Raw genomic sequence first — 282,831 nt, forward strand, 5'->3', positions numbered from 1 at the left:
ATTACGTGAGTCGCTATCAGATATATTTGTATTAAGTACTCGCCAGATACAAACAACGATAAAACGCGACATATCTTATCATTCGGAAAAATAAGTTAGAACACTTACGTTTTACTTTTGTTATTCGAACATCTAATACAATTACGACGAGGTCACATTTATGTCATACAATATTGTTACAAAACGTTAGAATTAACAATTCAAACATGTTTGAGAAATAGCTTCACTTAATAAATGACGATAAGGTCCAAGCCCCTTGCGCTTGCGTCAGCTTTTTAACGTCAATATACGATAATTGAAGCCCATTCCGCTGAAGTCCGTACTGACGAGTCTAATTGGTTCTGTGACAGCGGCTCTCGACGAAAATTACACTAGCATTACTCGTCTGCTACTGCTTTCAAATGCGACGAAGTAGATCTAAGGTTTCTGTTATAGTTGATGAGTCGATTTAGAGTCTTGTGAGTCAGAAATAATGGTTTACGTGAGTCGTCTATACTAACGATACGAAAAAATCCGCATTTCAGCTTTGTCTGCAAAATCGAAGAAACCTTGGTTCTAAATTCCTTGGCTGAAAAATTACTTCACATGCTTGCAGATATTTCATAGCATTGAGGCTTTTCGCTGGCGATTTGCTATTAATTATTGTTATTGACGTATCTCGCAAACCATACACGTCTATAACAATAATTTGTCGCTAGTGTCTAGAAATAGCTCTATACAGTCGAGACTGTTGTGCTTTTACATCTACAAAGTATTCTTTTAAAGTGAATCCGCGGTCTCATTTTGGTATACTAGACGCCATTTCGTGTACGCTTAGATCACGTGATTGTGAAAATCGTCAATAAGAATTTACGCATTTAAATGTTTCTTCGTCGAAAAATTGTTCGCATTGATAAAACGTAGAAACGTTATAGTAAGGCTTTAATCAAGCTCCAAGATAATAAAAGGCATCTATCATCTGCTGGGAACACAATATTCTTCTCTATACAAACGAGCACACGCCAAATACGTTCTTCCTGGCTTTAATAACACATATAACGGTATGAAATTTCATACTACAGCAGGAGAGAGAGATTGTCTGCGGAAAGCTGTATATGTGAAGAGAGAAAGAATGAAGGGGGAGCAAAGAACCGCTATGATTCTAAGCGAATAGCTGAAGGAAATTACATATACCTATATAGTCGTTGGAGGGTCTTCGTCAGTATAAGCGTGTGCTTCGTATATCTATCTAAAGTAAATTGAACGCATCCGCCAAGAGAAGGAACGTCTTTTACTTGTATATGGAGCCTCTATCTATATCTCTTCTTAGCTTCAGAATATCTATATGCGCACAATAGCTGGCTTTAAGCTGGGTCAACATAAAAACCGGTTTTGTGAGCGTTTCTCCCTAGAGTGCATAATGGAAACATGAGGCCGAGAAAATCAAGGCTTACGTTGTCCAACTCTCCTCTTTCTCCCGCTCTCTAGCTCACTCTCTGAATTTAATGCCGCCCCCGCTCTCGTGCAGGCTTTAACTCTCTCCCGCCCCATTCCCATTGGTACCACTACTACTACTACTACCACTACTACTTGCTTGGCGTGCCATAAAGCAGGCAGGCAGAGAGTGAGAGAGAGAGAGAGAGAAAGAGCGAGCAGACTTTGGTTGCTATAGCAACCGTCCTGGTATCCACTCGGGGCCGAGGAACTAAAAGCCGCTTTCTGTATAAGTACACGCATACGTGTGTGTGCGTAGCTTGACTAGCAAGTACGTGCAAGTGTGTCTGGGTTTGAGTGCCGCATTTCTCAACTCTGGATAGCTGTTGAAACCTGAAACGACGCTGCGTCGTTGCCAAGTCTCCTGTACGTCGCTTGCGCGGCGCAGCTTTGTTTTCTTCATATATATATTTTTAGAGGCTGTGTTGCTGCTGGGGAAAAAACCCCACACATTCATCGCACTGAAAAAAAAACTGCTCGCGCCGCGTTTTACGAGTACCCGCTAAATTGGCTCTCTCACAAGTTATGAGAGTTTTTACTGTCTGATTAATGTGTGCGACGGCGCGTGTTATTATTTCTTTTTTAGAGGTCTCCTTTTTAGTACTCTCGTGGGGAAGGAAAGAGAAAGGCGAGAAGTTGTACTCGTCGGTATAATACAGGTTTCGACGGCGAGTGAGTGGAAAAAAAAGCCGAGAGGAAGTTTTGAAACTCTATGCTCCAACTGTGCCAATGATAAACTTAACATGTTCATATGCAAATGCGTTAAGTGATATTGGGCATTGGTTGGTTTTCACTGCGTACGAATTGGTTGACGGGAAGAAACCTAAAAACCTGAATTAACCGTCAGGTTTTTTTTGTGATGATTTTTCTTTTTTCGAGATTTTCAATTTTCAAAATGTTACGAGCTTAGATTGAGTATTTCTTGATGATGTGTACGGGAGATTACGCAAAAAAATTGCATAAAAATAAAAAATCTTGTATAAGGATATCGAGTCGAGTTATATAAAAAAAGTTTAATGAAAAGTTTTGCAACGTTATACGATGGATATTTTTTGTCATCATGCGATACTATATCGCACACGCTGAGAAGTTTTACGACAAGACTAACTACGGCTATTTCTATCTTTATCGTTTATAGGCTGTAGACATACACTGCGTTGCTAGCAGCTGACGTAGCAGACTGCACATATCTAGTACATACACATGTCATTTGTTACGCGAAACGTTACGTCATGCACTGTCATGTACGTTACGTGGGAAATCGTCAATTTGAAGATAAATTTACGTAGTTTAGCTTCTACTCGCTCAACTAACGACTCGAATTGAAAATAAACGATATAGAAAGATCGAACGAAATTGTATATTGTATCAAACGAACTTACAATTTTTTTAACTTTATTTTTTTTCGTTTATCGCTTTTGCAAATACTCGTTAAATGTAAAAAAAATAGAATCTTTCAAGTCGTTATTCTAAGAAAAGATAATAAGACTAACAATTACTACGTACATTTTACAACGTAGAACAGAAAATAGCTTTGGTACAAAATTAACCACGGCAAAGTGCTTTGCTTCCGTGTACGCTCTTTAAAATCTGCCACTCTGCCTCTGGCATTCAGTTGCCTTGGACTAGCTCCAAAAGTCCGACATCCACACTGTCAAAAAGAGGATCAATTTACTTATGTAATATCGATTTTCGTCCGAGAGCTCATTTTCCATGTTACATGCACGACGTGTGTTCCATTTGCGCGTGACCAGTTACTTTGCGTGGCGAAAACGACACTAAGCCAAGCGAATAGATCGTCGCGACAATGAAACTGAATTATTTCGTCAAATTAAAAAACAAAAAAAACCCAAACCCGTCTTTTTTTTCAAATGAATTGTCTGTGTGCTCCCAGCAAATATTGATAAAACCGTGGGGTACGTGTGATCAATAGATTACGCGTTGATCTTGCTATTTACCGACATTTTTTCTGCCAAAAATGAAAATCGGCGAGGGGGAGAATTATCGCGGGCAAGAGATATTCGCTCATCGTGAGTTTTCGAAATAACGCTATATTTTATCTGACGATTCTGGCAGTTATTGGTAGCAAAAAACTTTTCAAAATTTTTGGATCGCATTCTTCCTGAATGAACAGGCAATCGGTATTTTAGTTATAAAAGTCGGCTTAAAATTAACAACGAAAGAAAGAAAAAAGAACAGAGAGAGAACTAAGTAATAGTTAAAATATGTGACCTGCAGTACTGTTGACTTTGGCATCACCGCTACCAGTCTGACTGATGTTGTTGCTGCGATAATACGTAGCAACATGTTTGTCAAGAGTTTGCACTGCAACCTTCACGGGGTCTAGATTTTTCGTCGTCGCCGGACATCCGTCAGAATTGGTGCGTTCTGCGGGTAACATTGGCGCCAGGCGGCGTTTCAGCGACGATAGCGACGATGACGCTTTCACTACATGTGCGACGAAAGAATAAAAATAATTTTTTTTCTTTTCTTACTAACATCGTATTATACATCCAAGCTTGTTTCGTTAAGTGAATGTTGATTTTCTACGAAGAGATTTAGACATAAGGTTTCACTTCACAATTGAACTTTGCACATTATTTTAATATTAATGAGAAAAAATGATGAGGTTCACATATATAAATGAAGTCAGGGGTGAAGGACATCCAGCGAAGGGTGAAGGAATTTTTTTTTTCATGCGACTCGTGTTCTAAGCCAGCTCTCGTAAGTACGTTCAACGAGCATGCGCAAAGTCGAGTCACACGGAGAGTTGCAAAAAAATGTTTATCTTTTGCTACTTCTCGTTGCTGCCTGCGATCACTCGGAGTAAACTGATAGCGTGCTGAATTTCATCATAAACATGATTGATACAGTTGTCCTCCTTCGTGCAAAGTCATGTAAAAGTCAATGAACCGGATGTGCGCCAATTTATGCATGCATTGTATCGATGAACGGAGATGAAGCTCAGATCTCCTGGGAACGACTTGATTCGTATTCTTTGTTAACGTAGCGTGACTCGTTGTTACAATTCAACTGCAGCAATTCTCACATACGTTTATTGGATTTAGAAGACCCGCGAAGAAAGTTGACGTTCTTATCGGATTTGTTAGCGTGCAAAAATTACCGAGTGGAAAGATATTTTTTATTTTTTTCGTTCAGATAAAAATATGTTGAGAAAAATACACTTCCTAATGAATAACTTTGCCGGCTCGTTTCTTTCAATTTTTCCCATACATCGTTTCGCTTACGTAATGCATATAATGCCATTTGGGAGCGTGACACCAGATACGTTAAGAAATTTGCACTGAAAATCATTTTTTTTTCCAAGAAGTGCGATTGTAAGGAATGTTCGTGTCACTCGAATGAAATTCATTTTGTGCTTTTGTTCAAGAAATAGTGAAAAAAAGCACAAAACAAATTTAAGCTTTGCAAATGCCCTGAAGGTGAACCCCCCAAAAAATTCCTGGTTCTCAGATTTAATTAGGCCATGGGCGAGATCTCGAACGCGCCGTGGTAATGTGCACCAGGAGCGCGACCGTAAAGCAAAAAGGAAGAGAAAAAAGAAAGGAAGATCCACCTTACCAGCGCTGTCGTCCAGTGTACCCCTGTCGGTGATTTTCTGGCTCCTGCTCTGCGGCAGTCTCCTGGCAACGGCGATCGGACGGCGCAAGCTCCCCTCGCTCGCGACGCGCTGCACCTCCGCGCGATGGATCCTTGTCCGCGCGGGCCGCTGCTCAGCCCTTTCCTCTGCCATACATCATTCACGACCCACTTTATTTCACGTGGCCCTGCGTTTTCTCGTCGATCGCGCGCGCGAGCGGGTGAAGGCATGCCGAGGAAGTTGGCCGAAAAGGAAAAATGCACCTTGTACTGCGCGTCGAACGCACGTGCTAACGCGCGCGCGGCGTCGCTTCGAGAAGCTACAATGCGGGCTGCATTCAGTCTTAAAATTGGCCGTAGCGAGCGAGCCATAACAGTTTTGCCAGTTGGGAATTGAGAAAGTGCAAATTATTCGCGATGACAAACGTGTAATTTGGACAGATATCGTAAAACTTTTTATCAGGTCGTAAAATACAAAAAAAAAACTCCTCGGCGAGTATCGTGACACGTGAATGTTAAGATTACTTTATACGAATGGCAACGTCAGTATTGCTGACTTATAGGTATAGATTACGCGGTACCTTACGTGCCGAAGGCACGGGGGAAAAAAAATTAGTAAAAAAAAAAACAAATACCCAGGTCATAAAAATATCGAAGTAGGCCAGGATAATTGACTTGAACGGTTAAAGATATGGGTCGAATACGAGATGTTTCAAGTACTGAAATAACGTAATGCGTTATTACACCAATCATAAATAATAATAATAATAATACTAATAATATTAATTATAATAGAATCGTGCTGGAAAAAATTGTATAAAAATATTAATTTTTTTATTTAACATAAAACCGTGATTTGAATAATTTTGAACTACTCTCAGGCAGATGCCATATTATCAGGAACGTTTTGCATGTTTTACCAAATTGGTATTTCTTATTCAATTTTAAAAGCATACGCGCATGAGATATTGGCGATTTCCTCCCAATTTCAGCGGGTACAATTTATTATATGCGAAGAGCTTTCGACATTGCGCTAAAAAAATCTGAAATTCATTACGTATTCGAATCGATTTACCGAATGGAAATGGTTTTTCTCAAAGTGAGAATTTTGTTCCTAAAGTACGAAAAATTGCTGGTAATTTCGAGAACATGTTTTTTTTTTTCGGAATATGACAAATTCAAGAGCAGTTTATTCTTTCTTAGCTTTCTACGCCGCATTCCGAAACTGTAATAATAAATGAGGTTGATAGAATGTATATCGATTAAACGAACATTCTTTTTTTCCAATCCGTCCCTTCCATAGACTGCTTGTTCAAGTCAAGGGCACTGAGACCATTGTTCGTATTTATTGGCCCAGAGTAATTGCTTTGACTGAATTTTTTTTTAGCTCAGCGCGCATTATATAAATTTAATCAGCCACTGGACGCATTGTAAATGGCCATTGTGTACTTATCGTGTACACAAGAGTAATTACGACCACTTTAAACTCGTTTACGTGCTTGTATTATGTGTATTAATTGCCGGTATAGTACAGCTTCAAAACGGTGAAACATAACTAACTTTCAAGCGTCACCTGCATAAGTAATACCAACAATAACCTTGCTAAACAAAATAATTCGTATCGCGATAAAACCAAAATGTTTATCGTTGCGATAAAGAATTACACTCGCAATTCGGTTTTGTGCGTGTCGCGTGATCTGCCACCGTTTTATCGCAGCGGCAGGAGGGACTAATGAGTTTTCCTCGCGCATGGCAAACAAAAACCCGTAGCTGAAAAAAAAGTGAACAAAAACCAAAACTACTGACGTCTGACATCTTCACGAGCCCAGCCGCCGAAAACCAGTTCCACTGGCAAATGTATACGACAGGCGCGACCCACGCGCTACTGCAGAATATGGTCACTCGAAGAAAGAAGAAGAAACCATTATCGTTTATTTTGTCCGACCCCTTATATCGCGACGTGATGTATACCTTTTTCTTCGTCGGCGAGATCGGGACTTTTGCACTTTCCAAACCCCGACGAGCAGCAATCCCGCGTCTGTCCGTCGGCGTCGTCATCGTCGTTGTCGTCGACATCGTTGACATTATCGATCTTCTCCTGCTTGTCGTTCCGTCGATTCGTACGAGCACTCTCGTGTATACTCTCCGTGCTCTCAGCCGCTCTATACTGTTCCAAAGCCTGCTGCTCTAACTCCTAGAGGACACGGATTTTTGTTTTTTTTTTTTTTTTTTTTCACGTTCCCGAGGGAGTCGCGCGCTCGACGCGATGCCCGATTTCGGCGCAACAGAGCGCGCGTTGACGACCGGTCGCGGGTGCGACCCGACCACGTTACCGATTCTTCGTCGCGCTGATTGCCGACGAGGAGCCACACGGAAACGAACGAGAAGTCCGAGCGAAACGCCGCCTGCCTCGCGGCTCGGGCAAAGTCGCAAACCAAATTATAGCCCTCGACCCGAGCGCCGAGAGCTAATCTCCGTGTATATACCCCCCTTGCATTTTCGGGCGCTGCTCACGGGCGGCCTTAACGCGTGATTTACGGGGCTCGCGCCGCGCAAGTTTTGCGATAGCAAAGCCGGAAAGCTGCCGCGCGCGAGGAGCGAAGCAACCGGCACCGGAGGGAAAGCTGGATCGGCCGGGCGTGCCTGGAATACGCACTTGGTATCGGAGAGCGAGGCACTCCTCCGAGGACCGATACTGCTCCATCGCCTGGCGCTCCAGCTCGTCGTAGCTCCCCTCCAAGCTCGGCGCCTCGGCGTCGCGCGCCGGCGGGCTGGCCGTGGCCGCTTCCTCGTCCTCGTCGTCGGACGACGTCGTCGCGCGGCCCACGCCGCTCGGCTGCGACGTGCTCACCGACACGAATTCCCGCTCTCGTTTCTGCGCCATTCAACACCATTCGGTTATGGTCGCCGGCGCGGAGCCCCGCGCTCGGCTGCCATCGGCCGGCGCTGAGAGTTGCCGCTTCGACCGGCTGAGCCGACCTCGTTGCGTTCGGAAATATCAGTCCGGACGGCGAACCCGTGGAAAGCGCATAATTCAGTCAAGCATATATACAGTTCGGAATTGGGATGACCCAACGAGGTCGCCCGTAAATGTTGCCTCTTATACCAATACTTTCAAAGCTCTCTAATTATCTCTAATTGACATTCGGATGGCGAATTAATGCACACGTCTGACTTTAATTAAGATTCGCCGAGCGACAACTTTTTCTGCAACGAAAATGTGTTATGTTTTTTCTTCCATCGTGGTTAAGGATACCTCGTTCCACGCTACAACGCTAACAGTACTCGTATGCGGAATATTGAAAATCAATTATAAAAGCCATAAGCGTACGCAAACGCATTGGAAATGTTTCGAATATCCCGAATAAATTATCCGGTTTTATGCGCGCGGCATCATTATGAATATAAATAACCGAATAATCTCGGAGCTTATTCCCCTCCACCCGCCTGCCTCCAATGGCAACCTCGTTCGAGAGCACCGGGCAAAATATTTATTTATGATATCGATCGATCGAAAAACGTGCCTGATTCGCGAGAGCGAAGCAATATTCGTCGCAAGAAATCCGGCGTTGGATTACGAGGCCGTAATTTAATGCATTGCGAGCGAAGACAATTCTTTCAAGACGATCTCGTCTCCAACGCCCCCCCCCCCCCCTCCCCCTTCCCTCCGCCGTCGTATTTCAATTTTTCGCGAACGATCCATCTTCTGGATCTGAAAATTAAAGCCTCCCCACCCCTTCCCCCGAGTAAAAAAGAGACGAGAAATTTCCTCACCAGCCCTGAGCGCAATTTACTTCCCCTTGCCGGGGGCGTCGCGAATCAGCGGAGGAAGGAAACGCCAGTGAGTAATGTTCGGGCCGGCGCGCGCGATACCTGGTATCCTTTGTCGAGCCACCTCGTGGTCGCGGCGTCGGGCTTGACGTGGCTCGTCCTCGCGGACTCGGCGAACGACTTCCTCGCCGGCTTCACTTGAGTCTTCCTCACCTTCATCGCGCTCTTCGTCAGCAATATCAGATTGTTGAAGTCCACACCCTGGCTTTTTCTCCGCTGCGGGTATTCCTGGTTGATTTTGGCAGTTCGCTGATAAACTGGGATGTGCTTATGGGCCGTCGTCGGGTGTTTGTTGGCGGTAGCCTCGGTAAGCCTGACGGGTGGTCGGTGAACGACGATCGGACACATCGGCGCCGGTGCCGGTGCTGGTATGGGTATCGCTGGCGGGGGCGTCGGTATCTGGTGAATCGGGACCGGCGACGGCAATATTCTTTGAGCCCACGTCTGGGACGGCCAGAGCAGTGTGCTCACTATAGGCGTTGGAACCATTGGCATCAGAGTGTTCTGAAAGATTGCGATCGGGCGTGATTCGCCGTTTTGCGGAGAGGACTTGACCGTGAAATTCTGGAAATAGGCATGCCACGCGAGTGCGCGATCTGCAAACGCACCGCACTATCAGGTTATTATTGCGCATCGTTTTTTTTTGTTTTGCGGGTTGCGCTCTATGAAAAGAAACAATGCTCGAATACCTGCTTAACAAAGACACAGCCTTAAGGCTTCTTTTCGCGACACTTTTTAACGCTGCTATCAACTGCAAATTCTCAAACGTGACTTATCTACATTCCTACTGGGTCAGTTCATTTTCTCAAAACTACCTTGAGTTTCGAAGAAAAAAGTTCTATGACAATAAATAATAGACGTGACACTTGACGAACAGCGTATTCCTTTTATCTAAAAGGAAAAGCCAACCAGAGACGTTAGACGCTAATCAAACGATCGCTCAAAAGCATAATCAATGATTTATTGGAAGAACCGAGCGAGATTTGGGAAGTACCACGATAGTGGCGGAATTGAAATCAAGTACCAAAAATAACAACTGGCCTTTCGTCGCAGCTGTGGAAATGAGTAGTAGATTAAAATGGATGCGTCGACCGGCGAGACACCTCTTTATAAAGTTCAACGTCGACGTTCTTCTATGAGCGCTAATGCTCGATCCGACGACGGGGAAGTTGCTTCTTAATAGAGCGCATCAATTCCAAATATATATATATATATATATATATATATATATATATATATATATATATACACACACATACACGCTCTGACGGATATTTGCCACTTCGCGCTCTAGCCTCGCTGCTGCCCAAATCAATCTTAATCAAAAGCCACTTTAAATTCCGCAAAGGCAATAACCATTACAATGACTCTCCAATGCATTGAAACAATTAAATCAGCTTGCCGCTGGCATTGCCAGAACGAAATTGACCGAGGGACTTATTCTTATCCTCGATCGTGCGACAAAGAAAAATTGTTTTTGACAGGTCGCGATCAAACGGCCAATCCGAGGCCAGTTCATTGTTATAACGTGAAAACTACGACTGGTAAATTCAGTGGTGCTTTTGTTGTGCGCAATTAATGGCTATCTATGTGAACTTCGATTGCAGATAAAAATTCAATTCCGAACGTTATCAATTTTATATTTCGATGCGAATGGATTCTACGCTAACTAGATTGGCTTTTAAAATTTAGATTGCGCGGTCGACTTTATTTTATATTTCAGGTGGAACGTACGAAAGCTCGTGCTTTTTTTAAATTACAATTTTTCCAAACGCTAAACGTTCTTTTTTATGAGAAAGTAGAAAAAATAAAACATTTTAAATAAAAACGTGATTAATTAGGTTTATTATGGATATACGTAAGGAAACGAAAGACGTGACTCGACGGTAAAAACCCGTAATAAGTTTTCTAGAAAGGAAAAAAAAACTTGTGCAGTAGTTACGAATCGCATCTTTTTCCAGAAAGTTGGAAAGTAGCGATAGTTTTACGATTTTAAGACTAAAGCAGATAAACCCAGAATTACACAAGTTTCATTTTGAAATAGAGACCTTAAGGATAGTTATCTAAAGATATAATCTTCAACAGTCTCCCGTACATTTTCTGGCATTAAGAACTACGTTCATTTGAGCCCCTATTACAATAGTGTGAATCGATCTGATATATCTGGTATAGCAGAATATTCGACATATAGAAATGAAGTCGACAAAATCCATTAAAATTGGACAAGGTAGATATCGTCCAGCCAGACTAAATAGGCCACTTGTAAGCAAATTTAAAAAGAAATGACTTATGATCTTACATTTCGAATTGGCAAATATATAAAAAGTTATTTTAAAAAATCGACAAAAATATTTTATTTTCAAACAACAAGTATACCAATCAATTCAATGAGCAAAATCTAGACAAACATCTCGTTACCGCTTTTTGGTCTGACTCTGTTTCATTGGTATAAGATCGTTATAAACAATTTCAAAATATCAATAATTTTATGTTTTTAAAAATCCAATTACAGTAATCGCTACTACGGAAAAAAATCAATACAAAAACTTTCCCAATGTTTTTAGTCACCTTCACTATGTTTTAAAGATTTCAAAATTTGTTTTGAAATTTTTAAAAATAATGGGGACAATCGACAAGTAAACTCAAGATACAAATTTATTTTATTGGGTTAGTTGTTTGTCGAAAAAAACGCTAGCGGATTTTTGTCCTAGAAGTTTTTTAAACTATTTTTGATGAAAAAATGTTAAAGAGATTTTTATTTTTGATGTTTTATTGAAACCATATTTTCGTTTAATTTTTAAAAATTTAAGAATTTCAAGCTGTTTATATAATTTTTAGCAAAATCCACTTTCCACCTCTTATACAAAATACACCTCCATCACTCTTTTGTAAAAAAAGAGAACCTAACAAAGTGAAGTCAGTTTATACTCGTGAACTGATTGATTGACAGATAGTCACATAATCAACTGATGTGGTATAGTGTACATATGTTGTGTATGGTCATTAAAGATTACTGTAGATTTTTATAGATGATTAAATGTTCGAAAGATGTATTGGCTTGAATTTTATATGAAATGATTGATTTAAATCTAACCTCAAAATAAAAATCGCCTGATACCTCGGTAGAAAAATTAATCGAACTTTTCTCTATGCGAAAGTTTAGCTTCGAATAAACAAAGTAGAGAATAAAAGGTATAAATCAATAGATTATTATGGTAAAATATTGTGCATTGATTCCGATTTTATTAAGTTACGTAAACTATTAGAATATTTTTTTAATGCACTAATTACAACTGTAAACATATAGAAAATTATGTTATTTATATTCTGAAGGACATGATTATAAAAAACTATAATGTTTTCAGAACTTACGTTATATTTTTTATCGTCTTATTCACACTTTTGAATAATGATTTTTTTAACGCAGAACTTCGGATGATAATAACTTAAAACTTCATTGATAATATTTTTAAATTATGAGTATCGACGTAACTGTATAAATAATATCGTTGGCTAGATCTTATATCAGATCAAGGGAATATTTATTGCACATTGAATTTTCGAATTTTTAATTTTGCCAATAAGTTTTCATCTACATGCGTGCATTAAATCGACTGCGAAAAATTGACGAAAAGGATGAGCGCGTTAAGCATCACTAGCGGTGTTTAATGATAAAACGCTAAAGAGGTTTTTGTTTTGGATTGTTTCGTAGAATCGATTGTCGCTTTAATTTTTAAAGATTATGAAATGTTTCAAATCTCGAATCATTTATGTCAATGTTATACCAAAAAATAGAGTCTGACGGAAACGAATAAAGAGGTTTTTCTATTAATTTTTCTCGTAGAATAAATTGTCTGTATTAATTTTTAAGGATTAAAAAACGCTAGATATTTTGTATGTTTTTTTTTAATCATACGTTCTTTTAATTTCTAACGATTACACAAATGAAAAAAATTTTGAGTTTTTATAGATTTTACACTAAGAGGTTTTATGTCTTGATTTTTACCTTGAATTGATTAGAATTGATTAGTGTGATTGATTTATCAAGAAAATAAAAATTTTGACGATTTGTTTAAATAACTTTTCACAAACTATTAAAAATGATAAAAGAGAAAAACACCTTCTTCGATTTACCTACGAATGATATGATTAGTTTAATGTTACCTAGCTCAGCTTTCGCCTGGGTCTCAATGAGTTAAGAAAGCCACTATAGACAATAAAAACACTTATGCTGAATATATTACCAATCGTTCCATTCGATTTTATTCCTAGAATTTCAAGTCGTAATTGTCGCGCCTGAAACTTTACTCTTTACCTAACCAAATCTGTGATTTTGGACAAAACCTAACAGTGCCATTTTGTGATCCTAAAAGTATTCCATTTCAAGCAACTTGCGCAGGTTCGATATCATCAGAAATTGTCGAGACATACCGCATGCGGGCTAAATCTATCGACAGGACATCCAATATAGGACGAAGCCGCGCCAAAGCTAAATGCCTTCCTCGGATTTGATGCCGGGGGGGGGGGGGGGCATTGTGCATCGAATATGGCTATCCTGCACGACGCCTGCACAAAGAGGCTTCACTCTCCACCGGGAAATTACTTGGTACAAAGCGACGGCTTTCCTGCTGGCGGTCTGTACGTGAGCCTTGTACGAGTACGCATCGTCCTGGTAGGGACTCTCCGCGTATTTGGCGTGATCATCGGTCGTCGTTGCCGGCAGCGGCCACGCCACACCACTTTTGCTGTTGCTGCTCAGCAAGAACTCCGGTACCTCCACGCACAGCGGCGCCGCACGTTGCTGCTGCATCGCACTCAGCGTCTGCACGTACGGATAGTGGAGACGACTCCTAGGTAGAAGGATTTCAAACGTCATAAGTTAATGGTTTTGGTGATCGACAGTCGAAACCTGCACGCGCTGCGCAGCTAAAATTAACTGAGGGGGTCTCTCTCTCTCTCTTTCTTTTTTTTTATTTTTTATTTCATCGGAGTCTGATATAAATATAACATCAATTTATTTCCGTGAGCAAAGTTTGCTGGGTTGAGCAAAAGATCAAGAAGAAAAACGGGGAAAAAGCGATATTTGCTACGTATTTTACGACGAGTACTAAAAATTCTTGTACAGCGCGGTATTCTGATATCGCGTGCGATTTTTTTCTTTTTTTGCGCAAGCCACGATCGATCGTTTTCTTCCATTTAACGCGTGCGTGCGTTTCCAAAGCGACAAAAAAAAAAAAAAACTGTTTCGAGCCAGCTCGCGAAAGTTTTTCCTCGAAATTTCATTCATGGTGCAGCGAGCGTTCTATTGTGCAGCGGTGTGGTAAGGCTGTGGTTTGGCGAATACGGCGAGCAACGTTAGCGACGGAAACAAAACCGTGATTGTAGCGCCCGTGAATTCGTCTCGAGAATGCTGCACGCGCGCGCGTTGCGAGCGTATATAGCTTCCGAAGAAGTTCCCCTTGCGAGCGACTAGTTCCTCTTTATTTTCTTTTCTTTTTTTTCCATCGATCTTGAGCTTCGCCTTTCCCTCCCCCCTCCTTTCGGCGAGATCGATAAAAAACTACGCCTTCGCGAAGTTGCTGATTTATTGACGGGCTTTGTACGCGCGCAAGGGTGGACAGCATTCAATTCCAACCCGATGAACTGTGTGTGTGTGTGTGTGTGTGTGTGTGTGTATGTATTTTTTCAGCTGAATTATACAGGTGATGGCGAATGGTACGTTTCAACTTTGTCATTTTTTTACGAACACGAGAAATGGCAGATGTTGAACTGTTTCGTTTTTTTTCTTTTTCTCTTCTTATCAACAATACGATATCGGTGTACGAGGGAGCGAACATTTCTCGCAAAGCAGAGGAGCTCGAAAGATTCGCGCTGTAAGAGAAATCGCTCTTGTCGGAGATCAAATTGACCCCCTTCCCACGATCCGCGAACCGCATTTTCGGTTCGTTTACGCATTGATTGCGATCATTTTCCTACAGGCATCGTCGTATCTGTCAAGTCTCTCGGGGGGAATTTTTGGCACCCTACACACCCAATGGGTCTTTCACTGCCAAAGATTGGCAAACGACGATCCTAGAAGAGAAACCCAACCATATGGTAAATTAACGCAATCTTTGGCTTAAAACGCAGAACACAGACGTAGAAACGACCATAAAATAAAGGGGAGGGGGGAGGGTCAATATGTCTATATACGGCATTCGAAGTCTCTCCGCCTGGAAATTGCTGTGAGTTTGCTGTACGTCGCTGCTGGCCCTGGAGCGCGTCCTCAACAATCCGAGTTCTCGCTGCAATTCGTCGCGAAGTCCGTGGTGAAGCAGCTGTTGCTGCCGCTGCTGGTGCTGCTGCCGTTGCTGGGCCGCGAGCGTCGTCGTCGTCGACCGCCTCGGCGGACTGGGCGAGCGCCACAGGTTGCGAACCGCCTCGCTGAAGATGCGACCCTCGAGCTGCGCCTCCGACACGTTCGTCACGCTGAAGCGCGGCGGCGTCGCTGTCGTCGACGTTATCTCGTTGATTTCTCGCATGCTCAGGGCCGGCGTTTTATCTGGAAATTGACAAGGATCGCGCGCTTTAACCATCGCGAGCCTGTTCCCCTTCGTGCGTGCATCGATTCGCCTGTTCACTTTGTTCGACTCTGAGCTCTGCTCCACAAGTGGTCGAAATCACTTTTTCAGTGGAGCTCGAATTGATGGAAACAATTAACGAAACTTTCAAGTGCAAATGAAGGCGTTAAATTATTTTTTCATGGCTGTGATATAACTTGAAAAACTTCATTTTGGTACAAAAGATAAATTAATAAATGAAAGTAACGCAGCGAAACATTAACAGGTGTTTTTGTGCAGTATTCATGAATGAATAATTTTTTAAAAATTTGGAAATACCTCTGTCTTCTCGGACCGACGCCGTTTGATTACTCGATTTATGCGAATCTGACGACGTTTCGTCACGTTTCGTTACTCTAGAACGTTCGAAAAAGTGTCGTTAAAAAGTTTTCCCTCGATCCTACCCATCAAATTTCATTTGTATAAAACGTCATTGAAATTGATGCTCTAACGTATATATTGTAGAAACTTTCAGCTCGGAAAGTATATGATACTCCTCTAGAGTTAGTTCCGCCTCCTACACTGGCTTTCACGTTAATATAGTTAGCGGCTGTAGCTTTGCTGCGCGACCGATCGTTAATCACAATTTTATTTGGAATTATCTCGTAGGTTTCGTTCAGTTTTTAAAAAGAATATGCAACGGAAGTGACGTTAGCATCTGTCAATCCTTTAGAAACTCTGAATCCGTTACTTCGTTCCCCTGTAACTGGAACTCTATTGAATGCAGGAGTCTCTAATACGATGCGAGTGCAGTTCGACATATGTCGAAACATTCGCGAATCTGATTCAAAGTAAAATTGCACAGCTGCTGCTTCGTCGCGACGAAACTGGAGATATCATCGTCAAAAAAAAAAAAAAAAAAAAAATCCACGAGCGCGAGCAAAGGCGACGCGCGCGTGCGATTTTCATCTCGCTGACAGCTCGCCCGACACGTCTGCATCAAGAAGAATGGTGGCATCGCGGTTCGAGCAACAGGCTTGCCGTTACGATCCATACGGAAGGCGACATCATAACTAACTGTTGCCTGATGGAGCGGCTTCGTTTGCCAGCGTCGGCTATCCTGGCGAGATACTCCTCGACCTCGTCCAGCATCCAGGGCAGCTGCTTGTCGTCGTTGTTTCGCGATCCGTTGCTCGGCTGCACCTCGTCATCGTCGTCATCGTCGTCGTCGTCGGTGTCGTCGTCGTCGTCGTTGTTGTTGTTGTCGTTGTTGTCGTCGTCGTCGTCGTTATTGTCGTCGTTATTATCGTCGTCGTCGTCGTCGTTATCGTCGTTGTCGTCGCCGTTGTCGTCGTTGTCGTTGTCGTCGTCGGCGGCGGCGGCGTGAAGCCCGGTCTCGTCCTCGTACTCGAAGTCGCCGTACGTGGCGAGCCGCGACTCCGGGATCACGTCGCGAACACGCCGCTGCGAGCGCGTCGCCGAGCCCAGCTTAGCGTACTTCTCGGCTATCTTGCAGCACTGCGGTTCGTCACGTTCGAGCGTTACAGCCAGTCGCCGCGAACGGGCGATTCTCGATGTTCGTTACGCGTCTCGCGGCAGTCGCGATAAGTCGCGCGAATACGTTGGACGAGAAGTCGCGAGGATTCCGATCGACGCGTGCAGCCGGCCGAGAGTTCAGCGTCGTTCGCTCGGCAAAACAAGACGAGGCCGAGGTAGAAAACGCGAGTGCACGCAAGTTCGACGCGTCGCGCAATTGAGGTCAGCGTCGGTGCATTGCGCCTTCGCGTCTGCTCGATCGGCGATAAAAGCGAAAACCTTCGCGAGCGCGCGGTTATTGGGTTCGCGAGCGAGCGATAATGCCTCCGCTGGGCAGCCGCGCGAGCGGCGAGCGCCGCGGCGTTACAGCCGAGTGCAAGGTAATTAAACCGGCAGTTTAAATTAACGCGCATCGCCCGAGCAATTGTCGAAGATCGTTGACTCCGCGTGTAGCGTGAATGTCGCTCGGGAAACGCTGCGTTGTCCTCGCGGGGACGACGATCACGAGAGTAACCCCATACTCCTCTCGCCTGACGCGACGCGGCGTCCGCGGCATGCAGGATACGGGCGAGCTCTCGTACACCAGGGGGCCATTTTTCACGTTCTCGGCACGCCAAATCGGCGAACCGCGCCGCGCTGACTGAGCGCGCGTATTTTGAATATCCGACGAGCCGGTGCACGGGACGATCGTGCAGATACACCAAAGCCCATCTGCTCCGCCACGATATACTTGACGATTCGAATCGTCTTGACTCGCTCGAAAACGCGCCTTGAGCAATCTCCAAGCTTCTCCTTCAACTTTTTTGTTGTTTTTCAAAACTATGCGCGTGCTCTGTTAGAAAAACTGGAGAACTTGAAATTTTTTTTTTTTTTTTCATTCTTGTTGTCATAGAAAACGGTTGTTGGTACAACCTTGAATGGTCAGCTTTCTCATACGCGAATAAAGAACGATTCAATGTTTTCGGTCCCAAAGAGGACGCGAGAGACGCTTATGTGAATCCACGTCCCGTTGGTAATCGCGATTTTCGATTCGCGCGTTGACTTGGCGTAGAATCGAACGGCGCTCGCCTACAATTTTCTTGTTTTTATCTTTAAGCATTCGACAAAGATGTCAGTGGAAACTGTGCAGTGACTCATTGACGGATAGGTAAAAAACAATGGAGGTGTCTTTTCAAGGCGCGTCGACCCGGTGATATCCGCGTTTTTACCTGGCGAAAAGCGGCCCGACACACTTTTTCGCAACCAAACAACTCCGCGCCTCGAGTTGAGCTAGCGGACGATAACGCGATTAGCAAAGTTAGCGCCGGTGCGCCGTTCGCGATAACTTTTCCGGCTATAAACGGCGAGCAAAAGAGAGAGAGAGATAGAGTGAGAGTAAAAGGGCGAGCGAGAGAAAGAGAGAGAGAGAGAGAGAGAGACACGAATAAAAAAACGTAACCTCGCAGCGGCGAATAAACAAATACACCACGACGAGCGTCTGCTAGACCGAGTTCCCCGAGTAAACAGAGCGATGCGCGAGAATGATAGTCACCCTGATCCAAAGTCGTCGATTGAGTCTCCGATAGGATGAGCGGTTGCAGCTGCCGGGGCACCAGATGTCGTCGGCGGCGAGGCCGACGTTCGCTTGTGCCGACCTCACTGACTCCTGCTCGTCGCGCGACGATGGCGACCTGGGCATCGCATTCTAACCCGGCGGCGCTCGCGAAAACAAGCTTGGCCAGAAAAATGACTGGAAAGCGCCGGGCTTGATTTGCTCACTTCATGGCGCGCCATGAATTGGCTCGCTTTCGACCGCGCGCCCGACCGATTCGGACGCGCGTCGTTTCTCCATTTCTCGCGGCACTCCGAGGATATCGTTTATCCCAAATCGCGCGTTCGCCCGCGGGAGAAAGCGCATCATGATTTTCCTCGCGGCGCAAAATTGAGATGACTTTCTTCGCGGTGAAAACTACAACATGCTCTCCTCCCGCGATAGAAATCATCGTTCGAGTCGGCTTTCGAAGGCGATTTTCAACGGGTTAATTGTTACGCTACGTGTCCTCGAATATATCATCGCCTCGGAGCGAAAACGCCGTTCTGGTTAAATTTTCCGCACGTTTCGTTCTTTTGAAAAAGAAGAAAAAAAAAGAAAATATACGACCTTCTACGCGTCGCTCGTACGGCCGCGTACGATACAGTTCGCGCAACTTTTCGCAAGACATCTGCAGCGTGGCGGGAAAATACTATTTTCCTACATATGCGCGCGCGACTGCGCTGCGTCGCTGCTACTCGACGTACCGCCATAATTTGCCATTTGTTTGCGCGCTTATCGCCGGAGCCTAGCGAATCGTCGGAAAAATATGTTTGGTCCACTGGTCGGTCGAACGCGCAACTTTTTTCTACTTTTCCTTTTTTTTTTTATTTACGCGAAACCTCTTATCGTCCAGTTTGCCGAGCGATATTAGTCGGTTTTTGCGGTGAAAAGGAAAACATCCGTGTTACGTAAGGTGTGGAAAATTTTAATCCGCGCTTTGTAAAAATCAACTTTGAATCACGTAACACAACTCCGGGCGCAAATTCAATAATATATAATTTGCACTTGAAGGAAGAGTTGACATCCGAAACTCCCTTGACTACGCGCACGAAAGAGCAGTCGTGTTTCCGAAAAGAAACAAAACCTTCCGCGAGATGTTTCATAGCCCCCCCCCCCCCCTTCAACCAACTCTATATATCCAATTATAGAACGTATAAAACCATTTCTGGCAGGACCGAGAAACGAGAGCCGTGTCCCGCCTTCGTCGAGGGTCTCTGGATGGAAACTTTTGATTTCAAAATTCCTGCGAAACTTTTTTTCTGCTATACCTGCCTTATGCCCAAAAGTCTGCGAACACGCCTCTTTTTACAGCTGACAGCACATAATAGAAGTCCTTGTTCGACTCCCCTTCTTTTTTCTTTTTTTTTTGTAGTCAAAAATTTCTGAGTGGAAGATTTCAGATGTTGAAAAATGCGAGAAGTTCCATTTTTATTTATTCATAGTCACGACGAGAAATATGTGGGTACATATAGTGGGAATGTATCTGAAGAATAGTCATGTTGAATGTATTATGTGTATCTTTTCTCCTTCTGAATGGCATGAGCAAGCGGGTCTCATTCCATCACAATGTGATTAATGGTCGTGGGAACGCTGGCAGATCATTTGTTTTCTTAATCTTCTGAACGGCAGACATGAACGTGAAGAAGAAGAAAAAAATGAATTCAACTATTTTCAATTTGTCATTAGAAACGCTGATAACACGTCCGTGATCTTTCTGAAATGTGAACCGTCGAACGAACCTCGCTTGTTTCACTGAAACTCCAAGAAGAGACAAGTAGTAACTGAAACAATAAGCAATCCTTCCGAGTACGAAATGCAACCTATAATTCGTTCGACTCATCCTCCTGACTATTTTTCGCAACCAAGCAATGAAAGGAATGCCGCTCATTCAGCAATGCAAGCTTTCGCATACACACATGCATAATCATCCAATTGACATTTGAAAAATGTTTCCCCTCCTTTTCTCTGTGCCTCTCGTCGCAGTACGGGTAACATTGTCACCGAGTTGACAACGCCTGCTGCACTCGGTAGCGTACTGTCAGCGCCAGTGTGGCCAACATTTCGGGGCGGCCACGTTTGTTTGTTGTTCTTATCCAGCTGTGCGACTGCGGACGCTGACGAGTGACGCTACTGTTGCCTGCCAGATTATCGAAAAACCAAACAAAAGAGCTACAGTTGTACGTATAGTGTGTGTAATACAGATACACAAGCAGCAAACATAAACAAGCGCCAGTGCTATGAGAGGTGCAGTGCAGCACACTTAACGACCTTTTGTTGGTGAAAAGTGTGTCAAAGAGTCATTCTCATTTCTGTCCTTTTTTGTAGGTTATGACTCATACGTTCGACTTTTTCGCAAAAAGTAGCAGCTGCTTAAAATGGATTTTCTGATCGGCCAAGTTTGACACATCGCATGAGTGGAACAATATATCAGTAGAAACAGCTGATCAGAAGCATTATCGCCTGTCAGACGCTCAATTGAATCGCGCGGGGAATAAACCAAAGTTAATAAGCTCGTAAACCATGCCGTCCATTGGAATTTGCTGCTCGAGTGCAGATACGTGCAACACATAGATATGAGCTGCTGCACAAAAAAAACAGAACTAAAGGGATTGTGATAATTTTTTATTTAATTGATACCAACGTAGACATGCCTAGCACTCATCAAGCTGCTCCAGTGGGGATCAGAGTTATAGAATGGACTACTAGCAAATGTTGTCCGCATGACCGGAGAAAAGATCGCATGACATGGCATCGTGCTGGCGTACTTGCTCTTACTTATTTGGCATACACTTGCTATCATATGACAAGGAAGCCAATTTCAGTTGCCAAAAATGTACTTAGTCAAAATTGTCGTGATATTTTACCACCTCCAGGTGTTATTGTCAATGCTACCAACAGGGAAACGTGGTGTGATTGGGCTCCATTTGGTAAGTTTCTTTTCTTTGTCAAAGGTTCGTGTTAATTACATAGCTTTACACAGTCAGTGGTCATTTTAATAATTTATAATTACAGATAGACCAGATGCCTCTGCCTTACTAGGAACACTAGACTCTGCGTTTTTATTTAGCTATGCTGCCGCTATGTTTATCAGTGGTTTCATTGCAGAAAGAGTTAATCTGCGATATTTTTTATCACTTGGCATGATTGGAACAGGTATTTTCACTTACCTTTTCGGCATTGCAAGGCCTTACAATATTCATAACTTGTGGTACTTTATATTTGTACAGGTATTTTCTTATCAGTTATGTAAAATTAACATTTAAATAATTCTTCCCCCCTCTTCCTATATAAGCATTATTTTTTCAGGGTATGGGAGGAGTATTTCAAACATCTGGCTGGCCAGGTGTTGTCACAGTTGTTGGAAATTGGTTTGGTACAGGGAAGAGAGGTTTGATATTTGGCATTTGGAATTCACATACTTCCTTAGGCAATATTGTTGGTACGATCATCGCAGCAGAATATGTTGAAAGGGACTGGGGATTGAGCTTTATGGTCCCAGGAGCCATTATAGGAATTTGTGGATTCATTCTCTTCCTGTTTTTGGTACCAAAGCCAGCTGATGTTGGCTGTGTACCACCTGGATCTTATGGTTATAGAAAAATAGAATCTACTCATAATTCTGATGAAGAGAACGACCATGATGATGAAGAGTCTGCTTATAATGCTAACAGGGTATGTTTTTTTTATTACCTCGAAAGACATTAGTAGTATATTAACATATCCAACTTGAAAGATTTCATGTTTAATCAGTAGTGTAAATCATCTGAGGAACAAACAAAAAATTGTATTTATCAAAGTACTGGTGGTGCAATTGTTGAATGTCATTTGTAATTAATACTTAATTTGATCATGCTAGATATGTAATTTAAGGCATACTCAAACTCTCGCAGTTGTCCTTAACACTTGCAGTGACTTTAATGAATTTGAAATACATCTACATTTTTGACACATTTACTGCATGCTTATAAAACTATGTAACCATATTTTTTGTTTATCCCTACATCACAGAGAATCACGTATCGAAATACTGGGCGTCAGCAGTGCGTTACTAATGTTGTAAGTGCATGACTTATTTTTTGTTTTGACTTATCATGCTTAAAAACATTCCTGACTTTATAGATTTTTAGTTTGTCCATTATAATTATCAATGACTAATCATTCTTATTCATACTCTCTTGATTTATATACAATACGCATATAATTGACAACTTTGCTTTTTTGAAAGCTCACATCTTATTTTATTAATAGTACTGAGGTGACCTTTTCATTCAACAAATATTGTTAATGATGTTTCAATGTCAATCAATTGTATATATTAAGAATGCAAGTCGAAATCCAGACTTTTCTCCTATGTCAACTAACAATGTATTAGGAGATTTTAACACAATGATAATACTCTGTATTGCGAATAATTTGAGTGAGCATTTTTTATCAGTAGATTGAAATAAAACTTCATTTTTTGTGTGTTACACCGAAGGATTCTGTAATTGATTTCACGGAGACAAGTCCCATATTGTCGGTGAATCAAAACGTAGAAAGTACCGACGAGAGAGCTGTTGGATTTATGGGTGCAATTAGTATACCTGGCGTTATTGAGTATTCTCTGTCGCTGTTTTTCGCCAAACTCGTTAGCTACACATTCCTCTTTTGGCTGCCGCTCTATATCTCCAGCTCCAGTAAGACATTTATGTCATTATTATGGTCAAAGTATTGAGAAATATAGTTTTTTAATTTATTTAGTCACCGTTGAAAGATACGTTATCGTTAATTGCGTGTTTTTCAAATTAAACTGTTGTTAAAACGTTTCTTTGTTGTTGTACAAAGCTCTATTGTATCTGGAACCCTCTTTGATAAAGTAACAGATAAAATACAATAGAGCTTTGTTCGTTTAACAGTGTCCAGATTTGACATGGACAAACGAACGTTATTAAATAAATCTGACACTCTCATTGAATTTCACTTACTCAATTGCATTAATCTCCACAGCAACCTACAATCCGACATTGAGTGCGGATTTGTCGACGCTATTCGACGTCGGTGGAATCATTGGTGCAATAATCGCTGGCGTGTTATCCGATTTTTCGGGTATGAGTGCGTTGACCTGCGCTGTTATGCTAGGATTGTCCTGTCCGACGGTCAGTATATACGTGACAATCCACCAATAAATTCACTTAACCTGATTGTTTCCCATCGTTTATGGGGACTGCATTGCGTGTGCATCTATTAATGTCGCTATTCAACTATAATTCGGTTTGCTAACAAAAAATTTGTAATATTATTTACAACATTACAATGACAACAAGAGAGAGAGAGCGAGAGAGAGAGAGAGAGAGAGAGAGAGGAAGATTGATTAATTTTTTTTATAGATGAACGGTTTATTTTAAAGAAAATTAACGGAATTTATATTTTTATTTTTGATACCTAATTAAGTAAGTATCAAAGAAAAGCTCAATAAGCAATCTTTATTTATTGTTTATAATCCCTAAAATAGTTTGCATGTTATGCTACGTTATCGTGTACAAAAATGATTGCGTTGGAAATTGCTTTCTGATATCGAATTACAATAGGCATTAATTAAGAATTTATCGGTTTCTGATGTTATTAACTAATTTTTTTCTTATTCACAGCTTTTGATATACGACTTTTTTGGTAACATGAACCTCGCCGCAAACGTATTACTGCTGTTGTTAGCAGGTCTCTTAGTGAATGGTCCTTACGCATTGATAACGACAGCCGTATCGGCTGAATTAGGTACTCATCCTAGTCTTGGACAAGACTCGAAAGCTTTGGCTACCGTGACAGCCATAATTGATGGTACCGGCAGTATTGGCGCAGCTGTAGGTCCACTAGTGGCTGGATTTGTGTCCAGTCGAGGCGATCCTAAGACTGCTTGGCATAATGTGTATTATGTGCTTATTGCTTCCGAATTCATGGCAATTTTGGTATGTATTACATTAGAATGAATGATTTAATGATCTGTTTTTGATTCTTTGCTATTCGTTTCAGTCATTGAATATTTTTGCAATAGTTCACAAGATACAAACATGTTAAGACTAACAAAATAATGATCTTTTCTGCCTTTTTAGCTATTGTCAAGATTGGTATACAAGGATCTCAAGCATTACCCGCAAAGGCGGCGAGCAATGTAACGATGCACAAACTAGTTCCATAAAAAAACATTTAAAGAATTAATTTTAAAACTATGAAATATGTGTAAATGAATTGTTGTAACTGTATTTTTGTATATTGTATTTTTAAGAATGAATCTTTTTTGTTAAAGATGAATTTAAGATGAAATTTATCAAGTAAATCAGACTTCAAAAAGAGAAATTAATATACTATTTATTTCTGAAAATAAAATGTATATTGTTTTTTACAAAAAGTCCTTCGTTTTCTTTAGCAATATATACTTTTATATCTCCCTTAATCCTAGTGATCATTATATCATTTAATTAAATTAAAAACTAAATAAAGTCCTATGGTACTCCTGCTGGAATTACAAAACTAATAGAGTCTGCAAATTGACCCCATTCTACTCTGTAGGTTTGAAATACAATTATCCAAGCCACATATGCAGATATCGATATTAGTGCTAATACTCCAGACAGTATCACATCTGTAATAATAAAAAGTTAATAATTTTAGTGTTAACATTTTTTGATAAAAATATTTTTCAATTTGTGTATATAATTATATGCCTTCATAACTTTGCAAATTAATTATTTTAGTATTAATTTATTTCTAATTATGTAATTTAATGAAATATTACAAATAAAAATTATTTTAATAACAGGATAATTTGGAACATTTAAAGAAATAGAACGATTGAGAAGTAAGTTCAATGTCCTTGTGGAGACCATTGGAGACATTTGAAATGCATCATTCATCATCATGGCATGAAATACTTTTTATTTCTTATTTTTGTGTATAAGAATTAAAGAGCTTTCTTTGCATAAACAAAATTAATATGATTTTTAAAAAGAATAATAAAAATATTTACATTTTTTAATCTGTTTTTGTTCCTCATATGGAGGTGCACAGAATGCTTGTTGGGCAAACCAAATGGCATTCACAGCCCAAAGAAATGGAAGTAATCCAAAACCACCTGAAAATAACAAATGATTCAATTGTAACATACATATTTATTGACACGTTACCAAAAAATATTGAAGTATAAACATTTCTATATTCTCTGATATCACCTTTCATATCTAACTAAAGCAAGTACTCCAAAAATACTTAAATCCTCGAGAAACTCACCATAAAAATAGTATTTGCATAACTGCAATTTTTTATCGTTTGACATTTTTGAGAGATCCATGGCAAAGCAATTATTTTATTGACGGAGTTAAACTGACGATGTAAATGTTATTTTTATTAAAAAATACCAAATAGCAGCAATCGCAACACAACTAAGTCCCGAAAACACTGAACCGAGTTAATAGAGTCACGACTGTGTCGAGCTGGTGTCGAGTACTCTTATCGAATATATATTCTGTTCTATCTTTCCTGTCATCTGGCATAGCTGCAGACACGCATGCGTAAATATAGGCCACCTAGTGGCTACTAGCTCTGTTGCAGTTATTCGTCTGCTGGACTACAACATATTTTTCTCCCTACAAAACGCGACAAACATCAAGTTGGTCGTATTGGATTTTTCCAGGAGACGAGTCTCGTGCCCTACGGGATCATCTAGTTATTCATTTGTTACGACAGCTAATCATGTTTGTGGCATTAAGAAGCGGTTTAACCGCTAAATTTCCTTTTTCTACTATTGGCAAGGAGTTATGTAAGGTTAGTGCGAATCTAGTTAATTTTTTTAATTTTGGAGTTATTTGTTGTTATTAGTTTTCAGACAATTCATACAATTTTTAATTTTTCACTAATCTTGTACGGACGGTAATTTTGTCAAAATTTTTCTTTAATGTTAATTTTTGTTTTTTTTTTCTAGTGTTTATATCCTTGGTTCTATATGCACATATTGTATGACACATTGATTGTAGTGACAATACTTGTCATAAAATTATATTTTCTCAAAAAACTCAAAATATTTCTACATAGTGCTTTTTAGATATAAACATATAATGTAATAATACATTGCTGTCAATTTTCTCAGGTTGTCTCAAAAAACAAATTCCAAGTGGCAACTCTCACAAGAGCTGCCTGGCGAGATGAAGATGAGGTTCCACTCATCAAGCCTTTCCCCTACCATGAGAAAGAATATACTGTCCTCACAATGCTTATGGATGTCCACAAGTGCCGAGTTCACAAGCACTCCAAATTGATCGTTCTCGATGGTCCACCAGCAATTGGAAAAAACAAGTTGGCCAAAGAATTGGCAAAAGAGTTTGACTTTTTATATTTGCCACAACCAACTTTTGATGACCTGTATGTCACATACTGGGGATTTGATGTAAGATCATTAGATCCTAAGTTACCCGAAAACGCAAGAACATGGGACATTGAAAGATGGCTGCACAATCCATCTCACGTGAACACGTGTTCAATGCAAATGTACATGTATCTGTTGAGACAAAAACTTTGGATGAATTGCTTGGCTCATATTCTATGTACTGGACAAGGTGTTGTCACTGTAAGATCTCCATGGAGTGATGCTGTATTTGCTAAAGCAATGTGTAAGAATAAATATTTAACACCCAAAGGTTTAGAATACCATGAAGATGCTCTTGATGCATCACTGCACTTTTATTTGAGACCGCACTTGGTAATCTATTTAGATGCTCCAGTCAGTACTATCCAAGTAAGTTTTATGAAAAAAAATCAATGATTAGCTATTTGAAGTTTTATAAGATGTAATAATTAAAATTTTATTTTTGTCAACAGCAAAATATTAAAAAACGTGGACTGCCACATGAAAAAAATAACAAAGCTCTCACTGACAAATTTCTCACTGATCTTGAAGAAAGTTACAAGAGTGATTACTTAGCCAAGATCAGTGAACACTCACATCTCTTAATTTATGATTGGTCACAGGGTGGTGATACTGAAATTGTGCTTGAAGATATAGAATCCTTAAACTTTGATGATATCCCTGACAAAGAACTATTGTTAAGTGACTGGAGATTTGAACCTTTTCAGTACAAGATTCACATTAAGCACTACACATATGACTCTGACATGTATCTTATGAACATGGATATTGCCAGAACTGATGTACCAGAAATGATTTTGTCACCTGAGGATTGGAAAGCATTTGATAATGTATGGTATAATGTAAGTATTTTTCTATTTTACTTTAGTTATAGGTAATTGATTGATAATGTTTAAATTTAATATGTTTAAAAATCAAATCAAAAATATTTCTAATTAGAGACTGATATATTTTTACAATGTCAGTACTATTTGAATTTTTTAAATGACATTTTATCAAATATATTTGTATATGTAATTCGTATAATGTTAGAGTAAAATAAAGTACTATTAAATTTTATTTAACTTGATAGATTCCAGATTCAAAATATGATCCAGGATATAACATCTTAAAGGGTGATAAAGATGTTCTGTGGAAAGACAAATTTATACTAGCCAAGGATCATGTTACACCATTGATTCAAAAATATTATGAAAGGAAACAAAAATTGAAATCCGGTTAAAAAGTTATTATTATTTTTCTGAAAATTGTTAATTATTTATGTATACAAACAACAATAGTAAAATTTCTAAAAAAATAAAATTAGAAATAAACGGACTTCATCAAAGGCTACTTTCTTAAAAAATTGTTTTTATTGTTTTATGTTTTTACCTGCTACTTTCAATAAAGAAATAACTTTAGGGGATCAAAGAAATTAATTTTCGCTATTTGTAACGCTTAAAAATATATTGTTATGTTTAAATAAATTTGTTTCATATAATATTACAATTATTGGAATATTCAAAAATAGCTGAATGTTTTTGGTTATTTCACATAATGCAAATATAGCAACAGAAAAATCGGCGAATACATTAAAATAAAAAAAAATCTTTAAATATGTATGTTACATTATACGTTTTATATGTTGAAACTTACATTCCTTTGCATATGATATCTCGATTTGCTATAAATATTTTTGGTAAGAGTCTTGCAAATGCTAACACGACGCCTCACATCACAAACATGCAATTTTTATTAATTTAAACCACAAAGTTATATTTAAGTTTTGCAATAAATATATACTTTTAATTAAACGGATTTTATAGTTGATGTTTTCAAATGTAACTCTGTTTATTTGTAAATACTATGAGTATTTGTAACGTAATAAAAGCTCATATTTATAATTTCTTGCATATCATATTTTTTCACTTACTTTTTTCAAGGAATGTGAATTTTTGTATCCATGCATTCGAGTTTTTGGTACTCAACAATATTCATTGGAAACATTTAGAAAGTTTTCAAGATAGGCATTGAAGATTTTTTATAGTAAAATTTCATTTTCAATACTTTGTGCAATTCTTAACAAGTTCATTAGATCATCATGATCTCACAGCAAGTTTACATTTAAAATATTCTATGTAATGAAGCATTTTGATAAAAAAAATATCCACATTTCCCTATATCTACATAATTATTTATACATAAATTTTTATGTTCTTACGTAAAAAATAATTGGTTTTACAAATTAACTAAAATTCATATAATTTAAAAATTAAATTTGAGTACTGAATTCATTGGATTTATAGACATTCATAGACATATTACTAAAAAAATAATATAGTGTATGTTGTTTTGATTCCTATTAAAATATCATAATTACTAGCCATTGAACTAGAATTTTGTATACAGAGCTAGTACAATAATTTATAGCCATTTACCATCAACACAAACATTGTCTAATTAACAATGGGATATTATCTCATGATCAACTATCAGGCTAACATTTAAAGGTTTCCTTAATGAGTTTTATACCATTTGTTTTTGGAATTTTTGCTATCAATAAACTGTTACTATCAACTGGCAGTGAACTCTTCGATATAGCGCCAGAGAAACACTAGAACAGTATTAAAAAATTTATGCGTAAAATTGGTATGCCAGTTAATAATATATGCAGATAAAACATTCAAGTCTTGTTTAGTAAATGGACAATCTTAGTCCAATAAATGGATTCATCTGCCCAATTCACATATAATTCAATGGTTCGAAAAACTGTAGAATGCTTATAAAAATTCTCGAACACGAGTATATGCGCAGTGATATACAAGTTTTAGTCTAAGCAGTGGGACAAAAGTACATTATAATACAACACAACAGGAATTAGTCTTACGAGCTGTGTGGTAAAAGGTTTTTGATTGGGTACTTAGATCTTCAGATTTTTGAACTAAATCGTCCAATTTTTCTCCCCTTTCAAGGACAGCTGATAATGTATTATGCTGAAACATTCAAAAGATATTCTAAATATACTAAAAATAAATGTACTAAAAATAATTTAATACAAAGTTAACTTACAAGAATAATTTTTGTTTCATCTAAATCTTCCTGCATTCTGGTCATAGCATCAGCTTCCCTAGGATTTTGATACTTTGATAAGTAAATGTTGACTTGATTGAAGTCTACTATTGGCTCTTTTAATGTAGTCCATGTATGTGCTGGATATTTAGATACAAATTCATCAAGGACTTTTGTAATTAACGTATGAGCTACTCTATTTGGGTACTCATGATCTGAAAGTAGAACTCCAGCTAAGCCATCTCCTCTGACATATACATGGCACATGTATTCTGTAAGATAAAAAGTAAAAAAGATGGTAGTAATATTATTTTTCCTGATTGTCATTTTATAAATATATAAGATTGAAGTACCTTGTTCTTTTACGCTCTGTCTAGCAGCAATCTGAGTTCGTTCTGTTATTGTTTTACTAATAAAAGCCATGAATTCCTTTACACTACTTCTTTGAAAGAAGGAGAAGGAATCAACATCATATGCTGATTTTAGGGTTGTTGCTGATGTTGGTCCCTTGTGAAGAATAGTCAAAGCATATAACTTGACCATCTTGTTTCTAGAAACACAAAAAAGTCAGTAACTATTAACTATAATGAATTTCATCAACTTTTTTTTTTAAAAGTGACATAAAATTTGTCAAACAATTTAGTTATCAAGGATTTCAAGTACAATTATTTCTCCAATAATTATCAATAACGTAGAGCACTCTCTCGATAAAACTCGCACAATGAAAACAACTGATGAATCACTTCAACTGTATTGATTATTTTGTCATGACAAAACACGCGTGAAAGAAAAAAAAAACATTGACAACAGCAAATAGGAAAAAACGCTGACGTTGAACAATATCGTACCTGTTAGAGCTTTTGCTAGTTTCGTATTCGAGGAATGTTTGTTGTTAACAAAGATTTGTAGATCAATCGTGAGAAGGACAACGAGGACAAGGATTCAGAAGGAATTTTATGCAATATACTGAATGGATGCGTTGCACCGAGTTCTTTCGCAGTCGTGTAGATGTGAACTTATAATCGGGAACGCCATTTGCTTTTTTAACGCGCTCCTGGATTCGCGCACGCGCTCGTCGTCTACTTTATTCCGGTTCGAATGAAATTTTTCAAAGTATATCCCAGATATATTTTTAATTAATCTACTCGCGCGTGTAAATTTTATTTTTTTTTAAATCTGTGCGTGTATGTGTGTGTGTGTGTGTGCGTGCGCGCACGCGCGCGCGTGTGTATGAATTTAAAAAAAAAATTCACTGACACGAATATTTTTATTCATTTATTTTTCTTTATAATTCATGCCGTATGTAATCAACTCATTGTCTAATAGTTTTGTAAATTATATAAATGTTTTTATAAGGTAAATTGGTAAATTTGTTTTGTTAGATGTACGATACGTACGAAAAGCTGATTCAGCCTGGGGTCTTAGACTAGTATCTGCGTATAAATTATACGAATACCGATATTATCGGCCAGGGAATCCAACCGGATGAAGCAACTCATCGCGAAATCGAGGAAAATCGAGCCGGAAAAATAATAAAAAAATTACTCGTGATTGGCAAGCACAACAAAACTGATTAATAATTTTGTGTAATTTAATTTTTGATAGTAAAGAAATTCCAAAAGTTGAACACTCTCAGATTAATAGAAATTGAATTTGCGTAGCGTTTTAATACGGTTTTTATAGGAATAAATTTATTAAAAATTGTTAGCAAACATCACGCGCAATTTTTCTAGCCAATCCAAATGTTATAACTGTATGTTCAAGAATACACGTTATTTGGCATTACAGCGATGCATGCACTTGGAAGATCAGGAGGTAACGTAGATCTATTCCCTTTTGTTGGGCATATGAGAGGAATTACACCCGTATAATAAGAGCTTTGTTATTAGGAATGAGTGATTTTCTGGAATAATCGTCAATACGTTGTACATAGATGAGACAAAACGTCCGTTAAAAACTTGTATTGATGAACACAAAAAGAATAAAAATGTTGAGGCAGTTATAAACATTCCTATAAAAAAATGTATAGTCGTAGGCTTGGCTGGGATGAAGTTCGAATGTCAGAATGGACGAAACGGTTAATATACGAAACAATGACAATGATAATGGAGATTCAATGAACGACGTGACACCGCACAATGTATACAGATTACAGCATGTGTATTTTCATGCACGAGTCTTCTCACAAATAAAACTATCGACAATCTTTCGAGAAAGCAATTTTAGCTTCGCGCGACTTTGTTCTCGCAAAGTTTTAGATCGATACTAGGCGTCAGTGGAATGCCGATCTAGCGTCGGTCATCGAGTACTTTGTCACCAAAATACTCGGTGAAGTATTCCACGGAGAAGAAAAATCGTCGCTCGTCGCAAACGGGTGCGCGCGTCTCAACCCCTTATCGATCTTTTCAAGCGCATGGGATAATTAATCGCAAGTACCATTCGCAGAATATATTCGATGTACTATTGGATTTGCCTGAAATTTTCCTTCGATTTCGTGGGATTTTGTACTTTCGAACAAGGCGATCTATCGTGACAACCGAAGAAGAAAGACGCGGGGCAGCGTGCATTTGGCAACGGCGGCAGAAAGCGGAAGGTATCCTCGTACACGCAGTGCAGCAGCGCCTTCTACGCGTGATTTCCGCTCGTGTTGCCCGCATACCATTGGTCATCGATCCTGGCCGAAAGACGCGGTACGAACGAAGAATTCGATGGCGCGTCCGCGAGCGTGGGACAGCCGTCGGCGACCTCGGCACGAGCGTGCGAAGTCAAAGTTCGCGAGCGTAATAATGGCGGCCCGCGGACGCGGCGCTCGCTCCCCGTTGGACGCGCTCGCGCAGCTGCGAAAGGTGTGGTCGGAAGGTGGACACGCCGTGCGCGCGGGTCCTCGGCGAGATCGCGGCGGCCGCGCGGACAATCGTTGCGCACGGCAGTTTGGTCGCGAGGCGCTGACTACGTCGCGCGCACGGCAACATGGCGCCGATCCTTCGCGCGGGGCAACGTCGCGCTTTCGCGCTCGTCGATCGACGTAAGCTAGCCGACGGAGAAACGTCTCCGGCTTGGACGACGGCATTCGTTATTCGAACGCCGTAGAGCGAAAGCAAAGGGAAGGGCCCGTAACGTTCGCTGGTCACGCGACGAAATCGCTCGACGCGCGCGTGTCTCTCTTCGCCAACGTGTCCCAGCTGGCGAGAATCGTTGATGAGGAGCGCGTCGCGCGGCCTTCGCTCTGGGACAGGCGATGTCAGCTATGCGCAAAGTCGCAGCGAGACGTATACTTTCTCGCGACTATATTCGTTCGTAATGCGATTGCGTTTTTTATGCGCCGATCCGAGGAAAGGGAAATAATGCGACCGCTCGCGCTTTTCCAAATCTTACGCAGCTGTGCAGTGCACGCGCTCTTGCAAAGGAGCAGATCGCTATAATCAAATATTTTAATATTAAGATTATCAATTTTTATTTTTAAAAACTCAACAATATTAACGCAAAAACCAAATTGTCTTTTACATATTTCATTCTCTCGACTATTTTGTGATATTGTGGAAAAAAATATAACGTTCGATTTTCACTATAAATTATCCGATTCTCAATAAATATAGCTTTTCAAGCGCGTTCTCTCGTAAGTAACGCGAAGTAACAAAAAGATTGAGAAAATAATTTATTGATTTTTGTGAAATTCTCCCTGTCAAACTTTATATTACACGAGCAATTTTCATGTGGGCAATGATTAAAACGGATATACGGAAGAATTCTTATAATTTTGCTAACTCTAAAAAAGAAAACAATGCAATTTTTTTTTTAATTTCTGCTTTTGATGATTAATACATTAATTTGCTTAATTAGTTGCTGATAAATGTAACTTACCTTTTTCTAAGTAAAGTAGTTAAACAAAGGATAATGATTTGGATTATTTGCTGTAAGAACTGATGTGTCGATATGTCGATTGGTGTAGTGAAACTAAACATATAGTGTCCGAGAAACACTACAGTTGCTTTCCGCAGCTGCTATCGCGTTTATCGAAGATGAATATACGCACTTTATGCGTTCAGAATTGTTGGCATTTAGCCAACAAAGTCCGATGCGGAAAAAAGGGTGCGTGTCCGCGAGAACCATTATCGCGTAGAAATCATTGATGCGACACTCAAGCTCTGACACCTGCGCATTGAATATTTCGTTGCGGCGATTCGACGGGGCATGCACTTTTTATCAGAGCACTATATGCACGAGAACTCACGGAGGATCGAGGGGACGACTTTGCGCGATTTGCGCCAGTCTTCGGGTAACGGTCAACCGGAAACCTTCATAGTTCTGGTAACACCTTGTCGACTTCCAAAACAACTCGACGCCGCGATCGTGCATTTACTTTGGGAGCAATTAGAAACAATTTAAAATGTAAAAGCAAACGCAGAATACTGCAATGCGCTACCTTCGCGATCATTATAGTTGACTGTCAATCTATCGATAGATTTATCTTCAACTTCGCAATCGTTTTAGATATCGTACATCGTGCATCGAAACGACGATATTTATCGGGGAAAAGTATAAAAGCTCTAAGTTTCAAATTGGTAATAGGTATTTTTCACGGCTGCAACGGTGACTACAAAGCAAGCGTCATTTCCTCTGATCAAGAAATAACGTATAAGATCGCTCATCAAACTATACTTTGATCGGCAATTTTTTAAGTTCGGAATTTATCGCAAACGTACGAAACGAACATTCCTGCTGTAAAGTCATAACGGTTTACTCTATTTCCATGGCAGGGCATTTATACCTGTATTGGCAACGGGAATTAGCGAATCGATGCCAATCGACACTCGTTACTTCCACGGCGTAGAACAGTGGTATTACTGTTGGTTAACATACGCGTTCCTCAAATCACTCTAGGCTCGTCTCTCGTATGCGTACAGATATCTTTTTCATTAGACTTTTATTGAAATTATCATGTCAAATGGATATATTGAAGTGTCGGATAGGAAAATTCCGAACAATTGTTGCCACACTGAAATGTATACGGAAAACCATGGATAAATTGAGAAAAAGAGGGTTTCGAGTGCATCAAGCTGCGTCAAATAATTCATCGGTAAATAAACGTTGTCTTTTTCGTAGAAATAGTATTAATCTTAATAATAATGTTATTTTCTAGCAGATTTGCAGAAAGCCTTCGGCAGTCATTTCGGTTTCAGTGAAAGTTCTCCACACATTTGCCGGCAGTCAAAGCCGTGTTATAGACAATTACTCGATGGAGCAAAAGAATTATAGTCGACAGGTTGATGAAACCAATTTTAATTGATAATCGTTTGACAGAGTATACCGAAACGTATTAGCGAGTTGTTCTTCGGCAGACCTTACCTGAAAGTGCCGAATAGACTATTTCCTACGAGTACGTGAAATTGAGAAGAGAGAAAACGGGATCGAAGAAGTGCATTGCCATGGTTGAAATTAATACGGTGCGTATGCAGCAACGCACGAGACTGTCAACGAAACGAGGCGAGTACCGTGATGTAAGACAGGGCCGTTCTCATGATCTGCAAGCGATCAGGGGTAGGCGTGAAAATCGGAACGACGGGCAGAGAAGTTGGACGTCGAGGGTACCTTGGCGTAGGTCTCGTAATTCATGAGCATCAGTCTGCCGGCCGTCAGCGGCGAGGCCCTCGAGCAGCGCAGCATGAAGATGACGAGTAGCCGTTTGGTGCACATGGGCGTGGTGTACCACTCGCCGCTGTAGCTGCAACGGGACCCAGAGATCGCGCGGTTACGTCGGTGATCGGCGCGATGCGACCCTCCCGATCGCAACTCACGCGTCCTCGCAAAGGCCGTCCCCGTGATCGATGATCTGCTGACCTGGCCAGAAGACGATGAAGAGGTGAAGCGTGATGCCCGCCAATACGGACACCGACGTGAATGTACTGATAGGACTGCCCACGTTGGCGATCACCTGCGAACGAATCAACGGTTCGGCGACGCGGCCGTCGAACGGCGGAGCGTGCGACTCACGGCGCAAGCGCTCAGCGGGATGAGCACGAGGTTTGCGGTGACGATGCACAGAAAGCACGCGGAGAACGTGTCGTTGATGGCCGAGGTGAAGCTGAGAGCAAGGGAACAAAAGAGCGCGCGCTCGTTAGCTGTCGTCGTTGGGCTTGGGCGAGCGAGCGTTAAAGTCGAACGATACGGGTACTCGAGGGCCGAGCGATGGAGCAAAATGGTTTGGACGAGCCACTCGTTGGAGCCGGGCTGCGGAGCGCCGACGGACGACGACGCCGCCGCCGCCGCCTCGTCGGAGCCCATCGAGCGCAGCGCTCGCAGGCGATGGCTGCCGACACACGCGCGCAAGTGGTTCAGTTTGCGCGCTGTTAGGGGAGGAGGAGCCCCCTTACCTGACGATGGCGTAGAGCGCGCAGCACTGCAGACTGCAGGTGGCGTACATGGAGTCGACCGACACCGTGGTCAGAATCACCAACAGCACCGTGAGCGCGTCGATCGCGAACAGCTCCGCGAAGTAGTTGCTCCTGTCGACGAAGTACTCACCTTCGGTCACGTACACGTGCTCCCGCGGCCGCGGCAGCGGGGCCAGCACGTCCAGGATCTTGGGTATCGACGGCAGCATGATGATGGTCGCGGCGAACGCCGTCATGGACACTTGGACCGACGTCGATCGATTAGAGCGAGCTCCGCGCGGACTGCCGACGACAGCTCTGCACTCACCCGCGTAGAAGGTCGTCATGAGCTTGCCTTTCCTCGCGTACCTCACCAGGATCTGGCGCTCCTTCTCGCTGCGCGTCACCGCCCAGTTGTTCGCCAAGCTGTCGTACACGTTTCTCATCTGCGGGCATACGACGCGTCCGTGCAGCCGTGGCGCCTCGGGCTCGGCCTAGCGGACTTACCTTGCCCTCGGCCAGCGCCAGGCCCACGATCTTCATCGTCATGAGTGTAATGGTGACGGTAACGAGGACGCTCAGCATCAGCCTGTCCATGTTCGTGTAGTGCATTATCGCGCTGATCGACTGCGAGCACAAGTGTATCCGCTGTACTGGGCGCGCTCTCTCTCTCTCTCTCTCTCTCTCTCTCTCTCTCTCTCTCCCTCGCGAACGCGCTTGTTTGTACGGACCGTAGATCGGTCGCTCGCAAGAGAGGCAGCTGCCATTTGTCTTATCGAATAAAATGCAGCGTGGCTACGATGAAAACGAGCCGATTTTCGAAGAAGAGAAGGCATTATTGCCGAGCACTCGCTCACTGCTTTGCCAACAAGGTGAAGAGTTCGGCAAAGAAAACAAAAGAATAATCAAAGCCGGAGAGTCGAATGCTCGCGCTCACGTGAGGTATGGACAGCACGGTGAGCAGGATCACCAAGAAGCTCCTGACGACGCTCCTCGACGCTGCGTAGGGCCAGCAGCCGATGCAGGTAAGCAGCTTTCGGTTCAAGCTGAAGTAGGGTCCCTCGTAGATGCTCATGCCGTACGCCACGGTATCCCGAATTTTCTATACCTGCCGCGCCTCCCAACTTTTTCCTATGTACGCGCGAACGCGGCCTTCGCCGATGCTCTTTAATATTTCATTCGCCAACGGTATGCAACATTAACGGACGACGATTGTCTAATTGCGCCGCCTCCGTTTATTTAATTTTTCTTTTTTTCCAGTGCGACGCGCGACGCGCGCTACATCGGTATAGGTGAAAGCGTCGACCTTAGCATCGGCCAATGCATAATAAATGACGCCCGACGGAAACGCCCATAATTAAGCGTCGGCGACTCGCCGACGGCACTCTGGAAATTAAAAGTTTGCGCTCGACTTATCGTTCGGTTCGTTTCGCTCGGTTCGCCGCCAATCTCTTTATTCTAATTTTCAATTGCCCACGCGCGCGAATGAATTTCGCTGCACACGGTCCGCATCGAGCGAGCGACACGTAGATCGCGCAGCTATAAGTATATAATATAAAACTTCAACAGTTAGAATAAAGTTTGTCTTCTACGCGGAACGCCAACTGAAGTCTCATTGAAATTGACCTTCGTTTGCTTTCGATGTCAATTGAAAAAATTCCATTCGAGAATGCAGCCACTAACGAGGGGATATTCAATATCTGAGCGCGTACCTATTTAGATGACATTTATTTGACTCGGGAACAAGAAAAAGTTATTTGTTCGATCTGCCCGATAATACGTCTTATCCGCAACGTCGAATTACAGAGTGCGCTATTTCGATTGCCTTTGCTCAGTTTTATCGAAGAGTCCAGCACACTTCGGTTGGCGATTCGACGACACTAAAGTTCGCAAATGAAACATGTCGGTTTGCCTATATTCGATGAGAAAATAACTCGCGTGGACTGTTCGACCTGTTGGTTCCGGCTAGCACTATTTGGAAAAAAAAAGTTATCCATCGACGGATCGCGTCGAGTCGATTTTGTCGAGCGAGTTACGTTGAAAATTGTACTTGCAAACTGTACAAGCTCGACTTAAGAAGCGTAAAGACATCCTTGGTGAAATATGTAATCGCCTATTATCATCGACGCGCGCTTCAAATCGCCGATTTGGCGACGGCTCTGCTCGGCCCGAAAATCAACAGCCCATCCCATTGACAATTCAAAGATCTCCAACGCGAAGCACGAAGCGACGGCTGCTCACGACCAATGGACACGCTTGGGCGCGCGGTTCGGCATCTTCGTTCACCATCGCGTTATCGGTCGATGAATCAACCGCGCGGCTGACTTTGTTCTGTGCAAATCGATTCGGATGATCACGTCGGCCAGCGACGAATCGCCGTAGATTGAGGCTCATTGCCGCTAACGTTTCGCACTCTGAATTGAAGCTCGCGCCATTGACATCTTGCTGAGATTCTCGCAATTCTTAAATGAGTCTGAAGCCAAGGCGATGTTCAACCGAACACCATTAGCAATTTCAAGCCGTTGCCCTTGCGAGCGTCGGCTTCTCCGAAAACTCGTTCGCAAGCTCCTCTGGTCACATGACGCGGCGTGTGCTTTCGACTATAAGCGAGAAGATGAACATGATCGAATGGCCAATTGTCTCGTTGCCAAGCTAGTTGATGCATGGTGTCCCTACAGTAATCTTAGATCTGCCTGACATTGCGAACATTGAGTGGGCGTCGAAAACAGCACTTTCGACAAACAGAATCCCAGCATTGCAATAGTGACAAGTTCAAAGCTACGATTATAATTTACTGTAATTTTGGCTGAACCAGGTGAAAAACTTCGTGCTCGAAATTCTAATTTCTAAATTCATTTCGACCTTTAACAATACCATGGAAAACATATTGTATTAAAAATTTCTTTTATTAAAGAAGCGAATTGCAATGGCATTAGAGTAGAATCGGAGCAAGAAACGGCTCCAACAATTGAGAAATCGACTGCACAACGCATTTCAATTTTATACGTAAAATTATTTATTTACTTCAAGTATTCAACTAAATAATTGAAAATAATAGAATTTTATTTCAATCCTAAGTGGCTCGCCATTTAGAGTTGGCAATTTGATTCAATTGTTTTTAATTGCTTTTCGTTCTATATCATCTCAATCAGTGCTTAAAAAATTCACTAAAAAATAGCAAAGAAAATTATGGTAGAGTTGCAATAAAGATTACAGTTACTTTAGATTCTTATTATTTATTAGTGTTATTATGCATTTAAAACTCACAAACTCTTGCATACCTATATTCGTTTCACTCTGCGGCAAATTTTACCGCCGGATAGATACTTTCGAAACTATTCATTCTTTCGCTCCCGTAAAGTGTAAAAATACGCACTACATATATTTACGATTATGCGGTATCATAGGAAAGAGATGGCGATGTAATATATCAAATATACAACTTCATTTCAATTTCTTTGCACGCACGTAGTCATACATTGTTTCGTTGAAGAAAAAAAAAGGTGCGCTCCAACGGAAATATATTACAGATAAAACCTTAAAATTGTTTGTTTTTCTTTTTCATCGTAGTTTATTTGGGCAAGAAAGAGGGAAATGGTGTATTGAAAAAATAAAAAAGCCTCTAAATGCACCCATTTAAATGCCATGCTGATGGACGTCTTTTTTTAATAGCGCATTAAGATCAAACAAAAGTATTTCATTAATTAGTGCTTCAGCATTGCTTCATTATTTTTTAAATGTAGTCAAAAAGTAGACGTTTTGAAAACTGCACATAAATTATATATTAGTGATATGCGTTTTCATATCTACAGCATATAATTGATCATTTGTTCTTATGTATACATTTTAGAAGTTGATGTATTACAGTACATCAATTGATTTTCTTTTCATGAAGATATTGTTCACATATTTTATATATAATTTACATTTAATTCATACTTTTACATTGAATATTAATTTGCGTTAACGTATTAAGGTTAAATTATTCTTTTAACTTGTCAGAAAAGTACTTTAATTATTACACATAATTAATATAAAAAACAGTGTTCGTTTCAAATCATTTAAGAAATTCAATCAACGAAACAATTCTCTATTTAGCTAAAAGAAAAATTAAAGAACAAATTTTCAAAGTTATCATTATATTAAAAATCCACGAATAAATACACATAAAATTGTCCTATAAGTATTTACATGAAATCAATCTATTAGGCTGCGCAAACGACCATGTTAAAAGAAATATAACCAGAAAAATGTTTTTTTTCTTGAAGATATTACGTTACCAGAACGACTCTCGGTCAATTTAGCGTAAAAAGAAACGAAAAAGAGGATATGGGACTCAAGTAAAAAATTTTCGGAAAAAAAAGACTGTGTTATTACTTTTCTTTGTAACCGTTAAATTCTTAATTACTTGTTTTTGGCTCTTTGAGCGTACAAAAGTTCTATTTACAAAATGACGTACATTATTCAATAAATTGCTAGCAAGAGCAAAAGGCACGATCGAGTTGAAATTTCATCGTTCATTCACAGCAAAAAATAATTGATCATCCGATCGACCGATCGATCGGCATTACACGAGAATGGGAACGAATAATGGTGTTTCGCTCAATAGAGCGAATAACAGTTGTTTTGCACTTTCATCCCCTCTTCTATTATCGCCCTATCCGTCGAAAATTATGCATAAATACATAATCTTTTCGCTTATTTACAATAGTCGCTATGTAGGTGTGTATTCTTTGTGTAGTTAACAAGTTCTTAGCACTAGTTGAATAAAGCTAACTTGCAAATGACTCCTCCGCCGCTATCATATCCATATCTCTGCCATCTTTCTTAACCAAACCAGTGTTTCGAGGCTTCGTTTGTTTTAGTTTCGTTAAATAATAATTACTTTTACGTAGGAAAATCGAGTACCCTGACAGTAAATTAACGCAAGGTCGAACTTTTTTTAATCACAAATATTAATCATTCATTAGAGTATCAATGTAAGAAAGCCTTGGCATAAACTTTAGAGTAGTGTTTCTTAGTTTTCTTGTTAATAAAAAATAATTATTTAAAAAATCTTGGCTAAGAATACTTTTCCGTTTTTATCCACACGAGCTCCTTTCGCTTCTTTATAATTTGTCTTGCGACAGTGATGTCTTACTTGTTTATAATACGTATATATTTCTCTTAGTACGTTTGTTTTTTGCTATGAATTTGAACCCCACACTGTGAAACACGTTCTTTTGATTTGAAACACTAGGCTAAAACGCATTCATGCTGTACATAAAAAATGCGATTAAAGTCCCACTTAAACGCGAGAGCTGAAATGTTCACATGTACATATAGTTACAAATACTCATGTGTCGCTAAAAGATTTCATTAAAACTTCTTGAATGTGCGATTAATACAGTTCATTGTGGACTCGTAATTTTATATCACTTCAATTTTCAATGAAAATTCATCGAGCCTGCAGTGTTAATTCACATTGCTCTATCAAAAAATTTAAAAGCTTTTATAAAAAATGCGTTACCATTGCCAAAAGTTTAGAAGACACCTTAAACTTTTAAATTTCATTCCTGTACTAAGTAAAATCATTCATCAATTTAAAATTGTTGTATCTGTGATTTTATGTGAGAACAATATATTATAAACACCTCACAGTGTTGCTCAAAAAAAAAAAAAAAACAAAAAAAAAACAAAAAAAAAAGAAAGAAAAAAAACAACAGCCACTCAAAAGCATTACTCAAATCACAAAAATTGAACTATTCTCAATAAATAGAGATAAGCTCAATGGTATCGAATCAGAAACTGTTTGAAAAAATCAATTTTCCAAAAATTAACTGATGATTCAATAACATTACCAGAGATAAGATAATGCATAGGATATCATGTTGTAATGAATATAACTGGAGGTCATGAAAAATAGATGAAGGACTAGGTAACGTAGAGGATCTTGTTGGATCATTGAATTTTCCAGGTCTATTTGCTGAGTACCTATAAAGGTTCCGTGCTTGTAGAAATTCTCTAGTAAAGCTTCTTTCTCGGTCCATCTGTCGAATAACCATCTTGATAGTTGCTCGGGTTCTTTGGGGACCTGAAATAGAGACCAATAAAAAATTAGTTCTCTTGTAACATTTTGTACTTTACATCCGAATCAACGTGTAATAATAAAAGGTAATTATCGTTTTTTCTACTTAACAATCAACCTCTATTTTCGTAAAGTATTTAATAACTTACTGATGACGTAGGAAAGATTCGGTAAAAAAGAACAGTGTTGCACGGTGGCCTTGTTCCAGTTATAATTGTCAATAAATCTATTGGTTTTCCTTGAGGATATGCAATTGTTATGTCGAGTACCCATCTGATTTCCGACTTCGTTACTGAGAGAACTAAAAATGAATTCGTTCGTTAATTTTCGATTATAAATCGAATGAAAGCCGATGTCCATTTTCATATTTCTCACTTGAAGTAGAGTTTGATCCTGTGGACGAATTATTATTTTGAATAGGACCCACAATGTCAATTATAGTTTGTAGCGCTCCAACCCTTGGCAGAGTGACGTTTTCCAGTAGTGGGAGATTATTTTTCTTTGCATAATTTTGCGATGTTTCTCGTCTCTTGCAAAGAAAGCCACCTTCTGGAAAGAGGACCATCCACTTTCTATTTAATGGTATGTACGACTCTTTCAAATGTTTTTGTAAAGATCGCAAACTTTCGTCTCGTTTTTTACGTCCCTATTTAATCATCAAAATCCTAATTAATAAAAAGGTAACAATGAATTTTTCAGAAAAAGTATAAATCCATACAGATGCTATGAAAAAGTCATGATGAAGCAGCGATACAAGACCAAAATTGGTGTATTTGAATACACTGTCCATGATCCACATAAGATTGGGCAGTACGTTGGGTTTGGCATTGAAAGTAGTCATTAATATAGGAACATCACCTGTACTTTGGTGATTGGCAATAACCAAAGTTCTATCATTTATAATTCTTTTAATATCGTCTCCTTGTTCAACCACTGGAAAATATAATAAAAACACGATTTTACCAAATAAATTTATTGTGATTAATGGAAATGGAATTGTTGTCAGTTTAAATTACCTTCATATCCTGCTGACCAAGTCCACATAGATACCATCGCTAATAACCAATGAAAAAAAAGACCCTCCAAACGCCAGTAAGTTTGTGGATGATAAACTTTGACAGGGAACAACAGCATCATCCAAATAATATATGTTGGTATACAGTACACGTTGTTCACAAGAACAAATATAGTTCGTACTATACATTTTAATATATTTACTGCACATGTGATATATCTGAAAGAAAAGAAAAAGAGGGAAATTGAAACAGTAACATGATAAATATTTCCTCTGCAAGTCTTTGTATCAGAAATATGCATGAACTGCTTGAATAAGGTCATCAGTAAAAATAATGTATGATGTCACATATACAGAGGTATAAAAGATTAACAATATTACTTTCTAAGGTTTCTATATCTTACAATCATCATTTTGGCAAATGCATCAATCTATATTCTCCTTCAAATTGGTTATTGTGTAAGCAGACAAGCATGACAAGTGGAAAGTAAATTATTAATAATCCAATGATACTTAATGATAGCTATAATGAAAAAAATTGTCTGCATCATTGATTATATAAATGTGACTTGAGTGTGCCACAACAATCAAAAAGTAGCTTTGTATCTTTTTTATTAATTTAAAATTATTATTTTCCTGATTATTTTTTTGCTTTACATATTTGTATTAACGACAATTTTTTAAACCCTGCACATTTTTATGTAGTATTAATGAAAAATCAACTGCCAGTAATTCTACTGAGTCCACTTATGCAATTACATTGTTAAGAATCAAGGCAACTCTTACAAGACGATTCAAGTTAAATTTCACTTCCATCTCCCACTTATCTTTAGTTCGTGCATGAGACTAATGAAGTAAATGACCCGACTGTCAATAACAGACGCAAAAAACAGCTGTGTACGTATCTAGATATGAAAAATGTATCTGCACTAAAGTTCAATAGGGAAGTAATCAATCAATCATGAAATTCATATCAATAATTTTTTATTGCACATGTCTGCGGTGCTAATAAAATAAACAATGTGTTTCTTTAGTTAGAAATTGTTGAGTTTTTGAGATTATAAATGAGGTTTTCAGTCTGCTAGACATAATAAGATAGTGACACATGAAAGGTCACACTCTCAAAATCTTTTGCAAGATTTGAACGTTAAATTCTTGATAATGAAATTGATGACTCATAGGTTCCACCTGATGCCAATTAGTAATAAGCACACTCTAAAATGCTTCAAATTAATTATTTATTAAAAAATTACATGTTAACAATAGAAATAAACTTCTTGAAAAAATAGCGACGTTTAATAAAAATATATTTCAATCCATAATAAAATAACTAGACACATAATAGATCAATTTAGAGAGCTCAGTGTGAAATTTAAATGAGTTGAACTGATTTTATTCATACATTGTGTCGCTCCACATACGGCAGGGGAGACATACGTATATATGAGCTTTTAAATTCAAACGATAAACAGATGCGACATTATTCAACGTTTCTTGATTGCAGCTCTATAAATGATAGGAACTCGCGTAGGCATTGTATGCGCTGGTGTGAAAACTATAAATTAAAGTATCGATGCGTGAGAAATCCTAATATTCGATCATCGGTAAACCACTAGGTGATGCGTCGTTTGTTATATTATCAGATATCAACTATGACCACATCCTCGCAACGTCAATAAATGCAGCTTGCCGCCGTGCACGACATACAGGTGATGAGTGCTTAATGGCTACTGTTTATTTACGTAAATTTACTGCTGATAAGCGAGCACAACTTGTGCGACGATAAAAAAAAGTACCTAGAATTTTACGCGCGGTTACAGTAGTAACACACAACCCGCGCTGCATGACTTTAATCACTCGATATAATACATAACTAAACGAGAACGAGACGATAAAGTAGTTAAAGGACAAGGGGAGCAGCTCTCTTACCTGACGAAAGCCGACGGCGGCATTTTGTCGTCGACGACGCAGCTGCGCCCGTTCCGCTGCTGTTTAACCTCACTTGTGCTCATGCCTCTCTTTTTCTCGGCTCTCCTTCGCGTACGCACTCTCTCCCCCGCAAAAATTACATAATGATAAGATTCAGCATCAGCAATACGCTCTAAATTATTGTATGTACTAAAAAATAGAGTAAGCTACACTACTGACACCGCGCCACACACCAACGACACCGCGCCACACACGGCTGTAATAGCCAGTGCAGCGTTGTGTTTTTTTTCGTTCTCTCTCTCAGCTGCACGCACACGACTCATGCGGACCAGATGCGGACCTCACGACGACGAGACTTTGACTGGCGCTGCCTGTAAATTGCGATTCGTTTCGAAGTACTGCGACTAGACGTCCAATATGTGTATGTATATGTAATATTACGTGCCAGCCAGTCCGCCAGTCTACGCGTGCCTATATGGATGGGTACTTGTGGTATATGGATGTGACAGTGACTTTGCGTGTGCAAAAGTGTCGCGTGAATATTTAATTTATTTTTTGTGGCCAACAGGGCAAAAGAGATGTTTGATTGAATTTTTTAATTTTTAAGAATTATCAGCGTAAATAGATGATACAACTTTAATTACTTCTAATTACTATTCCTTATTGATTAATGAATTTGTGGATTCTACATCACGAGTTCATGACGAACCTTTTGAGATATACTTCGAGTCGGACGCTCCTACAATTTGACGTTTTACAAATGTGAATTCAATATATGACAATTATATCTTATTGCTGGCTAAATACTTATCACCTTGGGGAACTTTTTTTAACAATTCATCCGTGTGTCTATAAATATTCGTTCGAATTTTTTTACAGCGGTGATACGTGACCGCATATAGTAACGCATGCAGCAAACGGGAAAAGCACATTCGCGGTGCTAAGCCAATTTGGCAGATAATTTCGCTTCCAGAAAATTACAGTTTCCATTATCTTTTCTATCTCGTTCGAGAGCGCGCCCCGATGGTTTATCTGAAAAATGTAACCTTGCGTTTTTAAAATTACATTTTAATATATCATTTTTAGTGTTCTTTTTGCGATTTTCCATGGAACGACAAGGAAAAATGTAAATGAACCTAATTAAGGTTAAGAAATTTCTATTTGGGCACTATCATTCTTATTAGAGCTTGTACTCGTACATTTATATTGAACTGACGTATCTGTGTAGTGCGTATAAGCATATCATTTTGAATTTAAGTTTTGAACGCGTGACAAAAATGTCAAAATTCCTGTTTAGAAAATTATCATAAGACCCACGCGAGCTTTCAAATTATATAGCTGTGTGATAATATATACGCGTGAGCTCATTTCTTCTTAAATTAGGTTATACCTACATCATCTCGATTACACAATCCACTATTTTTTACGAAAGATCATTCGACGGTTAATGTTTTGACTAATGTTAATTTATCAATCTGACCTTCGCCAACGAAAAAAAGGCAGGTTGTCCGCGGGTAAACGCTTGCCCTTGAATTTTGAGCGAAAAAGCGGGCATGGCATTTGAATGAACGAAGAGCAGACAGCGCACGCGCGTCCGCACGTGTTTTTGATATGCGTGTATGCGTTCGTCAGGAAAAAAAATGGCATGACATGTATATACAACACGTGCTCTTACCTTACGTGATGCAAAGTGGTACAGTTGTGGATTGTTTCGGCTGAGATTGTTTGGGGGAAAAAATTGTGTATTGTAATTAAGAGTGTATCTTATTTGATTGAGAGAAAGAAATTGCGGATTGCGTGTTTCGTGTGATTTCATTCGATGGTATGGAGGTTAGAACCTTGTTTACGTGGTCAATGATTGTTCCTGGAAAAACTTGTGTTTCATGAGCATCATTTGTTGTTATATTAGAATTTAGAATATTAGATTTGTTCAGTAATGTGTAGTATGCATTTAATACTTTCGTCGTATGAAATTAATTGCCATACAATTTTCAGGTAATATGGATATGTCAAACAAAAACCTTTACGAAATTCTCGGCTGTTCTCCGACATCTACAGCCGAGAAACTAAAACAAGCCTATCATCGAAAACTTTTAGAATCTCATCCCGACAAAAACGAGGATGTATCAAAAAGCTGCACGGCATTTCACGAAATAAACTCTGCGTGGAAGATTCTTAGCAATCCTCAACTGAGACAAGACTACGATAGTCAACTCCGACAAGTAGAATTGGAGGCAATCGGAGCAACCATATACGCGACGTTGGTACCAAGTGATTTAGAGAAATCTGACAGCGAAGATTATTTCTCGTACCCATGTCGTTGTGGAAACAATTATCTTGTGCACAAAAGTGATTTGGAAGAAAAAAACGTTGTTATTCACGTGTCGTGTCAGGATTGCACTTTTGTTATTGTTATTGAAACGTGATAACAGTGCAAACTAGATGATAGAATGACGATTGTTGAAAAAGATCCACAATTTTGTGATATGTGTGCATATATATTTTTCCGTGTGGTCTGAGACGTTGAATTTTGGAATAATAAATAAACGATGTTTGTAAAATGCAGCAACATTTTCTATTTCTTATAAAAAAATGATACAACAGATAACACATTCTTATAATTATAACTATTGAGCAATATACAATTAAAATAAGGTTCAACGGCGATTAGGGCCCAGTGATGACGAGCGTCATAGGCTCGGTATTTTTTAAAATTCGCATGCATATTTGTTTTTTTTTTACAAAAAAACCGTAAGATTACAACAAAATATAAGGAATTTGATATTAAGCTCACAAGGACACATACATCTTACATTATAAAAGACAATGAGTATTACTATACAGCTAACTCGATTTGTCGACGTATTGCACAAAATAAATTATAGTTACTTGCACTCGTCGTTACTGGGCTATGGCAAACCGAACCGCCGTAGTTGATTCTTTTTTTCTTTATTTCTTAATAAAAATCAATGATCGTCGCTCACACTCGTTGCCGATATTAACTCAACAGTTCGTTTATATGCGTGTTTATTAGTATGTTTTTTAATTTTTTTTGTTTATTTTTTAATCCTCTTGGCCTCCGTCGGTTGCTGGATGCTTCATTGTTCTCACGGATAAAAAAAAAAGAAATAGATTACATAGTTGCTACGTGTCACAGATTGCGGTAGATCTTTGAACAAATGTTTTTTTAATGTAAGTTAAGTATAACAAAACTTCTTTTGCGCTTATTTACTCTAAAATATCGAATTATTTAGTTTACGGAAAAAATTTCTATCAAAGTCTTTTACGATTTATATTTACAAAAAGAACATTATTTTTTAGTCTTACTACAGCGCTTTTTTTTATTTTACAGATTAAAATTTACTTTTCACCTTCTCAATTAACGACAATTCGAATATACAAACTACAAATGATAACAAATTTCTCACGGGGAAACTAAATGAACGATAACACAACCGCGACAATGTTAAGACCAAAGTGAAATTAGAATTGGCTTGTCACTCGCATGTGACACGTTTTTCTTTTACTTCTATAACATGAAACAAAAAAAAGTACTTTTTTTCAAACACAAGCCAAATTTCAATAATAAACATCACAATACTTAACCCATCCAATCTAATTTCTTTTTTTTTCAGACTCAATGCTCTCAAGTATGATACAATATCTTGGTAATAATCAGCTCGTCATTTGAGTACAATTCATGCAAGCTAAATAAGAAGTATATAATTTTCTAAAAGACCTTATATCCTAGATATTCCTAAAATCAAATAATAATGATAATCATACTAAACAAATGATTAGCTTCTATAAACTTCGCTAACGAACGAACAAAAAGAAATTTCTTCGATAATTATATGCTTGCGTGAACTATATAAAAATGAGAGCTACTCGGCACATTGTAGGGAAAAGAATTGTCCTCTATTCACCAAATACATCAGTCCTTAGAACGTCAAAGAGTTTCTAACATCGCTTCCCGACAGTTATCTCTTTTTATTTTCCTTACGGCGAAAAAGTAAAAACTATTTGTTTTTAATTTTTCGCCTACAAAGATCTTTTTTTCTTTCTTACACACATTAAGACTGCTTTATTACTCGTGTAGACGGAAAAAGTCAGAAAGCGAGGACCTCGATAAAAATGAACTACTGAAGTGAAGATTCTTTTCATTTTTTGAGGGGATTGAAAAGTATCGCTTTTGCATGAATTTGTTGAATTTCACAAGCTTTGTTTTATACATGTACGTTAAAAAACCTAAATCTGATGAAAAAAGGAAAGACAATTCTTTCTCGTCGTTGAAATTCAAAAATATATAAATTATACATAGCGTGAAGATTATTTGAAAGTAATTCTTTTTTGCATAATGGGGGTTATTACAGCTTATATATGATTATTCGAATACACCCGAGTAACTAAAAATTGAAACGTTACATGATAAATACAGAAACTTGTCATGTAACTTATGTATGTGTATATTCATGTGGGAGAAGTAAAACGAAAAAAAAAAAAAAAAAAAAAAAAAAAAAAATACAATGCACGTGTTTCGAATTTGCGTCACTTGGCGTCTCATCGCTTTTTGATATGAATATTTGGAATCTGACGCTAAAAAACAAAAAAAAAACGAACAAAAATAAACAAAAGGAAAATAGTAAGAAAAGTATGTGCTTATTCTGTTTGATGCACTTTTTATGTACAAAAATACGTTTTGTTTATATTTACAAATATAAAGTTATTATCATGCAATTGTTAAAAAAGCCCTGCGATTCTTTTCAGCTAATTTGGAAAAATATGCTTTTACTACTTTTTCTGTCTCTCTTGACGCACAAGTGATGCAAGTTCGAAAGCAACGGCTATGACCCACAAGCAGTCTTATTCAGTCACACGCGACGCGACAACATTGTACATCGTGATTGGTTATTCTATCTAAGTTTAAGTATTTACAGACCGCGCGCTCGCAATGATTTTTTTCTTAGTTTTTTATCTTTCTAGCCTTTCTTTCCTTTTTTCTCCTCTTTTTCCCTTTCTTTTTTACGATTCACTTGGCTTCCACGTCAAAGTCCAGCACAAGAAGTTTAGTTTCTTCAGTACCGTTGCGACTACCCACCGCGCACACCAACTTTGTGTCGCTTGCGCGAATTCGCCAGACTACGCCGCCACTGCCTCCACTGTCCAACGACACAAGATTTCGTATGAAATCACCTGTAATTAAACAATTTGAAAAAAGGTTAGCGAAAAAAATCATTTCATCGATTTGGAGTATTTATCATGTAACGTTACAATTTTTAGTTACTCGGGTGTATTCGAATAATCATATATAAGCTGGAATAACCCTCATTATGCAAAAAAGAATTACTTTCAAATAATCTTCACGCTATGTATAATTTATATATTTTTGAATTTCAACGACGAGAAAGAGTTGTCTACCGACAAGTAACAAGGTTTTTCTAACATTACCCTAATCAGAGGCAAATAGAAAAATTACCGCAATGAATCATTGGCATTACAGTCATGCAATAATTACCTATCACTTCAATTGATCGTACGATTATATGAAACTACTTGAAACAACAACCTAATTTACAAAAGCTCATTATGGCATTAATCCATTATAACGTACCAGTCTTAACATCCCACAGTTTGACTGTCCCATCATCAGATGAAGTGATAACAAAATGGCTGTTGAATTGTAGACAAGTGACTGCCGATTGGTGTTTGTGGATACCTGAAAGGGTCTGCAGGCAGTGGCCACTGACGATGTCCCAGACCTTCACCGTTGAATCGGCATTACCCGAGACGAGAATGTTATTACGCAGCTCCATACCCGAAGTAAGACTTTGATGACCCATTAAGGTATGTTTGCATGCTCCGTTTTCAACATCCCAAACTCGGATACTTGTGTCCAAGGAGCCGCTAACCACGTGCACTCCGTCGAACTGCACAAAACAAAAAACATTCACATTTACACGAAAAAAGCCGACGTTTCTCAGGCGAGTAGACTTACATATTATATAATTTTATACGGATTATAAAATTATATAATATGCAAACCTACTTGCGGTCGACAAATGTTTAGCTATTTTTACGTTTGTTTAACAAATATTGTAGTTATTAGAGAGCATTTCTATAGTCCTAAATTAACTCAAAATTATTAAATTTTATGAATGAGAAGTACCCGAATAAAGTTTGATTAAATAATGCTAAAAAATAAATATCGCTACGACAGTTGTACGATGCTTGATAATAAGAAAATAAAATTTTGTAACCGAAATATTTGACAATCCAAAATAATGTTTCGGGAAATAAGGAAACAAAAAGCAAACGAATAAGTGGAGTAACCAACCTGCAAAGAGTAAACTCGATTGGTGTGTCCTTGCAGTGTGTGCAAGCACTCCTCACTCTCGGGATTCCAGACTTTGACCATGTAATCGTAAGCACCGCTAACAACGAGTTTGCCGTCATATTGCACACACCTGACTGCCGCCAGATGACCCACCAGTACGTGTAAACACTCGCCATTATCGATACGCCATACCCTGAGTGTAGCATCCCGACTACCACTGACGACTTTGTTACCATGAAGATGCATGCAACGCACCGTCGACGTGTGACCATAGAGCGTGTGAATGCAGTCGCCGGTCTCGGCGTTCCAAATCTTCAGGGTGCGGTCGGTGCTGCCGCTTATCACTGTTGTACCCGACATCTGTGACGACCACACGCCGCCTGTGTGGCCGCATAGCGTGCGCAGGCACTACGCGAACAAGAAGACAGAAGTACATCAGGAATTGAAATTGATTATTGGTTTTAATTTAATTGCCGAAGCTCACAAGTCGTTTTGTTGGTAACCGGTGAGCTTGTGCCGTGCCTATTTTTTTTGTTCGTTTGCAACAAAGTGAACTTTTAATGAAATGAAACATTTTACTTCCCAGTACTGATGTTAATTAGGCTATTTTAGTAGAAATCCGCAATCGCATATCAAAGGTCACTAGAGTTTAAAAAGAAATCTGCCAACTTTACGTTAATAAACGTTTCGTTGTAGGCTAAAATCTAACCGCAGTAGCCATTTACAAATACGTACGATTAAAAAGAACATTCACGACTGTTCCGTGTCAACAGAGCGATGCATAAAAAAAATAACTGAACTCACCTTGCCAGTGACAGCCGACCACACCTTAAGGGTGTTATCGTCGGACCCACTGACGATCCTATTTCCGGAGAATTGTAGGCACGTAATCACATGTTCCTCGTGTCCTTTCAACACTTTCGGGGGTCTAATAGGTTTAGTCCTCCAATTCATTTTGATGTTATGGTGACGCATATAGGTCTGTTTCCAAGGCGAGCCGCTATTAATATTCGCCATTCCATTCATGCCATTACCACTTTTTGTCCTTCTCTTCGGCAAATCTTTCAAATCTTCAATACCAGCCACACGACACTTATCCTTCCACAAAAGATTGTCGTCAGCGAGAAAACGCCACGAACGACACGTTTGAGCTGCTCGCAAAAGGTCACGCGGTTCCAGAAATGCGAGCACACAAAGGGCGAGCTCCTTCGGAAGAAGGGATATGAAATCCCGTTGAAATTGAGGCTCGATTACTTGCATCATGTGCCGCACCTGCGTCGGTTCGCAGCGCTCGATCAACTCGTCTATCGCCAACATCCGTTCCGCGTTTGTCCACCTCTGCAAAAAAAATTGATTTTAAAGTTCATGGTTGGCTTTTTTTATGAAAGCGTATTTCACGCTCCAAATAAAATGGTAGGAGTAAAAAATGATTACCTGAAATTGCAAGAGCCAATCACTCATTTCTGGAGGGGGATTGTCCTTGGTAGGTATGATTGGTCTGCCACCATGTTTGACTTTCTCATCGAGCCTCTTAAGGCTTCTGCAACAAATTAATAATGATCATTCGTTGAAAAGTCAACAGATTAAACTCCTTATCTCAATCCCACTTAGATTAAACACAATAATTGATAGAGGTTCAATGAATGAGTCTATGCACTCACATAGAAGTTTTGTCTTCAGGATTAAGCTTTTTACATGGTAAACTGGACTCAGTCTCGCTTTTGCGCTTCCGCGGCGGTAGAACTACGTCCAAGGGCACGCATGTTTCCAAGTTTGGACTTTGGATACGTTGTGGTGACTGGGATTGCCTCTGGATGGTGAGGGATTGACAATCTGACTCGTCGATATCGTCGTCGCCATCTCCGTCGCAAAATAAACCAGAGTCACTGATCTACACAGACAAAAAGAGAGGTTATGTTAGGCACATGGCTCGTATGTGTAGTTTTTGCAAGTAATTTGAAATTTTTTTACCTCGCAGTCTTCCTCAGTGCTTTCCTCCTCCTCTTCATCAGCAGTCTCGCCAAAGTCGTCCAGCTCCTCATTACTCTGTTCTGCCAGGGCAATTTTGCTATTGAGTGTACTGCTGGGTCCTGCAACACTCTCAACCACTCCTTCGACAGGGCTTGGACTTGTTCCACCTGTTTTTTCGTTTGTTATCCCCTTGGACGTGGCTGGAGGGATAGACATTACTAGCTGGTACTAAAAAAAACAATTACTTTGAAATTACTACTCATTATCATACGCATACGCCCACGCGTGTGTATACACATACAAACACGCGCGCGCGCATACGCGCACACGCGCACACACATGAAGGGCAAAATTACAGTTCTTAATAAAATATTTGTAATTTGGTAATCTCAGATTGCTGAACCGTTCATTTTATAATCGGTTTAACAGTGACGAAGTAGAGGTTATTTAGCATACACTTATACACACGTGAAGTGCTTAATCATCAAAAAAGAGTAGAACTGCTTGGACGTTGTTCCTTAGCAACAAATAAGATTATCACAACACATGCAGAGTGGCAATACAGCGTGTTATACTTGATCGTCGTCGCCTGACAAAACAAACATCATGATGAAACCACAACTGCGTATCTCGCAAAAAAAAAGGAAAAAAAGAAAAATAATATGAAAAATACACATTAATCGGAGAGCTTTTCTTTTCTTTTCCTCTCTTTCCACACACACACACACACACCCTCTTCACTCTCGCACTTGTTTGTTCCCACGATCTCTTCTCTCTCTGAAAACGTGCGACGACCTAACCTTGACATCACCAAGTAATTCTTTTCTCGTGAGCTCTCCCTCGGTACTATTAGACCACACCCCGAAGTGGGCACATGTGCCGCGACGACGACGAGAAGATGAATTTTCTTCGATATTTAGCGAGCAACGGCGATAATGAAAAAACTAACCTCGGAGGAAGTTCGCGGCGGGCAGCAGCACGTTCGTCGTGGCGTTAAAAGGAGCGGACGGACGACGAGCAGCTTCCCGGATTCTTCATGGGCACCCACTGACTGCTCGCAGGCTCACTGCTATAGCCGTGTGCTTGAGAGAGCGCTGAGCTCAGCTTAAAGTCAGTCGCCCTACTACCGCTATGTTGTTTGTGTGTCTTGCCTTACCGAGTATGTGTATATGTAGCATCATTCGCAATAAACTCTGCTGTGGCAAGAGTCACAGCAGAGTACGTTGAAGCGATTTAAGAAAATATTTTGGAAAACTTTGATGTTGACAACGGTACAATTCTTTTTATTATTGCCGAAGGCCACAAAAAAAAAGTTTTTTCGATGAATATTTTCAAACAAAAAGTTGACGGCAGTCGGTATAAAATTACACATATTTGTACCGACGATGATAAGCAGATGGTTATTTTGTTTCGTCGTTGCCTTTCTATGATCGATGAATGGAGAGGCAGGAACGATACTGTGTGCGTTTTTGTTTTGATTATAGTCGTAATTGTCTACTAGGCAGTACTGGGGAGATATTAATCCATGCGACGCGACAAGCCCCGCTAGTATTCTCATCACACGCGGTGATTATGAGACCAGAGACGAGAATTGTCGTCGGTGGTGTTTATTGCCGCATTATTATTCTTTGATGATAAAAAGAGGTTAGAATGTTTTCGTCTACTTTGTTTTATTCTTTAATTAAGCTCTATGTGTTTTAAACTTTTTCTTAATTAATTTGTTGTGAGCGTGTGTTCAAGTTAATTGTTTTTTCTTTTTCATTTTAGAAACTGTTAGTTGGGGAATTGAATTAGAATGAATGAAATAATGAAAAGAGACATTGAACTTGTTCAATCTTTGAAGAAGTCTAAAAAGGATGGTTCTTTGGATAAACTGGATGATCCAGCAATAGAGACGTATAAGTGGCGTAATACTGTTGAATATCAGACATTGGAGCATTGGTTAACATGTGACAATGAAGAAGTAAACAAATTAATAAAATGCTCATTACTGTATGAAATTACTTGTGCTTTACAAACTTGATTGTTTCAGCTTCGACTCCATACTTTTGAACTGCTTACGATATCTAAGAAAAGTACATTGCTCTTTACAGCAGCAGAACTGAATTTAATTTTTATTTTTTTGAGATGTAATATGAAAGAGAAAATTGAATTTGTTCCTTTGGCAAAAAAGGTAAATATTAAAAGTGCAAATTTTTTTAACTTTCAGTTAATTCTAGAATTGTTTCAGGTTCTTAAAAGACTAGAGGATAGTTATGTAGTTCTTAAACGCCAATTAAATAATGAGAAAAAAGTCAAGGAATTGCAAAAACAACACCCAAACATTCATATAAATGTTAAAAAACTGTCCAATGTACAAAATGGAATAGAGTATTACAAGAAATTTGTCAGTTCTTTACACGAATTGTGCTTTATGAATTTGTATCCTAGTGCTGTCAATGCTCGTAGAAAGTCTAGTCTGCAAATACTGTGTTTGATGGATGAATATTTATGTGAAGATTTGAAAGGTTCATTGTGGGAACTCAGCCAGTTTGAAATATTATTTGATTGCTTACTTCAAGATACCTATGAGACTAATAAAAATATGGCATTTCAATTGATCAAGTCTAGTAAACTTGTTGAAACATTCTTTGATACTAAGGAAAAACTATTAGAACTTATACATGTTGCTATAGAACTGGGCAATAGTATTAGACCTCTAGGTAGTATTACTGCAGCTTATATGTTGAAAATAAGTATGTTGCTGCCAGACATACAAAAAGTTCTAGTTGAACTAACTGAATTTGAGAAAACTGAAAATGCACAAGAGAAAACTACTTTTTACATGATTTTATTGTTGAAGATGAATTTGGAGGTGAGTTTTAATATTTTATATTATAAATTTGATTTATTTACTTTAATTTGCATTTTTTCATATGAATATTAGAAATCAGTAAAAATAGCTATTGAAGATATAGTGCTTGCTTCAACTGGTTATTCTTTATATGGATATGTATATTGTATTCACAGTATTTTGTCCGCCATTGACCTAAAGTGAGCATCATTCTCACTATTAAATGATAAAATTGTTAAATTTTAATTAATGCAAAACAATGTTTTTTCCCCTAGATCTATTGTGAATGATGTATGTTGGAGGGATCTTCTATTAGAAATTGTAAATATGTGTTTTAAGCTAAACACTGCAGTCTCTCAAATTGTAAATAGCTCATCACCAGAGGGACACTTACCAATGGATTCAGATCCAGACTCAACTAGAATTGAATTGTGCAACTTTGTCATTGTTACCCCACAAATGGTTTTATTATGTTCTTGGAGGACAGTAAAAGAGATTAGTTTATTTTTCGGATATTTGACATTCAATGCACCTATATTCAATGAAAGTACTAAGAGTGGTTTATTAGCCGAAAAGCAGGTTAGATAAGCTATATCAGAAAAGTGACATCGCTGTTTTACCGATAATTTTGATTATTTTTAGTTTAAAGAAATCGGAAATCAACTTGTTACTCTGCTCTGTGAAACAAAGCATCGAGGAGCATTTGAACAAGCTCATGTTGGTTTCAGTCAACTGTGTAGTAGGTTATGGCACTTGAAAGAAAATGAAGCTACTTTGAAAAAGTTACCAAAAACTTGGTTACAGCAGTTATTATTGGCTGTTGTTGGATTGGCACCGCGAAATTCAAAGTTATGTGCTACCAGAAGGAGTGCTGGCATACCTTTCATGGTGCAGGTAAATCTTATTAATTTTTAATTTTATATTATTTTAAGCTTGCTCGAAAATATTTATAGCATTACTTAATTATTTTTCAGGCTCTCGTAACATCGGAGATAAAAAAAAAAATGGATACGAAAAAATTGATTTTCCACTCGGTTATGAGAATTTTATTGCAATTAGTGAACATTGAAGATGACTTCAATCTGAAAAAAGCAGAAGATATTCTATTTAACGAAAGTGTATTCGATGATTTTGAGAAAGCGCAGTCTCTCGACGATTTGAGTAAAGCTGAAAACAATTCCGTCAAATTAAACGAAAACACAGAGATTAAAACTCACGCATTAAATATTTTAAGAGCTCTATATAGACATTGTTTATTAGGGGATTTAGTGAAGGAATATATTGCTGATGGGTTCATTGCGGCTTTTAAAAGCTACGACGGTCAATCGTGGGCTGTAAGTGAAAACTTAACTCTGTATTTTTTATCAACCATTTTACAAGTTAAGGCATGAATATTTTGTTCATAGGAAAGAAACTCAGCAACTCTTTTATTTAGTGCACTCGTTACTCGAGTATTCGGCGTTCAAAGAACGAAGGATCATGTTAATTTGACGTTGCATAATCGTATGACTGGAAAAATTTTTTTTGAGAAGTTTCCTAGTTTACTGTCGTTTTTATTAAATGAATTGTCAACTTTCGTTTGTGAAAATGAGGACCAAATTAAACCTAAAATTCAGTGCATTCTTTTGATACTAACTCGACTTTATCCTGGCGTTGCTTCCAATACTGCTGAAGAGGATTGGAAGGTTTGTAAAATTATTGTTTGTTCTTTGATGAGCGTATAGATTGAAATAATGCAAATATCTATTTATTTATTTAATTTTTTGCAGATTGATCAGTTTATAGATTTAGTTTCCTTGTGCGGAAAAAGTAGGGTATATCAAACGCGGGAACTGGCTGCAAGAGCTTTGGTGCCATTAATAACGGAACAAAATATATTACCTGTATCTAATAATATTTTGAAGCTAATAATCACTTATAGAATACCTATCAATCTATTGCACGGATATTTACTTCAGGTAAATTATAACATTTTTTTTAATCAGAGAAACTTATTAATGTCTGCTATCCATTTTTAGCTTCTTGAGTTGATTAAAAGCCCACACTTTTTGGCGATTAAATTGCCAGAAGAAGATCTGAATTCTTTTTTCAAAGACTTTGTCTTGAAAGTTTTGCATTCTCAAGAGTTTTGTATTACCAATGACAGTCCAGCGACTTACCTCATAGCAACTAATATACTTGAAATTTGCTTGGAATTGATGAATATGAATGCTTATAAGTAAGTCCTTCACATATCTTTTCCGAGCCAATCAATCTCGAAAATGAAAGTCAAAATTAATCTAATTTATGTATTGTCAGTGATGTCATGCACAAAGAACCATTCTCAGAAGTCATGGAAAAGCTATTATCACATGTAACGAACAATATAATACTAGATAAAATGCCTGGAATCGAGATTTATGAATCCACAGCAACGCAAGTCATTATCACCGCAATCAACAGCGAACATTACACTGGACCGTTGTTAAACAGCGAATACGCAAATACACAGTTTTGGGAACGAGTGTTAAATCACAAAAACCCAAAAGTTTTAACGATCGTTTGGTTGAATCTTATGAATTTCATTCGTAAAACCAACTGTCTCTCGTTATTCGAACTTGGCTATATGACGTCGATTAAAGTCCTCGACGAGCCTTGTGAAGACCCTGATTTACAAGATTCGATATATAGCTTTATTTTCTCGGCAATCGAAGAGATCGAGAAAGAATCGACGTTCGTTCAATGTAACTTTTCGAAGAATGAAGAACAAGTGACTGCTGTAAACATGTGCGTGCATATATTTAATACGCTCAGTCATCAGATGAATACCAATGAATTTTATCCGAAAGGCGAGTTTTTCAAGTTGATTGGTAAAACTTATGGATTTTTGGTGAGAAACGCATCGAATAGCGAAGTGCAGAAAGATTCGAAGTCTACACTTTATGAAGCGATTCTCAAGTATTCGGATATGAAAGCGAATATTGATTGTAGGCTTGGCATTTCGGAAATACTTTTTGAATTATATGTCGATCATTCCCTGAAGGATGATATTCGTAAGAACATTTTTCTTTCAAGTTATCTTTTGGTTTATTTAGTTTTTCGATAAAATGTTTTTTTTCGAGTATAGATTTTATGCTGAATTGGTGGACGACGTTGTTTCAACTTCTCTACGATGACAATGGTGAGGTGCGTTTGAATGCCATGCTGATAGTCGGCAAACTGTTGCCGGAAACGAGTCTCTACTGCGACACCGTTGTCACGAACACGTTCTACGCGAAATTCGTATCGATTATGAGGGAAGAGAATATGGAGGCGATACTGGCGACTTTCTTTTGTTGGAGTATGACTTCAGCATCTATTGATCTCGAGGAAATGGACGAAACTAATGTAAGTGTTTTTTGTTTGTTTACTTAACTGTAAGATTCAATATACTCGTAGTTTTTTTTATTGAATATCCCTTTTCAATGGTGAAAATCATGTAAAAGAATTTTAAGATTGTAATGTATTTTTGTTTATAGTTGGACTTTTAAAAAATGTATTTAAGAATTTTTAATTCTCAAACGTTGTTACAAAATTAAAATCTACATATTAAAGAAATCGAAAAAAATATGCGATACGGTAAAAGTAGTTTAAACATTCAAATTCTTTTGAAAACTTTGAATTAGGAATGACACCTCTTAATTAATGAACTTCTGTATACAAGCACCAAATATAAAATCGATTTACAGGCGTTCAACCACAGCGTCAACTACGAATGTTTCGAACCACTCCAAATCACAAAGATCTGTGCACTCCATTTACAAATCTTAGTAGCAAAGTACAATGTCACATCTACAGCAATATCAAAACCCGTGAAAGAGTGGTTGCGACAACGTCTAAGAATTGCGAATTCGAAAGAATTTGATTCGTTTACCGAGTTGATAGAAAAATATAAGAGTATCATACCAGAAACGGGCAAACAACTGAATCGTATACTGGAACCAACGTACTCGGCGAAACTCATTCGTGAAATCGCCTACATGCAAATCAAAAGCACTGTGATAAGTGGCCCAACCAACTAGACTGCACGATCTTCCAACAAAGTTTTGTCTCTTTTTTTTTGCGCGCGCTTTACTCTTGTTAGTTTTATTCTTTTTATATATAATGTTTTATTCTTTCTTCGGCTCCTTTTTCTACGATAATGTAATTTTGTATATATACAAGTGGTTTAGAGATGAGTTCGAGTGGCATGTATAACCTTGTGAATAAAGTTTCTTATTGTTTTACAAAAAGTACTTTTATTGTTTTTTTTCATTTTCTTTTCATCTGTCTTTTTTAGCGTAGTTCACTATGAATTGTGGTGCCTTCATAACATCGAGAAAACAATTAGGCTGACTTAGATAAGCAGTAAATAAACGATATCTTGAAACAAAAAGTCAACAGGTACGTGAATTTATGCTCGTTCTCTCAAATGGATAGTGCGGGCCCAACTTCCAAAGAACATATTGGAAAATAAAAAAAATAAAAAAATGAACGTAGTTCAAAAATCGCAAATCATTAAAATACATCGTATGTCTCGAAGTTAGAAAACATTTCTACGACAACCAAGGATACTCGAGCAAGGTATAATTTTTATTTCAGTTAAAATTTATATTTTCTACACCAATAGTCTCCAAAGTCGAAAGTCACCAGCGCTCTCACCGTTTTAGAACAGAAAAGACAAAAACAAACAACTCGGCATTTATCAGAGCAATAATCGTCACGGAAGAAAAAGCTCTCGCAAGAGAAAAAGAAAATCAGCGAGCCGGATAGAGAACTAAACAGAGATTCGCAGTGGCGTGCGTTCGATTTCTTATTCACGAAACTGGCGAGCGTCGTCGTCGTTTCCTCCCCAAGGGAATCCTTTCCGCGAAAGAGGCTGCGCGTATATTATATGCATGATACCCTTGCGCGTATAGTTCGCCTTCGTCGCCGCGCGGCAATAAAGAATAAAATATCGAGGAAAATGCTAACGCGGGAGAGATTTTCTGGCAATGCACACGTGCCGATCGAATGTTATTACGACGAGCGCTTTTTTTTTCGAGGGCCGTGAACGAATGGCGTTTAGAGTGGCTTCGGAGATGTGACCTATTTTCGTTTTATTGTCTCTTTCATTTGACTTTGATGTATATGCCACGCCCGTTTGTTTTTTTTTCTCTACTTGATAATGAATTATCACACCCACAGAATTTATCTAGTCATTTTTTATTAAGCCAGCGGTCAAGGTTGCGATTATTGACGCCATGGGTTCTTCTGTATTAGAACGCTGTGGTATCCGATTTATTTTTTTTTGTTCGATTCGGCGTTTTCTCGTGCACGCGAGAAACTAATTCAGTAGGTTTCCCAAAACATTACGAAATTATCGTTAACTATTTCTCTATACAATTAATTTGTATAGTTTGCGGTAAATAAATTGGACGACAGAAGCAGTAGTCGACAAAAAAAGTGAATAATCAAATGTCTCGGATTACCGTTAACACGGAAAGAAAATAAAGTTGAAATCCTTCGGACAATCAATGATACCTTGGACAATCTCCAAAGCGTCTATAAGATGCGACAGACAAACAATCGCTCTCTCAACAAATCACTTTAATTTTCCATCCGACACACAGAAAACAAGAATATTTCGCTGAAAATTTTCACACGCCTTCAGAAAGAGAAACATTTCATCATACCATACGTATGGGGTCATATAAATCCTCTGGCACACAAAGAAAAAAAGAACTTCAAAGCCTGAAATTCCCTCATATATAAAGCCATCGCTCTCTCGCTCAAAAAAACCCACGCATACACACATGCACGAAACTCTTTTACCATACTTACCTGTTAACGTATATATGTAGTTTGCTTCTCTCTCTTCGGGAAGCTCACCTCCCACTCTCTCTCTCACTCTCTCTCTCTCTCTCTCTCTCTCTCTCTCTCTCTCTCTCTCTCTCTCTCTCTCTCTCTCTCTCTCTCTGGTTCTCGCGGCATGTCTCGGTCGCGCCGCCAGTCGTCGCTGCGTTCGCGTGCTCGCCGGAGGTCGCTGCGCCCGCCGACGACGACGTTCCATCCTCTCTTTCTGCTTTTTAACAATTCCCCGACTCTCTCTCTTTCTCTCTCTAACCTTCCTGAAAATCCATTCGTCGTGTACGCCAGCCCTCTCGCTCGCACGCACATACACACACGTGCTCCGGAATGTGACGAGCGGAGAAAGACGCGCCCTTAATTATCTCCTTGAAGAGTTTTGTGTCCCGTAATGTGTGCGCGTGTGCATGGTGTGTCGTGTTTTTCTCATTCCTGTCGGTTGGTGTCCTGTCCTACGTAGAAAAAGTCGGGAGAAGAGGAGTGACCCAGTTTTCCCTCGACCACACCGGGCAGGTGCAGCAGCCATACACGAGGGCAGCCCTGCTGCTGATAAATAGTTTGCCAGACCGAGTGTCAGTGTTGTTTTCCTGCGATGTTTTCAGTTTGATGTTTATACGTTGGTGCTTAACGAATCTGCGGTAGTCAATTGGCGAAAGAGAATTTTTACCGACGAGATGAGGCGACGTAAACATTAGACTTATAAATGACGGTTCATTGAACTGCGTGCAGCGGCAAAACAATCTTTTTGGCTCGCGTGGTGAGTTTTGTTTTCTATGCAATATATATGCGCATTCCCCTAATGCCTTATTGCTCTCTGTCTCTCTCTCTCTCTCTCTCTCTCTCTTTCTTTCTCTCTCACTACTCTCGCGCGCACTTAAAGGAAGGTTAAAGTACGTTGAACTTTAAATCTCCAGTCTAGACGACAACTTTAGCCTCTTCGTTTACTTTGAATATTGTATATTCACATGCGTCGACAATATTTCGTTTTGGCATTCTAAAATTAAATCACGGAACCTATCCGAAATTCTCAAATAGATCTATTCGAAAGTATTATTGTAATAGTTTCGAGCCACATTACAACATTCATGCTATTTATCACTTCATAAAAAAAAATAGTCAAATAATTCCTCAAGTCGCATGTCAAAAAAAGTAATCCGGCAAATTACACACACACGCGAGCTCGCGCATGCACACGTATACGCACATACACACATATAGCTAATGGGAGCCACGTGTAGTAGGTAGCAGCAGCAGCCTTGTTGTGTTTACTTCGTCAATCGTGTGTATTTCATGGTGTTTTGTTCTGGAAATTTAATTATTCAACGGGGTCAGTTTTGTAATTATGAGATAGGAGGAGAGAGACACATTTATTTTCAAGTGCTCGAGGCTTTTTTCGCTCCGATCAGAGCTGCATGGCGTGATATTGATCGATCGATCTTTCAATTGTGTAACGGAGTTGTATTTATTTTGGCGACTCAGCCGTGTACGATAGTGATAGAAACTCGAGTACAAGAATAATTCTCCAATGGCATTGTAGTTGCGCATCGGTTTTCAATAAAAGCTCGTTCCGACGAAAATAGCCCGCACGCACAATGTTCCGTTAGAAATTGTCATAGGCAAAAGTTTCGGTCGGCTTATCGTATCCCGTTGGGAGGACAGTTTTCAATTGTGTCACTGTGAAACAACGAAGTTAAAAACAAACAAACAAACAGGAATGACAGAAAATAACAAGCCATCGCGTTTGTATTTATTTAAAAATTTTCCGCGTAATTGCGAGCTGAAAAGATGACTTAAAAAGGGCGTCTCACCGGTAAACGTGATTTCCACTTAATTACGCGCTTTGGTCCCTTTGACGCGCATTGTTTCCTTTTACAGTGGTACTTGACCCGCCGCCACGCTCGGAAATCAATCGGACGAGTAAAGCGAAGGAGGGGAACCAAGTGTGCTGTTAACACCGATTTACCGCGCACGAGACTGAAATATGCGAGCCATTAGGCAACGGCGCCTATGTATTCGCGCGTGGAAGGCTTTGACGGAAATACAGCGAGGGACGTTGTTCAGATGTCGGCTTATACGGTACCGAACGCTTTTCGCCAGCTGAAAGAGCTCTTGGTCGCGAAGGCCTTTGCCCGAAACGAGGAATTTGCGTTTGACGAGTGGGCGCGGAGTTATGTAATTTGCTAATTGACACGGCTATTGTGTGCTCCGGGCACAGGCTGCATATTAAAATAATTGGCATGAACATCGGCGACGACGATCCTCCTTCATTGACCTTGGATGTTTATTCAAAACGTTGTCGTTAGTTTAATGCACCGGTAATTGTGGACAATTGCGATTGCGGCTAGAGGACCTCGTAGCGAGACAAAATAGGAACTGGCAGTTACATTATCCGACAACATCTTCCTATCCAAAAGAAAAGAAAAAGAATGGGACTACCTGCCGTGCAAAATGAGAAAGATTCTCCCCAAAAAAGAAAAAAAAACTGTTCGACAACTTACCTCGAAACTTCGCGGTCGTCGCTAATGGCTTCTTTAACGGTCAATTTCATCGCCAAACTATCCTTATTGTCGCAATAAATCTCTCGCCTTCTTGAATTTTAAATAGATCAAGTACTTGTGTGCCGCCTGTTCGCTGAGCCTCGGCATACGGGCGCATTTGTTTTGCGGATAACGACGACGTTCGGCGGCTGTTGTCGAGTCGAGGCTGCTCGAATTGTCTATATTGCGAAAGTGTTCATTGAGGTTGCCGCGCGCGCATGTAAGGTCGTCGCGCGAGTCTCTGATTTTCATCGATTCCGAGAAGCCGTTCGGTGCCGTCATTCTCCATTCTCTGCGAATGGAACAACTCGTTCGCACCCGACGCCAGCGCAGTTGTCATTCGTGTTGCTCGACGAGAGGAGCATTCGAGTCAATTGTGCCGACGGTACGCCAAAGTAACATAATTATAAAAGACGAGCGTCGAGCGCAACTCAAATAGAAGCGAAGCATCAGCTTCGCAACGTCTATTCCAGCGGTTGGCATCGAATGCAAAGCTGACGGCTCGAAAAGTGCAGCGACAACGCTGAGTTTTAAGAAAAAAGGAAGCACGTCTATTTTACGAAAGATTTGTTCAATGGCGTAACGAGCAACTCTCTCCTTCCACGGCGCACACGCAACCGAATCGACCTTCTCCCACGTGCATTTTGTTTTTGTCGCAACAGCGGCAGCCTTGCGTAGGTCGTCGTGGCGTTAGTTGCGTCATCGCGGAAGCGACGCAGACCGGCGCCCCGATATCGCCTCTGCGCGCACGGAGCATGCAAATAATGTCAGTGTGCCGTTAGCCTCGCGACCCGCTTGCGTAATGTGCGCGCGCGTATTGTGTCGCGCGCTGGCCCGCGAGAGCGAAGCTGGCCGAGGTCGAGGAGCAACCTGCCGAGGCGACGATTCGCGGCGGCCGATCCGAAAGGGCAGAGGAGAGAGGGTAGCTCGCGACACGTCGAGTAACCACGTGCGCGCAGCTTTGTTCTCGGAAACCTCTCGTCGCACTTCTCGCGAGCGTGGCGGCTCGCGAAAATTCGGGCCGTCGCCTGCGCGGACGAGTCGCGGTGAATGAATTGCAGACTAATCGCGAGGTTCGGGTCCCCGCTCTCGCTGGCCATGGTAACGTTGCGCGTTCCACTTTGGGTTCCAATTGCAAACGACGAGAGATCTCCCCGTAGCTGCTGTCGCGCTTAAACTTACCGCCAAAGCCAAGTCGCGCCAGCGACTTTTGATTTCCGACTGGCATGTCGCGCGCTGAATACCTTCGCCAATTATTCCATCAATATTAATCGCGGGCATCCTGCTGAAGACGCCGGGACGAGCTCTATTGCCGTGGGCGTGTTCGAGAGCCGCCGAGCCGAGCCGGGAGACAGCGGAGATGAGAATTCAGGCGGGGCGCAAGTGCATCGGGAGCCGCGCTTTCAATTTTTCGCGAGGGCGCGCGACGCAGCGACAGCTCGGGCGCGTCACACGGTTCAGCCCCGTGTCCCTCGCGACCTCGCGCGCGCCACCAGGCGAGAGCGACAAATTGCACCTTATTTCCCTTTGTCTATCCGATACGCGACGCGCGCACGTACAGAGCCGCGGGCGCCGAAAAAGCGCGTTATGTGCAAGCGCAACATCGTACGGCTCTGTTTCTGTTGTGCTCCGGCGCGGAGTTACGCGGTACTGTTACAAGTACTGCAAGGATCTCTTTATGCGATATCTATGTCGAATCCTCGAGGGGTTGTCCTCGTACGTGGATTGTTATCGGCCTGGATTCCGATGTTTTTTTTAAGGAGAAATAGTTTTTCTTTTTTTGTCTTTTTAAGGCATTCCTTTTATTTTCGTGGATTCGATTTTCTTAACGGTAACATTAACTGTTATTCGAGTTCTTACACGAGAGAAACAGAGGGCACCATTTCGTGCAGTCGATAATAAATCAACTCTTTACGAGCGCTAAATTGAAATGTTTGTTGAAACGCAAGTTCTATTTCGTCGACGATGTTTGTTCAAGAATGAAAACTCGAGAAAACAAAATATTTAATCGTAATAAGTAATCTTTTTGATCGTAGCGAATCAATAAAATCGTCAACTGTCCCAAACGTATGTAGCTACGCCAACTTGACGAACCGTTATTCACGCTCTTCAGACGAAAAATAGCTTATATATAGCGATCGAACAATAAGCCATTTGTCAGAATCGCAAGAACGTCGGACGTGTAACGAAGGCGCGTCGTCGAATCTCAAATCCTGATCGGCTTTTGAAGGGAATCCTACCCCTTCAGCGCCACGACTGCACGTCGCCTCCACGCGTACACCCGGTAAATTATTTAAAGGCTTTCTACTGTTGTGCACACAGGCACGTATTGCGTTACGTTCGCATTACCGGCGGTAATATTACATGCATAATTCATGCGCAAGTCACACATCTCGTATGACCTCCTCCCGACGCCGTATCGAGTTCTTTTCAGTTCTCTCTCTCCAACTCACTCTGTCGACAAAGTCCCGGGAGATACAGTGATGGATCGTTATTGTGTATTGTTGTGATAAGCAGTCGTCTCCTTTGTTTCAAAGATTCAAGCCGGCTATCGGCCAAGACTGTCGCTCTGTATATTTAATCTCGATTCGCGACGCGATTTTTTCGTTCGCCATGAATCTTATAAAAATCGGAATTTCATGCCTCAACTTTGCCAACGCGAGTATTCGTAGTTTAGAAAGCGATAAGACTACAACGCTCGAAGGTTAAAGTTTTGTTTTTTTTTATTAAGATCGCCAACTCGTTCCCGTGGACTTGAAAGTTATTTTGCGACTCATTTAGCTGTGTTTCTTCTATCATTTTTTTTTTTTTTTTTTTTCAATATCGCAATCGTTCGCCAAGTTTTTTTCTGACGCGAATGCTAAAATTGATTTACGCAACTGCAAATTGCATTTCATAGTGGCCTCAGAAACTCATAAATATCTATGGAATTCGATATTTTTACTTAATATCTTCCCATCGCGCAATAAAGTCAATGCGGATATTTTCACTGTCAAAGTATATCGCAAGTTAGCTCATCTTTTTTTCTTTCTTCGCGACTTTTATACTCAAATCCATCATTCTCAAATATGCCTTATCAGAATAAGAAGCTTACCTTAGGATAAGAAATTCACGAGAACGTAAAGACCCCATATTTTTCCTCCTCTTTTCTTCGCGAGATGAGCGTTCGAGTTCTGTTCTCTTTCTATATTTATCCTTCTCTCTCGAGAAACAGAAGCGAGCAAAGCACGAGAACGCCAGAGTGTAAAGTAATTAAAGGCAATTTCGTTAACGATGAGGATTAAGCGGTCGTTAGCGAACGTCAAAACAACGGTCGCCGACTTTCGGCTCGTCGTGCGCGCTTCGCAACGATCGTTCGATCGAGCGAATCAACAGTCTATCTCTCTGGCCACTTTGAATGAGCAGCGGACCACGAGTGTCTTAACTCGACGAATTGACGTTGTAATTGACGCGGCAAGCGAAAAAATGAGACAACCGCGCGAAACCTCAACCTAGCAATCTCTCTTTTTGGAAAAAACAAAACAAACAAAAAAAAAAAACGGAAGTTTCTCATTCTCCGAGTCGGAGAAACTTTTTTAATTGTCTCGCGCGCGAGCAAAGTTACTGCCGGGCGTTCACCCTCGAATCGCGATTCTAGCTGTCGACCAGCCAACTTTCCGATACTTTTTCCACTTCCACTTGGCGCGATAACATGTAGATTGCTCCAGTTGTGCTTCCGCGCCGATAATGAAGACACGATTAATAAAACATATCTGCGGCTTAGATATCAATTTCCACTTTCACGAACGCCAGCCGTGAACCACCTAATTCGGGCGCATAAACTGCTCTCTCGAAGAAAAGGGAAAGAGAGCAAAAAATCACATTCGCCGAGGGGAACAAAAGCCAAAGTCGTAAACTAAGCGCCTAAACGACTTGGGGGGGGGGGGGGGGGCTTAAAGCTCTCCCGCGTCCCCAAAAAAGAAAACCGACTCGTCGCCATGAATCGCGGCATAATTGTAAACAGCTGCGGATTTTCACACCCCGCTCCGAATGGAACTCTCAATGATCCACTTATCGCGCAGAGGCTTTTCCCTCCCCCCGCCCCTCGCGGCGCGCACTCGTCTGTTGTGCGTCAATTGGATATTCCGTGCGCGGGAATAAAAAACGCCGTCGACTTTCTATATCTGCGAGCGAGGTGGCACTCGAATATTTCATTCGGGAATGTCCTCTTCGCTCTCCCATCCAGCCATTACCTTTTTTTTTTTTTTTTAATTTTTGTCGACGTGGCTCCCCGTCGTCACGGCCAAGTGCGAATTGTACGCGCATCAAAATCGATAGAGACGCATTTTGCGATCGCTCCCGCTCGAAAACCAACGCGCGACGAGACTATACTCCCATTCCACTCGCGTGAGCACGCTAACTAACTAAAGTATTCAGCGTCTGCGACTCTTGACGCTGAATAGCCTGCTCTCTCTCTCTCTCTCTCTCTCTCTCTCTCTCTCTGTCTCTCTTCGAGTTTTCATATAATAACACCGTCCCTTAATTCCTGCTCTCGCGAGCAAGCGACGTATTCATAAAATAGCACGCGCGCATGAATTTCTCGCGAGCAAGCGACGTATTCATAAAATAGCACGCGCGCATGAATTATTTATAAAGTTAGCCGACAGATCGCTCCTCTTTTATTTTCCTTTTTATTCGCATCGGTTTTATGTGTTTCGATTTGACGTACTGAGACGCGAGTGCGGATGTTTTTATTTATTCTTTTCGAGCCTTTGAATTTTTTACCGATACGCGCTGATTCGAGAGGAATGATACGACGGTCGGCACGAGAGATGAGTTGGCAACGAACGCGCTTTCCGCTGGAATAAGGGGAAAAAATGTTTTCGATTGCGAAGATTTGCTTATGCTTGATGAGATTTTTATTTTAACGAAGGCGTAAAAGTTTAAGTTGTGATGTTTAAGAGTGACTAAAGTTGAATGTCCTCGAAGTTTGTGTCATAACGTAGAATAATTATATTTTATTTTGCCTAATGAGTTTATGTAAAGCTGACAATTGATTTAGCATTCATATTTTTCCAAGAAGCTTCCACATTGCACGTGAAATATTTTGAATTGAAATTGTTAATCATAAAGTTCAAACGTACTTCTGCGTGCCAGTCCTGTCCGATCAACTATTCCAAGTGTATTTTCTTTTCAGTACGCAGATCCATCAAAACTCGAAGTGTCAGCACGTACATCTAAAAACAAAATCCCATCGCAACGACGAATCGGACATGGGACACTTGAGCGCCATCGGATTACAATGCCATCGAATTCAGTAGTATCAGTCAATCACGATCGGCCACGCGCGCGATCTCATCGACGACCCATCAATCAAAACGTACGTCCTGAAAATTTCATTACCTCTGGCGAGAGACCGAGTAGCAACGCGCCGACAAACAACGGCGAACAGGAAAAAGAAAAAAAAGGACACGTCGCTGTCGTTGAAAAAAGGCTGCGCGCGCCGCATAAAGCAAAAAGCCCATAAAAAGGAAGAGCCAGACTTTCGAGCCAACTCTCTCTCTCTCTCTTGGGGTAGGAGGAGGGTTCGCGGCGCGTTGCTGCTGGCGGCCGCGAATCGATATGATATCGCGCGCGAGAGAGCGGGAATATTCGCACGTACGCCGGCAAATCGCGGAGTACGTGCAATATATCTCATATTGTTTCTTCCTATTCGATTTTTCTTTTTCCTTTTTTACAACTGAACAAAAATAAAAGGATTTCCCTTTGGAGGAGTTGATTTTCGAACGTGCCCGAGGTGCGGGGTGCGAAGGGCTTAGTTTGCGCGAGCATCAATTGGCAAGTCGTTGGCACGGCCGCTGAATTTATTCGACGTAACTTGCCGCGATCAGAAAAGTTTCGCCGCGGCCTCCAAGAGGACAATAAATATCGAGCATTCATTTCTCTCGAAAGCTTGGTCGAATTCGCGATCGAGCAAACAGCCGCGGCCTCGGAAAGTTTCGCCGCCTGACTCCCTCCCGAGGAGTTGCCTCGCGCAATTGATAAAATCATTGTCTAGCCACGACGAGAAATAAAAAAAACGCTCTCTCGTTATATTCAATATTCGCGTTTTTAAAAAGAGAAAAAAATACATCCGCGACGTACGCCATCCCAATATCTCTTCGAATCTACGAGCCGCGGGCGGAAGCTCTTAAAGTACAGCTCTACACCCCTCTCTTTTTTCCATCCTCGTTCTAACGTCGTCGTCGTCGTCGTCGTCGTCGTCGTCGTCGTCGTCGTCGTCGTCGTCGTCGTCGTCGTCGTCGTCGTCGTCGTCGTCGTCGTCGTCGTCGTCGTCGTCGTCGTCGTCGTCGTCGTCGTCGTCGTCGTCGTCGTCGTCGTCGTCGTCGTCGTCGTCGTCGTCGTCGTCGTCGTCGTCGTCGTCGTCGTCGTCGTCGTCGTCGTCGTCGTCGTCGTCGTCGTCGTCGTCGTCGTCGTCGTCGTCGTCGTCGTCGTCGTCGTCGTCGTCGTCGTCGTCGTCGTCGTCGTCGTCGTCGTCGTCGTCGTCGTCGTCGTCGTCGTCGTCGTCGTCGTCGTCGTCGTCGTCGTCGTCGTCGTCGTCGTCGTCGTCGTCGTCGTCGTCGTCGTCGTCGTCGTCGTCGTCGTCGTCGTCGTTTTTTCTTTCTTTTTTTTTTGTTGCCTGCCGGCACACGGTAGATCAGAGCTCTTTCGGTCACTTTTTCTCGTCCATTTTCACGCGGAAATTTCGCCCCGTGTATTATGCGAGAAAGTACTCCGGACACTTAGGCATGCGAGTGCGCGCGATGATATTGTTATACGGGGCTGATTCATGCTGCACTGAAGGCTCTCGTCCGCTCCCCTCCTCCTCTCCCATTTTTTAATGAAATGCGAGCTCGCTACGCGCAGTGAGCCGGACATTATTTTCACGGCGCGCTCAACGAAAAGTTTCTAATTAAAATGTTACGCGAGGGAATTTGCATTTTTGGAAGTGGACTGAGAGGGTAGGGCTAATGGATATTTCAGCTTTTGCAAGGCGAGTTTCGGTGAAGTGGAGACAGGTGTTTGATATTTTTGGCAATTACGCAAATCTACCTCATGAACAAGCCTCATGAACTTTACTTGCTTCCTTCCAACTTGGCATTGTATCTGCGATCGGTGAATTCTGCTGTCGTGCCCATTCTTTTTTTTTTTTTGTTATTAAAGCTACTTCTTTACAAAAGGCAAACCAAATACACTCTAATTTCCATGTTTACGAGATAGGAAGAAACGACGAGAAAAAAAAAGAAAAATACAGAGAGCGGAGCGTGGATAGCAAAAGTGGCGCAAGTGGAAAAGTGGAGAGCAGCGGCGCAGCGTCCCCTATGAATACGTAATTTTATTACAATTAAGAGTTAAGGTTGGCCGATCGATTAAGCCTCTACTTTAACGCTCTCTTCTTCCGACCAAATTAATGCGAGAATCAGGCAAATTAGCTTGGGATCTGTTTGGCGAAGAAAAAAGAAAGGGAATAGGAAAAATTCCGGCTGATTGGCAAAGTTGCCTCTCGTGGTGTTCTGGGGAGGGAATTTTTGCGGTTGCCCTACCGATGGAATTCTGATGTCGTACGCGGAGGGCAACGGCTGATCTTGATTGTATTACATTGAGTGGCGCGCTTATTGGGTTACCTCCCTTATATACCATCTCGTAATTGTAACGATTTCGCGTGGGAATTTCGGTGGATGTAATACTTGCAAAATCTCGTCAATGGAAAAATATAATTGGATTTTTTTACTACGAAAACTTCTTGCTAGATGCCAGTAAACCTTTGTATTAAAAGATTTTAGTTTCAAATATATTTTCAATTTTAACTTTAAAACTGAAGTTTTCAAAATCAGTAATGAAAAAAGAGATAACATTGACGAGCGAAAGTAGCGCCGACGATGAATTTTTCCCGAAACTAAAGCAATCAACCAGATTTTTGTTCATCCAACAAAAATGCAGAATATTGAAATTTCAATAACCTTATCCTTCACGTAATATCGTCGGCGTTGCCTAATATTTCCATATCAGTAACAATTGTTCCCAGAACAGCTTTTCAGAAAACAAACTTTGGCACTTCCACCGCGGCAAAAAAAGCCAAGTAGCACACAGTGAAGAGCAAGAGCGCGAGAGAGAGAGAGAGAGAGAGAGAGAGAGAGAGAGAGAGAGGAAGAGAGAAGAAACTGCGGGACTATTGGCAAACTCTGGGTGCTTGCGGAGATTACATAAGAGAGAGGCTTGTCGATGACGTTATTTTTAGACTGCAACACTTGATGAAAATAGTTTCGGGCATTCTTTCATTGCCTTCTAAATGACGCCGACTCGTAAAGAAAAAGAATTCGCGAGCTTTGTTATCGGCGCGACAAAAGTCCTCCCTCTCGCGGACGGAATTGCGCGGCCTTCGCGTGTCGCGCGCGGCTCTCGGGAAGGAACGTTTTGGCGCGCGCTAATTGCGCCGAATTTCGACGACGTAACGATGTAACGGCAGTCGTCGAACGTAACGCCGTGGGCGTGTTATTGCTAGCGGGGGAGAGGGCGCGCCTTGTTTTGCTCGGCGGAAAATTTCGGCGGACGAATATTTGGACAGCCTCGTGTGCGAATAGTCGCATCGCGCTGAGTAAACAAGTCTCGCTGCAGCGAGAGGATTCTTCTCAAAGTAGTCCGAGGAGAGCGAATCTCCTCTTGTTAGAAGAGTACAAAAGGTCTGGCATCAAAAAGACCTTTCTTCTAGGTGTATCGATTCTGACGAGATTCAATGCTGACTTCCATTCGACTGCACGTGTTTCTTTTCTTAACTTCCGTGCTCGCTATTAAATGGATCACGGACGATGGCTTCGCGTGCAAAAAGACAAAACAAAAAGAATCCACTCGCTTCGCTACCGTTCCTCGTCGGATTTCTCAATCGTGGTTATTATTGGTTCTTTCCGAGTAAACAGGCGTAGCGTACGTACGAAAATCAGCTTGGAAAGTCCATCCCGAAAATCATCGAGTGTCATTCGGTCTGTCGTAACCCTGAAACTCGGCGCAAACTTGGACAACGCGATTGCTCTACGTCGAGTTGAAGCGAAACAAAACTCGAGGAGGAAATGTCCCGTCGTCGAAGTTGGCCGCGTTGTTTTCGCCGCTCCGATTCGATTACGTTTCTCTCTCTCTCTCGCCGATATCCGCGCTCAACGCTTTGCCCAGCGCCTCCGGCTCTTACGAGCAAATATTTGAGCTCGTGTGGTCTCGGCGTTCCGCCCTGTGTTTTCTTAGCTGCCTCCCCTCCCCTGCTGCCGTCCGTAACGTTCCGTCCCTCCCGTGCAGATATATGATCTCGCGCTCGCGTCGCCAAACGCCGCGGATAATTAATTCGTTCGAGGAGCGGCAAAGAGAGAAAGAGAGAGAGAGAGAGAGAGAGAGAGAGCTTTTCGAGTCGAGCTTCGCGCGGAAAGAAATACGCGAGGGGCTTAATTAAAAACTCGGATCCTCGCTCTCGCGAGAGGTGGAAACGCTTTTCCCTTTTCTTTCGGGCCTCGGCGAGCTTCTCCCTCGAGCTTAATTAAACTCGTGCATACAGCCGGCGACTGATCCATCATCGAAAAGGAGTTATTTCAATTTGTCGTGACCTCTTGAGCGCGGCGAACAAAAAGGATACAGAGCATTCCCTCGGTGCGGCTCCGGCCAGGCGCGAAAGGTTGGCCTCTCGGGGATATGCCTCTCTTCTTCTGAATAAATACGCCTTGTTCCTTGCTCTTCTTCGCTTTACATTTTTAATGGGCTTGCCTTCTTCTCTCCTCTTTCGCGAGGGGGAGGGGACGGTAATGCTCGTGTCAGCGCAAGAGGAAAAATATATTTTTTCTTATTTTTTTTATCGCTGGGGCGCTTTAAATTGAGGGAGCCAGGTATGTGTAGACATCGGTGTGGAACAATTAGGAATATAATGGTACGATGGAATTTATCCTTTCAAGTGCAGTTTTCTTTTGACTTTCTTGCTTTATTCCGCGTATAATTACACGGAAGACTTCCTTTTTCCGGTAGTGTTATCGTGATCATTATCCGACTGCGACGACTATTTTAATTTCCGTGATTGCGGTTTGGAAAGCAATGATACATTGGCTCATTCTTTTTCGCACAATTTAGAGTGACAGCTCGCTAATAAATTACTTCCAATTATTTTCGCATTAGCTTGTGAAAAATCCATGATAATAAATTCAGATTTTTTATTAGTTGAAAAATGTATATTTTACTTCGCTCATTGATATGCAGTTCAGCATCTGCAGAAGAATGTCATCAGCGATATCAAAGTTTCTTTTTTCTTCGGAAGACGAAATGAGCAAGTAGTTTCGACTTTCGACGTCTACGTGAAACATAAAGTAATTGTCATTTTTACGGCGAGCTGTCTACATTAAATTTGAGATTCGCAAGAAGCATATAGACTCGCAAAGGACAACAGTAGCTTATCCCGCGAGCGGCGATCCAGCGAATGTAGATCTGCGGCGAGTAGTCTAGTTGACTTTGCCGAGGCAAGAAAAATGGCATTCGAGCGGCGGCCCGGAGCGGAAAGCGAGCGCGCCACTGCAGCCGGTGCAGATAACCGTAAAAGCCGGGTCGCCGCGGCGAACCGGGCCGCGCTCGACGAGCGCGTTTGCATAATCGCCGTGAGCGCTCTCGAGCGGCGCCCCCCCCCCCCCCCCAAGGTCAGCGCGAGAAAGTGAACGGCGCGCGCGCGGAGGCAAAGATTTCGTAATCGGAATGCCGGCGCTGGGTGCTAAAGCGCTTTGGAACTCGTTTGTTGCAGGGCGAGATCATGAGCGGGCGTCGACCCGAGCCGTGAGCCGACGAGCCATGGACGAAGTGCGCGGCTCGCCGGCCAGGCGGCTGTCGCAGATACTGGACCCTATAGCCAGGCTGACCTCGGAGTTGGGCTCGAGCACATCGGCGCCATGCAGTCCGCGGATGGGCTCGCGGCGCCACGACTCCTGCTGCGCGGGCGCGTCCCCGTCGGCGGACCGCCCGAGGACGAGGCGACCGGGCGGCAGACAGGGCCCGACGCCGCCGCCCCGCCCGAGGCTCGGCAGCGGCAGTCCGGCGCACCAGCGGGACACCCCGTACGCCAACCTGCCCGGGCCGCCGCCCGAGAGCGCCCGGGGCGCCGGCTACGCGGAGCTCAAGGGGAGTCCGCCCGGCAGCGCGGGGCCGCCGCCACCACCGCACCACGCCAAGTCGCGCGCCAGCCCGTTCAACTTCACCTCGGAGCCGAGCGGCCGAGTCGAGTACGTGGACAGCCGGCTGCCCCTGGTCGACCTCGGGTCGGCCGGCTACGAGGGAACGGCGCGCGAGCTGCCAGCCCTCGCCGGCGGCTTCGCGCCCGGCTGCTCGTCCAGGAGCCCGTTCCCCGGCAGGTGCCAGCCCGACGCCCAGAGCAGGCCGCTCGCTCACCAGGAGCCCGCGCAGTGCAAGCCCACGTTCGTCGCCTCGGCCAAGGGCTGCGACGGCTACGCCAACACCGTGGAGGAGCTTAACTGGCAGGAGAGGTGCTTGGAGCTGCAGCTCGAGCTGCACAGGAGCAGGAACCAGGCGAGCAGAGTGCGAGACATGCTACGAGAGAAGGTAAGATCGCTGCTTGTTCGCCGCGAGCGCGACGCGTCTTGCGCGTTTGTCTGACTCTCTTCGTCGCGACCAGATGGATCCGACGGCTCCTCGCGTATATACGCTAGTCGTGTCTGCCCGGTTATTCCATAACTCGACCTCGTCGTCTTTTCTTAGCTGCTACTCTTAGAAATTATTTCCCGATGATTTTCTCTGGTCAAGTGACGGATTACTTCCCGATGTCAAGTACGACGATTACATGTGTGACGCTCGTGTTGTACGTATACGAGTGCCGTCGTTGCCATCGAAACGCTTTTCTTTCCCGAATCCCGAACGACTGATCGCCCACGACGCACGTGCGTCTCGCGCGAACGAACGCAGCCTGCCCGAAAGAAAAACAAAATTTCGCGAGCGTCACGGCTAACTGCGGCGCTGCTCTCGTCTCTAATGAACGCGGAATAGAGCTGAGCAGAGTGTCACTCTCGAGGGTTTGAATTTTGGACGAATCCCTTTCGTACTGCGTGTGCGATATGACCCTCGGGGGAACTATCGGAGAGAGAAAGACCCAACGGACGATCCGTGACTAAGCCAATAAGCGAAAGGCGTCTCTCTGTGCCGACAATGACGACGCCGACCTTTTTTTCCGCTAGATTTCCGTCCCTGCAAGCGTTCGGCCAATGCAAATTCTATCGAAGGTTTCTTTTTGCGAGCGGTTGCTGCCAAGGAAATACGAGAGCTAAGGCGGATTATTTGCTCGAGACTCGAATTATGAACTTTTGAGTGCGTCGTGAGCGAGGGTGAGGATGGGTTTTTCATTAGATAATGGATGCGTTTCTTCGGGGGAATAATGAGGATGGATCGTTGATGAAACGAGCATTACAGTTAATGGCGATATTGAATTTTCGAAGGTACTTTGCGTTTACACCTATTGATCGCTATAAGATTTCTTTAGTACTTCGTGTATACATGGGTTCGGTTAGTAGCTACACAACTAGTCGCGAACGATTTCGCAACGTAACGAAAATTCAGCTGAACTAACCGCGAGCCACAATTAAAAAAAAAAAAATACTCCGACGTACATACTTTAAAATTGCAATGTATATAAGATTCAGCTTCAGAGGTCATTGATCAATCCAGAATGAAATAAAGGAAGCGATCCATCAATAGCGCGTATATATCCGCAGTCCCGCCACATACTCATCGAAATACCATCACGCAAAACCGCATCCCAACCCTCGGCACATTTGAAAGCGCACAATAGCCTCCTGACCCCGCGCCTATTATTAAAATGTCCGCAAATTGAATAAACGCGCGTAGGCGTCTGCAGCCAAAGCGGAAGCTTGCGAGAGGGAGTGGGAGAGAGAGAGGAGACTCGTAGTACAATCGCGCCTCGTTAATCGTCCGCTTCACCCTTCGCTCGGCGGCACAGACGCATTTGCATATCTTTAGGGCTTTGAATCACGCGCGGGAAATTTCATTTGACGGGCTGCATACGTCAAATTGGTTATGCGCTCTACGCCCCCCCCCCCTGCCCGTCTTCCTTCGGAGTACTTAGTATGGGCGGTCACGAGCGACGATTTAAAGCTCCATCCACGAGATAAGGCACGATGGCACCTTATACCTTATACCTTCCTCTTCGTTGCTCTCCTGTCGACGCGGCGGGCCGATAGTCGGCTTGGGCTATCGATGCCGCGCGCGCCTCCCGACGCTTCGCCGGTAAACACGCGGGGATGGCGCTTTCAGTGGGACGCCCATCGGACGCAGCGTCTCGGGGCGCTCGAAAATGAGCGCGCTGCGCTGGCTTCGAGTCCCGCGGCAAAGTTCGACGGAAGCAGCGCGTCGCCAGTCAGTCGCCGCGCGGATTTGTCACCGTCGAGCACGGCGGCTCCGTTATCAGGGGAAATCGAATCACTCGTAGTTCACCGCTCTTGAGAGAATCCCGCCTCACCGCGTCTAACGAGTCGTGCGCGGCGCTCTTTGTTCGCGGCGGCGGCAAATTTGATTACCGGCGAGCAAGACGCTTCTGTGTACACCCCGGCGTTTTCGCGCGACGCCAGAGCGCGGGATAATTGATTCTACGACGGCCTCGTAATTGATCGCGGATGAGCTCGGGAGAGTACAGTCGTTGAGAATTTTCGCGGCGGGGGAGCGCGATTAAATTTTACGACGCGCTCTCCCGAAGGCATTCAATTATAAGAATTTTCGGGCTTTGTGCGCCACGACGGGAATTAAAACTTGCGAAACGGAGAGAGGAGCGGACGGCTGGCGGTATAGAAATCACACTTTCGCAGCGAGTCAACGCGACAAATTGTATTTTGCAACTTTTATTTCCCTCGCATTCCAGTTGAGATTCAACAACGCACGCGGCTTGAACTTTGGGAACGTATCTAAAAGTTTACTGCGCTCTGACATTTCTAAAATTTCAGCTTCCTCTCTTGCTCTAGGATTAAACGGGTTCGCCAAAATTAAAGGGCGGTGCATTCTTCATGCCCCGCATTTTCCCCCGAAGCGGACGTTCGAAATGTACGCGATGAAATATATTGTAAAAGGGGCGATGTCTTTTTTTCCCTCTCTCTCTCTCTCTCTCTCTCTCTCTCTCGTAGAATTATCGACTTGCTGGAAAAGCAGCAGCGAAAAATGGCTCGGACTGGAAAAGAAAGGGCAGGAGCACGGAGAAGCTGCGAAAGAGAAATAAGTGCAGCGGATTCGCACAGGTCGGTTAATACGGAGAAAATACCGTACGCACGACGCGAAAATCGAGTCTGCTTTGCCCGCTGCAAGCTTCCTCTTTGCTACTTGAGCGATTTTATTCTTAATTTCCAAGAAACCCGCTTATTGCTATTTCACCATCGTCATCTTCGTACTTCAATTGCACTCGTGCGCTGCTCGACGAGTGTTAGACTCTCATTATCCTTCAAGATATATATACCCAATCGTCGTCTCGTAGAGTGCAAAATAAAAAGAAAGCAATCATACTTTACGCGGGTGAGTCAGCGCGTAAAGTTCTCACCCTCGAAAATGCCGCACGCGAAAGCCCTCAATTACCGCGAGAGCGTCTCGCGGCGATTATTCAATGTTGCCTCCCGCAAGGATTTTGATTGGTCGCTGGCGACGCGGCTCCTTGGAAATGGGCGAATTTACCGACGAACCGCGCCGCCTTGCGAGTTCTGCGCGCGTGTATTTATTGTCACGAGCCTCGCGCTCGCTCCTCCACCGAGCGTGCTTCAATTGACATTTCCTGGCTGACTAATTACTCGCCTCTGCTGCCTTGCCCGGTATGCACTTCTCGGTAAACTCCGATGCGTGATTCCTTAACTGACGTTGCATTTGCTTTTCTTTCCGTCGACGTAGTTGTAGGTTATACACGAAATTTCGTAACGAAGCAAACTCGATTTTCCGTGTGTGGGTCGGGTTTCTAACAAAAGTAGAATACGGGTAGCTCATAGATATCGGCTATTGTTATGTTGATCGGGATCAAGGTAGATGTGAGAACCGGCTAGTGTATTACTTACGGTGAAACCACGAGTTGATTAATGCTAACCGTAGCCTTCCGTTATTGCGCTTATAATCTCATTTTATAGTCGGCCTGTAGTTAACGCTCGTTAGCCGTGCTTTTAGCGTCGGCCAGCCAGATTCTTTCCAATCATTTTTTCTCGGTCGATCAAGCGTTCAAGATTATTCATACATCAAACAATTATTTTTTTATTCGGTTCTTTGGCTGCCATCTCAGACTAATTATTTTTTATGTCGATGATTAATAATCGGTCGAATAAATTAATAATACGTTTATTACAGTAATTCTCATGAAAATTTCGTCGATTAACTGTTTTTCAAATAAATAATCGTCAACGTTTTGCCATTAATCCACACTATTGTGTTAATTGATTTATAGATTCAATTACATTATTCCTCTGCATTCTGATGGAAAAAGTGAACTAATTTATATCGTTAAAAAAAAGAAAAAAAATAACTGATCACAAAAGGAAAATTACGACAAAAGAAGCACAAAGCAAAAGAAAAAAAGTGAACGCTTGCTCCTAATAAGGCGGAGCAAGAGAAAAAAAAAGGTACATTTCGCATTTCGCCGACTAAAGCACTTGACACCGAAACCTCCATAGCTGCACTCCACTCTCGGGGGGATCGGGTAGGGCGATTTGCATAGATCTGCTGCTCCGTCGGGGCGGTAAGCTCTCTCTTGCCTTAATCTTCGTTAGAATTTCTAATTTCGCCCAGCCGTTAAATATATACTTTCGCAGTAATCCTCCTCGGCGTCGCGCGCACTCGACAGTGTTTACTGCGTCGCCGTGATAACGGCCAAAGGTATATCGACAATTACTATGCCTGCCGATAGAACAGCTACTCCTTTTCCTACCTTCTTTCTCGAGTCTTATCCTTTACGGGCGATTCCGTTTGATGGGTTTGTCGTTGCCCCGGAGTTCTGATTATTTCTTTGGAGGAGGCGTAGTCTATTATTTTTTTATTATTTTTGTTTGCTTGTCTGGAAAGCTGAGAGTTCGCTAATGAAACGCGCGAATAATGAGCCCGCCTTCATTATTTTCAATCGACGAGAAACAAAATAAAGATTATCGACTGTTCAGCCGCATCGTCGACTTGTGCATAGAAACGCACCTCGAGAGAGGAAAGAGCGGCCGTTCCGCCAAAGGCTTTCAAACTTTTCCAATCATAACGAGTGTACGCACACGTGCACTCTGTGCGAGGCCTTTGTGCGCTCGACGGTAGCTCACGAAATTCACACCTGTGCCAGAGAGTTGCCGCATCAATATCGCGAGGGAGGGAAGAAAAAAAACGCCGGCGCGGAGAAATGCTCGCAACGCTCTAGCGTCAATATTGATTCATCTACTCGGTGATTTTTTTTCGTCAGCCTTTTGCAGTCGATATTTCAAGGGAATTTTTTTTTCACTCTGCGAGGTGATTTCTCTCTATCTTCCCGGCTTTTTGTTGCTTTCGTTGACGAGCCATCGTTGCAACTCTTTTTTGTTGGATGATTTTTGCGAAAGAACATTTTTCCGATGCTGTTTTTGAAACGGTAGCGATTTTTTCCCACTTGTAAATTCGACGTGCATGAATTTTATTTTCAACCATTCTTTTTGATCAGTAACGACGTATCCTAGTTCCATAGTCGTTAGAATGATAACAAAGGCAATTTTCTGCGCGGTAAATCTGAAATACGACTTTCACTTCGCATTACGAAAGATTTCGGAAACTGCAATTTCGCGTCGTTATTCGAAGCTGTCTAACAAAAGAAGAGCTCGCTGCGATATGGGTAGTACTGGACGGATATATCAGCTATTGTTATGCTGATCGGGGTGAAGGTAGATATGAAAACCATCTACGTTACTCACGGAGAAACCACGTGATTGAATGGAGAAACCTATTACGACTAAGTCAGCGTCGGTTCAGTATAATAATACGATGAGCTTCGCTTGTTAGATTGGTCGAAACGAACCTTTGCCAAACTTCTGGCGTCAAAGACCAAAATTATTCTTTTGAAATCCTCGTGCAGTTGGCGTCGTTAATTCTTTCCCGTGCCAATAAGCCAATAATAGTTGTAATTACGGTAGGCAAGTGCAGCTCGCTTTTCGGTGCCAGTAACGAACCTTACAATGTCTTATTGTCGCTGACTCGCCGCAAAGAAAGATCGCTCGGCGGTACGGTTCGCCCGCGTGACTGTGTTCATCGGTCGAATCGCCAGTCCCGTCACGGGCGCCACAACTTCGTCAAATAAGGAAATCACTTGCACGAGCGAGGTCCACCGCGGTGCGGTTGATATTGATACGGATGACGGTGCGCGCCCGTGTCCCTTATGTACTCGTAGGTAAGTTGTGCTCGCGCGCGAGCGACAATCCCCGGGAGGCCTATACTATACGCACATTAGCCCTCAACTTGCGTGAAATATCAGCCATTATCTTGATTTGTACCGCGCGCGTGCGCGTATATACACGTGGGGTGGACCGAAACCGTTAATTTTTCATGTGCGCATGTGTGTGTCCCAAATTACGTGGTAATGGACGCCTCGCTTGGCGCAACATAAATCAAGCCCCACAAAGACGAGGATGTAATCTTGACCGCACTCAATGGATTGGTTTTTCTCGGGCTGCTTAATTTTCGCGCGGTTCAAGATTAATTGTCCGGGGGTTCCGTCGTGAGGAGGACTACCGGTTGTCTTTTCGGGCGAGCATCATTGCAGTACTTTTAATTTTTACCTGGTTACTCTTCTGGTAAAATTCAGCGCTCCGACACTGACGCTCGCTCTAGGGCTGAAAGGCAAATCAATTTCCTCGAAACTGCATTCGTATTAATAAACCACACCCCGTTCGCCGCTTGTACGTCCCGCAAATTATCTGAAAGTAAGTCGGGCGCGAATGAAACTTGGAAAGCGGTCGGTGCCCGAAATGCCTTTGCCCCGGCGCGCAGCCGTACGACAGCGATTCAATTTAAAATTCCATAAAACTCGTATTACGCCGCGTAACTCAAAAATGGCGAGCGTGTCCGGCTCCTCTCCGCGCCCGAAAACTTATTTCCCGATTCGACGGCTAGTCGCGCGTCTCGTCCCTCTCTCGCGAGGAACGCATCTGCACAAACGCGTTGTTACGATAATTATAACTTACGGAGGTCACTGTAACCAGGCAAATGAAATAAAAAGGGAAAAGTGATTTCTTTTTTTCGTCGCGAGACGTAGGTTTTTCCTCGAATCAAAGGAAATGAGACTCGAAAGCGCCGTCGGAGATCATAGAGATGGTACAGAAAGAAGCGCAAAATAGAGAAAGAGCGATGAAGTCCGTCTCTCGTTTAGTTTTATTCTCTCTGTACCCACGGAACTTTTTCTCGCCTCGGCAGCTAGTATCGACGTTTCTCTCTCTCTCTCTCTCTTTCTCTTGTCGAGCTGCAGACGACGACGATCGACACGCTCCGCGCGCGAGCTTTTCTGCAGCAGCATCTGATGGCTTACGCCTCCGGCGAAAATCGTCGACGGGAATTTCTCTCTTTTGTTCGTTCTTTTTTTCTTTCACGGCGTAACGCGAACTCGCCGCCTCGGATTCGTCGAAAATACAATCTCGCGCGGTAATCGGTCAAACAATCATCGCCGTCCGTCTTTTTCCCCGTCGAGCGCGGCTGAACGTAAAAAGGCGATTGGCGCGCGCGCGCGCAACGGCTTCCAAAAGGCGACGATCGCCGCGAGGAAAGTGGCTGGCCCCGCGGCCGGGAGGTGCGCGGACGAGTTCGGGGGAAAGTTCGGCGGCGTTCCCGCGCCGAGTGGCCGTCCAGTCAAAGCACGGGCCCTCCTCTGTCGCGGACAGATACATCGCCGCCGCCGGCCTCCGCGCCAAGAAGTTTTAATCAGGACACGAAATTCTCGAAACTCGAATTTCATTAAAGTTCAGCAGAGGCGCACGCGCGTACGCCGAAGCCGGCTCTCGCTAATTGGACGTGCAGCGATGGGAAGACTGTAACGTTCGAGTGGACTATCGGACGGTATATTGCTTCTTATTTCAGGGGGGAATCGTCCATATTAGGGTCTCTTAGTAAGGGAGGAATTCCACGTCGAGAGGGTCGACCTCTCGTTAAACTTCCGTTCGCCGAATGTAACTCGCGCAACTCTCGCGACGATCCAGTACGTACCGTTGGCGCGACGCGACTGCACCGCCGGAAAAACGGTTCGAACCGGAGGGCGAGCGCGAGCGAAGCCCGAGCAGCGGCGACGGCAGCACTCGTCACCTGAAAACAAGAGCGAGGCGGGCGTCAATCGGTCGTTTCTCCCCCGGCGCTCGAGGAGACGACTGCATCGTAATCACGTGGCGGCGCGGAGGCGGAACAAACAATAAGGCGCGCGAGAGAGCTCCACGAGGGGGAAATCGTGTCGTCGGGGAAAGAGGCCAAAAGCCCCGAGCGAGCGAGACAAGCGACTTGCGAGGCGAAAAGGCTTGACGAGCTCGCTAAGGCGAGGACCGAGCCGTACGTACGCGCGAAACTTGCCGGCTGTGAACTCGGCGGCCAATTAGCCTGCCAGGCAAACTTAGATGGAAATATGACGCGTATGGAGACGAGGCTAATTAAGCCGCTGTAGCATTGAACATTAGATGGGTTTCGCGGGCGGAGAGAGGCGCCTTTAAAGTGTAGTGTGCGCGTCGTCGTCGTCGTCGTCGTGTGACGATGATCAACGACGAGAGAGAGAGAAAGTGCAATCTCCATCAATCTTCGCCATGAGAGTTTAAATACTTTATTACTTGGCTTTTAAGACTTGAGTGGCGGGGTGGCGTTCAAATGGTTTCTCTTCGAGCTCCACGTTCCTTGATTTTTTTTTTCTTTTTCAGTTTCGCGAGAAAACTAATGAAACTCGGCTCTTCCGCCGATAAGACCGGGATTAGTCTGCCGAATCGTGCGACGCTTGCTTCTCGTTATTGTGTTCTGCGTCATAATTACGGCACGCCCATAAGCATCTGGCGTGACGATAATGCAGGCCGAGGACGTCTGGCTCCTGTCACCCTGCTCCCGCACCGTGACTAGTCTATCGTACGTCTCGCCCTCGCCAACTTTTCCCAATAAATTTTCGCAAACTCCGTTCCTCCCAGTTAACCCAATTTCTTTACAAAGTCCCTCGCTGGGCCGAGCAAATCAGCCTTCTTTTCACATCTCCGCGAAAAGGAAAAAGCGGAAGAAGAAACGCTCGTCGTCGCTCGTACAGAAAAGAACACCTTTCGGCAAAGTCAAAGAACTCGAAAGCGCGCGAGCTGAATAAATCGTTTGGGCTTTTATTCGACGTTGAGGAAGAAGTGGAGCAGGAGGCGAGGAAAAAAAAAAGGAACCAGCGAACTTTCCACCTCGGCGCCTCGCGCCGAATCGACGACGACGCTCTTTCTTCTCTCTTTTTTGTTCCGCTCTTTCTCTCGTCCGCGGCGTAAGGGTGGCAAAAATCGCGAATCAGCTTCACGTCGACGTGGCGCGCGCACGCGCGCCCGCAAATCGGATCGGTAGAGCCCGCGGAGGTCGCGTATGACAGTGGAGGGCGTCGCAAGAGCGGCCGCGATGCGCGCGTGACAGCTGCGATCGACGTTACCTCGCGCAGCATCGCGCAGCCTCGCGCTCTACGAGCATCGACTGCTGCGGGTCATCAATATCGCCGCGCTGCACGAGCGAGTGCCTTGCAAAAGCGTGTGCGCTGGCGAATGGAGGACGGGGAGGGGAAAGGCCAGAGCAGCCACTGTATGCCGCACGTAACGGTGTGGCAAACTCATTTCCGTGCTGGGCAATCGTGCACAATCCACGTCGTCCTCGGCGTCGCGCGGGCATTTCCCGCTGCATAGGTATTGCTCGTGGAGGTTCGTTTGGTGGTTGTAATTGTCAGGGGGAAACGTTTTGTTATTCGCCTACTTTTCATCGTTTTTAAAAGTTGCGCCGCTGCGTAATATCTAAAGATGAACTGGTAATCCAAGATAGCGTTGATGTCATTGTATTGCAATAGTTACGTTTGTTCATCGCTAATGTTAACATCTCGAACTATAATTATTTGAGCATTTCCAATGGTTCTAAAGCCAATCCCGGTTCGCCCGAAAATATTCTTGGTTCGCTCGAGAAACGTCAACTCAACGGATATTCCACGAACGACACGATCGTACTTGTTTTCGCCTCGCTAAACTCCAGTAAAACCAATCGAAAGCGAGAGGAAAAAAGGGGACAATATAATCCCCCTTCCAATCAAGCTCGCGCGCCATGGTCCGACTGCACGAGCGCGCGTAAAGATTCATTGCGGATCTCCATGGCGGAACGCTGCGTTCGTTATCGAGCGACCGTGATTGGCTCGACTCTCGCGAGGAAGCCTCGCGCTGATTAGAGACGCGCCAATTTCGCGTCATTAATAAGCATTTAGCCGGGGCCTCGCTCGCGATATCGCCGATGGGCTGTTGATCATCGCCGAGCGGCGGCCTGCGCTGCGCCCCCCATTGTCCGCCCCAGCTTTTGTGGTCAGCGATCGATCGTTGTTGCCGCAGACCCGAGCGCGGAGCCTGCAGCGTCGAGTCGACGACGACTATCGACCTAGCTGCTCGCGGCCGGGGGCCCATCGCCGGGTCTCTGCGTTTCGCGTTTCCGCTCGGCGGCGAAAATCGGCGCTCCGAGAAAGCAGCGTCGATCGCTCGCCGGGCCCTCGAGGCGAATCCACGCGCATCGCTCTATCGTTCGCGCGAGCTGCGCGCGGGAGGGGCCCATTCGTCGGCTGGGCGCGATGTATTTTCGACTTCGCTCGTGTTTTCTCGGCGTTCGCGCGCTCTCGCGACCTGTCGACCAACGCTCCGACACTCGTACCTCTTTGTTCGCGCAGCGCGTACAGACGTCGCCTATTAACCTCGAGAGGCGCAATGCCGACTTTCGCAGCGACAACAGAGACAGAGAGAGAGCGAGAGAGAGAGAAACGTGTATGGCAGCCATTAGCGAACTCGATCCTGGAACGCGCGTTCCAGGCTCGCACGAGCGTACCGATTAAGCCGGATTAGACGACGAAGCCGCTTGCCGCTCGGACGCTGGCCAAATGGCCCCGAAACTTGCCGGCTCCAGTCTGCCAAATTAATTGCTTAGAAACACTCGTTAGGCCGTACTTTACAGCCTTAATTAGGCCAGGCACGCTTACTGCAGCGTCGATGCATGCGCTGGAACAATTATTTACGAGCAGCGTCTGTTAGAACGTGCAGAAGAAATCTATGGTGAAGAGTGTCACCTGATTCTCGTTTAGAGACGTTTGTGCATCGCTCTCTTCATGCCAATATCGGCGATTGTCATTATTATATCATTTTTAAATTGATTCATGAAGTTGCCGCTATGTGACGTCTCAACTTTATCGTAAGTAGAATGGTTCGACGGAGAATATTAGGGAACGTTACAATTTCTCGTGTATCCAACAAATATTCGTTTTTTAACGATTATTTGTATTTTTCTGTAGTTTAAAACGATAAATTTTCATCTTCCTCCTACTCTTCATTACATGTATATGCGAAAAGAATTCACATTCGAATAACTCTCGGACATCGATCCGCTAATAGCTCAAACTGGAACTCGAGCGATAACCGACTTGACTCGACAAGCGTCGGCAATCGTCCAAACTAGCAGCGCGCAGCAACAATCATCTAGCACGTTGAATTATTACCAACGTCACTCGGCCGGAGTGCAATAAAAACAATAGAGGGGAAATACGAGACTGACACTTTGTACATATTACGACGTAAGTCACTCGCGGCCCCACTCAGGACCGAGTCGTTATTGCTATACCAGGCGTGTCGCCCACGCACACGAGTCCCCCCAGTTTTCTCGCAACAGGTCTTCAGGGCAGTACGTTTGAGTTTTATGCCGCTTGCCTTACATTTTCTTTCCTCTACTCGCGATTCGGACAAATAAAACAATGTCCGGCTCGACCAAGAAATCCCGACGCGCGCGCGCAAAATCTGCTCCTTTCCTCGCGCGGGGCTTCCCTTTTCACGCTCGTTTCGCGCTTGTTTGCTCTTAACGAATGAACTTGAAACAGAGCGCGCCGTGAGCGAACGCGAGTTAATCAGACGCGCGCTGCGTTTCGATTAAACGTGGTAATTGCGTTTGCCGCTCTCGCTCGCCGTGTGTGCGGCGCGCGCGCAACGCGATCGATCAGCGAGAGATCATCTCTGGCGCTGGAGGGAAAATCGCCGCGTGCGCGCAAGCTGTTTTCGCTGCGCTCGGCCACACCTCTCTCCCTCTCTCTTTCCTTTTGTTTCCGTTGCTTCCCTCGTCCCGGAAATGAAAGGATAGTCTGCCGCGCGATTAAAAGCCCCCGGGCCTGCGGAATCGATTGCTCGAGAGCTGTCTCGCGCGTGCCAATTGGCTGCTTATCGGCGCGACGAGCGGCGATTTATGGGCTCCGTACGAGAGGTGCCGCGATGTTTCGTCGCTAGCGAGTAGCCTTCGCTAACGAGCCTCGTCTACTCTCGCGTGTGCGCACCTCTCGTCGACTCGGTCGGCGCCGTGGCGCGAAGCGGTGCTGGGCATCCGACGCACAGGTGACGAGGTTGGCTTTATTTTTACGAGCGCGATAGATTAACGACATTAATTCTACGGATAAGACCCGACGAAGGGATAAGAGGAGAGAACGACGGTGTAAGGCTTTTACGACTGCGCGACACGAGCAAGTCCGGAATCGCGTCGACGCGATTTCTCGAAAGAAATGGAAAGAGAAACGGGGTTATAGGCCAATCGCTATCGAGCTCCGGAACGTCCTTCGCCTATCTGAATAGCCACTTGCGTTTCCTTGCTCATGCGCCGCACCGTCAGTCTCGTTTTTACCTTTGATAGAATTTCACTTCGGCGCATCTCGCGTTACGGTTATCGATTCGGATGACAGCCGTGTATTTTTCCCTCAGCGCGGGATTCGGGAGGAGATTAAAATTTTCGCGGGTGAATGAAATGCAGAGATAATAGCTCCGCGCTCACGGAGAGATTAAAAAAAAAGTGATAAAGGGCCGCAATTATTCGTAACGAGCAATCGATCACCGTCCGGATAAGAAAAACCAGGTCAACGAGAAAAAGAAAACCGGCGAGCACGAAGCAGCTCATAAAAAATCAATCCAGCTTTATCGAATTGCTTGAAAATTAATCTTCCGAATACCGCGGTAAAAGGAAAACAATATCGACGTTTTCGTCGCTCATCAAAAGGCGATAAAAAAAATCTCACGGCCGACAAAACTAATTTTGACGGGTATCGTCACTCGAATGATTAACGCGCTCTGTCAATAATTTCGCCATGTGGCCTTGATCCCCCTCCCGTAAAAAAAAGATTTCGATCACACGCCTCGAGGGCCAACGGGGTTAAGACCCTCTTTACTCGTGCGCCGAGAGAGCGGATATTACCGGAGGCAATGCAGCTATAGAATTGGAGAGTCGTTGACATTTTTTTTGCGAAATGTGCGCGGGAAAAGTCCTTCGTATTACATCGTTGCAATTTGAATTTTCTTTTTTTTTTTCAAATTTCTCTGGAGTGAGTGCAGTTTCCAACGCGACCCAGCAGCTTCTCTCTTTAGCTTTTGGCTGTAGGGATCTTCGGGTTCGAAAAAATATTTTACTTTTTCTTTGCACGCCGCAAGAAATCTCCGTAATATTCGAATTTTTTCCCTCAATACGGCGCCATTTCAGTTAGCGCTGAATGAAAGTCGAACGAAAATTTGAGCAGCGCTGGCGGTCCAAAGAAAAGAATTTCTCGCGCGCGTCTGATTCTGAAAGAATTATGCTAATTAACCACCGAACCCCGTCGCTATTCCGCGCTCAACGAAATCCAAAGAATTTGCCTGCCTTCGACTGATAAAAAAAGAAGAGAAGCTAAAAGCTGTGCTTTCAGAAGTTAAGCACGAGCTACGAGTAACAAACCGAGCGCGCGTCGACAGGAAACTCGTCGAGAAGAAAGTCCGGGCGCAGGGAGAGAGAGAAAGAAAAGAGCTCGAAAAGCCGATCAACACAAAAAGGGTATAAACCTTTAATAAAGCAGCAGCGGCCAGCATCGTTTATGAATTTGGCGTAGGTAGATATTAAAAGCCCCGCGAAGGAATTCCCACGATCGAACTTGCTCGGCACGTGCCCGCCGCCGCCGGGGGCACGAAAAGGAAAGTTTTATAATAAACTTATCCTCGCGCGCAAGGCACGGGCTTGCATTGTAAATAAATCCGGCCTGGCTAGCAATTCCGCGATGCCCCTCGCGTTCGTGTTCGCCGCGCGGCTATTATTCGACGATCCGGGGCTCGTTATTGCGAGCCACGGTCCGGCTGTTTTCCGACGCCTCTGGTCCGCGCGCGGAACTCGATTCGGCTCCTCCTCCTCCGCGCCTCTTTGGTTTGCTTGTCGGCGCACATCGCCAGGACCCCCCGGCGCGGGGAAGACAAACGAATAATGCCGCACGCGAATAACGAAGTGCCTTCGTGCCGTTCGTCAAAAGAGCGAAGAAAAAGATGAAGAAAATATAAAAGAAAATTCTAAAAATCCTTGTGAAGGAAAAACCTGCCAGTCCTATTCATACCCCTCGGAGATGAAAAATGCTCGGCACAAAGCCTCTTTTGCTTTTCAATCTCCTTCCCTTTTCTCGCTTTCTTTCGCTTTCTTTCGCCGCTGCGCGCTTCTCCCCTTCCCAGCGCCGTTCTCGTAATTAGATCGGCACCGTCGAATGTTTTTTTTCCCTTTCAAAGATCATTTAAACAAAAAGGAAGCCATCGCGGGTCAGCTCGTTACGAGCGTTTGTCTCTCATACTTTGGATGGAGAGAAAAAAATCGATATTTAATTTTAACGACGAACTCGCCGAGACAAAAGCCGGGGAAAAAAGAACGAAAGAACGACGTAACGAGACAAATCCCCTTCGAGTGTCGTCTTGCCTCATCTTCAGTGTCTGCTCACTCGTGGTTTTTTTTCCCTCTCTCGCGTACTCTGCTCGTCCCGCGGGCGAGTCGCCGCCCTGTGCATTGTGCGCGCGATAGAGCTGAGGCAGCGGCTTTTCCGAGGGATTTCGCCGGTACAGCTTGCTTTCTCGACTGCATGAAAAATCGAATAAGACGGACGGCCGAAAGGCGCTGCCTTCTCCGTTTGCCGTGCGGCTCTTGCGTCCTCTCACCGGAGCCGCGCTCCTGTGCCTCCTCGAACCGAGCCACCACGAGGAGCTGCGCGCGCGACCGTTTACGACCGCGGCGTTAACTGCGCCGCCGAGGCGCCACCGAGAAGTGAAGTAAAAAAATAACGCGCGGCTCTCTCGCAGATTTACGAGCGACGATATTCGGCGAGACGGTCGTGAGGAGGCGCGAGGAGCAGTAGGTCAATAGCTCTGAGTGGACCCTCTGCGGCAGACCGGAGGAAGCTTATTAATGCAAAAAGGACGCCGAGCGCGCCTCCTTCCGACGAGTTCCCCCGCGAGCCTCACAATAACGCAATTTCAGCTTGCAGCCCTCCGCCTCTATTGCGTTTGCTATGTACAAGGAGATATCCGTTTCCTTCGAGTCGCGCACTGATTAAATTGCTCACCGAGTAGAAATGTCTGACGTGTAACTCTCTCGCTCTCGCGTTCAACTTGATATTCGTGTATCTCGACGTTTAACTCTTGTAATTTCGAATTTCCAACGCTCGCGTGTGCGTGTCTAACACGCGATTGCCTTTGGCTTCCGGAGATATGAGATTCCCGCTAATGAAGGTGCTGTACTTTGATTTTCGTAGCTCACTTCACTGATTGTAGTTTACGTGGCAAACGTCGATGCGACTGGTCACTTTGGTAGAGCCTTGGAGTTGTCAAAATATTAAACGAATTGCGGGCGAGACGTAGACTTGCGATACGTAGCTACAGATGCGCGCGCGCGCGTGTTCTTTCATTCACTAGCCGTCGTCAACGCGAAAGACTGACTATCAACGTAAAATAACGTCGAACAAGTGATGCACTGTGAATCGCCGTGTTGAATCAGTTGCTTGCGTTACCGACTAAATGATTAATGAGTTGCCTGATCACCGATTTGGGTTATCGCGTCACTGCTAGCTTCTAATTTCACTGACCAAGGAAGCTGCGGAGGCGGCGAGCGTGCAAAAGTTTCATGTAAATCCGCCATGAATCACAGAACTTTCTAATAAAGTAAAGTGCCTTGCTCTCTTTTACCCGATAAATTCATCACCGTGGGATTAGAAAGAAGCGAAAAGGAGCCTTTTCGACGTGGTCCGCGGAAAAACTTGCGGACGACGGCACGCGAGATAAATCAAGAGCGACCCCGCGCGTGCGACAGCAAAAGAAGAGAAGGAAACGCCCCCCCCCCCCCAATTTATAGCTTCCGAATCGACTCGCGACGCCTCGTCAGAGAACGGATTTACGAACTGGCCGCCACGATGCCTTGCGTCACCTCAACCGTCCTTCCGTTCAATTTTTTCACGCGATTTTTCCTTTCGCGAACGCTAAATGATGCATCCTCCTCTCGACCCCTCCTCTCCCCGAAACTTGATTTGCCAACTCGTCAGACGCCACGTCGTTCGCCAGCGTGAGAGGATTAGTCCCGCGTCCAAGTTCTCTCCCTCGGGGAAACTTTCGCGTACACGACGAATTGTTTTACGACGCATATCCCGACTTATCCTCCCCCCCCCCCCCCCGGTTAATTATTTGAAGAGTTGCTGCAGCTCGATTGGAAGGAGATGGCAAGTTTTTTTCCTGCGAAACAAGTAGTAAGTAACACGGTATGGTCAGGCGCTATTGAGCGGAGAAGCCTTTTTTTCCGCGATGAACGGTACGTCGATGAAGCGATCAAATGCAGTCTTAGAAAGTTTCGGATTGGAGTCGAACAACTTGTTTCCGTAGGAGGTCGACAAGTAATACGCTTAATATTCACAGATAGTGGTAGAGCTTATTTTCAGTTTGCGTTCACGTCTTTTAGTTTCTCTCGCAGAATCTCCAGTGGGTCGTAATAATGCGCGAGCATTCACGTCGAATCATCGTGAAAATGCAATTCCCAAAACGCGCAGCTAGCAATAAGTGTCGATGCAAACTCAGGCCTAAGGAGCGAACAACTACAAAAAATATCAATTATTCCGTGGCTAAGGAGGGCTTGGGCGCGCGCGCGCCCGCGTCGGTACGACATAGATAGGGAAAAGAAAGTTTGCAGGCAAAGACGCGCGCGCGCTCAGGACACGGAATAATCCGGGGGAATGCGAAAGCGCGCGCGAAGAACAACAATAAAACCCAGAGGTGCAATTTGTCATGAGCCGACGCGGCTGCGCTCCCGCCAGGCGGAAACTTTTCCCATTATTATTAACACCTCGTGACTCGCGGCAGACCGCCAGCCAGCGAAAGGACGCAAATTTGTAAATTAATTTTCTTCCCCGCGGGCAGTGGTCGAACGTCGCTGACCCTGGCCGCAGCGCGCGCTCGACCTGATGGGTCACGGGTTGGGTTATTAGTTGATTTTACGATTTCGCTCAAGTTATTCTGGTCCAATATCGGGGCAAATCGAATGAAACCTGACTGAACGGAAATGGGCTTTCGCGTACTTCGTCAGTCGAAGCCGCTTTTCGATGTGTCTAAACGAAAAAGATCAATTTATAGATTTCAAATGAGAGACCTGCGAAAAGATTCCACGGCAAATAAAAAAAAGGATCACCGCGGGCAACACGAAGCGGAAGTGAGAAGAAACAAGGGAGCTACAAAGGCTTGACAACGTGACCGAAGTACGATATTTTCGAGACCACTTGAAGTGTGAAGTTTTAAAAGTTGCAAGTTTTCGTGTGTGTGTGTGTGTGTGTGTGTGAGTGTGCCTGTGGACGTATGAATACATATCAGTTCGAACTTCTTTTTTCGAAAAATTCATGGCGGTGGTGGCGGAAAATTCACTTCCAGAAAATTAGTTGGCTAGTTGAGTCATCTTGCTGGAAAAGATTGCCGTGCTCTAGATTACAAATTCATAGCTTGGAAGATTTATTAAACCTCATTTCCAAAGATGAAAATTGTTCGCGTGACTTCATCCCGAGCCTGCTAAAGCGCATCCCGATCTCACGAAATTTCAGAATGGAACACACAGTGCAAAAATCTCATGCGGTTAAGATTTTCGCATGTATCGAGCCAAGAAATCCTTCGATTTTACCATTTTGCATTTCACTTTATTTCACGCGGTTCGCGAGCGTTGTTTTTGTTTCGAAAATTCACTGGCTTTGTTTGGGCTCGTTGGAATGAAAAATAAATGCGAAAAAAGAAAAAGGAAAAAATTTCAGCGAGTCCATTTTCTGCCTGCCCATGCAGAATAAATTTCAGCCATTCTTCCACTCCGAATCCCCAGGCTTGAAAACAACACGGTTATTCCAAGTAGTACACATCCTGTTCAGTCAGCCGAGCGCCCGGCCGTCTTCCTCCCGCAAAAAACCACGAAAATTCCGACCTTGAACGAAACACCGTATTTCACTGTCTGCGACGAGAAAAAAAAAGCGTCGTCTGCGTAAGTGTGCGTGTGCGGCCACGTAGTTCGAGGTTGAAACCTGAGCGGAATGTCAGGCAAGAGCTACCTGTGGAAATCACGTAGCGAGGCAAAGAGGCGAACGACCCGACTTTGTGGGAGGAAGGGGCAGAATAGGGAAGAGAAACCGTGATGTAACGTTCGCGCGGGGAGAGGGGTAGCGAGGGGGGGCAAGGGAGTAAAACCCTTCGAAAGCAGGTCAATGTGATTTCATCTGACAAAGGACTCGCCTCCTCTTCGGGTCGTTGCACCATCGCCGAGAGAGGGTTGTGTTGCGGCGCTTTCTTATAAATATTTTTTTGCCAATCCCCCCCCCCCCAGACGAGCCGATTATCGCACCTCAGCGCATGCTTGACAGTGCTGTTTCTTTGTTGCGCGGCTACAGTGAAATTCTGGAGATGGTAGTTGACGGCGAACGAAGGCTTCGCGAGTGCGATTTTACGAATTTCCGAGCGCCAAGTTGGACGGCCGACACGATAGCATATTGCTAATTGTCAGCTCTCGATCAGCCGACCGAAACTTTTGTACGCAGGGGCTCCCGAGAGGAAATGGCGAAGCATCCCTCGCGAGTTAACTAAGAAGGCAGCGGCACCTGCAACATATCGAATCATAACTCAAGCGAGAGAGGAAGGGAAGGAAGAAAGGAAGGAAAAAGCATAAATATCAAAAAAGTTTTCTCGTCGAACAAAAGCCGATGTATATTTCATCGCTGGTGGCGGTGGTGGTTGGCCACCAAGGTATCGAGAGTAATATATCCGAGGCACGAAGGCCAAGCCACCGGTGAAACTTAAATTACGATAGAAAAAGAGAATCCATATTCCCGTGCGCGCGGCAAGCTAAGTGCTCGCGATGTATCCTGCCTCGTGTTTCATTCCTCTCTTTGCCGAGGGAACAATGGACGCCGTTCGAAAGCAGCCAACGAAAAACAATGGCTGCGAGAATGCTACGTTTAAGCTTCGGAAACAATAGAGCCCCCCCCCACCTTTTAATTGTTCGCGCGAGAGGGGAGGCTGGACCGCTCGCGTGTTTTGCAAAAGGACGAGTCTCATTCGTTCGCTCGTTTTTCGCGCGCGCTCTCTTTTCAATCTCCTCGGGCGGCCAAAATTTCATCCCGACTCAGATGGGAATCGTCGATATGGCGCGCGCAGAGAGGACTGAACACAATCGTGCCTATCGGTTCTCCCTTGTTTTCGCTCGGTTTCGGCCCGTAACACCTTCGTGCTTGTAACAGCTGCAGCGCAATTTTTCAAAATTGACTGACAATCAAGGAATATTCGTAAATCCCAATTGATGCACTGCACAACGGAATAAAATTCGTTCTTACGGCGCGATATGTGTATTTTCTTACATTTAGTAAAACTTTTCTCAATTCACGACGCACTTGTCCAAACGAGAAATCTAAAGATCTCTTATGTATTACAAAATTTATTGCGAATGAGAAAAATGATTTCCTCCCTTCAAAGTCACTTTCGAGTTGCTTAATTTTTCGCAAGACATAGAACAGTGCTCACCCGTATCGCGTCCCGTAGTCAAGGAATCCGTTCTTACTTGAAAAAAAACTTTTCTCCTGCAATACGACGAGCGGCATTTATCTTTTTCCCTTCCCTTGCAAAACAAAATTTTCCAATACGCAGCGGGCAACCTGTACGTATCTCTCCAAGCAATCATCGGGGTTGTAAAAGAAAGCAAATAAAATACGTAAATAAATAAATGGGGGGGTTGAAGCGAAATCGAAACTCGTAAAAATTTTAAACTTCTCGGCGAGAGTAGCTAACGGAACAACGAGAAAAGTCCTAATCGTATTCGCAGTTTATTCGGCGTGCAAAACTCATGGCAGAAGGAAAACAAGTCTCCGAAGGAGGGAAAAGCTGCATCCTCCCGCCGTGTGCGCGTCCGCGCGGGAGGGGCGAACGGCCGGACGATTGACTTTTTATCGTTGCGATTTGGCGGAAACTGTTCCCCAGGGGATATTCTTGAGGCATCCAGATAAGGGACACCCTCCCCTTGCTCCCCCTCCTGTCCTCGCCGCGCATCTACTGCAACGCACGGTTTCGGATTTAATTGAATCGCGAGTCCGATCGCTTGATTCTGCAGCTTCGGAGAGTCGACGACGACGCCGCGGGAGATTGGTCGCCGACGGGGTAACGGCGAGATCGAGAGTGGCCCGAGAAGCTTTGCGGCGTCGACGGCTCTGATTGTCGACCGAATCGGAAGAGCCAAGCCAAACAGAAACGAAATCGTCCGTCAGGCCAGTCGCTTCGTTAGGCAAAGTCCCTTGATCAGAGCCTGCCACGCCAGAAGCTGCACCGCAATCGATCGCGCTTTCAATGTCTTTCCTCCTTGGACGAATGTATATTTCAAGCGAGCCGCCGAGCGAGCGAAGGGGATGTAATTTCCGGTGTCGATGGCGCGAGCGCCGCCATTGTTTGACTTGATAAATGAAAGCTGCCTGCGCACACGTTAAATCGCCCTCACGGTGGCATTGTTGTAGCGCCCCCCCCCCCCTCGTGGTTCTTCGAACGACAAGAAGAATACCGTGTTTGGAAATCATGCCAACAAATACGCGTTAAGGTGCGTTATGCGCGCGGCGCGTAAAAAAGCCTCGGAAATTCCCGTTAGACCCGGCATTAAATTCGCATCGGCGGCGGACGCGCATTGTTATTGATGAAGCATTCGCCGCGCGGCCCGCGAGCCCATTAATTCATATATAGGCAATGGTCGAGCGAGCGTGCGCAGAGCAATTAAGCGGCGCGAAAGAAGAGGCAGTCGGGCGTGTCGATGCGCCCCGGCGCAACAGGAACGCCGTATCCGCGCGAGTCGTCGGTCTTGGGGTAACGAGGCGAAGCCGAGGACGCGCCCGGAATAACATCCGGAGCGGAGGGTGAATTTCGGCGGGAGTACGTCGCAGGCACAACGGGTCGCGAAATGCGAGCTGCTCCGCTGGGACGATATGCTTCCGGGCTAATTCCCGCCGTCGGTCGACGACTTGCGCCTTCGGTTACGAGGAGACACGGGAAGTTCGGCAGGGCGCTTGCGACGTACTCGTTTCTCGGAGCCGTCGCGCGTCGGTGCGTTCCGAGCCACCAGAGCAACCTTCTCGAGCTGCCGATCGAAACGCTCGGCGCGGTCGTTCGCGGTAGCACGGAGCTGACGAACGAATTGAATCCGACTGCAATCCGCGCAGCCGAGGCGGCCGGCTGTTTGGCATGCACGGGCACGAGGCAATTGAGCCGCGAAAACGGGCCGGCAGGGGAGAGTCGAGCGCGGCAAGGCGCTGCCGTGCCAAAGTGCGGATGCTGAATTCCGCCTGATTGAAAGCGGGCCGACTGCGACGGCTGAAGGGAGATCGATATTACTTGCGTGGGGAGGGCGCGCTCGCGGAACTGGCTGTCGGCTCTTGTGTCAATCGCGCGAGACTGACGCTGGTCCGCTTATCGGTGCCCCGGAACGTAGATCGAGAATTGTCGCGACGGGCGTGCTTCCGTCGAGCTACCGGGATTCGACACGTCCCGCCTCGAGTCTGAATTCGATGCTGCAGCTCGATTCACGCTGATCCGGGAACGAAACACAAGGTCGGCACAGCGCTTAACAGAGGACACGCGAAAACGGGCTTCTTTGGAATTATCTCGTTGGCGCGTTGGCCGTCGAAAGTCCAAGGAAAGAACTTGGACTCGATCTGTCTACAATTTCATCTCCTTCGTGATGCATTGAGGGGATTCGTAATGCCAAACAGCCGACTCTACGCTCGCGTGATCGTTCGAGAGTTGCAAGCTACGTACTGATCACCTCTGCGGTGCAATAGTGCCTTGCGCGGGTAAAAACTGAACTTCGAGAAAAAATGCGAGGGCTTAAAGGAACTTCCAAAGACTACTGTAAATAATGCTATTTGCGGTAGTCTTTGTAGTAATAAATAACGATTATTGCTTCTTCATTCATGACGACTTGGTGTTCTTATCGCAACCTACGAAAATGCAACTACGTATCACGCACTGTGATTCAGTTAGTTGTACGTTTGATATGAAACGATTACAAATCCAGTGGAAAGCCCGGCAATTGCAACATGTTTTTCAGTTCTCACGACTACGTCAAGAGAACTGTGTCGCGAGCAGTGGTCGCTAGAGTTTTCGCTAGCGTAACGTTGATGAAAATGCTAATTCGAGATCACTTGCGTCGTGTCGGTTGACGCGTAAGCGAGTGGCGTGCGGCGTCTAAAAAGGACTGCTGATTAACGATGCGACCAGCCAAAGCTGCTCTCGCTTTGATATATATTGGCTAGGCTGCGAGGCGTACACTCGCGCGCCGACGAGTATCCGACGAGTGGCCAAACTTTCTCACGCGAGAAACTGAGGCGACCGTCAGCGCGTTGCACAATATGCATACGAAGAACGGCGAGGAGGTGTTGCGAGCTTTTCGTATGGGTAAAATCAGCTGCTGCACGCGCGTACCTTGGCCAATTCGCTTTCGAAAATTATTTCGGTAACGGTGCAATTAACGAACAGAATGTTTGTACGGAGAACAATCAACACGCATATTTCCAATAAGTTGTATTTCTATATAAGTCGTTGAGTATTATTTCGAGAACTTATGTTAATTAAATATTTTTCATAGAAACAGCTTTTTATAAGAAAATTTCGCCGGATAAAAACTTTTTTTGCATAACGTATTGATAAATTAATCGATTAATATCGACGTTAATCTGCTATTTATAGATAATTAAATATTTGATTAAGTGAATTTTCGGAAAAAATCGCGAACGCAATATTATACGAAATATCCGTAACAGTACATTATACATCTAGAGAGGTAAGGTATTTGGAAGCCTATAGCTAGCGTAAATTGACACCTGAAGCAAAGTCGAGGGTGCCGAACACCAGCTATGAGCTTGCCATTTTACTTCCCGTGGCGTATATGTTATTCTTGGCTAAGTTTCAGAAAGTAACTTGCCATAAATAAAAGCCTCTTGTAATGTTGAATCGTCACTATTGCTATACTGCTATAATGGCACTCGCCAGAAAATACAAATGTTATTATAAGCTTCCACACGAGGCCAGCAATTCAAGCGGGTTCTGAAAGGACAAGCGCGATGCTTTCATCTCGAATTTGTAGGCTCTCTTTGTTGCAATTGACGACGTGCTCAAGAAATCATGCGAGTCCCAAGAAATAATTCGATTGCACGTGCTAAACGTCGTGCATTATTCGCCTTGTCGGAGATCAGGTAACCGTAAGCACTGTTGGACGATCAATAATTTAAACAGGAAAAGAGGTTAAGTGTTAGTGACGCTGCTTGCGGACGTCGGCTCTGAAGACCCGCACTATTAAAAATTTCCACCGTAGTGACCTCTTGTGGAACTTATCAAGGGGTGGATCTTATTGAACGAGATTTCAAGAAGCGGCTACCTCGGGTGGATCTGCTTTGTGAGCTCTTGTCGTTCTTCTTGTTTTTCATAATTAATCAGACTTAATTAGCTTTCTCAAAGGAAAGTCTTATTTTTCAATCGTTCGCAAACCAAAACGAAGTTGTTTTCGTTAGCTCGAAAAGTAGACTAGATAAAGCATAAGTATCCAGTAAAACTGACTGTTCGAGAGTTTAATTAAATCATCGTACATCAATTCGCATTCGCAATCCGATATCAAAGTACAGCACGATAATACAAGCGATCCGATCAGTTTATGATTAATTACACGTATCGCACTAGTACTGATAGCAGCACAGAGTCGCCCTAAAGTGAGACGTTCTCAGACCTGTAAGATAAGACAGAGCGGGACAAGCCGTATCTATTACCGTGGTAAACTCGTCTGTGCTTCGACTAGAGAACGTTCTGTAAATACATCCTAAGCAGGCAAAAGAATGCGAACGAACTAAATTATCTTACACACTCGAAATAGCACCGTGGGATGTGTTATCGATTCTTACACCGCAAGGTCACTGTCATACATTCTTGTAAAATGCAGGCGAACAATCATTACACCAGCCGAGCGAAAGAGAAACTAACGGACAAGGAGAGTTCTCTATACCGACGTAATCGGACACTCGAGGAGTGGGAGCTGGATTGGTGGGAGGCATTACACACGTGCAATCTGTGCGCTCCCTTCTTATCGTGATTCGTACGTTCGTTATCCTCGACAATCGGAAAAAAAATCAGATTATCAATTTCTTGCGCAGTAGATATCTTACTTGAAGAATTTTAAAGTGCAATATTTAAAAATTCGATAGAATATCAATAGTTTTGATCAAGTAGTGATGAATATTATACAATAAGATATGGAATAAGTAAATACAAGTTAAGACTTTATCGATTACAATTCAGTTTGTGGCATAAAAAACGGTAGTTAAAAAATCCTTAGAAAAACTGAATCTTCTGATATATTGAATAAGAACAGTCAAATGTCACAATTCACTGATGCCAAGAAACTTTATTTCAGTAAAGCAATGCCCACCTTTCGGTATGAAGTGGTTAACAGCACAATACTCCTAATCATCGAGCAATAATGCTACTCGATAAATCCAGTAATGATCACATTCATATTGGAACACGTCAACGTCAATCTCGGAAACGTGACCGTCGATGTCGATTAGAATACCGTGTTTTATGGTTTTTTCTAATTAATTTTCAAATTCGAAGGTAATCAATGATTTGCCTCTTGAGTCGACGACAAAGATGATTCCCACCAAAGTAATAATTTGTAACGGTTCACCTTGATACCTTGATATAAAATTTTTCTATTTTGTCGCTGCACCACCGCAACCAGGCGAACACCCGAAAATTAGATTGATTGAAATCAATCTAACGGCGCTACCTGACCGATATGTAAATGTGTGGGAACGTGTTTTCGAAATTATGACCATATAAGGAGTGCGACGTCATAGCAAATAGATTTTTTCTAGGAATTTTAATGAATTTTCGCAAAACATTAACAAAGGGCTTTTGCGAAGTGCAAAAGCATTTTTCTTATTATTTTAAAGGCCTAGATTACGAATTTGCTATTTCCAAACGAATTCAACAGTTGGAAATGGGCTAAAATTAACGTTAATCACGAATTTGTTAATAAATTTACAATTAATAATTGATTTGCGACTATAATAATTTAAATACGTTGAAAACACATCAAAGATGAACAGCAAAAACTTGCACATTGATAGCCATCTATCAACATAAGATATTAACAAATAAACAAATTATAATTTTTATAAACAATTAATGTTTATAGAATTTTAGTATTACAGTTTCTCATCTGCGAATACTAGTAAAATTGATCTCAACAATGATTACAATAGTCGATTTTATATAAACAATTGAAAGACGTTGCAAATTTTGTTATTTGTTAATAATTCAAATTCTATTATTCAAATTTAAAAATCGAAAAAGTCATTAACTTCCATTTTTTAAAAACTATTTTTTCATATAAATGTTATAAATAAATATATTATAAATAATATTAACAAATGGACTTGTAAATGACTGTCTTTGTATAAAGAAATCGTACAACATTGTAATTAGTATCAAAATTGGCGTTTTTCAAAAATTAATTTAAAAAAATAAAAAGTATTTTTATAGCGTAAGCGGTTTCGCTGTAATAATTTATGTAAGATTTTGGGAGTTGCGAAAACAGTGTGTAAGGAGCGATCCTGCGTAAACTGATTGCCCGCGATTTTGTAATAATACCGGCTCCCTGCGTCGATGAGAGATATCACTCTGAGTCTATCCACGCATAGGAGGATAATAGAATAAATTTAAGGTTAATCCCAAAGATTGGTCTTATTATGGAGAGTACTATGCCTCCTTTGATAGATTCAGAGCCTAACTCCTTGGAGTAATATCCTGGGAGATGAACGGGACCTGAGAATATCTTCTTGAGTAACACGTATAACTATCCAAGAAATTTCTAAGTTTTTTTCTACGAAACTACGCTGGTTAATCCCAACAGTGTTGGAAATTTCTGACGATTTCGCTAAGTTTTTCGAAAGTTAGCACTGAGTTCGCGAGAACTTAGTGTGGACGATCATCAGACTATTTTCATCTCAGGCTGTATAACTTAGCTCTTTCACTCACTTCTTGTTTAGTCTCTTGTACTTCCTTCAGTCTTTTCTTGATCTATTTGTCTTCTTGGCTGCTTTACTTCTTGGTTGACTTCTTGGTTAACTGATCCTTGTGCTTTCTTCAGCACTCACTTACTGGTACTCAATCTCTGCTTTGCACAGACGCTACGACAACTGACAACTGCCCTTTGGGTCTTGTGCAGCCCTTTTTATATCAGGTGGGTGGTTGGGTGATGAGTCCCTCTCTCAGCCTCTCGGTTTCGGGAGGAGTGGAGCAGGCAATGATGTGTTAATTGGTCCGTTTGTTTCTTCTGATTTTCCTCGCTGGATTTTTGGGCCCTGATTGGAGCGGGGGCGTGGAGAAAATCGGGGGCGCGGACGCAAGGGTACATTATCGCAAAGAAAATAGATAAGATTACACGCAATTTATTATCTAACGGGGAACTATTTTAATATGGGATTACCGCCTTCAATTTAATTAAATATAGATAGAATTTCATGTAATACAGTTTTACTAAACAGCGTAAAATGATAATTTTAGAGCCAAACAAACCAAATCAATGATGTCCATTTCATATTAAATAGTCCTCTTTTTATATATCATGTTCCCTTATTAACATTTATGCATTGGATTGTAGTCTCTCCAAATGTTTCATCAACCTTGTGAAGTGCAAAGCAATACTTGTGATCATTAATCATCAAACTCTGCGCTTCGTACAACGCATCATCCGGGATCTTGATTAATTCTTGAGATGAGTTGCTAATTTTTATGCCGTTGCTATCATAACTTACGACAGTAATTATACTATCACCTTCTTCTTCCGACATCTGCTGGAAGCTGATAATCGAATTGCCTTTTAAATCGATGTTGGACAGAGCATCCAATCCTAGATGATCGGTATTGATTTCTTCTAAGCGATTTGTAAAGATAGGTTGTAAATGATGGTTGAACAGTGTGTAGAAGAATTCGTAGGGAGAATCTGGTATATTGTACGTAACACCAATAAATACTTTATCAGATCTCTGTTGATCGAAAGAAAAGATTTTAATTGCATCAATAAAGAGACATGAAAGTTATAGAATTTTGTTATAAAAAAAGTACTCACTGAACTTGTAGATACATCAAAGATCGAATTATTCATAGAAAACTGACTCAGCACTGTAAAATTTGGATCGAGCACCTTCAATACCGATGAACCATTTTCTAAATTCAATGCATAAGCATAGCCGCCATTTTGTTCAAGCGGTTTCACATGAAATTCCATTGGCGTTGTACGATCAGCTTTGTACTGTTGGTTTAACTGAATTTTCCTGCCTTCGTCGTCGAAGCGACACGGTGCACATTCTTTAGGGCCCAAATAAAAAACATCAAACTGATTGTTTTTACGAACGACAATCTCGGCTAAAGTCACTGGAAAAAACAACGGTACTTTATCTTGAATAAGACCTTCCAATTTCTTCAATTCACAACGTTGTGGGTCTATTATCAGAACTGTGTGGAACACAGATTTGATCATTAGGTTTTCACTGGAGTTATGTACTCCGTAGACGACGATTTTCTTCGATCCGAGTACTGTAGCTTTAATCCTTTCTGGAATGCCGTATTCCGTTTTGTTCACAGCAACCTCGCATGGTATGTAGTTTTTTTTATCTGAATCGATACGGATGTGCGTTTGATTCTTCGATATTATGAACAATCGTGAATCTATTGCCACTGCGTATGGATATTGTGTTGGAAACTGGAATTTTTTGGTATTGCTTGGTTTTGATGATACTTGTGTTGCTAGTAGTATAACTGCTAATAAAAAGTGAATTGCTATTGATCTCAACATTGTCAAAAACTGAAATTGAATAAAATAATGAGAAATGATTTGATAGAATTTTATCAAAAGTTAGTTCATCGTACTTACATTTTTGTACGTGTTCTGCGTAGTATCAGTTCGTCCAAATGTGACGAGTTACTTTTCGGTGGAATATACAGAAACTTGCTGATAAGTAGTTCAAGCAACGTTATCAATGCAAATAAGATACCCAATGATTGAATAATAGACAGTTGGTACTATATCTGTCAATTTACGTATTTAGTATTTAAAGAAGAATCATATTTAAAAAAAAGTATATCATATTTTCATTGGTTCTTATATGAATTTATTGGTATGTTACTACAGAGAAATATATGGCACACATCAATACAGTAAAGAGACAAATGGACTTTATGACAGGAATATTTTATATAACAATTTTGTCACGAAATTAAATAGAATATATCGTTTAAAAAAACCCAAAGTTTACCCGTTATCAGACTACACACATCGTGCAATATTGTATTCCTTGACACGATCGATACACATTAGTTAGAATAACATATCCCAAAGTCGTCCATGGTTGAATTCCAAAACGCCCCGACCATTCTTATTGTGATGCAAGAGTTTCCTAATTCAAAGGGGATGAAGGTAACTGTCTGTCGATGAATTTCACGAACTATCAGGGACGTCGTAGTTTCACCGTGCATAGAGAGTTGAATTCTGTTATAAGTTTTCAGTCATAGTTGCGTGCAGAGTAATTAACTTTAGCTAGCTTCGATAGTTGTTATCAGCCTGTTGATTGAAATATGTTATTAGTACATTTTAATCAACTGTATTGGCTTTCATTCTGTATTATCGCTTCCGGTAATTACATGAAAGTGTTTAGGTGATCACACTAATTTTAAGTTATTGCATCGTTATCAGGAACGCGATTATATTCACTATGATTATTTTTTCTGTTACAGGTAAAATTGATGCAAGCATTTTTTAAGAAGTACGATTTAATAAGTATATTTACAAGTTAATCAAACTATATTTGTTAATATTTGTCATGACATCTGATTTATGGTTTATTTTTTAAATAATCCTCGACAAAATTGTTATAGAATGCAATATTTCATGTTACGAAAGGGAGGGAAAGCATACTAATACTCACGCTCTATTTATTAGTGTAGACTTTTTTATTCTTGAATTGAACTGTTGAGCGTAGGAATCCTAGTTATTGATTTTTTTGTTCGTGTGATTCGTTTGAGTTTGAGTGACGCGAGTCTGTGCGTCTATGTGCGTAACGATTTCTTGATGACTCGTCTCCGTTCGATTTGTGATGTGAATTCGAGTGTGTGTGATCATGATGACGCGGAGATTCAGCACTTGATTGGTGATTGCGTGAATTCGAATGGTGAGAGTGATTGTGTGAATGTCTATGCTTGTTTTCCTGGGAGTCTGATTCAGAATCTGAGTGCTTTTGCGTTTGCAAGTCTATTTCTTTTGAAGTCGCTGTTTTCGATTGCTTCAAATCTTCCGTTTCTGCCGTAGATTGTAAAATTAGCAGTGAAACTGTTAAAATCAGCACTAGTGTAATTGATTTCGACATTTCTATTTTACAGTGATGAAAAACAAGTTTGTTAAAGTTCGTAACTCGATTAACCGTCTAGTACACATTACACTGATTGCGCGTTAGCTTTATATACTGATATGTTGACGATTTTTGTCCGGCGAAATAGATAAGATTGACTATTCGGAGAAATACAAAGGTCATGGAATTTTTACTGTTTCCAATTACAAAAGTAAGCTTGAAATTTTTGCAAAATAATTAATTTTTTGGAGATAATATTTTAAACTGATGATGGCGATGTTACTATTTATACAAAGGATTCGCCAGATGAGTTTATTGAAAGAATTGTGTTGTGGTAAGTGGTAGTCCAGTGAAGGTAGAGCAGCTATGAAAATCAGGAACAAGTCCAAATTTAACAATAAGTAATCTGTTTGTTCAGACGTAGGTAACATTGTGCTGTGAATAATGCCGATGTAAGATTTTTTTGGACCCTGCAAAAATATTGATTGATCAATCATCAATTCGCTCGATTTCAATACAAAAATAAGACGTAATTTACTTACTAAACTGACGATGTGTTCGTTGACGAAGTTATCGGTCTAAATCTACTGGTACATGCTGAAAGCCTCATCCAGAAACTTCACCGCTACCGTTCTACTGGAAAAGTTATAGATCTAGATGTACCCTTGAACTGACTTGAGATATCGTATCTTGTTGCAAAATTTAGGTGCTTCACTGTCTGCTTGCAAGTGATGTTGCAAATTGAACTTTTTACCTTCTTCATTGAATCGATATGGTGAACGTGTCTGTTGATTTGCAAAGAAAATATCAGAACTATCGTTGTCGTGAACCTACAATGTAGGTCGATATGCCGGGTTGGGTTGGGTATGAGCAAGACAGTTCGTCAACGATGCTTGGTATTGATTTGTCAACACATTGCAATGCATCGATCAATAAAACTGTAAAGTTTGCTTTATACATTCGGCGAATATAAAATTCCATTCACTCCGGAGAAAGATTCTTTTTCTTTAAAATAATTTCATGGGTTACATTGCCCAAGATATTCTTGTTGGCATCCAAGACTATCTGACAGAGAATGACATTTGAGTCAGTTGAATGAGAAATAGTTTGGTGAGTTTGATTATTAGTTCATTTATAAGAGAATGTAATCAAGTATGAATTGAAGATTATACTGTATAGATTGTGGGTGTTGAAATGTTGCTCTTGGCCGAGATTTGATAATGGTACCGATAGTATTCTGATTATTAATAGTACCATGATTAAGTTCACTGTAGTAGCGATAAAGATTATTTGTGTTTCATTTCGTAAATGCATGAGCTTTTTGCTATTTTATAAGTGAACTGACTGAAAAATGTTTTATGAAACAAATTTATAGCTTGCAAGAGATAAGAGAAGAGAGAGAAAATAACTGCAAAGCATTATTTTATTAGTTAGCGATAATACAGAGTATGTTACTATAATTATTAGTGGTTTCCGTAACATTATCGAAATACTAAGAATGGAGAATAAAACATTATTAATAAAATAATAGTTTGACAGGTACGAGTTGAGCTATCTCTAAAAAATTTTTTTATCTAAACTTTCATGTTTTATTTAAAAATCCATCAAGCTAGATTAGAACTCATTAATTGTAGCAGATTTTGAATAGTTCAATGAATTTAGAAAGCTCTGCTATGAAATTTGTTCCTATTATCATTCTCCGATGCATAAATTTGAAATTTGAGTTTATTTTTCTCTTTTCTATATATTGATTAGAACCAGCTTTATCGAACTTAACAGGATATCATTATTAATCAAACGTAACAGGTGAGAAAAGGTATAGTGGGTGCTACGAATAGGATCAAGAAAGTCGTATAGTTTATACATCTGATATTTATTTGTTAACCAATTCTTCGCTTCTTTTGCCACATACGAAGACTTTATTGTGCATTGTTACTGCTCCGAACCTTCCAATGATAATTTCACTCACAGAATCAACTTCAATTTCAGATATTTTTTATATTTTTTTACTAATATTTGTGCTCGATCATTATAGAAGTTTATATTGTGTGATACTATGTACAATATTGTAAATTGTAAAAAAAAACAGTACTTAGAATTCACTTGCAAAGGACCAACTTTGTCATTCGTCGTACACTCATGAGCAATGTGTCAATAGCAACGTAATTACGAAAAGAACTAAACATGTCGTCAGTGTCGGTATACTTGATCGTGACTCTCACTGCGCTTATACTGGTAGCCAAAATAATCTTAGCCAGGTATTTGTACAGAAAAAATGAGGCCAGGTGGCACCAATAGCATTGAAAGAAATCAGATTCAGATAATGATTTTCCTTGTCTTAACATCAGGGTAATGTGAACTCTATGTAAATGGATTTGTATTTCTTGTCTGAGATTTCTGGCACTACGTGATATCCTGAGTACAAAAAATACATTAAGCAGAATTAAATTTATATTTGAATCATGTCGTTTCCAGCGCAAATGGTTAAAATTGGCATTCCGGAGGTGTATGAATTAGTTATGTGAAATACGATGGTAAACGTTTCAGTATAATAGAACTTTTAAATTATTACAGTTATTTTGTCGTAAAACCATTTAATTTGCAAACAATAAAAAAAGAATGTTGAAATATATCTATTAAAAATGAAAAAAATCTCATTATTATTTTATTGATCATAAAATATACAGTAATTTTTAAGATAATTTTTTTCAAATATTTTAATTCATAGAATTGCATCTCAGAAAATAATGAAACATTTGGCATGAAATACAGAAGCATTAGATACTGAAAAAATTTCATAAATGAAAAAATTCTAAAGTATATAATTTTTCAGAAAAATAAATCGATATACATTAAGATATAGAAATTAAGTATTTGATATTTAATTATGAGAATTTAATTTTTTCCTGACTAAGATCCGTAAAGATATGAGATTTCGCAAGATTAAGTAAAAACATATTAAAGTATAGAAGAATCACGGATTTTACTTTGATATTTTTCAGTTTACAAACGGATCAAAATAATAATTAAGACTTAAAAAATCCATACCAGCAGTTTGATATTTATGAATAGCAGAACGAAATATTCCATCAGATAAAACCAATTGCCAATCAAATTTAATTTTACGGGAGAAATCAGTTCGTTTTTCTTTCTCGTCTATTATACCTTTAGTATTAAATTTCTATTAGTCTGTTATACCGTATTTTTTATAGTCTATTATGCCGCAGATAAATCGGTGTTCATCTGATGACAAGGGCCTACATTTACGTATTCGACAAAGAAGTATCACGTTGAGTTTATTGACAAAAGCGAGTAAGGAATTTTGAAACCATTATAAAGAACCACATGAGTTTCGAATAACAATTCCAAGGTTTTTGTATACATCGCCAAAACACGTTCGTATGGGTTAACCAGTCCAGCGTAGGTAATTTAATTTTCGAACGTGGATTCGAAAACTCATGTAATCTTCAGTCTTGATTTTATTTTCGTGAAGAATATACCTCTTTCTTTAAAAAAAAAAGTGATTTAACATTACTTTTTTCATAGATAATTTAAAAGACAAACGATTGCATGGGTAAAAAATCATCTGAAAATTTAAATTTTTAGGATGAGAGAACTCACCAAATGTGCTGCAAGCGCCTCAATTCGATGATAAAAAAATTTTTCTTTCGTTGTACCGAAATTGTGATAGACGATTTTCAACAGAGCAGTTCCATCTACGAAACTAGCGACAATTAGCCTAATCATGAATTCCATACAAATCCAAACATCAATGCAATAACAATTTGACTTGCTTCGAAGTGCAAGAAAAATCCAATTCAAATTTTAGTGCAATAAAAATCTAACTGGCTATGTAGTACGAGGAAAATCCAATTGGAACTAACGTGGTGGCGAGATCTAACTGAGAGCCCCAAGCAATAGAAGTCTATCGTAAAAATAATACAGGATAAAGCTGACTCACGCCACAGTGCAATATATATGGCAGACAGGCACGCAACGGATGTAAAGTCAATTCCTGCAACTTTAAATTGATGCTCTCTAAAAAAAATTGAGATAAACATAATTTCTACAATTTAAGCTTTTTTCATCTATCGCTGTCTAAAAAAAAAAAGAACAATTTTTTCCTCTACACATTTCGGCTACTAGTCGAAAGTATGCAGCTTTTATAATTTAACGAAAGAATCTATTAACCAACTACCTAATAGACTATAGTTTTACTACGAAAGATCCAGACTTTTAAACGGTAGGGGAAATACTATTAGTTTCTTCACACAGTGATAAAATAAAAAAAGCTTGAAATGTGGAAATTATCTTTATTTCACAATTTTTATATCACACATTTTAACAGCATAATATATTTTACGAAAATTTTATCAACCATGACAAGTATAATAATTTCCATATTAAAAAAATACACGTGCCTTATCGAGTAATTGTAGTAATGATAAATGCTTTGTCAATTTATTTATTTCAATCGATGGAATTAATCGATTCCGTACTAAATAGATATTCGTGATTATACCCGTCGTCTAATAAATTTCAACAGGAAAACAGAATTCACATAGCAAAATAATTGCTAGACATATCTGGCATCGCTTGGAAAGCCTATAACATAGTCGATTAGTACGTATTGCCGAACAATTTCATATCATAGTAGGAGGGGGTAGATACCTGCCGTGTAAAAGTAAGTAAATTTATTGAAAAAAGATCAGATATCCAATAACCCAATAACCCAAATAAATGATTCTATTCCAATAACGACATTTTTCCAATTTCTTTAATACGTTCAGCAACTAACATTTAATGAAAAATGTTATTTATGTAGTACTTCGGATACAAAAATATTATTGTTCAAGTGTCATACACAAATCGATTTATGGTAATTGATGCTTAAACTTGGTTAAATTTGGAAAACATAATGATTCTATCGTTTAGGATCTATTCACGAAAATGTATAGTTGATCTAACGTTCAAATTATCAAGAAGATTTCGTACTGTTCCACCCAGACGACGATCTTGTAAAAAGTGAAGCTGCTTCGATTTTCCCTAGTTATTTGTTTCCCTAGTTTCATTCATTGAATTTACTTCGATCATTCAAAGTAAATCCGTTGTAATTAATTTTCTAAACATTCACAATATATTTATCAGACGATAAAAATTTTCTGTTCATATGGAGTAAAGAAACTGTTGTGTTTTTATACATCTCATTAATTTTTTTTATTATACTTTTAATGTAGATGTTCGAGGAAATATATTTATAAGGATACCATTGCATTATATAATACGTAGTCGTTAAAATCATTCGATACATTTGATATATGTTACACCACCAGATAGATCATGCGAAACGACGCAATCTTTACGATCATCAACTAACATAGCTTGAACATTGTAATTCTTGTTGTTCTTTAGTATTCCAATATCATACTCCTTCATAAGAGCTCCGTACGCAGTGTAACGTATGAGTCGAACGCTCGTTGTATTGTCGAGTTTCGATCTGAATAAAAGAACTACGTGCCAATTGCCTTGCGAATCGAATGATGTTAAGGTTTTGTATAGAGTATGGTTGGGAATTCGTGGCAGACGGATGAATTGATTAAAGGCCAGCTTGTCGTCGAGCAATATTAAGTAAGAAGATTTTGTTGGGTAGATTTTGCTGTAACCAAAGTATGAATTTTTTCCATCCTGTAAATAAAATATTTAATTCTTCAAGTAAATGTAAACCGGTTTACGCCATTGTATTTTGTGAATTAACAAAATAGTAGATCCAAGATGGCGCAGTTTATTTCTTCGTATTGGGTCCAGAATTTCGAATTCAAAAATCTACTTTAGGTCCGTTATCAATAATTCCGAAAATTATGTTTATACATTTTATCAGTAATAAATTGTTTAAAATAATGGATAATTTTTTAGCATTTGTAAACTGTTAAGATCACTGTATTTCACTAGAATTATATTTTATAACATCTGAAAATCATAAAATTATAAAAAAGAATTGATTTAATTGAAATTAATTCGAAATCACGAAAAGTTTATTAAAAATAAATGGAATCTGATGATGTTGCAAATAGTCAAAACGCGTATTCTAAAAACAAGTCAATAACGAAAAGAAATCTAAGGCGCCAAATCCCAGGTTTATTTCCTTCTCGACTTTCGCGTAGAGTAATACTGGACACTGTTCTGATTCTCTCGGAGGGTGTGAATTTGAACCCCACTCCTGATACAGTACATTACGATATAAGTGCAGAAAAGTAGGCTCTTATCTCGTGTGCCGCTTACGCCTTAGCGAAGCGGAATATGTGCGGAAAGCATGTACTTTCCGCATGCTCGGCCAAAAACGTGCGTTCAAAAACGATCTTTCCACGCATCGTATCGAAAAATACTGTACGATACATGTTCGATACTCGCTTCGCTCGGGCGTAAACGCCACGCGAGACGAGGATCTCTTTCCCTCACTTGTATCGTAATGTACTATTTTTATACGACCTGTGGCAAGTGCAATTTTCAAGTATGCTTTTTGCTGAGCGTGCGGGTAAGATGTACTTTGCGCACGGGATGTCGGCAAAATTTTTTTTTATTTTTATGTATTTTCAGCGGTTGTAGCTTATTACTTTGAGCACTTTGCAACGATAGTTCACGAATTCTTTATAATTATATTAATAAATGAACTAATTTACGCATATCGTATAACCACAGTTACTTACGTAACCAACAGCAAGATCATTAATAGTAGTACTAGCGAACGTCGTCGGCGATTCCAGATCGCGATAATTTTCATCGAGTTTCCATATCTTTGCATTTCCGTTATCAAAGTTGTAGACATAAAAGTAAGTGCTTGTATTGCCGATCTCTCGCAGATGGAACTGAGTTTTAGGAGAACCGATATGCTTCAACTGTCCAGTGACTGGCATTTTTTCTCCATTTATGTTATACCTACAAGGCGAACATTGCGACTGACCTGGTAAAAATATATCAAAGTTGTTCTGGTGAGTAACAATTTCAGCTGGTATGTGCAGTTGAGTACTCGGCACTTCGTCTACTAAATTTGGTAGAACTTTGTAAGTGCATTGTTTTGGATTAAGTAACAATACTATATAATTAGAGCGTCTAATAGCCCCATTGTTGACCTGTTCTTGACTTTCACCCCAGACGATAATCTTTTGTGACAAAGCTGTTGCTTTGATTCTTCCAGAAAAGTTCAATATTGAGGAATCAACAGCTATTTTGCAAGGTGCAACATTTTTGTCTGTCGATTCAATCGAAATCTGCGTTAGATTTAGTGATATCGTGAATAATCGTGAACCTATTGCTACGGTATATGGATTTTTAGTAAAGTATTGTACGTTTTCAGAAGCTAGTATCTGAGATAACATTGTCAGTAACAATATGATAATTGTGAACTTCGACATGACGCATAATTCACTGAAACTGAAAGTTGAATAGTTATACTGAGTAGTTTAGAGCATTTCTAGAGATAAAATAGTCTCAAATCTAATTATACCAACTTTTTAGTGATTAAGGCCTCACGCTGAGCGTCTCCGCTTGAACTGATGATACGAAACACATTGTGTAAGTTATATACACCATTATGTATACTAATTACTAATAAATCACTGCCGTTACGTTTAGTGGGTCATGCAGTGGGAACATTGTGATAAGATATTGTTCAATTGGTGATGAGCAAAGGCCGTTATTTAATTATCTTTTAAAGAAAACACTGTAGCTGCGGGTCAGAAAGTTTTCCGTATTTTTTAGAGTCAACAATAATAAACTTAATAATATATTTCAAAAATCTAAAAAGATGTACATCTTTTGCGTTTATTTAAACATGAACGATGAATATAAAGGATTGTTTGAAAAAAGTATCATAGTCTAAAACCGTTTCATCCAATTGTCATATTGTGTGCACACATTTTTCTATTTTATCATTCAATATGATATTAAAAACCTTAAAACACATCGCGATAATAACGCCTTTATTTTTACATTTTACATTGCGATACTATTAAATTATAAAATTAACAAATAAAGACTATGCATTATGAAAATTCGGTGAAATTAATAATATATTTTAGTTAAATTAGTAAAACTTTACTTCAGTCAGTCCATAACAATTTTCGACTTCAGTGATACAGCTTTGACCTTCATCTAATTATATTTAGCTTTGGATCCAAAGAAATTATGTAGGATTTATAATTTTTAACGATGAAGATGAATTTGCATTATAGTTCATGTTCTTCAGCAATGGCTAGATTATAAAATAACACAGTGAACAGATCGAAACCGACTGCTACAGTATGGGTATTGTTAGAATTAAGTTTGCGTTTCTGGGGTGAATATACAGTTCCATTGACCAACGGCGCAAGAAGTGATGTCAGGAATGTTAAAATAGTTGACTTCCTTATCATGATGAATGTTCTAGACTATGCTTATAGTTAGATTAACGTTGATTAATTTGTTTGGATGATAACCTACTGTTACGATCAATAAAAAAGGTTACACATAATGCTACAGTGAATATTGATTAGACGATTCAGTTCATCACGTTTATGATGATATAGCAGTAAACAGGTAAAGCATAATTTAATAAATATATACTTTTAACAATTTCCAATAAAAATAAACGTAAAGTTTCTTGTAAAACAATATATTACATTTCTTAGTTATGTTTTTCTAATCTTGAGGGTATAGAGATTTATAATACATGATTAAATCACTATTTTTGTGAATATATATATATATATATATAGAATTTATTCAACTTAAATGTTACAATTTTGGTTTTTTACAAAGTATATTTCATTTTTATTGTGTGACGTGCCTTGTTTCTTTTTGCTTGTGTTTTGTGTGATTATGTTGTATATGTGTGTGATTGTGTTTTGTTTGTGTTAGTGTATTTTGTATTTCCTTCTCATCTTCTTTTCCATTTGCCTTCCCTTTTTCGAATTTTTGTGAATATAATAACAGTAACAGTATTTATAATTTTCGGAAAATCTCCCTTAGCTTAAAAGCGTCACCAATTTATGGATCACGCGTTAAGATAATGCAATAAAGTTCAAGAAATCATTTTCATACGCTTCTACACGTAATGCCACTGTACTGGGCATGTTCCGTCATTTTCTAAAGTTTGTTGAATTCCAGTTGAGTCTTCCTCCACAAGATGAGTTATCTCTTCTTCAACGAGTTGCGTCGTTGCTTGTTTATCAAGATCAATTGTCTGCTCCACGATGAGACGTGTTATCTCTTCTTCGGTATAATGGATCGTTCTTCCTTCGACAGCTGTTAGATTTTTACCCTTACATTGTAACAATATTTTAACAGATAAAGTCCCAAATAAGTCTAATGTTGCAAAGAATATAATGTGTATCGTACTCATTGATATCCAACATCTGAAAGATATAACTATCTGTATAACTTGTTAAAATCGCTTAAGCTGACATTTTTACTCACTTTTCCTCAAGATATGTAGTGAAGTGTGCAGAGTGATTTTCGCTTCTGAATCTTAATACTGTTTGACGACCAGTTATGCTCGATCTAATGAGCGCATTCGAAAAGCCATTCAAAATAAGCTTTAATTTTTAATCACTTGTCATATTTTTATATTTTTATAGTTTAATAATAATCACTATCGTGTAATTTTGTTTAATTTCAATGTGAGACTAGCAACAGGACACCTTCTAGAAATTAAATGAAGAGCGTTCAAACATTTATGCAATTAAGCAGTTATAATCTGGATTATCAAAAACTCCATAAATCAAAAAAAAATATTTTAATTACTGATTAAATATATCAATATCTTTAAGATTAAATATATCAATATCTCTTATCTGTGTTATTCGTAAAATAAATTCTCAATATCAATTATAAATAAACATAATGAAATCATTTTCGATTTTTCAACATCGAGATATGTTTCAACATTATAGAGTAACATGTGCAATTGGAACCTGTTCTATAAGATTAAACCTAATTGAAAGATTCATATTTGCAAGAAATATGAAAGCACCTAGCGGAAACTTTTGTACCGCAAAACAAATGCTCATCAGATTCTGGTAAACATATAAAGACAAAATGCCCAATTATAAAAATGTGAGTTTGCTTATAACAGCAGTATAATACTGCTGATTATAATTATGCGAAATAATACCTGATTAGTAAATAAGAATATTATAAAACTGTTTAAAATTGAAATACATGTATTTTATATATAATTCTAATATAGTTTGTTGTCCGTAGTATGTAAGTTTTGTTTATGTTTCCAGCCTATGTACAGGTAACTTGTTTACCTCTTTAGGCAATTACAAATGTACGTGGAATAATCCATGAACTTTGTATTTTTGGATCTATAAATTCTATTACAATTTCAATTTTATAGTTTACAAAAGCAGTGTGATAAACATAATTCGACAACAGTGTGATAAACATAATTCGACAACAGTGTGATAAACATAATTCGATAACAAATCACATCGTTTCTGTTAACGAAGTACAAAATCACATTTTTTTAAACGACAACGAAAATCTTCAATATATATCAGAGAACGTGATATCTATAATTCTAGGTTAATTATCATTTATTTCATGTATAACAATGCAATACTTATTATGAAGCAAGTTTGCTTGAACTTGAAAGGTTTTTTCATTTTTAAGTGTCCGGTAGTTCATTTTCCAAACAAACAGACCATTTCTATTGTAACATAATAAAATGATACTTCTCCCCTTTTGATGTAATAAAATAATACTTCTTCCTCAACTCAAAGTTATTGATTAGGGTTACATGAGAGTTTTCCATCGGATCGATTGAAATAGAAGTTTTACGCAGAGTAGGGTTATCAGAATAAGAAACGCCAGTATTATATATGTATATATATGTATATATATATATATATATATAGGCTGTTAATTATCATCAAATATCATATAGGCAATGAATTTCTGGCCTTTGATTGTAAGTAATAAACACCTACATAGGATGCATTTTCACCCTATTGATAAAAAAGATTTTTATATAAATATATCATTAAATGTCATTTAATTATCATTGTTTTATTAGTCATCAATTATCACGTTCAACAATAAGTACTTACCAAACTTACTGTTATAAAGTTTACGTCATGTTTGAGTATCACTTGATTGGTGACTTTGTAATCTTGATCGACTAGCTTCAAAACTACCATTCTGTTCTTAAAATTATCTAGATATACGTACCTACGACTGTTCTCTGGTTGATTGATTATTTATAAATAATATGCTAATATCGGTACGTCTGCTTCGGATGGTAGCTGGTTTTTAAGCTTGACCTTGTTAGCATTAAAATCAAAACATTTTTTTTTCACTTGCACTCTAAATTGCGATTTTGCTTCCTAAATCTGCGCTTAAAATATCGTCAGTGAATTGTTCTCTTATAACTAAATTACATGAATAATAATTGTCGTCAGATGAGGTTATGTTTATTTCCATTTGACACGTTGGGATACTATCCAAAAGTGCGACCCGTTGACGGAGTGTAAGAGACAAAATGATAATGATTTTACGATTGTTTCGGTTTTTCTTCTTTAGGAATTGTTGCTTCTTCTTCGACAGTTTGCATGAGTTCTTGTTCGAATGTTTCCGTTGTTTGTTTCTAGGCAGTATTTGATGTTTTCTCATCTATTGTCACTGATTTTTCATTGCGATATACTGATAAGGAAACACCGTATAGAAGTACAATTACGAGTGATATTGTACACAATACAATGCATATAGTGATATTTGGAAAGCGGGATCTGAAAAATATAACGGTATACGATTTGTTTAAAAGGGACACCGGTAAGCTCTAATCTCTTACTTACTGTGCTACTGGATACCTAACAACGTTAGGTTTTAAGATTTTACTTTCAAATTTTACTTGGTTTGGAAATTTTTCAGCTGTCATGATCGATAGCGCTCGAATAAACACGAACTGCACTTTTGTAATACCAATCAAAGAGATACCTTTTATTTCAAATAATAATGAAAAAATGAATGTGATTGATGCTTAGTTTTTTAGGGTATACAAATTTAAAATACAATTACGCTAACACGCAACGCACACGGTACCTTCTGCAGACAAAGCAAAGAATTTCGTAACGTATATGCAATCAGACGAAATAAATGGAAGACTTATCAACAATTAGGTGTTTTTTGCAACTTGTTATCCGGAGATAAAAATAAATGTGAATGTCAGTATTATGCCCGACAAATAAGATTATTGTTATTGAATACCTTAAATTACTTCAAGAGAGTTTTACATGCACATACCGTTAATTTAATTATATTGTCTCATATATCAAGTAAACAATTTTCATTATTACTATGTGAAAAAAGTAATTGATTTTTTAAACTTGTCAAACTAATAAATATCTGGTAATTGTATTATAATTTGTAAAAGCATTATTCATTATTCTTCCTTCTTTCAGGTAAGCCGAAGGACAACTTACAGTAGTAATCTTCGATAAGTAAGTTGAAAATATCCGTTCAAATATAACTACCATATTCATAATGCTTCGTAGGTTCATTTGAAGAACCATCGCATAATGGAAGTGTGTCGAATTGTCTTTTATCGAAAAATTGATTGTATAAATTAACTGACCATCGGTAAACTTACTTCCGCGTTCTCAAAGCGAAAGTGTAAGCTTTTGGCAAGTCGAAACCCCTTCCGGTTTCAGTCCGAAGAAAAATTCGGGCTAAAGCCGCAAAGTCGACTCGGAATTTCATAAGACAGAGAGCCGAGACTAAAACCAGGCGGCAGCGCCTTCGTCGGGGAGGATTAGGTTGCTCCTCCTGCGCACGAAAATCCTTGGGGTAACAGCTTACCCTTTCAGCTCTCTTCATAATCTATCAAAGGACTTTAGCTAAAGGGCTGCCTCTTCAGCTACATTGATTACATTTTTCTTTTGCCGGTTTTGTGCATCTTCGTTATACTTTAAGCTTGAAAGATCTTACGGAAAATTTGGAGTTTGTTAGGAAACTTAATAAAGGATTCTTAACATTCTGACGGAATCAAGACATTTTCGCTACAAAAAAAATTTCGGAACAGAAAAATTTCTGTAAAAGCTATAATTTTGTATTCGAATAATCTTTCGAATAAGCAGTAATAAATCAAAAATCATCGACCAAGCGTTTACACTATTTTTCAAAACATTCGCGCGATAAGTACCTGATTACGAATTCGTCACATTTTCATTTACAATAAATTCCCAGATACTTATTTTCTATAGACACTATTTTCCAAGCATGTGCGCATTTTTTAAAAAGCCTCTATATCTTCTTGACGTGTCAACGACATCGTTTTCAGGTCGGCCAAGAATTCATCAAGTAGTAATTATCATGCCCTCCTTAATTAACACGCATTCAGTATATGCATAAAAAAACCTGTACTCCTCCAGCGACTTCATCCAGCTAAATAACACGAAACGAAGTAGAAAAAGAGAAATAAAAAAAGGAGTCGTTAATCCGAAGTGAAACGGTAACGTCAACGACGGTCGGGCGTAAAAAAAGTACAAGACTGCGTCATTTCTACTTGAAACAAGTACGCGGCGGGCGTATATAGGCGCTTCGCTGATTGTCGGGCGCGACAAAAGTTGGCCGAAGCCCCTTCAAGCGGCGAGATTGCATTGTGCCGCCGCGAACGGAGCCTCTTCATTCTCGCAGTTTGCGCCGCGAGGTCGTCACGCGCCCCGCGCTTTTCCCCCGGACGATCTCGCCGCGCCAGGGAGCAACGTCCGTTTCGTTCGGCTCGCCGCCGCGAGACCAACTTCAATTGGCCGCAGGTGCGACGCGCTGCCCCCCTGCCCCCGGAAGTGACGAACGTGTCATTTTCTCACCTGACGCCTCGCGCTCGCGCTCACATCAAAAGCAGTCGGCTCGCGGGATACAGGGTGCCTTTTTTTTTTTGTTGTCGTTTGAATAATGCAACCGAGCGCGCGCACGCTCGGTCGTTTGGCATTCAGCGTACGCGTGGCGGCAGCTCAGCCAATCAAGCGATGATAGGGCGCGAAATCGATAATTCACGTGTGTGCGTGCACATTCGCCGCTCGGGGATGACGCTGATTGGATGCAACGGTAGCGGCGGTGGCAGCAGCAGCAGCAGCAGCAGCTACTGCGGTGTTTGCGCTGCGTGATGTCGCCGGTTTGACAGCAACGTGCCTATCCTCTGTGATTGTGCACTTTGCTTGCGGGCGTTCGTTGCTGCTCACACGCTGCATGTACAACTGCCTGCCTACGCGCGCGCCTGTGCCTGGATATGAACGGTCTGGAGAGAGAGAGAGAGAGAAAGAGAGATACGTAGATGTCTTTGGTAGCACGGAATGTGATTCGAGTGATTTCAGCTATTTTATACGTGAGATTTATTGGCTTTTACGCAGGCTTTTTGATGCACAAGTTGTAATAATGTTTTGCGCACATAAATGTTGACATTGCCTTTGTTCAACCGTTCAAACACTGTGATAGGTCGCGCGATTCGCTACTGCCAGTCACATTATTTAGATGCATTGTCCGACTTTTTCAATTTTAGTAGTGCACTGTAGTTCCCCCAACATGTATGGATTCCAATTGCACAACACCATTGTGTATGGCAGATCAGTCGCTCTCAAAGAGGTTCTTTGTCCGAATGCCCGGCAGTCGATTGTTCGGCATTGCTCGCTCTTCCGTGTGCACATGAATCATTTGAAATGACAAACATTGGCAAAAGAAAAATCAGAGGATTCCTCGATCGAATCGCGCAATATCACTTGAAGACAGAGACTGTTAATTTTTTATATTCTTAGCGATAACAACTACATGAGAGTAAGATAATAAGTTCGTCGAACTGAAGGAAAATATAATATATTGCCCGGTAACAAAGGAATCCGAAAGCAGAAAGCCATGGCTTGATCGGGCGAAATTAAATCATTTGATCATTTCTCGGGATAGGTTCTCTCGTTTATTATAAAAATGAGAACAACGACTTTCTTCAGATTCACCACTCACACTCATTTACAAGTCACAATTGGAAATCATTCATTCTCGTCGTTCACCATCCGTCCTATCATTCCCGTTCGGTTCACCGAGGCACATGTCCCCGCAATCAGCTAGATAGTCCAATGAATTCGAAGGAGTACCGATACATACCGCACTACGTACACGTAACGGGCTGTTGTTCGTGGCTCGCTGGCCTAGATAGCCGACTCGATAGCTCACTGTGGGGAGTGGTTGCTCGGCACTTCGACAGCATCACCCGAGCAAGATACGCTGCGTTGACTTGGTAACGTCGGCTTCTTCGACTTGTGAAGCGTGCGATCGTAGAAAGCGGAGATGCGCATGGAAAGGCGAGCGCCAGGCGAATGAATGGGAGTCCCGAACGGACTGGGGCGCCTCGCCGCGCGAGCAACCGCGAGCTAAAAGATCGGCGCGCTCGATCCCGATCCCAACTCGACCAAGCCGAGCGGCGCGTCAATCTCGAGATGGCGTCGAATCGCGACATTTAAATATCGCACGTCGCACGATCCACCAGTCCACCCCTGTCTTCCAATTGTATCTTGTACAGCGCCAACCAAACTCGTACGTGTCGTACTCGACAAGGCCACACCCCATAACGTCGTCGTCGTCGTCGATCCTCAGAGTCTGGAGATAGAGAGTGGGAGATAAAAGCGTCACGGCTGAAAAAGGAAAGAGTGCGGCGGTAAACGCTCTTGTCTACATATATATAACAACGTGTGTGTTTTATATATATATACGTACGCCGCGAAGCCTTACCGTCGCTTCCTTCGTCACTGGAGGCGCCGTCGTAATTATCTTCGCGTTGCTACGCCGCGCAATCTCTCGCTCTTTTGTCGATGCGGGACAGTGATGGATGCGAACCTCTTGCCCTCCATCCATCATTTTCTCGCGCTCCGTTCCGCCGTCTCCTTTTTTTTCTCGCTCTGCGCTAGGCGTCAATTACGTCCTATTGACGTTGCTTACTTCTTATAAAGGGTCCCGAAGTGTGAAGAAAGTACACGCGAAACACGGCCTTCGCGCATGTCGTTTTGTTTTTAGTCGTCGCGTCAGATAATTTATCGGCGAATCCTCGTTTTCGAGTGGCCGTCAATTACGTTTTAGCATTGCCTCGTGGATGGCGTTGCCGACACACGCCAATCAGCCTTAAAGATAGTCGAGGCCTACCTCCGAAATTACAAAAAGGAAAAGAAATTCATCGAGAAGTCAATGCAATTGTTCGGCGCGATTCCGGAAAGGAGAAAAGAAAAAGTGAAGCGAACGCGATTTTTCGCTCAATCGTAGTGTGTTGGCTTCTCTCTTTTTAGCACGCGCGCGTTCTCTCTCTCTCTCTCGCATCACGTCGATTGGAAGACGTTCTCTCGAAATTCTCACTCGGAATCTTTTATTGGCGGAGAGGGGGGGGACTCTGACTTGCGGCTTCCTCGCCTCCCTGAATACGAATTCAGGCTCTTGCCCCTCACCCCGACCTGCGAGTGCAATTCGTCATTATCTCCGAGAGCAATATTTGGTTTATCTACCTAATGCTTCTCTTAGGAGGATTATGGCGCCCGTAGCTGTGCCATTACTAGGATCGCTGAGATTCGGTTGTTGCCTATTGTCCCTCGAGGGAATCGCTGCTACAGGGGGAGTGAGGGATTCGATTCAAGCGAAGCTGCTTTTTCTTATTTCTTTCTCGCGGCGCTCGTGCGAGTTACGGCTGTTTGTCAGCACTGGATTTGCTAGTTTTAATAACGGTCGAGTCGCCTCGCCTCGTTACCCGGTGAGCCAGGACTGTTCTCGGCAAGATGACAAATGCAGGTTCGACGGCGAACGTCATCGAAATCGTCGGAGCAAATTAGCAGCCGTCCAACTTTCCCGGCCACCTCCGTCTCGGGCGAACGGCTCGGCGCGTGGAAATGCCGCGGTCGTCGTCGACGACGAACTCGCGCGAGCATCGATATCCACCGCGGCGGCGGTAACGGAGAACGAGAAATTCGAAAAATATGGGCAATCCACTTGTGCCGGCACGTTTCCGCTCGCAGCGGTAGTTGCTCGCTGGCGTGCAATGGCCGTACACGCCGCGGCGATGTCGTTAAGCATTTTCCTTGAGCGAAAACACCCTCATGGAAAACTCGCTCTCTATCCTGGAAATGGGAAAGGAGAGCTGAAAATGAGGAGAGCGCACTTTTATACCGTCCCATCACGGCTGAGCGCTTTTCCACGTAATATATATCCTCCAAAGCTCTCCCTCTCTCTTTCTATCGCCTCGGCAGTGGCTTTTTCGCTTTCTTTTCTTCTTCCCGTCTCTTTGCAACGCTTACTTGTAATCTATTCGACATACGTCGTTGCGCTGTACTTCTGTTTTGTGGCTTGGAAAGCACTATCGCGCGACCGGCTAAAAAACTAAAATAATATTTTTTTTCTCCAGCTTGGACGCTGGAGGTGCAGTTCAACGTTGCGTTATTCCAGTTTCCCGTTGTGCTGCTCTCTTTCAGAAATATTGCTTCGAGAGCACAACGCTCTCAAAATCCATTTCGGACTTCATCGGCAGCCAATGGAATTGATAGCCCCGACGTTCGGAACGTTCTTTTCGCGAGCTTTTTGCCGAAGCTCCTTTTCGAGCGACGCTCCCAAGACGAAACAGTTATTATCTCGGCAGCTCGCCTCGTGAGCCGGTCGGGGAGCCGCGCGTGAGCTCCGAAGTTGCGACGGCAACGGCGTAGCCGCGAGCGGCAGCGCAAGCTCGCCGGAGATTTTTGGCCGGCCAAACGCTTTAATTACCCGCGCGCGCGTAGGGGAGCGCAAAGCGAAAGCCTCCCGGGCGCTTTCCAGCGGCCAAGCGACCAACAAAGGCGCTAAATCAACACGCACGCGCGCCGCGGCCGCCGCGTCGAGGTAATTCCGCGCGCGCGCGCGCGCGAGGCGTCACCGGCAGCTCCAATTTCGCCGCGCGCGTCGACAAAGGCGAGCTTCGTCGGGGCTTGCTTTGACAGTCGCCGGCGACTCGAGTCCGCCGAGCGCGGAGGACGGACGCCGCTGGAAATTCGATACGTCGCCCTGAATTGACAATCGAGCAAAAGATTCTATTTGCGACTACGGCGGGCAAAGGCAGGGCGAGTGTCAGTCACGCTGAAATGTTCAATTATCGGCAGTTCAGCGCTGCGCGACGGGTAGGACTACCCCCGTTACGTGTGCGGGAGACCGGATGCTCCGATCGGGCGTTGCGTATTGCCGAACTGGCGTTGCGCGATGCCACGAAAAACACTCTGCGGACGCAATCGCTGCCAGCCGTTTCTCATTCGAGATTAAATTCACTCGCTTGCATCATTCAAATAGACTCGTGCGGGCTGGCTGAACTTTGGTCTGGGCGCTCCCGCCCTCCGGTATCGTTCGCTCGGCGACACTCGTTGCGAGCCCGTTGCGGTGCGGCTGGTTCGTTGCGAATATTCGGCCGACCGGTGAATTATCGACATCGGGAGTTGATTTCCTTATTTATGACCGACGTCCAACTCGACCGAGCTTGCCTGTTCGACCTTGCCGCCTCCTCGCAAAAAAAAAGAGGACTCTAATGCATATGCAAACTCGATCGCGCATTCATATCTGAATAATCGAGGCGCGTGCGTATTTTCTCTTCCTCTTAGTCGAGCCGCCAGCGAAAGCCTTGAAATGCAAAAAGAGCCGTGGAGATTTGACATTCAAATGCATCGTCGACGAAAGTAAAAAGAAAAATAAAATAAAATAAAAAGGAAAAAGATATGAAAAGAGAAAAGTTGACGCCGCGAGATAAATCTGCAGCCGTTGTGGGCGCGCAGGTGCACGCGGATAATTGCGTTCGAATTCGATCTTCGCGCGCGAAAATAAAAACGCCCTAATTTCGCCCTTTGCGCGCGTTTCTTTCGAGATAACGGCTGGGATTCGGCGGCTATTCAATTGATATACGCGGCTGGCTGCGTTATTGCGTATGTGCTTTCTACCCAGTCGTATATGTACGCAATGATGCTCTTGATTAACGTTAATGCGGTGTAATGTGATATGGCTTTGTGGTTACGATTGTGCGGATGGGTTCGACGATATGGGAATTTCGATGCTTGATTCTAACAATAAACACTGATTGTGATTTTAATGACGCGAGCGTTCAAACGGTAATTTTCTATAAAATCCACTCTCGTTTACCTCGTCGAAAATAAATTCGCTTGATACTTCCATCGACAGATGACTTTCAATCGCGCTTAATATTAATTCTCGAGGTATACCGAAAAATCCGTTCATACAACCAAATGTATATTAAGAAAAAAATAGACTGTCGCTTGGCAGCAGCCGTGCACAATCCACTTTTGATTTCTCCTTTTTCCAAGCGAAGGCGTTGAACTAAGCCTAACAGGCGTAAAGCACATCAATGGGTGCATCGAGTTTGTTAATCCCATCGACTCGCCCTTGTCGTCGTCGCGCCTTGTTGCTTTTGTTCGAGTGCATTGTCCCGTTATCGCGTGCTCTAGTGTATATATATATATACACACACTCGTCCTTGTCTCTTCCTTTCGTCCTTTGAGCTTGCGCAAGCTTTCGGGACTTCGCACGCGCTGTGCCTTTGCAGAAAAGCGCCGTCTTGTCTCTCTGAACTTACTCTTACTTGATTACTCGATTGTCAGCACTGGAAATCGCTTCTTTTTTTTTCTCTTTCTACGGTTGTTTTGTCTCCCACGACAGCGGAAAGTGTTTATGACCGTTCCTGATGTTCATAGAAAGTGCAATTGCCGATTGCTGATTATTGTTTGAAATGTTTGATTTCAGTTCTCAAATATATGACAGATGGCATTGGACAATAATCTGCCTTGCAACGAACTGCGATTTATATTGTTCTAAATTGATCAAATTCCCATACTGAATCATCATAAAATAATAATTTGACGACAATCATTAATTTAGAATGTAACGAATCTATATTAATAATTCGCGTTTAATTATCTTATCTGGAACGTTTTTCAAGAATATCACCAAACGAAACTCGATAAAAACAAAGGAGAGCATCCGAATCTGCTCCTCCCCACGAATGGCAAGTAAAACTCTTAACTCGCGCATAATATCTCGGCGAGAGAGAGAGAGAGAGAGAGAGAGAGAGAGAGAGAGAGAGAGATCCGACGCGATAAGAATAATCACTATTTGGCGCAGGGGAATGAGGAGGGAGAAAAAAAAATGTAATTGAATTGCACTCTCCGCTCCATTATACAGCAACGTTAAATCGAGTCTCGCGCGCGAGCAGTTCCTCGCTTACGCAAAAGTTTCTTTGCGCGCGGAGACAAAGGGCTTTTCTCTATCGCGCTGTCGTATCGCGCTTGAGAAAGAAAAAAGGAAACTGCACGCAAACAAGTTGGCCGCCCGCGAGACGGTCTTCGGGATACCGTAATAATTTTTCAGAAACCGTATGCCTTTTGCGAGAGTTAATGTTTGACTGGGAACGCTCGCGTTAAACGATATTCAATTGGCGTCCATCAAACGAGGAAAAGTCATTTAAACGAAAACAAAGAAAAAGTCCAGGAGGAAGAAGTTCTGGCAGACGAGTCGGAAAGTGTAAAATATCATTTCCTCTTTTTCGGCAAACAACGGTATCGAGCAGCCCATCAGGACTCGTCAGACGTCGGAGCAAACAGAAGGAACAAGGACGGCTACGACGACGAGACGAAAGAGGATGGTACGTCTTTGCGCGCAAAATGTCCGAGCGAGCGGAGCATCGGGAAGTGTTTGCTGCGAGAACGAAAGAAATTAATTTGAGCCGCGCTCGCGTTTGCCGAGTAATTTTACGCGAAGAAAAGAAAAGCAGAAAGAAACGGTCTCAACGAGAGCTTCTGGTTCGCCCTCCTCGAAAGCCATTTCGCGTTTAAACTTTTGCAGTGGCGCTCTCGCCGGTGTAAGGAGCAGCGCTGTTCCAAGCGAAATTCCGTTGGTACATTAGTTCCATAACCAGCGCCAATCGGAATTCGATATCGCACTGCTGTCTCGTGGAGAGCCGACGGCCATTGCCGCGAATGCAACGTCGACCACCGACACACGAAGCGTCCGACACCTCATCAGTCCTTCAATTTCCTGGCTGGCTGGCCTAACTCACTTTACCAGCCCCGTCAGAGGCTATCGAGCTGCAGCGCTCTTTACGTGTCTAGCTCTCTCGCTTCCACTCTTTTTTTTATTTATTTATTTTTTTCTACCTCGCTCGCTTGCAACGATGCACTGCTAAGCGACGCTTAGCGAGCGAGAGCTTGCAGCGTCGTTGTTTACTCGGCTACGTGAATGGCATGAGCGAGCGAAAATCGACTGGCGCGACTCTGCTCTCTCTCGGAAAATTAGGAGTGTGCATGTTTTTTTAAACGAGCCTGCCTGCTGCCACTGAGAAGCCTAGACTGTTTGTTGTTTGCCTTCGGCCGAATATATCGACCGTGCCGAGTTGTTTCGCCTTCGATGAGATTTCTTTCCTCGCAGCTCGAGTTTGCCGATGTAGATTGGGCGATTACTCGGGAAGGCGGAACGGTTTCGCAATATTTGCACGAATGAGAGATCAATCGGCTCGTCGAGCTATGCCTAATCGAAAAGTAATCGCGATATTCGCTCAAGGCCGAACGTTCGGAGCGAGCAAGTCTGTGTTTCGTTGCGGAGAAACAAAAAATTGGCGCTTTGCGCTCGAACGTATTTTCACTTATTATGCCTTCACCGTTGTACCCGTTTTGGCGAGACCACCTGTGCGATGGGACAACCGAACGTCGAACGATTCCGCGCGTCACTTTGCTTTGCCGCTGAAAGCTATGCCAATTTTCAATTGGCCAAACGCGCGCGTATATTCCGCGAAATCGTGGAGCGACTCTCTTGTCGGCCCTATTTCCATCGCGAGCAGCAACGCAGCCGCGAAACTAATGCACGAGCTCGTGAAACACCCAGTAAATCTGCCAGTGGTAGCAGGCCAGAACTTTTAAAACCCATAGCGTAAATACATCGTCTGCCCATATCCAAAAATATCCCCTACTACGCGCTCGTTCGTAAGTGGCCCGTTCAATGCGAGAGGCCGTGGCCAATGGAAGGCTAATTCCGTCGGCGTCTGGCCGGAAAATTACCAACTCACTCTCTCTCTTTCTCTCTCTCTCTCTCTCTCTCTCTCTTCTCTCACTTTTCCATTTGTCACTCTCGTGTGTAATTTCCTCGCGGGCCGTGAGAGGGAGATTTCGAATTATTAAGCGTTCGAGGAAATTAATTCGGCGCGTGTGTTTCTACCTAATCGTCGCGCGCGAGGAGGAGCCGAAAACCCGATTGATTAACGCCCCGCTCGCGTTTCATTTGCAAGGCGAGCTTTTAATCAAATCAGGCGCGATCGGCATTTCGTTATCGAGCGCGTGCCCGTGCAACGGGATTGTTTGGCTTATTCGGCGCCCTTCCCTCTCCTCGCCCTATCGTCTCGCTGCTGATCATTCCCGCGCGCTGGCCTCGCTCGTGCTTTTTTCCATCGGTCAGTCCCATCCGCGCGTTTCGTTTGTTTTCGTTGTTTTTCTTTCCCCGCCCTCTTTCTCTTTGTTATTTTGCGCGCGAGACGCGATCAGCCGATTGTTTGCCGGACGATATCCTGCCGAACGCGAAATCGTCGGCACGGCGAAAACCGAGCGAGCGAGGGGGCGAAGGGAGCGCCTTCGCAAAAGTCAAACACCGAGACGAGCCACCGCCAGCGAGCAAACGGCTGCCGATGACAAACAAGCTCTCGCGAACTTGGATTAGCCGGCAGACGGGCTTTTTCCGGCGGGGAGGGGGCAGCGCGTTCGCCGATATTCGATGCGTGCGCGCCGAGTTAATTAACGCAGCCGCGTACGGTCTCTCGTGATTTTGGCAGTCCATACCCGAGGAATGTTCATCGGGAGAGAGTACGGGCGCGCGTCGCTCGGCTTGCAGGATCGACGTGGCGCGAGCATAACGAGCTCGCGGTATCGAGTGGCGTGCACCGGCGACGTTTCTTTTTGCGCGCGCGCCCGTCTGCGCGAAACAAACGGGCGGTCGCTCGAGCGATCGATACGGCGCAGCGCGCCGCGCCAGCCGCGGGTATCTCGAGCGAACAACCTGCTGGCGCGATCCGATGCTGATTAAAGCATCCGCTCGGTCGCGGCCGACGAACGGGGGACGTAGGCGCATTGTCTCGCGACCTCGCTTCCCGCGGGCTCTCGCAAGTAGTACGAGCGGCTTTTCGATCGGACGAGCGGGACGCCTAGTCTCTCTCTCTCTCTCTCTTTTGTTCTTTCGCGCGGTATAACGAAGCATTCCGTTTGGCCGAAGGCTGCGACGCGACGAGCGCCGTCATTTTTCCGATGCCACATTCAACGAGAAAATCGCTCGGCGCGCGGCTTTTGTTCGCGACGGCGAGCAGCCGAGGATGCGCCTCCCCGCCCATCCGTCAGCTTGCTCGACATCGGTCGCGCTGCGCCCGTGCATCGGCAAAAATCTCGCTTTACCCACCCCGGGAATCCCGCTTGCGCTTGCTCGTTCGTTGCCTACTCGAAAAAGTCTGCATCTGAAAATACCCGGTCTCTTTCTCTGTCTCTCTCTTAGCACACCCGCGGCGGCACATCATATCCCAAGATATACACTGCAAACACTCTCCCCGTAAGAAAAAGGAGAAAAAAACGCGAAACCAAACAGCCGTTCTCTCTGTTTCTCTCTCTTGAGAGTAGCGCGTGTATATTTCGGTACGCGTCTGCGCAGACTCTGCTGGGAGCGAGTGTCGAGCGAGCGAGCGCAAGCCCGGTCGCTGCTCGGTATAGGCCAGTGGCCCGTGAGCAGCCGCGACAGACGGTAACGCGAACGGCGCGCCGCGGACTCTTCGCGGCTTCTCGCGTCTATTTGTTTTTCTTTCGCATCGCGCGCGCTTCGACTGCTTCTCTTTCCTTTTTTTTTTCCTCTTCGCTTCCGATTGTCGCTGGATACTTTCGATTCCAGTGGTAAATACGGCCCTGAGTTTTTTTATTACCGCGAAGTGCTTATCATTGTATTCTTGCGCTTTCAACGGAAGGGGAGACTCTTAGTGTGTTGTGAGCGATTGTGAAACCGAAGCGTCCACAGTCTCCCGTGTAACGGGAGGACAAAAGCTGTGAAAAATTGAGCCCGAGCCGGTTATTCCAAACGTCGCGCTGCGTAAAGCAATTATAATTCAAATTGAATAGGTCCCCGCCGACAAAGTTTCGTCGTCTCTCTCCGGCGGTGTTCGCGCGGCTGCGGCCGTCGCCGTCACTGCTGCTGCTGCTGCTGCTGCTACGCTGTAGTCGAGTAATTCCACAACGAGATTATGCTTTTATGAGCACTAAAACGATCCGCTCTCGCGTAGCGTGCACTTCGCCCGCCAACTATTATTAATAAAACGCGAAGCGAAGACTTGTCCTATCGATCCGCGAGCCTCTCTCCGCCGTCGTCTCTTGTCCAATTAAGCTTGTGTTTTCGCAGGGCGCGAGTGTGTTTTACCTCTGAGGGGAAAAACAAGGAAGGTACGACCGCGAAGTGGTCTGTGCGAAGGAGACCGAGCGAGAATCTGTTTGCCTTTCGTTTCGGTGGAAATGCAAGGGAGGAGTCTCCTCGCGTTCGGGCGTCGAGCAAGCGAAATGTTTGGAAATCGGGATGGCGGTTCGCGGAGGTCGCCGACCTCTTCGCGGCGCCGAGCGCGAGTCGGAGAATCGCCGGAGCCACGGCAGAGCGTCGCCTACGCGCGAGAGGCTCGCTCGCGAATCGTGGCGCGAGTAGCGCGAGCGGATTTCGGTCAGCCGCGTGCGCGAATGCCGCTCCTCCGCGTGAAGATCCGCGCAAAACCAAATTTCGCCGAATAATTTTCCAATCCAGTGCCGGGGACGAGGGGAGACGGGAGGCATCGAGGCACTCGATTGGGCCGCGCCGCACAGCCTGTTGAACAAAAACGCGCCGCGCGTCGGAAATTATTTCGCGCTCGGGCCAGTTTCTCCGCTTTTCAGCTTCGACGGGCGATGCCGAATTATTAATTATCCGCCTAGCTCGCCTTGTCGATAATCCCCCGGGGCACGCTGCTCTCGTCGCGGCAAGAGCGCAAGAGGGCCAAACGCAGTCGCTTCGCGCGCTCGCGGCGTCCGATGGACTCGAAAATCGTTCAGCGGATGAATTTCATAATCGCACGCGCGGCTGAGAAGAGCAAAAAGTCGACGAAATTAGCGAGAAAGCGTCGCGCGGTGCCCGTGTCGCTTGTAAACTGTTTGATGCTGTGCGCGTAAAAGAGAAATAGCGAAGCGGCCCGTGTCGCGAAAATATTGCTAAACTCGTTTGATACTCAGCTTCAATTTTATCGGGGTTTGAATTCCCAAACGCTACACGACGGCAAAGTCCGCGAAAGTAATTTGGAAACACTTTGAGCGCACTTGAAACGCTTTTCGGAGATTACAAGCGCGCGCGTCTTAAAATTTAACGAGCTCAAAACGCTGCGATTCAAACGAGGCGCTTGTTTGGGAAACGCGCGCGCGTTCACGGCCAAGTTTTAATGATTTTCCTTTGTCAACCGAATTCCCTAACTTTCTCTTTTTTCCTTTCGACATGCGCCTGACATTCCATTGAAATTACTCGCGCCGAAGAAATTCATCGAACGCGCATAATCGAAATTCCAATCCTTGTCGCAACCATAAACAGCTCAAGCTGCCGTTGCAGTGAAGTTAGCATCGAGCACAGCGAGAAAAACTCGTACATTGCGGACTTGGCTAGACTCAGCACGGTTGCATAATCTGTCGAAGGTCGTACGCGAAAACATCGTCTCACCGCAGTCTTCAAATAGTGAAAAGAAACAAGGGCAATACAAGCAATCATAAAGGCACGATTTACGACTGTTGGTCGAGCGACTCGACGGCTAGCAACAAAAAGAAAAAAAAGAATAGGAGACGGAGGGTAATTAAATAACTCGGGACGACGTATATATAGCGGCGAACATTTGCATTTGAACGCGCGGGCAAGAAGTTCATCTGGATTTACGAGGCGCACGGCTGATGCACTTTCTCTCTCTCTCTCTCTCTCTTCCTCTCTCTTCCTTACCAAAGAGAGTCTTTGTTCTCGCTAGACTGTGCTCTAAGAAGGTGTGAGCAACTCGCGATTGAGCTTTTATAGTCTAACTTTTCTTTTCTCTTTTTTTCTAACTGAAGACCTGCCCTTCCCCCGCCTTTTACTGGTGGAATTAATCAAGTTTCGGTTGTAACTAACTTTTGAAAACCGACTTCTCTCTCTCTCTCTCTCTCTCTCTCTCTCTCTCTTTCTCTCTCTCTCCTTTTTATTTCATAATTGAAAGTGCCACACTGCGAGAGAAGAATGTTAACTGTAACTTTCCAGAGAGTACATAAACCACTTTTGCACCGCGGAAACTTAATTGAAACGTCAGTTATATTTTCTTCCACACAAACGCGCTTATTTTTGCGAAACGTCGAATCCCTTGCCGAGCTCTTGTTTTATTTACTTATTTTTTTTTGAATTAACATTCTCGCGCATGTTTCTTCAACGCCGAACAATTAAACAGCGCTGTTCGAGCACAAACGGGCGTATAAACGCGCTCGCGCGAGTCCGTAGACGGAGAGCACCGCGAGTCAATTTTTTTTTTTTTTTTTTCGCTATTGCTCGCGCGCTCGAAGAAAGGGAAAACGGGGTTGGGTTGGATTGTCGCGAGCCGATGACGAAAAGCGAACGAAAGGCGAGGCGAATTCACACCGCAGGAGATCCGCGTGTCATTTGTTGAGCCAGAGCGACCGAAGCGTCGAGCACGCCGTTCGTCCTCGGCCCCCGATGAAAAACCGTCCGTCGGCGTTGATAACTCGTCGACGGCGTCGCGCTCGCGTGGCCTTTACTCGACGAGAAGCCCGCTCCGCGTAGGGACATTCGTTGGAAACGGGGCGTTCGGTTATTTCATCCTGTGATTTAGCTCGCGTGCGTCCGTTTGCGAGACAGTTCGTCATTACGCCCGCGTCGATCGGCCGTGGCATTTTTACCGTCGGCACACGGGAAGCGCCACGGTGAGCAAAGCGAAACTGCAGTCGAAAATTCTTTCGCAACAGATGGAATCCATTCGGGAATCCCTCCCGCCTAAAAAGGAAATCGCGACTCGTCGATCATTTGCAACTCGCGCGCGACTTCGTCGTCGCGTGGGCTTTAGCTTTATTCTATTATTTTTTTATTTTTTTACTTTTGCCCCCCGAGAAACGAGCGTCTCGGCGTAAAAATACCCCGCGCTCGAAATAGTCGCGCTGCATCCTTGTTTTCTTTACTTTAGGCACGCCCGGAGCGAGAGAAGCTTTCTCGTATCAATTAACGTTGCTCTGTACCGCTGGTGCGCCTTTGATGTCATGTGCCCGAAATCGCGGAAGGAGGAGGGAGGGTGCAGACGATTCCGACGAGTTTCGGGCCTGTTTAGTTATAGGCAAACGAGCTACCGTGTAATTGTGGCTTTTTGCCTTAATTGATAGCGGAGACGTGTCTGCTCCGTCGCAAAGCGAAGGGGAACAATTGGGAAGCGCGAAGGAGTTGAGTTTTTTTGCCTTGCCAAAAGGGACGAGTTAACTGATTTTTGTCGTTCTGACAAGGCGATTCAGATTCGAATTTTCGAACCATTTTTTACATCCCCGTCGTGCACGTTATCGTTCATTCTCTAACTAATCTCGTTTCGGATGTCGTTCGCTCCAACGGCAATAACCAGTCGCAAGCTGTCTCTTTGTTGCTCGCACGCACCGCTCGAAGATTTGGCCACTCTGATAGATCGAAAGAGAGAGAGAGAGAGCCTCGCCGAAACATCATCGAAGCCGCTCGTTTGGTCGTGAAATTCGACTTAGGTCGCGTTGAGAACGTACATTAGGTCTCATGGGAATTCGGTCGAGAGTCGGAGGTCACTGGCAGCGATGCGTCATAGCCGCACGGCGACGCGAAAGAACGCAGCGGCTCACGTGACCCGCGCGCGTAACCGTCGCGACGCGAACGGAGGCAGGCTGATCTATAACCGTCGACGATCACTTTTGCAAATGAAGGCGGGACGGGCGATAATGCTCGCGGCGGCATAGCGATGCATCGATTAGGGCATCGCGTGACGCCGCGCCGTTTGCGCGCGCGCGCCTCGGCCGCCGAGCTTTCCAGTCTCCCTCCTTCCTCGGCCCGCGCGGCGTATCTTTCATTTTAGCCTGCGCCCGTATAAATTGTCGCGGGTCGCCTGAGCCGCGGCACTTCGTCTCGTCGCGGACTCGGCTTCCGCGTAGCGTTCGCTGTTCCCCTTCCGGAAAAGCGCAGGATTTTCAGTGTGGGCACGCTGCTCGCAGATGGGGCGACGCGGTTGCGCGGCAGCCGGCGACTGATCGGCCGATAGTCGACGGCCGAGCGTCGAGTCGCGAGGAGCGCGGTTGGAGTGCGGAGAGGAAGGGAGCCTCCTTGCTTTTGTTGACACTCGTGTGCCGTCGTTGATCCTCGTTACAAGCGAGGACGACCAAAGACCTGACAAATGGTGCAGCCCGTCACCACCGAGAACAACAACTTCGCCTTGGATATGGAGTCCCTCGAAGAGATGCTTCGCAAGGTAACGAACGCATGCTTCGTCAAATGGCCTGTCTCCCTTGTTCGCGTTCTTCGACTGACTCATTCATCACGCGCGGACCTGGGTTCTCCTCCGTTCTTTTTCGCGAATGATGCGGGTCTGTGACTGTCCGCGTTTGCGAACACCGACCGATCGATCGATCATTTAACGTTGTAGTAAGCAAAAAGCGAGATTCCGAACGTCGACGAGAGCACCGAGTGATAACAAATTTTCCGCAAGCACCCTCGCGGATTGGCATTCGTACGGTTGAACGGTTGAAACATTTTGCGCACTGTGCTTGATAAAAGGTGGCTGAAAACTGTCCGTTTCTCTGGTGCTCGGAGTGGAGTGGCCGAGTCAGCCGCACTTAAACCGCCGCGCGAAAAGTTCATTCGCAAATCGGCTTGCATGCGAAAAGAGGGAAGAGACGGGTGGCTCGTCGATTCGTATTTCACATCGCGACAGCTCTGACGCGCGCGCCACCGGCGTCATCGTTCGTCGACGTGTAGTCTGAATGGACCACTTAGCGTTGGCGCACACGTATATGCGGAGGCTTAGGTAAACCGGGAGATGCGGCGCGCGGATTGTTTTTCATGTAGCGCGCGGCTAAGGGGACGACAAGGCATACCCACTCGTTTTTGCCTTTCTCGGTTTCCTGGGGTAGCTTTTGCCATACTTCCTTTTATCTTTGCGTCTGTTTTCACGGTGCTTTCTTGTTTTTCAGTTTTGTTTTCGAATGAATGTACGCGTATATGTCTCTCGTAAATTAAACGAATAATAGCAACTAGCGTTTATACGTTGACTGGTTTTTGTAGAGTTGTCGTTCTGCGTAAGCTCAAATCTTTCCTGGACTTTCGCTATTGACATTTAATCGTATGATTTTCTTACAGCATGATCCATTCAATGCATTTATAATAAATTTATTACGAAACTCTAATCGTAAAAAGTCTACAAGTATTCAAGCTATTCAAAGTATACACTGCAAAATGTTGAATACGCAAGTCTTTGAGATTCCTTTTTTTTCTCTACGAAGTCGTTGACCCTTCAAAGCTCACAGCTTGAAGGGGATGTCAGACAGAACTTGCAAGTTCACGCCCTGCATTTTCATGCGGCCTCTCCGGTACAAATCTTTTTCATGTTTACTTACCACGTTGGACAGGCGCTGCTTCAATTTTTTGCCAGCAAATTTCTTTTTCGTGGATTCGCTTGATTTTAATTGACGATTTCGAATTGAAGATAATAGAAACGTTGAAATAAGCTACAGATAAAAATAGCTCGAAAGTAAGATTTTTGTTAATTTATTCGTTTATTCGAGCAGATTCGCGCCTGGAATTATTAACTCTGGCATTTCGGTTGCGAGCGGAATCGTTGAAAAGTAAGTTAATAGTATCAAGAGCAAGCACCTCTCGACGTACAAGAGCCGAGTATCCAGCGCTGTTTGAGCGATCTTCAATAGAGAGACGTCTGCGAGAAAGCGCACACAAAGCCACCGTTGGCCGCGCAGCGCCGGCAGTTCATTAAACCCAGTGCAATCCCATATTTTCCCGAGCCGGCGTACGGAAGCCTTCGCGGCGAATATAATTTTTGTATGTTTACGAACACAGGGCCGAGCAAACGCAATAAAAAGCCGAGGCGCCAAAAGTTTATCGGGAGAGCGAACGGCTGCCGACGCGTGTACGCCGAAGCCGCACTCGAAGCGTTTTATTAGCTCCTAAAGCTGCGCTCCGAACGACCTTTTTCCAGCGCGACGCCCCTTGGCGGAAAATGAACGCTTTATTGTTCGATTACGACGTAGTCCCTCGCCAGAGAGAGAGAGAGAGAAAGAGAGAGAGAGAACAAATTTTATTTTTTCCCAGGGATTATTGTCGCTCGATCTAATTAAACGCTCCGCGCTAATAAAGCACCGCGCGATTACATTTATGCGCCGACGTGTGGCGTATCCGAGTCGGCGGTGGCGGCGGCTCGCGAGCTCGCCAAATGTAAATTTAATGAGCGCTGCCGGGCAAAATGAATTGTACCGGGCCAACTTTTGACGTCGCGCTGTCTGATAAATTATTCGAGTCGGTGGCCGCGCTGCGAGCGAATCAAAAAGCGAGGCAAAGAGTCGACGCGACGGGGCATAAATGAAAAACAATAAATTTGTACGAGTCCGACTCTCCGCGGGGCTAAATTGACCTATTAATTCTTCGCGGATAAACCGGCGGGGGATGCGCGCTCGCTGCAGTTATAAATTTCGGGCGATTAAGCGAAACGCGAATAAAGTTTTCGCGTCGCGAGCCGCGCTGCACTCCTCGCGTACTGTCGCGCGCGCGGCCCAGCGCAGTTCCACTCCTGATATAAGGTCGATATGCACACTGAAACGTCGCGAATCGCTGCTTACCAAAGAACAATTGGCTCGATCGTCGCTCCCGAAGTCACTGAAACTCAGTGATCCGTCTGACCGTCTGCGCATTCAAATCACACGCTCGGTTTCATTGTCGCGATAACTGCCTCGGCAAATCCTTGCGCGAAACTCGCTAAGAGAACAGAATAAAACAAACGAAGAAAAGAAATAGTGGGCGCTCCCCGGATACCGTCACATAATAAGAGCCGGGGAAAAGAGAAGAAGAATTTCTATCTCGCGAGGACGCACGTCCGCAATCAGCGCGCGGCGAGTCTCCGATATAATTTCGACTAATGGAAAGCAGCTCGTCCTCCCCCTCCCAGCTTCGTTCTCAAAGAGATCTCGACAAAAAAAATAAGGGTCGAGGGCGAAACGCAATGTCGGAGTGATACGACTTTAATGCGTTCGCCCGTTCCTTTGACGATTTTCGCGCGGGCGTTTTTCACTTCCCTCTCCGTTTCCGCGCTTTCCGATCCGCGGCGAGCACGGCGCATTATTACGTTATTACGTCGGAGTCGGCGAGAGCGCGTGCCGAGTGTTTTGTCGTCGCGAGAAGAATTAAGGCCGTCCTCCGAGAGTACAGGCAGAACGGTCCCTCCGCGCAGTCTAATTGCGAGCCGCTCCCCTTGTCGCCGTCGCGTTTTTCCCGCGCAGCTCTGGTCGCTCATTAGCGGCTCTTTCGGCCGGACCGTCGAAGGGGATACGTAACGACGGACGGCGCGTCCATCGTGGATCTTTCCGCGCGAAGCGTCATTTTATCAGGCGCTTGTCGCTCGCGATTGAAATTCAATCGCGCTTCACCCTCGGCACTTTCGCAGCCTCCCCGCCTCTCTCCGTCGCCGCTCGTCCGCAACAATCGACGACGTCGATGGCTTTCACGCCCGGCCGTGCACTCCTGCGAAGCTCGCAGCGCGAACAAATGCACTTTGCGATCGCTCGCCCGCGTCAATTAAAATTCAGCGTCGGCAACTTTCGCGCGATGTCCGGGAGCCCGCGTTGGAAGTTTCTCACGGCAGCAGCTGCCGCGACGACAGCGGCGGCGGGGACGCGGCCGTACATCGTCGCCGTCGTCGATCGATTGTCGGCGCGCTCCTCTCGAGGATTTCGGGCTGTTTTATTTAGCCGCGAGAGCTCCCTTTTGATGTGCCATTGCTCACTTTAATTACCGGCTCTCTCTCTCTCTCTTTCGCTCTTTTCTTCATTGCTTTTCGCGTGCGCCTTTGCCTCTTGATTTTTATGTATGTACCGACCTCTCTGACATTGCGACAAGACTGCGTATGGATATTACCGGTCGACGGTTGAAATTAAAATTCGAAATTGCGTTGGCCAAGAAGGCACTTTGATGTTTCCAAATCGAAACAAGCGAGTGATATGATTGCTTTTACTGCTTTTTATTTCACATCGGACAAAGTAATATGACGTTTGATTGGAGTGGTACGAATCGCAATAACCGTTCGATATTTATTATTTCATCGGTGAGTTTTACGTATTTATCTAAATGAAAAAAAAATCAATTGGCGTTATTGAGTCTAATAAAATGTCTTGCACGGTTTCTTTTTCGCTCAACCGTTGATAGCACGATTAATTCTGAAATACCAATTATGTATTGGTTGACTTGTCGGACGATAGTTGGTATGAATACTCTTACACTTCGTTTATGCACGTTCAAGACTCGCCGACCGATCGGTAATAATGTTTCGTCTGTAAATTCTATACGGATGTAATTTGATTTTGTAAAATTAGCCTTCCGCTGGCATTTGATAAATGACCTCGAGTGGCATGCTTCGTAAACAGTATCGATAGCCACACAAAAACGGCAAATACTCTTAATTTTATGATGAATTTATTGTGATATGCCGCGTTTCTTTGAATTTGAGCGATGGTGTGTAGTCCGTACGCACAGTTTTGTAAACGACAAGCACTTTTATATTTATCCGTATATCTCACCCATACTTTCCAGGCACCAGCATCTACCCTAGAAATACATCTCAATTTCTTGATACCGTCAAAAAGTCAGCGTAAAAGAATTCTCGGATCCGTCAAGTGTGATCTTCCGGTAAAACACATCGTACATAAATCCTGTTGCCTCTGCCGTCAGAAAAAGCGATTCCCAGCAGACCCTGTACGCACCCAAAAAGAAGCACACGCGCGCGCCCAGATCGTTTCCGTAAGGGGAGTAGCAAAAAAAAATTAAAGCAATCATCTCGGAAATACTTCTGGTGGCTTAGGCTCAACGTTTCCGTTTTTTTTTTTCGGGACGAAGAGAAAGTGGCAAGTGTCGCGCAGATCGGAGCCAGTTAAAAATGAGATCATTCTCACGCACAGCCTCGCGCGTTTTGTCGGTGAATCGCGCGAATATTTCACCCCCTGTCCGCTCTCACGCGCGCGCGAGCGCGAGAGAGAGAGAGAGAGCAAGAGAGAGTCGAAAATGGAAATAAATAGCGCGAGAAGCCTTTCGCGGTTAATAATGCAAGGCTCTGGAAAATTGATGATCCGTGAGCTTTGATTTATGGATTGTCTCGATGTATTTTTTCATCCCCTCCTCTCTCTCTCTCTGTCTGATTGTTGAGAACGATCTCCCTGCGATATTGAAAAATGATGCTTTTCGCTACTTGCAATTAAGGCTTGGTCGCTCCCCACTTTTTTACGCTTTTGAGAGGGAAAAAGTATCCAGCCGGAATACCGTGAAACATGATTGAAATGTTTTTTTGGCGAGGAGAACAGCCGAAAACTTTGCGTTATGTATCTTTTGAAAAATTACAAGGTGGGAGGGTGGGGAGGGAAAGAAACGCGAAAGCTTACTTTTAAAGTTCCGTTTGTTCGGAATACAATGAAAAATCGTGCTATCGATTTGCCAGCAAATCTGTCTGTCGATAAAAATAATCGTTCAAACGTTTCGTAAATTGCTTCTGCAAGCAACAAATTGTTTTTACGAATCGTACCGATAGATGGCGTTGCTGCGTTATGCGCATTCGAAAATTGATTCCTATGTTTTTAAGAATCGCTGTCCGTTTAAAAATGATAGCCACCTTACTTCCCAAATCTGCAATTTTAGGAGGCACGTTTGGAAATTAAGATGACTGAAATTTTGGAACCAAAGGAAAATGATTACACTGTCCTTCTCGTGGAGATCTTTTCGAAGCGTATTGTCGTTTTCAAGATGACTTTATCTCGGCGTCACCTTTCAAGATCGTCATGCAAAATAAATAATATTTGAACTTCTAGCTTCTCGCTTATTTCGGTTTGTTCGGCTTGTTATACCGACGCAAATCCTATCAAGAATTGCATTTTCGATGGACGACTGTGAGAAGAGCGTTTCCGAATCAAATATTGATGACTTGCGCGAGTTTAGAGTAGCTTCTTATTTGTTCCAATCAGAATAAAAGCGCAAGCTCTTTTCATCGTCTGCATCAAACCCACGCGAAAATATACGTCAGACTTTGCACGTTTGAAAAAAAAAGCCTGCGCTACAAACCCGAATCTGGCAACAGCACAGCCCCCTTTTCATCCCTGCTAAGAGAGAGAGAGAGAGAGAGAGAGAGAGAGAGAGAGAGAGAGAGAGAGAGAGAAAGAGAGAGAGAGAGAGAGAGAGAGAGAAAGAGAGAGAGAGAGAGAGAGAGAGAGAAAGCTCAGCAAGAAAAAAGGTCGCTCAACAAAGCCGCAAATAACGGGAAAAGGAAGCCGCCTCAGGCCGCACAAAGCTTTCTCGTCATCGAGCGCGTGTGTATGTGTGTGTCGCCCCCGGAAAGTCGAGATCAAGATAGCAGTAGCTTAATACCGTTGAGGTCAAGTCCTAATTTTTTTCCCGCCGACGAGTGTCGGCTTCGTAGGCAAATCGATGATAGAATAAATTCTCAGGGAGTGCAACTCGCTGTAAGCCGGATTTACCGAGTAAGAGGTGGCCCAAAAGAAAAAGAAAAAAAAAGAGGGGCATTATACAAGCTTGCTTTTAGCGTGTTTGGGATTAAGACTCGAGTTTTTGGACGATCGATAAAGCACTTCGGCCGAATTCGGGCGTCGTAAAATTTAACGCGTATGCACCGAGGCCGATGCGCGCCGCAGTTATTTATGGGGCTTGCAATGGGTCGTTTACGCTAGGGGCCGTCATCAGCGCCGCGGTTACAGGCTGGTTTATGCTCGGCCCTTCGGATAGAAATCGTCGGTAAATATTTTCGCTGGCGTTGAGCCGTCCCGTAACAAAGCGTTGGGGAATCGTCGAGCGACACTTTTCTACGCACTGTACGCTCGGCGGATTCGATCGTCGATCGCGCGTCGTCGTAGCTTCCCAACGAATCCGAGTCGGCCGATTGTCCTTTCGATCGTTTGCCGATGGACCGTGTCTCGCCGTCCAAAGCGCTACCGAAGCCGCTCGGATGCGACGAGCGCGACATGGCAGCGACGATTGAGTTAACGATCGCGAGCGACGCTCGTGCGTCATTCCGCGTCGGCAGCGGCGAAGCGAGCAAGCGTTTTCATGCGGGAAGCAGAGGCGCGCGTCCATTAATAGAGCGTTAGCCTCCAATAGAAACGACAGTAGCAGCAGCCGAGAGAACAATCCATTTCTTCCGGGCGGGGAAAGGCCGCTTAAAATTGAAAAATCCCTCGGCGAGGCAAGACTCCCGCGCCAGTAGCGCGCTGCCGGCGGCCTGGCCCGGGCAATAAAAGTGTCAGTTGCAGGAGTGCGATTAGAAGCCGTTGCCCCCTCGTCTCTCTCCGGCGTTTTCGCGTGCGGTGGCGATCGATTTTTCGGCTGCCGCTCGGCCTCGCTGTTTACCGGTATTTACGTCGCTCTCGCTGCCACGAACACACTCCGCCACCGGAGCGAAACCGGAGCGTGAACCGCTCGACGGGACCGGCGGCGAAAGAGTATCCACGGCGACTCAGGATGCGGCTTAGGGCGGCTCGAGGGTCCGAGTGGCGCCGCCCGAATCACGGAAAAGGACTCGTTCCGTGCAGACGCCTCGATGATTCGACACGAGTCGTTGTATATCAATGCCGCGGTGTCGTTACGTTTCGGGAGTGAGAGGTGGATCGTCCGGTATAAAGCGATTAATCTTCGAGGGCGCATCAAGCGTCAACGGGATACAGTACGGATAAAGCGCGCAGCGAGCAAGGCAAAGGATTACTTTACAACGGACTCGATCCTAAGAGTGGCGACGCGCTGTTCCGCGGAGCCGCCGCTCGAAATGCAATTACGGTCGCGCCGACGCATTTGCGAGCGACTAACCGGGAATAAGGAAAGCAACGAAGGCCCACGGAAAAAATCATTGCCGCGGCGATTAAATTGCGTGTAGCGGCTGCTGCGCGCGAGAGTAGTAGCCTGCCAACGACCACGGTTCCTTGTGTCGGTCAACTCCGTCTCTCGGTCGCGCGGGACAATTGAAATTTCAATCTCGACTCGTAAGCTTTTATGATTGAGTTTCGCACGAGAGAGCTCTTTGTTTATTTTGGAGTAAGTACCGTTCGTTGTTTGCTCCAGATTTAGTGCGACGAGGGAGAATCCTGCGATTGTCTGCGGTCGCGCGATTGTTTTTGAGGTTCTACTGTTGCGGAGCTTTGGCAATTTTGGGTTCGGGCTTGCCAACGAACACGTCAAGAATTTCAAAAGCAATTGAGGAGGTCGCGTATGAATTGTTGCGTCGACCACGGGTCATGGAAATCTCATACCCCCTCACCTTTCATTTTTTCGATGTGCTTCCATCGATATTTGATAAGCGGGGGTCGACATCGTTGGTCGAAATCAGTTGACGAGCTACGCCCGAATATGACACAGCTCCAACTGGAACCCGATACAGTGCGCAATCGGCGCTAAGCTACTCTGGAAAAAAGAAAGAAAGAGGAAGCAGATCGCACAGCTTCCCCCCCGCATCGGTGTCCCGTTCATATTTTTGCCCTCCGCCGTATCTCCGCGAGGTAAACGAAGCGTGCCTCTAACGAAATCAGAAACCTAATCCACTCGACTAAGTTTCTGTGCCGCTGCCGCCGACATAACAATCTCTTCCCTTCGACGAGGAAAAGGAAGATGGGCGTAGATCCTCTTCATCTCCGTTTCTTTCCGCCTCGTCATACAGCCAGGCGCTTATCGCGTTTCCGGCTCGCCTCGCAATTTTCCCCGCTGGCCTCCCCGAAAATGGGATCTTTCCCAGCCTCCTCGGTCGATTTTCTTTAATGACAACGTCAACGCCCGGTTCTTCTCTCCGCCGGAGAGATTGAGAAAAATGCGACTTACGAGAGAGCGCCGAGCTGTGCGCGCGCGCTTGCCGATGGCACGGTGCTGCGGCTCGAGAGATAGGTACGAGGCGCTTTTTGCAACAACTTCGCCGATGCCTCCAGTTCAGCTGTCACCGGCGTTTTTCAAAGACTGCTTGTAGTTTTCTCGCTTGCCGCTAGGGGAATTTCGCTTTGATTTTATAACCACGATGACGCCTTGAAATTCTTTACTCATCGAGTGTTGGACCTTCGATTCCGGAAATCAAACTTGCGTAATACCAGCGTGTCGCGAACATTTTTGGCTCGTTCTAAATCAGACCAGGACAAATTCACGCGTATGAAATAGAAAATTAAAAAACGATATATCTGATTAAACGTGCAGTCCTGGTGGAATGAATTGGATGTAATGAACTGAAACTCTCTTCAATCCATTACAACCGAAGAGCTCTTTTATCGGCAAATAGTCCGAAGAATGAATAGAAAAAAAATACTCTCGTTCGGCATCCAATGAAGAAATTCGCCATTTCACTTCTAATTAGACTTAATCGGCTTTCCCTTTCATTTTCCCGATTTTGCGCGCTCGAAACGTCTACTTTAATCACATCGTCGCTTTGATAAATGTGCTCTCTCAGGGTCATTTAAGGCCTCGATTCAATGAGTATCGGCCATTCCTCTTTTTTTTCCTGCTCCTTGCTTTTTGCCAAGTACCCCATTCACTCATGTCAAAGACACTGGCCGCCGTCGTTTCTCTTGCGCTACTGTGCTCGCTCTGCCCAATGAAAATTTATGTTATGTGTTTCTCTGTATTTCCTTTTCTCTGCAGGAAATTACGGTTACACGTTTGACTTGCGACAGGATTGACTCGAGGGATACGTTAAGCTTTTAAATACAAAGTTAGCGCCTATGTAAATAATAAAAATGACCATTCTCCGTGCGCATCTGTTCCACATGTAGGCGACGAAAGAGTGTTTACCACCGTTGAGGATAATTTGCGCAACGTACAACTAATACATCGACGACGACATTAATTACAAGCTAATCGTTCGTCGCAAGCAATCGACGTCCTTTGCTGCAGATCGCATTGAAAGTGGCTCAAGACGCGATATTTCGTAATTGCCAATAGCTTTGCCGCTGACTTTGACACATCTATTTCCATTTGTTACTCGCGGATTTTCCATACAGTTGGCATGAAAAAATCAATCTTGACGGCTGAACGGACGCCTGTTCAATCGCGCGAACGAGCCCGGAGATACGATCTCACTGTCTCGCCTTTCCTCTTCTTCGTTCTTCTTATCGATACGGCCGCACGCCAGTTATCTCCTTCTTTATTTGGGAAATTAGAGTTATCGATCGGCGATACGTCCCGCTATTCAGCCGCGTCGGCCGACAGTCCTCGCGGCGGAAAATGCAAGAGGCCGCGCGAGATCTGCCGAAAATTGAGAGCCGAGCGGAGATGTCGCAGCGCCGTTCGACGGCGTAATCTCCGTATCGCGCTAATGACATCGGCGATCACTTGAACCAGGCGAACCCCCGTCTCGATCTCGCGGAAGCCGCAGAGCCGAATTAGCGTCGAAACGAAACTCGGAAATTGCATTATCTCGCCGCACGCGCGCGCGCGGAAGGGTAACGTAATCCTCTAACTAACTACACCCATCGTCGTCGTCACTCCCATACGTCCTATAAGCCTGCAGCTTGGAATTTCGGCTAATGCCCGACCGACGTGCCTCGTCTCTCCCGAATCAAACTGCTCTCTATCCCTCTCTCGGCCTACGTCGACGGCTGTCTGACGGATAAGTCCTTCCGCTTTCGTAAGCCATCGTATCTTCTTTTGTGTCCAGACCTTCTCTCTCTCTCTCTCTTTTTTAAAGAGGGTACGGCACATTCGTTGCGCTTTCTTTTGTGCGCGTGGCTATTTTCAGAGGAGAATGTGACGGTTGGCCGTAATTGGATTGAGAAACGTGGCGCAGGGTGGACGGTGGCTTTGATGCTTTCGGTCCGGTGACGACTTTATTAAGTTCGAGGGCGTAGCGGGAGCGACGAATTTGAGTCGACTCACACGCCATCGCCGGTAGACGCAATTTCGTTCCAAGCTGCGCAACGTGCTCGAATAAATTTCGCGGACGCCGCGAAGAGGATGTGAAAATTCGTTCGGTTTTGGCGGCCGTAGTGTTTGGTAGCGAATGATATCCCTCGCCGGAACGGATACTTTGGAAGTTCAGCGGAAATTCTCAGCGATCGCTTGCGATAGTCGATCGTGCAAGTTCAAACCCACGTGCTGATCAGCGGTGCTTCATTACAAGTGGAACCAGCTCAGCTAAAAAAAAAAGAGACCAGTATTCCAGTTGGAAAGCTCGTGATCGATTACAACGGAACGCCGCACGCGAGCAGCTCTTTGTTAAAAGTCGCGAGAGCGTTTGTTTCCGCCGCTGGAGTCCATTTAATTTGCGAGCAGAGAGCCGCTGAAAACACTTTTGTGGGGGGGGGGGGGGGGGGGCGCTTCGAGGGAGAAGCGCTCGTGCCTCAGCTGCACTTTCGGCTTGGCTCTTAAAAAGTCTTCCGAAGTTTTCCTATTTGCCGCGCCGATAGGAGGAACAAAAAAAAAAACACGAACGACGAAAGCGATGGATCGATGTATCCCTCTTTAATTCTTAACTCGATTTCAACTTCTTCCGAGCTGTTTAACTTGAAATTGATACACCTTCGTTCTCTATCTCGACGCCCACGAAAAAAAAAAACAAAAAAAAAACAAAATAAATATATAAAAACACGATGAATTCCTGCTTTAATTTCAAGCTCTGTCGAAGGACGAAACTTTGAATTCTGTGTTTCTGCCGCGTGCGCGTGTCGTCGCTTACTGCCTGGCTTTCCCGTGCCACTAGCATTTATAATTTCCCGAGCTTTAATGCGGGACCCTACGCTGCCACTAACGCGAGACACGCGTATACGCACATAGGCGCAGTGTTGCTTCACAAAGGGAGCATGTTTCCTCGGTGCCTGCTTGTTTTTTTTTTTTTCATTTTCTTACTTTGCGTATTCGTCGACTACTGGAATGTTTTACCCGGCTTCACGCTCGGGGATGAAAAAAAAGTCTATTAAGTTTTTTTGCATTTGTTATCGGACTTTGTGAAATTAACGTTGTGTCTGCGAGCTCAAAGGGAACCATAGTTTTCAAACTACGCTTTTCATTCGGTTTTGCTTTGCAATTGGTTTCAAAGAAAATAAGTAGTCGTTAAAATAAAACATAATTGAAATTTTCATCGGGCATTCGTATTTTCCAACTGAAAGCACATCGAAGAGAAAGAAAACAACAATTTTAATGATTCAAAGTTTCTCTGCCGTATGAGAGTAGATGGCATGACCAATCATGCTTCGTTATAAGTAATCCGAGGACAATAACTTTACCTATTAAATAACTACAGAGTACGCTTGTGTACTTTGAATATCGAATATTATCTAACAGTGATCTTATATTTTGAGGTCATTAATTCAAATTATGATCGAAATATCAGATAAATTTAGCAAATATCAACGTTAAAAACCAATCTCTAATTCACTCCTTGACAAACAAACGAAATTCATTTCCACGGCGTTTTCGATTCCCACGCGAAAACCTCGTTCAACTCGACATGATGGAAACTTCAATTCCTTCTCAACGAGCAACGAGCAACGAGCACCGAAAGCAACGAGAAAAGAAAAAAAAGTCGAATCAGCAAGCAATAATACCGCGCTTCATTTGATCCAGCGCGCGGGCGGCGAAGAAAAGGGCGCGCCGACATGCCATTGTGACGAGAACGCGCGCAATAGCGGTACACTAGACGCGGGGCGCTGGGTATTACCCGCTTTTGAAAACACGAGAGAACCCGCGCATTCATTCAGCCGCGGCGATGCGGCAGAGAGGAAGCGCTACCGTAAATTCCGTATCTCTCTGTGTATCCACGCAGGATAGATTACAGGCTCTCTCTCTGTTTCTCCCGAGCGAGCAGCGCTCGGCGAATAAAGTTCGGCGCGAAATCGCGTGATTTCAAACGCCAGAGAAAGAGAGAGAGAGAGAGAGAGAGAGAGAGAGATCGCGCGCGCAAGTTTTGCGTATCGCCAGTTCTGTTTCCGTGTTGCATGCGATGTTAAATGTCGGAGCTTTTTTTTCGCTTTTGTTTTCTCTTTTGCCGGACGCACTGAGTTATCGAGGGCAGATTTCGCTTGCGCGATTATACGATGACTTTTCTTTTGTTTTTGTTTTTAATAATTAATTTCCTTGTACAAAAACTCGAGTTGACTTGAGCCGAGCTTCTCGAATTAGTCTGACTTGGCTTCATTATGGTAAAGAGCTTGCAGGTAACCCGGTCCATTCCGACGTGTTTCGTGAATTTTCCGAAATATTTATGCCGTTGCGGCTTTCGATGTGAACATTAATTGTAATGCAAAATACGACACGCGGTCTTGGAGACAAATCATCAATGCGACGCGTTTACCAAGTAGCAAGAATGGATAATTTGTCGGGCATACACAGCAGCGACCACACCCCAACTGACTGTCAACCCAACGTTCTCTTGAGCACGAATCGAGCATAAACGCAATTTCGCCTAGAGCCGATAAAAATGCAGTCCCGGGAGATTTTTACGGGCGCGTCACCTCTCGCGAAAGATAACTGGCGCGTCTCGAGGAAGTCAAGGAAAAAGAGACAACAAACACACCGATGAGCATATAATATCGAGGGAGGTAGAGGAGAAATGCGAGAGAAAGCTTCTTCGCGCTCGCTCGCTAGTAAAAAGGGGCAATAAAACACGCGAAGCCCAGGGCGCATCTGGGTTACGAGCTTTAGCGTCTCCTTCCACGTTCTATCTTGTCGGCGCTCGCGGCTGCGAGGGCGACCTTTTCTTTCCTTTTTTTCACTCTCTCTCTCTCTCTCTCTCTCTTGCTGTTTATGGATTTCGAAAAATCGCGCGCTCGCCCGACGCGATCGCTTCCATCTGATGCGCGCGAATGGCTAAACTGCTCTGCTGTCGCGCGTTCCCCGAGATCTCGGCTCTCCCTCTCGAGAGGAATCGATCTTTGGGCTTACCTCGTCGCCCGAGTTAAAGTGCAGCCTCGGCGAACTTTCGCGTGCACGAGGCCTCGACCGATATTTAGCGCGAAACGCGATGGCGCTGATCTCGCTCCTCTCGCTCCTCTCGTCAAAGTTTGCCGCGACGATCAATCGACACGGCCGCTGGCTTTTACCACTGGGAGCAGCCTCGATCGGACGCGGAAATAAGTCCCGGTATTTCAGCGCGCGTTCGCCTCGACGCGAGAACTGTTTCCACCCCCTCGTGCTTATCCTTCGACGAAAATAATTTTCACGCGTCGGACGTTCACGTTGAGAAAGAACCGCATCGGCAAACCCTCTAAAGCCGTCCGAAAACCGCCAACGAAAAATCCAAGCTCGACACGACCCAACGAGGCTAACTCGAATCACCGCAAATAGAACGATCGTATCTCGCTTCCCGCGACAAAGTGAGCGGTAATTACTCGGTTTCCCTTGTATTTATAGAAATTCGGCTTCGGCGAGCATCGCGCATGATTAATGAGCCTTTCACACGCGCGCCCCGGCGCCGCGACCTCAAAATACCCCACGGCTATCGCGTAAATCTTTGCGCACCTTATACGCGATTGAGACGTTTTGTTTTGCCCGCGCAAGGATTTATACGCGCGGAATCGAGAGCTGAGACGTGGCATTTATCGCGGCGAGAGGGAACGGTACTTTGCTGCAATTTCGATCTCCACGAGAAATATTTTGTTTCGCTTTACTCGGTCTGCGCAAGTGAGAGCTGCTGCGAACGGATGGGTTTCGTTTATTTCAGATTTCTTTTTCTTTTATTGGCTCATTATCGTCGGCTTCGGTATCAACATTATTAGTTTAGCACTGATCCTCGGCAGATCATACTAACGCACAATTCGCATTAGAAATGTTGATCTATGATGATCGTAATACTGAAGCTACATTTGTATAGAACAACTAATTTGTTAGGCTGTACTCTTTTGTACAATTATAACGTTCCTTTTTCACTCGACAGATGACCTTACCATTGCTCTATCAAAGAACAATCAGGAACTTAATAATAATTTGACACTAATATTAGCTTAAATAGTTGCTTTCTATACTGAAACTAGGTTAATATTTATTACATGTTATTAAATAATATTATATTACACAAAATCTAACTCTAATAAACTCATTTTCACTTGAAGCGACGCTTTCGTGCATTTACTACTCACGAGCGCATGCAAAACAGAGTCGTTAATCTCGCGTCAAAATAAATCAACATCACTCGGGCCAAGTCAGCCGCGCGGATCTCGAAAATTCGACGACATAATTACCCAAAGCAAAGCAAGAAAGCGCGAAATTCCATGGGAGAGCTGCAAGTCGCTCGCTAATCGCGCGACAAACTCTTTGATCCTGCGAGTGGAGGAAAGCCGAGTCCCACTTGGTCACGCGTTTCTCGAGTCTTCGTCGTTAATTTGGCGGCGACGCGCGGGCAAACGGAGCAAAAGGAGGGAGGAAAAGGCGAGTCGGACGAAAATTTTTCCTCGAGCCACGAGATATTACGGCCGAGCGTAACTCGCGCGCGCGCCGCGAAATTAGTTTCCATTTTTAATTATCCCTCGAGTGCGGAGAAGAGCAAGTGGGTGCTTACATCATCCAGCTGGTTTTCGAGAGGCTGCGAATGTAATTGGAAATTTTATACTTGTTTGTTACTGCCCGGCGAGCGAAACTTTTTCCGGCGTTTCGCGCGGTTTTCATTATCTTCTTATGGATTTGTAAAATGTTGATGCTGCACCTTCAAGAGAGATAGAGTTTTAATGCTTTGGTTAAGGGGATTGTTAGATCTTTGCGAGCGCTTGCCTCATACTTTACGAGTCGGTGCTTCTGCTGTTATTCTGCTTAAGAGCTTTACGCGATATTGAAAACGATTAAATATTGAAATGTCGCCTGACGATTTCCTTTTTTTCTCATTTCCACATTCGGCCAATTTTATTCTCCGTTTATCGTCGTTTTCTGGCATCCCGAGCCATTTTCTCACGATGTAACATCTACGACGTACGAATAGCTGATTGTGCATTGAAGGAACAGTGTATGTTTCATCAACGAACATAGAGTCTTGTAGAAGTGTATAAGCCTGGGCAGATTAGGAAAATCAATTAGATGATGCACGGATGGGAAGTATGAAAACGCGGGGACGAGGCCCAACAGGCAACGCGCCCATTCTGGCCCACGGACAAGTGTATCAAAAGAAGTAAAATTAAAGATAGTCCATCGATTACATCGGTCGCTCTTCACTCTCTCCTCACCTGAATCTAAACAAAATATCAGAAATTTTTTATATTTTTCACAAAACAAAACCTAGTATCAAACTGTCTAGTTCTAATATCGAATCGTCATTAATTGACTTGTTAATTGGTTATAAATTTCTAACAAAAACAAACGACCTTACTTTTTTTTTAACCATATTTGCTTGTGATTCAACTTATAATCACCACATTTCAAGTTTTGTTAAGCGCCTTCGTCGTTCGTACATTGACAAAAGAGACAATCTTTACTTTTTCTTCACATATTCGACAAAAGACGGTAACGTATGTCTATTGGAAAAAAAAAACACTGCAAAGAGCTAAAATAAGATCAAGATTGTAGTAATAGTGACAACAGCTTAAGCTCGATCGTAGGATGTTTTATTTTATTAGATAATTGCTGAGGAAGTAATCGTCTAACTGTTAATTGTCCTCACGGCAAACAAAGGAATCTTCGAAACAATTCTCAAAAAAGCTTATGAAAGGGATGAAGGTAGCGAAGGTAGTTGCGCGACAGACCATTGTTGGTTTGTCTCGCGCAACATCCATCCGTAATATCCGCCACATATAAACCGAACATAATCCCATATCTCTGTTCCTCTCGCCACACACTGTCGCGCGCAACTTCTCTCTCTCTCTCTCTCTCTCTCTGCTGTCTAGACGCTGCTGCAGCGCCGATAATTGTCATCGGCAGCGCGCACGAGAGAGAGAGAGAGAGAGAGAGAGAGAGTGAGAGAGGGAGTGGGCGACCTCTTAATTAACGTCTCTATGTCAGCTCCTCTCTCACATCCATTTTTACTCCCAACGGGCTAATATCCAATAATCGATATTATATCCGTGCGTGCAGCAACTGCCAGCTCGCCACCAAATTCATTGTCGGCGCTGATTAAACTTTCAATTAGCCCTCGACGCTTTTCTTTCTTACGCCCGTCTGATTTTACACGAATGATTTGCATATCTGCCGAGCGTTATTACGCCAGCCGAGCGTATGTACGAACCCGGGGCATGTACTATTAATTAAAGCGCGACTGGCGAAATTAAAATACATCCGTCAGGTGCAGACTACCATTCGCGCGCGAGAGAGAGAGAATAAACACCGTAACATTATAAGTATGCTGCTTTAGTTCTGTGCGTGGGAGGATTATTATTCCGCTAGCTATCCGACGGATAAATTTTTCGAAAGTTAAGAGATTTATTCCTTCAATCCTTTCGCGCCGTAACGCCTATGCTTTTCGAACAAATTGCTGAATTAAAAAAAAAATTTTCCATGATTACTTTCCGTTCGTTTCAAGGCTTATTCGAACTATAGATGGCGTTTGCAATCACCGTAACACAAAGTTGGATATTGCCGATGAATATTCTTATGCTCGTTTCTGTTCGTTGAACAGCTTAAGAGTACGGGTCACCAATCTCTTCGCGTATCTATCATCGGTCCAAAAGCATACCTTTTTTTCTCCGGCCTCATGCTTTGATCTCGCCAGATAATAATTTTCACTCGTCTCGCGATACGCGCCATCACCAAAGCGAATGAACGAGAACGTCAGCCCGCGGCGAACGAGAACATAACGCATGATCGACAAGCAGCAGCGGCAGCAGCCGGCGTTTGAAATATAAACGAGTTAGCGATATACAGGCGAACCTCGTCAAGGCGAATTTCACGGGGCGGGCGGCATTCTAAAAATTCATGAGGGAGAGCCCCCGCGAGGCAGTGAAATTTTTCGCAGACGGATCGCGCGCGGGACGAATTATGCAAAGGCGCGTGGCTCGCCGCTGCGCGCGCGTCAATTAAAAATTCATTTTCAGGCAGCCGCGCGCAAAGGAAAGCTCCGCACGGGCAAGTACGTTTTTATGGGGAACTGATGGGACGGAGGAAATCTTTTAAGCCGATTTTGCCCGCGCGTTCTTTTTTTCAGTCTAAAGTCACTTTTCTTTTTACTTTCGGCCTGTCGATTGTACGCGGAAAGAGAATTTTTACTTTGGGTTGCGTTAAAAAATTCCGTAATGCGCTAATGCAATAATAAAGCGCACTCGCCGAAACGAAGTTCTTACTTGCGTTGAATTCGACGTGATCGCTTTTTTTTTTGCAACTGGTTGGTAAAAAGAAAAAGCTTTCTTACCTCGAATGAACGTGTTTTATTTTAGTCTAGCAACAAATTTCTCGCATTCGAACGTATTTTGGGAAAATTTTTTTTCTATTACATCATTAACTGAAAATAAAAATGTCGTTTTAAGAATACCCCGTTGTTATGTTAATTAAACGAAACAATTATCTTGGTAATTATTTTTCTTGCTAACTAGCTGCAAAAGGTAGTCTGCGCACAAAGAAAAAGCAAAGCACGCTAGAGCAACGTTGGAGAAACTTGAATGCGCTTTCTTGCTAAAAAAGCACAGCCGTATTTGAAAGTCTGGAAGAGCCTCGTTTTTCTCTTCCGCCGCAGTGGTGCACGCGACAGCCGCAAGCTTATTATTCAATAATTCATATACGACTCTCTCGCGAGTTCACGAGCATGTAACTCACAATTAGAGAACACAGCGCAATCTGCAGATACAAAAGAGGAAAGCGGAAAACTCCGTAGCTGCTGCTTATCGCAAACACTCATAGATTATTCAACAGCTCTCCGCTAACTTTACCCATTCTCACCCTCGTTTTCCTCTTAGCCTTCGTGCGCCCTTTAAACGTTCAAGCGATAGAAGCCGAAAGCTCAGCGAGTAAGCATTTCAAAATATTCTCATTGATGCGGCGTGCCTCCCGACGACTCTATCATTTTTTTTTTCTTTGGTTCTTCTGCGAGCGATGAGGATGTTTCCCGGAGGCGCAACTGGGTATTGAATGATTAAAGTTGACGTCGAGGGGGAGGCGGACGTCTGGCGGTATTTTTATATATCTTGCTCTCTGTCTCTTTGTCGAGCTTGGTGCACTTGACAGGCGTTGAAAGAGCTTTCGGAAAACGAAATGTGAAAAGCTGCCGCGAATGCGACACTCTCCACAGCTACTGGCTGCGTGACATGAAAATCGGGCCCTTTCACGTCACCCTGCGTTAATAACGCACGAGCTCTTTGATGAATTATTAAGCGAGAAAAATTCTCCGTTAATACTCGAAGTGCATCTAGTGGTGATGGAAAAAAAAAACGCATTTCTGAATATTAAACGGCCATTCGTAAATCATATGGACGCGCGTGTGCACTCAAACGTCTCCGAAATCCGTGTAAAAATCCAATATTCATGCACCTCGGCGACCGCAGACGACGGAACGCATGCGCCTTTTTTACTTTTTTTTTTGAAATCCGTCAGAGAGTGTACCGGAAATTGCAGCGTTCATGAAGCGATTTTTTATTGTCACCAAGTGGGAGCGAAAACGAGCGTATCGAAAAACACGCGACGATGCATTGTGAAAGTAGTGTGGAGGATATAATGGCACTGCGTCACTGCACTTTTTCGATGTGGTATTCGGCAAGAGTAAAAAAAATTCGATAGGGTATACAGCTTGAAGCCGACGGCCGCGCGATAGTAAATTGTATCGTAAAAATTGTTGTTTGGTGAAATGGCTACACTGTGTGGGTATTGAGGTGCCGGCATTTTATTTTTTTATTTACCTCTTTTTTTTTTTTTTTTTGATGGAATTCAAAAATTGGCATGGAGGGTGTGGGTAGGTATAAGAAATCGGATGTTAAAAAATAAATTGAATTTTTGATGAATGTTGAACTACTAAACGAAAGTAAATTGATTTTTTAACATCCCGATAATTTAAAAACAAAATAATTTCACGAATGACACTGTGATCGATGTATTAACAGTGATTTGGATTATTAAAAAAGATTGAAATTTTCACATCGATATGTACAGTTTAATCAGCAGATGAAATGTAAATTTATTATTACTCGTCGAAAAATATAAAAACTCTTTATCTCGTAACTAGCACTCCGCTTTGACCTATTACTTTCTTATTTGTTGCAGGTGAGTCGTCTACCACTAAACCAGCTGCCGCGAGCCGCCCTAAAACTCACATCCAAACTATGTCAGCCATTACTCGTGAGTACAAACGATACGATAGTACAGCGAAAAATCGCACCGTAAAAACAGGAAAAAGAAGAGTGCGCGCAACACAGCAGAGCAAGAAAATAAAAACAAGTTTTAACAAAACCACTCCCCTCCTCTCCCCCGGCTGCAAAGAGATAACGGGAGTTATAGGGCAGATTTGAAAAGAAGCTCGGAAAACTGGAAATAATTGAATTTATATTCGAGTCCACACACTGGCGGTGGCACGTCTAGATAAGCCTCGTTTTCCATACACGAAAAATAGAGGGAGGGCATTAGCTCCCGGTTTAGCTATGGCGGGCGCGCCTGCATCGCGGCATCCCTGCTCCCCTCTTCTCTGCACTATCGCTTGGAAACTAATTGCGCACTTGCGGCTAATGGCCTTTTTGCGGGTTGCAGCCCCCCCCCCTTCCTCCGCCGTCGCTGTGTGCCAATACTGCCGCCGCAGCGACTCACTTATCGAGAGGTTCTCCGGCCTTTTGCGCGCTCCCGAAAATATGCCCGCTTATCTCGCCGCACGCCTCGAGAGCGGACATTCGGTTTTGGGACGGGCGTCCACGGAATTGCTTCCTTTTGTTTTTTAATAGGCCGATGATATGCGATGCCGAGATCAGCCGCGGGGTCTAAGCGAGGCAACAGCGCCACTCGCGCAATTCACTGATTAGCTTTCGGATACTCTGCCGGGCTCCGAGCAATGAAAAATGTTCGAGCGCTTCTTGTTGATGAAAAAGTAAAAGGTTGGCGAAAGATCGATTGAACGTTTGCCTTTGAAAGCAATTGCCCGCTTGCCGGCGAATGCGCTATATGGTATCCACTTTGATATATGTGCATCTGTTTACATCATTCGAGGGCAATCGCGTGTGCTCTCGATACTAGATCAATTGAGATTTTTAAAAGCTTCCGAAAATCGTAAAAAAATCTTTTTCTCCCTTCATCCCTTACAAACTCGAATAGAAATATCTCTCAGAAGATCCCGGGAAACGCAATCTTAATAACCAATTTAGCGCTCAACGCAAATCCGACCTATCAAAAGAAGGTAAAGAGAGAAAGAGAGAGAGAAGTACGCCTTTGGATGGCAAATTGGCATTGGCTGAAAGTATAGAGTTGATTCGATCAATCCGCCGCCGTGTTCGTTTTCAGCTCCAATAAACTAAGAGCTTCCGAGACGAAGACGACGACAGCGCGTAAAAGCCGCATACGAATGAGCAGCCCCGAGGACGACGTTGGCACGTACGCGTACGGCACTCTGCAGCGTCATTTTTATTTTTCTCTCAGGAGAGCGAGGAGAGAAGGAAGAACGAGAGAGAGAGAGAGAGAGAGAGAGAGAGAGAGAGAGAGAGAGAGAGAGAGAGAAGCTGGAAATTAGAGCGAGCGAGGAAAGTTTAAATGGGAATTAGTTTTGTTTTTGCAACGAGGCTACTGGGTTGGTCTCCGCTGCAGCCAGCATCTTTTGTTTTCTTTGTCGGCAATTTATGGCCCGGCTAAGTTTTTGCCAAGGGAGTGCTACAGCGAACTTTGCCGATTACTACTCTGGCTTTTTAACCTTTCGGAAGGCATTCGGATGCTAGGTAGTTTGGGGAAATACATTTTCAATTTATAGCTTAATGAAGTGTCATGGAGTCGAAGTGAAGTAGTTACTAATTATTCTGTAAATAATTATTCGAGTAAATACTATCAGTGTTATTAAAAAAAAAAACAAATAAGCGATTAGTTATTTTTGTGTTTGTTAATTCGTATGTTTTGTACACAAATTGTTAACGAAAAGCAAACAGCAATATCTTGAGACGATTGTCAAAGATTGTAATTAATACACAAGCAAGATTACTATTGAAAAAGACAATTCAGTATTCTTACACGATACGCAGTCAAAGATTAGGAGGTATCTAATCTCTAATCGATTTAACTCAAGATGTATACGATACGTTCGAACGCGCGAAGGGCGGTGCTGAAATGTTCTGGTGCCGTAGGCGCCCGAAAATGTTATGTTTAGAGTATTACTGTGTCGTCACACAGCCGGGTCTGCTTTTAAAGATGCTCTTGCTGGGGAGATAGGGTACTGTCGGCCCAAAATAGTCGAAAGTGGCCTCCCACCCTAACTTTCAAAGTGGATCCAATTGACATCTTTCCAACCTAAATATTTATTAAAAATAGTGTTATAATTGACTGCTCGTTCACAAATATACAATTTATAATAAAATATAAAAAAAAATTTTATTTAAGGTCGCTATTTTTACGATTTCGTCTTGAAAATGCGTCAATTTGTCGTGTTTTTCTTCAATATCTTTTTGTCAACTCGATGACGAGCACTTTTCTTTTTTGATATTAATTTATTAGTGGTATTGAATAACATTGGTTTTTTATAAAGAATCTGTCATTCCTTATTTTTCGACACTTCGTGCGCAAAATACGTCTTTTCCGCACGCTTGGCGAAAAACGTGCGTCGAAAATCGCACTTTCCACACGTCATTTTGAAAAAAATAATACGGCACATGTCCGGAAAAGAGTTTCTTGTCTCGTGTACCTTTTCACCACACGAGACAAGAATCTACTTTCCTGCAGTTGTATCACAATGTACTAAAAATTATTAGAGGAAATGTAAACACGCAAACCTACCTTGTTATATCACCGACGCATAACGACTCAACTTTGATCATTTATTTATCTTTATTTAGGTCGATAACTCCTATTTATTTTTATGGAATCTAAAAACCCTACACGCACGATTTCCTCCCTCTATCCAACTTACTCAATAACGATACAACTGTATTTCTCTCTCCTTTTTCTCTTTCTATTACGCCCTAGTGCGTGCAAATCCATAACTACAGTCTCACAATATTTTTATTCATATCATTTCTGTTATATCAAGATCTCAAAATTTCTTTCTTATATAGAAAGGTGATTCCGTGCCAAATGGAGTGATTTTATTCGTGATCTGATTGGCTGAAAGGTAGTCACATGGGTTACCATCATGTGATAGTATGTGTATGTGTATATTTATGTGGTTTGGATTTAGTGTACACAAGACATTATTAGCTTAGTAACTGACATATTCAGCAAATTCGTGTTAATAAATACCTCGAGTCATTTTACATTGATATTGTATTCATTAATCGAGCGAATAAAAATTAAGAGACTTTGTAGGCATTAAAAAAAGAATAACGATCACATTCACTCAACGACCTAACTTTAAAATAATATAATAAAACAATGAACATTGGCCAATATTTATGGCTAATTAGCTAACATCTCAAGATCTGCTGTGTTATAAGCTTGAAACTATAACTAAATCTGTGAATATCAACGTAATTGAATTTTTATTTGCAAATTAATATTGACTGATGTTAAGCATGTTAAAGCATAAAAGTATTTTATGTATGCGGTGTATTTTATGACATTTTTTATTTGATTCAAGCATGAAATTCAATATTAATACAAACAAGAGATGAGCGCGTGAAATACATTTGTTGACGCTAGTAAGTTAAATTCAAAGCTAAAATTTGAAATTGTGTAACAGAACGAACTGAACTATAGTGTCATTGTGAACAGGCCTGGGGTTTTGTTGTGATGATGGTCATGCGCATTTGGACGTTGCACAGTATATTATACGTCGATCGTGTCCGTCATAATACTGACATAAGATACTGCGCAGCGTCTAAGTGCGCATGACCGTCATTACAATAAGGTACCTGCACGCGCATAAGGATGTCGCTGCCATAGTGCCCACCCATTTGAGTTGCAATTTTACCAATCTTAGCCCAAGAAGATGAAAAAGTACTGTAGCGTTTTCTAGGTTTTTCCGTGCATGGCGTGTTGACTACGGGCCTTCTTAGTAGTGCGAACGTTGCCTATTGTGCTCCCTAGTAGCGTAATGTAATATTAATTCACGTTTTTCTACTGATACCGATATCTAGTTCTCGATATATATTCCGACTGTTTATTAGAAATAATGTAATAAAAGTGTAGTATAGTTAAGAAGAAATAGTACGTTACCTAACTAGTGCGGAAGAGTAAATCGCCTCGCTCGGGCGTCAGCCCCACACGAGTCAAGAATCTATTTTTCCGGCCATATTAGGTATAGTAAAATATCATATATATATATATATATATATATATATATATATATATATATATATATATATATATATATATATATAATATCAAAACAACGCGTAAAAACTTGAATTCAAGCTCATGTTTTTCACCAAGCGTGCGGGAAAGTTGTACTTGTGTTGAAAACATAATTACAACTTACATAACCTAAAAATGATAGACTAATAAGTTTCTTTTTTTCAAGTTGCATATAGTTATAGGAAGTGGCAATTTTTCAGAAAAGAAAAAATATTTCGTAACATCTGGTATTTACTAGTATATATTTAGTAATTTGGAAAATTGTTACAATTTATTTCATCACCATATATTTACTGAATAGAATTCTATACAGTCAGAGAGGCGGTATTTATATACAGTCGGGGAGCTCCTCACTTGTATAGCACCTATTTACTGATTAAGTGCCCTCTGTTAGTATCAACTCGAACTGAATATATATCAGTGAGATGTTTGCGAACACAATATGAAATTTTCTGGACTCGCTGAAACCTTTTGTTAAATTAAATCCTATAATTAGCAATATAATTATATATAAAATTGAAAGCCTGATACCGTTCATGTTTTTCTGAAAAATATTCCTGTAATTATTACACGATATTATATTAACCCTTAGCTGCAACATTGGGGTCGTTTGTGACAATGCCTCAAACGGTAAACAAATAATTTTTTGAAATTTTTTGTAAATTATATATTTTTTAACATACTAAATTGAAAATTTTTTGTAAGTCATATTTACTATCTTATAAAACAGCAGTTAAAAATCAAGCATTATTTTCTTCATTGCAACAAAAACAAATTACTTTATTCAAAGTAGATGAATAAGTCGTGAGGATCCAAAACGTCCCAGTGTGACACTTAAGGGCTCAGATAAATTTTATTAAATAGAATAATTTACTTTATTTTTTTTACATACCAGGTAAGATCAATTTGGATACTACTTATTATCCCCATTGCTAAATAAAAGTATAAGAAAAAATCACAGCAATGGCACAGTCAGTAAGTAGATAATTTTACTTTTGGAAAATAGAATAGTTTTATAATATATATACTGCCGGCCATACACTTTTACATTAAAAAATTGAAAGTATTATGTCTTTAAAAGAACTTAAGACGCAGAGACAAGTGGGAGTTCGTTTATAAAGTAAGCTCTTTTTATGAACTGCCAACTGACGTGAATCGCGAACATAAAACATTTAAAAAATTTTTTTTTGAAACATTAATTAAATGTTCAAATTCTAAATTTCATGGCTATCATAAATTTTTTGTCGATTACAAAAACGTACCTTTTTGCAAACTCTGTCTAAATTGTTTATTCAAAAGTATGTACAATTGTTTCTGAAAATTGATGCTTTTTTACTTTTGATGTCTTCATAAATCCAATTAATAGAAAAACATGTAGAAAAGCATTGTAGATGAATTCATTTTTTTTACTTAGAATACTGTACAATTTTATTGCATTTTTTTCGAGCAAATAATTTCCAACTTTTTTTACAAACAGATTGTGTAATATATTATATTCAATGCGATAAAAAGGTAAAAACAGTTCTAAGGCATGAAGTATTCGTATTAATTTGATAAAATTTGAAAAAAGCTACAATATACTGTACTTTTTTTTATGAGATTTCTTTTTGAGAATTGACAGGAGATCAAAGATTAACATGAAATTAAACATTTTAAGGTTGAATCCGCTCGATGGTAGTTAATTTCTGCATGTAGCAATGACAATCTGAAAATGATTCAGACTCAAGCACGAGACTGACGTTAATATTTTAAATAATGAGGCTAAAATACCTTTGAAGCGCATGCGATCGTATCTCACTTTTGAATACAGTCGAACCTAACGCACTGCCTGCTCTCGGGAGTAGCCGACCCGTGCACTGCACGCCGCGCGTCAGCCAATCAGAGCGTTGGACCAGGTGTGCGTATACTCCCGCTGGTGAGCGGAGATCTAAGGGGCCCGAATAAATTTGACACCGGAAAATATTATACGCGCTATACTTTCTAGAGAAAAACAGTAAATTTGATGGTTAAAAATGTATTCCTTACTAAATAAAAGTAAATATTAATGCATATTTTCCATAAAATAAATAATAATATTTTTTGTAAATAAATAATGTTTTGAAAATAAATAATGTTTTTTGAGTATTGCTTTTTCGTGGTATTTAAATTTTAATGAAATATTAAGGTTAAAAATGTTTCTCATTGACAAATAAATATTTCAATAATGCTTATTATTCAATCCCGGAAATGTTTATTTTTCAATGAAATTACATATAGAGAAAAATAGGAAACTTGTATTTTTCCAAACCTAAATTCTAAAAGTTGTTTATAAATATTACATATTTACAGTGCACAACTTTGAAAAGATTGAGTTTTCAATTTCTAAAAAATATTTAATAGATCAAAAATTATTAACAGTTAAACTTGCAAAAAAAGTTAATTTTTCAATTATTAACTTTTTAAAAATGTATTTTAAAAAAAAACTACAAGAGACGTTTTCATCTTAAAATGACCCAAATTATCTATAAAAAATTGTTTTATTGAAAAAGAATTATTTGTACACGATTATTTAAACAACTGAGTTTTAAACAAAGCCTAGGGGTTTGTCGTAAAAATTATTAGTACCATTGGATTCAGCAGGTAAAAATACATAAGATTACATGGTTTTTACTTTCTGCCGTCTTAGAGTATACGGGATGATACCCGGTTCCCGGATTAGCAGTATACGGCAGTGTCTGCCGCGCAGTGCTTAGGGAGAGAGAGCGCGTAGTGCACGGGAAAAGGCGGTAGGAGGTAGTGCGTCAGGTTCGACTGTAATTGAATATTTTGAAAATTCTCCTGGTTAAGGTTCAAAATCACTATTGACACATTGTGATCTTACTGATCGCACGCGCAGATGATCGAATTTGACTTTTTAGAGTTAAACATGATACTATAAATCCAATAATTTATTTAAATGCACAAGATATATAACGATACAGTGATGTACTATTGTGCAGAATGCGTTGATTTAGGTGATGTTTTATTTGGGTTGGGTTGTTCGATCAGAATTAATTTAATATGAACGTTAAGAATCATTAAAAATAGACGCTTACAATAATGGCATTGATAAATGGATAAATTTTATCAACCACCATCATATTTCTAGAAAATAAAATGATTGTGTATATAAGTGAAATATTGATTTAGAATCAAACAATTTTTAAGTTGTTTATAATATAGTAATCATAATCATAACTTTTGTTCATAACTTTTTGTTTTAGAATTCAGTCAATAAGGAATTTGACCCTAAGTTGATAGACCAGATCGAAAAAGGAAAAAATACTGATGCTAAATTGCTGCTACAATGTACAAGTAATGAGCCACGAGATCTAATTGACAATACTGGATCAACTTTACTTCACTATGCAGTGAAGTTCAATAATATTGAAATGGTACGTCATCTAGTACGTTTAGGCTGCAAATATGATGCTTACAACAATGAAAGAGACACTCCATTGATGCTCGCTATTATGCATAATCAAACGGATTTGGTGGAAATTCTTTTGAAGCCCATCAACATGAATTTCAATGATAGACATTTTAAGAAGTTATTTGAGATAATGTTCAATTGTGGCAAGGTCCGGTCAAACATTGTTAAGCTGGCTTTCCAAAAACTGAAAAAGGCTGATGACGAAGCAATAGCGAAGCTGTTGCTAGAAACAAAATGTCCTTTATATTTTGCTCTATTTCTGAATAGAGTTGAGGTCATTAAGACGATGATAGATAATGGCTGTTCTGTCAACTCTAAGGATCCATTAAACGGCAATTCACCTCTGCATGTAGCAGTCGCTTGTGGAAGTTTGAATCTGGTGCAGCTATTACTTAAACACAATGCTGATGTTAATGCTATAAATAATGAGGGCAAAATACCTGTGAATCGCAAAGAAGTTTATTGCTCTCGCGAAGAATTGGAAATTCTGAAGATTCTCGTGGAAAAAAAATCCTTATTAACATCTCGTGATAAAAGTGGTCGCATGCAGATATTAAAAATATTCCAACATGGAAATGGCTCTGCAATAAAAATTGTATTGCGATCAAACATTGATTTGAATGCAACGGATTCAGATCGTAATACCGTGATACATTACACTGCATCGAATGCGAAGGCAGATATATGGCCAATGTTAATCAAGCGTGATTTTAATCCAAATATTCAAAATTGTTATGGTATTACGCCTCTCCATTTTGTGGCATTTAAACACGACTTACGTGCCATTAAGTTGTTGTTTGAAAAAGGTGCAAACGTAAACAATTCGTGTGTAAATGGCGTTCCTCCATTACATAACCTAATAATTAGTCATAGACGCCCTGGTCATTTCAATAAAGATTGTATTCAAGAGTTTCTTATAGAACAAGGAGCAAATATACAATATGTAACTAAAAATGGCCATACAATTTTAAACGCATTGAATTTTTCGCAAAATTTTACATTATTAGATATTGTAGTATCTCATTTAGCACTCATCGAGGCGCAAGATACGATGATTGTCAAAACACTTCATCGACAAATTAATTCCACTGACTGGGTAAAATCTAGCCTAAAGATTTATAGATTGAAACTAGAATAATTAAAAACTGTTAAGGTTCACGAATCTGTCACGATTTTCAATTTGCTGGTCGACAGCGAAAGAAAAATTTTAAGTTATTTACGTAACAACCAATTGGCTAAAAAAGTACGTCGTCTTTTGATCTCCAACAGTCATTGCTTATATTGGTGGTACTTCGAAGTTCTTAAAAAGCGTATAAATAAAGCTTTAGACATCATCAAATGGCGACCGAAAGCGGCAGTTGCCTTTTGCACAACTTTAGGCAATCAAATTAGATTGGCAGATTTTATTATTAATGAAGTTATGGTTTACCTAAGTCTTGAAGACATAAAACATCTGGCTTCAGTGAAATATTTTGACCGAAATACCAATAAACGTGAAGCATCCCATTCTGGTAACAACAGTAGTCATAAACGTAAACGTTTATAAGTTTTTCTTTAATCATTTTCTACTGTCTACTTTTATACTTCTTATGTATGTATTTACAATAAATATTTTGTTGATATCAACATAAATGCTTTGTTATTTATTGTTATTGTAAGCAATAGAAAATTGTCGACGTAATTTAGTTGTTCATAATTTTCTATGCCACTTATTTTCATTTCGGGACTATCAAATGTTTTTGTGAATAGCATAATTTTCCTTTAGTTTGTTATTTACATGTATTAAAATTTAATCTACACTCATTATTCAGACAATTAGTAATTCTTTCATCTTCTTGTTTAATAATTTTTTTTTTTTAATACTTTTGTTATTAAACCTCAAACTAGTGATTCGACTACTGATTTATTCCTGGATTTTATCGTCTATTGCTATAATGGTTCTTTTGAGTCATCTTTCTTAAGTCTACAGTAATATATGAATAAAAGATTTTGACTGCCGTTTTGCATTATCGATCGCACAGGCTAGTCGGTTCATTCACGCTTGACCACCAAGGTTTAACCCTCCATTATTTAAAAAACACAGGGAAGAATACGTTCGCTTATCAAAAACAATCTAATAGATTGCTATAGACGAAAATCGTGGCGAGCTCGAATTTCCATATGACCAGACCGCATCGCTCGCACAAAAGCAATCCTCATAATCCCGCTCGCAATTACGCGAGGGTCTCGTGTACACTCGAACGACTGTGAGTCTGATCTTCGTGCCTGTCCCTCGTCCACTCCAAATCTCTTTGGCAAACGTGAAACCCTTTTGGTCTAAAATCTGGTCGTCGACCGCGAAATTCCGTCCAATTAGCTTCTCTAATTTCCAGCGATCGATGTAAACACACGTACGGTCGGCCGATTAAAATTTACATACGCACGGAGAAAATGCTTTCGCTTTCGGGCTGAAAATCCACTGTAGAGGTTGGTTAATTAGCAAGAGGGGTTTGGACGATGTCGACTTTGCGTTCGTGAGATGCGCCCCTTGTGGGCACGAGCCGTACGGCCGTTGCCGAGTGGCGTTGATAGGACTACGAAAGCACCGTTGTAGCTCTTTGGTTATTGATGAACAGATGGAGGGAGAGAGAGTATAGTGCAGACCGTAGGCTAACTGAGTTTCGCCCTGCGATTGAGGGTGAGGCGATCGCTGAACTTGGTGCGGTCGTGAGAAGTTTTACTTCTTTTTTTTTCTCTTCATCGCAACGATGGGATGATCGTGTTATGGAGGGTTTAGGGGGTATTTAACTGAAGTTTATGAATTATTGAGTACCGACGATCATCGTTGGATATTGTGATATTTAGTGTTCATCAGATTTGATCTTTAAAACGGTCGTCGGGATGTGATTCATACGATTTAAAAAATTACTTACTCGTTTTTTACAAAAGAGCATACGTTGAAAACCAATAAACGTGGAATTGTCGCTTGAAGGAAAGAGATAATAATTTATACAAAAAGTAATTCTCACTTGCGTCTCCCGGATATGTCAGCCAAAATTCTATATATAACAAACATTGGAATTATCATTTGTTGTGAAACTCACATAATATGATCACGTTATAAACAGATTTTAGACGAAAATGATCGAACAAACATCAGAACAATATCTTCTTCAATTGATTTAACGAAAAAAGGCGAAAGCTAACTATCGTTCCACGCTCAAATCAACGCGAAGCTCCGCGTAATTCCACGTTTAACGAACAAAAAAGAAACAATAGGCACCTCGGTGAACCATTAAATCTCGCTTTGCCAGTATCTGCAAGAAAGGGAGGAAAAGAAAAGAGGAGCGCACAGTTTTCCGGTAAGCATTTTTAATTTCTCTCTTCCGCGAGCAATATCCACTTTCTTAAAGGGCTGAAAGTCGCGGTAAAAAGAAGGAGGCGAGCCAGCCAAGAATACAGCCGGCGCTTCTCTAGCGCGGCGATTGTTATCACTTTTAATTACGAAGGCGCTGTGTGTCGCCGTTATTACAAGGAGCCGCCGGGCTGGCGCTAAATATAAAAGTATATCCCGCGATTACGCGCGGCAGCAGCGAGCGAGTCCCTCGTTATGAAATCGCCCCCGGGAGCCCCGTGTATTAATTACGCGCCAGTGCCAGACTGAGGGAAAGCACGATCTGTGTTACTGGGACCGATGCAGAGGCTACGGGCAACTCTGTGGCTGTGCCGCGAGTCACGGATGGAGATTTCATTATTTGCGCGCTCGAGAAACGTCACGGCTGCGGATTTTTACATTACTTGGCTGAAAATTCATTTTGCCGCGGGCAAAATCGAGACGGCATCTTTGTCCGTTTCAGTCTACGTCTACTTCAGCGGTTCGACGGCTCTTTGATATCTCTAAACTTGTCAAGCACCGAAGCTTGTATACGTTCAAAATCAAGTGTCCCTCAAAGGACGAATAAAAAGAACGGGAGCTACAACAAAAAAAAAACCTCAAAGTAAAACATCAAAACCAAAAAAAGAACTCTTTCGTATCTACTAAACTCTCAACGACACTCTTACGGCATCACCCTCAAAGTCTCAATGTAGATTCACTCCAGGAAAAGAAAAAAAGCAAAACAAAAAAAAAAAAAAAGAACGGAAAGTATATATGCTCGCGCGCGTTTGACGCCACGCCGCTCGTAAAAAGAAAAATCCGAAGCGTCGGATTCATTTGTACGAGCTTCGTCGTCGTCGTCGTCGAGTGAAGTGTCCTCCTTCACTGTATAGCCTCTGCCGCGAACAAACGGGTAAATAAAAGATAGAGGGAGCTTGCACTTTTCCAGTGGGACGATAAACGCCAGCACCAATGATTTTTCGCCTGCTTGTTTTTTTTAAGTGCGTCCGCGTGATTCCCGGCACGCTCACATGCGCGCGCGTGCACGCGGGAGAGTGAGAGAGAGAGAGAGAAAGAAGTGTTTGAGTAGTTGCAAAGCTCTCTCAATGGCAGCCATCACAGAGGGAGTTTTTGCCAGGAAAACTGTATCGATCGCGTGGAGATGTCACGATTCTCGATTGATATTGCAGAGTATCCTCGAGGATGTATTTTCCATTGTCGAAAGTCGATTTTGTAAATTTTAATAGACAACTTCGAATGCCGAATCACTCCATCTTCCGAATTCGATTGCCACTGTTGGTCACCAGGAGAAGCCACAATCCGTAGCGTTATTGACGTTGAGCTAATAATAAATATCCATCGATTCGATCAACATGGTACGATGAAAAAAGTTAGGATCACGTCATTCCTGCATCTGTACTCACCTGCTCATTCTTAATTTCTTGATGAATGAAATGGCAAAGTTAGGACATCGATTCAGCATAATTTTATCGTGCACTGAAGGCAACCATTCACACTTGGCACTTGGCGATACGTTTCCATGAAATTGCGTCGACGGCAAGACACAGAGAGCGCAAGCAATAAAGTAATCAAGCCGCGCCATCTTCGCGAATGGTCCGTCATTTAAGCGATCCACCTCTCTCTCTCTCTCTCTCTCTCTCTCGGCAGTGACTTCCATTTCAAAATCACTCGCCATGAATAACAGGCTGCCCCATCGGCGACGTTGCGAGCAATCGAAGGCAACAAATCCAGCGATAAGGCTGTTATTTGCGAAACGGCCGCGTTTTTCATATTTCAACGGGGCGACTCTTAAGCGAGATAAAGAGGCATCCCCGAGGAGGCGTCGCGCAAGTGTTGCCGCGCCGCCGCCGCGGTGTGCAGCCCAGATAAATGTGTATCTCGTGCATAATGTACCTGGCGCGAGAAGCTCGGAGATATAAAAGCGAGATAGCGTGAAAAATAGTGCAGCGGACGCCGTATGCCGAGGAACGAGATGCGCGACTGCGACTCCTTCGGCTGAATTCGTTTCCGCTTGCGCGGGCAGTTCGATCTCGCGATTCCGGCTCGCGACGGGTTCGCGTTTCGAGTACCGTGGCGTTTCCATCGAATTTTCCGCGAATCAATTGGCCGTTTCGTTCGTCGCCGTAATTGCCCGTGGTGGCCGATATGCTCGCCGGTACGTCCCATTTCAATCGCATTGTCGATCGTTCGCGAATGCCAAGCTACCTCCGCGTTGCGAAGCGCCGTCAATTTCCGCGCGGAGAAAAGCGAACCACCGAGGAAGAGACGCCGAGCCGTTGGCAACGATGTCGGGGGCCCTCGCCGTGCGCCACGACAAATTGAAAGTGAGCACGCGCCGGGCGATGACGTATCGCGCGGGCACGCGCGTCATAATACTGCCATCGATACGCGCAGCGAAGAAAGGCACGCCTTGCTGCCGGTGTCCGCGCAATCCTCAGGTGGCGCCCCTTCAATTTAGCCCGCAGCGCGCGTCTTCCCCGGAGAGCGCCTCTCTTTCTCTCTCTTGCGCGCGCGATAAATTGCCTACGCGGAGATATCTCGTTTCCTTAGCGAGCGCGCTAACTGGCGTTCCTCTCGCGCGCCTGGCCGAGAGCGACGCGCGCCAAAAGTCCAGGGCGCTCGCGCCGCCGCGGCGGCGGCAATTTATAATCCCGACCGCGTCTCGCGAGCGAGCCGAAATAAATGGTGCGTCTCTCTCACTTGCTACGCACCCAGGACGCTTCCGCCTTGATCGCGGCCGGATGCGGCTAACTAACGCGGCTCGCTCTTGCCGGACGAGATCATTTCGCTCGAGAGCTTCTTTGTTTTTTGTTTTTTGTTTTTTTTCCTCTTTCCGAAGCGAGCGGGCAGCCCGACGGACGATCTGTGACTCGCGCTGACTCCTCTTTTTTGGGAGCACACTCTTCCGAGATGTGGATTTGCCTGGTGATTTGTGGGCCAGTCGATGGACAAATGTGGACTATTGGGAACGCCTAACGCCAGAAGATGCGTTATAGTCACGAGTTGCTCGCACTGAATACGTCCATCGCGTTCGCAAGCTCAAACGACTGCGATTTCGTTAACTTGGAGATTTATCGACAAGCGTCTGTCGCTGCGTCGCGCACTTGGAGTTTCGCGAGCCTTTTTGTCCGACTGGACTAACGGAAGGAGTTGTAGCTTCGTCTCTTCGTCCAAATCTCTCGTTTCTGTTAAAAGCCTTGTAACCACTTCCAAGTGCAAATAACGTTAGAAACGTTTGCAGTCTTTGGGTGACCGACTTGTCACTCGTCATTAAAATATCGCTTAGCCCAAGCGAACTCGCGCAATTATAGGATGCTTGCTCGCCGTCGTGAGTGACGTTTTTGCCCGCGGAGAAGATAATATCGGCAAACGTAAAAGCACTCGCGAATTTACCCTCGCATCGCATCAAGGAAGGTCAATGTAGTCGGACGTTCCGCTGTTTTTAGACGACCTAATATTCGCATTTTCGATCGCTCGACATTGCCCTCGAACGTAAACGCCTGGTGATCGCGTACCGAAGGTGTACGGAGAAGCGTGCGAACGCGAGCAAGCAAACCGAGGAGCAAAAAGAATCAAATAAAAAAGACAAGAGAGATCGCTGGCAAGGAACACGGCCAACGAAGACTGGCAGAGAAATTAGAGGTAGGACACCCAACACCGAATTTCCGAAATCGTTACTGCGGCGGCACGCGGCAGATTCCCTTTATTACGAGCGTAACCGCACGAGAAGAAGCTTTCGGCTGCTATACACTCCCTCGAGGAAAAAAGATATTGCGCGCATATACCGACCGACACCTTTTGTGAGCTCGGATTTCTCGGACGACACTACCTTTTATCGAGGTCTCCTCTCCTATATGAGCGCGTATAAATCGCGCGCTCGCCTCGCCGAAAAGTCTCCTTTCGAAAGGGCCGAAAAAAGCGGAATATCTCTTTTTCATGGCTGTGCAATCGATTTGTCGCTGATTTACGCTCCGACTGCTTCGCTCTCTTTTATCGGTGAGACGTATGCGTACGTATTCGACTTTCTTTTTTTATAGGTTCGCTTCCCTTTATGTTTTTTTCCTCTCTTCCTTTCGTGTGTGCTTTTTTGATTTGTACGTCGTCGTCGTTAGATTTGCTCGAGAGCCAACTCGGAATAGCGTTTGCGGTGACGCACGAAATGGATTTGTCAACTGCGTGGCATCAAACAATTGGCAGTTCGATCGAAAGCTCGATTATACACGGACGCTCGAGTTGGCAAAGACGTTCCCTAACGCGCCTCAATCGTCAACTGTCATTTTTAATCTTAGCCCGATTGTCGAAAAACGTTTCCTGCTTGATTTCCGGTTCAGCGCGTCGAATGATCTTAAAGCGATGTGATCCGGGAAGCTTGCGCCTGCGATTATTCAGCGCGTCGAAATTATCTTCCGAACAGAGGCAAAAGCAACCGAAAGTCGGCGACGCGTGCAACACCAATAGCAGAAATAGCGCGGGCAACAATATACATTGCGGATATATCGTGTAGCGTAGGTACGGGATACGCAGGGGCCGCGCGTCGCCGGTAAATCACGTCGGCTAGCTGGCAACAAACGATGAACAATGCTGAGTGCGCGACGCTCACGCTGCGCTGGAGCGTAAATCAGCGAGGCTCGCGCGCACTCCAGAGAACGACGAAAAAGCCCGTCCTAATTGTGAATTCGCGCGTCGAGGTGATTTTAATTGATCAGCCGCGCACGAGCGCAGGATTAGCCTCTTCGAGGCTTCGGGAAATTGCGAGGACAGCGGGGGATGCGTTTTCGAGGGCTCGATGCGCCGATTTAAGAAAAAGGTACCGACCAATCGCTCGGTCGAGCGGCGAGGCGAGCGCGCGTTCAAGCCTCCCAAGCCGGCGCGGGATATGAAATTTAACGAACGAGCGTTCGTCCCACCAAAGCCCATCGATATCGGCTGGACTATCTTCTAATCGTCGCCACTGTCCCTCTCTCTCGCTCTCCGCTTTATATCGATCGATTTGCGCGGCTGTCGCGTTGCGCGGGTATATCGCGCTTATTACTGCGACTGGGTTCGACGCTATGCTCAAGCAGCTTTATCGCGCGACGTTAAATGGGGCTAGTAAACCGTGAATGGAGTAATATTTGTCGTTGATGAATGCGCGGAGTGTGCCATTATTGCGCCCGATGCAATCACGGGGAGCGTCATTATGTCGAGAGGGTCGAATGTCGAATAACGAAACTTGTTGCCGGCTGATATTCGCTGCTTGATTCCTCGCAGTTTCTATGAACGGTTTCAACTTATTGAAATTTAAAGCATTACGAGAATAACTGTTCCCGTGATGTGAGAGCCACTGCAGTACACGCCGTTCGAACATTGACAACTCCGACAAACACCGCAAACATTTTCCGTACACTTGGCAAACCATCGAATCTTAAATACTACGTAAAATCCGATTCGCCGTGATATTACGCTCTCGCGTCAGAGCACCAAGACTGTCTAACGCAGCCTTTCCACGAATAATCCACAAACTGCGGGTAAGAGGGAGAGAGAGACACGCGCCCAAAATAACAAAGCAACAACTCTCTCTATCAAAACTTTCGCTGGGCGGTCAAAGGGATTCCTGGAAGCGAACGAGCCGCAGACCATTAAACCGGCTGCGGGCTCTCACCTCCTCCCATCCGAAATAAACATTAAAATCTCATTACATCCCGCCGTGGCGTTGTTGTTATGCTTTTCTTTTATTATCGGAGCGCGGGAATTATTGCTCCGCGGAAAGCCAGCCGATAAGGAGGCTAATTCCCACCGCAGGGGGCTTTTACTGTTTCGCGCGCAGCAGTCGAGGCCGGCAATTTTTTCTTACTTCTTTGCTTTTCGTCATTCGCAAAATTAGCGTTAACGACGACATGAACGATTTGTCATTGCGATTCGAAGGCTGGGGCCGTATATGCCCGTGTTCTTTTATGGTTCCGCGAGGGTGGATTTAGTGCACTGATACTAAGCCAAGAGATCGCAACGAGGAGTTGCTCTGGTTTTTTTTCACTCTTCTCCCCTTGGTATTCAAGCTATTCTTTGGTAAAAGAGAGAAGAACATATCGCGATGAGCTTACGGCTGAGCGGCGCATTTGTCTCTTTAACGAAATCTATATACGATCGAATTATCGTTTGTATTTGCCCGACTCTCCGCCCTCCTCGCAAATAAAGAGCGTCGAAATGAATCGCAAATTAACGATGAATGTGTCTGTTGCAGTTGTCGGAGCTGGAGCAGCGAGTGCTAGAGGCAGAGGGACGTGCCGACGAGGCGGAGGACAAGGTAAAGTGAATCCGACGCGTCGCGCGCAATAAGCGCTCGCTGTACTCGCATTTTGTTTCCTTATGTGGTGTATATATATGTTCGGACACTGTGTTCGATGGATCGAGCGGGTGCACCGAATCGCGCTCCTGGCGCCAGCTTGCTTCCGACAGGTGTAAGCTCTTGCAGGGGAGAGAGCTTTTACCGACCGACGATGAAAGATGGATAGGGGATGTAGTTTCATTTCGTCGCGTGTTTTTGCAATATTACATATCTTATTTTCTTATATGTCTTATCTTCTTTATGCTATCTCGACACAAGGCTGCTTGAAGCGTCCTCATTGGCATAGTTATTTTGCTAATGGGCGTATTTATTGATTAGCTTAGGTTCTGACATAAGAGGCATGATTTGGCAAATTTTATGAATGAATGAATGAAAGCTCGAAAAATCCCTTACGATTACGTTGAAAATGTCGTTTTTCTATGAGATTAGATAACTGTAGAAAATACTTTAAATCTTGAATATTATTTACACTATCCAAAGCACTGCGATCAAAATTAGCTTATCACGATTGACAACAATTATAATTTTATTACTAGGTGGCTTACAATTTCGCCGTATGCTCTAAATAGGGTCTACGTTTCCTTTGGGAATAAATTCGAATTCGATTTACAATTATTATCCTTAAAAATATTTTACATTCAGTAAAGTACATTTGTACCTGATTTATCATTAAAAGTTATCAAAAAGCAAATTACAAATTCTTTGCGAATTCTAATGATCATTCTTTGCGAATATGTTCACTCGTCAAACACTGTCATCGAATCCCCATCGTTCCCGTGTTCTCTCATTCGTCAGACTTGTTATCGCCGAAAGCCCATTACACGCAGCCCGTTTCATCCGTCAAACTGGTTGTCACCTATCCACGCGTCGACGACCGAGCCAGGTAGCGCGGCGCAAGCGCAGACTGCTAAGAATGAAAAAAAAAAAGGCGTGCTTCCCCGATAACGTTTTCACCGCGAATTACCGACGCACGATCTCGCCTCTCCGCCTGTGCGTCTGCGAGAGTTGCAGGGTGACGTGCAACTGCAGCCGAATCACTTCGGGGGTCGTGTGTGTCGTGGCCGGCGGGGCGGCTCGCGCGCCACGAGAGGGGTGGTAGCTCATTGATTTTCGCCGCGCGGTGGCGGCGAAAGAGAGAGTGTTTGGCAGGCGCTCGCTCTCTCTCTCTCTCTCTCTCTCTCTCTCTCTCTCTCTCTCTCTCTCTCTCTCTCGTGCGCGCGTACGCGCACCAGCAGACAGACGGAGAAACGCGCCTGGTTTGCAAGATGGCAGCGAGCGAAACGACCGCTCGCCGCAGATAGCCCTCGCGGTTCTTTCGTTGCTGTGTTTGGTGCGTGTGTCGTTGATTATGGATCTTGCGGGCGGCAGGTGACACGTGCAAGGTACGCCCGAGAGAGAGAGAGAGAGAGAGAGAGAGAGAGAGAGTGAGTGTGAGAGAGAGAAACGCTTCTACCGGCGGAGAGAGATAGTCGTGTGGTGTAAGTTTTCATTTCTAAAAGAAAGCCAAGCTCATCGACAGCTTTTTTGCTCGACGTTGTCCTCGTCGCGCTATTACGTAATGCGAGACTGCGAGTGATTTGTTGTTTTTTATTTGTTTGTTTTAAAGGTTCGGTGGAAAAGTGAGGTACGACGGCAGGTGATCAACCTCACGCACGAGAGTGGCAGTCGTTGACCTTACGCGTGCCTGTGTTAACGCTCAATTGCGTTTATCGACGGCGTGCATTTTCAGCTTTTTTCGCGATGGGGAACTACGACGAGTGATGGTTGAGGCGGTGCGTAGTGTTTTGCTGCAGTGTCTGCATAGTGTTGGAAGTGTCTGTGCGCCGCGAGGATCTTCCAAAGAAAACGTTCGATCGTTGCGGAGTACAAGTTGAAGTTGAGCTTGGCTGTGGCGCAAGGCTATCTACATAATTAATGGGCACTGGCAATTCATCGCTGCAGTATCTCAGTAGCCGCCAGATGGCTTTTAATCCCACTTTCATCATCGCTCTAGCGGATTCGCTTTTGTTTGCCAGTTGTCGATCCGAATGGGCTCGGAAAGAGAGTTCTGCGGGATGCTATGTCACGCGCGAGTTGAACCTTCGATGTAAAAGAAGACATTAGAGGACCGAAACTCGCAGCGCGTGCACTAAAGTCAACTCCAATGTGCAACTCGTCAATTTCGATCGATTATTCCAGTATTGCGGGACTTTGCCCTGGGACTGGTGACAGCTAAACGGCAATGAAACTATGCTAATCGACGCGACTGCGCCACGATAGCACGTGAGCGGGCGGCCGTTTGCCCGTGTATCCTGTTCAGCGGTGAGAGAGAGAGCGAGAGAGAGAGAGAGAGAGAGAGAGAGAATTCGCGTGTGCAAAATTCTGGCGAACGGCCACTCGATTTGCGGGCTTCTCTCCCTCTCGCTCCCCACTTTCGTCTAATTCGATAAAAATTTCTCGCGTCCCGCTCGATCGGGAGTGCTTGCGTTTTTGGGTCGACGCTTAATGATTTAGTAGGGATTTGAAAATCGATTTGGATTATTCGCTAAAGTTCCATTACTCGGCGCGAGGTAGTATTTTTCATTTGCGATATATCGCGAAATCTGCGTCCACGTGGACTAGTACCCTTATGGATATCTTGGATTTGAATTTATTAAAATCTTCTTAAAGTTCAATCTGATATTCTAAGTATATTTCAAAAATTTGTTCGACATTAATTTTGCTGGAAATTGTCCGTTTAATGGCCAAGATTTTATCGAGATCTATTAATTCCAGTTGAAATGCTGTAATCAGCTTTATTTTTTAAACCGTTGTTTTCATCACCGTGTTAGAATTCTTCATCGTAAATATTAAAATTAGTCAACTATACTTGACGAACGATTGTAAATCTGCCATTATCTGGCCTCTAATCCTCATTCGTAATATAATCCCTTTGAGAGAACAAGTTTTCCATTCAATTTTCGATTCACATAAAAACTTTTAAAGATCGAATTGTGAGTGTCTACGAAATCTCATCGCATTTGCCACAATTTATGAAAACTCTTGTAGTACAGGTAGATGGCATGACATCTTATACACACTATAATACAGAGAGTTATGGTTTTTAAGGCCATCCCCGAAAAATAATTTGGCGAACGTCTTTTCCCATCGACACTTCATTCTTTGGTATTTAACCTCATTGGGATTTGTTATTTAACAAGTATATTGTACAATGAATAAATAATAAAAACATCCGAATAAAAACCAATGCGTTCGTTAGAATTCCAGAAAACTGAGAAAAAAAATTTTGTTTCGATAATTTTCCAGATTAAAGCAACTACTCGACGCAAAGGCGTCTCTCGCATTAATGAAAACACGTAACATAAACGTTTCCCATCAATGCTCATCTCGCCCCCACCTCCACCCTCATGAGGCACCGATCCCCAATGTGATTCAGCTGTTCGAGCAATCATCATCGTGTGTGTCGTCGTTCTCGACGGGGAAAAAAATGCGAGCGCGTAAGGGTCACGGAACTCTCGTCGCCGGCACATGTGTTCGTGTAAGCGCCCCCTTGCTCGTTGGCCGCTCGCCAGAAGTAGCAGCCATGACTCACCCACCGTCGTCGTCTACGTCGCCGGCGTTTTCAGTCGCGAGCTCGACTGTCGCCCGATCGCACGGCAACCCGCTCCGCTCTGTGTGCGACACCCAGGCTTTTCCTTTCAATCATGGATTTGATATTGAACGGTAAACTGACGCTTCATTTCTCTCCTTTCTCTTTATTTTTGTCCAATTCTCCGCTTTGTCTGTTGATGATGATGGCTTTGTAAAGGCTTCTTCTACACTTTGGCTTTGTTGGAAAAGAGCGAGCTTGAAACGTTATGTATACACAAAGCTTCTGTAGGTATATTATACTATTTTTCATTTTTTTCATTTGTTTGGAACGACGAAAATTTATTCGTGCGCGCGCGAAGACCAAGTAAAAAAAGGGGGGTTGTAGTGCTGCCGGCCGGTATTGATTTCCCTCGTGGCGGTTATATAGCGTGTGCCAGAGGGGCTCCCCCTTCTCTTTTCAGGAGTCACCGCGACATCGATTTTTTTCTTTTTTTTCTGTTTGTTTTTCTTTTTTTTTCGACAGATGTTCTCGCAGAAGATCTCTCTCCGCACGCGGCCGCACGTGTTTTTTTTTTTTTTTTTTCGAACACTCTTGCAATTTACTTTGGCTTTGTATCCTTTGTTCGTTTTAAACAAGTGAAAGTGTTAAAACATTTGGTTATAGGCTAATGTAGAATGTCATCGTCGAGTTATGAGCATATCAGCCATGTTAAGGAAAAGGTACAGTTATGCTAAATTGATTTATCCGTAGATAAAACGCCTAAACTAGTTATTTCTCTATCTTTTATTTTACGTATCATGAAATTAGTTTGAAGTGAGAGACTTTGGCGGATCCTAGTGCACGTGACTTGCTGTGGCCGCGCCGTCTCTTATTATTATTTTGCCCGCGGGTGCATCCGCTCCTATGTACATAAATAAAACGATGATCCATAGGACATCAAACCATTGACGATCTCTTAGTGAATTTCGGCACGTCGGATGATTGTTGGTGGAAGTACAGCGATCCGCGGTCGGAAGAAGCCTTGACGTTTGTTCGTTCGTTAGCGGAGACAAGCTTTTTGCATTCGTCAATCTGGCGCGCTTGGCCGAAAGCTTCTCTCACTGATACGCTCACGCTCCCACGAGCGCCGATCGTTGCGATAGCGCTGAAGCGAATCCAACAGTCATCCACGGTAGCTCACGAGAGAATCGAGAAACGGCACCGTGGAACAGAAAGGTCTTGTTGCGTTGCGCAGGTACGGATGATGGAGGAGCGGCTGGTGAAGGGTGAATACTGCCTGAGCACCTCGCAAGTGGATTCACCAGGTCAATCGACTTCGCTGCCGTCCACCTCTGGGGCGCAGAATGACGAGGTGCACTGCGCCTGCATCAGCAAACTAGAGACCCAGGTGGAGGAGCAGGTAATTCCATTTGCTATTAATCGAGTTTTCGCTCATCCTCCCACCGAGAATTAACCGCGCCCGAAAGGCCCTTTCTCTTTCCGAAAGCATCGCGAGAGCGCGCAGAGTGCATCCTTGCCTCCGGCGACGTGAAAGGCGAGCGACCAAAATAACCACTTTAGTAACACATGCTGTGTGTGTCGCGTCGCGTGTGCATGTGTGTGCTTGCAGCGCCAGCTCCGGCTGCAAGACGCCCGCCAAGTGGAGGCCAAGGCAGCTCGCATCAAGGAGTGGGTGACGAATAAGCTGCGCGAGCTCGAGCAGCAGAATCAGCACCTACGCGAGCAGAACAACAAGTGCAACCAGCAGCTCGAGCTGCTTCGCAATCACATCACCAACATCGGCCTTAGACCACCCGTGAGTTTTTCGCAGTCACCGTTCGTCCCATAACGTGGACTAAAGTCTGCAAAGGTTCATCGAGTGCCAGTTGGATGTTGCGCTAATTCATGGCTTTAGCTACGCTAAGCTGAGATGTCGAATAGATAAATATCAATGGCAACAATTTTCGACTGTTCATTTGTAGCTCCAACAACTATTCTATGTGTGTAGGGGCTCTAATTTAACATTCAATTATTTTAAATTTGGACATTTGAACAAAAAAATTATATTTATCGAATCTCACTTAAAAACCTATTGCATTCGAGGTAGTTGACAATTTTTTGAGAACCACGTCAATTTCATATTTTACCAAATTTTTTGCTGGAGTTCTAACAAATAATTTCATTGCTAAACATTCCTTGCCTCGCTGAGATATTTAAAAAGCATTAATTTTGTCTTATGCTCATCGGCGACAAAACAGAACCGAATAATTTTTCTATGCGCGCCAAATTCTTTTGATGGTCGAATCAAAATTGAAAACAAGCGCAATCTCCCGATAACCGTCCGCGCGAATCGTTCGTCGCACCTACGCCCATGACTCACGCTCGCCTCTTTAACACACGTAGATTCTGCCGACATCGCGAGCCTCCTTATCGTTGGACGTCGATCCGAGTTTGCGCAGGCGCTCGGAGAATCTCGAGGGTACGGGCCAGGTGGTCGTCGGCGGCACCTCGGACCGAGCGTCAGCATCACACCAGCAGCCGACGTCTTCGCAATTGCCCGAGCCACAACAATCGACGAGACACCGACGACACCTATCAGCCTGTGGCACCATTCACCAGACCACCGGCCAGAACGTCAATATGGATGCAACGTGAGTTTTCCTCCGTTAATTTTGTCTTATTCTTGGGAAGCTCCCATAACTTTCTCTTGCCAATTGGCAAAGTAGGCTAGTAGATGTGTTTCGGCTGGAATTGTACTCTGGGGAATTGGCATTTTATCGCGTTGGTAGTTGAGATTGCAGCTCGTAGCGTTGCGACTCAAAGAGGTTACTTGATTAATGCAAGCCTCCTCTTGAAAACGCCGCACGTACTCGTCGATATCCTGCGGAATTGCATTCTTCTCTTTTCACATCCCCATTGCAATTCCTTTGGATAAATCAATACATTGCTGAAGCGGCAAGAATTTCGCAAAGATCTTGTTTTGATAAAACAATGATATCATTTTATTATCGGTGGCTTGATTAAATCCGACTCATTTTATGCTCTTCTTTCGATTATTATTTTTATTATTATTATTTCAGTACTAAGAACTATGAGTCAAATAATTGTTGCTGTTGAAAATATTTATTTTTATCTCCAAATAATGATTTGTTTAAACACTGATTTAACTTGAATTTTCAATTGTAATAATCAATAGACCATTATTAGCAACTGCTTAGATTTGAATATTTAAGAAAAATGTTCATGTAGGTCGTTGTGATTGTGATTTTGATTATCATTAATAAAATTATAATTATTTAAGTTATTTAAATATAACGGGAAACTTAATAGATCATTATGTTATCCTTGAATTCTGAGTTGGATGAAATCTTTGCTAACAACGTTATCTTACTATCCATTAATGTGTGAAAAAACCCAATATGTAAAAATAATCGACATCGACTTTGGACTACTCGTCAATTCGCAATCTCAACGGCGCAAGCTTTTCGTTGTTGCGGCAGAAATGCCGACGTGAAATCCGTCAAAACCATCGCATCCATCTCTTTCAGTCTGCTGTCCGAAGAGCTCGCCGCGGCCGTGGAGAATCTCGTGATGCTGCCGACCAGTATAGTTTCAGCATCGGCGGCAGTGTCAGAAGGCAGCTTAAGCCGGGACAGTTATATAGCCGACAGCTGCGTGGTCGACAACGACAACGAGCAACTGCACGACTACGCCGAAATTTACACTCCGTGTCGCGAAGGCCCAGCCACGGCGCCGTGGGGCCAGCAGAATAATCAAGGGACTGCGGCGACTGTCGAAGACGTCGGCACACCAAGGCCGCCTACGCCGCCGTTACACAGGTTCCCGAGCTGGGAGGCCAAGATTTACCAGGTGACCGACGCCGTCGTTTGCGCGGGGACCGAGGCTACGGTAGCTCCATCTTTTTACGATGATGTTTTGTCCTCGTGTGCTGTGATATCACCTGTCTCTTTTTTCCACGTGGTGTGCAATTAACATCGAATGTTCCTTTTTTTTTGTGTGTTTTGATTTAGATCATTGTATTTTGATTTTTGTTTCGGAGTGATCATATTGTAGAGTTTATGAAAAACGCGTTTCGGTCCCCGCTCTTGTGAGTTTTCACACTAACAGACTGGCTTTATTAGATAATACTGTCTCGCTATGAGAAAAAATTTTGATGTTTCTCGCGATGTCAATTATCTTCGTAAGGAGCGACTATTTTTATTCGACAAATATATTGCATGCTCAAACACCACATAGATTTTTAACGAATCATCAGCTAAATCTTATTTCAACTTTCTGTGAAATAGGTTGCCGACGGAGGCCTAGGGATCGGACCTCCAACAAACGATGACCCGTCCATACCTTCGACGACTACGAATACAACGTCGTCGAAACACTCACACGCAGGACATAATCTCACGGGACACAATTTGCAAGGATATTGCGACATTTCTGTGCCAGTTTATGCCACGGTCAAAGGTATGTGAACTGAATGTTTGTGCCGAGAGATCGCTTTCGATCTCATGTACGTTTCGTGAGCGCTGAGCGTGCAGACGATCTAATTAATTTCTCAGACTAAAATGATTTGTAGTTACGTCGCCAAAGAACTCTAAATTAATGAAAAGATGAATGTAGTGTGCTGAACAGTGCCAGCGCGGTGTATTTTCATTATATTTAATATTTATTTTCATTTGGAGTATCTATCATCATCATTAATTTCCAACGAATCTATAGGGCGAGCTAGTCAGATAAGGTCGATGCCATTCGGTGACAGTTCGGACGACAGTTCCGACGGCGAGGATCACCAGAATCAAACGGAAACCAACACGCGAATAACCAATAGTTCCTCGGAAAACACCGACTCATCCCTCGGCAGTGCCAGCAGCCCATCAAAAAGTGTCAAAACCACCAGTAGCCTGAGTCCTGCTAAACGTAGTTCCAGCGGTTCACCAAGCAAGAGCGTCAAACGCGGTCAGTTCGAATTTTCACGATATTTCTACGCAGACAGAAAAAAAAATCTCGTCAATGTCTGCTTTTTTTAACGTGACAGACACTTCTTTAGAGTCGGGGTTGTCGGAAGACTACGCTATTCCACCTGACGCTCTCAGCTCGACATCACTTGAATCCAGCATGCCAAGTTTACTTATGAGAGTTTCCGGGGAGAGTCCTAAGAGACAAGAATCACTGGAGAAAGCTGGTCACTTAGCTAAGCTTGGTGGAAAATTGAAAACTTGGAGAAAAAGGTATTTCGTGCTAAAAAATGGGACGCTGTGCTATTGGAAGAGTCAGAATGACGTTAATCGAAAACCCCAAGGACAAATTCTTCTTGACGAAGTTTGCAGGTTGGTTTATTTTTTGGCATGTTCAGAAATTAAATTGTATCGTGATTTTTATTGTTATTTTGAAGAAACGCTATGGTTCGTTATTGATAATTATTTTTCGTATATTTTTAACGTTTCAAACTTCCGATCTATAATTATTTCACCAGATGGCTTTTCTAGTAGTTTCTTTTCTCCAACAACAAAATTTTTATGATTGATCAATTAATCAGCGTGTCTCATTTGAATTTTAACAAATTTGATGTTAATTATTAAGTTGTTTAGGTCGTTTATATCGAGTATGATACATTGATGAATGGAAAATGTTCACGCACCGACTAATCACATAACATCTAAATTTTCTGTCGAATAAAATAATGAAATCCTAGTAAACTATTCAAAAATTGCAACGTGAACGTAAAGATGCTTTAGATAAGCTTTTAAGTAATCATTGAAACAAAAATAAGAAAAAATAACGTTCTCACAGGATAAATCGAGCAGAAGGAGCAGCGACTTTCGAAATAGCAACCGGCAAGAAAACCTATTATCTCACTGCTGATTGCATAGCGACAATGGAAGACTGGATACGCGTGTTGCAAAATGTACAGAGGCGAAACGCAACGAAATTATTACTCAGCAGAGAAGACAATAAACCAACGATTCAAGGTTGGCTCACGAAAGTGAAGAACGGCCACGCGAAGAAATGCTGGTGTGTCCTAATCGGCAAAATGTTCCTTTACTTTAAGTGCCCCAATGATACCGTGAGTTACTTTGCACACGTGCATGGCTACAAACAAAAATAACTGCAAACTAATTGCAACATTCAATCTTCTACAGCAAAATCCAATAGGCCAAATAAACATGCGAGATGCGCGAGTAGAAGAGGTCGAGCACCTGTCGGACAGTGACAGCGAGGAACGTGACTCGGAAAGTAGCCAAGAGTATACTATCGGTATATTTCCCTCGCATCAAGGCCCCACTTATCTGCTATTGCAGCAGAAGCAAGATAAGGATAACTGGCTGTACCATTTGACGGTTGTGTCTGGCGGTGGACCTAACGCTGGTACACAGTACGAGCAACTAATTCAGAGGTTGATGGAAACTGATGGTGATCCTAATTGTGTTCTTTGGAGGCATCCGTTGTTATTACATTCGAAAGAAAATATTACCAGTCCACTGACTAGTCTTACTTCGGAGACCTTACAATCGGAAGCGGTTAAGTTGTTCAAGGTAGGAAATAAAAAAAACTTTTTTTTATGATAATTAAAATATTAACCCGTTCATTTCGCCGATCCAGGCTGTCCAACTATTCATGTCAGTCGCGGTCGAGCAAGCAGGTATCGACTACCACGTGGTTCTCGCGCAAAATGCATTACAGCAGTGCTTGGATCAGCCGGAATTACAGTCGGAATTCATCTGTGCATTGGTAAAGCAGACGAGTCGTCATACGCAGCATCGTATTGGCGTACAGGTAAAAAAGGCCGCCAAAATTGTGTCGCTGGGCACTGCGCGCGTTGTAAGTCCTGCTTATTTGTTTAACAAGCGAAAATAATCACTCCGCTCCACCGTTTCTCTCAGAGTTCGATTTGCTATCAAATGAGAAACTGTGTGGCGGAAATCACTTGGTCAAGTATCGAAATTAATATCAATATGCTTTTTGAAACAAAAAATAACATGAAATATCGTTTAATTAAATTATTTCGAATCAAGCGATATTTCAATACTCGAGACGATCAAGTAAGTTGGTAGTCCTATTATGTGTGGTAATTCACCTCACTAATTGACGATTAACAAGTTTCTTACTAGCCGTAGAATTTTGCGTTAACAAAAATGCAGATTATACTTGACGAAGTATTAACAAATAATTTTAGTTTACGAAATCACTGAATCACATTTCACTATCATTTGCTGCTTTGAATGTGCTGCTGCTACTGATATATTCACTATAATCACATAATTGCATGCATTGTTCAAACACAACCTAATACATTTCACCGACAGAACAGAATTAAATTTAATTTTACAAAAAAAAATAACGTTGACTCTGTTTTCACACATAATCAATATATCATATGAATCATTTACTTTAGAACGCTCAAACCATCGTGCCGAACGTACTTTGAAAATTAACAATTCATTCAACGTATTGATTTGATTGCGTGTTATCACTTATTGAATTGAAGCTTTGCACTAGATGTTAGATTAAAAACATAAAAAAACAAAAGTACGTTCAGCGTCACGCACACACTTGCAGAATGGTATGTTGGTGTACATTATAAAAGAAAAAGAAAGTTTTTGAATGACGAAGTCTTACACACATGAAAAACTCGATTTTTTTTCTACCCGTTTCTTTTGTTGGCGTTCTTTATTTTTTCATTTGCATCATACATAGCTGGTTCTCTCTTTCTCTCTCTCTCTCTCTCTCTCTCTCTCTCTCTCTCTCTCTCTCTCTCTCTCTCTCTCTCTCTTTCTCTTTCTATAGTTTTCACTCTTCTTCAATGATATCTCTAATTATTTATTTGAAAGTCAAGATTTATTTTTCAATCACTGTGTTAATATTTGAATGATGCTTAGAAAATTCTAGTGACAGCTAGCTCACGACACCTTCGGTGTAGAATGTTTTTTGTTGACTATATTAGGTTGGCCGATGATGATGATTTCGTTTCATATTAGTCTCACGCCATTTCTTACGTTTATCCTATTAATAGAGCTTATATATGACTGAGTCAATTTTTATATAAAAACTTAATATTATCCTCTTCACAAGTGTCTTATCTACTCTTATCTATTACATGTGGTAGACATGTAGGTGTTACTCATTCCCTTTTTTTTCAATGTCTCAGGATATGAGGTTTTACGTTTATACGAACACATTAACTCTTTTTCAAATACTTTGCTGTGGCCCCTTTGAATATCCTCCATTGCTTCTACTAACTGGAGGGCAAACATTTTGGTTTTTTTTATTAGACCCCTTGCTATTTTGGTGAATTTTATGATATTTTATTCCTTTATACACATTTTCAAATATATACGCTTGTATTTTTATATTTACCTATGAGTATGCTACGGTTCCTCATAAATATATAAATATTTATCATAGCTTACTTGTTATTCAGATTTTGAGAAATTTTTATCGGAGTAAATAACGAAAAATGTGATGTATAACGTGATACTTTATATTTAAAAAAAAGCGTTGTCAATTATAGCTAAAAATATTCAATGAATTGTACCTCGGAATAAAATTTATTTTATATTGATGAGTAGCTTTCCAAGTTGAAATTGTGAATCCTATTTCAAGCCAACGTTTTTTTTTCATCGTTTATGATTTTTCACTGTTCTTTCTCAATTCAACCATCAATTTTCACCCTTGTAAAGTTAAATAACTAAAAGCAAAAGAGAGACCATAAAAGAAAAATCGAGTAGTACTGGTTCGTTCTTGAAATAAATAAATAAATAATGAAATAAAAGCATTCGTCAAGGAAGTACGCCAGCATAGCCTAAATCTTGCAGCAACTCCTGCTGTGCGCGACGCAGTCGCTGTTCACGTGCGACGCGCAAGGTGCGAGCACAGGGGCCGAGACCCCGGATAACGCGGATGCGCAGTCGACCGCGTCAACGTCTCACAGTCCCTCGTTGGCACAGGCACACTCCACGGCCAATCTGCTCGACTGCAAGACCAATCCGGCCCAGTACGTGTTCGTCCAGGGATGGCAATTGCTCGCCCTGGCCGTCTCCCTGTTCCTGCCCAGAAATAACAGGCTGTTGTGGTACCTCAAGCTGCACCTGCAGAGGAACGCCGACACCAAGTGAGTACTTAGCTCGAGCCGACTCGACGGGGTCACCATTAACGGATATCCTGACTCGCGCGGCAGGACGGAGTACGGCAAGTACGCGACGTATTGCGAGCGCGCTGTGGAGCGCACCCTACAGAACAGCAGTCGCGAGGTGAAACCGTCGCGCATGGAAGTATTGTCGATCTTGCTGAAGAACCCTTACCACCACTCGCTGCCGCACGCCATACCCGTGCACTTCCTAAATGGCACGTATCAGGTGGTCAGCTTCGACGGCAGCACCACCATCGAGGAGTTCCTCGCGACGCTTAATCAAGAGATCGGATGCAGAGACGTGCATCAGTCGGGCTTCAGTCTGTTTAGCGACGATCCGATCGAGAAGAATTTGGAGCACTACATCGATCTGCAGGCTAAGGTACATTTTTTAAAGTAAGCGCGCTCGAATTCACCGATATAACTCGACGATTTCTCGTCCAGCTGTGTGATATAATTTCCAAATGGGAAACGGCTCTGCGAGAAAAGGGTTCCGGCAAATTCGAGAACACGAGAGTGATCCAGCTGACGTACAAGTCCAGACTGTATTGGAGGCACGCTGCCAAGATGGAGACAGATCGCGAAAGGCTGCTACTGTGCTATCAAGTCAATCAGCAGGTGGTGCACGGCAGATTCCCGCTCAATCGTGAACTTGCGTTCGAACTTGCTGCTCTCATGGCACAGGTGAAAGCTCGATTTTCCGGATAAAGATTCGAGAGTTGTTCGGATCATTCGTTGAACGTGTGAATCTTTACAGATTGACTTCGGAGAGTACAACGCGGAAAAAGCTCGTGGCAGCGGCCCAGGCAGCAATCCCCATCATTTAGTGTTACAAGCATTGGACAAATTCTACCCAGTCAGATATCGCTCAAACATCACTGCTGATCAGTTGAGGTATACTTCCTTAAACAATTGCAGTTTTTCATGAAATTGGCAATGTCGAGCGACTAATTACCATGCGCTTTTGCAGGGAGTTACAAGAGAAGCTCCAAGAAAAGTGGATGTCGTTGAAAGGCCGCAATATACTCGACTGTGTGAGGATATACCTTACTTGCACGCGAAAGTGGCCCTTCTTCGGCGCGACGCTTTATCAGGCCAAGGTAAGCACAACATAACTGTTACCTCATACGGCCACAAGTATTACGACTAATGAAAACACTCGTGCATACAGTTGAAACAATCAGAGTCGACGACAGTTTGGATAGCAGTATCAGAGGATAGTGTTACTTTGCTCGAATATCAAACTATGGCCGTAATGTGCCGTTACAATTACGCTAATATTGTTACTTTTGGTGGTTGTTTGGATGACTTCATGCTCGTTGCATGTCCCGACGAAGGTGCAGCTGAACAGAAGCTTCTGTTTGCGCTGAGTAAGCCTAAGGTAAGAGTTGACTATTTCCTCACGGATGTTCGAGTGATCGCGTATTAATTAAATATTGAGATTTCTTGCAGATATTAGAGATAACGTTGTTAATAGCGGATTATATGAACGCGCTGGGCCACGCTTTGCCTGGAACCCCGCAGATGAATACACTTACGCGGAACGGTTCTCATCGTTCTATCAAATCTACATTGAGAGCTACAACCGGTGCGTATATACTCTTTTCAACACTCCGTGCGCAAAGTGCATCTTTCCCGCACGTTCGGCAAAAAACGTGCATTGAAAATCGCACTTTCCATACGTCGTATTGAAAAATACGGTACGGCACATATTCGAGAAAGAGTTTCTCGTCTTGTGTACCTTTCCACCCTCGCTTCGCTCGGGCGTAATCGCCACACGAGACAAGAATCTACTTTCCCGCACTTGTATCGTAATGCACTATAAAATGACTATGTCCCATTGGAAAATTGGCCTTTTCATTAACAATACTTCCGTAGGTTCAAGCTGTCTTCCTACGCAGCCTGATATTCTTAAGTCAACGCCCGATCATCAGCGCCCATGAGATACCAGCATGAATCATTCGGAAGAGTCCGAATTGTTTTACACTTGCAAGCAGTCCGGCGCAATAAAAGCCATGCGTTACTCGAAGGTACTAAAACACACATCCTAAGGGTTATACTTGCTCAAGACCCTATTTCTGTAAATAAGAAATTAAGAAGTGACTCTTCGCGCGTTAGAAACAGAGTTTTGACATCCGAACTGCCTAATTAATTTATGGATTTTGTGACGTATTTTAGGCTTAAAAATAACAAAAAAAATTCCCTCCTAATCCTCTCCTCTCCAATTTAAGATCGATGATTTTTTGCTACACTACGTTTATATTTCCTACGACGAGTTTATATAGGAAATACCCCTTGTGTACATATTATATAGAATTATACATAGTTTACATAACGCTACGTGTATTTAGGGAAGGACTGAATCACTTTTATAGTTTTTAAAAATGGCCATCGTTGAGTAGCATATATTATATTAGTAATGACTCTCTGATCCACGTTGTTTAGATACCAATTTTTGAAAACGTAATCAAGCGTAAAAATTCCACATAATGTCGTAGGGACCGAATTTTTTTCTATTTTGTTTGCGAGGTGGATTACATTTACTACTAGAATATTTTGGCTAAAATGGTAATCCGGGAAAAACTTGATTTGATTTCTTTTTAATTTTCCAATCCATTTTTTTAAAGATTTTTACAGTATTTTTACTTTAATAGAAATGGTTGATATTATTACAAATTAGTATGGATGCAATTTTTCTTTTGAATATTTAAGAAGCAAGATTTTACTGTATCACGTAAAACGCGATATACACGCGTTATTTGAAACAATAAGTAATTTACAGGCAGAAAGATCGTCTTATACGTAACACTCGTTTTTAATTAGTTTTTTAAAGCAAATGCGTGAGAATGTATTGATATAATTGAAGGGTGCCTAAAAATGATAAAGAAGTAATATACATTGTACGAAACAAAAACTAACAAATTAACGTATCGAATGTAAAATCAAGATGTGCAACGATTGCGTCTAACGAAGTAGTAGGATGCGAGATATATTTCGTTGATAGCTAGTCTTACATTGAATTGCTTAATTTATGAATAGAAGCCGAGGCACAATAAAAAAAAATTATTGTAATATAGTACGACCAAGTAGGTAATAATGATAATTATTTTTAATTTTCTGAGAGGATAAAGTCACTTTCCAATCAAAAATTATTTGTAGTGATTTTTGCTATATTGTTTGTGTTGTTTTGGATTGTTAAATCAAATTTGCCTTTTGGAACGTGTATTTTTTAAAAAGATCATTTTAATTCGATAGATTGTTTTTATTTGATGTTGATATTATTTATGGAGAAATTCATACAGAGTATCTTATATTTACAATTATTGAATAATCATCTTTAATTTATATAATTGTTTTTGTTCTTTGCGATTGTTGCTTGTGTGCGTGTAATTAGATAGTTTAGCGCTTTTATGATTCGAAATTATATCATGCGAAAGATGATTGTATCCTCTTTTATTGTACAAAAGAAATGTAGCTGGAAGTGAGTGATACTAACATATACTGCTTGATTTTTTCTTTTTTTTTTTATTAACATCGCACATGCTTTTATTATAAGTTGGTTTGGCAGTTTTGTACATCGAGTGCTTGTAGCGCCATTGATAACTATAATAGAAGTCTTCCTTTATCAATTAATCGCAATTGAAATATTTTGTGTGTGTGTGTGTGTGCGTGTGCGTGTGTGTGCGCGAGCGCATGTGTGTGGTACGTCTGTGTGCGTGTATGTATAGCAAAAAAAAACTAAACTAAATAAAATGAGAAGGGCTTTTGTGCAATACGTACAAAACTCCTGAAAACCTAGAAGTCACAAGGAAAGAAGAATTAAGGACCTTTGAATTATATTTTTTTTCAAAAAATATAAACAAACAATAGTTTGAAAGAAATTAGTATGCGCAGCGATATTTTTCAACTTACATATACTAAATGGTCGGAGAGAAAGAAGGATTAACGAGCACAAACGAAAAACCTAAAATTCTTTCGTGCTAATTTAGGAACGCGAATGGATAGCAGTACAAAAAAAGGTGGGGTGAAATTTACGAAGAGAGAAAAGAGTATATGACACTTTGTCCTTAGTTTTTTATAAAGAAAAAACAATAAAGAAAGAAACGTCGAAGAAAGAGAAGAAATCAATTCGTTGTGTATATAATTCTATTAATATTGTATGTGACGCTACTATACATATAATAGGTATACTTGCTAAATAAATATTATTCTGCCTGACAGAATAATGAAATAAAGAGAGTAATTGAAGAGAAAGAGAAAATAAAATAAATTTGCCAAGCATGGCACGTACTACCGTGCGACTCATTGTAGATCTTTATTTATTATTTATTCGCGAAATCTAAATGGACGCTAGAAGCGTAAAATAATGTATGACAAACTATGATACATTGTACTATTGTACAAAATAATAAATATATTATGCTCGAAACATCACAGTGTGCTCATTTTCTTGTTACACTTTTTTATTCGTTTAGTCATTTATATAGACAGACGAAGTTAATAAGATTTCGTAGAAATGACCACCTTCGGAGATTTCCTTTTTATCCATTAAAGAAGAACTAATGCCTATCGTATCTGAGTTTGACAGCTAAGGGAAGACAGTATTTTCTATCGAATACTTGTAGTGGACAGACATAAGCTTGTCTTAGTTTTAATAAAAAAGAATAAGAAAACCTGTCAAATTCAAGCAGTTTACGTTTCTTTTAATAAGAAAAGATCGAGATTGTTCTGACTAAAATAAAGTAAAATAGAAGTGCTAGCGCCGCGTACGAAAAAAAATGGAGTTACAAGAAAGACCAACTGCTAAAAAAAGTTGGAAGAAGGACACAAAATCACAAGAGCGTAACACTGAAAATCACGAAGGTAAGTAATCGGTGGAAAATAAAATAACATAACACGCACCTGCTATTTTGACAAAAGAACAAAAAAGCTTCTTTGCGTCGGTTTCAAACTGAGCTTACTTAGCGATGATAAATGTAATGTAGCATTAAAATAATAATCCTCATAACAAGGAATTTGGCTGCAACGTTTCAACAATATTTCATTTAGAGTTCAAAATATTTTTATAACTTCATTGAAATATTTTTGAAATATTTATACGACCGTGTTTAAGCTGCAGAAGTGTTATAGGGAAGGTTGCTGTTGGACCTTTCAAAATTTATCTTATATATTTCAACAAAACTTTTTAGCAGCTTTTCCTTCAATATTCTATTTTATATTTACTTTTCTGTTCTTCATACATTCTTCTCGGGCTTTTAGGCTTTCTCACCACTACCTTGGTGCAAGACGCACTTTTATTTTCATTTTTCTTATTTATTTGTTTTTTTAATACCCTTTTGTGCTCTCTTTTTTTTCTTTCGCGATGCTACTCAATTCAATGCACATACTAATTTAATATCAATGAACATTTTCAAGTAATTTTCCACACATCTTTTCTAAAATTGTGATAATATTTCAAAAATCTTTCATGAAATAATTTTTCCGATGTTACTACAAGGTTTTTACAAAGCTTTTATGAAATATTTTTAAAGTTGATAGGTATTTCAGTGAAAGATTATTGCGATATTTTGTAACATTACAAAAAATTTCATTAAAATATTTATAAATTATTTCTGAAACATTTCTGCTATATTTGTGCCAGGTTTTTAGGACGTGTTGCATTGTCATTTTATCTTACATTACAATAATCAATGTTATGTGGGTAAAATAAAAAACAATTGTCAAATATTTTTCGAATGTCGCTTCAAATTGGGTAATTACTCCGCAGATGCGGATGCCATAATAGCCCAACGGAATTTCCCTTTCGGCCCCTACCCTCAAACGATGAAATGCCCATACTGTCGAGGTCAGATGACAACTCGCATGGAAATTCATCCAACTATCAGAACACACCTGACAGCCGCGCTGCTGTTCCTCACCTGGTGATACATGTCACTTGTGCAATATAAACGTACACTTTACATAATGAAAGCCGTTCTGTTCGACAGCTTATGGCCGTGCATCCCGTGCGTCTATTGCTCCGACAGCTGCCTCGTGCACAAGCACTATTGCGATCACTGCGACAAGTACCTCGGCAGGAGCAACTTTCTGAGCAGCCTTCGACGAGCGCCTAAGTAAGAAGAAGTGCTTTTTGCATCATGCGAAGCTAGAATTATAAGGCAGACGTTGACGTAATCGGTGCAACGTCCAGCAGTCATCGCCCTGTCATCCACAAAGAAAAAAGAAATACGACGCTGAGTCTGTAATTCACTCATTTCTAGCGCAATGACTCATTGCAATTTTAATAAAGATAACGAATAGCAAATGTGTAACACCCATTTCAACAAGCATTTCGAAAATTGTAAGAAAACGCTCGGCGATTTTCATCTCTCAATCTAGGAAAAAATACCTCGATTTTTCAAAAAAAAAAAAAAAAAACAAACAAACCAATGCAAAACGACGTACAACTGTGCGAGGCGTGAATGCTCACAACGGCGATAATGTTGCGCTCTCCCCACCAATTTCAGTATACAGTTGTGCTTCTCGGCATACTCACCAGCGAGCGCAGCCAGCAACCATACGTTAGGCAGCTCAGTCGAGTGCCAAGTGTCACTGCGTGCGCACAATCGTACGCCATTTTCGTCAACGCGAGCAAGCAACAGGTAAGAGATCTCACCCGAGAAAGATGAGGCTGTGAGTATTCTTCGCTGTAGTTTGCAAGCTCCGTATTGGCGATTCAAGTCGCGAGAAAGTGCCACTCGACGCGCAAAAAGTGCGTCCCTCGTGTTTATATATAACTCGGTGATGCCAATCTCTCTCGCTCTCTTTGTGCGTGACTGTGCAGTGGAAAGTTTCTTTTTTTTCGCGTCGCACAAGAATTTGCCGATGTTGCCGTGTGCTACACATCCGTTATCTAACCGCGAACGGGGAGTGGTACATGTGCGTTGCAATACGCGATGAAGCCGTCGTGGAGATTCGCTTTGAGGATCGCAAAATCGAAAAACTGGAATTCGACTGAAGTACGGGTGAGCACACGCATCGTCGCATCCCACATGCACTCAAGGGAAGACCAACGTCGACCCGTTGGCTTTCGGGCATTGGGTTTTTTCGCGGCTGGTATAAGTGCTGCGCGTTGCGACAATCGCTAAGACCGTGTTGGGAATCTGCATGCGTGTACATAAAAATTCAATCGTTCAATGTCAGCCGCAAGTCGTACGGTTCGACGCTGATAATTCCATACTACGACGCCACTCGGTTTGACGATCGGGTGAATTGCCGATAACACGCATATGTAGAGCTTGCCGTTCGAGCGTGTGCTTGTGCTGCCCTTAACATTTGGATTGATCGTTTTGTGGCGGTGCGCCGCCGACTAATTCTTCATCTCCATTTGCGCAAGAAAATTTCCGGCAAACGATCGCGCCGTTTAATCACAAATTCTATTTCGATAGATATACGCGAGGCGCGTCGGGTGCACACGCACCCGGCACACGCACACGCGTAGAAGCGCGGAGAGTTTGGAGAGCCGGAAGAGCCGTTCTCTGTTCTCGCGCTCGATTGACGTATGCATAAGCTTGCGTGCGTGCGCAAGGACGGAGACGCACGGCGCCACGAAGTTTGGCTCCGCGCGGCGCGCAAAATCGGGACGAACGCGGCGAATCGATAGACTTGCGCGCCGAGTTGACGGGACGCAAAGGACGATACGCGCGGCGATGGAATGTCAACATTTTCTTTTTCGTTCGTTTTTTTTTTTTTCTTTTCAATCGGATCAACGCTCGATCGTAATTGAATTGAAAATATTAGCGTCAATCGAGCTAATGGCTTCGGACAGTCGAGTAGCTGATTACAAAGGCGTCTTGCAACGCGAGCTCGGCACTCGTCGAAGCGACGGGTAGCAGCGGAGTGTTGACTCTGCGCACGGGGCGTCACGTTGCTCGTTTCCTCGTTTTTGTGTCCTGCACCTCCGACGGTGTAGCGTGTAATTGTCGTCGATTCGAAATACTTGCCGTGGGCCACCGATGGGAAACCTCTCTGCGGCGGCTTTATCGGCGCGACGCGAGCGATGGAAGAGACGTAACGATAGAAAACGAGTGATCGTCGGTGGTCACGGTGAACGCGAGCCGCGCGTTGTCTTTGAAAAAGCCAAGGCCGTTTTGGCGAGCACGTGCTTGCGTACGTGCAATAATTGATGCTCGATTGAGCGTCGCGAGCGTCGTTAGCGCGTACGCCGCCACCATCTCGGCGAGAACGAATCGTGGAAATCGGCAGGAAAGTCGATGCCGCCGTCCGCGAGGGTCGACGAAAGGAGTGAGCTTTTAAAGGAACGAGAGGCACGCATGTGAGTTGCGTGGCAAATCGATTGAATGGCTCTGCCACACCTCTCTCTCTCTCTCTCTCTCTCTCTCTCTCTCTCTCTCTCTCTCTCTCTCTCTCTCTCTCTCTCTCTCTCTCTCTCTATTTCTCTACGCCCGATGAGTTACGGTAGTAGCGGCGGGGCGCTTCGGTTTGGTAATTCGACGGGGAAGCCGCAATCTTTAATGTTTCCAACCTACATTCGCGGCCACGAAGACAGAGGGAGGGGGGGGGGGGGGGGAGCCATGAAAATCGATGGGAGAACTCGGCGATCCGTGCGCGCTGACACGGCGTCCGATGGACCTCTGGGTTGAAGCGATCCCGACGTTCTCGCGTTGCCCACGAGTTCAACGAATCTCCGTGGTACAAGGGAAGCACTGTGCGTGCTTTTGGCGAAATTTTACCGTCGAGCAGACTTGAAGCGCAGTTGATCGCAGCGTCGATGGCCAAAAGACGAACGGATAATTATTTAGAAATGAAAATAAATAAATAAACAATTAAAAACAAAAGAAGATGAAGAACACGATAAAAAGACGCGTCTGGACAATTTCCAAAAAGAAAACAAAAACAAATTTCGCGCATCGATTGGCAAGGGACGTGTAGTGAGTTGCCACGACGATGAGCATACGCGCGCGCTTACGTAAGTCAGCGGTCTGTCGCGAGAGATAAAGCCGCTCCGAAAAACAACGTACGGCAACGCGAGCGGGGAAAAAATATATCCTCGCGCTGCGCCTGCGTCGGGACGACCTACGCGTCGTGACTCGCGCTTCGAGAGTATGGCGAAAAGCGCGCGAGGCCGGGCGTCACTCCGCGGGAGCGCGCTAAAAGAGCGACCTTGACTTTGGGACGGACGACCGGAAGACTCCGACGGGAGATAGCGCTCGCTCGATTCGCAAGGGGACGACAGCGAACGCAGAACGTGCGATGATGTTGCAGATAAGCGATGTACAAAAACGGACCACCACCTCCAGGCTTTGTGCCGCCGCCTCCGTACAGTCCACATGCGCCTCCGCCGCAGCCACAAGGTGATGTGTCATAATCTATGTGCTCGGGAAAAAATAAATAAATAAATAAAGAAAAAGCGAAGGCTACGCGGACGACGGCGAGTGATACAAGCGACGAGCTTTTCTCGGGAAAGCTTCTTTTCTTTCGCGTCCGGTCGCGGAAAATTCACGACATTAGTATCGTCGTTATCAGCGCGATGATAGATCTCACCAAGTGGAAACGGTACATTGTACTGGCGTCAAATCTATTTTTAAATAAATAAATGAAAATTGCGACTCTTCGCGTTCATTGCAACGCTTAACCGACGACTGTTTTGTTTGCTGTGAATTAATTTTTTGCCTAACGCACCGCTTGTATCACACAGCTGAGTGCCGCTGTCTGTACTAATATTCATTTCTTTGTTATTCTCCACAACCTTCAATCGACAAATACTTGACGTCGATGGAGAAAGAAATATTTACTCGTTCGCAGCGTTCGAAGTGCACTTGTGTAGCTAATTGATTGATAATCATGTCGAATTCAGGCCCAAACGTTGTCATCATGACGAGTCCACAAGTTGGACCAGATCCAACGACGATGACCTGCCCGTACTGCCAGTCGACTATCACTACGAATATGGAAACTGAGGCTTCGACCAAAACTCATCTTTTCTTCCTGCTTCTTTGTTTAATTGGGTAAATTAGATACGTTATATTGTTACTTTCATTTATTCGTGATCAAGAGATAAAGTTTGCACGATCGACTTATTGAAATTCAATCGAATTTTATTGAAGTTGTTTGCTGATACAAATCGCGAAACATTGTGATATAGTTATTTTTCTTCTTCATTCTTTGTCACATATAATATCGGAAGTTTAGATTATAGTCGAGTTTAATAGAAAGTTACAAGCACGTCCAATTGGATCTTTGAAAAGCCTAAATTTTCAAAGCTTCAATAAAGTTGTTCGTTAATGTACAGCCGAACGAATTATCTTTTCGATGATTAATCTCTTAGCACACCGATTGCCGTCCAATTATTGCAAATAATCTCAATTAATGAAATAATGACATCATTCGAAACGCATGTGTGTTTGTGTTGTTCCAGTTGCTGGCCATGTGCTCCGTGCGTCTACTGTGCCGACAGCTGTATGGCTAAGAAGCATTATTGCCCGAATTGTCACAAGTTCCTCGGCGTTTATGACGGCTAGTCGCAAATCAAGTTTGAGCTGCGCCAATCGAATTTCTTAGGCAGCATTTCTTTTCCTTTCCTTCAGATTTCTAAGCGTGATATTCAAACAAAAAACTCCAAGAAAGTTTGCTGTTTACTGATATGCACAAAGTTCTATCTTTTCTAAAAAATATATTCAATTACATGCTTTCATTGTAATTTTCATTATTGTTTCTACGTATGTCAACGTGAGAGATGGCCATCCATTTTTTTTTCTATTGCGATATGCACAGTTTTATATAATGCTCTAGTTTTATATACAGTTACGTTTTAGATTTTACTTGAACGAAAAAAAACTAAGTATATCTAACAATAAGTGTTCCCTTGATTGTTGAATTGCAAGAGCATTAAATGTTTGTACTTTCTAAGAAGTGCACCGTTAAATGGTCATTATTGTCTTTTTGTGAACAAAAAAAGATATACGACTATGAGTCTTATTGAACTCTATTCCAAGGATTGAATATTTATAGGTTTTGCGAAAATAAATTTATTTATTTTAAACGTACATGTGTTTGTTAATTCAATCATCAATGTACCCACTTCCATCATTCTATTTTTAATGGGCGTTCACGATAACAATCTAAAATCTATTGAGTATTAATTAGCCTTTGAAAGACGGGTATATATATATATATATATATATATACACTGTTTATAATCTAGGCGGGCGTATTCGAGTTGCGTGCAGAGGACGCTCAATTGGTAAATAGGTATACACGCGCGAGCGAGCGCAGCTCGTTGCCTCGGCGTTATGCTGTCCCACGCTACAAACATCCTCCCCTCACCGTATTGACGCTAATTGGCTCGCCCAAGGCACGTAAAAATCACCAATACAGATGCCGCGGACTGTTCGTTCGTACCGGCGAACAAAAAATGCGCGAAAATCGAATTTTTTCATTCGTCAAATTAGCGCCTGTCCAATTCGCTGGGATTGCCGAAGCGATAGCGCGCGTATCTCGGAATTCCAGCATCCGATTGCCGCGCAGACTGGATCTTCGTCTCTCTCGCCCCGCCAGAAGTATCTTGAGACACACCCTCGCGTCATCTCGCTAAGCGCCCGCCGCGGCTATGCGAATGTCATACTCCTCCGTTAAAACTAACGTATCGCCGGGGAAAAGGACGAATTCAGCGTAATCTCGGCCGCGGCCATGTTTTTTTTCTTCGAAATGCACCGTAAGTATCGCGCCGTGCCACGCCTCTCGGCGTCCGAGAACGCGCGCAAGCATTTCGCTCGTTCGCGAAAACTTGCACCAAACGAAACGCGCAGCTCGTCATCCTATCGCGCGAGCGTATCCATCTAGCGGGCGTGCGCGCGTAGTCGGGCATTTTTTCCCCCGTGTTCCGCTAACGGCAGAGAGCTATCGACCTTTTGTTTTGTTTGTTCCTGAACTTTCGTCAGTTTTAAATCACGCATGCGTGTTGGCTTGTTGGCGTCTCGGTTTGAGATTCACCGCCATCCGATTAAACGAAAACGAAAGCAGAGTTCATCCCGTGCAGGTATCCATAGTTTGATTTGCGGCGGGCACCAAAGGCTTTATCTAAAAAAAGTGCTTGTACCAAGTCGACCCTGCTGGTTCGAATTTCATCTGGAGCCGCAGGTCCAGTATCCGAGTTGGCACCCTCTGGCTAGTATGGGGTGGTTAGCCCCTCCTTTCACAGAAGCAACCGAGCGTCTGGGTAAAGGTAGCCCGACCCCCTCCACCGTAACACACTACTAAAATCGCGCCAGTGTATATCGGCATCTCAGGTAAAGAGCCATCGCCATCTAGTAAACTAAGCTAAACTAAGCGGAGGTCATCTGGCCGATCGCCGAACTTGTAAGCTGTCGCGAGCGCGAGGCGCGGGCAGTCGGACTCTACCCGCGATTTCGCCAACACAGGGCAGATTTATTTTTACCGCTTTCGAGAGGAATCGCACAGCTTTCGTAAGTGCACGATCTTTGTACGTTGCTATTTATTCGAACGTTTTTATTATTTTTTCTTTTTGAGCTACAACGATACTCGCGTAGATCGCCCGGGCTAAAATGGCCGTAAAAAGCCGCGTTGGATCGGACAGTTTACGAGGTTCGCTGCCCTCCGAGGAACGTTTCGTAGCCGCGTAGCGAGTCGTCCAATTTTCCCGAGCAGAAAACTATGCGCACACTCGTTAGTTTCATTTGACAGCAACGAGTTTGAATAAAGAGAGTCTTCCAATCGAGCGCCCCCCTCGGCCTGCGAAACGTCCAGGAAAACCGAAGTGTACACATCTCTGGCCTCAATTCGTCAGAGCCGCATAGCCATGGCGCAGCTCTCTTACTTCCTCCTTTCCTATCTCCCATCGATTATTTCCTGCGTGACAAGCCTCTCGCTCGTCGAATCGCTCGCAGTCCATAGAACTGACGTCAGCGAAAATTATGCTTCTAGGTTCACAGTCATGTTTCCGAATCCGGCGCTGCACTCGACAGTCGGTCCAGGTCCCACGGCGATGACATGTCCTTATTGCCGAACCAACATAACGACTGCGATCCAGAATTTGGCCTCGAATAAGACTCACATGATTTTCTGTATTATGTGTTTCTTCGGGTGAGTTGTCCTTTCTCACTAGGAGTGTGAATAGGCCGTGCATTTACAATTGATTTTCGCCAACTTCGCGACGACTTTTGGTAAGTGTCTTGCCCGCGTAGCTTCGAGTACGTCGTTGTTGCGTGTCGGAATTGGCGGAAGCGCGCTTATTCGCGACACCCCCTCGAAGAATTTGGTCTCTTCCAAGCAACTCAAGGATCTCGCGCATGCACACGGCCTTCGAATTGGGACGATCGCCGTGATTCTTATTTTTTTCTCTTCTTTTCTTCGATCATTTGCAGCTTCGCCTTGTGCGCGCCGTTCGTCTACTGCTCCGATAGCTGCTTGGCCAAGAAACACACTTGCCCCAACTGCCACAAGTTTTTAGGCATGTTCGATGATTAAACGACAAGGAAGCGTAACGTCGCGCGTCCCTTTGCGTCTCGCCATTTGTTTTGCCGTTACTTGTATTCTTAATGCCAAAACAAAAAGAGTCAAATAAGTATTTCCGTGCGTGATAAATATTACGAATACGTGCATAATTGTATATTACGTGAGCCGACGCTGCCTCTTGTTGCGCCGTGTTTTTGTGAATTTTTTTAACTTTTTTTTTTAATTTTATTTCCGCTAAAGACGTTTTTACTTGTACAACTGAATATCGCGCATGGTGTATCTTAAAATTACCACCATGAAGTTCAACGTTGTAGACCGAGTTTTTCGAAACTCGACGCAATTTTAGTCCAATTCGCATTAAACGTTCAAATTAGAAATATGTAAAATCGCAATAAAATACGAATCGAAGTGGTTCAGCAGCATTACCCTTCATCCTGGACGTGGAGCGAAGCCCTTTCAAGCTACATAAATGCTATCGAAAGATGCGCCACCTCGCGAGGACGCGAAAGCCGTACGCGCGCGCCGGTTGCTGTTCTCGGCTTCGCGAAAGAAGAACGGCGACGCGCGCGCGGCAAGGAAACGCACGAGTATACGAGGCGAGGAGTCCCGGAGGGGTTGGCGCGGTCGCTCGCTTTCGTTGAAAAGGGAGGCCACACGGTCGACGGACGCGCGAGCGAGTGCTCAATCGTAAATTAGCGGGGAGGGCGACTCGCGTACGCGCGAGCGTCATTTCTCGGCCTCGCACTTTCGGTGGACAACCGTATGTTCCGTCTCTCGCGGCTTCGACGCAGGAGCATCGACGAGATTTTGGGCAAACTTACCAGTGAAACAAGGCAAGAAGAACACCGAACAAACCATACGCGAACGCAGCACCGGAGAAGTCGGTATTTCGTCCAATTACCGGTACGCAGAGTCACACTGAAGCTATCAGCAAAGCGAAGCTGGAAGCCACGAAGAAGACTCATCTCCTCGCATTCGGTGTAAGTGGGTGTAATTTATCGGTTCGTTGATGCATTTGCGGGGATACTCATCCGCGTAAGCAGTTTCAACGATTTGTACGTGTGCATAAGTGTGTCGATTCTACCAAAGGATACCGTGTAATTGCATTTAACGTTGCGATATTGAGAAAAGTATTAAATTATTGCGACATACATGTTAAGTGTTGACGTAACATTTGTGCCAGCTTTTATAATGATTTTTGACGACAACAATAACAAGCGCATGCTTGTTACGATTATAATTCAACATTGAAAGCAATTTCCCATGTTAAATAGTTATCAATGTATCGTGTCAACCATGTTGACAGCACTTCCGCGTCACTTATTACGTATTATAATAAAACTGCCATTGTCAATTTGTTTCCAAAATGAAACAATATTCGTCATAATGAAATAATATGAACACGATAATAAAGTTTATAAAGAAATATAACGCTCAATTCCTGCTTTCGTTTCCTTTCCACATTGCAAGATTCAAGTTTCAATGCTCCGGCAACGTTTACAAAAGCTATCACAATTCGCTCTCGCGAAGTTCGCTTCGCAAATGGGCTGGATATGGCTTGTCGAAGCAGCAGGGGCGATTGGAAAACTTGCCATAACATCTTGCGGAAGAGATGGGGTTTCAATGAATTTACGCCGGGTAACAGTCACTGCAGACAATATCAGCGCAGAAGGAACAGAGTATGACGTACTTCACCCTCGGCACCTCGGTTCGTGACCTCGTTTTACTGGGGTGCAAACTACTTTCAAAATCATTACGAGGGATTGCTGTGTGGTTGGTGTATGCAATAAGGAGTAAATGGAAGAGTTAATTTAAATTACAAGAACTTACAAAGCATGCGCACGATGCGCACAGACTCCCTATAAACTTATCCCGAACTCCAGCACGAGCCCACAATCGCATGATCGCCAATTCTAGCGGTCTGGCGCTGTGATAGGATAAATAGCGCCGACGAAATGTCAGTTCGATCGCTGTCGAAAAGTAAAAATAAGTGCATCCGATTTGTCCTTTACTTTCGCAAGCAAACCCGCTAACGTAAATCTCCATATCAAGAGTATATCAAGAGTACACATCGCCGGGGTCGCACTGTCCCAACGTCTCAACGACCCTTTATGTCGACGCAGTGACGCATTGAAAACGACCGCGAACGAACATTGCGTTTCGAGCTGGAGTGTAGAATATTATTTTCAGCGGTATAGATTGTTGAACGCTCGTGTCTGATCGCCAAGCGATACGAGAACGGGAAGTCCTCCATGTTTTGGCTTTATTCAAATTCGGACGTGCCTCTCCGCGAGACGGGCGCTGCCGTTGATCTTTCGCCTCGAAAAACCACCGTCACTGGATTATCGCTCGACGCGTTGGCATCTCTCGGCTAGCACGTGTGGCCACGCGAGCCCACACACGTGCAAAAACAAAGAGCAAGTGCGAAATAGCGAAATGCCGAGTGCCTGGGAGCACCGAAATGGGTAGCGTTTTCAACGACGCCAATTGCCGGGACAATCGCTCGCATCCTTGGTTGTTGTTCAGCTGCTTGGCCAAAAGTACCCGATTGTCCCAACTGCAATCATCGTTTAGGTGACAATCAATGATTTTTGTTCAAACGCAGTCTTATTTCTAACTAAATGCACACCTAAATGATTGCCGTGAGTATAGCTATGTTAACACTCGACGATGTGTTCAATAAAGATCTTTGTTCTTGATTAAAAAGAAAAATTGATTGGTTATTATTGCCCGTCACAATAATTACTTTCTTTAATTATCAGGATCTCGCCACGAATCTCAGTAATGTAAGCGCGCAAGAAAAGTCCGCGGTTCTAGGACGTTGAAGAGAAGAAAACAAAGGACACCGTTGAAACGTATCGGGTAGACCGTGGTGGTAAGATTCTCGCCTGAGGCTATACGGAGAAGCTGCCGACCTATCGGCGCATGCGTCAAGATGCGCGTATGTCAGTGAGCTTCTATAGTATATAAACGCTGAGCAGCGGCAACGTGCAGTTTAGATTCGAACGCCAGGCCGATCAGTGAGTGCTCGAGCACGCAAGTGCCAAAGTTCAAGCTCAACCCTTGAATTACCTCTCGCAAGTGAGTTCGTCCGAGTTTTCGCGTGTCCGTGCTCGACTCGAAATCAAAGCACCACGGGGATCCCCCTCTTTGATTCTAACGCGCGGGCCGGCCAGTCGACTGTAATTTAATGAAACGCGATTAGTATGCCCGTCGACGCTTCCCGGGCCAATTTACTTTTTTTCGATTTTCGATAACGCATCGTCATTCGGTCTACCCGAAATCGAATTCAGCTGCGCCAATGCCAATCGCACGTTCACTCGGCTAATTTTTCTTGCTGATTTGTCGGGAGGAAGTGATTGCTGCTACCTCGGTCGACTCTCTGCGCATGCCCACGAGCAGTGATTCAACGGTGCATACCTTTATTCCCCGACTGATATTGCAATTTCATTCGGGATCAGGCGATCGTTACACAGGTATATCGGTAACGGTAGGCTGCGATCGACGCTGTTTCAGATCTCGGCCATGAACCAAAAAAAAACGCCCATGCCAACGGCACCGGATCAACCAAGTCAAGCGACAAACGTCCTTTACACGATGCTACCTCAACCACAAGTCGGTCCTGATCCGGTTGTGACGACTTGCCCTCACTGCAATACCACGATCACTTCTCGCGTTGAGAAGAGGACTTCTATGAAAACTCATCTATTCTTCATTCTGCTGTGTGCGCTTGGGTAAGTTATGTTCTCAGCACGCGTGAATAATTCAAGGACGATTGAATTGAAGCCAATGATTCATTCGGATGAAGACCTTTTAGTTCCGATTTTTAGTGCTCGCGTATGAATTCTAATCTCACGTCTAGCCATTGCTTTTAATCTCTTTTTTTTGCCGCTGAATTAATGAGCTTACTGAGATTTTTTGGGTGCCTCGTAATCGAGAATCATGAAATTTTCAGTTGGCACACGCCGTGCGTATTCCGAAGGTCAAGTCCAGTTCGCGTAGCTCAAGCTATGTTGGTTAAAAATATCCTCGCGAACTTACGACAATACTCGTATTCAAATCAGTAAATATAGAAGTTTATTACGAGTTTCACCGTCGTCAGTCGTTGGCTCGTTTCCGCGCTCAGCAAGCACGCAGACTCCGAGCATCGAGATTATTTTGCTCCCCGACACCATTCCCTTCAAGCGACAGCTCTATAGGAAATTATTTTTCTCTTGCCCGTTTCGTAGCTGCTGCTGCTGCGCGCCCTTCGTCTACTGCACCAGCAGCTGCCTCGCCAAGAAGCACACTTGCCCCACCTGCAATTATTTGTTGGGCGTCTACGACAAGTAAACCTCCGCCGCGTGCGTTTTCCACTCGTCTTCGTTTCCGTTGCACAAATGATGCTGCGATTGTACGCTGCGCGCCGTATAAAGTCTCGCTGCGCACCATCGTCGGCTTCCCTCCCATTACTTTCAAATTATTGCAACAAGTAAGATGGAACGCAAAACTTTCACCGAAATAACTATAAGTGAACCTGTAAACTTCAATTTTTACGATATCCATATTCTTACTCCTCCATTACGTGAGTTAGACACCATGTGCGAATTTTCAACTTGCAAAGTGCTGGGTTTCTCGATGTTTTTATCTCTGAAACCGTACCAATCCATATCTTGGCTTACGTTTTCTAAGTAAACGTTAACTGCATTTGTGTAAGCAAAATAGCATTATGAGTATTGGAAAGGTAAAGTCATTAATAACGTGTGAAAATGTCTAATCTCGCGTTAATGTACAGGAATTTTTTATTTTGCCATGTACTTTATTAATTAAACTACTTCAAACTCTTAAATATTCCCATATTTTGAAAGTCTGTGTGATTTCGTAAGTAATTTACTTTAATTATATTTTGTGTCAAAGTAATTTATTTTATATGTGAATTATTTTTTTTATACGTGAATTATTTTGAAAGCGTTTTGTTGCTCAAACGCTGACAGTTTGAAAATTTGAAAATGCCATACATTAGAAATATGCATTTATTTTTTTCAATTTTTTATTCAAACGCATTTCCCATGCCTGTGAAAATAAACACATCTGTCATAATATGAAAATGTATTTATTTATTTGCCTTGTTACCTCATAACGTGAATTTTTATATTACAGTTTATCTGTTGTACATGATATTGCAATAATAAGAAAAACGCAGCTACATAGATTTGACTTGCATCTTGTATTTATCGTGACTAGCTAAAGTAAGATAATTGTTAAATGGACTGTAACAGGTCACTTACCCTTTTGGTCGAAAATTCGAAAATTGCTAAAAGCTAAAAGAACAAAAAAAAAAAAAAATACGTGCAAAATGAATTCCGCGAAGCGTTAAATTTGCCTAAACCTCTAGAGAGACAATCACAAGCTCGTCTCCATTGTTTTCCCAACGTATTTGCACCAACGACGGATGTATAGACTCTAATCACTAGTTAGCTGGTTTTCTGCGCACGTACATAACGACGTGTACGCACATGATAATTTTTTATTACCCTGCACCATTCATCTTTCGTGCTTTCACATATAGCATCTTCCTTAACTACACTCACGAGAATGATAAATATATGAAAAAAAATTTTTGTTTTCTTCATGTTAAAGTCACACATCTACAGAGAAGAGGAGTATATCCAACGGGCTTACTAATGGTTTTGTAAATGGTACACATTGTCGCTCACGATAAAAATAATATTTTATTACTTGTAACTATTTTCTAAACTTCATTTTCGTATTCGTAAGATTTATGTAATTTCCACGGAATTATTTATTCGTTAATCTTCACGTCTTAATCAGTCTTCGCATTCGCGTTTGCTATTACACATTGAATACGTTTGGAATTCGTGGATACAGTGGACATCAAAAAAATGCCACTTTTCAATACTACATACTCTGGATCGTGTGCTAAAGAAAGGAATGTCTATTTGAAGCTGACATATACAAATACGTGAATTTTCTCACAAATCAAAGGATAGCGAGCTCATGCGCGCCATTCATTCCAATTTTATTGCTATCGATAAAAAAACAATTGACCTGCCGCAGCAGTAGTTTTAAATAGCAGCTTTCACTTTACTTGCAAACAAAAAAGTAAGAAACTCGTCCTATGCAGGATAAAGTACAACAATTAATCGAACGAGGTAAATAGAATCTTACGTGAAAACCCATCTAAAGTAATTGATCGTACTAAAGAGAGATGAGCTATATCTCCGTTGAAAAAATTGTCAATCTATTAAAGTAATCGTATAAGAGGCCAATATACGAATTCATTACGCGAGAGCTGATGCCAGTAAAAATTCGAGCATCATGTCGATCGCTTTAACGAACTCAAGTGAGCGCGCTTCAGTACATCACTTTAAGATAAACATCATTACACTTTGCGACAAAGTTTATTCCAACTTATTTATTAGTTCGCGTTTTCATTTACTTACAGAGAACACGGTTCTACTTTTCCTGTTATTACCTGATTGTTAATGATACTTCGATAATGTAAAAACATCAATGTATTTTTGACAATCGTAAACTCGATTTGTCAATTAACTAATGGTGTTTTAAAACGTTGATATCGCGCAGCTACCGTTTGCGAGCTTTTTCTTTTTATTTGTTCATCACTAAAAGTGTTGATGCCCAATACAATGACCGAACCTTTGATACGCAATAGGCGATCGTCCGCTTTTTACGGTGTAACTTGAGCTAAAATAATATGCAAATATTTTCACAAAAGTTATGACTTTCAATCAATCATTCGTCGTCTACGTTTTTCGCGAGCTTCTCCGTGCTTTCACGAAATTCGCAGGCCGTACTTGTAAATCGTAAAACTATGAATATAATTGCAACTCTAATTTCTGAAGTTCAAAGTTTAAATTATTCTATTTGATGACTTACAAACGTATCAAAATTTCAGCAGTTATAAAAACTCGCGTTAGCTGTTCCAAAAATAAGAAGCATATATCAACAGAAACTTCAAAACTATAAGAGTTGCGTGATTTCCACTGAATTTGAATCGCTCGCTGATATCTAGGTTTCAAATGCAGTCACGGTTCCGCGATTGCTGTTGACAATTCAAGAAATTCGAGATTCATAGTCGCGGCGAACGTTTGAAAAAACGCGCGGATTTTTCTAAAAAAAGTATCTGCCGCGTCGTATCAGTTCTACGAGACAGCAGTAAATTGTGGGTTGCAAGTACGACCTGCCCAATCTATTGTACAAATACAGTTGAAACGCCAAACGTAGGTGTTCGAAAAAGTTCTGCGAGCACGTGTAGAGCAACCGACGTCATAGAGCAACGCGGGCAACAGTGGAACCTCAGGTAGGAGTCCAGTCTTAAAAGTCATTGGCTTGCCTAAAGTCGAAATTTGCGCAGCTTTCCTCCGGCAAAGGGATTCCCAGTCTGTGGGCGCATGCGTGGAGATGACTAACATATACAAGTCGGCTCATTCACGATAAACGAAGATCAACGCCAGTCAAGATTCGAAAGTTAGTTAGAGCGTATCGGCAAAGCCGCAAGTGAGTCCTTAAAAATAACCTAAGTTCAAGGTCAACTTTTTTACACTTCTCGTAAGTGAGTTTAGTTCATTTTAATTTGCATCGCTGGCATTGTACAACTCGACGTTCAAGTACAGCACAGCGATGGTCTATAAATATGCCGGTCGTACCGCGAGATAAAGACTGCTCTCTTTCAAGTATAAATAAGCAATGTAGCCAGTCACGGGAATTTTCTGCAGGAAATGCGATACATAGCAGAGCTTTCTCACTGACCTACGGGAACTATCTAAAATGTTTAATTCGATAGTTTACTTTAGCTTTTTCATCTGAAAACTCATATTTTTTATGTTTCTTCATCATCGGCCGACTCTATAAGATAATTCTTATCCTTTTAGAATTGAAAAATCATGGATCAACAGCCGTCACAAGAAAAAATTCAAGTACCACGGACTGATCAACCAGCACCCGTAGGTTCCTCGTCACAAGATCAACCTCCCGCGTATGCGTCTCTGCAGCCCACTCTACCAGCTGAACCAATCCAACCAACAAATGTTGTTTTCGTGGTTGGTCAGCCACAAGTTGGTCCTGATCCTATGACGATGATTTGTCCCCACTGCCGTGCCTCTGTCACCAGTGTAATTGACCCGGAACCTTCGTTAAAAACTCATCTTGCCTTTCTTCTTTGCTGTTTAATAGGGTAAGCAATATCATTCGTCGTATTTCTATAAGATTTACATTTCTTAAGATAATAAGTAGTTGTTTTCATTTAATCAATGAATCATCGCTGAAAAATTACGTCAAGATTAAGTTTACATACGTTTTCCATGAGAGATTCGTTCAAAATTAATGCCATATATCTGATGATTCTCATTCAAATTGCGTTTTCAATTGTTTTTTTTTTCCAAAAAACTTGTTAATTTCTTATCGTACGATACAATTATGACATTTTAAGACTTATATCGAAAATGTAACTTTAACTTTTAACAGATGTATCTGTTCTTTGTTTAAAGCTGCTGGTGCTGCGCTCCGTTGGTATACTGCACGGATGGATGTCTTTCCAAAAAACACTCTTGCCCCGAATGCAATGTATTCTTAGGCGTTTACGAAGGATAGATTCTCATGATCTACATATTTTTACATTTATCAATCATTTTTATATGAGTTTTTTATTTGTGCAAAATAATTAAGTGAATTTTAGTGAACGTCAAATTTCAGCGACTGTTCCAACCAAAAATTGCATTTCTCGGCTGACTAATCATTGTTCCAACTTTAGATAACGCGTCGTATATTATTTATAATAAGTTTATAAGTAATGTAGAGATTATACTACATTTTCTAAATATATAGCAATTTTGTACATGTATCATTTTTTATAAAATAACTGAAGCATTTCACTCAGCTTACGCGTTGAAGACTTGTTTTATATGTGAAATATCCGTTTATTGAATAAATAAATATGTATGTATGTATGTATGTATGTATGTATGGACTCCTGTTGACAAGAAAAGACACTTCTAGCAAATGTAGATATTGTGAAAGAAATATATTTATGTACAGTGTAAGACGTTTTTCTTTACCTAACAATGCAAAATAGAAAGTCCACCACAAATAAATTTTGGTTATTTACGTCCTCTCTCCAACTAAGTATTCATATAGATCATAATCCACTATTATTCTTCATAAAATATACTCGTTAATCGTATAATTTTCTAAATAATTCATCGAAAAATGTTCCTCCGATCGTAATCACGAAGATATTGTCCGTTGTGATAAAAAACGCAATTAAAAAAAAGAAAATTACATTAGTTCGATATGAATTTTAAGGTGTCGTTTGCTGTTGAAATTTCGATAATTATTGAAATGTCTAAAAATCCAATTGATTTTCAGTTACTAATTATTCAATCGCCTTACAGTTATACAATTTTATTGGTCTGAGGGTGAATGCCAGATGTAGGCAAGCACACGACCACCGATGTAAAGAGTGCGTGTAAACTTCGTGCGTACACATCAAAATAAGGAAAAGTACGGAGGAAAAAAAAATTCCTTCCGAACATACCGCGCGCTAGAAAAAGAAACACGGTAGGGTGAAATAAGACTCGTGCGCCGCTGACCAGCTACGCAGGCAGTCGACGCGCGTGGCTTTGAATTGACATGACGCCATCGCCTATCCCGAAAAAGCGGGGATGTAATAAGCGACCGGCAATAATGACGGCGTGGGCTGGGTGGACGGCTGAAAATCCAAGACCATTGGCGATCGTTTTCCGGCAAGGTAAAAGCTAGAAATTCCCACCTACGACGAGACACGCATGCGCTTATGCGAACCGAGCGCACAAAATAGCTAACGCGGTGGCACTTCGACGTCAGTCGAAATTCGAGCGTGCAGCCGAGGTGCTAGACCGCATTATAAAATCTTGGTCGCGTAAGCTTCCGCGAGGTGGTCTCGGTGTTCGGGAACGGTGAGAGCCGACGGTCGCCCACGCTGCGCTACAAGTAGTTTTCGGTCAGTTGTTTTCCGCTTTCACGCTTTTGCCTCGACGCAAATATTTTGCTTCCTCGTTATGATTCGGTTGCGTTGATTTTTGTGCTTTCTTTTTTGTTTTTTTTTTTCTATGATTTACGGACGCTTTCAAAGCTCTTGACGCGTGTTTAATGCGAGATCGAGTTTTGTTCAGGATCACGGGCAAAAAAAGAGAATCTTCAAAATAAAACAAAAAACTGTTACTTCTCATTATTATTAATTGCTAACATTGAATTGCTCGTTGCTTTATGCAGCTTGATATACCGCGATAAATGTCTTTAATAATAATTTTTTACGAGTCTCAACAAGATTACATTTCATTACTTATTCAAGTGGTCGCACATCTAATTGTTCGTTTCCAAGGACGAACTTGGTATGTATGATCGAATCTCATCTTTCAATTTCATTTTTTTTCCTGCTTTGCATTTGCGAATAATTCATAGTTTCTTCGGACTCAAAGAAAACTATTAATTAATACGTTTTATTAACTATAAATACCCATTTTAAGATTCAAAAATTGTTTGCTAATAATATATATAGTCTTACCAAAATATGTTTTTAACTATTTCAAAATAATACTCGACGCGAGTGTTAATTATCATTTAATAATTTCAAAATTCTTGGAGAACACTAGAAAATTTTGCAGATTTTTTCGAGTACTCTTGTAGATAAGAGAAATGGCTAACCTATACGTCGGACAACCATCAGTTGGGCCAGACCCAGTGACAATGACCTGCCCACAGTGTCACAACCAAATCACCAGTGACATCGAGACCGAACCGACCCCGAAGACTCACTTGTTTTGTCTTCTGTTGTGTCTACTTGGGTGAGTTTGTTATATATCCACCTTTTTTTATGACGTTACGTCATGCACCTCGCAGAATTACCATAACTTTATTGAGGAGAAGGTCGAAATAAATTATACGTACCTGCTTTGGATGTTAGCCTTTTTTATCATTTTTTTCTTTTATGCCTCGAAAAATTTTGGACTAGTGAGATTTCGGTTGGATCGAGAATAATGATTAAAAATGAAAGTTTTATGGCAATCGCCGAAATATCAGTATCTGCGTATTCTGTGTGGGGCTTTCGGCATCCTCTCAAGCCCAAAATAAAGTGCGCCACGTGTACCCGCCTGACGTAAACTTAACGGCCTTTTTCTTCGAAACTACCATATTGAACTTTTCTAGCTCATTCTAATAAATGTATTATTGTAGTACTCAAAATTCTCATTGATCGTCGTCATTACTTTACATATGAAAAGTGACCTTCTTTTGTTTTTCCATTTTCTATGAAAGAACTATAGTATATTTAATTAATAATAGCACGTTTTCATTTGTTCTTTCAGATGTTGGCCATGTGCTCCATGCGTCTATTGTGCTGACGGTTGTTTGGCCAAAAGGCATACTTGCCCAAAATGTCAAGCTTATTTAGGCACTTACGATGGATAATTATTTTCATATGAAATCGACACGATGTATTTTAAATACATTTAGAAGCTTCGAAAAAAGTTTTTTTTACGTAAAATTCATCGCATTGAAGTGATACTGTCAACGCGATATTTATATGGTATTATTGATTTTAGTTGTAATAATACGGGTTTAATCGCCTATCGACACACATTAATGTCAAAGGGAAGTAATTTTAACAACGAACAATCTGTATCGAATAATAAATGAAATATCTTGCTTAGTTGCTTGTCATTTTTATGTAATACTTGCAAAAAGAATATGCAAATATTCTTCCCTTCTATGCGAACAGTGTAGAGTAAAGAGTTAATTTGAATAAAGGTATATTTTATATATGCGTGTAGATATACCTATGGAACGCGGTGTGTACAATTTATTCTTTGCTTGGCTAAAACCTTCCTGGTTAATATATTTGCTGTAGCTTGCGGGTAAAAACAGTGCAAAGGCGCTATTCGATTATTTTGCTCAAGTTCTTTGATGATATTAATTTAGCACGTAGGAAAACCTCTTATCAATTTAGTAGATTAATTCGTTCGATCGATAATCCTTTTCAATAATATTTATAATTGAAGAATAAAAAAAGTACTTACTTTGCAAGATCGCTGCCAAGTTCGAAATTGAAATTCTTTTTTAGTTACCTCGATGCTGTCACTGCCTGCACACATTTCATTGGACTCGATGAAATGACGTCATGATCATGAAGACGAAAAACGGAATTCTGAACGGATAAAAAGACTTTTATCGATGAAGTTAATTCCAAAACGATTCCGACGATGATCAATTGTGGGTTCTAGTGCAATTCGGCAAATTTTTCAACAGCGACTGAACTCATCCATGCGAAATAGTTTTAGAGAAATCACAGCTATTTTCAGCAGTGGCGCTGTATCCGTCTATATATTTTTTTATCTAGCGCCTTATCAGCAGATGGTACTAATAAACTAGACGATGGCGGGGTTGGAATCTTATAAAAACGGCGTTCTGACCCATACTTCGCACAGTTCGCTGGAGGTTTTGAAATACAACGGCCGTGTGATAATAGTGTTGGTGAGTTATGGCGAATCCGAATGTGATAATTCTGCAAGATCCACAGGTTGGACCTGATCCTACGACGATGACTTGTCCTCATTGCCATGCAACGATTACCACCATTGTAGAAAATCACCCTTCTATGAAGACCCATCTTTTCTGTATTTTAATTTGTGCTTTAGGGTAAGTTTGAACTCAACAAGTCTCCGGACTTTTAATAAACAGTCGTCGCGTCAATTTCACATCATATGTGCAATTATCGGTAACTTGAACTCTTGAATCGACAAGAATCTTTTTCGTTTCTTACGCAATAAACAGCCAGCTATTATTCGAGCGTCGTGGCAAGATAAAACCCGTTTGACTTGATAAAGATGACTCAAAAGGTCCAACAGGGCGTTCTACGTTGCGAACGATAAGCGCGCATAAGTCAATTGCCGTTGATTTTGCAGGTGCATTTGCTGCGGGCCTTGCGTCTACTGCGTCGATAGTTGCCTGGCCAAGAAACATACCTGCCCGAATTGTCATCAATTCATCGGAATGTACGACAAATAAACCGGCGAATGAGCCCGTTGACTTCGACTACGATTACGGCATCTTACGATTGCTGTAACTTTAGAGCTCAGTATTACGGATTGCGGCGATGCTACTCAAACGAAGACGATCCGCAATTTCAAGAATTCATTTTTAACCTAAAAACGTCATTCTGGCTATTTATTATTTATATTAAAATATTTGACCGAGGATAACGCAGAAGATTAAGAGAACGTGCAATAAAAATGTTTATTAAGTACCTGCATCTGAAGTTTTTGCTCGACTATCGAAACATTTGCCGCTAGATGACTTACGAACACGAATGAAAACTTATCTTTATTTTTGGTTGCCAAGCCTTATATTGCGTTATATTCGTTCGCTCGCGCTCGCAAATGCCGAGGCGGAAACCAACTGAGAATGGACGGTTGGCGCAACCGATGAATCGCTAGCGAGGAGGACAGACTCGAAAACAACGGCTCGCGCGTGCGCTCTCGACGAAAGCGCTTTTCCGGCTCCTTCAGTTCGTAAATTTTTGAGGTTCGAAATGCGAACTGCGCAAGATCGAGGGGCGAAAGCTGGAAAGTAAACAAGAGAAGGGAAGGGTGGCGCGCTTTTTTTTTTTCTTCTTTTTCTTTGGTTACGCGTCGCGGGAGCCCGTTTTCTGGTTATGTAGGCGTCCAAGTTCGAAGATCCTCGCGGCCGCCAATTCGGTGGGTACTCGCTTGCAGAACTTATCAAGTTTTTCTGACCGATACAATTTTTCAGCTCGTTGACGGCTTCGAAATCCGAAGGTCTTTGCAAAGGGAAAATTGTAAGTCATGGCGCATCCAGCGTATCCAAATCCGCTGCTGGTCGGCCCCAGCCCTGTATACATGACTTGTCCTTACTGCAGAGCCAACATTACTACTCAGATAACTTCTCACCCTACCATGAGTACTCATTTCATGTTCATTCTTCTTTGTCTTCTCGGGTAAATTTTCACCTCGAGAGTCTTGGATTCTCGTAATCACATTAAATTGCATTTTCCCGTTAAACGACCATCGCCTGCTGTTTCTTTCCTTTGAAATTCACAACCAACGAAGAAAGTATATTAAAACCGCTCGTGTATTGCAGATGCTGGTTCTGCGCGCCCTTCGTTTACTGTGCCGACGAGTGTATGGCGAAGGAACACGTATGCCCGAACTGCCGTAGACTTATCGGCGTGTACCAAAACGCTTGAGGTTCTCCGGCGATAATTGGCGATTGGCAATGTAAATGCTCCCGTAGCGAGTTAAGGCTGACTAGCAAGTCAAACATTTTCGAGCGATCGTTAACGGAGATTTAAAAATAAATCGCATAGCTGTCATAAAAAGCAGTGTATGGAGCTACCAGCATGTATATTAGCTATATATTTATGTGCGTACGTGCGTGTGCGTATCTGCGTTGAGTGGGTGTGAGCGCCTGACTCAATTGAGAATGCAAATAGGCAGATTCTTAAGCATCATCGCCGCTTCATTATTGCTCTGCCGTGATGGAATTTTTCGTGCAGGGACTGCATAACAATGAGAATCGTCCTTTCATCCAGAGGTCCTGGTTCATTGGTATTGGTTACGCACCGTCGTTTGAGCCTAACATTTTATTCGAGCGAAGCCGAAAGTTTCGCCTCGAAGCTGTCGTCGCTCGCGGCAGATGCACTGCTGACGTCAGGCGGTGGCGACGCTCGGACTCGCTCTCCTTTTTGTCTCAGCGGACGCATCCTCCGCAATCCCGTCGGCACGCATGCGCGAGCTCGGAGCTGGTGGCAGCGACTCGGCAACCGCTCGCACTCGAGTTATCGACGCGCGGCGAAGTGCTTGCGCGCGTGCCGTCCGAGCGAATCGGCACGCGAACGCGCACGGGTGTCGTGCGATCCGCGATGAGTCCGGAGGAGTGCGAGCGCGAAACGAGAGTGACGATCGTGGTGAATTCCTCGGGCGGGCCCTGGCCCAGCGAGCTATTCTGCGCTCGCTGCCAGTCGTACGTCAGCTCGGAAATAAATCTCATCCCTTCCACGAGGACGCACATCGTTTGCCTTCTGATGTGCCTCGCGGGGTAATCCGCGACGTCGCCTGACTTTCGCGCCCGACGCCGTGCCGTTGCACAGTGGAACGCAGCTTTTCAGATTACAATGTGCCTCTTTCTTTCCAGTTGCTGTCTATGCGCGCCTCTCGTCTACTGCGATCGAACCTGCATGGCGAAGGAGCACTATTGTCCGATATGCCAGCATCGTTTGGCAGTTTACGATGGCTGATGCGATCGTTAAAAAGACCCAATCACATTGACAGCTTACGTTGGGCAAACGGACCAATTTACGGTTATGATTTTCGCTCGAAACTCATTGCACTGTGCATCTTGGTTGCAAAGCTACATACTTTGATGTATGTTTATCGACATGTTTTGTAAAATTGTTCATTCTATATCTCGACCTCGTTACTTTAAAACTCTTCGCTAAAATAGAATTTTTACGTACTTGTTAATATAATTCTGTTAAATGTGCAATATACGTTTATCACTTTTTTAACATCAGATCAAAGCATGTAAACTTTCGCTTGAATTTTCGGAAACAACTCAATTATTACGAAGATTAACAGTGACGTAGATATTTTCAGGAAAGTCATCGTATAATTACTTTCGATCCTTCGTTCAGATTTGCTTTTTCAGATATAGCGTCGGCAAAACACTTCTTTGCCGGAGTTATTTCTGATAATTGAAAACTTTTGTTGATTATTCTTGAACATCTATCTGAAAAAATATCGACTCTCGGTAATTCTCGTCAATATTGTTAGCGCCTTCAACTATCGGGAATAATCAATTAAGCTGACTTTTTCATACTGAAATTTTAACCCAATAAAAGTATTTCGATGCTATCTATTGCTGCGCTGCTCGGCATTTCATGCCAACGAATAGCGTAAAGCGACGAATTAAATGCCATATCGCTTATGGGTTTAATTGCTAAAGTTTATCGAGTTATGATCAATTAAAGAAGAACGTACAGACCACACGACGCCGTCGCAATTGATGCGACTGGGACAATGGCGAGGACGCCTCGCAGAAAACACTGATTTCTATCCGTTTCTTTTCTGCGTTCTCTCGATGTGCGTTGCTTTTCATCAAATAATTTAACGATTGTCCCTGCAAAAACGCTTGGCTCATTATATTCAATGCAAAGTGTTAAATAGAACAGTACGGTTGGTTTCCTTACATGAAAATGCGAAGCATGCATAATTCAATGATTTTTTTACGCTGCAGTCACAATGACGTCGATTACGGCTGCTAATGATCGTAGGATGAGCATTAAATATAAATCGTTCGTTAAGCAAAACAACGCTGCTGTATAAATGAAGCAATTTTTTGGGTGTCTGATCTCCGACAGAACAGTAATATGCCAAGTTATAATGTTGATTATTTTAATTTATTTACATATTCATTATTATTATTATTCCTGTGATAGAAATGATAGATGAAAATGTTACGCTGAAAGGAGATGGTGGAACACGAGCTGCGCGACTTTTCGGTCGACACACACAGGTCCTTTGTAGAATAATCATAAAATTTTTCTTTTGGCCTATTTGGGATACAGAAAGAGAGAATTTTATCTGCACATTCTGCATCGTGATTTTCTCAACGTATTACACTTTTCTGTAGTTGCTTGACATTGAAGGCCTGTTACGTTTAGGCTCGCGCGTACATTTTCTCCAGCCTCTGATTTGATTAGGGCTCGAAAATCGAACGAGTGAAGTGAATAAAACACTGTAAGCCAATGAGAAAAGTGCTGGAAATTGCACCTTTCTTAGTTTTAGAGGCTGAGAGAGGGACTTTCCTCCCAACCACCCCAGGGCTTAAAAACAGCCACGCGAGCTAAGCGTAGCCAATCTCTGCCGCAGTCCCGAATTCCGGAAAATTCTCAAGTTTAATCGTATAAAACACGACATTAAGGAAATTAAAGGGAAATAAGTAAGTAAAGGTTTTCACTTTCTCTTCCCTTCTATCAGAAATTTAGCTTCGCGTTCGTTTGTCTGTTTTCGAATAGAACTTCGACGAGATTTTGGATGTTACTCTACAAGACGTTTCTTTGTTTTTTTTTATGTGGATTGAATCAAAGTATTCGATGAAGCTCTTGTAATATAAAATAGAGAATGGAAATTAAAAAAATGGTTGATTTTTTTATTCATTTGCGCTTTTATCGTTACTGTCAGAGATTTCAGACGAGCACAATTCACAGTACCCCCCCCCCCCCCCCCACACCAAAATTTCACATATCTAAATAAAACAACGCTCCTATAAGAAGTATGTATATTATCAGTGCTTACCAAGATAACGTATATAGAGGAAGATGAGTAATTTCTTAACAGTAGATTAGCAACGGTCAAATGACGTGAACAGGTGTGTTGTAAAGTTATAAAGCCAAGCGCTATTGCCGGTGGATCGTCAGTGTTACGACAGAGTGTACAGACGTCGCGGTCGAAATAAAAATAATTTTTTCGTTTTGAAAATATGACGCATCACGGTCACCAACCGCCCGTGGTCATAATGACCGGCACGAATGTTGGTCCTGAACCTATGACCATGACTTGCCCTTACTGCAACGCCACCATTACCACGAGAATGGAGACCGAACCGACAACCAAGACTCACTTGCTGTGCCTTCTAATGTGTCTGTTTTGGTGAGTTTTTCACGCGTCAATTTTCTTTTATTGGACATGCACACATCGTGGATCATACATAATTGGACTATTCATTCCTCCATATTTTTGTTTCGAGCTTGCCTTAGGCCTTTGGAAACATGTCAATAAATTCGATCCACCTCGGTACATCTTGTTCGTCGAATCGAACGTTGACTCACCGGGCAAATATTGATTCGCGCGTGCCTTCTTATTAAAAGCCATCGTTAATTTCGATCGATTCATTTTACGCGATATTCTATCGCGATACACATCGTTAAATTAATTTTAAAAGGCTTTCTCGATCGCTATAATTAGAAATAATGCTGACCTAAAAAACATGCAGTTGATAAATAAAGAAGAAGATTAGATATTATCTAGATTCAAACTTTCTTTCGATAATGAATCTATGCGTCAATAGAATGCTAATGTCGTTATCAAATCGCGCACATAGTTTACCTAATATCGTCTCTTTCCGACTAAAGCTTCGAATAAAAAAAATGAATAATATCCTTTGTGTGTTTTTTTTTCCAGCTGCTGGCCTTGTGCGCCGTGCGTTTACTGTATCGATAGCTGCCAAGCAAAAAAGCACACTTGCCCGAACTGTAATCATTTTCTTGGTGTCTACAATAACTAATTTGTCAACGTCGTGCACTTTTACTTTTTTTTTCTTTTGTACATACTTGACTTTGTAACTGCGATAACGAAGACTTATTGTCACGATTCGAAATGGTGAGCTTGATTTTTTTATTTCTGTAAATCGTCGTGTTTTTTGTAGATGAGCGTTTTGAAAAGCTAGGATTTATTTGATAATAAACGTCATCTATTCAAACCTGAAAAAAAAGCGTTATTTTATGAAAAATAGAAATAAGTGTTCAGAGACACTCCTCTTGGAGAATTGTCGAGTCTCAAGGACCAGGAGAAACCCAGCGAAACATTTTGTTGATCTTTTAGCTCCCCATTCTCATGCAGATCAGACGCTGCGATGCTAAAAATACTTAGAACTCGTTCTCTTTCCCCTCGTCACAAGTCACAAACCGAAATTTTCTAATCTCGCTGCCGACTATCTGTCCGTAAAAAGTGCAGTCCTCAAATTTAACCTTCTATTTATATAATCAATCGCGCTTTCTTTTCTCTTATCGTTCTATATTAATCGTCTCCGATTCTATTCGGAGCACAAGCGCGACATCCAGGCGCTCGAGCGCTGAAATCAATTTCCCAAGCTGAAAAGAGACGTCTGACGCAATGCCGCACTATTCAAATTAATGACAAATCAGATAACGATAAAAATGAAGCTTTTAGCTTCGTCGCGCCGGCGAAATTGATTCAGTTTACTCTCGTCACGCGCGTCGTAAAAATGTCGCCCTTTGTCTGGCTGTCGTTACTCAACGCGATCGACATTTGTCGCGCGATCAGCGGCATTGTTTGGAATGCAAGCAATCAAACTTTCGTGCCGTTGTTTAGCATAGGAAGTTTCTCGCGAGCCAAGGACCGGTTCTCGAACAGATTCAGATCGATCGAGTACCATAATTTCCGCAAGGAAGTACTGGTCGTCTCTTACTACCAGGTAAAAAGCTCCTCGACCTACTGTAGACGATCGTTGTAAAAATGTACTTCGCTAACGACATTAGGAGGGTCGTTCGAAGGAATCGAACATCGTGAATTTCGTGGATAACGATACGAGGATCACTGGTGTCTGCGGTGACATTTGGACGACTCTTGCCGATTACTTGAACTTCACGTACGTCACATCCACCTTCCAGCGAGACGCAAACGCCCTTTATACGGATTTATATTGTACAGTCTAGTGCCGATCAAGCTGGAGAACAAAAATTTCGGCAACGAACTGGAAAACGGAACTTTCGACGGCCTCTTGGGTCTCATCCAGCAAAACCAGTCGCAAATCATCCCCAGAGCCGGTGCATTCGCGAGTCGTTTGAATTTGGTCGAATACACCGTCCCTTTGTGGACGATCAGGTAAGCACTTCAAATTAAAAATCTCAAGTGGAATGCAACGCGATCCCGCCACAGATATCATCTGTACGTGTTGCCCGAATGGAAGCACGATGAAATCTGGATGATTCACTTGTTCTCCATGGAGCTCTGGTACTGCGTGTTCGTTTCGCTGCTCGCGCTGAGCTTGGCGGGCTACGCTTATGAGAAAATCTCAACCATAACTGCCCGAGAGCCAATACGGTGTAACCTGCAGGATCACATTATTTACACCATTGCTATTGCATCCTCGCAAGGTTCGCACCGTCTATACAATTCTCATGATTGATAGTCAAACGAAATTGTAAAACAGGTTTCGTACCGCCGGAAGTCCACAAAAAATCTCGAATAATATACATCTGCACGAGTATGTTTTCGTGGATCATACTCATAGCCTTCAGCTCGCACGCGATATACCTGATGATGAACCGTAAGTACGTTCTGCCTTTCGCTGGACTGAAGGATCTAATCCAGACTACCAAGTACGATGTGATCGCTTTTAACGGGTCGATGGTTCATCAAGATTTTGAGGTGAATGATTGGTTTTTTTTTATTTTTCAGGGACGATGACTCGATAAATCTGATTGTTTTATAGAATCTCGCATCGAGGTACTACAAGCACGTGCGTGATTTTCAAAGAGTAAGTTTCGCACCAGCAGCCAGAGATCTTTACGAGAAAGTTTGCTTCAGTAAGAAACACAAGTACGCGGCGTTCGAAGCTGCTGATCGGCACAATGCAATTGGCCGACGTATCTGTCCGAGACTTGTGCCATCGTGGGAATCGTATTTTGAAACTTGGATCTCGGCGGCGATTAAGAAGGGATTTCCGTACAAAAGAAGTTTTGATGTTGGGTAATGAGATTTATGACGAGAGACAGAATTCAAATTTGATTTTTTTATATTAATTTTAGGATATTGAAGATGATTGAGTTTGGGTTGATTGATGCATTGAAAGCACGATGGTTGAATTGGCAGCAGGAGAGTAATCGAGAGGCCCCTTTTCAATCCATAGATATTTCTCAAGTTTACTTGATATTTGGAATATGGATGGTAGGAATAAGTGTGTCTTTTTTCCTTCTTTTTGTTGAGAATCTACTGATGTTGATAAGAATTCGGTCGAGTAAGAGAAATGTTAAGCGTAGATTGCCACCATTTTCTTATCAGAACAAAAGTGTTGAAGCGTAGAGAGAAAGGCGTTATATCTGTTTTTCAATAGATTATCAAAATTTAAATTAGTCTAATTAATATTTAAAATAACTCTATGAGATTATCATTATCCTATTGTTACATTCTTAAAAAAAATTAATATCTTTTATTCAACCAGAAACTTGAAATAGAAATTTGCTCAAGTAATTACCGTAACAGTATTTTTAAGATTTATTGATAGTAACTTGACGAATATTCGCTAATGACTAAAACTAGCTTGAAAAGGACTTTCCGGTGAATTATTATAGATAAAATACTCTTTAACACACGGAACTATAATCTACATTTAAAAAAATTAAATGCTTACATGTTAATTTTTTGCGTTTAGCATTCAAAAATTAACTTACAATTTTAAATAATCGGAATACTGTTAAGAAGGCAAGTAGAGAAAAAAATATGCTGTCGTGCATTATACGGTTTTTCATTTTCAACAGAAAAATTATACTTCATTTTCACACTCATTCACAAATGAAACATGCAGCTGAAATTTATAATCGACAAAGCTATATTAATTGTTATTCAAATTATAGTTGAATTAACCGTTACCACTAATTAAACAAGTTGTTAATGTTGACATATCTACTATAAGTTCTTTTATCCCTTTAAAAAAATATAATTATACACTAATTACTCACAATATGAACATTTATCTGCTATACAAATTTATAATTTAAAAACAATTTTATTAATACCAGTCGAAAATGCAACAACTTTATAATAATCTAATGCTTGGTAAGTTGATGCGATTGTCATCATTTGATCACGAAAAATTAATGCAACTTGATCTTTTATTTTCCTTCACGAATTCATTTTACTAAAAGTATACATTATATACTAATTGCAAGACAGCATATTTTTCATTATAATTATTGTAAATGAGTTGCGAAAGTGGTATTTTGACAAAAGTTCAATTTATTAATGCATCTATTTCGTAACAACGAAACTCAAAATCGGTAATAGTGCTATAATCATCACTAATGAGAGACACTAGAACTAATAATAAATATTTTGTTCGCAATAATATCAATAATAAAATAATATAAAAAGTACGTAATGCGTTATATGAGGTGCAGATACATATTGTTTTTTCCAGACACTTATATACACAAATCTCGTTTATATTTGAATTGAGGCCATGGTTTATTACGTATTTCTTTTCTCTAAACAAACTTTCTCATTTTTTTTTTTACTAATTTAATTCTCAAATGTCACTATTGATGAAAATTCTAATAATAATAATCGTAATAGTATTTGCTTTCATCTTTACACGTCTTCACTGCATATATATATATTTTGTATTTGTTAAAATCTACGCTCCGTCAATTGAATTTTTTTTATCGTCAAGACACAAGAAATAAAAAAAGGATCAGCACTTGTGTTCGGAGTGCGATTCAGTCTTTACACTAGTTTTTCGTCCTTTTTCATCGTCGTACGTTCTCTTTGCTTTCATTTTTGTTTTTTACCTTTTTTTATTTTCTTTTAAATTATAGTTTAGGTTTCACTTCACAGCTTACGTTAGAGAGTATGAACTTCGATGAGATCAATAGAGGACTTCTCTAATGTTACATTTATTATACACACATTCCTTAACTGTCATTAGGATTACGTCTGCTCGGTTCATATTTTTTTTCTAATATATAACGCATCTAATTTTTTTTGTAACTTTTTTTGCTTCTTTCTTTATAATAATCATAGTAATAATCATAATAATAACCTTAACTTGACGTAGGGTTTCGTTAAAGGATTTGGTATGTAGATATCCGACGAGCTTTTCGCTTCAAGCTCCTCGAACGCGATCACATTTCATCTTTTCTCCGGTAGCTACGTCTTTTTCTCTTGCTGCTCTCTTTCTTTGGCGGTAGTTTGATTCTGCTCAAGGGAAACGAGAAAAATCTTCGAAAGGATTTGCGCTTCTTGCTCAGATAGCTCCTCCAGTCGGAGGATGGTTGCTGATGTATGGATGTTTCGTGCGTGCACTTGGCAAACATTAAATCCTGCAATTTTAATAGAAATGTCAATAAGAATTGCTTTTTCGAATGTCAAAATAATAAGATGACTGTACGTGCCTGCTCCTATAAGGGAGTTTCTTTTCTGGCTTCTGCCTTCCACTGAAATCCATTTACACGAGTGGTCACTGGCTTGTTTCGATTCGTTGCATTCTCAATTCCATTTCTAACGCCGGCAACTAGACGCATTGCTGGGTTAGACGATACGAAGCCATTTCTTTTTGGTCTCGAATTACCTGAACTGCTGCAAAGAAATAATTTCAATTAAAAATCAACGACCATCGCGTAAAAAAATATATATACGATATACGTACTTTCCAGTCGAGTTATCAGACGAATGCTTAATATTACGACCAACTCCAACTCCGCTATTACCCAAAATTATTCTCATGTGAGTATCTCTGGTAAAGTGAGTATCTGCAAGTTTCTTCTCCTCGTGACAGTTCTTTCTCTCGGAATTAATAGATAAGCCTAGCATTTCGTTCGTCAGCTCGAACGGCTTGACTTCTGTGGCACTTTCCATCAAAGGCTAAAAACACACGATTATGCATCTCCGATCTTTCATTTTCAACTAAACCATAAAAAGATATTCACGGAAACTCACCGGATGCTGATTTTTCTTAATGCAAATGGCATCGTACAAAGCCCCAGTTCTGTCATAGCCACTCGCAGGTTTATACTGCGTACTATGAGTGGCAGTAAGCAGCGAAACACCAAGCTGATTCTGAATAACACTCGCGGCTGTTTGAGCACTCGGCGGACTAGTATTTGTCGGTGAATACGGAATGAGGCTGTCACTTGAAGGCGAGTGAGGCGGCGATGCGTAAATTGGACTCTGTGGCTCGCTTTTCAAAGGCGATAGCAGTTTACTCAGCGGTCGTGATTTCACGCCGCGAGAGCATTGCTGGAGCTGCTGTGTAAATGACAGCACAGCCTGTAAATGACAAACGAGCTTTCTTTATCATCGTGACTTATTATAGAATTGATTTTAAACGAGCTTGAAATATTCACCCTACTAGAACCTTGACTAACTTGAACAGGTGGATTTTGATTAATCTTACAACGATCGCTTTTAGTACTACCAGTCAAATTACTACTAGACTTGCTATTACTCGAATGATTTCCAAGGGACACACAGCTCCGTCTCTTGGTAGAGTCCGGCGACTCGGCTGGACTGTACTGAGTGGACATTGGGTTTAACACTGCTGAGGAAGGCTTTGTCTCGGTCGTTGAGTTCGAAGTTACCGAAGTAGCACTGCTGCTACCACCTACAAGCATAAATTTATCTACGTAACTATGTCTTTTCATAATTTCCCACGTTAATTCCATACCTGGTCTAGAACTTCGTCGATTAGCAGCATGTTCTTCAAGCAACCTCACCACGGTATCATGTCCGCTCTTAGCTGCGACTTTGATAGCATTTCTACCACAATGATCCGAATGATTGGGATCAGCTCCGTGCGTAAGTAAGGCTCGAACGCAGCTTTCGTGACCTTCTTGAGCAGCAATGCCCAATGCTGTTGCACCTTGATTACACGTGTGATCGGGCGTGGCGCCATGTTCGAGCAACAATCGAACTACAGCGGCGTGTCCTTGCCAAGCCGCCGAGTGCAACGGAGTTCTGTTTTCGTTGTCTCGAGCGTTTACACTCGCACCACCTTCAGCTAAAAGTAGAGCGACCATTTCGACGTGACCTTGCCACGCGCTCACGTGCAATGCTGTTCTTCCCTGCAAAAAACAAAGTAATGTACCATTTTTTTCTATTTTGAGATGTAGGTCAGTAAAAAAATGTATCTTTTTCCGGTTGACAAATCGAATTGAATTATATCCGTAACACTAAACACATCCTATTTACGTGCGATGTAATGCAGCCTCTCACCTCAGAATCCCTACTCTCAATGTCAGGCCGCGCGTGTTCCAGTAGAAATCTTGCCATGGCCAATCGATTTTCCAACGCCAATATATAGAGTATACTCCTGCCATCGGCATCCTTCGCGTTAATGTCGGCGTTGTGAGATAGCAGCACTTTTACCGTGTCGTAGTGCCCTTCCAATGCAGCCAGTCTACATAAAAAAAAATTTTCCATTATAGCCGACAGCAGCAGCTCTCTTATCTACCTATTGAAACCATCGTCGCACCTCAATGCAGTTTTTCCATCGTGTGCATGTTGGTCGATGGGGGCACAATGTTGCTCGATAAGCCTCTCTACGAGATTCGTGTGTCCCTCTTGTGCTGCGAGCATGAGGGCACCTTTGCCATCGTTGTCTGCCTCGTCGATCTTTGCACCGGCTTCTAATAGCGCCTCGCACACGTCAGCGTGGCCTTCGAAGGCAGCGTAATGCAATGGCGTCCAGCCTGAATTATCCCTATGCTGCTCGTCCAGGCCTGAAGGAAAATTGTTATTTATTATGGAAAGCCAAGATTCAAGGCTTTCATTGCAACTTTTTAATTACTTTTCAATATACTGCAAGTTATATATATTTAGAAGAGATAAAAGGAATGCTAGGGAGAGTTTCCATAGTAGTTTGCAGAAATTAATTAATTTTAGTAGAATATAGCGTATTTCAGTTTTTGTAGCCATACATCAACTTAAACGCGTTGATTGCGCTCAGCATAGATCATATGCAAATCAAGGCGTGAGTGACTCGGATTTAGTTAAACGATATGCAAATCTTGGTCTCTGCGTTCGTAGACGGGCGTGAATAAATTTTCAAGTAAATTGGAACACACGAGCTAATTCACCATTTCACTTAGACATCGCACGCCGAATAAACATTCAAAGTAGAATAATAAAGAAAGTCACATATCGTACCTCTATCGAGCAATTGTTTAACGACATCAGTAGTCCCTTGAGCAGCAGCAACACTTAGTACAGTTCTACCTTCGTTGTCGATACTATCGACGTAACACCCCCAGAATAGCAGAAGTGCAACGACCGAACCATGACCCATACTCGCTGCTGCCCACAGTGGTGTACGTCCAGTCGCATCGCAATGATCCACGTCTGCTTCGAACTCCAATAGCAATTCGCAAACGTCACGGTGTCCTTCGAATGCGGCTACTAGAAGTGGTGTCATGCCATCCTTATCTTGGTGGTTTACGTCGGCTCCTCGCTCGAGTAGGAGGCTAACCACCTGAATTTACATAAATAAATATATTCTCAATTTTAGTTAAATGGTTTTAATTAGAAATTAAACTGAACGATTCATTTTCACGGAAAATTCAGCAAAGGAGTCAGCTTTCAATAGTTGTATTTGAGATAATTTTAAGCAATTAAAAGTCGCAAGCAATCAATTTTGCAAGGAACACGAAGAATTTGAGGCAAAAGCAAAGGGTATTCAATAAAATTATTGAGCATATTATTTAATTTCCAAAAATAATTATTATTGGACGCCGCATTATAAGCGCAAAAATAATTATTCAATCGATCGATTGTTACGACAATGTCCATCTGTAGTTGAAAGCGCTCGATTAGCAGTTACAAATATCCATATTAATACTTCAATTGCAGCGCCATTCAAGTTTCCGCAGTTCAACGATTAATTGTTAAATATTATTGACAAACCTTGGTATAACCATGACTCGACGGCACACAAAGCGCAGCAACACTCAAAGCAGTTCTTCCATCGCTATCTGCATGATCGATCACGGCACCGAAATCCAGCAGATGCTCGACAATCTCGCTATGGCCCATGTAAGCTGCGGCAATAAGAGCCGTACGACCCTCATCGTCCGTCCTGTTAACGTCGGCGTCGTGTTGCAGCAGTGCTTTTACGATCTCTTCGTGGCCACCCCAAGCTGCTGCACGTAGGGCCGTGCGCTGATCCCAGTCTGCGCAATCCACCATCGCACCGCATTTTAACAATTGCTCCACCACCTAAAGTGCCGACGATGAAAACGGTCATTAGTTTATATCCAGCGACGTTATTCAGAATAACCTCGAAATTGAGATTGTTCACCGTTAGAATTTTTATAGATATCGCGCTAGTTTATCACGAATCTTTAATTATCTAAAAGTGTTTTCAATGGGGAAAGCTACAAAAGTAGCACGAGACAAGATACGTACGTCAAGCTGCAATGGTATATATACCTTCGTGTGGCCACCCCAAGCAGCAGCTCTCAATGCAGTCCAGCCATCGCAATCAGCGTGATCGACATTAGCCCCGGCCGCCAATAAAACTTTCACGACTTCCGAGTATCCGTGCCTGGCAGCAAGATTGAGCGCAGTCTGGCCATGCCGGTCCGTAGTTTCCAATTTAGCCTTCGAAGAAAAACGAAGCGTCGTGAGAGAGCTGCGATCTCGCAAAGATAAAAAGAAGAAAATCGCGAAAGTGAAAAAATTATAAACGAACTTGTGGACAAGCTTCCAAAGCCAATTCCAATAAAGTGGCATTCCCATCGGCAGCGAGGTTATGCAACACCGTGCGACCGCATGAATCCGTTTGGTTGATATCACCATTCTCGCCGAGAAGCTCTGCCAATGGCTCGATCGGCGACTCGTCGGTTGGGCTCGAATTGCGTGAAATCTGAAATTCAAAGCGCACATTGGCAGCGAGCGCGCGGGTTATCGATTATTCTGCGGCTGTTACGGCCAATTACCCCCCTTCTGGCTGCTGCTGCTGCTCTCTCTCTCTCTCTCTCTCTCTCTTTCTCTACGTGCATGTGCTTCGCAGCCAAAAAAGGGGCTGGTGCTTTGAATTTTGATCCTTTTGTTCGCCAGAACTTTCTTGATTGGCTAAATATTGATTTCTCCGGCTTTTCTCTCGTTACACTCGAGAGAGAAAGAGAGAGAGAGACATAGTGCCGAGTCAAAAGAATATCAATGTTTTCTTGGCAATCATCCAGTCGCGACAAAAGAATCGCTCCGCAAGAGGATCCGCGCGAGTTCACGAGGGAAACCTACTTGACTAGAAGTTACAAGAACATTTTTGCCGCAATCCTCCTCGTCGCCGCTCTTCTCCGACGACTTAGCTCCTGCATCCACGAGCAATTTAAGCAGCTTGGCATCCTGCTTCGGCCACAAAATGCACTCGCTACTGTCGAGGTAGCAATTCTTGAAGGGCGCACCGCTGCCGATCAACCAGAGCAGCTGAAGGGTATACGAGTCGAGCATCGGCGGTTGGGCTGTCGTCGACGTGGTCGATGCTGCCGGTGCGTCGTTCGTTGACACCGCGTCGTTGGCTATCGTCGAGTTGGATTTCGTGGTACTGTGGTGATGCTGCTGGTAGTACGGGTGATGTTGCATGTTTTGCGTTTGGCAGGCGAAGGCACCTTGAACGTGTTGCGCTAACACGCAAATCTCGTCTGGATCGAGATCGCTTGCGCGTAGCGTGTAGTACATTGCCAGCATTGCGTGGCCTGCAATGAAGTTTTTTTTTTCTTTTACTTATTTTATTCGGCGATTAATATCGAAATCGTTATATTTAATTTGATTCGCGCGTATTTCGATAACTTTGTGTTGTTTTGGTCAAATCACTCTTTCGCAGAGAATATGTATAAGCAGTTAATAATTAACAGCTGATTGTCGTAATAATTAGTTTGGCACGTGAATCTTAACATCTCTTGGAAGAATAAAAAAGAAAAGAGCCGTCAGAAGTGACTTGAAGACAAAGGAAATGTGCGGGATGACCATTTTTAGCTGAACGAGAGAAACTTGATTTATACGGAAGCCGTGGCCCTCTAGTGGTAAACCAACGTAGACTTGCGTGTCTACATTGCGACGATCAAGAGAAAATGTTCGTGAAAACAAAGCACAGCATACGAGAACTCATTGGTAAACGGAGCTGCATAGTAGCGAACCGAGCGGCGAGCAACGTTCAAGCAGCTTGCGAGTTGCGCCTTTGCGCGAGAGCGAGCGGTCAGCGGAACGTACCTTCGGTGGCGGAGCACAAATACTTTTGCGTGCAGTGCTTGACGTCGAGCAGCCACTCGGCGAAGCTATGGTGAAAGAGCATAAGGGCGCCGGCGCGCGACACCGAGATAACGCGCCTGAGCAGATGCAGCTGGCGATTAAAGTCCTCCTGCGTGAGAGCCGGATTGGCCGTTTTCACGCAGTCGTACAGGATCGACTGGGTGATCGGCAGCTTGGCCGCCAATATGACGTTCAGCAGCGGCTGCACCTTGGCGAACTGTTTGCGACTGAACAGGCGCTGACAGAGCCACAGATAGAGACCGTTCAACGTACCTGTCGTGGACAATTAGCGATTAGTCTCGGGCCCTCGACGTGGACCGCCGGTTTCCCAACGCGCTGGCGATTTGCGCAACGCGCAGCTAAATATTCACGAGGCTTGTCGACGAGTACGCGCGGCGAGTTAGATAACGTACGACCGTGTGCAATGATTTTCGATTGGCGCGAGGCACCGAGCGTGTCAAACGAAAGTGCGGATCGGACCGAGTTATAATATACGCACGTAGAACACAGGTAACAGCGGTGCGTCGACCTTCCGCTGTATCCCTCCGTAGTGAAATATTACAAGTCTAACGCCAGCATTCACGCTTGACCACGAATATTCTGCATTACGCGATGCTAACGTTCCTCGGCGCGAAAAATCAGACTCGGTTACTCCGAGCGTTTGGTGGAGCCCGCGAAGCGCGATTCCGTCAAGTTTTATGCCTTTATCAAGGAAACGCGGCACACGCCAAAGGTTTTCTCATAAAATAGATCGAGTTCAGTCCCAATGTTAAATTGAATGTGACGCCCGAGGTGCAATGTTTTCCTGTTTTTGTTCCTCGCGCGACGTTATTTGACTTAACGACGTGCGGCACGTTACGGCCGCTAAGCGTCAGTGAGCGCGAGGCGACGATCGACCTGGCGAACAGATCTATCGTGAAAATCCGTCTCACTGCGCGACGTAACACTACGGAAGTAAGAGAAGTGGTGACTTGCAACTTACCCGGGATCTCTCTGACCTCCCGCAGCACGATAAAGTACTCGGCCACGCCGTCCAGTACCTTCTCGAGGTAAAGAAAGCAGCCGTTGCTCTTGATGTGCAGGTGATTGAGCATCTCGGCGGTGTCCCTGGAGATATGCTGTCTGAGCGCGTCCTCCTGGTCGAGCCTGGCGAGTATGTACTGCTGCACGTCGCGAACGACCTGGGACTTGCGCAGGTCGTCGAGCGAGATCTTGCGGAAACCGGTGAACATGCGAGAGATCGTTTTGCTCTGGCGACGAGCCGTGCAGACTAGCAGCAGCCATTGCGGGAACAAATGATGATGACTCGCCAAGAGCTCGGCTATCGTTCGCGACACCTCCTCGTCGTCCTCGTTTTCGGATTCGCGCTTCGAATCCCGACCGTTGCCCGATGCGTTCAGGGCTAAGACGCTTGCGCTGCTTGCCTACATCGGACGAGTAAAATTTGGCATTTGAAGCTGTCTGCGAGCCTCCGCGGACAGGCGCGTTCGACAAGTTGGGCGAGCGAGCGACACGCCGGTTGCTCGACGGCACAGGCACTCTTTGTTCGGCCTCCCGCAGAGGTGCGAACGAAGAGCGCGCAACGGCCATGCCGACAAAGAAGCCTCTGTCCTCCTCACCTGCTGGGTATTGGAGCCCGAGCCGGGAATCGGACCCTCGTCGATCGAGTCCACAACGAGCATCAGGCAGTCCTTCGGAGTGTCGATTTCGAGCAACGGGAATAGAACAGCCTTGCGAAGCGCCTCGTCGGGATTGCGGTCGAGCACCTCGGGCTGGAGTGCCGCCTGGATCTCGGGGTCGGTGCGCAGATTTTCCGCGTACGCCTCGGCCACCGATTCCCGCGCTGTCGTCACTCCGTTGCTCGCCTCGTTCGTCGGCGACGCGTTGTTCGCGCTGCCCAGGGCCGTTTGACTGCCGCTCGGCGAGCTTGGCAACTGCCGACAAATCAATGATATATTTTGTTGCTCGCGACCGAGAGGTGATTTCGAGCTGAACTGCGAATGATTCTTCGCGCGGTTCTCGCGATTATATTTGGGACCGAACACTTTGGTATAGTCGGGACGAGCAGACCCCCATCGCCGACTGGAGTAACGGAGTCGGAACACCGCGTTGTCACTAACTTTCAATCCGATCTTGGCGTGCCGATGGCGATTGATTTTTCTTCCATCATCTCGTTGCCCGGAATGTGCGTCAGGCGTAGAACTCGCTCGCTCTACAGGCTGCGCGCGCGCGCAAATTAATTCCGAAGAGGTCCCGCGGGCGAAAGTTCGTTAAAATTGCAGCGGGGATCTCCGCCTTCGACCTCCGAGAGCGGAGTTGGCCAAGTCGGGAGCGACGTCGTAACGAAGAATTTTCGAGCGAGCCAAAACGGAGAACGACGTCGCCGTCCATTCTCCATCTCGTTGCAGCTGAAACCGAGCCACTGCTAGATGCACGGCTTGCCATATGACGCACTGTATGGAATTTAAATTGGCTCTAACTTGCGCGCGGTGCGTTCGGGCCCGCGCGTGAGATTTTACAAATGCCGCGACTAAAACTCGCCTTGGGCGCGCGCCTCGTCGCCTTGCAAGGCTGGCGTCGCCCGCGCGATCGTACGCCCTAATGCGGCCGATTTGACAAATTGAAATTATTGCGATTGCCTCGGAACGCGCGAGACAGTCTCGACCGAGCACCAGCGCGAGTGCGAACGCCGCGTTACTCGAGCACTCGGGTCCACGCTGCTGCATCGTCGTTGGATTCGGTGGGTCTGCAGGGGGCCCGAAAGTGTTGCGAGAGGGAGGAGCAAACGCAAGCCGCCACGGCGTTGGCGAGGGAATTCACGATGCACTCACCGACGAGGTCGCCGAGGGCAGCTTGATCCCCTCCGAGCTCGCCTGCAGCAGTTGGGCGACGAGGCTCCTGACGAACTGCGCGGGCGACAGGCTCGCCTCGCTTCGCGCCTGGCAAAAGTGCCTCGCCAGGACTCTCCTGTTGAGCGCCCGCTGGTGCTTCGCCTGCGGCCCGGCCGACGGCCAGGCGAGCTCGGCGCAGAGCGCCGTCTTGCCGCTGCCCGGGCCGCCGACCACCAGCACGCCGCAGGTCTTCGACGCCGGCCGCTGCTCCAGGCAATGCGACAGCTTGGCGAACGCCCACTCGCGGCAAAAGAAGCGCTTCTTCTCGATGACCGGTGCCGCCATTGCCGCGCGTCCGACGGAGCTCCTTTATCGGCCGATCGGAATTATCGGCGCTGCGCTTCGGGCACTTGCAACGCAAAGCTGCAGCTCAGTCAACTAGGACAGACGCCGACAAGGCCGCAAGCGACTTACGCAGATCGTCGACGACGTCCGCTCGCGACGGGAGGGGGGCTCGCGGTCGTTGGGCTGCAGTCCACTCGCGTCCAAGTCCCGACGGCCTTCTCGTCTTCATCGGTCTCTCCGAGGCAGCGGCTCTCCACCTCCTCCTCCTCCTCCGCCACCTGCGCCACCTCCTTGCGCCCGTCCGTCTGCGGCACAAACACACGAGTCTCGGGCGTTCAGCGCGCAACAGCCGCCTCGGCCACTCGCCGAGCAAATCCTATTTGGCGCTTGTGCTAGTTCCTTTTCGCGCTGGAATCCCGGCCCTCGCGAGCGCGCGGCTTGCCACTCGAGCAAATCTGATTATTCGCCAAAAGGGCTTTTAGCGCGCCAGTGAGGCCAAGAGCCAGCCAGCGATTTCGGCCGATGCGCGAGTGCCTGGACGCGACAGTCTGGCTGCGAGTGCGCAATCGAATCGACGAACATTCGGTGCAACTGTGCGCCGAATGCGATTCTTCCTCTCGAGAGATCGAGTCCTATTCGGATGATCGCGATCCGAGTTATGTGCTAAAACTGTATTGGCGTATTGGCTTGCTTTCAATCTTGAAAACCGGATCGATCGCAGTGGCGGCGAAGGACCCGTCAGAAGTCGGGCGCTTTGCGTTCACTGATACACCCGCCAAGTATCCAACAAACCCGAAGCCCCGCGGAAAAGTTATGCGACTAAAACTTGAAAACTCAACCTTCCCCCGAAAATCCCCGTAAACGCCTTATCTCTTGTTCCGAAAAATAAAACGAAGCGAAGAAGCCGCGTCGCTCGATAATCTCCACACCCTTCCCCCCTGCTCCCCCGAGTCGCTCGCAGTTGTTTACCCACGCCTCGCTCGGGCTTTGTACAGTCGCACACACAGAGAAAGTAAGTCACGGGTGCAGTGATCTCGGCTGCGAAGCTCTTATCTGGAAAAGCTGTCGGGGCTGGCGAGCGCGCATGCGACAACCTTGCGCGCGCACACACCTACCGACAACGGCTTCGCTCTTTGACGACGCTCAGCGGCACTCGAACTGCCCCGGAGGCTGCTGCTGCTCTGGCGCTTCCATGCCTCCCTGCAACAGAACTTTAATTAGACGCCGATGCCGTCGATCGATCGCGATTGGCGCGCGTCTATCGGCCTCCTGATAAAAGTCGACCCGCGCGTCCATCCGTCGTTCGCGGCGACGCACGCGCGGCCCGTCGTACCCGGGGGTCCCGTGTTGCGCGACCCACCGAACTCTCTCTCTCTCTCTCTCTCACACACTCTGGCCGCAACCTCCGCCGATGCGCAGCGATCTTTAAAAAGCGCATAGCCAACGTCATCCCGCTCCGTGGAATTTTGACGGCCGGTAACTTTTAACGGGGAGCAGGAATTTTTATTGTATAGGTATTGCCGCATGAGTCAGAACCTGAGGAAGGCTAATGCGCTGCGAAAGAGAGAGAGAGAGAGAGAGAGAGAATAAAAGGGTCGATGCGCCGACGCGTGGCTGACCTTCGGTATCGCAATAACTCATCGAAAGGCATCGGCGAGCGCCGCTCTGGTAAACGAAGAGCGCGGCGTGCGCAGAGGCAATCGCGATGTTTTCAATATCGGCTAATTTGAAGCGAGCCGTCGTCGTCGTCGTCGCCCCTCCCAGAAATGAGCGACCTACTCTAGATAATCGTGAAATGGTAGAGAGTCACGAAAATAGAGCGTGGACCTCTCTCTCTCTCTCTCTATCTGTCGCCGCCAATGTGCGCTAACTACCTACCCCAGAAAAAAAAACAAAAAAGAAAAAAAAAAAAAAACACAGCGAACCACCGCTCTCGCGCGAATGAAATGATTTTTTTGCGCCGCGCGCGCGCGCGAACTGACGTCACTCGCGAAATTTATAGCCACGACAAGAAGCTCCATTAATCCATTCGGCTCTCTCGAGAGTCGGGGCGTGCTACGCCTCCGAGATAGTTTTTGCGCAAACCGGAAACGGGGTGAGTCGTCTTATCGGCTGCCTCGAGGTCAAGTGTGCGTGCGAGTCGATCAAGCGCGAACGCTGCGAATGATTAATTTGTCGCAGCGCGTGGATCTTTCGAGTGCGCGAGCCGTGCGCGCGATGAAGATAGCGGTTATCGACGTACAAAGTGGATAAATATAGTGCGAAAGTGTGCAATAACCGAGAGAACGGGTAATTTATTCATGAGTGCCGGGCTTTTTTTTCTCTCTCCCTCTCTTTAGAGAGGGGGAATTTCTGCGTGGACCGAACGACGAAAAAGGAACGACTCGATTGGTACAACTTTGCCATAGTGTGCATTTGTAAGAGTGACGTACAATCAAATATATATCATTTACGATGAATTTGGGATTTCGATTATCCGATAAGGAAACCCTTGTTGAAGTGAATAGGAAAATAGCATGGCATAGTCTCGACGATAAAAATAGGACAGTTTGAACGTCGATAAGTCAGACCTTCAATGTGGGGTATTCGTTACTAACATTCATTTTGGAGACAAACGATGTGACTGCACGAAAGTTACGAGAACGCAGGTCTTGATCTACTGCCGAGCAGTTAATCAAATTTATTGATTTTGCAATGGTATTCCGGATGTAAAAGGCAAGATTGAAACATCCTCGTTTCGAAAAATAAACACTGCCATTAGCAACTTTATCATCAAAAAATATAATAATAATAATAAGAAGTTATTTTTAATTGTCACGTCGATGCTGAAAGCATTACGCATATAAGCATTTGCGATATGAGTTTGCATGTTTTTACGTGACTATTACACAAGTCGCGATTCGCACGCGCAGACACATTACGTTGCGCGAATTTCACAACGGTCCAAGTAATCGTAATACGCGCCTAATTCACTTGTGCGCGAAAATGCACTGTCTTATAAATTGTACAACTTATCGGATCCCTTTCACGCCCAGCGATATGATTTTCACGCGAAGAATCTCTTTTAGAAAAGATGAAAGTAAAAATACATTCGAGCTACAAACAGAAGCAGAAAACGAAAAGAAAAAAAAATACGTTTCCACCGACTTCGCTACTATTATTACGAGTACCTCAGCAAAAAAAAAACAGCAGTATACACACCTCTTACGTAACTCCTCTCTCTCTCTCTTTTTCTCTCTAATCACACGTTAACCGTAATAAAAAAAACCGCTCTTCCTCTCTCCCAAAATAACAGCGTCCTTCGCGCGATTGCACTTCCCGCTCTGAAAGAAAAGCCCGCAAAAAGAAAGAAACCAAAAAAAGAAACTATATAAACCACCATTCCCGACACGTCGAGGGAGAGAGAGAGAGAGAGAGAAAAAAAAGCATGGAATATCCGAAAAGGACGCGGTCACGTTGCGCGCATATGCTCGTGTGGCTGCAGCCAGCACGTGTGCGTGCGCGACACGACTGACATGGGAATCGAGCCTGGCATCCGGTACAATAACTTCATTGTGCTACGGCAGCGGCGGCGTCGGCGTCACCTAGCGTAACCGCGACGGCTCGGAGGAGGCGCCTTTCTGCAGAGCTTTTCGAGTGGCGATTTTTCCCTTTCGACAACGTAGGCGTTCCTCGGCAAAAAGCCAGCTTCGATAACGACTTTTATTCGAATCATTGTCGAGAGCAAGAGAGAGAGAGAGAGAGAGAGAGAGAGAGCTGATTTACGCGAGAACAACCACAAGGATCGGCGTGCGTTATTTAAATTTTTACGGGTCCTCATATCTCCTGTTTTTCTCCAAGTCACTACTGCTTATCGAGTTTATCGTACGCTTCGTATAGACCCACGATTCTGAAACCTGAATACTCAACTAGCTCTCACATTAGTCTGCTTGGTGTCTGTATACTTTCGAAGTCTCGACGCCGTTAATTGGTATTGTGGCAAGAATGAACTTTTCAACAACGAGAACATTCGAAAGTCTGCGCTATATTTGAATTATTATAAGAGATAAATTTTACCAACTGCGTTGCATTATTATGAAAGAAAAATTGAAACATATTTATTTAACTGCGCACAAAAACAAAAGTCAAATACTCATCCTTAATCTCGAATCGCTCGTCTCAGATCTGGTTGCCGTCAGCGTTGATCTTACGAGCGAATCAATCGACAAATGCTTACTATTATCATCTCGGCAACATGCAATCGAAAGTCCGTATGAAGTTGTTTAGCACGCGGCTGGGGAGACGATTGGCACGAAGCCGCAGCGCAGCGAGCAAAGCGAATTCGTCGATCTCGCCTGGAAAATGTGAATAAACGAAGAGTGTTGAAGAGCGCGGAAGCCGGTCGAATCATGCGTGCGGGCACTAATCGAGCGAAATTAGGAGGAAAAAGTCTGGCGACGCGCGCGAGTGGCCCGCCGTCAATGTTTTCGAGGGACTGCGGCGCCCGAGCGTCGCGGAGAGATGCTTGCTCGAGAGACCGTCGGCAATCCCAATTCGGACGTGCGCTTTCTCCTCGCGCGAGATAATGAGATTTGGATACGTCGAGTTCGGATTTATTTACGCTGTTGCCCGCGGCCATCAGTTTGGATGGGCTTGTTTAAATGCGGAAGGCGCGCCTTGGGAGAGGCGCATATTGGAAATCGGCTGGTTTATTGGCGCCGAGCAGCGGATCGCCAGGATTCCCATTGTGTCTTGTAAGCTCGCGCGTAGAGCGGAATGCCCGCCGGTCGGCGGACGTAGCAGCGGATTCGGTTAGCACGCGAGCTTGGGGCATCAAGCGAACGTTGCGGGTGCGATTAACGCTCTGTCGAAAGCAAGCAGTGCCTGGCTCCAAATTTTGAGCTTGTACGCGTAATGGTGTTAGCTTAATAAAGCCTCAGCCGTGAAAACGTGCAATTAAAGTTTCACTATTTCATCGCTTCCTTCTTCACTGTACGTACCGTTAGAATCCGATCTTAAAAAAATAATGAGTCGTCGACATCCAGCCTTGTAATTGGTTGATAATAAGAAAGAGCGCGAAAATTTGAATTTTTGTATACTTTGAAATATTTCTATTATATATCTATGAGTGTGAAATTTATTTCCAGCATAAAACTCAATTTATGAATAATTAATACCGATAATAATTTGCAAAAATAGAAATACGCCATTAATAAATCGTTTTAAGAAAATAAGAAATTATTTCAAATTAGACTGGAATGATTAGTACAAATCGATAATTTAATTACACGTGTGAAATTAACAGTGTCACCTTATAAATATGTTTGGAAGAGAGAAAAAGTGAATAGAATATAATGGAGGCTATTAAAATTTTAATTATTACATTTGTAAAATGAGAGCTATACGGGAAACGGAAATTAATTATTAGAACGTTAAACTTGAATGTGTTTTCAACGAGGAAACAAGAGAATATTCTATATCGAAATTTATTATTAACAGTAATATAATACTGAGACCATAAAAAACCACTACTTTTGATTAAAGTTATAATTGTTTCATATAAATATATGAAAAAATAGATACAGCCAAGTACCTTGGACGGTCCGTAAAATAATAGGTCGGATTATGTGAATATTCAAATCACGCTCCAACACAATCTTATTTGCGTAACAGCGTTATTCGAATGATAGCTTCAAAAATTAACGCCCAACCCCCTCTGCCGGGGAAATGGAACACCGGCGCGCACGCGCTCGTAGAATATAAACGACAGCGGCAAATATATCACCTCGACTTATCTCTCAATCGATCAAGGTCGCATTTATTCGCTCTCGGTTGTAAATCCGGCGCTGCTCCCTGCGAGCCGCGCGCGATCGGGCACATACCCGCGCCGCTCCGGTGCGATTTATTTATTTTTGCTTTTGTTCCGTTTGTTTTCGCCGCGGCGACGTTCGGCACACACTTTCTAGCCTCGCGCCGCGGCGGCTCACCGCTTTTATCGCGCGATTGTCTTCCCAACCTAGATCCGCGCCACCACTCCTAGCAAACCCCGTTTTTCCAGCGTGGCCTATCCTCTTTTTTTTCTTTTTTGTATTTTCGCTTCGCCTATGCGTTCCGGAATTCCAACGATGCAATCCCATTCCGTATATCGATTGTTTCCGTTGCGAAACACCCAAGGCCGATTTTTACGCCTTTTTCTCCGCCGATGATTGCAAAGCTATTCTCGCGCGTCGACTAGTGAAGTGCTCTATCGCTCAAAAATAACTCTCCGGGCTTTTGCTTACACTCCGATGTGCGCCAGACGATTAACTGGTGTGTTGCGCTTGACCGCTTTCATTCTGTTTCTTTTTTTCTAGTAATTCGATTTTTCATTTTCTTTCTTTTTTTTTCTTTTAATTGCATTATAAGAGGCATTATAAGAGGTAGTTCTGGTATATGTATCGTACAATCAGTTTCAAGCGATCTTTTTTCAATTTCATTTTTTGGAAAATCAACATGTACCCATAAGAAATTCAAGTGAAAATTCGAAAAATCACAACTATCATTTGCAAAAAAGTAAACCCTAAAATTTAGTTGCACAGAAACAATCCATGATATTTGAAACTATTTTATTTTTCCACTTTGATATAATTTAAAAAGTCTCATCTTAAAGTCATGCCCGAATGAGACGAAAATTTATTACTTGAATATCAGTAAGTCGAAACGTAGGATTAGTTGTGGCATATGTGCCTCATGCTCATACACTCGTGTGAATCAGTCTATTGACGCAGCGAAAGATGCCATAAATTGGCAGTGTATCGTGGCAAAAGAAAAAGAGATAACGCAAGAGAGCGCAAGTGACTTCACATTCGCGCTGACAAATAAAATGCATAATCCGGTTGCGCAATTATTGTTGCACTTGGTCGGTCGGTGCGCATCGAACGTCACCGCGCTCCCACGTTTGCGCTCGTAAAAAATTGTAGGCAATACCGCGCATCACCGGACGCGCATTATCCGCGCAATTAAAAACGTTTCAACAATTGCAAGCGTAGAGTCGCCGAAAATTTATCACCCGCCAGAGGGGGAGGGCTGGGGGGTACAAATTGCACTCGCTCGGGCAGAGCTATAATTTTCGAAAATCCGTCGACCTTTGCGAACCTATTCATCTGTCCGGGGTCCGGAGAGGGTGAGGGAGGGGGAAAGCGAAACGGGAACTATCGGAAAACGCCTCGAAGGCAGTTTCCTTTTTATCCGCGCGCGGAACTACTGCGAATGAAACTTTTGCTGGCGCGCATGAAAGTCCGGCGGCCGGCTTTTTTTGTCGAGCGCGGATGTCCTCGTTCGCGAGCACAAGACTCTGTTTTCTTGCGGCGATAGTTTCCGAGGGCTTTTTTTATAACTTGTTTGCCCTCTTACATGTATATACTCCCTTGCTCTGCCGACGGAGTTACTCGCGTAAACGTCGTTGCACCGACAACATTCGCGACCTTTATTTTTATCAAAGTGCACGCCCGACATGACTTTTTTTCGATTCCAGCGAGCTTGCAGTTTTTTTTTTTTTTTTTTTGTTAATGAATGCGTCTGAAAATTCGTAAGCTTCGAAAGCCGCTGAATTGCAGCAATAAACGAGAAACTCCCATTGTTTCGTTCCGCGAATTTCGACGAGAAATATATTTCCATATAGACCGTTTTTAGATAACCAATTCATGATTAGAAGCCACTGTGTCACGTAAAATGCACAACTATCACAGATTCCGCAATCGATTCGAGTCTTAATTGCAGTGAAAAGCTAGAAATTCTAAAAGCTACGATAACAGCCGATTTCGTTCGACCAATAATCTTATTATACAAAGCTAGACTATCCCCGTGTGGAGTCAACGTCGATATCTCGCGGAATATCAGTTGGAAAGCGCGCGCGTTGTCCAAACGTTACCATTGTCCGGCGGAGAAAGGCCGAGGTTCACGCGGAGAAATGCTGCGCGAAGCGTCCGCAAATAGCGCCGAGTGAAAAACGCCGCCACCGTGCCCGGGAGATTCTCGAATTGCGACGTTTCGGCATCGCGATCGCATTACCCGAGCGCGTTAATTTCAATCAACCGCCCGTCAATTTTCCTCGAACTGCGACGGGGAGGGGGGCGGGTACGCGGGAATTAGAGCTCGCGCGCATTTTATCTCTCGGACGAGGTGAACAATTAAGGAACATCAGCGATCGCCGCGGGTTAGCTGGCGTCGCTGCGCGCGCGCGCCGAGTCGATGAAATATGCGTGGCAATGGCGGGGGCATGAGTCACGGCGATCCCACACTTTGCATAACTGCAGGCATTAATTTTCCCTCTCTCTCCGGCCTCCTCCGGCCGCGCGCGAGAGACTTGTCCACTTCTCGCCAAGAGGACAAACGCAGCCCGTATACATTCCAATTGGAGCGACATCCAAAGTTCTTATTGCGCGAGCCTTTTCAGGATCCACGGTGAGCTTCCTGACGGTGTATGCGTTTTTTTCCCTCGAAGCGGCATTACTCTTTCAGCAGATGTGCTGCTTTCGTATTGACGAGATTATTAAAAGTTAGCCTCAGTCGTAATTGAAATAGGCTTGATTTATCTGCACTTGTTTGGCGTTTTCAAAAAGTTGGATTATCCGACCTGCATCGGTGCACTTCCGAGGACCGAAGTTGTTCGCGCGTTTGTTCAGTCGTGCATATTTATTTCGAGCAGACCGTGTAATTTTGGTGTGCGGTCTTTGAAAACAATGAAGGACGCTTTGAGGCCTGGATAAAATTGCTGATTGCACGTTAATGTGAGAAATGACGGTTACGTGTAGCAACCGTTGAGAGAATTATCACCAATCATCGTGAAAATGAGCTAAATGTGCTTTCGTGTATCTCCTAAAGGTCACATTTTCGATCGTTTGAAATCGAGATTCACCCGGTGAGAAGATTTTCAACTAAAATAAAAGCCCCAGGCGTGACAGGGCCATCGCACTTACAACCGAATCCCCAACCGGAACCACGCAATTGCAGCCGGCGATAAATTTTTTCTCTATACATAGACGCCGTTGGAAGCGCGGTCGCTTAAGAACCCCATCGCATCAAAAAGACTAATGCCACATTAACAGCGAAGGGAAAAACACAGTGCAACGGTGATATCCGACTGATAACTCAGTCGTCGTCGTCGTTGTCCTCCGCAGCGAAACGGTTATTCGAAAAGGGGGGAAGTTCTTCCAAGGGCGTCGGCGCTAAAGTTAGACGGCCAAACTTATGCCCATTCCAAGACGCGCCCATCTGCACGCGGAGGCGCGGCTCGCCTCTTTTACCCTCTCTCTTTCTCTTTCGTCCGCCCCGCGGCTACATTTTTTAATAAGCTTCCTATTGATAGCGAAATGCGGGCGCGGATGCAGAGAGCGCGAGGTCGCAAGCGGTGGAACATTTATCTTTTTGCTTTTGCAGTTTCAAGGCGCGGAACATCATCGTCTACGAAAGCTATCGACTCCGGTCGGCCGACGGGTATCGTTCGATGACCCGCGAGGTGGAAAAATTATCGAACAACGGGGCGAATTTTGCGATAGGTGGTCGTCCCATGCCCGCGGCTCACCATTCATACCTCGATCGCGCGACTATAGTCTTGCGTTCTACCGCGGAAAACGCCGTGTCGATCAGTGCGACAGCAGCCGGCAACCGCGCTTCGCCGTATCTTGCATCCACCCGAGCAACGAAAAACGCGCTTCTAACTCCGCTCCCCGATATCAGTTAGACTCTCTCTCATTGTCCTCGCGACTGGCATTGTGTATTCTCTTCCTCCGCAACAATCGCGGGCGGTTCAACGTCCCGCACGAAAATTTCTTGCTGCCGCCGCCGTCGCGCGGCATAATCAGATACCAGCCCACGAGGCAGGAAGACGGACAGGAGGGAAGCGGCGATAGCGTGCGCATACGATTGAATAAGTAGCGCGCGCGGCGCTGCCGTCCTCCCGAAAAAAGAGCGCGCGAACGCGCGCAGAGCTATCTCCCGTTGGAAGGGAAAAAGCGCGAAAGCGACGAAAAAAAAAAAAAAAAAAAGGGTTGCCAAGCGAGAGGAGACGCTATCGATCGTAACTGCGCGACGCGACGCCGCGAGAGAGTGAGAGAGAGAGAACGCGCGCGCGGAAAATGTGTAACACTCGAAAGCTCATTTTTTTTTCCTACCGCCGTGCCGCTCTCGCGGGGATAATGCGCGTGGCGATGCGCGAATTGGGATTGCCGACGCTTTTATTTACGTATCGGCGCGGGAAGATTCGATTACGGGGAAAAATTTACATTTTTCGAGGTGAGGTCGAAGACCCGATCTCGCGCGCGTAATTAACCGCGAATCGAGTTTTTCTCTCTCGCTCTCTCGTCCCGCCAAGCTGCAAGCGATAAAATTTTAATGAGATTGTCGCACGGGAAACCTCTGAGGTGCTGAGCAAGAGAGTTTCCGACGGCGGGGCATTTTTTCCGTAGAAAAGTACGAGAGAACATTCGTTAAAATGCGCTACAACTACTTCCGCGAGTGCGCTTGCAATTTCCCAGCGATTCGAGAAACCGAGAGAAAAAAGAGATGAAAGGGAACCATCGTATGAAAATGAAGGCCCGAGTCGTTCCGCCTGTTTACACGGCTTTTCGCCGCCTCGCGAGCGCGCACCTCCAACTCTGCGCTAAATTGAAAATTCATCGTTCGAGAGAGGATATCAATTATGAAATTCTCGATGGGATTAGCGGATTTTCGATGCCCGCGCGATTTAATAAGGCTATAATGATGTTGCCCATATGTAAATTGATCTCACGCACACAGGAGCCTTTCGACCTTATAATTAGTTTTATGAACATTGTCAACGTCATGTTTGTCGGGAATTTTAAGCTTAACGTGTATTTACTTTTTTTAAAAGCATTCTTTTTTTATTGTTTTAGAAAACTTTTTACTTTTGTTTTGATACCGATAGAAATAGTCAACAAGTTGAAACTTTCTGGGAATGAGTATTGAAAATATTTTTCAGTCGGTAGTCTTTCAAAATAGAAAAATTAGTGGTGTCAGTCACGATCCAATTCGAGGAATCATGCACATTCAGAGAATGTCAGACACCGTTGAAGCTGCCATAATTAGATTCAAACTTTATTTTAATAATGTATGATTGATACTTATGTTGATATGGATAATAAACTCAACCTCATAATTGAATCAACATGACAAAAACAAAATCTATGTATGCACGTTTGTTTTCTCAAAAAAAAAAAAATTTACAGTAATTCTTCAATAGAGGGATAAATATTTGAGAGAAAACGCTAGGTTTGAGAATGGTTACACAACCGTTCTAAAACACACATACACAACACACGGCCTTTCCGAACGCGCATCCACGAATCAGCTAATCAACTAGAAAAAGAAGCTCGCCGGTGATAAATCAATTTGTAGCAACTCGAGTGAAAACCTTTCTCTCTCTGCTACCACTTGAACATTAAAAAACCTACGTCGGAGTTAATTATCCCTTTTCTCCTTTGCCAACGTACGTTTTTTTTTTATTTCGAGCGAGTTGAAAGTTCAATTTGGCCTGATTGAACGCGCGCATGTACACGGTGTTGGCTTCGTGATGGCTTTGATGCTTACACCTGTATGTACGTAGAGGCTGGCTTCTGATATGAGAGGCTTGATTAAATTGAGAGAACTTAATTTCTATATATTGGACTTTGCATGCGTCAAACGGCCCTTTTTTCTTCGTCGATGACTCGCTTTTAACGGAGTACACTCAAAGCTTCGTGTTGCTTCATTGAGCTTTTTTTTCACGAGAGAAAAGTTGTAGAACGCCAAAGTAAACATTTACTACAACGGATAGAAAGTGAATTTCCATCCGCGTACGAGTTATTCAAGCGTTCCCCGCCGAATGAAAATTAATCCCTCGCTATGTCAATGAAACTTTCGTGATAAACTCACTTATCGGGAATATATTGAATGACAAATATGAATTACTCAATTTTTGCGCGTGCCAAAGGATGAGTGAGAAAGAGAGAGTGAGAGAGAGAGAGAGAGAGAGAGAGAGAGAGAGAGAGAGAGAGAGAGAGAGAGAGAGAGAGAGACAAAGAAAGACAGGAAAAACCGCGCGCAGCTCATTTCCTCGTCGAGACACTTTGCAAGATATAAAAGAGCGCCCGTCTCGAGTGTTTTCTGCGAGCGAGAAGGGGAACCCAACACCGCGTGTAAACAAAATAGAGCAGCGGACCGTAATCAATACGCGAGAAAGCCACCGAGAGAAAACCAGTATACATATGGCAACAAACAAAAAGAAAATATGTACACACAGACATCGAGGGGTTGCTTGCACGATGGATTAATTGCACGCGTGTGGGTTAATTGCTTGCGGACAAAGGGGTTACGTACGAGGTGTTGGCTTTCAATGAATCATTAGCAAGCGAAAAATTACGAAACCTCGTATGGTCATTTGTCTCTTTGCCGCGGTGGAAAAAGGACGAACGTTCGCAGGAAAAAAAAACTTTGCCAATTAAGAACGCACACTCGAGTAGTTCTGCAAAGATGAGATATCAAGTCCTCGCTTAAAAAAAGAAAGTCTTTTGAAAAAAAAGTTTAATTACTGGCGCAAGTATACGTACTTCGTGCGTACGCACAGTGCGGATCTATGATTTCGTCAAGAGCACTCGGCTGTGCAATTTTGCACCACATTTTCTCGGTATTAAAAAGAAATAGACCTCTAGCTTTTCGTCCCACTTTGCGTTAGTAACAGTTTTGCCCAGCGGACAATGCGCATTATCGCCATTTCCAGCGATATTGTTTGTTCTGACTATCGTGTAAAATTGCATTTCGCAGCGCCAGATACAATAGCTGATCTTCAGCTGATTATTACTCCGCACAATGTGTCGATGCAGTTTTATTGAATTTCGCGTGTATCTACGATCTTTGGTACGCGACGGGGGATTGGATATGTCGAAACACGTTTTTGCTTGAAAACTTTTTCAACATAAGAGCGAGTGAAATTCGCCGTACCATAAACTTCCGATGTTTAACACACGTGTATACGTAAACGTAACTTGCTACAAAACCAGAGAATTTCAAAGAGAGGATCGATCGACGCGTTGAGCCAAAAAAATGCATATCGAATTCTCATTGAGAGGCATCAATCTTTCGAGTCAATATCCCTTGCAAAAACACGTTCGTTATCTTGGCAAACGTAGACCTTGGGAAGTACAGTTTCGATAACAAAGAGAAGGAGGAAGAGACGTCCCGATACAAATGAATTTGGACATTCGAAGGGGGAGGGGGCCAATGCGCAATCGCAGCATCCATGGGGGTTGACTCATCGCCCGCGATTGATGAGTTCTCTCTCGCTCTTTCTCTTCTCTCTCGGGTTGCAGTAATGGCCATTTACAATTGTTTTTTTTGTATTTTTTTCCAAAACGGGGAAGAGTCCACTCTTAAACACACGCGGAGCGTCAGCAAAGATAATAGTTGAGAACAGCTGTGCCGTGCTTATAGTTTGCGGTTCAATACTCCCATGCGTATGCATGTGTACGTCTGCGTACGTGTGTGCATGTGCGTCTCGACGGCGTTTTAGCACACAATCGCGACATTTCCATACAAACGCAGACAAGTGCAGTCAGCAGTAGCGCCGACGCCGATTCACCCCCGCCTCGTACATGCACATTCGCTGGCGCGTATGCGTGTCTATGTACGTCTTTCTATGTGTATGTATATGTACGCCTTTATGGGAGAAAGTGGAAGTTGTGTTACGAACCTTCGCCCTTTTTTTTATCTTCACGCCGTGTCGACGATCCGCCTTTGAATTGTCGAGTGAACCACAATGACAACCGATAATAATTATCACATCGTCGCGCGCACTTAGAACGGACGCGGCACTGCACGCCGAGAGAGATGTAAGGCAAACACACACACACGCACGGCACCGCAATATTGATATTCTACTCTCCCACCTCGAGAGTCGACACTCGACTACTGATGATCAGCATACGCCGCCGCCGTCACTGTGCGGTTGCCATTGCATTGAATTTTACCGGCTGAGTAAGTATCATAGCGACATCTGTTGAGCAGAGGAAGAGCATTGAGCGTTGGTACTGCAAGGTGAAGGCGGGAATGTTTGACCGATGAACCAGTTGCAGGTAGCTTTAGTATTAATGATCGTTATCCACACTGTGCTGGCACGCGCTGCTGCTGCTGCTACGGATTTATTGCGATTATAAATCTTTTGCGGGTAAGAGATTTCAGAGGTAAGATGACGAGGACCTGCAATTTTAGGTTTATTACTGCAGGGACGAGATATATACATATTATGAGTACTTCAATTCTCTAAACCTTGGACTTTTGAATTTAACACGATTGAATGTCTTCAGTTAAGAATTCTTCACGGTTTAGTTAAACATTGCTTTTTTCAAATTATTTTAATCTATCCATTCAAAGTTATAATTAAACACCGTAAATAAAAGTCATATATTTTTTGAATAAAAATCTTATTTAACACTTCTAATTTTGCACTACAATTATTCAATGTAAATTCAACGTGTATATTCTATCCACCGGATATTATACTCTTGGGTTGTATTAATTATAATATAACATGTACACGTATCATTGTATAAATTGATTTATGTAAACAACTAATTTCAATAATACACGTTATTTTGTTCAAGATTTACTGTACACCACTGTCAAAAAATATAGCATAAAACCTACACGATTAAATTATAACTTTATTATGCACATTATATCATTCACGCTAAATTATTTTCTTTACGGTATAAATATTCACAAATATATTACGTATAGCTTTCATTTCATTTCATTGTACACTGTGAGTTTTACATGCTTTCATTTAAATGTAAATTCCAATTTTTTACACTTAATAATCTACATTTTAATTGTAATGAATACTTTAAACTGTACAATAGTTTTTATACATGTGTAAGATAAAAAAAAATGTATATAGTTTATTTTTATTTTAGCTTAATATTACTCAAGCCTTGCTTCTACACTCGATAGTGTGTACCATTTATCTTTATTAAAATATTTCAACTCTATACACATACAATCACACACACTTTATTGTTAATATACATTCAAAATTTATACATGCATTATTGTTTGAGGAAATTTCTTTTTTGCAAAAATTATGGTTGATTTGCAAATCATAAATTTAACATTATGTAATTTTACCTTGAATTCATTGTGAACATTCGACTTATAGTTGGTATGTGAGTCATTGTAATTGTTTTAATCACAGAATAAGAAACCATTCTATAGGATGTCTTATTACAGTTTAAATAGGCATATGCGACAGTAATTACAAAACAAATATTTTACTGAAAAAAAAAGTTTTAAAATTGAGATAAATGTCGTTAAATAAAAAAATTAAAGTGTTTAAGAATGCAAAAAATTAAAAAAAAACCTGTTTTGCTATCGAGAAGCAGCTGGGTAAACATAACATCATCAAATTTTAATATAAAAGCATTTATTTACTGCATCAGTAAACCGACAACATTTTCATGGGACCCGTATTTTGCATTAATACTTAATACATTAAAAAAACATCGATTTTATAACTTACTCCCTTAAAGCCTTACAGAAAAAACTTAGATTATAAAAACCAAACATTATAACAAATTAATACAGATATGATAGAACAAAACAATTAATCTGAATTCTAATTAAACTATAGTTTAAAAATTGATCATGATAAACTATGGAAATATATCTATGATCGCGATTAAAGATCACAGCTTAGATTTGCGTGATGGTTTATTTTTGCGATACATAATATGAAACAACGTCGAAGTTGTTGCGGGTAACTTATACCACCTCTATGGGGAACACCTTCGTATGAAGAAACTATTATATATCTTGAAAGTATTATTATTATCATGTGAAGGATAAAACTCATTCGCACGACATTGTGCAAACGAGGATTATGCTGTACTGAAACTATCTATAATGATGTCGTCGGATGATGCGAATATCTTATACCGAAAAACAATAATCAAATGGAATTAGAAGAGCTAGAAATATATTATTAATCGTTGGTGCTTTCTTTCACTGCTTAAACTATCTGGAACGAGGTATGTTTAATCGACCTCGAGCTTACGGAACGATCCGGATATTCCACCAAGTCCTTCGCTGGAGGCACAGTTGTTCTTTGGCGATATTTCGATGAACATGTCGTCGAGAGCTTTGATGGACTCGCCCTTCTCTCTCAGCAACTTTTTGAAGTCAGCTGCAAAAAAAAGCAAACGGTTCGTCTTAGGAATCAGTCGAAGTTCGAGAAGCTCGAGTGCGCGATCGATTGATTTTACCGATCATGTCGGCGAGCGGAACTTCGCCACCGTACTCTCTGGGCAGGATTTTCGGGTCGATGGTTTGCCGAAGCTCGTCCAACGTTTTGTGCAACTGCGAAGAAAAGGCAGAGGTTGCATTAATTGTCGGACGCGAGCCTCGTTCGATTGCGTGTCAAGAGCGCACAACAATCGGCGCACTGTTGTGCGAGTCGCACGGCCGACGACGCTCCAAAGATTAGGTACGCCGTCCGCGCGATACCCGACGAGTGCGAGCGACTCGTTTTTCGAATAATCTTACCAGCACCCGCGATCTCAGCTTATCGTTCAACAGCGAAAGCGCAAGCTCGATGAACTTCATCGTGCAGCCCGGCACATTGACCAGATGAGTCTCCTTGTGTCTCATCGGCGTACTGTTCTGAATGCAACCAAGCATGTTTCTTATGTCGCTGAATGACCACGAGCTAAGGTGGCCCATCGTCAAACCTGATTCGTCGTTCAAGTGGGTGTAACCGTGCACCTGACTTTCTTCGTCGTCCATTAATGCTTCGCACACGAGACTGTGCACCCGCACCATTTGAGCCGAGGTGTATTTGTACGGATCGAAACGGCCTGTAAGAATTGGTAAGAATGAATATCGTTAGTGCAAAATTTTCTTTTTTTCTTCTTCTTTTATCTATTTTTTCCTCTCTTTTAGGGCAGAAATTGAATTAAATATTAACGTTATTTGTCTTTTTTTACGCAGCTTTAATTTAATTTATTAGAAAAATACATATACTCAAATCACGTTGACAATCACCATTTTCTTGAAAAATTTTTTTTTTTTAAATTGTATTCTTATCTAAAAAGATATTTAAATTTATCGTTGCTTCTCAAGAAAATTATTCGTTTCGAAGTCGATGAAAAACGATTTCGGTGTTTCCACAAGGAAAAAAGAATTTTGCATGTTTATAATTCGCTATGTAAATTAATGATAATTCTTGTAACTAAAAAAATTAAAAAGCTAATTCTTAGCACATTTTTACACTAAAAGAAGGAAGAACAATTTCCATGCTAATATATTGAAAACGACAATAATCGGACAAAAAAAACTGATTAATTAAATACTTAAGCACCAAACTTCCTTCAAGAGTCATGGTAGAAAGTATACGAATCATCGTGATAAAAACGGCTCCAATCAGTTCCGGTGAGTGAATGAAATTACATAAAGGAACAATTATGTCACAAACGACGTTGAGTCACGTGGTGGTCTCTCTCTATCGCAATATTACAATGTAATTTTTGCCAAAGTTTAAAATTAAAAAAAAAATTTGAACGTCCAAAGGTAAGTATAAAAATAAAAGAAAAAAACATGTACGCAATTGGTATGCTCAACGAAAATTTGTGCCGAGGACGTGTCACTTGCAAATAAAAAGAAGAGAAAACTCTTTGTGTTTCGCGTTTACATGTGAATTGACGTGTACTTTTTGTTCGTGAAAAAAAAGATTTTTGTTCGTAATGTTTATGTTTCTCGGACGGGGCGGAGGGAGGGGTGGGAGGGGAGAGTAGAAGTGCCTAGCTCATCCGTGCATGTATAATCGTAACTAAACACGCGTGAACGCGCCAAGGTCAAAGAAATTAGCATGTACCTGCACAAGAAAGAATAACCTTTCTGCCGTGTGAATCCCTCTTGATCAAAGGTACGAGGTAGCCAGCGTCGATGATAGCTTCGATGTCAGGATCGTCGATGTTCAAATTCTGAAACCAGTCGGGGTACGTTTGCCGGATGGTCAGGTAACGCTCGAGCATCTCCTGAGCGAGTGGCAGACTGAACTTTTTGGTGCGCAGAAAGCGCAGCAGAAACACGGCGTCGGTGCGGCACTTCTTGATCGATGGGTGTTTGGATATCCAATCGCGGAATTGCGCCAAACAGTGCTCGCGCGTTTTCTCGTCCTCGCGAAGCTCACTTTTCGCGATCGCTTGGGCTTGCGAGCTCAGATTGCACTTGTACACCTCCGTTTGTTGCTCTTGGCCTCCCATATTGTTTTCCGTTTTCCTGCTGCAATTAAGCAAACTGGTGGAATTCATCGTTATTAAGATACCCTTGATTATCACGTTAAACAGTCAAGTCAACATATTAAATAGTATCGCGGGTGTTCTTTCAAACTGTAGCACCGTCATTAACGAATGTCATTATCGCGATGACGCGAGTACGAAGCAAAACGCCATTTAGAAACGTCGCAGTGACAATTAATCGCGAGCAGCATTTCCAAAGGCACCGCGAGACGTGACATCATTAGTCAAAGACGTGGCACCTGTCCGAAAAAACGAAGGACCCCCTCCCCGATTGTTCGCGATCGCTGCGAAAGCCACGGCCATTCAGACTATTTGAGAACTCCATTAGCTCCGTGCGACATTTCGAAGAAGAAAAAATGCGACTAGGATTGGCGAGTACAGCTGAATAAGGTGACGGACAAGATCGATCGTTTGCGCAATTATACGTGAGAGGAAAAAGTGAGGAAATGTTAAGGTGTTGGCCTTGAGTCAGTGACTCTTTAGCAAAGGATGGGTTTTGTGTGTTTTAGCCAATTTCTTTTTCGCGTTTCGTTCGCACTGAGAATTCGAATATGGCTTTTATGGCCGTTACGCAAATCGAGTCTGAAGATATTTCCAATGAACAAAAAATAAACAAGACGAATTTGACGACAACGCAAATGGAATCCGTTTTTCACCGCGAACGTGTAAGCCAACGCGGTGTAAGATTTTCACTGGAGGATATAGACGCTAACTGTGGCGTTCGCGACCTGGATGATCGTCGACATCAAATGATACCGTTTACATACGATCCACGCATCAACTAATTGCACGACACCTTATGTACATTCGTTCGGACGAATAGGCGCACACAACTATCTATCATTACACAACGCTGGAACTCAAGGTCCATAAATAACAGCTCCACTCCTCTCTCTCACTTTTTTTCTGTATCGGCCGTAGTGTAATACTCGCGTCATAACGCGTGCAGAAAAACCGAAGTCCCGCGATCGGTGCTCAGCCGTCTGACGAAACGTCACGGTTGCCTTTACGAAACATGCGGGTACCAAATGGGCTTTATCCTATCGGGCGAAGAATGCATTGTCGCGCGCTACCAGCGAGACGGGCTTTCTCTCGAGCATCGAAAATCATCCGGCCGATGGACCAGGATTCGTAAACGAGCGCTTGCGACAAGGCGATCCACTTTCTAAGCTCACACCCACGTGCGACGGACGGTGGTGAAAGCACCTCGACGCGCACGCACGCCACACGGCTCTCCGCCTGGCATTTCATCCCGTTCGAGATCCCGCGTATCACTTTCACTTTCGCTCGCGCGCGGGGCTTACGTCAGGCCCCCGAGGAAGTCCGCGCGCCCCTTGGCGAGCGCTTTCTCGCCGCGACGGTCGGGACCCGCGGGCCAGCGAGCTGGACGAGCGAACCCGCCGAATCGCGGCCGCGCGCACTCGGCACTCCGCGGGCCAGCGGTCGACGCGCGAATTCGGAAAGAGACGCACCTGCCTGCGCGCGCGCACTCCTGCGTGTGCGTGTGCGCGAGTGGCGTACGTGTGTGCGCGCGCGAGAGGTCCCTCGTGCTCGGGGCACGGCGGCGAGATGCTGACTGAGGCGCGCGCCGTAACGAGTTTCCGATGCCTATAACCCACTTGTGCTCGCCTGCCTGCCGCGTGAGCGCCGGCTCTCCTTCGCAAGGCAAAGGTAGGGGAACCGCGACGACGCACCGCGCCGCGCACGCCACGCGCAGAGCTTTCTTTCGGCCGCCAGATCGGTTTCTTTCTTCCCGCGACTGCTGTGCAATTTTCAACGCGCCGCCTAGATGTCCACTGCTCGTGGCTTGCGCCGTGCCTTTTCGCCAATTTATCCACTCTTTCTGCTATAGCGCGAGTGTACTGGCGTTCGACTTGCCAATTGTAAGCTTCTGCTTTGGGTTTTCCTTCGTGTCAATTCTCGCTAAGCAACGATTATCGTTCTTTCGAAGCTGCCAGTAATCTTAGTAGATACATTATTCACTGAAAATATACTTTGTCAGTCGAGGAAAGTTCATATTAGTTTTGCTCGATGTATCAATGAATGTCATCAATAATCTCTTGCAGTATATCCGTTTTCCTATTGTGCCATTCAAACCAACTGTTATTAATTGAACTTGAAAAATCAACACGTATGTTTAATAAAAGATTTGCATAATATTAACAACAATGAATCATTCGAATAATATCTCTTTCCTAACAACGGAAAGTTAGGCGTGACCCTACTATTTACAATAGTGATTCTGTGTTTGATTATTTGGAATATTAGATTTTTAACTTTCTTTAATTTTCTGTAAGGTGACTTTAGCAAGCATATTCTAAAAAAACTCATACACGATTGTCACAATACTTTTCTGTTACAAATATACCTGTCGTGAAAAAAGTGCGCTTAGTACTCATTAGAAACTTGAGTCAATAAGCTTAAACTCTTACTTGTGCTGGATTACATTACTTAACTTTGCCAGTTTTCAATCTGGTCTCGTCATTCTAACTCGATTTCAACGTAAATATTTATTCAACTTGTTCCTAATTTTTCGAAAAAATAAGAATTGATACGTTCGCCAGCAAAAGCACCGAACCACTTACTAAACTCGAGCTTGACAACGATAAAACAATCCAATTGCAATACATTCAATAAGCATTTTCGATTAATAAATAATTCATCGTGCAATCGTCGACGTAAACTTTACATAACGGGCGGCCAGTTCTGTTGGATAATAGCGCGTATCTAAGTTTCCTTTCGGTCTCAAACGCCGTGCGCACGCAAAGTGAGAAAGAAAGCCGATCGCGGGCAAAGGAGCCGTTCGAAATTGCCGAATGTTACGGCAACGCTCGCTATCAAAGCCCAAAATAAGCCGTTTACTTTCGCGCGAACGCGACCTTCCGCTTTCACTTCGCCGCTTCACCGAGAGTCAAAGTCTTTATTCGTCCGACTGAAATGGGGTCGCGAACCGTTCGTGTCTTCTGCTCTTTACTGCGCGCCGAACGCGTAAGAAGGCTTCAGCGAATCTGATTGCCGTTGATTAGGTTCCCTGGCGGCGGCTCGATTAATTATGCTTGTGTTGCCGAGCGATTTCCCATCGAGACGAAAGTACCTTGGATCGACGTCAGTTTCTTGCTCTTTGTCTGGTTTGCGTAACCGCTGATGTTGCGAAAAAGAAAAACGTCGATTGCGGGTCTTTATCCCCGTGTTTTATATCATTTTACGTGACACCTCTCCTCGTCAACGCATACAGCTCGCGATTGCCACAGCGGCTCGCTTCCGCAAATTAAACTGTCGAAACGCGCACTCACGCGAGCCTCGATTTCCTCGCGATAACGAGAGGTGAGTTAACCACTTGCAGGAAACTGCAAGATCGCACGCGTTCGCTCGGCAAATACCTACGGAATTAGGACTCTCAAACGGTTTTCCGAAGTAATTGAGATGGGTGACGCGTACCTCGAGCGGCGTCTCTCATATTTGGGTTCTGAACCGAGAGGCCCTAAATATCACGGGCAATCGAATACCCAAAGTAAAGGAGACCCGTTTACGATTCCGTTACGATATCCCATAAACCTAAAAAGTCAAATAAGAGCGGCCGAACTACGTTCCAACTTATACTCACGTAAAGTACAACCGCTCTGAATACAGTTTTAGCATTGTACGAATGATTTTTTAATTGTACTTCATGGCCCGTGTTCCCACGATAGCTTATGAATTTAATGATTCGGCGATTTAGAACGATCGCAGAGAAAAGCTTCATGAATTATTCGTTTTTCGAAGATTTTTATTATTTATAGCTTCGTTACTTTGGGAGAAAAATGGAACGCCTGTATTTCAAAACTTGATTACTTTGATGAAGTTTCACATTCAAAATACTGAGCTTTTTCAAGATTCTTTCTGCACTGATTAACTGATATAAAACTTGATCCACGTTGTTTTAAGACCATGAGATTAAGATCAGAGATCGCAATATTCTATACAGTAAAAAAATTCGAAAAATAATTCTTAATATAAGAAAGCATATTGTAAAATGAGAAGTATTTTTTTCTTAAAACGAGAAAAATCTTTTTTATCAAAAAAATAAATAAATAACAATTTTTTTAAGAAAACATGCGTCCTTAAAAATTGGTTTTACGATGCGACTAGAGGGGAAAAAAGTATTTCAAAGTATAAACGCATCGAAATAAGATAAATTATCTAATAATTCATCCGTACGATTATGGTTTAATTTGTCAATTGGAAGCTTATTGTGTACTCCTTAAATTTGATCGAGAATGAACCCCACAGTATCTCTATTCGTTTCCGGTGATCCGAAGAATTACTCAACAAAAGATGAAAAAAAAATCGCATCCCAGGAAGCATCGTCGCTTGTAGAAACAGGAAGTACGTCGACTCCAAGTCGAAGTAGTGCCACCGCAAGAGAAAGAAGTCGAGCGCTCGCTCTCAGCTACACTCGACTTTCACCGTGCATACAGTATACGAAAGAAATGCCCGAGCTGCTCGTCGGCGGCCGCGTTGCTCACTTAGCCTATTGCACAACAGGCCATTTTCAGCTTGGTTACACGATACGGAAAAGGAAGCTTTTTTTCTACGTCGATTCGACAGAGAATTGGAATTTTAACGAGCTACGGCGAAAATGATTTGTAAAGAGGAGCTATTTCGAAGGTCAAGGTGTATGTTGTAATGCAAGCTACGGATTTCAAGTGTGGAATGTCTTACATGTCTGATTATTATGTTAATACAGAGAGCATGAATCGTGTAAACTCGACGTATATAAAAAAGGATGTGCGACAAAAGGTACAGGAGCAAAAGAAAATTTCGATAATTATTAAAGTCTTGGTGAAGTCGTTCTGCGACACGTTGTTGCACGGCCCAAAGATCGGAGCTTGATGACAAGTTGCAAACAACCTCGATTTCAAAAAAAAGTAGATACTTGAAAATTGTTAAAATCCTAGTAAACTTGTTCGTTACGTGCAATAGTACGGAGTTGTCATGCAGCTTTTCTTCTGTTTTGCCATGTAACGGCGAACTTGTACTTTACTGCATAGTACGACCACTGAACTTTCTCTCGACCTTAAAAGCCGAGACAAGAGCGACCGAAAGAAGAAAGTGCATCGCCCCTGCACTTTTTAGCTTGAATGCGGTGAGGGACGCCTGTCCTGTTATCCAATACCAGACCTTGTTCAAACGTGTCCTCTAAAGATAATCAAATGAATCACGTTCATGATTGGAAATGTGTATAAAACATACTAACTTTGTTTTATTTTATAACTTATGTATTTACTGGAAATTTTTCAGAAAAACATGGTTTTACATGTACAAAAAAAAAAAAAAAAGAAGTTAATCGTACTAAGTTTGACATTCTTAGTATAGGTTTAACAGACAAGACAAAATTATATGTCAGGAGAGAGGATGGAAAGCTTATAAGTATGTACAAATTTCAAGAAATTTTAACGAGCTCGTAAGAGCACAGTGATTTTGAAATTTAAAATTGAAGAGTATTCTACTGTACCGACATGTAACTCTTACTTATATACGGAAATCGTAAAGTGAAATACACTCGTATGTCGATACAGTAGAAATCGTGTACCTTTCTAGATACAAGATAATTACAACGAACAACAAATAACAATTTTGCTTTACGCGCGACAGGTTATTGGCACTAATTTATACACAAAGCAATTGTGATGTACAACGAAGACAAAAACATCGATATTGCACGTAAAGCTAAATATGCAGCGGTTAAAACGGATGCAAATTGAAACTTCGCGACACGAACAATTAAATAATATTAAAAAAAAAATAATAAAACTGATACACATGGCAATCGTTTTTTCAACTTCCTAATTATAAAAAAATTAATACTCAACAAACATGGACAAAGAAAAATAAAGAAAAAAAATGTATATTCACATATTAAACGAAATAAGCAGGAGTCCTACGATGGGATATAACAGATTAGTGTTTATCATTTTTTTTTGCGCGTGCTACACTAAACTTGCAAATGGGGAAATTAATAACATTGGCTGTTATTACGAAGTTTAGTCGCTCTACATGTGCTATCGTGAGTGTTCTGTATCTCATCCATCGCTCAATACTTATTTCACGACACCTACAGACTACCATGACAATTTACAGTTTGGCAACGAAAATATCTTATTTTTTCCTTCCCTTGTAACTATATACTATGTACATAATTTAACATTTCCAACCGCAGCATCATCTCAAAATTACATTGTCAAATGTCAAGTCTCGGCTGTCGCGTGTCCCGTTGGATTTTTTGAATGGATTCCAGGGTAGTTTTCGTGCTACGTGTGCTGTTGTCATCGAACCTGCTGGACTCGGTTGGCCAGATGAGACACCCGACGAGCTGCTTGCTGATACGCTTCCTTTGTCGCGGTTATTTGCTCGTACTGGTTTCTGAAATCGAACGTAAAATTGCTAATAACTGTGCGTTCCGTTTTAATTTTATTTAATAATCGATACGAAGATTTGTTGTTACCTTCAAATAATTTCGATCCATTGGCGTGACGAGTTTCAGGCTGATAGAGTCGCCGCATTGCTTAATCAAACGAACGACTTGTTCGTGCGATGCCCATTTCACATCTTTATCTCCAATGTTAACGATGAAATCGCCTTCTTTCATTCCACCCAACTAAGGAAACGAGACATGGAAAGGTGACACATCCGGATTTAAAAAGCGACAACATCGCCGGAAAAGAAAACAAACAACATACATCCGCAAGAGAATTATGATCAATGGCGGCTATGATAACAGGTGCATCTCCTCTGACGCTAAAGCCGAAACCCTCGCCACCAGGTCCGCGTTGCAGTTGAATCAATCTTGGCGCCGTCCAATGGCGCTTCGCCGAAAATATCGCCACAGGACCCAGTGAACGGAAAAGATCGTCGACGCCATGCTGGCCGAAGTCCGGGTGTGTCAAACTCAGTTGGAATTTCGTCGCTGCTACGGACGTTAAATTGGAGTCAGTCCATCTCATCCCCGCGACCAGCAGAATTCAGAGAAAAAGGAGTCGGCGCAATTACCGATAATGTGCGGCGCGTCAAGCAATTCGCGAAGATCGTCCTCGTCCCCGGATCTGCCGTAAACGTCCATCGTGGCGTCGTAAGCCTTGCGCAACACGTTGATGAGCGACTGCTTGCCTTTCAATTCCCTGCACATCCTCTGTAACCTTTGACTCTCCTCGTGCAGTACCAAAGCCTCCCTGACGTGTGCTCGACCTGCGATCATTTGGCCAATCGACGGCCGTCAGGAATCCAACTCGAAGCAACCTCGAGGCAAAATCTGGTGCTTACCCAAAAGTTGCCGCTCGCCGTCGGTTTTCGGCACGATGCAGTCCATCTGCTTCTTGGAGTCGCTATCCTGGATCCTCTGCAAAGTCGCCTTGGTCTGTTGCCGGAACGAGCCGTAGGGGTGGTCCAGCAGGCCGGCGGCGCAGTGCCGATGCGACAGGGCCAGATAGTGCTCGCGCTTGACGGACACCAGCGATATCCACGACTCGGGCACGTAGTCTCGCACGGGCTCGCGGGCGATCAAGGTGTGCAGGTCGCCGTAGACGCCGGCCACTTGGGCGGCCTCCTGCGCGAGGTCCAGCGACACGTCGATGTCGCGGGCGTCTCTGGACTGCAGCTCGAGCTTCTCGAAGAGGCACTCGCGAGCTTGCGCCTGCGGAGCACACGGGCGTCACTCGCCGGCCTCGCTTGCCCGCCGCGCCTCTCCCTCGTCGTCTACGTACCAGCATCAACTGCACCAGCATGTCCAGCATGTCCGGTCCCAGGTCCATACTCGGTGCATTGGTGAAGTTCTCGTGGATGTACCTGAAGGTGCCGGCGGCTCTCAGAAACGAGTCCACGGCTTGGTCCAAGCCTCGGGCCGTTCTTCTGTCTTGCTTGGCCGCCACTTGGGTGTACAGGGCTCCGGCGTTGAACAGTACCGACGCCTTCTCGAATGCGACGGTGCGCTGGCAACTCGGCACTCCGGTCAACGAGTCGTACCATTCGAAGTAGATGCCGAGACTGCGATCCGGTGGAAAGAAACGCCTCTCGATGAAGTAGAGTTGGTTGTAGTAGCGGAGCAGTAGGGCAATTCCAGCTGCGTCGCGGGTTGGCGTTCGCGTTGCCTGCCGGGTCTCCATGAACTCTGCGATGGCTTCTTCGTAGTTCTCGCCATCCTCGCTGTAGTGCTCTAGTATAAAATCCTGCCGAGCCAAAATCGGCGTTTAGGTACACGCATACGAATGAATGTGCGGCTGTGCTACGAAATTAATGAGCACACAAATCGTACAACAAAAGTTAATGCAGTTGGACGGTGCATCCTAACGACGCACCAACCAAATCATACGAGCAAGTAGATTGACATTTAAGCAGGGCAAATCGAGAGAAGGGGAGAAGACGGTAACCAAGCCGTAGTTTGTTAAATCGATACACCTCATCGCGTACACACTCGTCTGCGTCTATGCAGTATTTGCTTTTCTTTCGTGGCGTATGTAACCTCGGAGCATTGAGAGGAGAGAAAAAAAAAATGCCGCGTATAACAATAGAATTGTTGAGAAAACGCTGCGAGCACAATGAAGGTGAAATATCCACGCTCGAGGAGTTATCGTTGCATCAGGAAAACATCGAAAGAATCGAGCTGCTCAATCAAGCCTGTCGAGACCTGAGGATCCTGCTGCTGCAGTATAACCTCATATCTAAAATCGAAAATCTACACAAACTTAAGAAACTCGAGTATCTTAACTTGGCACTCAACAATATCGAAGCTATCGAGAACTTGGAAGGGTTGGAGAGCTTGCAGAAACTCGATCTCACGGTCAATTTTGTTGGCGATTTACGAGGTGTTAAAACGTTGAGGCACGTTTAAATCTCATTATTTACACTACAAATAAAGTTCCTACTCCGAGTGACCTTTGATTGTTCCTGCACGTTCAGATCAACTTTACCACTCTGTATTTGGAACACGAATGTCAAGTCTTCAAACTCACTGCACGCTTATTTCACGAGCAAACGTACTTAATTTAAGAATTAATTTTTGACGTTAAAGAAAAAAAAAATTTGCAGAGGAAACGAGCATCTGGAGCAGCTAATCCTCACGGGCAATCCATGTTGCGATTACGAGGGCTACCGCCAGTACGTCGTGGCGACGTTACCTCAGCTGAAGGAGCTCGACATGACTCGTATCGAGAGATCGGAGCGTATCAAGGCGCTGCAAAGGTATGCGGAGGCCGAGGGCGACGTCATACGCGGATACCGGAAGTACGCGGCGATCAGGCAAGCGCAAAGGAGCCGACGCGAATCTTTGGAAACGAGCGAGATCACGGATGAGAATGTATGGATGATTCACTCGGACCCGTAGAAAGTTCCTCGATCTCCTATCATTGCAGAACGACAGCGCGGACGAGGACGCGGCATTCTGGAACTCGACGAGTCAGCACACGCCGGAGGATCGCGTGGCCATAGCGAGGAGAACTATGAAGCAGCAGGAGAGGCGCGACGGCAAAAGTTCGACGTCTAATCAGCCGAAAAAGTCGGCTCTGAGATTATTCAGTCCCGAGGGACGGCCGTACAACGTCAACCAAGCGAAAGTGGCGTTCAGGTTGAACGACGAGGATGATCGTGAGAACGTCACTCTCGACGTGACAGTTTACAAGTACGTCCTCGTGTCGTCCGCCGCGAAATTGCACGTTTTGCCGATTTCTCGCTCGCTTTCTCACGCAGGCACCTCGACACGAGTTTCGTCGACGTGGACGTGCAGCCCACTTACGTTCGCGTGACGATCAAGGGCAAAATTTTACAGCTGAGCTTGCCCTGCGAAGTGACGACGGACAAGAGTGTCGCTCAGCGTAACGTTACGACGGGCAGTCTGATCATCACCATGCCGAGAGTCAACAGATTAACGGCTTTGTCGGCGACGAGGAAAGAAGTTAAGAGCAATAAGAGCGTAAGGAGGATCAGAGCGACCCCCGAGGTGAGCAAGCGAGAGTATTTGGAAATTGGACCGCCGAAGAGGGACAATCTCGACGATCTTTTGAGAATCGTCGGGAACGACGAGAAATCAACGAAGAAGAAAGTGGCGGACGAAGATTTCGTGGATAATCCCGATGTGCCGCCGCTCGAATGATTCTTTTTTCTCACCTTGAATGGGTCTCGAAAGTCAATGTCCTTGGTCTCCTTGAGACCCAGTGGAATCAACGGCATAAATGCGTCGTCGCTGCAAACAGAAATAACATTGTATATGAAAATAAATTGCTGTAATCTTTAGGAAAAATACGCTAGCTTTAGTGAACCCGTAGATCCGTAAAGTCCCGTAGCACTTGGTATCAAGCGCTACAATTGCCTCGTCACCCGAGGCATAACTTTTTCCGTTACGGTTCTTCGCTTGGGGTGGCGTTTGTAAATGCAAGCGACGTCGTTTCCGAATAATCACGATGGCGGGAATAGATTGAGACATCTATCCTGCTTCTTACGAACAGAGTTGTTAAGGTTCCAAGCTGTTTGCATCTTGGTTAAATTCATTCATACGAGTTTTCGAACTTGAGTTTACCTCTGGAGAATGTACGTATTGTATTACAGAATAAGAAAATTCGTTCGAATACCCAACGGAGGATTCTATCAATTCTAGATTTTGCCGAACCAAACTCATAATCAAACTGATTGCCGGCTTACGACGGAATAGAAAAACGTTTCTCCGACAATCGTATGCCGTTCAGCGCCCAAGTCAACCAACGATCATCGTCGTCGTCGTCCAATTTCTCGAGCAATCGCACAAGAGAGCACGAACGTCGCGCGTTCCCCTTTCCCGTGCGCTCTCACATCCCCATTTTTCGTTTCTTCTCTCTTGTCTGCGCCAGCATCCGCTTTCACGCGCGGAAGCTGCCCGCAGGCCGGGCGCGCCGTTAGAGTTTATATGCGTGTCCTTCGCGAGGCTCCAGATCGCGCCTGCGATCTCTCTATCGAGATTCTCGCGGGTGGCCATTTCAGAAAGAGAAACGCTTCGCGATCTTGTATGTGGGCTCTTGCCGCCTGCCACAGGCGGCGCGTATTTCACGATTGCGGCGAACATTGCAGGTAGATACGCGTGCGTCCTTTGTTTTTTCTCATCAAGTTTTATTGGAAATCAAACGAGGATGGCTCGAGTATTTGCCGATAAGCCGACTTCAAATGATCTTCGAGGCTGTCTCCTGTATATAACTTCATTACTTTTCTAGCGAATGAGGCACACGGGCATACCGCCACTTCCACTTTGAGTCCGCTTATCTTTACGTACACCGACAAAGTGTATTCTTCCTCGCGAAATCCAAACTTATCAGCTTCCTTCCGAAAATTCGCGCGCATAAGCGTGTCGGTAAGGTGCGACTTTCATCGAATTTCCTTATCACGGTAAACCCAACCCATGTGTTTAAATTTAAACGTTTAACGTGACGTCAATTTTAAACACTTCTAAACGTTTCAATTCAGGGACAACTTATTTCTTATGGGTTATTATTGACGTCACATTTGCACACTTTAAACGTTTAAATTTAAACACATGGGATTTTGAGATTTTGCCGCGTTAGCGAAACGATCGACGAAAGAAGAAGAAGAAGAAAAAGGCATCGCTTAATCTCTTCCCAGGAAGGGCAAAACTGCCGCGTCATAGTGAAAATAATAGGCGCTATTAAGAAAAAGAAGAAGAAGAAGAAGAAGAAGCCTCTCTGTTGTGTATCGTAAGCTCTCCGCGATACTGCCATTAGCGCTAACGTTATCCCGCGACTAAAGACAATGATTAGGGGACGGCGATCGAGACGGGAACTCGTTACTCATCCCGTGCGCGCGGTGACGACGTGAGAGAGAAAGAGAGAGAGAGAGAGAGAGAGCAGTCTGCTGCACGAGCTCCCCTTCCCGAGAGTTCGGCCTTTTGTTCACCGTTACGCGCCGACGTCGCAGAGCAGCCGTGGCAAAGGGACGTAGAGCTATATATAGAGGAGTGCGCGCGGCGGCGCAGGTGCAGGCGGAAGATCATCGCCGCGAGCGCGATCTACGAGGCGCGCGGAGGACGGGGCAAGTTGGCGAACGGTTCTCCGACGCGACGTCCTGTCGCGCTGAGACTACGCTCTCCTCGAGGAGACTCCTCGGTCGTAGGATGCGCGCTCCGGACAACGGCGAAAGCGCGCACAACGAAGCGGCGCTATTACGTACAGCGCGAGGCAGGAAGATTCGCTCTGGCCGCTCTTGCGTCATCGTGCAGCAACCACGACCTTGGGACGCTTATTACCAAGTCTACGCGCCTCTCCCTCCCCCGTTCTTTTTCGCGAAACGTCTCGCGTGCCAGGAACGAGGCCTCGTTCGTCGCGCGAACTTCAACGACCGAGAGCATTGTCAGGCTTTGCCATACGCACCTGTCATTTTGATAGAGCTCGACGGAGCTGTTGAGCTCGGCGAGTTGTTCCTTGAGGAGCTGGAGATTCGAGTTGACGAAACTCAGCTCGAGAGCGACGGTTTCTTTCAACTTGCGATTCGTCGTGGCCCTGCAATTCATTCGTTCGATCCATCAATTTTCACCCTTTGCCCGATTGGTCATTTCGCTCTCGAAGCAATCGAGCTCGCTTCAAATTCAAAAGCAACACTCACTTGTACAAATTTTCGGCTCCAGCTCGAAGCCGCAACTCTTTGTTGATCTCTTGATTGAGTTTGCTCCTCTTGTTCTGCAATTTACCTCTGCATGTAGCGACCCGCGGGTCTGAACCCTGCAACGAGCAAAGATCCACCGTCAATCACCGAAAAGAACGTATGCGCGCCTTCAAAAGCTTTCATCGCGAAAAGGTTTAAACGCACGCCGGCGGCGCAAAGAACAATCGCTTTTCTCCCTAGCATATAATTCGCGAGAGAAAGAGACGAAATTAACGCTCACGAGAAAGTTCCGACGTATGTCCGCGGGCGCGACATTGGAAAGTCCGTATATATAAACTTTCGAGAGACGACACCGCCGCCGCGTACACGTGCGCACCGAAAAAAAAAAAAAAAAATAATAAAATAATCCGACCTGATTTCGATTGAACCTTTTGTTTCACCGCTGCCGGCGAATCAATTGGAACGTTGATTCTGGCGTGCGGGTATTAATGTGACATTGTCTGAGGTATGCTTCGTCGCGAGGTTGTGAGATTTTGATTGAAGCGAGTGAGATCATCAAGAATAAATTTGAAAAGGTATTGCGATGAATTCGCGGGGATGAATTCTTCAAAAACTTTTGCTATTATACGTAAATATTTGAATTGCCAGGATTTATAGTTACGACAGCAAGATTTACATTGGAAATATTGAATCAACGAAAATGTCCAATTAAAAATTATTTTAACTAACTCTTCCGTGCACTCTTGGAACAACGAATTTATGTAAGCGTTATGCAAACAATTGCGAGAGTCCGTCTGTAAAAAGCAATGAATTTGTTACTCTGCTCTGAACAAATATAATTTAGAAAACGCTCAACTTGAAAATTATTCAATAAGAAATGCTAAACTTTCATAAACTTGATTGTTCTGGCCAACCTAGTTTATTCGCAGAGCTCAGATGTAAATTTGATTTCCAACAAGAGTAAAAATATCGGCAACCTCGTACGGAGAGAAAACGAGAAAAAGAAAAATGAACGGGCGCGTGCCTGAAATCTTGACCGAATGACTCGTTACACTTTGCAATCGCGTTATTCACGCGTGAATAATCATGTCGACTTGAAATCCGCGAAAATTACATCGTGCCCCGACGCATTGAGAACCGGTCAGCAATTGAACGTAATATTCCACTTGGCCAATAAGGTGAACCGCTGCTGCTACCGGATACATACTTTCTTATCGGCTCCATCTAATCTCTCGTGGATCCTCAATCCGAGCCTGCTTTAATTGGCTAACGTTTGTCAAGATTGTTTTTGCATAAAAACCGACGCCCTGGTTTTGCGTTTTGTTTGGTTGTCTAACTGTATACCCGCGACTATTTTGACTTGACGATGCGAAATATCAATATACGAGTTTGCTAAGAGGGCAAATAGAAAGAATCAACGTCTTGATTTATGTGATGATTGATATTCTCGGGATGTACGTTTTAATCGGAACACAAGCCAGTTCCTTGTTAAATAAAATTCGAGTTTATCTTCGCTCTATATTTACAACGATATGGTGCAAAATTACACGTTACGCGCGAAAGAGAGATTGTTTTTTATAATAGCAGCGACGCCCCGTTTACAGTCTATTTAATTTTACGATGAGAAATTTTTCAAAATGTTCGACTTAACGACTACTTAATTTGTAGCTGCGGGATACGTGTCGGAAAATTGATGAAATTTTTTTATGACTCAATGTTTCATGTTTTAAAATGTATTTTTGCTTATAAAAACGAACAAACCCCTCTAAAAATCCATACTCAAACAACTCGATTACGTACCATTCAATCGACTTATCTCTCTATGGGTGATAGCTGTGGATCGTAATTTTATTGTAAAGCGCACACAAGATAATATAATTGTACTGTAATAACTTCATTAAACAATCAACGGTACGATGTAAAAAATTTTGAATTAGATCGACAACAGCCGCGCAAAATTGATCAATTCGACCAGTATTTGAAGAATGCCGTACTAAAAAAAAAAAAAAAAACAGGAAATAAATGAAAGTACACTCTCAAATTCACCACACATTCTCTTTCATACAAATTATTTATCCATCATCTTGAGCCATTAGCATCGTAACTTAATTCACGAAATATCAACAGCCACTCCCTGCGTGAAATTTTTCTTTTCGAGGTCAAACGATAATCCTCCCGGTGAAAGTTTTGAATTTTTCGAAGAGGAAAACCAATTCGCCGATCGTGGGGAACAGACACGCGTGCGCGCACGAAGGAGAGTCGAGTGCGACCGTATATACATAAAGTTTGTATAATGCGAATCGATACGCCGGTGTCACGGGTATAGAATAATGAAAGTGTCGGCTCGGATCGATTGCTTCGCGGCTTCACTTTACTCGACGCGAATATTCACGCCGAGCGAGATTTCGAAAGGACGGATTCGACATTTTTGTTTCTTTTTCTTTCGTCTCCTCTTTTATCGATAGAAAGCGCTGCTTTTATGGAAGATTATTGCGTGCAAAATATCGAGGAATCGTGCAAACTACGAGCACCTGGAGAGAAATGGCAAACAGTCGGAACCGCGCGTGCCACTAAATTTTTTCGTTGCGCAAAAGCCGTATACTTAGCTCTCGCCAACATGCCACTTTATCCACAATTGTACACATTTTTGTCATCGTCGGCGGGAGGTCAATGGCTTGTCGTTGCGGTGGCGACGTAATTATCCTTCTGTCGATCGGCTTTTTTTTTATAATAAAACTCTGCCGATTGACCAAGTCTAAGGGTGAAAGTGAACGGTCGCGGAGCGAAGCATTTCGAATCGCGCTAATTCGCTTCTCGACTGCTGCCATTGATTCCCGTCCTTACAGCCTTTTTCTTCAGCTCATTTGGTTTTGCGCTAGACGCGTTATTTGTTCGTAGGACAGCCGAGTGAATTTATTTAGTCAGAATTTGAAAAATATTTGTTGAATGACTGCGTTGGCTTTGTTTCGTAGCACGTAAAAACATACATCGCGTTTTACTAAAATTGGCTCGAGAATGAAAAAAAAATTAATAAATAATGCCGACAAACCTCCTCAAAAATAAATCTCCGGCAATTCACAATCCATCGAACAATAATCTCGCAATTGCATAGCAAAATCCACAGCACACAAGCCTACTCCACGCACAGCATTCTTTAAATTCGTGCAACTTTCCAACTTGCGAACGACCTTGATCCACCTTAATAGCTCGTTTTGCTTGGCTCGCTAGGCGCTCGCGCAACGATATGAAATCACGAGCTGCGCGGAGAAAAAAAAAAGAAACGTACAAGCGCGCAAGCACGATTGTCACTCTCAATTTTTCTTTTCCTTTTCTTTCTCCGTCGCATTGTGCGACGCGAGTGAAAGGAGGGAAAAAAATGATAGCGTTAACGAGCGACGATGAGCGGCGTGCGCGTGTGGATGCCTCTCTTTCACGGTCGAAGCTGCGACGATGAGGTGTGGAGTACTCGCGTTTAGGATGAAGAATGGATGAACAAGTGGTGCGCGCGGTTTTCTTTCTTCCTCTGGAAGCAAAGTGAAAATATAGAGGTTTTGCGAAAGTGTCAAACTAAAATGTGTCAAACGTTTTGAGCCATCTGGTCTTCGCGCGAGTTTCGACATTTTCGTTCTCGCGCTTCGAATGCAAATTCAAGAACAATCTGCAAGTCTCGAAAAATAGATATTATGTTTAACTGCGATTCTACTCTGCCTGCTACTTTCGATTAAATTTATTTTGATAAGATCCATTGCTTTCATTGTATAAAGGACTTGACGCTCGATGCTGTTGGTAAAATATAATAAAAATGATATATAAAAGATGACACTGCTAGACTATTACGATTACGTACAAATAGATCATCATTGATATACTGTAGTTCCAGGTAAACTACGAGCTTACATATTACTCGGAAATGTCTTTGTTGGAATAAGCTCGTCAACGATAACAATTGTCAATATAGTAAAACAAAAAAAATTAGTCGCAGTAAAGATTGCCAAAATCGTTAGCTGTTTTTTCATGGCATCAATCTAGCACTTATAGGAAAAATTAAGCTTAAAAAAATAAATAAACAAATGAAAAAGTAAAATAAAAGTTACGAATCGCGAGATCTACAAGCGACCAACCGGACGCGCAACAATGACGCAACGAACAGCGCCACTGCGAGGATTCCAAACAAAAGCGCCGTGACGAGCCGCGTGCTGCGCGAATGTGTACACATTAAACTAAACCGAATTCTCGCGCCTCGGTGCGCGCATATGACTTTCGTAAGACATCGCACGAGCAGTGGACGCCAGAACCGAGGTCGGCAACTGCTCCTCGATACGTAACGCAAGATTACGAGACAATATTGCGCGCTGACTCGAGCGTCTGACGAGGACAGAGGAGCACACTCGTTTACCCCGATGCGCCTCCTCGTGGTTGACGAGCTATTCTTGCTACTGGCGTCGAGCTTGTCGCTGCTTTTGCAGCTGCTCGCACTCTTGCCGGATAACGATGACGACGACGACGACGACGACGACGGCGACGACGACGACGACGACGAGGAGGAGGAGGAGGACGATGACGACAAAGCCGACGAGGAGGAGGACGCCGGAGGAGTCAACGTCGTCGCTGTCATCGAATGGGACGCGGCCTTCGGCGACGGCGACGACGGCTGATGATGCACCCACTTCAGCATTCTTGATGACATTGACGGCCGCTCGACGACTGCATCGCGCTAGGCACGCGTCTCCTTTCCTTTCTGCGCGTGCTGTCAATTTTCGCTTTGCTTTTCGCGTGTCGTTGCTTGGATTCGATCGTTATCGCCGCCAATAAAACATTCTCTCCTCGCTCCTTCGTTCGGTCGGCGGCTAAAGCATTCCTAGCGGCCGCAGATAAGCTCGCGAAAAATCAGCGACGAGATGCAACAAGAGAGAAAAAGCTCTTTCCGCGTGTCACCAGTGCCACGTTCGTGTCGCGCGTGCGATGTGTGCGCCTAGAAAGCGTGAAGATTTTCAATTGAATGCTACCGCGTGTACCGTTAAAGCTATCTTACGATTGAGTCATTCCGGCCGTACGATCGATTATTACGCGCGATAAAAGAAAAAAATAATAAAAGAAGGCCTCTGCGCAAAGTAAAGCAGAGCGCGAAAGAGAGGATTGCTTTTAACGAACGTAATTTGGTATTTTAACGGCGAGCGGAGTATTTGAACGGTCGAGTGTGAAAACGCTGTTCGCGTTCAGTAAAACAGGTTCTAAGCCGCTAAAGCGTGCGATTAATACCGATGAACTGATACTTGTTGCGCCGCGTACAGTCTCCCGAAAAAGCTCGCGTCCGCGGCAAACGATCCTCGTTACAAATGGATCCGCGCGCAACAGAGCAAATCTCTCGGTGAGTCGATTAGTCGACTCACCGTCGTTAATTAAGCTCGCAATATCGAATTCGTAGGCGCAGACCGTACTGTTACTCTTTATCTCACTCCCTCTCCGTCTATCCGCGGTAAATATTGTCTCGCGAGTTTCAAAGACAGCCACAGCTCAGGCACGCGGATGCGCCTTGGGGCGGAGGCTGCTAATCTTGCTCTCCCTCTCTAATCACCGTTTCACCGATCGCAGCGAGCGAGCAGGGTATCTTCGGGATTGTTCTTGCGACCGTTAAAGCTCTATTAGAATTATTTTCATTGGAAGTCGGGGAGGCTTGGGAAAATTACGCGCCGGGGGTTTGATGAGGGTTTTTGATTGAGATTGGTTGAGAGTAACAGTGCAGGGAATTGAAATTCTTGTCGTGGTATGGATGGGAAACGTCATTGTATGGGAATTTCAGTCGATCACTACGAGACGCAACTTCAGCTGTCCGCGAACGAATTTCGTCAGTTTCGCTTCATCCGCTTTTCTTTACTGAATGTTCGCTTCGTTCGAGCGCAAAGTGACCGCACAAGATGTTACTCCAACGTTTCGCGATGTAAAACCCGTGGCCGAGCGCGTTATTCCAACGGCATCTAACAGTTGCTCGTCGTGCAAGTTTGACGTATCGTCCGCTAGCGATCAGTTAGACGAGCGCAACCGAAACTCTCCTGGTTTAAACGTCGTACCCGAGAGGAAAAATCGCGAATAAAGCGCAGCCGTTTCCGGGCACAAGGATTCGCGGCTACGATTATGTTTGGCTCGCGATTCGCGGTCTACCTCCTTTTCCCCCATAATGCCCCTCTATTTCATTCGCCTTTTATACACGCGTACGTATGTACCTACTTTAGCGAGTAACCGTAATCGGTGCTGGACTGATTGCGCAATGCGCGCACTTCCGCGAGATGCGCGTGTGCACCTCCAATTGCCGGTCGCGTCTAAATGCGTTTCGGTAACCTAAATCGTGCGCCGCCGAGCGATCGGACCCGAGCGCGCGTCGACGTCGTTGTCCAGAGCGCGCGGGCGACACACCCGTCTCGACGCGCGAGAGGTCCCGAGAGATGGCGGGCTAAGCGGAGCATCCGAGGCGCGTCACGCGTCCGCGCGCGGATCTTCCTCTCTACGATATGTATCGGGCACGCTTTACCGTAGATCGTTCGTTCGGCCTGTTTTTATCGACGAGTACGCGCGCGCGCGCGCGCGATGCATCCGCGCGAGAATCGCAATTAATCGCTCCCGAGCCCGTTACGGCTGCGCGGCAGCAAAGGAAATAGAAAAAAAAGTAAAATTATATTTTCGCGCTCGGCGCGCCGACGTTGCACGGCTTTGATTTCGCGTGTGCACGCGCCAAAAGATCTATAGTTGTGCTGTGCTTTTCTTGTTGGCCTCGAAGGGGGGAATGATCCGATGAACTTGGATTCGGTCGAGCGACGAAAGCCTGCGCTCCTGCTTGTATTGGGTGGATCGTAACGAAATCTCTCGTCGGGAGCTTCGCGGCTATTTGCGCTAGATCGGCCACCTTTGGTTCGTTTCGCAATGAGTGTGAAGTTGCGTAAACAAAATAGAACTTGGTGGAATCGATGTTTCATTGGCCTGTGTTGCTCAATTACGTTGCGCGTCTATTAGTATCAATTAGATAGTTATACGCTCTGATGAAAATTAAAAAGGACCGATATGAAACTTTTGATGAAAATTCCGATGCGAGATCGAGATAATTCTCGAGACTACTCTTTAAAAGAATTTATTTACCTGCAAACAAACCCAAAGGTAATACGATTGCTTCGCTTGGAAACGCGGACAAGTTTGTCAAGTCAATATCCGCGAAGAATAAGAAAAATAACAATTATGCCCTCGCGAATAAGCTGCATTCGCAACTTGCCTCTCGCGAGATTTAGTTCTACACAATTTTTCTCTTTGTGAAGCGGAGGGTCTCGAAATGGTCGTACGTATCTGTTACACGGTACGCACGCGCGCGTCATTGTTACAGAAAGAACCTGTCCCTCGCGACTATTGCGCAGCTGCTCTTTCGCCCTCGAAATTTTCGGTGGTTACGGAACGCGCGCACCTGTGCACTTCCGCAGCGAAGACGAAAAGGAAAAAGGTCTTCGTTTCGTCCTTCTGTGCCTTTTTCTATCGATCGAGCGAGATCTTTTGCTTTTCCGGCCGGCCACCGGAGTAACAGTTAGTCCGAAAAGCGAACGAGGACCGAGGTGTGCCCCCCCCCCCGGCAAAAATGTAACATGCAGATTTAACGAAGACGCTTCTCGACGCGGTAACTGTACATCCGGCAATTAAGATATTCTTTTACAATTCGAGCGGATTCGTTAACCCGGTTCTCGCGAGTTCAAGACTGGACAATAACACATCGCGCGCGTATACATAATTCGTTATGCAACTCTGCAATTTTCTTCGTGCTTTTTTTCGCTCTCTCTCTCTCTCTCTCTCTCTCCTTCTAATCACTGTCGTGCACGTACGTGTGTCATCGGCTGATGCACGATATTCGGAACGCTACGATTCCCGATAGGCGCTCGAGGAAAAGAAAAATCCTTTACGTAAACTGTCTCCTGACTCGCGAGGACAAATTGTTGCCGTGACAAGTGCAAAAGCGAGCATTACGAGCATTGGGCAATTATCGCGTTTTTCTTTCTCTTGTTTTTTCTTTTATCTTTCCTCCGACAATTTGCGCTGCGCCTGTCGCGGAAAACAAAGTTCCGTTGGCAGCGCGCCTTCGGGTATCATCGAATGTTTTATCGCGGCGATCATTGGCCAGTTGGCGTAAAGCGATAGTATTTACAAGCCATATAAAAGCTTGGCTGGCACGTCGTGCGCGCGTTTCGCGCTCCAGCATCTTTTCTTGAAATACGGCTCGTTAACGGGGCACTTTGCCGATTAAAATTGGACGTCGCAATTGGAGGTGCGGGGCCCCGGAAAATTAGCGAGCTCGAGGAGCGATGTCTTACTCTCGCCGAAGTCCAAGCAACGCGCGCCGAACGAGCAAAGCCAGCGAAAATCGTACGAACCAGTTCGAACGAAGGCGCAGTCCTTCACATCAGGCCGGGGAGATGTGTTCTTCCCTGGTGGACGCACAAAGAGAAGCACTCGCAGAAAGAAAGGAGCGGACGGCGGTTTACACGGTAGCGCGAGCGCGAGGCGACTGGCCGGCATATCGCGCCGGCGCGTGTCCCTTACCTCGGCCGCCACGGTGAAAGGAAGTATACAGCGTGGAAGCGCGTCGCTCGCCCGGAGGGGGATCAAACGCTGGAATTTCGCGCCACTCTGCACCCGGAAAAATTGAAAAATTGGCACTCGCGAACGAATCCTCATCAATCCGGAACTTACATCGTTGTCGGGCTTTCTTAACGCTACCTTCCTGTGGCAATGATTGTGCAGGTGAGGCTTAGATTTTAGGTGTAAATCCGTCACGTCGATGCTTCGATGCGAAATTTTCGTTTCTTTTTGCCTCCTCTATTGGGAGATGCAAGCTTCTAGGCATCGAGGTGGACCAATCAAGCTGACGAAATAAGGTGACGACCGTTCGGTAAATTAAAGTAATTTAAATAATTGTACAGCGCTTATGGAAGATATCGGAATATCTTCGATCCACCTTGCGGTTGGCACACACCACGATAATCTCTTTCCAATCATTGCCATCGGTATTCGTCGTTTGCAACTTTCATATAGTCTGTCATGAGAGTTACGAGAGAAATTTCAGCGTTGAAAACTTCATCTTACTTGCAAATCGCTCAAAATAGAAAAACTGCTCTTAGTAGCGTGAAATCAAATAAAAGTAAAAATTATTAGGAGAAGCCACGAAATAAGTGTGTTAACAACCTACTCAAAAAAGTTCACATCTGTGAATGCGAAAAGAGAGAAAAGTGACAAGCATATATCCCTCGGGCGAGATTTACAGCCGAAAGTGCCATTGGCGCGTGCTCGGCGACATTGTCGCCGCGCTCTGCACGCGGAATGCATCGCGAAAGCTCCGCGCGCGCGCGCGCGCAAATCCATAGCATTCGCTCCGCGTGAGAAAGAAATCGCTCGCGTCTAGGAATCCGCGGCGAACAGGAGAGGCAGGGGGGAGAAGAAGCGTCAGGCATGCAAGCGAATCGATCGCTTTCGCCGACGCCCCGAACGAACACAAACTTATTTTCGCGGGAATCTCATTTCTTTTTTCCGTCTTTTGTTTGGTTTCTCATTGCGCCGTCGTACCCACGGGAGGGGCGGAGCGGGGACCTAACGGTATCGAAGTGCGCGATGTTGTGACTCCTCATGCGTAGTGCTGTGCGGATGCGAGCGCCAAAAGCGAGATGCACGTCCGGGAACGAACAAAGTGTCGCTCGAACTGGGTGATGCATTGCTTCCCTAATTGACAGTTCTCGCGGTGTTCGCGCGCGAGTTTCGCCTCGGGAATTTGCACGCGGGAAATTTGTGTCAATGTACGATCACTTTGTGCCATCACAACATGCGTAGGATGATACTGCGCGTACCTATACAAGCGCATTCTTTGCGATCTTACGAATTCTAAGAACAGGCTTTGCCGATTTGCGTGTATTTGTTGAATACATCGATTAAGGTCTATTTATAACAGTTCAACGTGGTTATCATCGAAAAATCGAAAAATCGAGGACAGCCTCGATGCAAATTCATTGCAGATATTCAAGTCACGTCCTATCCGGCTGCGAACGCCATCAGCCGTAAAATGATCGAAGAAAGCCCTACGCTGCTCAGCTGCATCAGCTTCTCACGATGTGCCGCTGTGCGAGGAGCCAAACGAAAGAGAGTAAGACCCGCCTCCCTTGGCTCACAAAAGCTCGGCGGCTCCTCGTCGAACATTGGAAAGCGGTGCAAGGTTGGAGAAAACGTGCGTCGATTAGCAGCGATCTGCTCTCCCGCGAGATACGCGCGACGACAGATCAACGCTCATCCCCTCCCCCCTCGCGCCCCGCGCGCCAAGGTGAAAATCCACGATGAATCGTCGGCGAATAGTTTCTCTCGGCAGCTACCAGGCGACGGCCGATCTCTGAAAAAAAGATGTACCGCGATCTCGACACGCATAAATCCACGCAGGACGTATTTTATTTTTTCCTCTTGACTCCTTGCATTGCTGGAAATTAATGGGCGTCGACCGATCGGGCGTCACGCAAAGCGACGCATCGCCTGTAATTATGCCTGAGAATGGCATTGTTGCACGGCGGCGAGACGCGAAGAAGACGACTCGGATTTAATTGGCTTGTCGCGGCGCCGTTGCGAAACGGCGATTTCGATTTTACATCGAAACAATTACAACGGTGGCGGCGTGCCATTGTGCGTCGCCGCGACCGGATCTGCAATATGTTCGATGAGTTATGTAGGCAGCTAGAGGCGAGTGCAACTGTCGCTTCTCTCTGAGCATCGGACAGTTCGACGAACCCTCAATCAAGTGTCGGCGCTACATTCGACTGCGAACGCGCTCTCATCGATTCAATTTCCCATCGGCCGTTTCCCTTTTTTTGTTTCTCGCTCAGGACAGGCGTTTCAGTTCCACTTGGCTAACAGCAAGTCCTTCCGAGTCTCGTTACAATAGTCAAACAATCTTCTCTTACCGAGGCGGAACCACTTTGGGAGCGTTTTGCTCAGGAGCGGAGAGGAAAAAAAAGTAAAAAGAGCAGAGGAACAATTTCGCGAATTCCCACTCGCGGATCTGCTGTTCGTCACGTACCTGAAACAAAGCAAAAACAAAAGAAGCAATTATTTTCGAGCCATTAGCAAGTAAATAATCATTAAGCTCGGTCGATAACCGTTTGACAGCGGTCGATATGCGTCAATCAGCCGCGAGAGCAAAAGCGAAAGAAAAGGGGAGTCTCTTATATCCCGCGGCGCACTGCATCAACGTCTAATGAGAATGTCTCGGCGAAGGAAAATACCTGGCGATCCGCGGAAAGAGAGAGAGAGAGAGAGAGAGAGAGAGAGAGGAAAGCCTAGAGAGCCGAGTTATCGAGCGAGCGATTTATGCAATTGGAAGCCGCGAGCGCCGATGCCGATGGCTTCCGCAATTACCTGCGCGCGCAAACCAATGAGTAGGTATACATGCACGCTCGCACGTTCGGTATGCTGCGCGGCTTTTTGCTTAGCTATTCGCGAGAACTGTTCGCCGCGAACAATGAAGATTTGATTTTTTTTCTGGCTGTTGTGTGGAATTGCATGTTGTCGTCGAACGATAGATGGGGTTTAGTCAAGATTTTTCATTGACGTTCAGTGAAATTTTTCAGTGTGTTGCTTAATTTCAGTAATAAGCTTCTTCTGTGCATCTCAAAAGTAGAAAAAAATCATCTGTAGTAATATCTTCTGCAAAATATTTATATGAAACGACCCGTTCAAACGTTACAAAGTTTAGATTTCATCATAAAATTCGTGATATTTTGCGATTACGTGGCAAGTGAAGTATTATAACGACTTTAGTGTTGACTTTTTTTATTAATGTATTAATTAAAAGGATGTGAATTGGTTAGTGGAACTATCTTTATATTTTGTTTGATCGAAATCGTTTGCGCCTCGTTAATGTTGTCTTAAAGCCAAGTATTTTGAAACAAGCGGCTCCCCAAAAACTGCGCAAAGCAGTGCCGTCTTATAATAATATCGCATGAAAATACCGCATCCAAGATGTGAAATAAGAAATGACAAGATGAACGAACCGCAATATATACATCAAACTCGTATTCTGTACTTGGCGGCGCTTGATTTTCGATTTCGCGAGCAAGATACTTGTCTGCCTGGCGAGGTCGTTATCACCGCAAGCACGAGAAGACCGATAGAAAGGTCGCACCGCAGGAACCGATCGTGCGGATTTCTCTTTTTTTTCTTTACTCTTGGTGATCCGATTAAAGGAACTCTCGCGGAATCGAGATGGAAATTCAGTAGACCATGATGACGATATTGGACGGAGAGGAAGTGGCTAGTTTTTTTTGTACAATGTTTGTGGATTTCCCTTTCATTTGTCGCATACGTTTATCAGCTAATATTCGAATGATTAAACTCCTTCAGTGCAGAAAGATTTGAACGAAGAAGCATTCGTATGTATACACCTGTTATCGCGGTTGTTCATCCATTCGTCTAAGCTAATTAAACCCCTTTGAAACGAAGAATTACGCAAGAGGGAAAGAAAAAAATCTGTCCGGCGAAATGCATTTCCTCGTTGCATTATTTATCATCGGCCGTCTAATAACCGAGCTCCGTGCCCTCTAATTTGTCTGCAGCACGTTCGAAAGAAAGGGCTTCGCTGATTTATAGTGCGTCTAAATTTCGAGCTAAGATGAATCTCGACGTTCGATTTCGCTTGATCTGCTCCCAAGAGAGACAGTGCTTTTGATGTTTCGTGAAGGATCCATTACTTTGATGTCGTCGAAGGGTATCAATTTGTAAAAGAAAATCGACATATCTGGCAGAGAGGAAGGAAAAAGAAATTTAATAAGCGAGGCTGGCCAGTTACCAAACGCAAAATTAATGCAACGAGCGCTTGTTCCGCGATGACACACACGCATACGAGTACTCGAAGGAAAATTGCCGTAGAAAGCCTCCGAGTTTGAGCGTAACGACTGACGCAACAATATACAATGCATCTCTCTCAGACGAATTATACAAATGTCACCAATCTGCTGCTACTGTTGCCCTTTCTTCTCGTAGCTCCTTTTTGCCGGGTATTACGCAATAATATTCCGCGTCGGCGCGAGACTCTTCCACGCGTCATTTCGCAGCAAGCAACGAGACGTGGAAAGAAATGACGGGAGCGCGCTCGAAAAATTACGGTATTTTTTCCCTTCTCCGCCGCCCACATGGGCGACTTCCGCCGTTGTACGCATACGATTTATGTCAAGCGATGCGTGCAATCAAGGCCGTAATGTAGCATGGGCAAGCGCGCGACTTTTCCATTTTCCTTCTCCAAGAATATCCCGCTATGTACCAGTCGAAGGAGTACCGACTCGTCAATTTCTTTTTCTTCTTTGGAGGATCTTACACGTGTCTTATGATGAATGATGATGTTTATTTATTTATTTTTTTTTTTGGCTGAGGCGCTGTTTTAGGATTGTAGGGATCAGAAATGTTTCGCTTTTCAGACTGCGAGACTATACTTGTGCAACAACGCTTCAGCGAAGCTGCAAATGAAATGTTATTTGTTAAACTCAATAAAAGAATAGCGTCATTTTCAATCAAAATGTACGATTTTTAACTTTGTAGACTGCAATTGCATGTATGAAAAAAAAACGTTTGCCAATGAAAAAACTCAGCATTTTGTCATGGCACTTATCAAAACTTTTACGAGCTTAACAGTAACCTAACCCGTTAATTACAAACCCACGTCTCCTCTCAAGAGATTCTTTCGTGCAACGCAAGCCACCACGTAATAATGAAACATAACTGTACGCACCTAAAGCCACGTTATTACTCCTAATTTCAATCATAAAACACATAACAATGAAAAAAAATCCCTGAGAAAAACGACAGAAAAAAATAACGCAGGAGCGCTTATCTCATACTCCACATCAGTTCAACGAAAAAGAAAGAAAAAAAGAAAAAGAAGAAGAGCATTCCCATGACGTGGAATTTCAAGGCTCTTAACTCTCGCAGAAGGCAGACGGAAAAAAAAAATTTGCAATCAATGTCTCGCGAGCGCGAGGGCATTAATTATACGCGCGTAACGGTTGCGACGCCACGGCTCACAATGCGTTGCGATTATCGAGCTTCACATGTGTACACTCCGTGCGACAGGGGGTGAGTTTGCTCTCTTGCGCGTGTTGGCCCGCGCGCGCGCGCGCGGATGATTTCCTCGTTTTACGACGCCCATTGTTTCCTCCCTCTCGCTTTTATCTGTGCAACTTGCGGGTATTGTAAGCTTTGCGCGGGCGATTGGAACGTTCGGACATCAACTTATTTCGCTGTAATTGTGTTTTAATTGCGATAAAAATTAAATGTCGGGCCTATGAAAAGATTTGAACGGAGGAGAAAAAAGATCGTTACTCATGAATCGTCGTTATGAAAACTCCAGTGGAGTCCGTTTCGGAGATCAAGTCTTTAAAGATTTCAATGATCTCATTTAAATTTCTGACTAAACGTAGTTTAGCTAACGAATTCATCGCGATATCTAGCGACAAACACAAAAGGCATTCTTCGTCAAAAACTAAATGAATTCTCATTCTAGCAATCAGTTTCTATCAAAATTACTAATTTTATTTATGAAAATGTAAGGTTGGCCGTGGAAATCAATGGTGGTAGTTTTGATGCTATGCTTTTCAACTCGATAGACTATTTACAAGGATTGGCATAATCCGAGTAATAAAAGAACAGCCAGTGCGTCCTCGTTAATTTTTACTCGAAAATTCTCATGTCAAGAGAGCCACGGCGCTGTTAAGCCAAACGTTTCTCAGCGTTTCTCCGACTCTTCAAAGTGTACCAGTAGATCCTCGCAATAGATCTTTGACCCTGAAAAGCGCAACCATTCACGCGCACGTACGCGCGCGACACAAATCGAAGTCGCCAGATCGAGAAAGCCGCGCGTCAGGTCTTAACGAACGCAGCCAGCGGAAACCGCAAAAAAGAAAAAAAGACGTCGGCGTCACCCAACACCACACGCAGCCACGTACAAGTTGCCCTTTATATATACATGTATATATATGTATATGTATATACCTGTAGCTTTATATCCGGTAGAATGAGCATCTTTCTCGTCGGTCTGAGGTGCGACTCCTACACTTCGTAACACCGGAAATGCAAGACGGACCGGATAGAGACAACGACGAAAACGTCCTCTTTCTCGAGTCACACGGGCGGGAAAATCCACCTGGTCGCGCACTCGTCGGAGAAATCGGTTTTGTATTGTTGTTTCGATGGCTTCGCACACGCACACTATTCACACATTCCACAGCCGAAGAAACTACCGATGTGCGTGCTCAAGCGACCAACGGTTGCCGAAAATAATAACGAACAACACAAACGGACCAAAGCACAGTATCGTAAATTGGAGAACCGGTCCTCTTCCCGAATCAAGAGTAAAAGCGCAGCCGTCGGCTTTTGCCAGAGACAGAGGCAGAGAGAAAAGTGGAGCGTCGGCGGCGTCGCGCGCAACGGACTTTTGCACACTATGGGGAGAGAATCGGCGAGGAACGCTCGGCAAGCGAGGCAGGCTCCACGGTGTGTGCGCGCGCGCGTGCAAAAGTGGGGAGAAGCGACGTTCGCTGCTCCGTTTTCCCCCCCACACGCACGCCAGCCTTTTTATTCTGTTTTTCGCGGGACAGGTGCGCTTTCCGGTGCGAGCCTGTGCTCCCTGTTTCGCGGATTCCTGCGATGACGCTGCCGCTGCTGCCTTGTCCTCTGCCGCGGATCGCGGTGCGATTGGCGACCGTGTTTCTGGTATGGGGGTGGGTTGGCGCTACGGCAGAGCGCTCAATACGCAATCGCTAACGAACACGCCTTTCGTAGAGCTTGTCGTCGACGAGATATTTGTGAATAAATTACAGCATTTTTTATTTGACGAAGAAATCTTTCAGCCTAAGCCTGGCGACCTAGGGAAGATACTGTTTGCCGAATCACGCCAACAAATACGTATCGTAGGACCCCCACACGATGGTACACAAGAATGTTTTCCTTATAAAGAAAGTCAAATGACAAATCCGCAAATGAATATACGGTGGATTACGTTCTTCGCGTTTCAAAACTCGCAAAGCTGTCATTATGGGCGATACGCTGCGCATTGGCAATCGATAATAAACGCTTCAAAAGACAGTGTTTACATGTATATTTCACTTTGAAAGGAATTCCGAGCGGATGTCAATTTAATTAGCATTGCGACGTTAATGTCGTATTCGAAAATGTGTCCAAAAGTAAAAACGACGGTGCGTTGTTTGCACACACTTCGAGCGGCGAACATCACGAATACCAAGAGCGAAAATTGAAAAGCGAAAACGGATAGCCGCAGTGCGTTGAAACGAGAGCACGATCGAGGAGATCCAATAGAAAATCGCGCGGAGGCATGAATTATGTAAAAATGCATTCGCCAGGAATTTCTCTCGCTTGTTTGTTTATTCAAAGCGAAGCATCCTCTCCGTGCACTTGATTCGAGTAAGCGCGCTCCGATAAGGTGAAAGTATCGGGATCGACGCGCGGAGATGCAGGTTGCGCAACCGCGAGTGCATAATATACACACAACCGCGCGTCGGATAATAGTAATATAATAGCGAAATTTTTTTTCTTTTTTTTTTGCTTTCTCATTTTTACGCAAGCGCGTGCGCGTTGATCAATCGCGATCGATTATCCCACTCGATCGTCAAGTTGACAATCGTTCGTCCACTTGCTTACGACAGTACGTTTGATGGATTCAATGTAAATTCGCGTCGACAATGTCATTGTATGTATATAGCATTGATTGCAGCCTGCGTCGTCTGGCCATCGTCGCGATAGGGAAATCGGACTTGCGTGCTCGATCGTTAAAAGACTTGCGTTTCCTCGGTTTACGCAACGGCCATCTGATACAACCGGCCGCAATCTCCCGTCAAAATCCCTTCGAACTTTGCGTAAATCGTCTCTCGCCGAAAAATCTAAATTGCAAATCCGCCAATCAGAGCTCCCTTTTCTACCGGCGGAGCGTCAAAAACCGGAAAGGACGGCCGGTTCACGCGTCGTAGATTCCCGATCGAGAGGAAAGACGAAGCAGTCGCGGAGAAAAGCCATTTTTTCCGCGCCTTTCACCGTCGCGCGAGGCGCGTTTCATATTATCGTCGTCGGCGGCACTCCTGTCTTAGGATCGCTGCCGCGATCACATTCCTTGCCAAGCGGCAAACTTTCGAAAAATAACACACGACCGGTCTCCCTCTCGCGCGCGAGCGAGTGTATTATATACGTCTAGTCTGTGTGAGCATTCATCTCACCGCGCGCACCTGACTGTACGCGCGCGGCAGCGTTTCTTTTCCTTGAAGTTAGATTGTAAATTTGAAAGATGTTTGCTGATCTGATTTGAAAGATCAGCGGGTTCCCGTGGCTCGCGCTCTCTTTAATAGACACGGAACGACTTTCCCATGGCGCGTGGAATTGCATTCTACTAGCGACGCGACGAGGAACTACTTGCCCTCCGACAAATCTCTCGAAATATCAAATTATCGCAAACGAAACTCCACGTCTGTATTCGCAATCGACGAGAAAAATCATAATAGCCGCAGCAATCAGACCAGTTTACGTTTGCAAAAATCAAACGTCGAGCCTTGAATACCGATCATGCAAATCCTTCGAGCGCCGAAGAAAATCCACTCACGTAACCCATTAACAGTAGCCTTCGTAACGAGCCGACCGATGCTCAAAGCCGTGCGCACGTACGCGTGGCTATGTACGCCGATCGGGAATTCATTGCTCGTACGACACGCACGAAAACTGTCCCGGCAACACTTTCGGAGAAGAAAATCGGCCTGCGTTCGGTTGCGCGGTCGGCGCAAGGTATTGCGTCAAAGGGTCGGGGAGAAAAAACAAAGCGAGCGCGCGCTTCTCGATTGACGCACGCGAGCGATGTCGACGCCGAGACTGCAGGGCCGCGTTTTTCGGTGATGCGAATGTGGGTGCCATTGTCGATTGTGTTTCGGCGCGACGACGGGATTCGTCGGGCCGACTTGGCGACGGGCCCGTGAGAGCGTCGAGACTCTCGCCGTCCATTCCCGAGAGAAAAATTACACGGACGAGAGAAGCCCCTCGAACGACGGACTGGGCTCGCGACGGTCAGGGATCCCAAGGCCTTTTCGTTGCTCGCTTTAACGCCGAAGCGATAGCCGCGGCGCGAGCGAGGCGCAACGCGATATATGCGACGAGCCTCGGCTGTCGTTCTCTCGCTCGGGGCTGAACGAGCAATGCCCGTTCCACGCATCCTTCGCAGTTGGCTCGGCATCTTTCCTATATCACAACGGCGGCGGCGGCGCCGGCCGCCGAGTTCTCGCTCGACGCTTTGCCGGCTTTTAATGAACGTAGCGTGCTGCAGGCGCGCGAGCAAAGAGGCTGGGTCGTTAGCATAAATTGCGCGCGATGTGCATCGAATTTGCGCGAAGCGCGCGCGCAAGCCCGCCTCCTCGTGTCTTACGCTCGTCGATGATTCACCGTGTACGCAGCCCTGCGTACAAAAGCGACGGGGCACAAAGGAGAGGACGAGCGCGCAGCGTACGTGTTTTTATTGATTTATTTATTTATTTTTTCTTTTGAAGGGGAGCTATTGTACGCTGGGTGCGCGCTGAAAAGAGCGCTGCCGAGGTGTATAATGGCACAAAAGAGGGCACGATTTCGGGAGGGACCGATGCGAATGAAAAGAAGCTGTGGGCACTCCGCTATCGTTGCAGACCTTTGTTTACCGCTACTTTAACGTGAGACAGTCGCAGTATGGGCACGGTTCACCAGTATACTTCTCGGAAATCGTTCGCAAGTTTATTTTAATCGTCTAACGTCTAGTGTATTTCATTATGAAATCTAGTTCTTATAATAAAGGATTAATCATTTTTTAGCCTGGAATGTAGCTGTTGATCATTCTTTCATCGAAGTTAACACGCGAAAGCGTTTAGCGATGAACAACGTGCTCGATATTACGTAACGACAGGCCAAGCAGTACATAAAGAATATCAATTTTTATATAGTTACGTCTATTTATTTCGTGTTTCTACGTCTTAATTTGAATTTATCGTCTACTCATTAGAACGCAACTTTGCCGTACACGTAATGTTGAGGAAAACTAAATATCTACATTGTAATAGCAAACTGTACATACAAAAAGATGATATTTTAAAAAGTCTTCTGCAAACTAATAAACTAAACAATCAAGTTAAATAACCGAGTTAGTGTATATTAATTGAAAATTAAATGAAATAAATATTTCCAAGTCTTGAGTTAACATTTCTTCTAAATTATTTACATTGAAAATTTATTTTTTAATTGAATTTATCCAAGACAAGTAATTATTTATTTAAGCGAAAATGATCCGATGTTGACATCTAGTGCCAACGCGAAGTGTCAATATTTGTATGACGACAGTGACGTGAAAAATCGGCGTGTGCAGCGAGCTTGCGGCGTTTAAATAATGAGCTACATGAATTTCTCAAAAATGTCAATTGTCACTTGCTTTGTCCACGACAGCTTGATATCATTGCATTTAGGCGCGCGACAGGATGCCCTTGTAACAAATAACGAGGCGAGACATCGCGCGCGTTGTTTGACGCCCCTGGCGACGTTCGCACATCCGGAGCAGCAATCCGAAGGCCCCCCCGATAAGGGGAAAGAGTGACAACGGGCACAGGTGCGCGTAGGCGCTCGAGCAAGGCGCGCACGAAACAAAAGGAGCGGAGAGTCCCTTGAACCTCCGCGGCAAGCCAAGCATTAAAGGTTTTCTTGCCCGTGCCTCGGCCGCCTGGCAGAAGATAATGATAAGTCTCTTTACGCATGCGTAACTCGTGTGTGGAGAATGAGAGAGAGAGAACCTCATAGAAATTCATATCTGCCGCCGGTGCTCGTTACGCGCCATGCGGGCATATACGTTTCTTTCTTCTTTTCTTATCGCTACTGCTGCCAAGTTAAAGGCCCTTTGATTCGAGGTCGCGTACACTCCTCGTGCATCTTCATTTTCCCTACTATTTATTCCCTTCTTGCGCTTTTAGATCGCTCGCCGTAGGAAGTTTGCTTATTACTGCTCTACTCGTTTGAGGTTTACTTTTTTTCTTTTTTCAAGGAAGACCTGCATCACTGATCACGGATTTCTTTGCGATCATTTTGAGCGCGTCCATCGCCGTGCACATCGCTTGTTCCATTGGTCACGTTCGATGAACCAGCGTGCATTCGGGAACTGAGATTTTACTAAATTTAAACGAGCTGAAATTTAAGATTTGCCACAAGTTGCAAATTTATCAAGTGAGATGCCAAGCTCACATTTACAGAAATCTCCTTTACCGGGCTGCAGTACACTCGAACGCGCTCAATCGTCAGTGTGAAATGCAACGATTCACGGTTCGGTCATTCAATTTCGCAGATTCAAAGGATTTCCTCTCGCGGCGGCGGCGCCATTGCCGGCAATAACACGACGTTGGAAGCCTGCTGTCAGGCAACGCAATATCGTAACAAACTTTGTGAAAATCTGATTACTCATGGCACTTTGATTTGCGCGAATCGAGACTTTTGCTGGCTGTGTAATGACAAGTGAGATTCGCTTGGCTAATTATACGGTTGGTAGTTTCGGTTTATTTGTTTTCTTTTTTTTTATCCGAATTCTTCAAAAAAATGCAAGGTTAAACAATTGACCTTTTGTATTTTTAGATTATCTTTCTGTTTTGTCAGAATCTGTGGCGAACGGGTTTAGTGGGACGGGCGCGAAGATGGAAAAAAATGAGCGCGAATAAATCAAGAACCTTGGCTTGTTATCGATTGACGGAAATAGAAGTGTTTTGAATTCGGCTCGAGATTTTTGCACAGCGGAATCTTTTAAATAGCTGACGACAGTGCGACGTACGCGTTGCAATTTTTTTTTTTCTGAAAGTTGGCTGAAAATTATTTTCATTATTCCACTTGGCAGTGTTTTCGAGAACAAGTGTAAACGGAAACTCGTTACACAATTCAATTGTTCTCGTTCTTGGAAACGAAAAATCCGACGATTTTGAAAATAACTTTTCACTGTATGTAAATGCACGACAATCTTCTCAAAATCACGTCGTAGATTCTGTCCCCCTTTTATTTGCTGATTGTAAATCAACGTAAATCGCGAAAAAAAAAAAAAAAAAAAAAAAAAAAAAAATACCCTGACGGTCGTGCTTCGCAAAAACATCCTGTTTATTCATCGAATCGCTCGCCTTAGTAAAGTGCGAATCCGAGGTGAACTTACAAAAAAGAGTCCCTCGGTGAAAAATCCACACTCATCCTGCAAAAAGAGCTAGCGAATCGCGAGTCTCATCGTCGAGGCGACAATCCCCGCGAGGAGGACGTAATAAGGCACGAGGCGGGGGACAACCTTCAATTGGCAGTGAAATTACACGAGCGGCGAAATGTTTGGCGGAACAGAGCGCGGGATGACCACCTGGATCGTCGCCCGGTAATAACCATCATGCGCGCGCAGTTGGCGAGTCACGCCCATATGCAAACTTGTCAGTGCGAAACGTACGTGTGAGTTTGTTGCAGTTCACTTCTCTCCTCGCGATATCCGATCGTAACGTTCATCGTTACGTCGCGCCGCAATGGTTAACTGAGGGGTGTGGTGTGTACATTGCGATTAAGCTGTTATTTGACTTATGTGCGCGATTTAATGAGGCGCGTGCACCGCCCCCATCGTCGAAATCTGCTTTTCCCTCTATTCCATTGCGCAATTCGGTAGCAGCGAACGAATACCTTGTCCGCAAATTAAAAATCCTAAGTCCGAAAATTCTCATTTCAGCCCGGCGGTCTAAGTCGGAGAAAGCTGGAGCGTGTAGCCCGCCGGCGACAGAATAAGACGCGCGCGCTCTCTCTCTCTCTCTCTCTCTCTCTCTCTCTCTCTCTCTCTCCTGGTCTGTCGCTTCGCAAAGCGGCAACGAACGCGGAGAAACTCCCAATGTCAACTTTAACTGGTGAGGACGACGACGGCGGGGGAGCGGCTTAGCTACATGCCATTGACGCGTAACTTGCGCACAGCGGAAGTCTGACGGACACCTGTTCTCCGCGTGACGTCGACGACCGACCGGAGGCCAGCAAAGCGAGGTTACTCAACCTAATTAAAATGAAAGAAAAACAAGG

General features: G+C 43.3%; 21 protein-coding genes across 41 annotated transcripts in view; 11 read left to right on the top strand and 10 right to left on the bottom strand.

Moving 5' to 3' along the window:
* Positions 1-2,893: 2,893 nt before the first annotated feature.
* Positions 2,894-18,657, bottom strand: LOC131672556 (uncharacterized). Its single transcript, XM_058949861.1, has 12 exons — positions 18,511-18,657; positions 16,827-16,961; positions 16,522-16,640; positions 15,783-15,859; positions 15,097-15,445; positions 13,508-13,754; positions 8,947-9,408; positions 7,730-7,948; positions 7,045-7,267; positions 5,056-5,220; positions 3,706-3,921; positions 2,894-3,124 (listed from the first exon to the last, which is right to left on the bottom strand). Exons 1-12 carry the CDS (start codon positions 18,655-18,657, stop codon positions 3,099-3,101), a joined length of 2,385 nt encoding a protein of 794 aa, XP_058805844.1. The 3' UTR covers positions 2,894-3,098.
* A 1,937-nt stretch (positions 18,658-20,594) lies between these two features.
* On the top strand, positions 20,595-24,859 carry LOC131672552 (glucose-6-phosphate exchanger SLC37A2). Of its 2 annotated transcripts, XM_058949855.1 has the most exons (9): positions 20,595-20,796; positions 20,878-21,479; positions 21,565-21,779; positions 21,859-22,224; positions 22,561-22,608; positions 23,030-23,228; positions 23,539-23,687; positions 24,180-24,494; positions 24,639-24,859. In XM_058949855.1, exons 2-9 carry the CDS (start codon positions 21,200-21,202, stop codon positions 24,699-24,701), a joined length of 1,635 nt encoding a protein of 544 aa, XP_058805838.1. In that variant the 5' UTR covers positions 20,595-20,796; positions 20,878-21,199; the 3' UTR covers positions 24,702-24,859. The 2 variants fall into 2 exon arrangements, with proteins under 2 accessions (XP_058805838.1, XP_058805839.1); XM_058949856.1 differs by lacking the exon at positions 22,561-22,608.
* A 45-nt stretch (positions 24,860-24,904) lies between these two features.
* Positions 24,905-26,047, bottom strand: LOC131672555 (gamma-secretase subunit pen-2). Its single transcript, XM_058949860.1, has 3 exons — positions 25,813-26,047; positions 25,553-25,657; positions 24,905-25,168 (listed from the first exon to the last, which is right to left on the bottom strand). The coding sequence occupies exons 1-3, from the start codon at positions 25,871-25,873 to the stop codon at positions 25,029-25,031; spliced, it is 306 nt and encodes a 101-aa protein (XP_058805843.1). The 5' UTR covers positions 25,874-26,047; the 3' UTR covers positions 24,905-25,028.
* Positions 26,048-26,128: 81 nt separating this feature from the next.
* On the top strand, positions 26,129-28,315 carry LOC131672553 (NADH dehydrogenase [ubiquinone] 1 alpha subcomplex subunit 10, mitochondrial). The gene is made up of 4 exons (XM_058949857.1): positions 26,129-26,346; positions 26,669-27,313; positions 27,397-27,786; positions 28,017-28,315. Exons 1-4 carry the CDS (start codon positions 26,275-26,277, stop codon positions 28,164-28,166), a joined length of 1,257 nt encoding a protein of 418 aa, XP_058805840.1. The 5' UTR covers positions 26,129-26,274; the 3' UTR covers positions 28,167-28,315.
* A 47-nt stretch (positions 28,316-28,362) lies between these two features.
* Positions 28,363-31,027, bottom strand: LOC131672554 (synaptobrevin homolog YKT6). Of its 2 annotated transcripts, XM_058949858.1 has the most exons (5): positions 30,841-31,027; positions 30,346-30,542; positions 29,993-30,264; positions 29,811-29,916; positions 28,363-29,537 (listed from the first exon to the last, which is right to left on the bottom strand). In XM_058949858.1, the coding sequence occupies exons 2-5, from the start codon at positions 30,533-30,535 to the stop codon at positions 29,497-29,499; spliced, it is 609 nt and encodes a 202-aa protein (XP_058805841.1). In that variant the 5' UTR covers positions 30,536-30,542; positions 30,841-31,027; the 3' UTR covers positions 28,363-29,496. The 2 variants fall into 2 exon arrangements, with proteins under 2 accessions (XP_058805841.1, XP_058805842.1); XM_058949859.1 differs by having other exon boundaries at positions 28,363-29,916.
* A 4,394-nt stretch (positions 31,028-35,421) lies between these two features.
* Positions 35,422-37,438, bottom strand: LOC131672568 (uncharacterized). The gene is made up of 8 exons (XM_058949875.1): positions 37,301-37,438; positions 36,871-36,990; positions 36,692-36,809; positions 36,364-36,625; positions 35,984-36,299; positions 35,788-35,924; positions 35,582-35,714; positions 35,422-35,514 (listed from the first exon to the last, which is right to left on the bottom strand). The coding sequence occupies exons 1-8, from the start codon at positions 37,436-37,438 to the stop codon at positions 35,464-35,466; spliced, it is 1,275 nt and encodes a 424-aa protein (XP_058805858.1). The 3' UTR covers positions 35,422-35,463.
* Positions 37,439-39,521: 2,083 nt separating this feature from the next.
* Positions 39,522-45,735, bottom strand: LOC131672543 (acyl-CoA:lysophosphatidylglycerol acyltransferase 1-like). Its single transcript, XM_058949838.1, has 6 exons — positions 45,375-45,735; positions 43,447-43,664; positions 43,149-43,363; positions 42,806-43,076; positions 42,580-42,731; positions 39,522-42,436 (listed from the first exon to the last, which is right to left on the bottom strand). Exons 1-6 carry the CDS (start codon positions 45,455-45,457, stop codon positions 42,200-42,202), a joined length of 1,176 nt encoding a protein of 391 aa, XP_058805821.1. The 5' UTR covers positions 45,458-45,735; the 3' UTR covers positions 39,522-42,199.
* A 2,060-nt stretch (positions 45,736-47,795) lies between these two features.
* LOC131672561 (F-box/WD repeat-containing protein 7-like) lies at positions 47,796-54,770 on the bottom strand. Its single transcript, XM_058949868.1, has 8 exons — positions 54,629-54,770; positions 53,680-53,907; positions 53,370-53,599; positions 53,143-53,248; positions 52,513-53,046; positions 51,709-52,116; positions 50,986-51,301; positions 47,796-50,567 (listed from the first exon to the last, which is right to left on the bottom strand). Exons 2-8 carry the CDS (start codon positions 53,893-53,895, stop codon positions 50,404-50,406), a joined length of 1,974 nt encoding a protein of 657 aa, XP_058805851.1. The 5' UTR covers positions 53,896-53,907; positions 54,629-54,770; the 3' UTR covers positions 47,796-50,403.
* Positions 54,771-55,134: 364 nt separating this feature from the next.
* Positions 55,135-60,728, top strand: LOC131672551 (thyroid adenoma-associated protein homolog). Its single transcript, XM_058949853.1, has 14 exons — positions 55,135-55,323; positions 55,447-55,642; positions 55,712-55,852; positions 55,910-56,533; positions 56,606-56,712; positions 56,788-57,091; positions 57,155-57,406; positions 57,487-57,846; positions 57,919-58,197; positions 58,282-58,470; positions 58,531-58,730; positions 58,811-59,544; positions 59,619-59,878; positions 60,220-60,728. Exons 2-14 carry the CDS (start codon positions 55,475-55,477, stop codon positions 60,550-60,552), a joined length of 3,951 nt encoding a protein of 1,316 aa, XP_058805836.1. The 5' UTR covers positions 55,135-55,323; positions 55,447-55,474; the 3' UTR covers positions 60,553-60,728.
* A 1,798-nt stretch (positions 60,729-62,526) lies between these two features.
* On the top strand, positions 62,527-188,741 carry LOC131672570 (uncharacterized protein CG43867). 14 transcript variants are annotated; one of them, XM_058949878.1, is made up of 23 exons: positions 62,527-62,869; positions 62,959-63,113; positions 70,070-70,252; positions 75,671-76,482; positions 171,524-171,586; positions 176,434-176,598; positions 176,809-176,994; positions 177,582-177,829; positions 178,727-179,048; positions 179,486-179,657; positions 179,913-180,149; positions 180,229-180,520; positions 180,984-181,257; positions 181,334-181,726; positions 181,794-182,012; positions 184,007-184,302; positions 184,369-184,702; positions 184,765-185,004; positions 185,078-185,214; positions 185,291-185,420; positions 185,492-185,701; positions 185,773-185,908; positions 186,199-188,741. In XM_058949878.1, the coding sequence occupies exons 4-23, from the start codon at positions 75,718-75,720 to the stop codon at positions 186,261-186,263; spliced, it is 4,884 nt and encodes a 1,627-aa protein (XP_058805861.1). In that variant the 5' UTR covers positions 62,527-62,869; positions 62,959-63,113; positions 70,070-70,252; positions 75,671-75,717; the 3' UTR covers positions 186,264-188,741. The 14 variants fall into 14 exon arrangements, with proteins under 14 accessions (XP_058805861.1, XP_058805865.1, XP_058805864.1 ...); XM_058949882.1 differs by having other exon boundaries at positions 62,527-63,113; positions 184,139-184,302; XM_058949881.1 differs by having other exon boundaries at positions 62,527-63,113; positions 181,794-181,967.
* LOC131672572 (uncharacterized) lies at positions 102,007-105,932 on the bottom strand. The gene is made up of 4 exons (XM_058949893.1): positions 105,440-105,932; positions 104,389-105,075; positions 103,585-104,319; positions 102,007-103,501 (listed from the first exon to the last, which is right to left on the bottom strand). Exons 3-4 carry the CDS (start codon positions 104,308-104,310, stop codon positions 103,079-103,081), a joined length of 1,149 nt encoding a protein of 382 aa, XP_058805876.1. The 5' UTR covers positions 104,311-104,319; positions 104,389-105,075; positions 105,440-105,932; the 3' UTR covers positions 102,007-103,078.
* On the top strand, positions 158,363-163,218 carry LOC131672571 (serine/threonine-protein phosphatase 6 regulatory ankyrin repeat subunit A-like). Its single transcript, XM_058949892.1, has 2 exons — positions 158,363-158,420; positions 161,719-163,218. The coding sequence occupies exon 2, from the start codon at positions 161,887-161,889 to the stop codon at positions 163,063-163,065; it is 1,179 nt and encodes a 392-aa protein (XP_058805875.1). The 5' UTR covers positions 158,363-158,420; positions 161,719-161,886; the 3' UTR covers positions 163,066-163,218.
* Positions 188,742-190,859: 2,118 nt separating the features above from the next.
* On the top strand, positions 190,860-195,365 carry LOC131672560 (lipopolysaccharide-induced tumor necrosis factor-alpha factor homolog). Its single transcript, XM_058949867.1, has 4 exons — positions 190,860-190,961; positions 193,585-193,673; positions 194,177-194,327; positions 194,738-195,365. Exons 2-4 carry the CDS (start codon positions 193,592-193,594, stop codon positions 194,838-194,840), a joined length of 336 nt encoding a protein of 111 aa, XP_058805850.1. The 5' UTR covers positions 190,860-190,961; positions 193,585-193,591; the 3' UTR covers positions 194,841-195,365.
* Positions 195,366-200,971: 5,606 nt separating this feature from the next.
* LOC131672559 (lipopolysaccharide-induced tumor necrosis factor-alpha factor homolog) lies at positions 200,972-203,276 on the top strand. The gene is made up of 3 exons (XM_058949866.1): positions 200,972-201,205; positions 201,310-201,527; positions 202,023-203,276. Exons 1-3 carry the CDS (start codon positions 201,182-201,184, stop codon positions 202,123-202,125), a joined length of 345 nt encoding a protein of 114 aa, XP_058805849.1. The 5' UTR covers positions 200,972-201,181; the 3' UTR covers positions 202,126-203,276.
* A 6,933-nt stretch (positions 203,277-210,209) lies between these two features.
* Positions 210,210-211,059, top strand: LOC131672567 (lipopolysaccharide-induced tumor necrosis factor-alpha factor homolog). The gene is made up of 2 exons (XM_058949874.1): positions 210,210-210,483; positions 210,750-211,059. The coding sequence occupies exons 1-2, from the start codon at positions 210,326-210,328 to the stop codon at positions 210,850-210,852; spliced, it is 261 nt and encodes an 86-aa protein (XP_058805857.1). The 5' UTR covers positions 210,210-210,325; the 3' UTR covers positions 210,853-211,059.
* A 4,176-nt stretch (positions 211,060-215,235) lies between these two features.
* Positions 215,236-216,337, top strand: LOC131672562 (lipopolysaccharide-induced tumor necrosis factor-alpha factor homolog). Its single transcript, XM_058949869.1, has 2 exons — positions 215,236-215,513; positions 216,045-216,337. The coding sequence occupies exons 1-2, from the start codon at positions 215,344-215,346 to the stop codon at positions 216,145-216,147; spliced, it is 273 nt and encodes a 90-aa protein (XP_058805852.1). The 5' UTR covers positions 215,236-215,343; the 3' UTR covers positions 216,148-216,337.
* Positions 216,338-216,867: 530 nt separating this feature from the next.
* On the top strand, positions 216,868-219,496 carry LOC131672569 (glutamate receptor ionotropic, kainate glr-3-like). Its single transcript, XM_058949876.1, has 7 exons — positions 216,868-217,077; positions 217,142-217,251; positions 217,314-217,487; positions 217,542-217,759; positions 217,816-218,033; positions 218,098-218,354; positions 218,414-219,496. Exons 1-7 carry the CDS (start codon positions 216,868-216,870, stop codon positions 218,685-218,687), a joined length of 1,461 nt encoding a protein of 486 aa, XP_058805859.1. The 3' UTR covers positions 218,688-219,496.
* A 104-nt stretch (positions 219,497-219,600) lies between these two features.
* On the bottom strand, positions 219,601-243,706 carry LOC131672546 (ankyrin repeat domain-containing protein 50-like). 2 transcript variants are annotated; one of them, XM_058949845.1, is made up of 20 exons: positions 243,504-243,706; positions 230,917-231,001; positions 229,931-230,106; positions 229,457-229,865; positions 228,245-228,559; positions 227,608-228,049; positions 226,587-226,898; positions 225,618-226,072; positions 225,067-225,240; positions 224,805-224,975; positions 224,280-224,591; positions 223,527-223,848; positions 222,853-223,099; positions 222,594-222,777; positions 222,046-222,442; positions 221,726-221,982; positions 221,319-221,648; positions 221,029-221,243; positions 220,775-220,955; positions 219,601-220,702 (listed from the first exon to the last, which is right to left on the bottom strand). In XM_058949845.1, the coding sequence occupies exons 4-19, from the start codon at positions 229,799-229,801 to the stop codon at positions 220,781-220,783; spliced, it is 4,653 nt and encodes a 1,550-aa protein (XP_058805828.1). In that variant the 5' UTR covers positions 229,802-229,865; positions 229,931-230,106; positions 230,917-231,001; positions 243,504-243,706; the 3' UTR covers positions 219,601-220,702; positions 220,775-220,780. The 2 variants fall into 2 exon arrangements, with proteins under 2 accessions (XP_058805828.1, XP_058805827.1); XM_058949844.1 differs by having other exon boundaries at positions 220,775-220,958.
* A 577-nt stretch (positions 243,707-244,283) lies between these two features.
* Positions 244,284-249,730, bottom strand: LOC131672541 (clavesin-2). Of its 4 annotated transcripts, none has more exons than XM_058949835.1 (5): positions 249,129-249,539; positions 247,677-248,086; positions 246,350-246,660; positions 246,070-246,163; positions 244,284-245,990 (listed from the first exon to the last, which is right to left on the bottom strand). In XM_058949835.1, exons 1-5 carry the CDS (start codon positions 249,161-249,163, stop codon positions 245,842-245,844), a joined length of 999 nt encoding a protein of 332 aa, XP_058805818.1. In that variant the 5' UTR covers positions 249,164-249,539; the 3' UTR covers positions 244,284-245,841. The 4 variants fall into 4 exon arrangements, with proteins under 4 accessions (XP_058805818.1, XP_058805817.1, XP_058805820.1 ...); XM_058949834.1 differs by having other exon boundaries at positions 247,677-248,101; XM_058949837.1 differs by lacking the exon at positions 249,129-249,539 and adding an exon at positions 249,576-249,712 and having other exon boundaries at positions 244,286-245,990.
* Positions 249,731-253,369: 3,639 nt separating this feature from the next.
* LOC131672537 (rhophilin-2) overlaps positions 253,370-282,831 on the bottom strand; it is a 36,361-nt gene continuing 6,899 nt past the window's right edge. Inside the window, exons 2-10 of one of the 2 annotated variants that reach the window (XM_058949829.1) lie at positions 260,713-260,828; positions 260,481-260,609; positions 258,238-258,313; positions 255,843-256,304; positions 255,403-255,772; positions 255,133-255,327; positions 254,823-255,049; positions 254,588-254,740; positions 253,370-254,505 (exon numbers count right to left, since the gene is read on the bottom strand). In XM_058949829.1, the coding sequence (XP_058805812.1) occupies positions 254,305-254,505; positions 254,588-254,740; positions 254,823-255,049; positions 255,133-255,327; positions 255,403-255,772; positions 255,843-256,304; positions 258,238-258,313; positions 260,481-260,609; positions 260,713-260,828 (1,929 nt within the window). In that variant the 3' untranslated portion in view covers positions 253,370-254,304. Of the gene's footprint in view, positions 254,506-254,587; positions 254,741-254,822; positions 255,053-255,132; positions 255,328-255,402; positions 255,773-255,842; positions 256,305-258,237; positions 258,314-260,480; positions 260,610-260,712; positions 260,829-282,831 lie in introns of both variants that reach the window. The other variant, XM_058949827.1, reaches the window with a different exon arrangement.
* Positions 256,358-258,223, top strand: LOC131672565 (dynein axonemal assembly factor 11-like). The gene is made up of 4 exons (XM_058949873.1): positions 256,358-256,956; positions 257,164-257,431; positions 257,487-257,752; positions 257,821-258,223. Exons 1-4 carry the CDS (start codon positions 256,562-256,564, stop codon positions 258,221-258,223), a joined length of 1,332 nt encoding a protein of 443 aa, XP_058805856.1. The 5' UTR covers positions 256,358-256,561.

This window comes from Phymastichus coffea, unplaced genomic scaffold (assembly GCF_024137745.1).
Source record: "Phymastichus coffea isolate CEN01 unplaced genomic scaffold, Cenicafe_Pcof_1.1 PCOF00153, whole genome shotgun sequence".
In the NCBI taxonomy this organism is placed as follows: Eukaryota; Metazoa; Arthropoda; class Insecta; order Hymenoptera; family Eulophidae; genus Phymastichus; species Phymastichus coffea.

Bases quoted from the DNA above. Each gene is read 5' to 3' on its own strand.
- LOC131672556 (XM_058949861.1), bottom strand. From the start codon at position 18,657: ATGCCCAGGTCGCCATCGTCGCGCGACGAGCAGGAGTCAGTGAGGTCG. The intron at 7,268-7,729 runs GTGCGTATTCCA...CGTGTCCTCTAG, and splicing joins GCCTCGCTCTCCGATACCAA to GAGTTAGAGCAGCAGGCTTT. The intron at 3,922-5,055 runs GTAAGGTGGATC...TCGCACATGTAG, and splicing joins TACACTGGACGACAGCGCTG to TGAAAGCGTCATCGTCGCTA.
- LOC131672561 (XM_058949868.1), bottom strand. From the start codon at position 53,895: ATGTCTATCCCTCCAGCCACGTCCAAGGGGATAACAAACGAAAAAACA. The intron at 51,302-51,708 runs GTTGGTTACTCC...TGTTTTGTGCAG, and splicing joins ATCGAGTTTACTCTTTGCAG to TTCGACGGAGTGCACGTGGT. The intron at 50,568-50,985 runs GTACGTTATAAT...GTTTAATTACAG, and splicing joins ACTGTGGGATGTTAAGACTG to GTGATTTCATACGAAATCTT.
- LOC131672553 (XM_058949857.1), top strand. From the start codon at position 26,275: ATGTTTGTGGCATTAAGAAGCGGTTTAACCGCTAAATTTCCTTTTTCT. The intron at 26,347-26,668 runs GTTAGTGCGAAT...CAATTTTCTCAG, and splicing joins TTGGCAAGGAGTTATGTAAG to GTTGTCTCAAAAAACAAATT. The intron at 27,314-27,396 runs GTAAGTTTTATG...TTTTGTCAACAG, and splicing joins CTCCAGTCAGTACTATCCAA to CAAAATATTAAAAAACGTGG.
- LOC131672569 (XM_058949876.1), top strand. From the start codon at position 216,868: ATGTCGCCCTTTGTCTGGCTGTCGTTACTCAACGCGATCGACATTTGT. The intron at 217,488-217,541 runs GTAAGCACTTCA...ATCCCGCCACAG, and splicing joins GTCCCTTTGTGGACGATCAG to ATATCATCTGTACGTGTTGC. The intron at 218,034-218,097 runs GTGAATGATTGG...ATTGTTTTATAG, and splicing joins TGGTTCATCAAGATTTTGAG to AATCTCGCATCGAGGTACTA.
- LOC131672559 (XM_058949866.1), top strand. From the start codon at position 201,182: ATGCCCACGAGCAGTGATTCAACG. The intron at 201,206-201,309 runs GTGCATACCTTT...ACGCTGTTTCAG, and splicing joins CCACGAGCAGTGATTCAACG to ATCTCGGCCATGAACCAAAA. The intron at 201,528-202,022 runs GTAAGTTATGTT...CCCGTTTCGTAG, and splicing joins ATTCTGCTGTGTGCGCTTGG to CTGCTGCTGCTGCGCGCCCT.
- LOC131672552 (XM_058949855.1), top strand. From the start codon at position 21,200: ATGCCTAGCACTCATCAAGCTGCTCCAGTGGGGATCAGAGTTATAGAA. The intron at 21,480-21,564 runs GTAAGTTTCTTT...TTATAATTACAG, and splicing joins GTGTGATTGGGCTCCATTTG to ATAGACCAGATGCCTCTGCC. The intron at 22,609-23,029 runs GTAAGTGCATGA...GTTACACCGAAG, and splicing joins AGCAGTGCGTTACTAATGTT to GATTCTGTAATTGATTTCAC.
- LOC131672554 (XM_058949858.1), bottom strand. From the start codon at position 30,535: ATGGTCAAGTTATATGCTTTGACTATTCTTCACAAGGGACCAACATCA. The intron at 29,917-29,992 runs GTAAGTTAACTT...TGAATGTTTCAG, and splicing joins ATGAAACAAAAATTATTCTT to CATAATACATTATCAGCTGT. The intron at 29,538-29,810 runs GTAAGACTAATT...ATACTGTTCTAG, and splicing joins AACCTTTTACCACACAGCTC to TGTTTCTCTGGCGCTATATC.
- LOC131672568 (XM_058949875.1), bottom strand. From the start codon at position 37,438: ATGAGCATCTACGAGGGACCCTACTTCAGCTTGAACCGAAAGCTGCTT. The intron at 36,626-36,691 runs GTGAGTGCAGAG...CGTCGGTCCAAG, and splicing joins CATGACGACCTTCTACGCGG to TGTCCATGACGGCGTTCGCC. The intron at 35,515-35,581 runs GTACCCTCGACG...GATCGCTTGCAG, and splicing joins ATTACGAGACCTACGCCAAG to ATCATGAGAACGGCCCTGTC.
- LOC131672565 (XM_058949873.1), top strand. From the start codon at position 256,562: ATGCAGTATTTGCTTTTCTTTCGTGGCGTATGTAACCTCGGAGCATTG. The intron at 257,432-257,486 runs GTATGGATGATT...CTATCATTGCAG, and splicing joins GCGAGATCACGGATGAGAAT to AACGACAGCGCGGACGAGGA. The intron at 257,753-257,820 runs GTACGTCCTCGT...TTTCTCACGCAG, and splicing joins CTCGACGTGACAGTTTACAA to GCACCTCGACACGAGTTTCG.
- LOC131672543 (XM_058949838.1), bottom strand. From the start codon at position 45,457: ATGAGCACAAGTGAGGTTAAACAGCAGCGGAACGGGCGCAGCTGCGTC. The intron at 43,364-43,446 runs GTAATTTAAACT...TATATTTTCCAG, and splicing joins TTGGTCAGCAGGATATGAAG to TGGTTGAACAAGGAGACGAT. The intron at 43,077-43,148 runs GTATGGATTTAT...ATGATTAAATAG, and splicing joins ATGACTTTTTCATAGCATCT to GGACGTAAAAAACGAGACGA.
- LOC131672560 (XM_058949867.1), top strand. From the start codon at position 193,592: ATGTACAAAAACGGACCACCACCTCCAGGCTTTGTGCCGCCGCCTCCG. The intron at 193,674-194,176 runs GTGATGTGTCAT...TGTCGAATTCAG, and splicing joins GCCTCCGCCGCAGCCACAAG to GCCCAAACGTTGTCATCATG. The intron at 194,328-194,737 runs GTAAATTAGATA...GTGTTGTTCCAG, and splicing joins CTGCTTCTTTGTTTAATTGG to TTGCTGGCCATGTGCTCCGT.
- LOC131672562 (XM_058949869.1), top strand. From the start codon at position 215,344: ATGACGCATCACGGTCACCAACCGCCCGTGGTCATAATGACCGGCACG. The intron at 215,514-216,044 runs GTGAGTTTTTCA...TTTTTTTTCCAG, and splicing joins CTTCTAATGTGTCTGTTTTG to CTGCTGGCCTTGTGCGCCGT.
- LOC131672541 (XM_058949834.1), bottom strand. From the start codon at position 249,163: ATGCATTCTTCGCCCGATAGGATAAAGCCCATTTG. The intron at 246,164-246,349 runs GTAAGATTATTC...TTTTCTTCGCAG, and splicing joins AGCTGAGATCGCGGGTGCTG to TTGCACAAAACGTTGGACGA. The intron at 245,991-246,069 runs GTAAAATCAATC...TTTTTTTTGCAG, and splicing joins TCCGCTCGCCGACATGATCG to CTGACTTCAAAAAGTTGCTG.
- LOC131672571 (XM_058949892.1), top strand. From the start codon at position 161,887: ATGGTACGTCATCTAGTACGTTTAGGCTGCAAATATGATGCTTACAAC.
- LOC131672570 (XM_058949879.1), top strand. From the start codon at position 75,718: ATGGACGAAGTGCGCGGCTCGCCGGCCAGGCGGCTGTCGCAGATACTG. The intron at 76,483-171,523 runs GTAAGATCGCTG...TGTCTGTTGCAG, and splicing joins GAGACATGCTACGAGAGAAG to TTGTCGGAGCTGGAGCAGCG. The intron at 179,658-179,912 runs GTATGTGAACTG...ACGAATCTATAG, and splicing joins AGTTTATGCCACGGTCAAAG to GGCGAGCTAGTCAGATAAGG.
- LOC131672567 (XM_058949874.1), top strand. From the start codon at position 210,326: ATGGCGAATCCGAATGTGATAATTCTGCAAGATCCACAGGTTGGACCT. The intron at 210,484-210,749 runs GTAAGTTTGAAC...TTGATTTTGCAG, and splicing joins ATTTTAATTTGTGCTTTAGG to GTGCATTTGCTGCGGGCCTT.
- LOC131672546 (XM_058949844.1), bottom strand. From the start codon at position 229,801: ATGGCGGCACCGGTCATCGAGAAGAAGCGCTTCTTTTGCCGCGAGTGG. The intron at 224,976-225,066 runs GTTCGTTTATAA...TTTTCTTCGAAG, and splicing joins CTTTGGAAGCTTGTCCACAA to GCTAAATTGGAAACTACGGA. The intron at 223,100-223,526 runs GTACGATATGTG...ATTTTCCTTCAG, and splicing joins TAAACAATTGCTCGATAGAG to GCCTGGACGAGCAGCATAGG.
- LOC131672551 (XM_058949853.1), top strand. From the start codon at position 55,475: ATGAATGAAATAATGAAAAGAGACATTGAACTTGTTCAATCTTTGAAG. The intron at 57,847-57,918 runs GTAAGTGAAAAC...TTTTGTTCATAG, and splicing joins ACGACGGTCAATCGTGGGCT to GAAAGAAACTCAGCAACTCT. The intron at 58,471-58,530 runs GTAAATTATAAC...ATCCATTTTTAG, and splicing joins TGCACGGATATTTACTTCAG to CTTCTTGAGTTGATTAAAAG.
- LOC131672572 (XM_058949893.1), bottom strand. From the start codon at position 104,310: ATGTTGAGATCAATAGCAATTCACTTTTTATTAGCAGTTATACTACTA. The intron at 103,502-103,584 runs GTGAGTACTTTT...TTCGATCAACAG, and splicing joins TTGATGTATCTACAAGTTCA to AGATCTGATAAAGTATTTAT.
- LOC131672555 (XM_058949860.1), bottom strand. From the start codon at position 25,873: ATGGATCTCTCAAAAATGTCAAACGATAAAAAATTGCAGTTATGCAAA. The intron at 25,658-25,812 runs GTGAGTTTCTCG...TGTTATTTTCAG, and splicing joins ATGCAAATACTATTTTTATG to GTGGTTTTGGATTACTTCCA. The intron at 25,169-25,552 runs GTAAATATTTTT...TTATTATTACAG, and splicing joins ACAAAAACAGATTAAAAAAT to ATGTGATACTGTCTGGAGTA.